Below are 273,546 nucleotides of genomic sequence, written 5' to 3'. Positions count from 1 at the left end.
TAACCAAATAGTGTTTTGCACAAGTTTCTATGAGGGGTAATAGAAGATATTATTAACCTGGCATAAACAATGAAAGATCTATGAGATGCCTTATTACAGTTTCGCTAGGACCGATTTCTTAATACTTAGGTCACTTTTTCAAAACTCTCTTTACACTCCTAACTACCTTTCGTCGTGGCACAGTAGTTTCATTTCACATTCAAAATACACCAAAACTACCAAAACTCTACATTCATGTCTCAAATCAACTTATTCTTCCAGAACACTAGCAGAGGTTTTCACCCAACACTTTGTCATTCATAAAACAATGACGTAATAACACTAACAATGAGCATTATACAATGTCTGCTTCTGTAAAGTTTCAAAACAAGTTTTAAAAAACCCAAGAATGACACTCTCTGCTGTATTTAGTCCATGTTTACATCATTACAGTACAGAAGTTTCCTCATTTTGAAGACTAACACTTCAGCTACAGTACATTTGTTTTTATTATATATAATAAAATATATATATATATATATATATATAATAAAATATATATATTATAGATTATAGGATTATAAATATATTATTAATATATATTATTCCGTATAAATATATGGTATTACTGTATAAATGTATCAAATTGCTGTCTTGCCAAATGAGTCTTTCAAATAATGCATAGGCAACTTCATTATAATGGGTGAAACATTAACCCTAAATCGTATAAAAGAAAATGTTCAGCATTTTGAAATTGTAATAAAAATAATAAATAAAAATTTTTCAATGTACCTGAATGTCCTCGAACGTCCTCTTATATCAGGTTAATAATATGTTATATTGCCTACCCCTGATATAAACTTTTGTTTGTAGGAAATTGTGTCCCAAAACTATAAGCAAAACAAAACAAACAAAAAAAAAAAAAAAAAGCACTGGAAAGTACAACGCGCGCGTGTGTGTGTGCTTAATGTGTGAGTATTTGTAAGCCTACTTAACCATATTTTGGTGACAAATTAGTACCCAGAAGGGGGCTCATTTACAAAAACTTTCTGTAACGGCTAGGATTAGATTATAGAATATATAATTAACTGTGAATAAAAACAATAGTCAACTAGCTAAGATAGACGTGTGTGTGTGCGCGTGTGTGCGCGCGCGTGTGTGTGTGTGTGTGTGTGTGTGTGTGTGTGTGTGTGTGTGTGTGTGTGTGTGTGTGTGTGTGTGTGTGTGTGTGTGTGTGTGTGTGTGTGTGTGTGTGTGTGTATGTGTGTGTGTGTGTGTGTGTGTGTGTGCGTGTGTGTGTGTGTGTGTGTGTGTGTGAACATGTTAATGGTGCAGGATAGTCACCAGAAGCAAGACTTACCCTTTCAACAAGCAACAGCTGTCTCCATTTTGAACCAGAAACACACACACACACACACACACACACACACACACACACACACACACACACACACACACACACACGAGAGAGAGAGAGAGGGGGCGGGGAGCAATATGATGTGCAATATGATGAAACAAACAAACAAAAACATTATACAAATAAAATTACGTTTTATGGTTATGGAAAGGCTGTCGTATTTTAGCTGTTTATAAAAACAATAGAAGTTTTTTGAGTAGCCCCATTCAGATTAACTATGTAAACGTATGTGTGTACTGTGTGTCCAGGAAGGTCAGAGCTTGGCCCAGGTTTGCCTGGCTGCTCAGGGAATGTGTGATTGTGTATGCACACATTATTGTACATAAAGACTAATTAATGTATGCTTGTTTTGGCTTCTATAAAACAAAAGTTGCAGGACAGAGTTAGATGGAAAGATGTTTGTTGGTGTGTGTGTGTGTGGGCATGTTTTTGTGACATATGAGGACACAAATGTGTATAATGACATGGGTATGACACAGGTATTACAAGGAGAGGGTGAAATATGAGGACATTGGCCATGTCCCCACTTTTCAAAATGCTTATAAATCATACAAAATCATAAAAATGCAGAATGTTTCCTGTGATGGGTAGGTTTAGGGGCAGGGCCAGTGTAAGGGGACAGAAAGTACGGTTTGAACAGTATAAAAACCATTACGCCTCTGGAATGTCCCCATATGTCACAAAAACAAACGTGTGTGTGTGTGTGTGTGTGTGTGTGTGTGTGTGTGTGTGTGTGTGTGTGTGTGTGTGTGTGTGTGTGTGTGTGTGTGTGTGTGTGTGTGTGTGTGTGTGTGTGTGTGTGTGTGTGTGTGTCTGTGTGTGTGTGTGTGTGTGTGTGTGTGTGTGTGTGTGTGTTGGAGAACTGGAGCATTGGTATTTCTCATTTCAATGGGAGGGAAGTGAAGGAGAGATTGGAAAAGGGCACAGTGACACTCAAGCTCTGTCTGCTTTCCAGAATTACTCTCTCTGGTTTTCTCTCATCCTTACCACAAGCACTCATATACCTCCGTTTCATTAGAAGTCTCCTTTCTTTTTTTAAAAGCAATCCTGCAATAATTCTGAATGCTGCATAATTCTTTGTCAGTGAATATACACAGCAAATACAGTTTGCTAGCTTTTTTCACAAAAAAACTAAACAAAAAAAATATCCTGAAAACAAATGATAGAAATGCTTAATCAAGGATAACAATATCATTAGCTCACTACCTTTTTTACATTTATGTGAAAACTTTTCAAACACTATACTGTAACAATGTTCGTAGAGATGGGAAAGAAGCGGGTTTAACAAACTTTAAACAAATAAACAGAAAGTAAAGAACACATAATAAACAAAACACAACGTAAATTCCTCTCTTGTCTTTCCCTGCATGTCGTCGGTCCTCCTTTTATGCATCCGAAGCTCCTCCATGACACACGAGATTATTATCATTAATAATTGATCATTTTTTGATTATTTAATCATTATCTCTCGCCCCGTTCTCACGGTCCTCGTCCTGCTCGCCACATTGCTGCCATCTCTCTGTGACCTCACAAGCCTGCATGTTTGATTAATCATCCAAATGATCATCTCATAAGAAATGATCATTCATTTACATTTTTAGAGACCGTAAATTTTTATAAAAGAGCAATTGATCTCATATTTATGCCTTTGGCGGATGCCTTTACCCAAAACAACCTTCATTCAAGGTACACATTTTATCAGTTCATGCATTTCCTGGGAATCAAACCCATAACCTTGGCATTGCTAAAATAGTACGGATAGTACGATTATGCCTTTCTAAACACTCAGTGTTTCAACTAAAGATCATAAAGACCTTTTGTTTTTATGCTTAAAGCTCACCATAATTATAACTAAATAAACAGTTTTTTTTTGTTAGAAATAACAGTAAACTATACATAATGACAAACCAATCCTGAACCGATCCTAATCCTAACCAGATAGTGGTAGTTAGCAGTTAGTTAATTAAAGATAGTTAATTAAAGATAGTTAATTAAAATAAATAAAATAAGTAAATTAATTACTTATATCAATTCATTAACATTAGTACATGTGTAATTACACCGTAATAAGGACACCTTAAAATGTACAAACTTTTTTTTTATTCCAAATTTGATTTCCCTTAATGTTTTACTTGTTATATTTGATGTCAGTTTCATGTATTTTCACTGTATGCATTATTTGTGACTGTAACTTTTACTTCTATATTTGGTTTCCCAGCAGAACATTGCCCAAAGCATCACACTGCCTCTGCTGGCATTCTTCTCATGTGTTCCCCAGGTAAGCAACGCACACGCACCTGGCCATCCACACGATGGAAAAGAAAATGTGATTCATCAGACCAGGCCACCTTCTTCCATTGCTCCGTGGTCCAGTTCTGATGCTTACGTGCCACTGTTGGTGCTTTCGGCGGTGGACAGGGGTCAGCATGGGCACCCTGACTGGTCAGCGGCTATGCAGCCCCACACACAACAAACTGTGATCCACTGTGTATTCTGACACCTTTCTATCAGAACCAGCATTAACTTCTTGAGCAATTTAAGCTATAGTAGTTGGTCTGTTTGATCGGACCACACGGGCCAGCCTTCACTCCCCACGTGCATCACTGAGCCTTGGCCGCCCATGACCCTGTGGCCGGTTCTCCACTGTTCCTTCCTTGGAGCACTTTTGACAGACGCTGACCGCTGCAGACCGGGAACAGCCCACAAGAGCTGCAGTTTTGGAGATGCTCTGACCCAGTCGTCTAGCCATCACAATTTGGCTCTTGTCAAACTCACTCAAATCCTTACGCTTGCCCATTTTTCTGCTTCTAACACATCAACTTTGAGGACAAAATGTTCCCTTGCTGCTTATTATATCCCATACAATAACAAGATAAAGGCTTTTTATTTATTTATTGATACCAAATCCTTAAAGCATCACAATACCATGTGGAAGTTCTCCATACTGATAGTGATGGTTTGTGGATTTAATACATGCACATTTCTGCAAATGTCAGATTTGACAGCATCTTTGTTCACTGTTTTTTTTTTCCAGATGCAAAAAACAATGATCATTATTTCTTCATTTGGATTGTCAAATCCTCTGCCGTTGTTTTCCTTCCACTGACGTTATAAACATGGTGGCTGTAAGAAAAAGGTCCCGTGACTGAAACTGAAGAACAGAAAGTCACAGTAATTCAGAATCAGGCATTATACTAGATACACACAAATACCATGTTACGCATACTCACACTCAGAGACAACAGTAGGAAGACTGTAATCACCAACAATACAGGAAAGTACTTACTAATACAAACACACACATCCACAGAGCAAATTTAGCTGATGAATGAGAGGGACTCTAATTATAGGCCTCATTTTAATGCTGTCTCATTCTCAAAGACCAATCAGAAACTGCGGAAAAGATGCTCATTTATCAATGTCAGCTCCAGAAATTCTGGAAATGAGTTTACACGCAAGAACACAAATAGTAAAACTGTGGTATACTGTCATTGTTTCTGAACATACTTTTGGCAAAGATACTTCTTATCACAGAAATTGCTCTCTCTTTCACACACACACAGCAGCTGGATCTCAGCGGTGCACAGTGACCTTGAAGATAAGCGCAAACTGTACTTTTACCACACATAACAGACACACAAAGAGACACACACACACACACTGATAATAAGACAGCTGTGTGGAGGAGACCTTCATCTCTTTCTCTCCCTCCTCAGATCTCTTCTTTTCTCTAATCATGCAGTCTGAAGGATTTTTCAAAAAGTGAGCCATTTTAGTGACTAAACAACATGCACATTTTAAATTAATTGTTGCACATTTTATATACTAAAAGAGTAGTATATGACAAAATTAGAACATTCAAAACATCCAAACCCCTTTTCATAGAGATGGTTCAAGTATCTTGAACCTTGAGAAGGAAAACACCCTAGATATACATAAATTAGTTTTGCAATTATTGGCGCATTAGCACAAGATTAACAAAAAAAAAGTTATGGTCCCACTTTATAAAGGTGGCCTTAACTTGCATATGTATACTTATTGTGTTCATATTGTATTGCAAAACACTTTTGCTGATACTGAGGTGGATACGGGTAATGTTAGGGACAGGTGTGGTGGTATGGGTCAGTTTAAGTGTTATGTGTAAGGGAAGTGTCAACAGTGTGTAAGTATAAATGTACCTACAGAAATTAATTACAGATGCAATTACATGCAGGTTTTTTAAGTACAACGTGCCAATTAAAGTGCCAATTAGTATGAAATGATTAATTCACCAGTTAGTACATAGTAGTTAAGGCCACCATAAATTGGGTCCAAAGTTATTATTTTGGTCTTGTCACACACACAGTGACTTGACTCTGAGAGCATTTGGACTTGGTTTTGACTCAGACTTGAAACCGAGTCCTGTCTCAGAAACGTGTAATAATAATAATAATAATAATAATAATAATAATAATAATAATAATAATAATAATAATAATAATAATTTGTTACATTTATATAGCGTGTGTTCTGTGTTGACTAGCGCATGAGATCCGCTGTGCTATCGTGTCTCTGGACCAGAGGACAGTGAGTGTGTGTTGCAGAGGTTCACCTGATGCTGATGTGAAACCAGACTTCATCAACCCCAAAGGAAAGCATTTTTACACTGTCTAAGTCACAAGTTGACTACTCAGGTCTCGTCTTGACCTTGATTTTGAATGAGCTGGTCTTGACTACAACACTGTAAAAATATATGGACACTTTTGGTCCTGAGGATCAAACTGTGGACTACTTTCAGTAGTCTATTTAATGTGTATAAATATCTGACATTGGACAAACATATGAATGAATCCAGAATATAATTCTACAATTTTTCTTAAGGGGGTAGTTGAAAATGATTCAAACTTTTAGTTAGTTAGTGTTTGAGCATAAACCTCTGATATTTTCTTTTAATTAAATTGTTTTTCAGGAATAAAATTAGCTTCTTTACGGGTTGGTGACATCACTAACTCTACAAACGCAGGGACATGCAACAAAGGCCATGTTGAGAAGAGGACAAGCTAATTTAGAAGTCTGCTCAAGCTGCACCCGTCTTTTAACATTTATTGCAATACAGTACATAACACAAATGGAATAGCATGTCATAAAAGCAAAATGACAACATAAGATGTAACCGTAATTAAACTAAACTAGACATGTTCACACATCTTCATGCAGCATATATTTTCTGGCTCTGTGCATCGTACAACAGTTCCCACACAATTATCATGACATAATATGCTAATCAATGACATGAAGCTACATAAATTCAACCTAACCAAACTAACCATTCAGAAACGTCCTGTTGCATTATACATGTTGTCACTTCTTCTTGAGACAAACATCATTGTCTAACTCCGGTTTGAACATAAAAGGTTGAATAGTTTTGGACATTTTCTGTGAGTTTCTGCATTTTTGCTCACCCTCAAAAAGCGATGATCTGTGGGGTTCACATACACACTCTGCGGACATCAGATTTATTTAAAATCTTGTAAAAAGGGGCATTATAGGACTTTATAGGACCCTTTAAATTCTTACCAATATAATTTCCACCAAATCTCATATAATAGACGTATTGTTTTTAAGGCATAAATTCACATAAATTACATTTTTTAAACATTTTTAAATATAAGAGTTCAGACTCCTTGAGATAACTTGAATGACGCACAAGAACAAAGCTCTTGATGAAGCTCAAACGTGCTGCATAACCAATGGGTTCGTTACGTGTAACTGCAGCAAGTGTGTTCTCGCGCCATTCAGTTTCGGTTGAGCGTCTGTTTATGTTCATTGATCAATGTTTATATGAGAGTAAATGCCTAAATTAAATCTGTTCATCATAAAACACAACCAAGTCTCTTCAGAACATTTGGACTAAACCACTCAATTATTATGGATATATTTTCCAATCTCTTTATAAACTTTTTGAAGCATCAAAATGGCAATTGCCTTCTGTTTGAAGATCAGGATACATCCTGCCAGCATTTGGAGTGAGATGTTTAAGCCGGCCATAGGGTTCTGTGCAGAGGATATGTGTTTGGTTTTCATGGTCTTTGCTGAGGATCTGTGCGCTGCGGAGGTCCAACTTGGCGAACACAGCTGCTCCACGAAGTTGTTCTAGAGCAGCAGGGACGAGGGGAAGTGGATCCCAGAATTTCACAGTGATGTTGTTGAGTGCTCTGTAATCAATGCAGGGCCGCAAGCCTCCATCCTTCTTCAATCAATCAATCAATCAATCAATCAACTTTATTTATATAGCGCTTTTACAATCACGATTGTGTCAAAGCAGCTTCACAGTGTCAAACAGGATAATTTTGCAACAAAATTAGATTTGGCTGTACAGTCGTTCTGGAGGAAAAACATGATGTTATCAGCTTATTTTAATTTATCATATAGCGACAATGTTGGCAGATCTGTATTATAGTTAATAGAATTAATTAAAACCTAATTCATAAATTTTATTTGTATAATTAGTTGAATAACTTATACTCATCACCATATAGTGTTTAATATAGCATATCAAGTTAAATTTGACATCACTAGCTTTTAATCTAAATCACTACTACGCGTTAGCTTTTCGCTAGCCTGGTAGCTTTCCATTCCGGCATCCAGGTCTCCTGTTTTCTGAGTTCATTAAGCCCCTTTCACACTGCACGTCGGACCCGCAATATTCCAGGAACATTGCCGGGTCGCCTTCTGTGTGAAAGCAACCACGTCCCGGAATTGATTACCGAATTGAACCTGGGTCGGGGACCTAGTAACATTGCGGTATTCGACCCGGGACGAGCGCTGTGTGAACAAAACCCAAAACTAATGCCGCAACGTGTACGTAGTTATCGTGCGACTCCTAGAGCATGTTTTTTCAATAATACAACCCTGCAGTGCCAGAAGAGCTAGTCAGTGTTTTAAACGTAGAGAGTGTTCAATACAAAAGAAACTAAAATTAAACAAGCAGAAATGTGTGCAAACTGGACACAAGTCGAGACCACGGAGCTCCTATCCGCGCTGAAGCTGAGATCGCTCGCCATTATACGTCACATCAGGATGTCACGTGTCAACTCGACCCGGGACCGTTACGGGTTGTGTGTGAAAGCACACATATTACGGTATTTCGCTGGCAGTGAGAATGGACCCAATCTAGCGGCCCGGGAACAAATGCCGGGTCGCATTATCCGTGTATTTGCCGGAATCGCAGTGTGAAAGGGGCTTTAGACAACTGTGGTGAGTTGGATTATTAAATAGACTCCATCAAACAACTGTGGTAAGTTTTGGATTCATCAACAAATACGGTAAGCCATGTCTTCTTCTCTCCATGTCTTCTTCTTCTCTTCACCACAAAGAAAAAGCTAGAAGCAGCAAGGGATGTGGAAGGGCGTATGTAATCCTGGTGAAGAACCTCTTAAAACAGTCTTCTGTTCAGGGATAGAGAGGATCAATTTTACCTCAAGGCACTGGCTCACCTGGAAAGAGATCGTGGCACAGTCCCATGGCCAATATGTAGGAAACGATAATGTCCAATTGGGCATCCTGGTCTCATTAGAAAAACGTACCTGTGGCAACATTCTTACAAACCTCAAAATACGTACCAATAGGTGCATATCGCGACCAAGCCTGCAGTCTCCCTCTCATTTACTGAAGCTTTCGCGCCTCGATCGCCCCCCGGTGACCGGTCCCAGTATAGCCGCCCCTCTGTGATTTCTAATGGACGCGCGGCAAACTAAACAATAAAATTACACTTCAAAAAATTTTCCCCAAAGTTAGTTTATGTCACTGAAGGCAGTTATCATCACGATGATTTCATTTCAGGTGTTCGTTTTAAAAATAAGTTTAGTTTGAGTTAGTTATTTGATGCTATAAAAACATAGTGACGTCATGATTGACAGCTGAGACTGACGGCTTCTCTGAGTGAAGTTGTCACTGAGGCACTAACGGACTTTTTTCGAAATTTTTGGGAGCAGATTGGAGCTTTAGCTTTAATTTCTACATTTCCAGAAGTGTTTATTTCACACCAACATAATTAATTGTTCTGCATCTGCGAGAGTGTGGGCGGGCTTTTGATATCGCGGCTGTACTTCCTGCTCTACTTCCTGCGCTCTACTGCGCAACTCCAATCCCGAAATCGCTACTGCGCAGACTTGGTCCCAAGATGTCCGCGCTGTGCAAGGCCGCCTAAAAGCTTCAAATCTGCCAAGCGGAAACGGATGATGTCGAGTCGTCCATATTTTTTTACGGTCTATGATCGCGACAGTTTCAAAATGAAATGTCCACTGGGTGGCGCTAAAAGCTTCTTTTTTTTCCAGAACAGATGTGCGTGAATCTGGTTGGTTTTTTAACGTACACACACACACTTAACCCTAAACCTACCCGATAGTGTTAACAAAAGCAAATGTGACAAAACTAAGATTGTATCCACGCCAATTTAGCTTGTGTTTTGAACTCGTCTTTGAGTTATTTTATCATGACCTGTTTTTCACGGATTCGTTCCCGAGCTTTCAGTGGCAAGTTCAAATCTGTAACAGCTGAGCTATCGAGCAAACTTAATAGGTCAGAACATTTGAACATATGGAGTTAAGTGACGCAAACTCCAAAACGTATTCGTTTACAAATCATGGACTATGGTAAAAACTCTAGTATTCATTTCACTTTGAAACTGTCATGATACCTATTTGGTACGTATGTGTTTTGCAAAAACGTTACCACAGCTACTTTTTGCCAATGAGACCAGGTTGCATTTGGGGCAGAATAAGTCACTGAAGGGGGCGTAACAGGCAAGAATGTTAATGGATTGCTTTGACTGGATGCTTGATGGAGGTGGAATTGACTGAGAGTGTCATTACAGGTTGAGGCAGATGTTCAGCTACATATGGCAATTTATCTGTTGAGTAAAAAAAAAACCCATCTCTGCATCGCTTTTAAATTTCAAATCCCTCAATTCACGAGTTTGTGTGCCCATATAATCTTAGTGAAAGTGGTAAACAGATTTGGCTTGCTGTCTGCTATAGAGGGGCTCGGAGAGGATATTCTACCCGAGCTCCGATTGCCCCACTATAACAGGCAAATTGAATGAATAAAATAATGAATGAATGAGTTATTTATATAGCGCTTTCATATGTACTACTGTACACCCAAAGCGCTTTACACTTGTGTCAGGGATCTCTCCTCAACCAACACCAATGTTGTCAGGGTTCTGCCCTGGCAGCTCTGTCTGTTTTGTCTTTGTTTAATGTTTCTATGTTTGTTTTGTGTCTTAGTACTTGGATCTGTCTCTCTCTGTGTTTGTCATGTGTTCCTCTTGTCCTACCTCCTTGTTTGCCGTTACCACGCCCCCTTGTTTAGTCTGGTCTAGTCCTCGTTTCACTAATTGTGCTCACCTGTTCCTCATGTGCTCTGGTCCCTTTATATTGTGCTACCTTCCCTCATGTCTTTGCTGGTTCGTTGTGTATGTTTGTGAGCGTTTGCTTGTGCGTACATGTCTCTAGCTCCTTGTCTAGCTTAGTCTAGTCTTTTCTAGTTTTAGTGTCTCCTGTTTTTCTAGCTTAGCATTTATTTTCAGTTTTTTCTTTGTTCCTGAGTTTTTGAGTCTAGTGTAGTTTCTGTCTTTATTTTGCTCATTTTCTCCAGGTTTTATTTTGGCATTTCTCTTTAGCCTTATTGTTTAGTTTTCTTGGTTTCGATAGCTTACATTTTTATTTTTCCTGTATTCCACTTTTATTTCTCTGTTCAGTCTCTTTATAGAGATTTTGTTTAGGTTTTGTTTTATTTTTCTTTGTTTTCTAGCTCCAGTTATTATTTTAGTTTTTGTTTAATTTAGTCATAGTTCTTAGTTTGTCTGTTGTTTCTTGTTGTCTTGTGTGTGTGTGTGTGTCCTGTGTTTTCTGTCCTAAGTTTTTCCCTGGCCGCTGTCTCCACTGCCTCTCAGCCAAGAAGGGAGCTGATTCTGGGAGACCATCAAGCCCCTGGTTCCTGCCTGGATTGGTCCACCATCGCCCTGCCTGGTGTTGCCTCACGAGCTGTCGTCAAGTTCATTGGCTGCCTGGACTGGTCTCAGTGGTCATCCTCCCCTGCCTGTCGTCGTGGTGTCTTTCCCCTGCCCTGGTGTTTGGACTGTCACTCATCCACTACCCCATTGTGTCTGTTGATCTGTCTTGTTAATAAATCGTCATTGTTGTTCACTCTGCATCTGGGTCCTCCACTTCCTGATCCTTGACAAATGTGGTATACAAAATTGTACAAAAGGGAGGAGCAGGGGAGGAGGAGGGATGCTTCAGGAACTAAAAAGGGGAAGAGGTAAGCTGCTGGTTTTATACCTTGGTATTAATTGAAAGATTAGATGGGCGTACTCCTCCCGAAATTACGTTTATTAACTTCACTTCTCACCATCTCTGAAAAGCCAAGCCGATGTTGATTCTTGTTTTTTTACAGACTCTGTAACGTTCTCTTTTCACCAGCAGACTCTCCTCTGTTTGGCATTTGTTTAAAAACTGGTGATTCCCTGGAGGTTAGAGATTTAGCTCCTTCATGTCAACCTTTCAAAACTCATTGTGACAACTAACCTCGGACACATGTCAAAGTAGCAACTTTTCTTTATTTATGTATATGATGAGGCATGCAAGGGCGACTGATGTGCAGTGAAAACCATCCCAACAGGTCTAATATATAAACGCTTATGATATGCCTTACCATAGTGAATCAGGGTAAGACAAAAACATGTTTTGGAAAAAAGATTGATGTATTGATTCATTGTTTAATTCTGTTTATTTCTGTTTCTAATTCTGTTTACAAGGGTTGGCCTATCTTTAATATATTCATGCCTATAACAAGTTACAATAGTTTTATTTCAGCATTTAGCAGATTAGAACTGGATGATAATGCTGTGTGTGTGTGTGTGTGTGTGTGTGTGTGTGTGTGTGTGAGCCTGTTTATGTGGTTTATGAGGACACAAATTTGTATAACTACATGGGTATTACACTGGTATTACAATATAAATGTGGTTTATGAGGACATATCAAATGTCCTCATAATTCAAATGGCCTTAAAAACATACTAAATGATGTTTTTTTGAGAAAGTTAAAATGCAGAATGTTTCCTGTGATGGGTAGGTTTAGGGGCAGGGGCAGTGTAAGGGGATAGAAAATACGGTTTGTACAGTATAAAAACCATTACGCCTATGGAGAGTCCCTGTAAACCACATAGACCAACATGTGTGTGTGTGCGTGTGTGTGTGCGTGTGTGTGTGTGAGAGAGAGAGAGAGAGAGAGAGAGAGAGAGAGAGAGAGAGAGAGAGAGAGAGGCACAATAGGAGGATATGCTCTTTGTGTTGGGGTAGCAGCATCAGAATGGACTACACATGACGTCAGATGACTGACACAGAGAAACACACAAAAAGACTAAAATTATGAAGCTTTTGCTGGTTGATAGTGAGGTGAGAGGTCATGCTTATGTAAATAAACTATGTGTGTGCTAGCAACACCAAGGTCATGGGTTCAATTCCCAGGGGACACACATAGTGGCAAAATTTAGCTATACCTTGAATGCACTGCATATTGCTTTGGTTAAAAGTTTCTTTCTGGCATTTTTGCCTTTATTCAGACAGGACATTTTTAAGTGAACAGAAAGCAAAGAAGGTGGAAGGATCAGAAAAGACCAAGAGCTGGGATTTGAACTCGGGTCACCCAAAGCACAACCGTGCTGCTTGTCGGAGCCCTGCCTGTGAGTTTAGCAGCTCCAACTGGGTATATGTTTCTACCAAAAACATAAATTTAAGTTTCTTTTTCAAAACTTACAAAATCCTACTGTCATTTAGTTGTGGTCAATCAGAGTTTTATTTAACATGGTAATAATACCACATACATGTCATAATTATTTTTGCTAAAAGATCGTTCAATCAATTGTCTGCCTAAGGTTATAACAGGGAGGGAAAAATACTCTTTAACCTCATATATACGCATGCTAACAAACATATTATAGCCAACCATTTAATCATAAAAATCCAACATAGGAAGTGGATGGAAATTGTATTATTTTCCATTGTAACTATGAGAGTGAAATCAGCTATTGTGGCTGTGTGTGTGAAGCTTTCTGTGAGTGTTAGATAATGTGAACTAAAACTAAGTGCATCACTTAGTGCTTTGCTAGTAGTGCTCCCTGATCACACAGTCTGATGACAGATCACACAGACTATTCCAGCAGCAAAAGATAGTCATTCTCATCACATACACAAAAGCATATTGGAGAACGAGGCAAGTTAAGAGTCAAACATTAAAGTATTAGTTCGCTTTGAAAATGAAAATTATCCCAAGATTTACTCACCCTCAAGACATATAAGGTTCTTCTGGCTGATAAACACAATCAGAGTTATATTAATAAATATCCTGATGCTTCTAAGCTTTATAATGGCAGTGAATGAGGAAAAGTGCATCTATCCATCATAAACGTACTCCTCACGGCCTCAGGTGGTTAATAAAGGCCTTCTGAAGCAAAATGATGGGTTTGTGTAAGAAAAGATCCATATTAACACGTTATAAAGTAAAATATTTTGCTTCCGCCAGACCGCCTTCCATAGTCAACTTACGGAAAAAGCGTAACTGGCGCGAGGTATCACTAGAACATAGCGTAAGTGTTTTGAACTGCGAGAGGCGTTACACTTTCTTCATAAGTTGAATACGGAAGAGATGGAAACCCGAAACATTATACTCGGAGTGGTTAGTTTTAAATGGCAACAATATCAATGTCAAAATGAATCTGTAGCAGTCAGGTGATACAGGTCAGTCCTCTAAGAATAAGTTATTTTATTATTATTATTACTATTACTATTATTATTATTATTATTATTATTATTATTATTATTATTATTATTATATCATTATTGTAATGGTCTGTTCTTTGAGACATGAGGTAGAATGGCGTCTCTTTTAATGCTTTTGTTTGCCCCCTGTGGTGTGTTTTTTGTGAAGGAGACTTGGCTTTGGAGATGCTCTAAAGGGAGAGTCATGCTTTTTAAGCTAGCTCGCTATTGCTAGACTCTCTGAAAACTGCCTATCCTACTTTTAACTACATTCTCATGTACTTTTTGGGAATGTCAGGATTTTTTAGGGCAAAATTCGTTAAATGTTCAATAGCTTTTTTGCCTTAGACTTGACGACAAAAAAGCTATTGAACATTTAACTAATTTTTAATAAAAAAAACATAAACCATTTTTTTTTACCACTGCTCTATTCGCAGTTAATATTAGTGCTTTGTCTGTGCTTTTATCTGAGTGTGTGAGCATGAGGTTGTAACAGCAGTGTGGGGTGACGAAGGTTTCAGTAGTCTAGATGTGAAAGGAAAATAAATATGTCATTGCTAGTTAAGACTACACATTCGCTCTCTCATACCATGTGTGTGTGTGTGTGTGTGTGTGTGTGTGTGTGTGTGTGTGTGTGTGTGTGTGTGTGTGTGTGTGTGTGTGTGTGTGCGTGCGTGCGTGTGTGTGTGTGCATGCTCATATCTCTCTTCACTCTGTTATTATTTTGATTTAAGTTCATTACAACTTTAAACATTTTCCTTGGACCCCAGCACGCTGAAAATTGCTAATTAGAAGTGGGAAAATGTTTAAAACTCCACACAAATAATGTCAAGCTAATCTATATAGACCATTTGAACTCTGCCTCTCTTATTTTTACTGTCATTGGAGCAACTACCCTCTTAGAAAAAAGGTACAGGGATCTGTCAGGCGCTTCAACCTTGCAAGGGTTCCCATTTTGGATATAGTTTTCATTAATTCATTTTGCTTTAATTAATTTTTAATCGTATGAATTAAACAGATCATAAAAATATTACTAGGAAAAAATTTAATAACCCATTATGAACATTTATTAAATCATTTAAGACATTTCTCCTTGTTTAGAAACTTTTTGGCATGAAGGTTTCATTAAAATTCATTAGAATTCTAATTCTAATTGTCAGAGCATTTGACTTTTATAATGTACCAGTTCTTATGCTGAATTTACAGCATACTTTACAAGGGATTTAACAATATATTGTGTCACAATATATCGCAATACAAAAATCCAACAATCTGTACATATATTATTTATATATAAAATGCAATGGGGGAATTATTGCATGTTCTGATAATGCCTAAATTCATATGTTACCAGTAAAAAAGTTGCCTAGTCAGTGACAGAGTGCAAGCGTTCATCTAAAATAATTCAGTATGTTCAGCTTCAGAATCATGGATATTTTTATTCTGGTGTCTCCATTGTCAAAGTCCAAGCCTTTTCATTTCCACCCCCAATGTAATACCACATTTAGCATTTTAGTACAGTAATTTTTTGTTAACCTTTTACCATATGTCTTGGAGTATTGTGATAATATCGTATTGTGAGTTTAGTTTCGTAATATGTGTCAAATCGTGGCATGAGCGTATCATAACACCCTGTTAAATACACGTTACCAACAGTAACAAAAAACACTGTTGTACTACCTTGTTTTTTGGACATTTGGACATTTTGGACCTTCTTGAAAGTATCTTGGAGTAAATCCAATGGTACCTGATTATGGTGATCATTCAGGTATACAGTATATCACATTACCGTTATATTAATATCTAGTACGGCCTCTGTATCACTGTGCTCTCAAAGTTCCCTTTCAAAATTGTTTACATCCTCAGCAACAGCCACTAGAACTGTCCATTTCCAAGATAATGCATGCTTATTGTGTAAAATGAAAAGCTGATGAAAAGATGGAGCTGTAATTTCCCAAATATCTGTGAAAATGGTAACCTCACTGTTCCTCTCATGATGTCATGGCGCAAGGAATCTCTAAGGGGGATCAGGCTGTAAGGATAGCTGGGCCGAGCCAAGGTAAACTGGGCTGCATGGAGCCACGATGGAGCGCTGTGAACACAGACACCAGTTACAAACGCACTCAGATATGGATCGTTAGGTCTGAGCGCGACTGCAGCTTGAATCAATTATTGGTGTCATCTTGATCCAATTTGACTGATCTGAGGGGGAACGGAGAGGACAGGGCGGGTGGGGTGCGGCAGAGGGCAAATTCTGGTCAAATATCCTGAGTGCATTGCCCCCCCCGAAAACCCTTTCCCTACCCTTTTCAATGGCGGTCACTCTGACTCACCGGTGGGGCCGGGGGTCAGCGGTAAATAGTGTAACATGCTCTGAAATGTAATAAGATGGTGACCGCAGGACGCTCTAGCACTCTGAACTTGTATTTGACTGATGCTATTTTGATGCTATTTCGCTATTTCACACTCACTGATCTCCTAATGGTAACACTTTATTTAACACTTTTTCAAAGGGCCACTTTCTGCAAAACTATAAGCAACTTTGCAACTACATGTCAACTAATTCTCATTAGATTATTAGTAGACTAGTTAAGAGGTGTTTAGAAGTTACTTCGTACACTGTAAAAAAATATTTTGAAAAAAAGTTACCTGGTTGCCTTAACATTTTGAGTTAATTGAAATTAAAAGTTTGAGTTAATACAATGAACATTTTTTGAGATTTGACAACCTTTATTAAAATATAATTTAAAAGATTTTGTAAGCATATTGGGTATTTGTGTCTGTTTTATTTGTGATGACGCAGTGAAACATGCCAAATAATGCTATTTTCATGATTTATCATTTATTTAATGTGGTTCAGATACAAAAATATTTTGAGTTTCTGTTTATTAAACAAATTTCCTTCATTGTATCAACTCAAATTTTTAATTTAAATAAACGCAAAATTTTAAGGCAACCAGGTTACTTACTTTTTTAAGTTAAACAACAAAAACCGACATAACAGTATGTCTATTACAGTGTAGTAACAGAATGTTAAAAGTGAACTATCAAAATAAAGTGTAACCAAGCTAATTTGTTACACCTTACATTTGGCTTACATTATGTTATATGTATATATAATGTATTAACAGACTGCTATGATATCAATAATTAGTCTTATTAGTTACTATATCAACTATATGACAATTTATAAACTGTAAGATTTGCCAGGAATTTACAGTATTAAAGTGTATTATTTTACAATGAATTCCTGACCTGTAGTCATAAATGTACAGTTAAATTAATGCATGCCGGGGTAACTGATACTAATGCATCACAGTAACTTGCTGCTTGTGAATTCACATGATAAAGTTGTCTTTAACCATGCCACTGTACGAAATGATATTGTTCAGTACTGTAATTGTTCATTTGTTCAACAAGTCACCACGATGAAGATCAGCGTTACATTAGTTTGGGATCTTGGACCTTGTATATTCATATTCAAATTTCTGATCTAGCCAAGAAATTAATACATTAGTTATAAAAAGCTAAACTATATGTAAAATAAGCTAACTGGCTGATTTTAACTTCATTAATAAATGTATTTATTTATTATATTAATTACTAATCACGACATTATCATTTGTATGAGTAATCAAAATCTTTTTTACTCTGAATTTAGTCATAAAATGCTTCCCTCAAGTGTTACCCAAACGACTTCAACTGAAATACTTTTGAAAAGGTGTGTTATGTCAGAAATATGTGAGCACTGGAAATTGGAAACTTGGCCTTTAACTCTATAAGAATCCATACAGAAACACGTTTGTCAAAATGTCTGTTTTGAGAGAGATAAACCAAACCAAACCAAAAAGAAAAGAAACATCCACCCTGGATTTGTCCCAGCTAACCCCGAATCCTATCAAACTATATCTGTAAGCTCCGTTGAGCCCTGAGCAAATCTGCCTCTGGTCTACGGTTAGCACTCTTACCCACACAACCTGCAGCTTAAAAAAACTTCCTAACAAAACAACATACCCATCGCTTTTATTCTGAGTCCATCCATATCACCTTCCCAATTATTTTAAATCTCTATGATGACATTTAGTCTGTTTATACTGATAATATTAATATTATTGTAGCTAATGGCTTTTGGTCTGGCCATTAAGTGACCTGCATGCATCTGTGCTGCCTGATTTCCTTGAGATAGGTAATGCCGTTTTAGTGTTTAGTTACCTGTGCGAAGCGTGCAGATGAAGCCAGGTGCTGGTCAATCTGGTTTCCATAGCATCAATCAGCACTGCATACTGCACTAACATCCTAGAAGAAGATTGAAACGCTAAGTGCTGATTATACAAAAATCTTGATTGTGTCTCAAAACCTATACAGTATTCACTTGCTTTTCTTGTTGCACACCCCTAATGTGAAGCATAAGTAATCTACAGTGCATTGATAATGTATGTATGTAGCATGATGTGATGAGGCATGATGGGAATTTGTAAATTACAAAAGCAAAATTATGCTACTTTCTAAGACACATAGTCATTAAATGAGCATTTGGATTGGAGCAAATCATTTTTGAGGACATGAACAGCTTGTCAAATCTTGACTCGACACTCATGTCTGCTCATATTCACACTAAAAACCTCTATCAAAAAGTATCATGAAGTCATTCAGAATCAAGCTAATTAGTTTATCTACCAATAAAACATTGTAGAAGAAAGACAATAAAACAATGTTCTGTAGATACAAATATTTCAATTAATTTTTAGGTGCAGACAAGGCACACAAACACACACACTGAAAATGGCTTACGGTTTTGGGTTTAGGCCTAGGGCTTCCCTTTTTTGTTTTTATTAAGTTATTAAGACAAACCTTTGTGAGTCTTTTTAAAGTCTAAAACAAATGTAATTAAGTAACCTTCATACTTCGCCCCACTGCAAGAAAACGGTTTGTGCCTAGTCTGTTCCTGATTATCCCTGATATTAACGTGCACACACACACCCAATACAATTCCAGTCACACACTCAGATACAATTGGTATAAGCTAGCTCATGCACTGAACTGAAAACTCCTCACAGAGAACAGTTTGCTTTGTACGTACACACACACAGACATGAATAGTGAAAATCTATCCATGTCTGACAGAGGGGCTAAGAGGTTGCCGGCACATTGCGGGTTTATTGAATTAATTACGATAAGGATCAGAGCTTTAAACAGGGGGTGAGACACTGGCTGGAAAGACATTGGAACCCTTCAAGCAATCTCTCTCTCTCTCTTTCTTTGTCGGATCGCATGATTGGATTGGTAGTGTCAGGGTTGAACTGTGTGTGACAGTAACTAACTCCATAAGGTAAGCTGAGGGTTGAGATCGGTCAGCCGCACAACTTGCGCACTCGCTACATGCGAAAAATTAGTCCTGCATACTGAACAAATAAGGGACTGAGCTGCCCCGGCCATGTGTGTGAGAGAGAGGCAGAGATGGCAGGGGGTGAGCTTTGGAAAGGTTGAAGGGGTCAGCTCAGATACAGTTACCACATCTGAAATAAGGGAGGTCATTAGAGGTCAATGTGTGGATATATACCATATATGTGTGTGTGTGTGTGTGTGTGTGTGTGTGTGTGTGTGTGTGTGTGTGTGTGTGTGTGTGTGTGTGTGTGTGTGTGTGTGTGTGTGTGTGTGTGTGTGTGTGTGTGCGTGCGTGCGTGCGTGCGTGCGTGCGTGCGTGCGTGCGTGCGTGCGTGCGTGCGTGCGTGCGTGCGTGCGTGTGTGTGTGTGTGCGTGCGTGCGTGCGTGCGTGCGTGCGTGTGTATGGGTCTTCTTAAACAACAACCTTAAATGTCCCCATGTCCCCAAAAAGATGGCAATATCTGAAATCATTGCCTGTTTGAGGACATTTTTTGGTCCCCATGAGGAAAACAACTTATAATCATCAAAATATATAGTAAAGGTAAAAAAATTAATATGCATTATCTCTTCATCATGGTTAGTGACCCACCTGTTAGTGGGTAGGATATAATAAGCAGCAAGTGAACATTTTGTCCTCAAAGTTGATGTGTTAGAAGCAGAAAAATGGGCAAGCGTGAGGATTTGGGTGAATTTGACAAGAGCCTAATTGTGATGGCTAGACGACTGGGTCAGAGCATCTCCAAAACTGCAGCTCTTGTGGGCTGTTCCCGGTCTGCAGTGGTCAGTGTCTTTCAAAAGTGCTCCAAGGAAGGAACAGTGGAGAACCGGCCACAGGGTCATGGGTGGCCAAGGCTCAGTGATGCACGTGGGGAGTGAAGGCTGGCCCGTGTGGTCCGATCAAACAGACCAACTACTATAGCTTAAATTGCTCAAGAAGTTAATGCTGGTTCTGAGAGAAAGGTGTCAGAATACACAGTGGATCACAGTTTGTTGTGTGTGGGGCTGCATAGCCGCAGACCAGTCAGGGTGCCCATGCTGACCCCTGTCCACCGCCGAAAGCACCAACAGTGGCGTGTAAGCATCAGAACTGGACCACGGAGCAATGGAAGAAGGTGGCCTGGTCTGATGAATCACATTTTCTTTTCCATCGTGTGGATGGCCGGGTGCGTGTGCGTTGCTTACCTGGGGAACACATGGCACCATGTACTATGAGAAGAAGGCCAGCGGAGGCAGTGTGATGCTTTGGGAAATGTTCTGCTGGGAAACCTTGAGTCCAGCCATCCATGTGGATGTTACTTTAAAGCGTAGCACCTACCTAAGCATTGTTGCAGACCATGTACACCTTCCTTTCATGGAAAAAATATTATCTGGAGGCTGTGGCTCTTCCAGCAGGATAATGCCCCTGCCACAAAGCAAAAATGGTTCAGGAATGGTTTGAGGAGCACAACAAGTTTGAGGTGTTGACTTGGCCTCCAAATTCCCCAGATCTCTCCAATCGAGCATCTCTGGGATGTGCTGAAAAATCAAGTCTATGGAGGCCCCACCTCACAACTTACAGGACTGAAAGTATCTGCTGCTGACATCTTAGAGTCAGATACCTCAGCACACCTCCAGGGGTTTAGTGGAGTCAATGCCTCGACGGGTCAGGGCTGTTTTTCAGCCAAAGGGGGACCAACACAATATTAGGAAGGTGATCATGATTGGTGTATAGCGATATAAATATTTTTTGCACCAATTTTGTTTACATTATTGTTAGGGTTAAGTAATTTAAATATGTCTGAATTCAATCGCAGTGAACGTTTAATATACAAATGAAGAAAATACATTCATCATACTGAAGGAAAAAGGAAAGAATAACTGAAGACACAGGTGTGTTAGATTTCTGCTGAATAAGCATTTATAGTTTGAGACCCCAGAGGCAGGGATGGTTAAACACAAAATACACACAAATATATATACACCGGACAATCAACAACAGGCAAAGACTAAGTTATGTTCTCTGCTGTTATTCTGTATAAGTAATATTTAAAAAAATGTCTTCATAAATACAGTGAAAAAGTAAAAAATAAGAAAAAAAAAAAACCTTTTAAGTGGTTCTCAGTATTTACAACTTTACTATTATGACAAATTGTCATGAGAGGGCCTCAGTATAGCTTCTGGTGTGTGTGTGGAGCACTGTGTACAATATAAAATTAATTAAGTTACATATTATTTATTTTATAATATAAATATTCCTCAAATATTATTTATTAGACAGAACTGACTGGTTTCGTTTGGCTAAACCAACAAAAGTAAATTTGAAGGGTCAGATAAGGCTGCCCCTTTAAGGGATGATGAATTGAGAAATCAGCTTTCCCTTGAGCTTTTGATATAAAAAAGGTCATGGTTAAATAAGAATATCCTGTAAGTTTCGGGGCTGAAAACGTCCTTGTTAGTCAAAGAAAGGCTTTTATAGACACCAGGCTCAGAAAACGAGGCTCTCAAATCAAAGATGTATTAGAAGGGTGAATCGCCGCCTCTACAGATAAATGTGTACGCCTGCTTCTGTAGCCCTTTAAATAGTGAAATAAGATTAATTTCTTGATCTGCATTGTTAATTTTCACTCTCTTGACTTATGATATTTGAAGAGCGCCCTCCCACTCATGTGTGTGCGGTTCGCGCTTATATCCACCGATCGGGCGGGCCAAGTAATAAAAAAAATACATCAGTCATGGATGGATGAGAGATAAATCATTGTGTTTGATTGATAAATACTTTTTGAGAGCCCTGTCAGATAATTATTCTGACTGCTTTCAATAAAATCCCTCCCTCATGTGAACTGAACTGAAAGGGGAGCTGAAGCTCATTAAATATGCAAATCTTCTCCAATCCTAGCTGTGGGCGTTTACTTCCAAGTCTCCAGTGTGTCACGCCCATCAGCAAGAGCCTCAAAACCAGTGTAGAAAATAGCCTATTACTTATTAGTTATGATGTTTTTGAATGTAAAAAAACACACAAACATCATTAGTTGACCTCAGACAACAGTATAAAAAAATAAAAAAGCCAATTCACGACACATTTAAGTGTGGTGCATCTTTTTAAAGTGTGGTGTTATATAGGCATTATGACTTTTAAAGAAGTTTGAATGCTCGGATGATAATTTCTCGCCTCAGCTCTCTAAAAACACCCTAAAGTATTTCAGAATCTCATCTGATCTCTAATCTCTCCCTGTGTGTGTGTGTATGTGTGTGTGTGGTAAGGCTAAGTGTGAACAGATGTACCACAATATTTTCTCAGTAAGGGAGAATCACAGTGCGACAATAGCCTACAGCTGAAACAGCGTACTGTCCTACAAACACACACACACACAAACATACACGGACATTCTCCAACCCACACCCACATGAGCTCAAAAACACTGAACATTCCCAAATGCAGAACACACACATTATTAGATGCATATTAGCACACTTTGACATAACAGTGTGTCTCATAGGTATACAGTGTGAAACTACACATGCTGTGTGAGTGTGTTAACTAAACGTTTGTTTAATGGTTTGATTGGATATTGTGGGATCTCTGACATCACACGAGCAAATATATTTGCATATGACTGCCTCTAGAGCGAGACATCAGGAACAAAGGAAGACAATTGAGTGTGACATCGCTTTGTAGGCCAAAACTCGGAAGTAAGTTAACATTTAACACTTCCGGTCCCATCGTTTTGAAGACAACGGGTTTGAATTTGACTTTGTTTAAATGACTGAAATAAGGCTTGTGGTGAACACAAGCTCAAGACACTTTCACGTTTTATTCTATGACATAAAATACATTAGTATTACCACTTTTTAAGCTGTAACATCCTGAAAAAGAAGGTGGCTAACATGTGGCTAAATGGGACTACTGAGGCTGTCAAGGAGATTAACCATCATGACACCTATCATAAGCCTGATTTTACAGCCTCGTTATGCTCATAAGTGTGCTCTTATGAACTAGTCTAACTCAAACGTTCTGGGAAAATGTTTTGAGATAAAACTGAAGGAGTTGTAGGAAGCTTATAGTGATGGTGACGCTGAAGTCGAGCGACTGTGGTGTAGTTCGCATGTAGTCTACCTTTAGCTTTTCTACGTCTCGCGACTACATTTAGGCTTCAAAATTTGAAAAAAGTTGTGTTCATCTGTGAGTAAGTATCATAAACTTCTGTTGATCACTGAGCGATTATCGATAAAAGCCTATGGGAAAATCTGTTTGGGTTTTTATCGAGGGAACCAGTGCGATGCAAACTGGCCTACAAATTGACGTTATTCCTGCATCATTCTATAGCAGGGGTGGTGAAGAGTCCTGTAGAGTTCAACTCCAACCCTGATAAAAGTCACCTGCCTGTAGCTTTCTAGTAACCTTTCTGTAGCTTTCTAGTAACCCTTCAGACCTCGATTAGCTTGTTCAGGTGTGTTTGATTGAGGTTGAAGCAAAACTATGCAGGACTGTGGTATATTTATAGTTATTGTTATAGTTATTATTCTTGGTGTGAAAGATATTTGGTAGAATATTTGTAATCAAGTTTTCACCTCCCATTGACTACCAAAATAGGAGGGGAAATATTATAGTAGTCAATGAGGGGCAAGATCTGATTGGTTACAAACATTCTTTCAAATATCTTTCTTTGTGTTCAGCAAAACAAAGAAATTGATACAGGTTTGGAACAGCTTGAGGTTGACTAAATGATGATAGAGTTTTCATTTTTAGGTGAACTATCCCTTTAAGTTTAGGGCAGGGCTGGGCAACTTCACTGCAACTCGAGAACCACTTTCCTGCAGATTTTAGCTCCAACCCTGATCAAACTCACCTGCCTGGAGCCTTTGAGGAATCCTGAAGACTTTGATTAGCTTGTTCAGGTGCGTTTGATTAGGGCTAGAGCTAAAATCCACGGCTGCGTCCGAAACTGGCAAAATGCTGCCTTTAGAGGACACATTTCAAGGCAGGAAGGCATCAAGGCACGTCTGAATCTAATATTAGCTTCACTTCCTGTCTCCTGACATACCTTCATCTGATCGATTTTTGAAGGCAGGATACATGTATCCTTCATTGCCTTTGGTATCCCACAATCCTGTGCTTTCCATTTAGTGACAGTTGAGCTGGGGGAAAAAAGATGGTGTCCGAAAGTTGCACACAGCTATAATATTAGCATAATATATATATTATGCTGCCTCATTCGGCCAATCCGTGCAGGTACTAATGAGGAATCTATATATATCTATGATCGCACCGGTTTTGACCTCACCAGACGGAAGTAATAAAGTAACAAGTAACATAAAATTTTCATTTTTGGGTGAATTAACCCTTTAACGCAGTTAGCACAACATCACAAAGTGAAGCTGTTTATATTGTGACGTGAAACACAAATCTATATCCCCTGTATTTTATTCCATTGTTACTGAGAAACAACTGATTGAAGGTTTGCAAATATATAAATCACAGCTGATTCCCATCTAGGGATTGTATGTGTTAATGTTCTTTTAATCACATGACCAAATGGTATAACAAGGGCATCTTTGGGCTGATCTTGCGAAAAAGGAACACGAAGAAAGTAAGAAAAATGCCTGGGACAAGGTAGAGGTTGAGGAGTTAGAATGCGTGGTGCCGCATGAAGAAGGGCCAGAATTAGGCTATAACTGATTAAATAAAAGCTACCATCATAGACCATGTCATAAACCACGGGCTATCATACAAAAAGGGTTGGTGAATGAATCTCAGCTGGAACACTGGCATCCATTATCCAGAATTTTCAAGAAACCAACAGATAGGATATTTAGTAACACTTTATTTTAAGGTTCAGTTATTAACTATTTACTATTAACTATTAACTATTTACTATTAAAGGGGGGTGAAATGCTGTTTCATGCATACTGAGCTTTTTACACTGTTAAAGACTTGGAATCCCATCCTAAACATAGTCAAAGTTTCAAAAACTAATATTTCTGTGTCAAAAATACTCCTTCCGGTTTCTCACAAGTTTCGGAGAGTTTTTTTCGAGTATGGGTCGGCTTGACGTTAATAGAGCGGAAGGTCCTTGTATGGGCCGTACGGGCTCTTCTCCCGGTAGGGTGCGCGCGCGTGACTAGAGCGAGAGAGGAAATGCACGCCCCATAAACATTGCTCTCAGGTGCAGATCCAGTCGTCCGTGAACACTTATGTCGGTTATAGTCCGCGCCGCGCTCCACTTTATTCCTATGGGTGACGTCGAGCGACTTCAACGCGTCCGCACAACACTCCGGGAAGGCAGCGCTGCATTTGAACCGATTTGAACGCAGAAATGACGGGAAGCTTCACAACATCGCTTCAGTCGCATCGCAAAAGTGGATTTACACGCCACTGCTGTCAGGACTTCACCAAATCATACCAAAGAAGTGTGTTTTTGACGGAGCGGTCCCAGCGATAAAGGTTCGGTCCTGCTTTGGAAGCAGCCGGTGAGTAAAACTGCTTCAAATGTCTGTGCTGTTGGCTATCGGCGCGTGAGTAAACATCAGTAAACGACACGATCGCGTGCTTCGTCATTCAAACGCGCTAACGGACTCCATTGCTGTTCTCTGTATAACGTTACACTAGTCTGACGTGCAAAACCGTTTTGCTTGCTACCTCTAAGGTCTAGTCGCATACAATAGTCCATAAACCGAATCATGTCCTCATAAAATGCGAGTAAAGACACACAAAGGCCACTAAATTCAGTACATACCACAGAGACGGACGTCCTGCTGTTGCTGTTTTTCCTGTTCAATTTATTTCTGCCTCATATTTGATTCTGGATCATATATCTATTAGCTGAGATGGATAGCCATGGGTTTGTCCACGCTTGAGGATGTCACCGCTTTGTTCGCAATCGTCATTCTTTAGCTCCGCCCACATAAATATAATAAAACGAAAGACTTTTCGGAGATATGAAGGATGCAATACTACTCTGTAGGTACTCAAGATTAACATGAGATTGACTGAAACTGTGTGTTTTACCCCCCCTTTAACTAACTTATTAGCATGCATATTACTAGGATATTTTCTGTTTATTAGTACTTATAAAGCACATATTAATGCCTTATTCTGCATGACCTTATTCTACATCCCTTAATCCTCCAATACCTAAACTTAAATGCTACAAAAACTACCGTACTAACTATTAATAAGCAGTAAATTACGAGTTTATTGAGACAAAAGTTGTGGTTAATATTGAATATGTGTTCCCCATACTAAAGTATTACCGGATATTTGATAAGGGCTTCTCTAACTGCAAAGTTTAAATACTTTTACAATGTATTACAGTGACTGTATGTCTCTGGTCTCTAATATGTAACTGTATTTTGAATATCTAAGGATTCAACGTCTTCCTCCATCAGGAAAGCATCTGAATGAAGAAAAGGAACTTGTTATTGCCAACATGGTGATTGCTGATAATGAAATAAAAGTGAAGAGCATCCCATAAAGCTACTCTGAGATTGTATTTCTGCAACAAAAGAAACTAAATGCATGCATTTACTAACAAAACAAAAATGTAGAGAGGCTTCAGAAGACACACAATCTATGATCAATAAAATATACTTTTATAAGGGCAGACCTGACACATAAAATAATCCAGTGACTGTAATTCCATCTGGTGTTGTTAGTGTTTTTATGACATTGTGCTATGATTGAATAAATGTTCCTGTTGGACGAGAACAAGTTACGAGTTTAGACAATGTGTTAAAAGTATTGAAAAAGTTGTAACAGCGATTGTAAAAAAACTGTAATTTAAACCGTGCTATAATGCTTGTAGATGTAATCCTCTAATTAAACACTGCAGTCATTAAAAGATTATCTTTTACACTAATTAGATATCATCTCACATCAGAACCTGTATCAGATGGTCGTTATGAAAGAGGGATTTCAATCAGCGGCAACGGTTGATGCTGTGGAAGCTATTTGTACTGTGACACCTCAGCACAGCCTCTCAGAACGACACAGCACAGCGGGATCGTATTCACAAATAACACACACACACACACACACACACACACACACACACACACACACACACACACACACACACACACACACACACACACACACACACACACACACACACACACACACACACACACACACACACACAGCAAATGGCAATTCTCACTCTGCACCAAGACCGCCAGACATTATGCTCCATAGGGCTCACACCTGCCGTACAGGCATATTAAGACATTGTTCCTCCTCCTTCACATGCACATACTTAAACACCGTTTTTCTGACACAGTGCTCAATACTTAATTGCATTAGTTTTAAAGTAATTGATCCGTGTATGGCTGATGATTCAGAAATAAACCTGCTCTTCCCTTCCCCGCAGCTTCACTGCATTTCCACAGGAATATGATTCTCTCACGAATACCAGCATGAACGTTTTTGTCCTCCAACTGAACCAGAACCTTTTATCCTCAAATTGCTCTTTCTTTTTCCCTTTTCTGATCCCCACCCCCCTCTTTATTCCTGTAGCAGTCAAATCACACACAAAAAAATACTTAGCTTACATACATATAGCTTACAATGACTTACGACTTAGTCCATCTACATACACAGTCTAGTTAGTGGTGTGCCTCAGGGGTCTGTGTTGGGTTATTAATGGTTTGTTGATTAATCCTGCTAAATGATATCAGTGTAAGTTTCAAACCAAGCACATCTTTCAAACACGTTCTCTCTGTCTTTCTGTACTTCTGGATTAAAGTTAACTCTGAAAGCTTTTCTCAGATCTCTACCAGCTGTGATATCCCACTGCCACACTGTCCTATATACACACATGGCCCAAGGAGAGCATGCAGTCACACACACATCTGAATAAGCACTGCAGATAAAGAGCATAGGGGGCGTCATCTGTGTCTCTGCTCTGTGGTGTTATTATTACTGTAGGGCAAGCAAATATTTAACCCTAACTATTAAACATTGGTGCTATGGTTATGTGGGATGCTTGTTGAATAGAGGTGTATGGTAATATGTTTAAAACATGCAGGAGGGTGATGCATCAGCCAATGTGTTATTGAAGGAAATAGAAACATTTGGTAATTTAGTTTTTATGGCACTAAATGTAAAATTATTCAAAGAGGGTAAGATAGTCCCTATAAGATGGACAACAAGATGGGATATTTGACATGCCATAATAGCACTAGATGTATGAATTCAGTTGAATGATTTCACTCAATTAGCCTAAAGGTTTTAATGAAAAGCAAAAATGTCTGAAATGTAGCCTACATCTAATTCATGATTTATAATAAGTTATAAAGGCACAATATGTAACATTTTTGGATTAAAATATCCAAAAAAACACTAGAATAATGTTATGAATATATATATATATATATATATATATATATATATATATATATATATATATATATATATATATATATATATATATATATATATATATATATATATATATATATATATATATATATATATATATATATATATATATATATATATAAAAATAATTGTATTATTATTATTTTTTTTTTTTTAATTACTTGTTTACTTACATTAGCCCAAATGTTTCCAAGATTGTTTAAATCCAGCAATTTTAACCAGGACACGGACTTAATCCATACGTCGCTTGTCAATGACATCCTACCCACGTTACTCTCGATTTTTAGTTTGTAGAAACCATGTAAACACCAAAGACACTTTAATATATGATGTGTTTTATTAGACAGATGAGCTACTGTTTGGAGACATTCATCCACAGAAAACGAAATCATTGTTATACAGCTCAACACAGTTATTGTCTTATTGTTTGAATCTTGAATCTTGTTTTACCATGCCTAATATCAATATACTGCAGTAAGTGTCTCATAGTAGCAGCATATACAGTGGCAGTATGCTCATTATAACATAACGCACTCAAATGTGTCTAGATAAAACAGTGCTGTGTTAGCTCACATATTCATTTAAGGACTTAGCGGTCATCTGTACATTTATCCAAAGCGACTTACATTGCATTCAACGTACACATTTTTACATTATTGTCAGTTCTTGCTTTCCCCGGGAATCGAACCTTGGCATTGCTAGCGCCATGCTCTACTGGTTGAGCTACAGGAAAGCCTATATCTACAGGAAAGAAATCTGTGGCAAAGTAAAAGCTCCGTGAAATCAAGGGGTCATCAAGCTTCGCCTTTGTTTTGAATAAGCGACCTCCAGTGGTCAAAATTACATATTGTGCTTTATGTAATAATTACTAGAGTAATCAGACAGACAATTTAACCAGGCAGACAATTAATCAATTAATCTCACTCACAAAGTCTTTATACGTGTGATTGACAGGTAAACAGATAATCCTGTTCTCTCTCTCTCTCTCTCTCTCTCTCTCTCTCTCTCTCTCTCTCTCTCACTCTCTCTCTCTCTCTCTCTCTCTCTCTCTCTCTCTCTCTCTCTCTCTCTCTCTCTCTCTCTCTCTCTCTCTCTCTCTCTCTCTCTCTCTCTCTCTCTCTCTCTCTCTCTCTCTCTCTCTCTCTAACTGTTGAGTTGTATATTCCAGCTGGGTTCTTTTCTCTAGTTTCTAATGTTTGATGTTTCTGCTGAGCCCCAAGCTTCCCTCATGAGATTTGTGTGTGTGTGTGTGTGTGTGTGTGTGTGTGTGTGTGTGTGTCAAGTCCAGGTGTTTGCTATTTGGTGGATGTCTGTCAATGTTGGTGTGAATGGGGTGTGGACAGTGAGTCTGAGTGTTTGTCTGTGTTTAGAGCATGTATGGCTGAATTGGGCAGGGTAGAAAAATTCCTCCCTTACCAATGTCCCAGACACCTTTATTACACACACACACACACACACACACACACACACACACACACACACACACACACACACACACACACACACACACACACACACACACACACACACACACACACACACACACACACACACACACACACATTTAGTAACACACACATTTTCATTTATTGAAATGCAGTAAATATAAACTGATTTAAATTTTACACTCAGCCTGAACAATTTGATAAGAGCCGAAATCTTATTCACATGCTACACACATTTGATCTAAACTTATATGCATTGGTATTCAAGAAAATAAAGTAAAAAAAAAAAAAAAAAATCATTAAATGCGATAACTTGTGAAATTACAGTATTTCACTGCCACCAAAGTCAAATGTGTCTTGACCCCCTGGTCAAATGTGGTTTTTTAACCAGAGCAATTTGGATAACAGCAAATATACTAGGGGTGGGTAAAAAACAAACAAACACATTTCTCAGTTTTTAAATGATTGTCATTTTTATGAACCAATATTGATTCTTAAATGGAATTATTATTATTTTTTTTCTAAGCTGTTTTCATGTGATACATGAACAAACTTTCACCAAACATTTCCAGCGCGCCTCTTATCCAATAAATCACATTAAGATCTGACTCTTCTGGTATGAAACAAAGTTTCATCCTTCAAATTGTGTCAATTTTTAAAAATGAAATTCAAACAACAAATACTGTTACCAGAATAATAATCATACACTGTGTGTTAATAGGCCAGAGGAGAACTGGCACCCCGACTTTAAAAAAAAAAAGTCCCCACAAAGACAAGATTTGGGATAGTGCGATCTTTGTGGGGAAATTGTGTCCCCATTAACATATGGTTTACCTGAACCACACACATTTCACACACTTTAAAGGTCTCCAGTTGAAAAATGTCAAGTGACTGATCACATCTAAATATTTAAGTTGGCCGAATTGAATTTATGTGAATTAAATTGCATCAATTCACAGAATTTCAATTTGGCCAAATGAAAAATTTAGATGTGATCAGTCACTAGAAAATTTTCAATTGGAGACATTATTAGGGCCCAAGCCCTGAAAGGGCGCAGAGCCCTATTGTTCTTCTAAGGATTATTTTTTTTTGTTATTATTATTATTATTATTTATTATTTTTTTACGCGACTATTTGGGCATTTTTGGGGCCCTTCCCATGCTCGAAAACTCTTGAAACTTTGCACACGCATCAGAATGCGCGGCCATCAGGGCCGGGCTGAGGCTGGGACCCGGGCGTGGCAGGGGGGCTCGACAGCGCCCCCTAAAGTGGGCTCTGAAAACGGGGTCTATAAATCAAACACACTTGCACGTACACATATGAAACTCGGTACACATATAGAGCTCATCGGGCCGAACAACTTTCGTGCTCTAAGTCATGCGTCAGCCCAACAGGAAGTGAGCTATTATGGGTTGTTCGGAAAACGCATGCTGTGGAATTTGCGATACTCCTCCTAGACGATTCACCCGATCAGCACCAAACTCGGTCAGCATGAAGTCAAGACACTGAGGATGCTAAATTGCGAGCAACTTTTTGATATCTCAAACGGTTTGGCCGTGGCGAAGAGACGAATTTATGGCGAGAAAAGGGAAACAGGAAGTGTGTAATAACTTCTGCATACATTAATTCATTTTGATTAAACTTCAGCTGTGTGTTCGTTGTAAGAGGCCGATCACATGGATATGACTTTTGTGAGTCAAAGTTATAGCGCCACCAACTGGCAGCACGAAGTGTCACTTTTGTCCAAAGAGGAGGGTTAGTTCTATCTGCAGTCACCAAACTCTGTATATATATAGTACTTTTCGAGCCGGACAACTTTCTAATTTACTGTCATTAGCTCTGACCAACAGGAAGTCAGATAATTTGGTTGGAAGATAACACAAAGTGGAAAGCGAGCTCTGAGTTTTTACCTTCTCCTCAAAAGCGATTCATTCAATCTCCTCCAAACTCGGACAACATGAAGTAAATATACAGAAGATGCTAAAATGCGAACGGTTATTGGATATCTCAAACTGTGTTCCCGTAGCAAAAGCCTAAAAAACACAAAATAGGGACACAAGTACCTGGTTCATAAATAAGGCTATACTCCCACCTGCTGGTTATTCTATATATCACACTGGCTGTTTTTCTGTTTTTTTTCTTCTGTTTTTTCAACACTTATGCTCTCCCTTAAATGACCAGTAGAGGGCAATATTGTATAAGTTTTCAAGCAAAAAACCTTGCCTCTCTGGGTGTGTGAATGGTTTTCTAACCTGGTGGGGACTTAAACCTGAATGCACACAGACTCATTGGGACTTCCCAATGGGTACAAAAGCTAATAAATCAGACAGAATGAGTTCTTTTGAAGAAAGTTTTGTGTGATGGGTAGGTTTAGGGGCAGGAGCAGTGTGGGATGACAGAATATATGGTTTGTAGAGCATAAAAACCATTACATCTATGAGTCCCCAGAAAGATAGTGAACCAGACATGAGTGTGTGTGTATGTGTGTGTGTTTGTGGGTGGGTGTGTGTGTGTGTTGTGGATGGGGGATGGTGGATGGGCTTAACTGATAAGAGTTGCCTGCAGCATACTTCAGCATTACTACTGTGTGTGTGTGTTCGTGTGTGCGTGCGTGCGTGCGTGTGTGTGTGTTCTTTTTTCTAGCCTGGTGGGGACTTCAACCTGAATGCACACAGACTCATGGGGACACGTGTCACTGATTTCTACAGTGTGTGTGTGTGTGTGTGTGTGTGTGTGTGTGTGTGTGTGTGTGTGTGTGTGTGTGTGTGAGCCACTCTTCTGTCTAAAAAGATTACCTCTCAATGCTGTGCTCTGGCCTGCATTCAAGGATAAAAAAAATTATTCTGGGTTTGAATAAAAAAATGAATGTATAAAACCAGTTTATTTGTAGGGCATTGATAATATTGTTTTATATAATTAGTTAAATAATTGTGTTAATACAAATAATTATTAATAAAAAATATAAATATAAAAAAACATTACTAACAAAAGAAAAAACCCATTTAATTGTCTTTAAAAAAAAAAAAAAGTAGTGTGTGTAACTTAAAAAATGAGAAGATTAATGCCTTTTGTTTAAGGACAAAAATGAGAACCAATGAGCTACCGGCATATAGATTAACCAGAAGGTGGAAGTGTAGCCTTATTTAGTAACCAGGTTGGATATGTCCAAGGGAACACTGTTTTGAAGATTAAACTATTGTTGTTATTGAAAAACAGTGTTTTCAGACAGTGAAATAAAAACAATGTTCGCTCACTGTTTAGATTTTGTGTCTGTCATTCCCCTCCCCCCTCACTCTCCCTCTCTCAGGATCACTCTGTGTGTGTGTGTGGAGGGGGTCTCTCTCCCTCTCTCAGGATCACTCTATGTGTGTGTGTGTGTGTGTGTGTGTGTGTGTGTGTGTGTGTGTGTGTGTGTGTGTGTGTGTGTGTGTGTGTGTGTGTTTGGAGGGGGATGGTGCCAGCTTCATTTTGATTGTGGAAAGATTAGCTCATTGCTGTGTGCTTTGGCAAGCATTAAAGGATAAAAAAATATATTATTCTGGGTTACAATAAAATTATAGAACCAGTTAATTTGTAACAATAGAAAAAACACATTTGAGTTTCCTTTTCAAACAATGAAGTTTGTGTAACCTAAAAATAAGCAGATTAATGCCTTTTATTTGTGGACGAAAATGAGAGCAAATGATAGAGAATAACAAGAAGGTGGGAGTATAGCCTTAGTTATGAACCAGGTTGGATATGTCCTTGAGAACACCGTTTTGAAGATAAAACTATTGTTATTGCAAAACAGTGTTTCCAGACAGTGAAGAAAAAAAAAAACTTTCTCCCACTGTTTAGATTATTATTTTTTTGTTTGTTTCAAATCTTGTTTCTTTCGGAATTAGACTCTGTCTCTCTGTCTGTCGTTCCCCTCCCCACTCACTCTCCCTCTCTGAGTTTCACTCTGTTTGGGTTGTTTGTGTGTGTGTGTGTGTGTGTGTGTGTGTGTGTGTGTGTGTGTGTGTGTGTGTGTGTGTGTGTGTGTGTGTGTGTGTGTGTGTGTGTGTGTGTGTGGAGGGGGTCTCTCTCACTCTGTCTGTGTCACCTTGTCTCTTGTTTTTTCATAATTTAACCCTTTCATATCATAATTGCTATCAGCAATATCTATCACTTTATTGTGAAAAATAAGTTTAAAAAAATGTATTATATATATAAAATACTGGTCTTCTGAACTTACAATATTTTGAGCTGCAAAAAATACATTTGCACATAATTGAAAGTGATATCCTAATACTTTTAATTGTTTTCTATAACATTGGCTTTAAAGAAGGTCATGTGCTGTGTTTGCAAAGATCATGTATGACACCTCTTTAAACTAATTATTTATTGATAAAATTCAAATGGATTAAAAAATTAAATTTCACATGATTTTATAAAAGTGGCTGTTTATTATAAACTTCCATAAATTATATGCACGCATATTACTCTTACCTGACACTGATATTAAAATCATTGTTGCGGTCTCTGTGATTTGGCTTAATTTATTTTTAAGAGAAGTGTAAGGATAAAACAACTTCAGCATTTGGACAGTATTCTGCACTCATTTTGAAATTGACATTTGATATCATCTGACATAAAATTAATGAATAAAATGTAATTGATCTCATAGATGTGAGTGTTGTGGTTCCTGGTCATAGCAGCACCAGTTGCTGCAGTTAATGAGGTGAATTCAAATGACTTTGACATAGTCCCTTTATTTATTTTTCCCATATTAAATGCCTATTGCCTGCTGTGCACAGTTAAGCTGATGCCACCGGGGTGGCGGTGCCCCCGGCTTGGGCCCGTCATCGCTGCTCGCAGCTTTAATTATTATATATTATTATTTTTTTTACCGACTATTTGGGCATTTTTGGGGCCTTTCCCATGCTCAAAAACTCTTGAAACTTTGCACACGCATCAGAATGCGCGGCCATCAGGGCCGGGCTGAGGCTGGGACCCGGGCGTGGCAGGGGGGCTCGACAGCGCCCCCTAAAGTGGGCTCTGAAAACGGGGTCTATAAATCAAACACACTTGCACGTACATATATGAAACTCGGTACACATATAGAGCTCATCGGGCCGAACAACTTTCGTGCTCTAAGTTATGCGTCAGCCCAACAGGAAGTGAGCTATTAGGGGTTGTTGAACGCATGCTGTGGAACGCATGCTGTGGAATTTGCGATACTCCTCCTAGACGATTCACCCGATCAGCACCAAACTCGGTCAGCGTGAAGTCAATACACTGAGGATGCCAAATTGCGAGCAACTTTTTGATATCTCAAACGGTTTGGCCGTGGCGAAGAGACGAATTTATGGCGAGAAAAGGGAAACAGGAAGTGTGTTATAACTTCTGCATACATTAATTCATTTTGATGAAACTTCAGCTGTGTGTTCGTTGTAGGAGGCCGATCACATGGATATGACTTTTGTGAGTCAAAGTTATAGCGCCACCAAATGGCAGCAGGAAGTGTGTCACTTTCAAAATTGCTTTAAATCCCCATCTTATTTTCACCCGATTCACTTCAAACTTCATCAGTATAATGTCAAAACATGGCAGATATAGACATATGAATGGATTCCTGATTCTTGAAATACTGTTGTCATGGCAACGTGTCAAAGTCTAATAATCTTTTTATGTGTTTTTGAGACTCTTAGCATGCTTGAAATTGCATGAAACTCAACACACACATCAGACATGCTGTCCAGAAGATGCAAGCAAAGATTCAGAAACGGGCGTGGTAGAGGGGCTCAATAGCGCCATCTTTTGTCCAAAGTGGGGGGTTAGTTTTATCTACAGTCACCAAACTCGGTATATATATTGTACTTTTCGAGCCGGACAACTTTCTAATTTACTGTCATTAGCTCTGACCAACAGGAAGTTAGATAATCTGGTTTGAAAATGAGAAAAAGTGAAAAGCGAGCTCTGAGTTTTTACCTTCTCATCAAAAGCGATTCATTCAATCTCCTCCAAACTCGGACAACATGAAGTAAATATACAGAAGATGCTAAAATGCGAACAGTTATTGGATATCTCAAACGGTGTTCCCTTAGCAAAAGCCTAAAAAACACAAAATAAGCACACCAGTGCCTGGTTCATAAATAAGGCTATACTCCCACCTGCTGGTTATTCTATATAATCACAGTTTTTTTTTTCTTTTTTTTTCTCAACACTTATGCTCTCATTTAAATGACCAGTAGAGGGCGATATTGTATAAGTTTTCAAGCAAAAAACCTTACCTCTGTGTGTGTGTGTGTGTGTGTGTGTGTGTGTGTGTGTGTGTGTGTGAATAGTTTTTTAGCCTGGTGGGGACTTAAACCTGAATGCACAAAGACTCATGGGGACTTCCCAATGGGTACAAAAGCTTATAAATCATACAGAATGAGTTATTTTGAAAATGTGAAAATGCAGAAAGTTTTGTGTGATGGGTAGGTTTAGGGTAGGAGCAGTGTAGGAGGACAGAATATATGGTTTGTACAGTATAAAAACCATTAAGTCTATGGTGAGTCCCCAGAAAGATAGCACACCAGAGACCAGACATGTGACTCTGACTGTGTGTGTGTGTGTGTGTGTGTGTGTGTGTGTGTGTGTGTGTCTGATGGGGGATGGGTGCCAGTTGCATTTTGATGAGGAAAAGATTAGCTCTTTTATTGCTGTGTGCTTTGGCCAGCATTAAAGGATATATATATATATATATATATATATATATATATATATATATATATATATATATATATATATATATATATATATATATATATATATATATATATATATATATATATATATATTTCTGGGTTTGAATAAAAAAATGGAAAAAGTATGGAACCAGTTAATTTGTAGAGCATTGACAATATCGTTTTATATAATTAGTTTCGTAATTGTGAAAATACAAATATAAAAAGACCTTTAGATAAATACTAAAGTCAACTCGGTCAACATGAAACAAAGGACACTGAAGATTTGACAGGCATTGACAATATTTTTTATATAATTAGTTTAATAATTGTGTTAATACAAAGAAGGTGGGAGTATAGCCTTATTTATGAACACGGCTGGATAAGTCTTTGAGAAAAATGTAAAAAAATAAAACACTTGGCTAGTTTTTTCTATAGTCACCAAACTCAGAAAGAATAAAAATGTAAAATGAATGTACTTTTTGTATTTTTTTTTATCAATATATTGGTTTTCTTTAACATTTTGTATTTGAAGATTAATTCTTAAAACTAAAATACTAACATAAAAAAAACACATTTGAGTTTCTTTTTCAAATAATTTTCTCTGACCATTTAGATTTTATTATTATTTTTTGTTTAAAATCTTGTTCAATGTTCATGTTTTTCTAGCCTGGTGGGGACTTCAACCTGAATGCACACAGACTCATGGGGACTCGTGTCACTGTAGGGACCTAAATTGAGGTCCCAATGGGTACAAAAGCTTATAAATCACACAGAATGAGTTCTTTTGAGAATGTAAATTTAATTTTTTGTTTCAAATCTTGTTCAATCGGAATCAGACTATGCCTCTCTCTTTCTGTCTGTCCTTACCCCCCCCCCCCCCACTCTCTCAGGCTCACTCTGTGTGTGTGTGTGTGTGCGTGTGTGTGTGCGTGAGTGTGTGTGGTGGGAGGGGGGTCTCTCTCACTCTGTGTGTGTGTGTGTGTGTGTGTGTGTGTGTGTGTGTGTGTGTGTGTGTGTGTCACCTTGTCTCTTGATTGTCATAATTTAACGCTTTTATATCATAGGCTATCACAAATAGCTATCACTTTGATGTGAAAAATAAGTTAAAAAAACCACACAAAATATAACATATCTTTAAAAAATATACAGGCCTTCTGGACTTACAAAATTGTGCATGTATATTACTCTTACCTGACACTGATATTAAAATCATTTTTGTGGTTTCTGCGATTTAGATTTATTTATTTATTTATATTTTTAAAAATATTGAATGCCACACATATTAAAATAAAAACATGCATGCTTTTTACTGCATAAGACTGGTGAACAAACAGAAGCTACGGTAGGTCAAAAACACAAAGAGAAGTGTAAGGATAATACAACTTCAGCATTTGGACAGTATTCTGCACTCATTTTGAAATTGACATTTGACATCATCTGACATAAAATTAGTGAATAAAATGTAATTGATCTCATAGATGTGACTGTTGTGGTTCCTGGTCATAGCAGCACCAGTTTCTGCAGTTAATGAGGTGAATTCAAATGACTTTGACATAGAGCTTTTATTTTTTCCCATATTAAATGCCTATTGGCCTTCTGCGCACAGTTAAGCTGATGCCACCGAGGTGGCGGTGCCCCCGGCTTGGGCCCGTCATCGCTGCTCGCAGCTTTAATTATTTATTTATTTTTTTACATTGCAAGAGACTTCTTCTTCACAGATTGAAATACATATAAATCTTGTCTTTAGTTCTGTTTGATATAACACGTCAAATAAAAGGGAAAGAGGATGTTTGGAGGAAGAGGCGTGTCACATTCGGCATGCAAGCGGGATGTCCAATCAGAGAGCTGCGTCACTCACTCACTTCCTTTCCCATCATACAAACACACACGACACAATTAATAATCAGTGCACTGGAAATAACATACTTCATAGGGTCTCTGTCTTTGAAAAAAAGCTTTCTTTCTTTTTTTCCCTTTCTATCTCTCTTCTGCTCATCTGACTCTTTCTGTGCCTAATTCATTTCCTAACTCTTCTGTTGTGTTTCCTGTCTCTCATAAAGCTCTAATCATCCTCCATTTCTTGTTTCAAGCAAACCAAAGAATCGTTAGACTGGAGCACATCCCTCTCCTTCCTCTTTGTTGTTCATTCTGCTCTAATTGGGATCTGTCATCGGCCTGATCTGAGGGTTTATTATTAGAGGGGTGCTTCCTGTTGCAGATAAAGTCTCACTGAAGCCTGTCTGATGCTTCATTGTCAGGGGTGAATTTAGGGGTCAGTATGTATGCGATACCCCGATTTCTCTTCCGCCACCTGATCGCCCTGTTCAAACACAGACCGAGTCAGTGTGCTGTCTGTCAATTAACACCTACTCGCTCCAGTCCCTCCCCTCCAAATAAGTAAGAAATAAAAAACCTGTGAACCAGACATGGCCCTCCATTCACTTAGTCTTTCATTACCGCCCACCTCCAGACTCACACTGACACATACTTAAACTATCTCTTTCACCTCAACCGCTGCAAGAAAGAGTGAAAGGGCAAAACATGTCTTCAGCCATTTTGTGCACCTGTCAGCTGTGCAGTGACTGCAAATATAGCAGCTGCTACTTAGTACTCAGTGCTAAATTGTTAATTATCAACTATTTGGAAAGCTTGTTCAGCATGATAATGAAATCATCAACATTTTTCCATTCATCCGGTGACTGATGCATGTTCAGAAATGATCATTCTCCAAAACTGCTTGTTAAACTGGATTCCAGCTAAGTTTTTTGTTTTGTTTTTTTAAAGTGGAAAGTCACAAAGTTTTTGAGGGGAAACAACGACTGAAATGTAGGGTGCTCCTCATAGATGATTAAAGGGATACTTCACTGCCTTTTTATATTAAACTATGGTATTCCCTTAACTAAAGCGAGTTGATAAATACCTCTCTCGTCTCAGTGCATTCACTTAATCTCTCTGACGGGCAGTGACAATCTGATAGCATTTAGTTTAGCCCACTAAGCCCAGTTCATTCACTATGGAACCAAACAGAGATCAAGTTAGAAGTACCAAACACCTCCACGTTTCCCCTATTTAAATACAGTTACGTTTTACGTTTTAAAATAAAACGTGGCACGTTTTTAAGATGTTTCAGCCAGGACTTTTTACTGCGCCGAGCCGAAGTACTCTCAGAAGTGCTATTCCGCCATATATTATAGTTCTCCTTTTTAATCCGATTAGAAACGCGCCACGTTTTATTTTGTCACCATACTTGATTGTTCAACTACTCGTGTAACTGTATTTAAATAGGGGAAACGTGGAGGTGTTTGGTACTTCTAACTTGATCTCTGTTTGGTTCCATAGTGAATGAACTGGGCTTAGTGGGCTAAGCTAAATGCTATCAGATCGTCACCGCGCGTCAGAGAGATTAAGTGCACGCACTGAGACGAGAGAGGTATGTATCAACTCATTTTAGTTAAGGAAATAACATAGTTTAATATGAAAAAGCGGTGAAGTAACCCTTCAACCTTTTACAATTTATGAATGGGTTTATGAAAAACAAACATACACTGTAAACCAGAATAAGCTGGCAAAACAAAACTAAAAATGAAGGCAATCAGTTACATAACATTTTAAAGAAATTTAAAGTTTAAAGGGATACGTCACCGCTTTCATATTAAACTGTTATTCCGTTAACTAAGACGAGTTAATACATAGCTCTCTTGTCTGAGTGCATTCACTTAATCTCTCTGACGCACAGTGATGATCTGATAGCATTTAGCTTAGCCCACTAAGCCCAGTTCATTCACTATGGTATCAAACAGAGATCAAGTTAGAAGTGACCAAACACCTCCACGTTTCCCCTATTTAAATACAGTTACACGAATAGTTGAACGACCTAGTATGGTGACACAAAATAAAACATCATGCTTTTCTAAGTGGATTAAAAGGAGACCTATAATGTATGGCGGAATAGCACTTCTGAGAATACTTCGACTTCGGCACAGTAAAAAGTCAGGGCTGAAAAAACCTCCCTCACATCTCCCCCTCCACCCTATTGACAGGAATGAGAGACAAGGGGGAGATGTGAGGGAGGATTTTTCAGGCGTGACTTTTTACTGTGCCGAAGAATTTGTGTAACTGTGTTTAAATAGGGAAAACGTGGAGGTGTTTGTTCGCTTTTAAGTTGATCTCTGTTTTGTACCATAGTGAATGAACTGGGCTTAGTGGGCTAAGCTAAATGCTATCAGATCGTCACCGCATGTCAGAGCGATTTAGTGAACGTGATTTAGTGGATCGTGTTCCGGTGGTCCTTATGGTCCCTGTGCCGGTGGATTGTGTTCCGGTGGTCCCTGTGGTCCCTGTGCCGGTGGATTGTGTTCCGGTGGTCCTTGTGGTCCCTGTGCCGGTGGATTGTGTTCCGGTGGTCCCTGTGGTACCTGTGCTGGTGGATTGTGTTCCGGTGGTCCCAGTGGTCCCTGTGCCGGTGGATTGTGTTCCGGTGGTCCTTGTGGTCCCTGTGCCGGTGGATTGTGTTCCGGTGGTCCCAGTGGTCCCTGTGCCGGTGGATTGTGTTCCGGTGGTCCCAGTGGTCCCTGTGCCGGTGGATTGTGTTCCGGTGGTCCCTGTGCTGGTGGATCGTGTTCCGGTGGTCCCTGTGGTCCCTGTGCTGGTGGATTGTGTTCCGGTGATCCCTGTGGTCCCTGTGCTGGTGGATCGTGTTCCGGTGGTCCGTGTGTCGGTGAATCATTTTCCGGTGGTCCCTGTGCCGGTGGATCGCGTTCCGGTGGTCCCAGTTCCGATGGATCATTTTCCTGTGGTCCCGGTGGATTGTGTTCCGGTGGTCCCTGTGCTGGTGGATCGTGTTCCGGTGGTCCCTGTGGTACCTGTGCCGGTGGATTGTGTTCCGGTGGTCCCAGTGGTCCCTGTGCCGGTGGATTGTGTTCCGGTGGTCCTTGTGGTACCTGTGCCGGTGGATTGTGTTCCGGTGGTCCCAGTGGTCCCTGTGCCGGTGGATTGTGTTCCGGTGGTCCCAGTGGTCCCTGTGCCGGTGGATTGTGTTCCGGTGGTCCCTGTGCTGGTGGATCGTGTTCCGGTGGTCCCTGTGGTCCCTGTGCTGGTGGATTGTGTTCCGGTGATCCCTGTGGTCCCTGTGCTGGTGGATCGTGTTCCGGTGGTCCGTGTGTCGGTGAATCATTTTCCGGTGGTCCCTGTGCCGGTGGATCGCGTTCCGGTGGTCCCAGTTCCGATGGATCATTTTCCTGTGGTCCCGGTGGATTGTGTTCTGGTGGTCCCGGTTCCGGTGGATTGTGTTCCGGTGGTCCCGGTTCCGGTGGTCCCAGTTCCGGTGGATTGAGTTCCGGTGGTCCCTGTGCCGGTGGACCCAGTGCCGGTGGATCGTTTTCCGGTGGACTCTATGCCGGTGTACTCTGTGCCGGTGGACTCTGTGCCGGTGGAATCTTTGTCTCCTTCCGCACCACCTAGGCATCTTGCTCTGCTCCCGCCCTGGCCTCCTGAACTCTGCAGGACATCACCCCTTTAACTTTTTATTTTCCCTATTCCTCCCATGTCTATTCCTTCCTTGTCTGTTTCCCCTGCCCCCCCCCCCCCAGCCCATCCCTCCACTGCCCCCCTTGGTCCATCTCTCCCATCCCGCCCTGGTCCGTCCCTTCCATCCCGCCCTGCGAGAGACAAGGGGGAGATGTGAGGGACGATTTTTCAGGCATGACTTTTTACTGTGCCGAAGTATTCGTGTAACTGTATTTAAATAGGGAAAACGTGGAGGTGTTTGTTCGCTTTTAAGTTGATCTCTGTTTTGTACCATAGTGAATGAACTGGGCTTAGTGGGCTAAGCTTGATGCTATCCGATTGTCACCGCACGTCAGAGCGATTTAGTGAACACGATTTAGTGGATCATTTTCCGGTGGTCCCTGTGCCGGTGGTCCCTGTGCCGGTGGATCGTGTTCCGGTGGTCCCTGTGCCGGTGGATTGTGTTCCGGTTGCCCCTGTGGTCCCTGTGGTCCCTGTGCCGGTGGTCCCTGTGCCGGTGGATCGTGTTCCGGTGGTCCCTGTGCCGGTGGATTGTGTTCCGGTGGTCCCTGTGCCGGTGGATCGTGTTCCGGTGGTCCCTGTGGTCCCTGTGCCGGTGGATTGTGTTCCGGTGATCCCTGTGGTCCCTGTGCCAGTGGATTGTGTTCCATTGGTCCCTGTGGTCCCTATGCCAGTGGATTGTGTTCGGGTGATCCCTGTGGTCCCTGTGCCAGTGGATTGTGTTCCGGTGGTCCCTGTGGTCCCTGTGCCAGTGGATTGTGTTCCGGTGATCCCTGTGGTCCCTGTGCCAGTGGATTGTGTTCCGGTGGTCCCTGTGGTCCCTGTGCCAGTGGATTGTGTTCCGGTGATCCCTGTTGTCCCTGTGCCGGTGGATTGTGTTCCGGTGGACCGTGTTCCGGTGGTCCCAGTGCCGTTGGATTCTGTGCCGGGGGACCCAGTGCCGGTGGATCGTTTTCCGGTGGACTCTGTGCCAGTGTACTCTGTGCCGGTGGACTCGGTGCCGGTGGAATCTTTGTCTCCTCCCGCACCACCTAGGCATCTTGCTCTGCTCCCACCCTGGCCGCTTGAACTCTGCAGGCCATCATGGACCTTTAATTTTTTATTTTCCCTATTCTTCCCATGTCTGTTCCTTCCTTGTCTGTTTCCCCTGTTCCTCCCATGCCCCCCTGGTCGGTCCCTCCCGTGACCCCCCCCGGTCTGTCCCTCCCAAGCCCCCCCCCCCCCCCCGGTCTGTCCCTCCCATGCCCCCCCCCCCCCCCTGGTCTGTCTCTCCCAAGCCCCCCCCCCCCCCCGGTCCGTCCCTCCCGTGCTCCCCCTGGTCCGTTCCTCCCGTGCTCCCCCTGGTCCGTCCCTCCCGTGCCCCCCTTGGTCCATCCCTCCCATCCCGCCCTGGTCCGTCCCTTCCATACCAGGTGGGCACTGGTCCATCCCTCCCTGGTCTTTCCCTCCTGTCCCTAGTGGAGCGTCTGGTAGCCGCTCCTTAAGGAGGGGGTAATGTCACATGCCTATCCTGTCTTGTATGCACATGTGGGTTTTGTAAGTATGGCCATTTGTGCTTCTGTCATTGTCTGATCCCTCCCCCCTTGTTATCTAATTAGTGTTTGATTTCTCCCACCTGTGTTCCCTCGTTCCCTGCCTCATTTGTTTCTTTTATGAGCTCCTGGAGTTTGTCAGTCTTGGTCAGATCGTTGTTATGTCTTCGTCTCTCGTTCCCTGTGATTTCCCAGTTGGTATGTTTTGAGTTATGTTTGATTATGTATTTTGCCCCCTCAAGGGTTTTGTTTTGAGTTTATGTTTTATGTTGTAAATAAATCACCTTTCCTTGCACTTGAGTCCTCGCACCATTTCCTTTGTGTTTGTAACGTGACACATATATCAAAGGTTCAAGGGAAAGTTAATTTCTTAATTCATGAGCCATTTAACAAGTGTACGTTCATCAACAAACCCATGTGTATATTTCTAATTTATTGAGGTGCACATGCGGAAACTGTATCAATAATAATAGCCGAGCTCTAGCATGAATGACTGATGTAAGGTTTGCTAAACAAATCTTGCTCCATCCTTTATCTTTTCTTAGTAAGAACAACAGACAACAGACTAAAACACTATTTCTGAAACCTTGCTCCATTTTCTGAAACCATTAAACACAAAACCTCCTCTTCAAGCACTATTCACAAAACCTCTGACTTCTCTTGCAAAATGAAACTTTCGCTTCAAAACAGTTTTACCTGTGTTCAAAATCAAAAGACAGCAAAAAATAGAAAACACATTGTTCAAAACAGTTCTCAGGCAGAAGTAAATTTTTAATCTTAAAACAAATTTCATATTTTTCTGTCGTTGTCTTGTGATGAATGAAAACATGTTTCATCATAGTAGCTCAAAATTGATCAGAAATTATTACTATTCTGCTTTGCTTTGCTTTGCAATTTTTTGTTCTTCCTCTTGCTTGTAGCCCTATTTTTACCAACTCATTCTCATGAAATGCATATACATCACAAATTGTATTTTTTGTGCGATTTATACGGCACAATTATTTTTAATGTGCATATGATTTGCATTGTCACCCCATTGGGTAGGTTGAGTTGTTTGGAGTACGTGCACATAACACAATATAAAGTACATATCATATGCACACGAAAACTGCGTAACATATGCTCATAAAAACTCATTTTGGCACATAAATCGCAAGATAAATACAATTTGTGCTATAGATATGCATTTTCATTAGATTTGGCTGATTTTTACAGTACTGTACTCTGCATCTCACTAACTCGTTCTTTGTTGATATGAAAAAATCTATTGAGCAGTCAGTACTGTAAACAAATGGAAAGCAACATGTTCAGGGCAATAAAATGTGTTAATTGTACAGTATACAGCCTACAATGCACTGTACTTATATTGGTTGTCTCATCATTTGAAACAGGTTAAAACAGTTTTGAGTGGTTGTGTTCATTAAATGACATTGTGTTCTCTATTTGTATTTGATTGTTGCCACTTGTGTTAACCCGTATGAATGGCATGTGCATTAGAGAGCGGTATGTGTCTTGACAATGAGAATGTGTTTAGAGTTTTGCTGAAAAGTCTAAGTGAGATCTGCAAATTGTGTTTTATGATGTGAAATGGTTTAAGGTATTGAGAACAGACTGCACAATTAGCTAAATGAGTTCAGGCAACTGAGAAATTTGTTCAGCCGATGGGTTTTAGTGTTTTAGCAATTGAGAAAAACTGTAATAGACACAGTTTTAGGTAATAGTGGCCCACAGCTGATGAGCAGTATTTCAGTAAGACAGTAATAGTGTGAGTTACCTGGAGACGTACAGAATATAAAACACGAAACCATGTATTTTAAACACCCGGTAGAAAATATACACATCATAATTATTCATATACTTGGGATTCTAAGGAGAACGCTGGTCCAAATAATTGGGGAACTGTCCCATCTTTTAAGAGCAAGCGTTTTGCGAATCTTGTGTTGAACTCCGAGATTGGAGAAGCAGTCTCCTGTAAAATTACGCTTGAGGGTCAAGTTGTTCGCAGGCTTAGACGACTTGTTTAACTTTATTTATCGTGCACTTTTGACTTTACAACTTTGCAGAATGTGTACATTCACAAACAGCTCCATTGCACACTGCATGAGAGGGAATATGCCAGCAGCCATATCACCCTGTAGCCCAAGACTGGTTTCCCACTGAAGCTAAGCAGGGCTGAGCCTGGTCAGTACCTGGATGGGAGACCAAATGGAAAAACCAGGTTGCTGCTGGTAGAGGTGTTAGTGAGGCCAGCAAGGGGTGCTCACCCTGTGGTCTGTGTGGGTCCTAATGCCCCATTATAATGATGGGGACACTATACTGTCAATGAGCACCGTCCTTCGGATGAGACTTTAAACCAAGGTCCCAACTCTCTGTGGTCGTTAAAAATCCCAGGATGTCCTTCGATAAAGAGTAGGGGTGTAACCCCAGCATCCTGGCCAAATTTGCCCATTGGCCCCTGTCCATCATGGCCTCCTAATAATCCCCGTATCCTGATTGGCTTAATCACTCTGTCTCCTCTCCACCAATCAGCTGGTGTGTGGTGAGCGTTCTGGCACAAAATGGCTGCCGTCGCATCATCCAGGTGGATGCTGCACATTGGTGGAGGCTGAGGAGATTCCCCCCTTCTATATGTAAAGCGCTTTGGGTGTCTAGAAAAGCGCTATATAAATGTGATGAAATATTAGTATTATTATTCAAACTTTAAGAGTGTTCAGTGTTACAATTCTGCAGATTTAAACGGATTATTCTCCCAAAAATTAAAATTCTGTCATTAATTACTGACCCTTATGTCAGCCAAACCAGTAAAACCTTCGTTCATCTTCCAGTGTTGGAGATGGACGCACACAAAGCTTGTGTGGCTTCATACAATTGAGGCTAAACCACTGGAGTCACATGGATTACTTTAATCATGTCTTTACTAACTTTCTGGGGCTTGAAAGTGGTAGTTGCATCACTGTCAATGGAGGGACAGAAAGCTCTCGGATTTCATCAAAAATATCTTTATTTGTGTTCTGAAGATGAAAGAAGGTCTTACCATTTTGGAATGACATGAGGGAGAGGAATTAATGACAGAATTTTCATTTTTTGGGTGAACTAACCCTTTAAAGTTTGCATTCTTTTAATTCAGCTATAAAGGGTCGTCACAACATGTCAATGTTCTATTGGTCACACATTTAATGCAAATTCGCTAGGCAGAGTTCACAAAATATGAAGTAAGAAACACAGCGAAATTGGCATGAACACGAGTTGTTCATCATCTCGTAAAATAGTTTCCTGTGAGATTGTGTTGAAACAGCACCCACACTAAAGTGTGTTTCGTTTATTTTAAACGAAACGGAAAGCACACATGCAAAATTTTCATTATTTGGAATATATTTCCATTACTGCAGTTTGACACTGCAGTAATAAAAAATATATTCCAAATAATGAAAATGTATTTACAGTTTTTCTCAATTGCTAAAACACTAAAACCCATCGGCTGAACAAATTTCTCAGTTGCCTGAACTCATTTAGCTAATTGTGCAGTCTGTTGTCAATACCTTAAACCATTTCACATCATGAAACACAATTTGCAGATCTCACTTAGACTTTTCAGCAAAACTCTAAACACATTCTCATTGTCAAGACACATACCGCTCTCTAATGCACATGCCATTCATACGGGTTAACACAAGTGGCAACAATCAAATTCAAATGGAGAACACAATGTCATTGATTGAACACAACCACTCAAAACTGATTTAACCTGTTTCAAATAATGACACAACCAATATAAGTACAGTGCATTGTAGGCTGTATACTGTACAATTAACAAATCATATTGCCCTGAACTAGTTGCTTTCCATTTGTTTACAGTAGGCTACTGACTGCTCAATAGATTTTGACTGGTTGCTGGTTCATATCAACAAAGAACGAGTTTGTGAGATGCAGAGTACAGTACTGTAAAAATCAGCCTAATCTAATGAAAATGCATATCTATAGCACAAATTGTATTATTGTGCGATTTATATGCCAAAATGAGTTTTTATGTGCATATGTTACGCATGCAGTTTTCGTGTGCATATGATATGTCCTTTATATTGTGTTATGTGCACGTACTCCAAACAACTCAACCTACCCAATGGGGTGACAATGCAAATCATATGCACGTAGAAAATAATTGTGCCGTATAAATCGCACAATAAATACAATTTGTGATGTATATGCATTTCATGAGAATGAGTTGGTAAAAATAGGGCTACAAGCAAGAGGAAGAACAAAAAATTGCAAAGCAAAGCAAAGCAGAATAGTAATAATTTCTGATCAATTTTGAGCTACTATGATGAAACATGTTTTCATTCATCACAAGACAATGACAGAAAAATATGAAATTTGTTTTCAGATTAAAAATGTACAAAATTAGCCTGAGAACTATGTTTTGAACAATGTGTTTTCTATTTTTTGCTGTATTGTTTACTGATTGCTTGATAGTGTTTATCATTTTGATCACTTTGTTTATGATTTGAGAGCAGTGTAACACAGGTACACAGGTAAAACTGTTTTGAGGCGAAAGTTTCATTTTGCAAGAGAAGTCAGAGGTTTTGTGAATAGTGCTTGAAGAGGAGGTTTTGTGTTTAATGGTTTCAGAAAATGGAGCAAGGTTTCAGAAATAGTGTTTTAGCAATTGATAAAAACTGTAATTTATTCAATATACACAACACATTGAACATTTTCAATATACACTGTCAGGAAAAAAAGGTACAGTTCTGTCACTGGGGCGGTACACTAACAAAAGTGAAAAGGTACATCTTTGTTTCGTACTCACCCCTAAATTGTACATATTAGTACCTTAAAAGGTACATATCAGTACTTTAAGAGTGAGTATTAGTACTTTAACTAAGTACTATTTCTGTCTTTATTTCTGGTTTTGTACCAGGGTACCGCCCCATGACAGCAATGTACTTTTTTTCAGGCAGTGAATTGTTAGTTATAATTTCTTCAAACCATATGCATAGACCAGCCTCCAAAATGGCGTTAAATATTTTTAGCAACTTTTTTCAGCTTTTCCACTCTTTCAGTAGCAGCTTGACCTGAGAACACAGTGAAGGATAAGCAAATGATAGCTGGATGTTCAGTGTCACAAACACACAAATATTGACAGACAGTGTGTGTCTGAACATGTCAACAATCTGATAGAGTGAAAGGGGGAGTCTGCTTTCACACAGACTCAAAAATCTTTATCATCATTTTTTTTTAATTCAGAAGAATTGTCAGCCAGCATGACTTAACCTGTGGGTGGTGTGGCAAAATGCTAGCCACACTTTATTCTGATAGTCAAAAGTTTGGTTCTTTAAGCAGGGTTGGGGAGTGATGAAGTAACTAGTTGTGTTTTTAGTGACTATATTTCTTTACAGTTACATTTTAAATGGGTGGTAATCAAATTGCAGTTACATCCGAAATGTTTTAGATTACCAAAGTGATTACTTTGAATTTTTATTTAATTTAAATATAAATATAGACTGTAACAGGCATTTCATGTAGACAGCAATTGATGCTTCTCTGACTCTGACAGAGACAGAGTTTGCAAAAGCGTCCTAAGACACATTTCTACTCATAAGTTTCATACCTCTAGCAGAATATGCAAAAATGTAATAATTTCACCAAATAAGAGGGATCTTGGATCATAAAAAAAATCTATTAAAATCTATAAAATCGTAAAAATGATCACACATAAATGCGTATAAATAGTACGAGTGTGCAATGTCGTGGAATGTATACGCCAAAACTCATTTTGGCGTGCATATGATAAGCTGTTTTTCGCGTGCATATAATACGCACTTTATGGCATAGACACGCTCTCTTGGGTAGGTTTAGGGTAGTGGGGTGGGGGGTTCGCATGTATAATACGCCATAAAGTGCGTATCATATGCACGCGAAAAACAGTGTATCATATGCACGCCAAAATGAGTTTTGGCGTATACATTCCACGACATTACACACTTGTACTATTTATACGCATTTTTCGTGAGATCCGGCTGGTTGCTGTAGTACTGTCCTGAATAAGCTATTTCACATAATAGATGTTTACATATATTTAACAGGACAAAATGACTGAATTTAGACAAAAATACATGAATCTTAACTGACTGTCTTTACCTGGATGATCCACAAATGTTTTCATTTTTCATGTAAAGTCATTTGTTTAGGTCATTTCCCCCCCTCACAATTCAGACTTCTTTTCAGAGAAGTGTGAGGTATAAACAAACAATTATAATGTCAAATGAACTGGGGAAAAGGATGGATGTTTTTTTTGCTCAGAATAGCAACTTTTTTCTTTGTATCTCACAAGGCGCATTTTATAACATGGAATTGAAAGTTTCCATGAAACAAAAACAATTAATTGCAGGGGGTGAAACTTTTGAACAGGATGATGTGTACATTTTTGTTAATTTTGTTTAAAGACTGTGTTTATTCATTTAGTATTCTGCCCTAGAGACGCTAATAACTGTTTCCCAAAAGAAAATACAGTACAATTGAACCTGTTCATCCAATTCAAAACGTTTACACACACTGGTAAAAATGATGTGTTGGGTTTACTTAAAAAATATTTGCACCATTTTTGCATCATACTTTTTAAGTAAACCCAACTTGGAATAATTTTATTTAAAATTAACAAGAAAAACTTTTTTATATGTACTTAAATATTTGAGTTCACTCAACATGCTTTACTTAAAATGTAACAAGCAAGTATGTGCAAGTTGTGTTAACTTAACATTACTTAGTAGATTCTATCGTGTATATATACTTTTAAGTAAAGCATGTTGAGTGAACTCAAATATTTAAGTACATATAAAAAAAGTTTTTTTGTTAATTTTAAATAAAATTATTCCAAGTTGGGTTTACTTAAAAAGTATGATGCAAAAATGGTGCATATATGTTTTAAGTAAACCCAACACATCGTTTTTACCAGTGTGTCTGTGAGCTGAGGAAGTGTAGTCCCAGAATGCATTGCAGCATGAATAAATTAATCACAGGGCAATCGTAACTCTGTTTTATTATTTTTGGCTTTATTTTACCATTTTATTTGCTGTCTTTTGTCAGTATAACCCCAATAATGAAAGCAAATGAACTTATTAAGTGTAAAAAAAAATGTTACCATTGTTGTGTTTTGCATGCTGAATGTTGAAGTCTGTGTGTGACTCAAGCATGGTCAATTGTTGGATATTGTCACAAATATAGAGGCATTAAATCAACACAATTAAAAATTTGTCAAAAGTGTTAGCAATAAAATGTTAAAACATCATTATTTGGTCTTACATTTTTTATATATATGTGTAGATGTATGTGTGTGTGTGTATATATATATATATATATATATATATATATATATATATATATATATATATATATATATATATATATATATAAACTTATTACTTCCCTTCCTTTGAAATCAGATAACTGCAACAATAGGAAGAGATTTATAGTAATACAAATTAAGTTCCAAGTGCCCAACCAAAGGGAACACCGATCACCATAATGGTGAGAAATTTTAGGAAATCAACATAAATTTATGAAGTCTGCTTTATGTGACGCTTTCCCAAAGTATTTAGTTCTATTTTTAATAACATTCAAGATGACTGGAAAATGAGTGAATGCAACTAAGAAGAACGATGACTGCAGAAGTGGAGGAAATGAGTGAAAAGGCTATTAAGAATTGCCCCGCCTCAACCTTTTCCCCGCCCACCTGTTTTTTTTTTTTTTTTGTGAGTTTTTTCCTTTGGCAAAATTATACTCAAACCAGTCATGTAATGTTTACTTGGGTTTTCTAAGTAACAAAGGCATAGCATTCAAACAGTTCAGATTACTAAATTGTTTTAAGTAAAATCTAATTATTGGACATTAAGTAAAGTTTACTAAAAAGTCTTAGTAACAATCAATCAATCAACTTTATGTATATAGCGCTTTTACAATCACGATTGTGTCAAAGCAGCTTCACAGTGTCAAACAGGATAATATTGCAACAAAATTAGATTTGGCTGTACAGTCCTTCTGGAGAAAACAGTGACGTTATCAGCTTATTTTCATTTATCATATAGCGACAATGTTGGCAGATCAGTATTATAGTTTAAAGAATTAATTAAAACCTAAATCATAAATTTTATCTGTATAACTAGTTGAATAACTTTGATCATAATTTTAGTGTCCCCAACTGAGCAAGCCAAGCCAAAGGCAACATTAACAACAGCTGTTGGATTTAACAGTGTGAACATGCATTTAGTACAACACACTCAACATTCATATTTGAAAATCACGCAGCTCACAAATAGGTCAAATGTTATGTGGGCGTTACTTAAATTTAACCTAGTTGTAGTGCTAGTTGATGGCACTTACTTTTTTTGTTTACTTTATGCATACACTTATGTTCCCCTTTTGATTTACATTTTTGTGTTGCATATGTTAGAATATGTTAAGTAGAGCTTGAAATGTTATAAATATATATATTTTGGAGTTTAATCTATTTATCTTTATAAGTAATGGATGTTGAGCCAACAAATCATTTTTTTCAGTGCAATCCAGATTTTAATGTTGCCTTTTTGAGCATCATTATTTTATTTTAAAAAAATTTAAGATTGCTTTTTTTTCTTTTCTTTAAAAAATATTGTGTAAAACAGGTGTTTAAAATGATATGCAGAGAAAAAACAAGTTTGGTGATCCCTTTATGTTACATGCCTTATTTGTAAAGTATTCTACAGTTACAAAACTTGTGTAATCCAATTTAATCCAATTAAATAAAATACATTACAAAGCATGTATTTTGTAGTGAAATACATTTTAAAAGTAACCTCCCAACCCTGTCTATAAGCTGGTTCTGACACACTTTTGCTCTAAAAAAAACTAAATGACCATGAGTTTGCAGAGATAAAAATGTGATGCATAGCGTTCTGAATAAAGAACTGGTTAAGTCAGATTACAATCGATTATTGACAGCTCGAGATAAAAATGTTAACCACACACATTTCTTTGCTTCACTAAGCAGAAAAAAAAAATGAAAACATGCAAAATTTCAACCTTCTGTTCAGTGTTGGAAACAGTTAAGGGGTGAATATCACGGGCATAGGTTATTTTAGAAGAAAAGGGTCTTCCTGCACAGAGGCATAGGAAGGTGAACAGGAAAGAACTTGGCAGAGCAGGAAGTGTAAGCACCTGTATCTGATTTAAAGCTGTCAGTTTCTGACTCCGTCTCTCCAGATCCATGTCTATTCTTTAATAAAGCGCAACTGCGTTTTTGTTTCAGCAGTGTGTGTGGGAAAACATGACGGACAGCTGATCATGCAATGTGAACCTGCAGTTACCAAAACATCTGAGGATGAAATAGCTGTTTGTGAATCAGTTTGCTATGTGACTCAGAAAAACATTGACAACCATTATAATGAGATCCTAAATCATAAGATATTGAAGCTTGTGGTAATGCAAATGTTCCTCAACCTGTGAGAATTTTAAATCTACATTCAGGTTACTATTATACCAATCTTCCTAATCATTTCCATTCTGCATATTCACTATGCAACAATAAACGTTTAAAATGGTAGCGTTTAATATTACAATAAACGTTTAAAATGCAGTCTAACATCCCTTAAAAACAATACAGTAATTTTGGCATTTTTATATAAAAATGTTAGCATGACAATCCAGAGCCACATCAAGATGTTTGGTCTGGAAACTCACCATAGACAGGGCTCAATCCGAGGGGCGGGATAAACGGTTGTCTTTCAAACTCCCTCTGCACGCGATAGGATAGCGCTACAACCAACCAGAGCAACATGAAGGTGAAGCAGAGCTTGTTGACAGATTAAATATTCGTCGTATCCGGTCGGCAAAACTCCGAACACATCTTCCATTTTTAAGAATGACTTCAGTGCCGTTCTTTGTTCTTTTCTCAGAGAAAAGCTTAACTCCAAGTCTTCAGCGCTCTAACCTGATTCAAAAGACCGCCGTTTAGTCCAGGCAAAGTAACTCATTTTGGAGCCAAAAATTGAACTAATTGTAAAATATTTTTTTTCAGCTTAGATCTTTTCTATGAGGTGTCCAGAACAACATACTAAAAGTCCTAAGAAATCCTAGTTGAGGAAATATGTTAAATTCTCATCAATCCGAGATGTGTGCCATGTAAGGCCAGACAACAATGGACTCCAATGGGGCTATTTTTTTCCTTTAATCCTATCAAAATGAAACTTTACACAATGAAAGTACACATGAAAATAATATTTTTTGTTTTACAAGTTTCTTTGAAAATTAATTTTACTATGCAAATGAGCTATACACTAATCGAATATGCCCAAAATACACCCAAATAGGCTTATTTTTTCCTTTACTTCTACCACAATAAAACTTTACACAATGAAAGTCTACATGAAAAGTAAAACATTTTGTATTAGAAGTTTCTTTGAAAATGAATTTGAAAATGCAAATGAGCAATATACTAATCGAATATGCCCAAAATACTTTCTAATGGGCTTATTTTTTCCTTTACTCCTATCACAATCAAACCTCACACAGTGAAAGTATACATGCATGAAAAGTAACATTTTTGTTTTAAATATGCAAATGAGCTCAACACTATGCCAATTGACTTATGGCCAAGAAGCCCTAAAGGTACAAGTAGAAAAAACAGGGCCCAAATATCTAACACATTCATGTGTATTTAGTAAGTTAACCTATGCATAAACACGATACATTTGAAGTCACTTGCCATAAAAGACTTCAATTGACCTTATTGATTGCCCAAACTTGCCTCCAGTTTCTTTCTAAATTCTTTTATTTATTTGCAAACAAGCCTTACCTTATTACCATCCCCCACAGATAACATCAGAAGAAGTCAGAATAGCCATCTTAGTCATTAGTAATGTGGTGGGATAACATTTTGGGCTGGTAGATTTACAAAAGATTGGGATTGTTGGTAAAATTATGAGATTACAGGCAGAAGTCATTCTTACCAACTAAATGATTCACTCTGACACAGAAGAGATGAAAAACCAGATAGACACACTTTCCAGACATTCCAGCGCTTTAAAATAATTTAGCCAGAAACCAAAACGGCTTCTCTTTTTGTAGTTAGCAAGTATTTCAGACCAGGCAGGCCACGCACCAGACTTCAAATTCTATTGGGCCTAATTTCATTGCTAGACAACACTTTGATACCTTTTTCAGGGAGAAATGGAGAAGTGTAAAATATGTAATGAGTCATTCAGAGATGAAAACACATCGGTTGTTCTACGAGCAAAAGGCCGCAATGGTGTGAACCGTGCCAGTGCTCAATGTGGAAGTAGCTTAGTGACAATTCCTGAAGACCGAGTACACATCGAATGCCGCCGCAGCTATTGTAAAGCAGAAAATATTGTACATGATAATGTAATACCATCTTTGCAACAACCACAAATCAAACAATCTCCACTCAGAACAGAACTTTAATGGACAACCAACTGAAATAGATAAGAAAAATAAGAAGAGAGAGAAAATTGATATCTACCCTGTAAGAACAGGAGACTTCCAGCAAATGGTTGTACATGTTTGCCATTTAAGGAACGATGAATGGTCTGATACAGTTTTGGGGAGAATATCATCTGTCCATGACCTTCATGAAGCCGATGCAATGTACCATGACATATGCAGCACTAATTTTCGAAATATGAAGAATATTCCGAGTCAATTTTCTGCAAACCCTGGCAACAAACCCAAAAGGTAAAGATGACAGAGTACTTGCAAGACACAGGTTGTGAACCATATTCTCCAAAGTGGATGAAAATTAAAATAAAGGAACAGTTTGGAGATAGTGTAATAATGACCGGCCTGGAATGGTCACTTTGCGAGATATAGCCAACTCTATTCATCGTGAATTTTACAAGCAACAAAAATCTAAGAATTCAGAAGATGAGAAGCTTTTTAAATGTATCGTGTTTATGCATAGGTTAACTTACTAAATACACATGAATGTGTTAGATATTTGGGCCCTGTTTTTTCTACTTGTACCTTTAGGGCTTCTTGGCCATAAGTCAATTGGCATAGTGTTGAGCTCATTTGCATATTTAAAACAAAAATGTTACTTTTCATGCATGTATACTTTCACGGTGTGAGGTTTGATTGTGATAGGAGTAAAGGAAAAAATAAGCCCATTAGAAAGTATTTTGGGCATATTCGATTAGTATATTGCTCATTTGCATTTTCAAATTCATTTTCAAAGAAACTTCTTATACAAAATGTTTTACTTTTCATGTAGACTTTCATTGTGTAAAGTTTTATTGTGGTAGAAGTAAAGGAAAAAATAAGCCTATTTGGGTGTATTTTGGGCATATTCGATTAGTGTATAGCTCATTTGCATAGTAAAATTAATTTTCAAAGAAACTTGTAAAACAAAAAAAATTATTTTCATGTGTACTTTCATTGTGTAAAGTTTCATTTTGATAGGATTAAAGGAAAAAAATAGCCCCATTGGAGTCCATTGTTGTCTGGCCTTACATGGCACACATCTCGGATTGATGAGAATTTAACATATTTCCTCAACTAGGATTTCTTAGGACTTTTAGTATGTTGTTCTGGACACCTCATAGAAAAGATCTAAGCTGAAAAAAAATATTTTACAATTAGTCTGTCGTAAAACATTACTTTGCCTGGACTAGTTCGCCAGCTTCTGTGTTTACTAGAAGCACGCAAACAAAACGCAACTCGGCCTTCGTCATTATGGCCCCGCCCACCGACTCTATACACGATGTGATTGGCCCGGCAAGAGTTAGGCGAATACAGCTCAGAAGGGTATTGAGAGTTGCTAGACGACACTCGCGGGCAGATTAAATTTGCTGCTGCTAGGGTGCGTCTAGACATCTAGGCTATACAAATGTCTTAAGTTTTGCAGTTTGAGAAAGAGATGAAGAGAGAAGTCACATTATAATGTGGCATAGTGTGCTCTATTGCATACTGCACATAAAGGTAATTTATTCTTTAAATGCAGAAAATGTGCATATTGTGTACATACCGGATTATATCAGTAACAGTAAGAGTATGCGTTTCAAACAGCAGTAGTGTGGTGACCTACAAGTTAAACGGTATGAGACATTCACCCAGACGCGGCCCCTTTAAGGGAGCGGGTTTTTCCGGGAGAGAAGTTCCGGTTTCACGTTGTGTGACAGTTGTTTACATTGCTCGCTGTACAGTTTGGAAAATTATGTTGAAGTGTTAGTAAAGCTGACTCGACGCATCTCCGTCTCTTGTCTCATCACTTACTGCACTCCACATTGGTGACCCGACGCGAGTTGAATAAGGTTGGATTATGTTACACGACGGCGGTGGTGAAAATGATGCCGTTGCGGCGCCCGCCGCTGCTATCGGCGCGGCTAATGTCAGCGCGGCTAATGTCGGCGCGATCTACGCTGCCACCATCAAATTGCCGGACTTTTGGCAGAACAATCCACGGCCATGGTTTCAACACATCGAGGCCCAGTTCCAGCTAAGAGGAATAACGCAGGACGTTACGAAGTATTTCCATGTGGTAACAGCTTTGGATGCCTCGACGACAGCCAGGGCTATGGCACTATTAGAGGCTCCTCCGGCTGACGGCAAGTACGATGCACTTAAAGCATTCCTGTTGCGCCTCTTTGAGCTGTCAGAGCTGGAGAAAGCAGACCGCCTGCTGTCCCTGAATGGCCTTGGCGATAGCAAGCCGTCAGAGTTAATGGAGAGGATGCTGACTTTGTTGGGAGCAGCGGATCCGTCATTCCTCTTCGCCCACAATTTCCTGCGGCAGCTTCCAGCACCCGTGCGCACCGCACTGGCCAGTTCTTCCCTCCTTTCCTCCAGGGACTACCGGGCGCTGGCTGTGGAAGCAGACAGGATTTTCCTTGCCAACCGACAGCAGTTTGTGCATGCGCTGTTGCCCCCTCAGCACACGTCTGCCCCATGTCCGCCCCCGGGGGACGACCATGGCACGGCAGCTGCTGTGACAGCCCGCCGACAGCGTGAGGACGGCTGGTGTTATTACCATTCCAGGTTTGGGGCCAAGGCCAAACAGTGTCGTCAGCCTTGCAGTTTTGGAGCCCAGGGAAAAGCCAGGGCCGGCGCTCATTAGCAGCTATGGGTGCTGGCCGTGACTGCAAGCTGTTATTCATCACTGACGCCTTGTCTGGCCGGCGGCTGCTGGTTGATTCTGGGGCTCAGCGCAGCATCCTGCCGGCGAAAATTGTGGATACTATGGCTGGCGGGCAGGGCCCCCCGATGGATGCCGCTAACGGCACACCCATTCGTACTTATGGCACGAGGTATGTGGAAGTATGTTTCGGCGGGCGGCGTTTCGGCTGGGATTTCGTCATGGCCGCTGTATCTACGTCTCTCCTGGGGGCAGATTTCCTCTGCGCTTACAGACTGTGGGTGGATGTTACAAACTGCCGCCTTATCGACGCATTTTCTTTTGCTTCATACCCCTGCACGCTGGGAGGGCCGGGGGCACTTTGTCTGTCGAATACGCTTGCCACCAGAGACCTGTATCAACACCTACTGGCTGAGTTCCCAGACATCACCACGCCCACATTCTCATCGGCTGTGGCTAAGCACGGCGTGGAGCACTACATCACCACGGTGGGCCCCCCAGTCTACGCACGGCCCCGACGCCTCGACTCTGCCAAGCTCACGATCGCCAGGGAGGAGTTCGCCACTATGGAGCACCTCGGCATTGTGCGACGCTCCAACAGCCCGTGGGCTTCCCCCCTGCACATGGTGACCAAAGCTGATGGCAGTTGGCGTCCCTGTGGTGATTTCCGTCGCCTGAACAACGCCACCACCCCCGATCGGTACCCTGTGCCGCACATACAGGACTTCTCCGCCCACCTGGCCGGCACCACCATCTTTTCAAAGGTGGACCTGGTTCGTGGTTACCACCAGGTGCCAGTCCACCCGCAGGATGTCCCCAAGACAGCAGTCATCACGCCCTTTGGCCTTTTCGAGTTTCTACGGATGCCTTTCGGCCTCAAGGGGGCAGCGCAGACGTTTCAGCGCCTTATGGACTCTGTGCTGCGGGACATGCCTTTCCTGTTTGTTTATTTGGATGACATTCTCGTGGCCAGCGCGTCCGCAGACGACCACCTGTTGCATCTCAGGCAGTTGTTCGGCCGACTCAGTGAGCATGGTCTCATCATCAACCCGGCCAAGTGCGAGTTTGGCCGGTCATCCATCACTTTCCTCGGCCACCATGTCACCCCACAGGGGGCCGTTCCCCTCCCGGCTAAGGTGGACGCCGTAGCCAGTTTCCCATGCCCGCGCACTGTAAAGTCCCTGCAGGAGTTTCTGGGCATGGTGAACTTCTACAACCGTTTCCTCCCCCATGCAGCCCAACTCATGCGACCCTTGTACGACGCCTTGCGGGGTGGAAAACCGGCAGACGTGTTGGATTGGTCCCCAGAGATGACAGAGTCTTTTCATGCTGCCAAAACTGCACTGGCCAACGCTGCTCTGCTGGCGCACCCATCTCCAACCGCCCCCATTGCTCTTACCACGGATGCCTCTGATTATGCCGTGGGGGCTGTGTGTGAACAGTGGGTGGGCGGAGCCTGGCAGCCGCTAGCCTTTTTCAGCAGGAAGCTCCATGACAATGAGAGGAAGTACAGCACCTTCGACAGGGAACTCCTTGGTATTTTCCTCGCTACTCTGCATTTCCGTTTCCTGTTGGATGGCCGGCAGTTCACGGCTTTCGTTGACCACAAGCCGCTGACGTTCGCCATGGCCAAGTCTTCGGAGCCATGGTCTGGTCGACAGCAGCGCCAGCTCTCTGCCATCTCCGAATACACTACTGACATACAGCATGTGGCTGGCAAAGACAATTTCGTCGCAGACTGCCTCTCCCGGGCGATCACTGGGTCTGTCCACTTGGGCCTTGACTACGCAGCCATGGCTGAGGAGCAGGCTGCGGACTCTGAGGTGCAAGCCTACAGAACAGCCCCTACGGCGCTGCTCATGGAAGATGTGGCGTTTGACACGGCCAACGCTACACTCCTCTGTGACGTCTCCACGGGCCAACCGCGCCCCATGGTACCTGCTAGCTGGAGGCGAAAGGTTTTTGACGCCATCCACAACCTTTCCCACCCCAGGGGGAAGGCCTCCACCAAGCTGGTGGGGGCCAAGTTCGTATGGCCAGGCCTACGGAGGGACGTTAGGGCCTGGGCTGCTGCCTGTGTTGCATGCCAGCGCGCAAAGGTGACTCGTCATACCAAGGCCCCTTTGGCACCCTTCAAAGTGCCGGAGAGACGTTTTGATCATGTGAATGTGGACCTGGTGGGCCCGCTTCCCCCCTCCCGTGGTTATACTTACCTCCTCACTATGGTCGACAGGACCACGAGGTGGCCAGAAGTGTGTCCCCTGTCCTCCATTACGTCAGCTGAAGTAGCCCGGGCGTTCATTATGTCTTGGGTGGCCCGTTTCGGCACACCGTCAGACCTCTCCTCGGACAGAGGTCCGCAGTTTACATCAGAGCTTTGGACGGCGCTCGCCGAAGTCCTGGGGGTGAAGGTCCACCGTACCACAGCTTACAACCCACAAAGCAATGGACTTTGTGAGCGCTTTCATCGGGACATGAAGGCTGCGCTCAGGGCCAGCCTTACGGACAACAACTGGGCTGACCGTCTTCCGTGGGTCATGCTGGGCCTTCGCTCCGCCCCTAAGGAAGATCTTCAGGCCTCTTCGGCCGAGCTGGTGTATGGCCAGCCCCTGCGCGTTCCAGGGGAGTTCCTTCCAGATGCCACGGCCCCGTGGTCGGTTGCCTCCCATCGTGCCGTGTCCCGGAAAATTGCAGAGGCCTTTGTCCCTATTCCAACGTCTCACCATGGCCTCCCCCAGCCCTACGTGCCTAAGGACTTACCATCAGCCAAGTATGTTTTTATCTGCCATGACGGCCATCGCACACCATTGCAGCCCCCCTACGATGGGCCTTTCCGTGTCCTGGCCGGAGGGTCTAAGAACTTTGTTGTGGATATGGGGGGTAGGCCTGAGCGGGTGGCTATAGACCGTCTCAAACCTGCTCATGTGGATATTGGTGAACCCATCAGCAGGAAGCTCCATGACAATGAGAGGAAGTACAGCACCTTCGACAGGGAACTCCTTGGTATTTTCCTCGCTACTCGGCATTTCCGTTTCCTGTTGGATGGCCGGCAGTTCACGGCTTTCGTTGACCACAAGCCGCTGACGTTCGCCATGGCCAAGTCTTCGGAGCCATGGTCTGGTCGACAGCAGCGCCAGCTCTCTGCCATCTCCGAATACACTACTGACATACAGCATGTGGCTGGCAAAGACAATTTCGTCGCAGACTGCCTCTCCCGGGCGATCACTGGGTCTGTCCACTTGGGCCTTGACTACGCAGCCATGGCTGAGGAGCAGGCTGCGGACTCTGAGGTGCAAGCCTACAGAACAGCCCCTACGGCGCTGCTCATGGAAGATGTGGCGTTTGACACGGCCAACGCTACACTCCTCTGTGACGTCTCCATGGGCCAACCGCGCCCCATGGTACCTGCTAGCTGGAGGCGAAAGGTTTTTGACGCCATCCACAACCTTTCCCACCCCAGGGGGAAGGCCTCCACCAAGCTGGTGGGGGCCAAGTTCGTATGGCCAGGCCTACGGAGGGACGTTAGGGCCTGGGCTGCTGCCTGTGTTGCATGCCAGCGCGCAAAGGTGACTCGTCATACCAAGGCCCCTTTGGCACCCTTCAAAGTGCCGGAGAGACGTTTTGATCATGTGAATGTGGACCTGGTGGGCCCGCTTCCCCCCTCCCGTGGTTATACTTACCTCCTCACTATGGTCGACAGGACCACGAGGTGGCCAGAAGTGTGTCCCCTGTCCTCCATTACGTCAGCTGAAGTAGCCCGGGCGTTCATTATGTCTTGGGTGGCCCGTTTCGGCACACCGTCAGACCTCTCCTCGGACAGAGGTCCGCAGTTTACATCAGAGCTTTGGACGGCGCTCGCCGAAGTCCTGGGGGTGAAGGTCCACCGTACCACAGCTTACAACCCACAAAGCAATGGACTTTGTGAGCGCTTTCATCGGGACATGAAGGCTGCGCTCAGGGCCAGCCTTACGGACAACAACTGGGCTGACCATCTTCCGTGGGTCATGCTGGGCCTTCGCTCCGCCCCTAAGGAAGATCTTCAGGCCTCTTCGGCCGAGCTGGTGTATGGCCAGCCCCTGCGCGTTCCAGGGGAGTTCCTTCCAGATGCCACGGCCCCGTGGTCGGTTGCCTCCCATCGTGCCGTGTCCCGGAAAATTGCAGAGGCCTTTGTCCCTATTCCAACGTCTCACCATGGCCTCCCCCAGCCCTACGTGCCTAAGGACTTACCATCAGCCAAGTATGTTTTTATCTGCCATGACGGCCATCGCACACCATTGCAGCCCCCCTACGATGGGCCTTTCCGTGTCCTGGCCGGAGGGTCTAAGAACTTTGTTGTGGATATGGGGGGTAGGCCTGAGCGGGTGGCTATAGACCGTCTCAAACCTGCTCATGTGGATATTGGTGAACCCATTCAGCTGGGCCAACCCCCAAGGAGAGGGCGCCCGCCGGCGGCAGCCTCGGCCACGGCTCATGCCCCTAGCACTGTCCCTGCCCCGCCCCTGGCCCTTTGCCCCCCTCCTGTTAAGCGCAGCCAGTATGGCCGCCTGGTCCGCCCCCCTATACGTTGACTCTTAGGGACTGTGAGGAGCTGGACTGTTCGGTTTGGGGTACCTGTTCGGGCTGGGCCTGTTATATGGGGTGAATTCTGGGGGGGCCTGTGTGGTGACCTACAAGTTAAACGGTATGAGACATTCACCCAGACCGGGCCCCTTTAAGGGAGCGGGTTTTTCCGGGAGAGAAGTTCCGGTTTCACGTTGTGTGACAGTTGTTTACATTGCTCGCTGTACAGTTTGGAAAATTATGTTGAAGTGTTAGTAAAGCTGACTCGACGCATCTCCGTCTCTTGTCTCATCACTTACTGCACTCCACAGTAGAACTGTTTTATTAAAATTTTTTACTTTTTTATTTAAATATTGACTACATTTACATACCAATGATGTGGTTTAATCCACACACACAAAAGCAGAGCAAGTACCTAAATCGCAGTAAGATGTTGACATGACTCAAGCAAATCTCTGCACTCCCATTTAAATGCAATTTCACTTTTAATCATTCATTTTTCACTATGAATTGTGGTTATTTTTCACCACAGACCCCAATGCAAAGCACAAACGATGAACTCACATACAGTAAGTGTGTGGCATGGCCATTTGTTTTTGTCAAATGCAAGTCAAATGCACATTTCTATGGATATATTGGATTTTTTTCAGTGACGGGCCTAAAATGTCTTTCTTTCGATGTTTTGAATATCATATTTGCACAATGCTGTTACATAAACTTTCTTCAGCATGGGGTGAAAAAGGCGTCTGTGTTTATGAAGCTGCGCATGACAACGTTATCACTGTATGTTATGTGATAAAAGTGTTTGTATGCCTGTTTATTGCACTTAAAGGTGCAGTACTTAACTTTTTTTGGTCAAAAAATCCATTTGAGGAAGTACATGACCAGCCAGTGTTCAAAACAATCTCCTTACATTAGCCTGATTCACAACGGTAAGCTTGTAATAATGTGTTATAATTTGAGTGAGACTGGTGGATTTCTGCGGGAAACTTGAGATTGTCTTTGATTAGTTTCGAGGCCATCGCATATGAGGATGCTGCAGGTGGCGGATCATTTATACTATAGCCTTCTCTCACAGCAGATGGAATAATTAAAGGGTTACTTCAGCGATTAGCATACGGCTTTGTATCAGTAGAAACCCTGGAGTATAATGAAATGATTGTGCTTTCCCCTCTCATATCCCCCTGAGACAAAAGATTTATGCATTTTATTTTTGGAAAAATTCCTCCCGTGACGCAAATTGACGATATTTGCCTCATCTTTGGAATGTTTGTCCAAAGGCTAAAGACTACAGCCAGTAGAGGGAGCCATTTCTGCATGTTTTCAACTCGCGCGGGGGAATGGAGATCACACTCAGAGCACAGCTCGCAGCAGCAGGCATTCATTTAAACGGATGCTAAGCAATGTAAGTGTTTTAACTAAAATTAATTTCTATGAAAGTTAAGCTTCCAAAGGCATGAACTAAAAACGTACCAGACTGAACACTCGTTGTGAATGTATGCCGCGAGTGTAGTCGATTACCTCAGCTCTCATCTCATCAGCTCATTTATGACATTAAATGTAATCTGACTCCTGCAGCGTTAGTGCTGTGAGACTTGATCATTATATTGAACAGACACGTTCAGTATTTAATTGTAGCGTCTGTTCTCAGTAATCCAGTAGCGGTGGCTTTGGGAATGGCCTCGCAGGGCAGCGAAGCATTCTGGGAAAGTGTAGTCTTTCATCCCCATGAGACAAAAATACATTTTCTGTCTTTTCTCAGTCTAGAAGGCACCAAATTCAAAAATAATTTCACATTTCTACTACAATAATGACCCAGTTTAAATACAGATTCATCTTTCCAGCACTGAAGTACCCCTTTAAATTCATAATTTTGATGGCGGATTGCAAAACATTTTTTGGTGAAAATTCTTGCTTTGGTCATATTCAAAGAGGTGCGGTGAATGAATGACAGCCACACAAACTCCTCAAACCATCAGATTCATCCGCGCTAATTCATAACCCACATAAAGATGATAATTCCACAAATTATTATAATTGTTTCAAGCAGAGATGGCGACAAAGAGGCAACATTTACGGACTGTAGCTTTACGCTGAACTATGAAACTATTTTCTTCTATATCTGCTGTACTGCCGGAACAAACTTTGTTGCATTATTTTTCTGTAAAGCTGCTTTGAAACAATCTGTATTGTAAAAAGCGCTACATAAATAAAGGTGAGGAGCCGATGCACAACCCACTTAAAGATGATAATTCCACAAATATCTGCAATTGCAGATTTCAAACAGAGATGGCGACAAAGAGGCAACATTTACGGACTGCAGCTTTTTGATCAAAGTATTTACATGAGAAGAAGTTGAATAGCAATATTGCCTAAATCTCATCATAATCACATAATGAAGGTGCATGCAAACGTACTGTAGTCAGTTATGGATGGTCATTAAAAATGGGACAAACGGTGATGATTTCAAGTGTGATTGTTTGATGATGACAATGAAGATGAGTTTGGAATCAGATGACAGATAAAGTACCATATATCAGAGAATATGACATTGGGTCGCACATGAAGGATGAAAATGGCAATGCTTTTTACTGTAATGCTAATGCTTTTTGTAGTGAGACTGGCTGCCTTTCGTGCCATGTTTCAGATCCTCCCCGGCTTTCTGATAGGCTTTTCCTGCTGGGCAGGAGTGCCGAATGACGGCCGTCGGCTTGACAAACCCCCGCCTGCTTTAATCAGCTTTGGTTCCGAAATCTAAAAGGTTTTAAAAAAGCCTCTGAGGATTGTCCCAAAAACAAACACAGAACAACACTTCCCTTAGGAAAGGGCTCACAGCTTGTGGCTTTGAAGTGAACACCCAAACACACACTCCTTTATAGGCACTTTCTGAGGGAGCTGAACACTAATAAAGCAAAAAGAAAACATGGGCTGTGTGCTGGGTGTATGCATGCGTGCGTGCATTTGTTTGTGTGTGTGTGTGTGTGTGTGTGTGTGTGTGTGTGTGTGTGTGAGTGTGTGTGTGTGTGTGTGTGTGTGTGTGTGTGTGTGTGTGTGTGTGTGTGTGTGTGTGTGTGTGTGTGTGTGTGTGCTTGTTTTGCTGAAATATTAGGACACAAATGTGTATAATGACACAGGTATTACAAGGAGAGGGTGAAATGTAAGGACATTCCCCAAGCCACTTTTCAAAATGCTTATAAATCATACAGGATGAGTTTTTTTAGAAAGTAAAAATGCAGAATGTTTCCGGTGATTGGGTAGATTTAGGGGCAGGGCCAGTGTGTGTGTGTGTGTGTGTGTGTGTGTGGGTGTGTGTGTGTGTGTGTGTGTGTGTGTGTGTGTGTGTGTGTGTGTGTGTGTGTGTGTGTGTGTGTGTGTGTGTGTGTGTGTGTGTGTGTGTGTGTGTGTGTGTGTGTTGGGTAGGTTTAGGGGCAGTGTGTGTGTGTGTGTTTGTGTGTGTGTGTGTGTGTGTGTGTGTGTGTGTGTGTGTGTTGGGTAGGTTTAGGGGCAGTGTGTGTGTGTGTGTGTGTGTGTGTGTCTGTGTTGGGTAGGTTTAGGGGCAGTGTGTGTGTGTGTGTGTGTGTGTGTGTGTGTGTGTGTGTGTGTGTGTGTGTGTGTGTGTGTGTGTGTGTGTGTGTGTGTGTGTGTGTGTGTGTGTGTGTGTGTGTGTGTGTGTGTGTGTGTGTGTTTCTAAAGAGAGAAAGAGAAAGAGAAAGAAGGGAATTAACAGAGAAGACACACCCTGTTACACATTTACACTGCTGACCTCTGTGTGCCTGCAGTATGAGGAAATAAACTGATAAAGTAAAAAAGACAAGCACTTCAAGAAATAGTTAAATAATGAAAGTAGCTCAAAGCTAGTGAATGTCTTCAGAAGACGTGAAATAGCCTATAGTAGTTTGGTCTATATACTCTTACAGTGCTCTCTTGTCGTTCAGCTTCACAATGGGGGAAGAACAATGTGGATTTACTTTTAAATGGAAGCATATTTAGATTAAGTTTAGCATGTGCTGGATAATGATGATGCATCAGCCAATGTCTCATCATTCACCATAGGAAATAAATAGAAACATTTGCTAATTAAGATGTTATAGCACAAAATGTAAAAATTTGCAAGATGGTTCTTACTGGGGTAAGAACTTTTACTTATATCATTCTTATTCATATTTAGATTATAGTATTCAAAAACTGTCATTACTGTAAAATACTAAATGAACTATTCTGTTTAAAATTTGAATTACTAATTTAATAACTGATGACAGACAAGCAGAATCCCAGTTAAAGAGATTTATTTGAAAGGTAAAATTATTCTTATTATGTAGACTTATGTAGAGGCATATAAATATTTACATATTTCATTGCCCATATTATACATCTAATTCATGGAAATACTTAATAATATCCCCATTAATTACTATAAGTATCACATTTTAAACACAGTACATATACTTTTCAAAAACGATGATGTGTCCACAAACCCCTCATTAACAAATACAGTGCATAAGGAAAGTATTCACAGTGCTTACATTTTTCCACATTTTGTTTTGTTACAGCATTATTCCAAAATGGATTAAATTCATTTTCCTCAAAATTCTTCAAACAATATCCCATAATGTCAACATGAAAGAAGTTTGTTTGAAATCTTTGCAAATTCGTCTCTGTGACACGATGTGGAGAATATAAACATCTTATTCTCTTTGGTTTAATCCTGGTTTCGTGTGTTAGCATTAGTTAACTCAATAAGTTAACATAACAGTGAGCAATAATCTTCATTAATTTTAATGTTAATGTTATTTTCAACATTTACTAATATGCTTTTAAGTCAAATGTAGCATCTCTTAACATTAGTTAATGCACTGTAAAGTAAGCAATAAATAATTGTATTTAACTAGCTTTAACCAATATTAATAAAAAAAGAAAGACACACCCTTTATTTAATTAAATAAAGGTTGTGTTCACATAGTTCACACAGTTCACACAATTTGCAATTCACAATCCACACCCTTTTTTTTTTTTTTTTTAAAGATGGATGTGCATTAATTAAATCAAATTGTAACGTGTTACCAGTAGGTTTTATAAACTTTTTACAGGTGCATTGATCATTGAAACAAATCATTCAAATATATTTTAAAAACACCAGCCTGGACGTGAGTAATAATGAAGAAATGTGTGTCCACAATCGCATCCTCTCTTGAGTAGGTATTTACTTTGAATAAATGCGAGCACTAAAAAGTATATTCTATATAGTATGAATGTATGTATTATGAATTTAATCTGGACAAACTATATTTGCCATGTTGTAATATCATGTGACCAGAGGCGGACAGTAGTGGACTATTTTTATTTTCTACTCAAGTAAATTTTTCAAGTATATATTATCAGTGTTTTTAAAAGTGTCATAAATAAAAGTTTTTTTTCTTACCTTTAATACTTACTAATAATGTAGTACTTTTTAACTTGTAAAACTTACTCAAGTAAAAATATGAATTATACTTTTACTTACGCAAAATTATACAGTACTACATTTTTTATGTAATTAAGTATTACATGATATTCAGTATGAAATGTAATGCAGTAAAAAGTACAATATTATGTTTTGGAATGTTGTGAAGTAAAAGTTTTCCAAAGAAAAACTACTATACTTCAAAATACTACAAAATTACTTGGAAAGTAAAAGTACTTCAACACTGTCTGCCTCTGCATGTGACCTACAGAGTCAGTTGTTCATTCATAAATCCTCTTTCATGGCCTCATGGGATAGTAAAGTGTCCCTAATATGCGCACTTCAGAATCTCACCGGAAAAGAAGTCATCCGGGCACTTTTTACTGTTTTATGAGTATACTGTGAACTTGGACATACTACTTTTGTCAAGTTACTGGAATTATCTGGTTTAGATGTGTCTAATTGGAGTTGGAGCTAAAGGTGTGATGTTCAAGTCATGTCGTATTTACAGCAATTGCGTGATTTCAACTTTCAAAAAGCATCCACGTCCTCGTAGAGCTCGTTATTACAGCATGTAAGATGAGAATCGTCTGAGAGCTAAGACTTCACTCTAAAAAATGCTGGGTTAAAAACAACCCAAATTAGGTTGAAAATAGACCAAACGCAGAAATTGGGTTGTTTGAATAGGTCCATTCCCTGGGTTCAAACAAACCAATTTCCGGGTTTGTCCATTTTCAACCCAACTTGGGTTGTTTTTAACCCAGCATTTTTAGAGTGTTGTACCATGTGACCGCTGCACATTCATCTACGTTCAGTCCACATGCTTTCAGGCAGAAAGTTGGTGTGGCCTCAAGCCTAGCAGTTTAAACCAAATAAAATATATTTAATAGTCTTCATATAGGGGAGAACTGCCCAAAAAAGGGGGTTCTGGTGTCCTCACTGTAATACTCAGTGAAGGCATGAGAGAGAGTTATTAGTGGGTTTAGTCCAGTTATGGTGTTGGGGGTCCGGCGGCCAGACATTTATTTAGTGGCTCTGTTCCCTCCCAAACCTTATAACCTTATGTGTGTACACCAACTGTCCCTTTCTGGAGAGGACATCAACGGGGTGAAAAAGGTTTTTCCATTTGCTTCACTTATTGTCTATGGCCCTTTATTTGAACACAGTCTGCAAGCTCCTCCCCTCAGCTGAGTTTGTGTAGCCTGCAACAGTGCTCGCAGATATTTACAGCAGCCTTGGTTCCGATCGCACACCCCTACCGTCAAAACCTAACCAAACTATCCCTAAAATCAGAGGGAAATGATATGTGAAGAACACTGAAGCACCTAACCCAGCCAGATCTCACGAAAATGCGTATAAATAGTACGAGTGTGCAATGTCATTTTGGCGTGCATATGCTACACTGTAAAAAAAAAAAAATTAGAAAAAAAGTTGCCTGGTTGCCTTAAAATTTTGAGCTCATTGAAATTAAAATGTTTAATTAATACAATGAAAAAATTTCGAGATTCGAGAACCTTTTTAAAAAATATATTATTAAAAGATTTTGTAAGCATATTGGGTAATTGTGTGTTTTATTTCTGATGATGCAGTAAAACATGCCAAAATGATTTATCCAATGTTTTATGTGGTTCAGACACAATAATATTTTGAGTTTCTATTTATTAAACAAATTTCCTTCATTGTATCAACTCAAATGTTTTATTTCAATAAAAAAAAAAATAATTGCCAAAATTTTAAGGCAACCAGGTTACTTACTTTTTTAAGTTTTTGTTGCTTTTTTAACCAACAAAAACCAACAAAAAAAGTGTAGCTACGCAAAAAATTTTGTACTCAAACATTTTAATTGCTCTTAATTTAAAATATTTGAGTAAATTCATTCTATTCGTATTATCATGTAGTATATTCAATTATCATAACACTTTACAATGAGGCTCAGTTAACATTAGCTAATGCTCCACTTGTCATTATGATAGTAATAAATAAATAAAAACACATAACAGAAACTCCTCTAATTTAGCCAGGCGGATCTCACGAAAATGCGTATAATAGTAAGAGTGTGCAATGTTGTGGAATGTATGTTTTAGCGTGCATATGACACGCTGTTTTTCACGTGCATATAAGACACACTTTATGACATATTATAAGTGTGAACCCCCCACCCCACCACCCTAATCCTACCCAAGAGCGTGTCATATACACGCCATAAAATGTGTATCATATGCACGCCAAAATGAGTTTTGGCGTATACATTCCACAACATTGCACTCTATTTGTACGCATTTACATGTGATCGGGTTGAATTTAGCATAGCAAATCATTACCAAATCCCCCACTTCATATTAATATTGGGGGGAAAACATAATATAACACCTAATTTTGGCATTTAGTCTCCCTTTTGAGTGTCATGGCAAAGCATACTGAGAAATAGAAATCCTAGCCCAGTTTCAGTTCAATTTAAGTTTGTCTAAATTAAACGAAACAAGTTTATAAAACTCAAAACAGTGAAACAATTCGTTAGGGTTTACAGCGCACTGTAAAAAAAAAAAGTGATATGGGGATTTACATTTTTTTTTAAAGTGAGGAAACCCATTGCCTTAAAATTATTAAGTAATAAACGTCATGCCTAATTGGAAAAAAAAGTGAAGCTGACAATTCCACATACCTTAATTTTTTTTAATTTTGCATGAAGTTTATTTACTTAATATTTTTAAGGAAACATGTTTCCTCACTTTTTTTAAGTTAAGTCAACTGATCCCTTTTTACAGTAGCTAAATTAAAAATCTTGGAAAATGTAACCTCTGTTCCAACTGCTGTGAATTATTTACTTGTACGTAGCTTTGCATTATGATATGGCACTAATGGGCTAAATCCCGGATGTCATCTATATCTAGGACCATCTTCATCTGCTGCGGAGATGCAAAGCCTGAGCCAGGCAGGATTACTCCCAACGAATGAAACTTTAGCCCCATTTCAAAGAGACTGGCAGGGATTAGACAATTACCTGTTAATGCTCTCATCTGCCAAGAGTCCACAGTAAACAGTCCTCATCTGGGCCCGATTATGCTTATAAACACACACACCTAAACACTCTTAAAGTATCACTCTACAAGAGAAACAGCCCACACTTTCATGCACATACATTACTGCATTTTTGATCATTTTCATTAACAGACACTGATAAAGATATCAGTTTCATGGAGGTTGTCCAAACTATGTGGATGATAAAGATGTCAGTGTGAAACACTATAGCCGTAAACGTTAACAAGTGTCCTTCTCATGGTGGGCTGCCATGGTTGCCTTTAAAAGCTTCTCTGAAGTTTACACTTTAACAATAGCAATAAAAAAAAATCATTATTTTTATTTTTATTTATTTTTTAAAAGTTTGTTGCCTCAAAGCAACATTGTACCACAACAGACAAATTTAAACTTTTTACGTTTTCATGTAGAAAAAATTAATATATTCATTGAAAAAATCAATTTCTTTAACCAGAGACCTGAACAAACACATTTATCCAGTTTATAATATATTACAAATTTCATATTTAATAAAAAGTGATATTTCAAATTCAGCTGTTGCTCTCAGGCAACATTGTACCATCGTGGAACACATGTTTGACCAAACCATTACATCAAGCCATCACATCAAGTTATCACATCAAGTTATCATTACATATTATCATAACCATCTTCAACCTCATCTCTATCTTCGATCTCACCCTGACTCTCTCCCTGCCGGATTGTCACTATGGCCTCATCTTCCTCATCACACGACACCTCATCCTCACCCTTATCAGTTGTGTTTTATACCTTTTTTGAGTGATATAGAAAATGTGCAGATCATAATATAAGCAGTTATAGTATGTGTATTACTATTTTTATACATGCATTACAATATTGTTCAAAAATGAAATGCAGATATATTTAGATAATTCTAACTCTTTTCCTTACTAATATGCTGTTTTTGTATCCAACCTAGTGTGTATGCTATGGCCTTACGCGATTCCATTGTGGTACAATGTAGCCTTGAGGCAACACACAGTTTTTTGTTATTTACTCTAAAACATTTGATGGTATATAATGTAAAGGTCTTGAAAATACTTCTTTACTAACCAGTGAAGGTGACTAATATTTTTGTGGGTGATTATCTGGACAGGAAATTAGTGAAAAATGCCGTTTTCAATGGAGAAAATATGGAGCCATGTGACCTGTGCACATGACTGATACAGGACACAAAATGGACCCCTGTGGGTCATGTGACCCATTTTTTTACACTTTCATTAATTAGTATTTGAGTTCTTCTTCCCGGGGATAGGTTTGAACAATACATTGGTGTTTCATTTAATTAAGAATAATCTAAAACAGACTATGTTGCCTGGAGGCAACACCATGCCATAGATGTAGTGCTACTCATTAGTCATTACTGCATTACTTCATGCATAGTTATCTAATAACAGACCATTATTCTAAAGTGTTACCAACATTTCTTCTCTTATACATTTATACAGAAATCCATGTTATGTCCCATGGTGTTTTATAAGGCCAATATTGGTCCTAGTACTGTAGCCACTAGCATTTCTGATTGTAATGTCACAATCCTAGTTATGTGTTTAGCAACTGCTTTAGCATGGATCGCCAGAAGCATCTTAACAACCATGTTTTGAACCTCCAAATCTCTCTTCTAACAGGTTATGAAATGTATTACTTAAATCCTCAAAACATTGAATCTTCCTTTAGACTGCCGAAAAACCTTCAACTGGGCCTAAATAACCTTTAGAGTTCAAGACTTTACCTCCCACAATTTTTAGACAAGGCTGTCTGTTTGTTTTGCTTCTCTAGTTATTATTATGTAAGAACAATACAAGTCTATGGTATGAACATCACTGAAACATGCTGTATGTTCAGAAGTTTTATTATAAGTGAAAGCAGGACATGAAAACAGAGAAATTAACTCTCAAGAATATCATACTGAGGGTTTGGAAAGATCGAAGGAGACAGAATGATTGAGGGATGTAGTGAATAAAAGGAGTGAGATAGTATGTGGAGGTTTTCCCTGCGGATTTGAAGACGTCCTGTTTTACTTTTCTTTTCCTGCAGGAAGCTACTCCACACTGTGTGCAAAGACCTCACACACATACACACACCATTTCAATCACATGTGCAAATAAATAAGATCGCTTATAACCATATGCACAGCACACTTCACAAATACATTTTTCTCACTACATGCTTGAACAAATCAGTGCATTTTGTCAGAAGAGCTTCAATGAACAGAACTTTCCTTCTGTGTTAAATGTTTGTCAGTATTTGCTTGTGTTGTAGTACTCAAGACCATTTTTTGAAGGTCTTGGTCTTGTCTCGGTCTCAAACACATTTGTGCTTTGTCTCATAGTAAGATAACTCAGGATTATATTACAAGACCAGTCAAGACCACAACTATTGGGTTATTACTAAATTGCTGGTGCATTGTCTGATTTATTAATTAAGGTCATTAATGTGATTGGATGTAAAATGTACTGCTTCAGATGCAATCAATAGCTTATTTCTAATTTGATTTATTTATTGCGGTTCATAAATTAATGAGGGATTGTGACAAAAATGTCAACAAAATGTATACAAATGCTCACAAAAATCTAGATATTGTTTAAAAAAAATACTTGTATGAAATCTGGGTTATTATATTATAATGTGGTATAATTAAGCAATATCACGAGACCAAAAGAGCTGTTTTCACAAATTTGAGCATGATTGCAAAAATTTTATTTAAAAAAACATTATTCTCAGCATTATTTATGCATTTGTAATTTACCAATTCAGACGCATCTTCTGTGCCACCTCTGCAGTGCAAAGATGACTTTTGTTGTTAATGTCTCTGTCTAAATCCCTCAATCTCTTGGTCTTGTTTTTGTCTCAGTCTCAACCCCTCAATGTCTTGGTCTTGTCTCTGTCTAAATCCCTCAATGTCTTGGTCTTATTTCTGTCTCAGTCTCAACCCCTCAATGTCTTGGTCTTGTCTCTGTCTATATCCCTCAATGTCTTGGTCTTGTTTCTGTCTCAGTCTCAACCCCTCAATGTCTTGGTCTTGTCTCTGTCTCAGACTCAACCCCTCAATGTCTTGGTCTTGTCTCTGTCTCTGTCTCACCCCCTCAATGTCTTGGTCTTGTCTCAGTTTCAACCCCTCAATGTCTTTGTCTTGTCTCTGTCTCAAGCCCTCAATGTCTTGGTCTTGTCTCAGTCTCAACCCCTTAGAGTCTTGGTCTTGTTTCTGTCTCTGTCTAAATCCCTCAATGTCTTGGTCTTGTCTCTGTCTAAATCCCTCAATGTCTTGGTCTTGTTTCTGTCTCAGTCTCAACCCCTCAATGTCTTGGTCTTGTTTCTGTCTCAGTCTCAACCCCTCAATGTCTTGGTCTTGTTTCTGTCTCTGTCTAAATCCCTCAATGTCTTGGTCTTGTTTCTGTCTCTGTCTAAATCCCTCAATGTCTTGGTCTTGTCTCTGTCTAAATCCCTCAATGTCTTGGTCTTGTCTCTGTCTCAACCCCTCAATGTCTTGGTCTTGTCTCAGTCTCAACCCCTTAGAGTCTTGGTCTTGTCTCAGTCTCAACCCCTTAGAGTCTTGGTCTTGTTTCTGTCTCTATCTAAATCCCTCAGAGTCTTGGTCTTGGTCTTGTTTCTGTCTCAACCTCTCAATGTCTTGGTCTTGTCTCAGTCTCGGTCTCAACCCCTCAGAGTCTTGGTCTTGTCTCTGTCTCTGTCTCAACCCCTCAGAGTCTTGGTCTTGTCTCTGTCTCAACCCCTCAATGTCTTGTCTTGTCTCTGTCTCTGTCTCAACCCCTCAATGTCTTGGTCTTGTCTCAATCTCGGTCTCAACCCCTCAATGTCTTGGTCTTGTCTCAGTATCTACCTCTCAATGTCTTGGTCTTGTCTCTGCCTCGGTCTCAACCCCTCAATGTCTTGTCTTGTCTCTGTCTCTGTCTCAACCCCTCAATGTCTTGGTCTTGTCTCAATCTCTGTCTCAACCCCTCAATGTCTTGGTCTTGTCTCAGTATCTACCTCTCAATGTCTTGGTCTTGTCTCTGCCTCGGTCTCAACCCCTCAATGTCTTGGTCTTGTCTCAGTATCTACCTCTCAATGTCTTGGTCTTGTCTCTGCCTCGGTCTCAACCCCTCAATGTCTTGGTCTTTTCTCTGTCTCAGTCTCAACCCCTCAATGTCTTGGTCTTGTCTCTGTCTCAGTCTCAACCCCTCAATGTCTTTGTCTTGTCTCTGTCTCAGTCTCAACCCCTCAATGTCTTTGTCTTATCTCTGTCTCAGTCTCAACCCCTCAATGTCTTGGTCTTGTCTATGTCTCAGACTCAACCCCTCAATGTCTTGGTCTTGTCTCTGTCTCTGTCTCACCCCCTCAATGTCTGGGTCTTGTCTCTGTCTCAGTCTCAACCCCTCAATATCTTTGTCTTGTCTCTGTCTCAAGCCCTCAATGTCTTGGTCTTGTCTCTGTCTCAGTCTCAACCCCTAAATGTCTTGGTCTTGTCTCTGTCTCAGTCTCAAGCCCTCAATGTCTTGGTCTTGTCTCTGTCTCAGTCTCAACCCCTCAATGTCTTGGTCTTGTCTCTGTCTCAACCCCTCAATGTCTTTGTCTTGTCTCTGTCTCAGACTCAACCCCTCAATGTCTTGGTCTTGTCTCTGTCTCAGTCTCAACCCCTCAATGCCTTGGTCTTGTCTCAGTTTCAACCCCTCAATGTCTTGGTCTTGTCTCTGTCTCAGTCTCAACCCCTCAATGTCTTGGTCTTGTCTCAGTACCGGTCTCAACCCCTCAAAGTCTAGATCTTCTCTTGGTCTCAAACACATTCTGGTTTTGGATTATGCGGCCTTGACTACAACGCTAGTATTTTCACACCTATACTATACTACAACAATTTTAGGCACCCAAAACTAGACACTTTTAGCAGAGAGAAAGCTACATGAATTATTAATAGGGAAATTAATGCATGATTAGAGATGTGGAGATGAGAAGAACTATAAAAAGTCAGACAGCTGTCTGACACGGTCGCAGTGTCATGGCTGCATTAACGTCTCTTGTTGTCGTGGAGACATGATGCGATAAGATCATACCCACCCACATGTATGCCTTTTGTAATGTGGCCGCACCAAGAACATTCTCTGGTCGCTTGGCAACTGCAGCTCATAGGGGTGTCAGGTGAAGACCGCCCCACCGTACAAACACCTCGCTCACCTGAATTATACCTGCATATTTTTGGTCCATTAACTTTTCAAAAGGATGTTTAAAAGGATTTAAACATGTCAACTGTGAAAGCTATTGCTTTCTCTTCATGCATGTAAATGCATTTGTGTGTTAGTAATTATATCATTGTTAGTGCAGAAATAACTTGTGATAATACTGTATAATTGATCATATATTTTGATTAAGTTATATCAGAAAATAGTTAATCTATTTATATGATAGTAATGTCCACTGCCTTTACTCTTAATTGTCAAATTGATAGTGCAGACTTTCAACTTCATCCACCATCTCAATGTCTGTACAATATATAATTCCACAATACTAAGCATAGATAAATAAGCATTTGATTTTAAATGTTTGTAGATGATCAATACAATGGGATATACTGAAAGACAGACCGAGAGAGAGAGAGAGAGAGAGAGAGAGAGAGAGAGAGAGAGAGAGAGAGAGAGAGAGAGAGAGAGAGAGAGAGAGAGAGAGAGAGAGAGAGAGAGAGACTATCTGTGTGTGTTCCTTTGATTATGTCCACCTGTCACAGTAGGAGCAGCAGAACATCCCTCCGTCTTAATCCTTCTTTCCGTTCCTCCATTTTCACTTCTCTGCATGCCCTTTTTCCTTGTAAAATTTCCATGTAAATGCATTAACCAGATTTTCATAACCAGATTAAGCAATGTATTTTGGGTTAGAGACTTAAAGGAGTAGTTTGCTTTAAAATACATTTTTGCCCATGATTTACTCACCCTTAAGCCATCCTAGGTGTAAATGACTTTCTTCTTTCTGATTAACACAATCTGAGTTATATAAATAAATATCCTGATGCTTCCCAGCTTTATAATGGCAGTGTTGAGGTCCATTGATCTTGGAGTTTTTTGTATTCAACTTATGCCGAAAGTGTAACGCCTCTGCCAGTTCAAAACGCTTGCGCTACATCATACGCCATGCCAGTTGGCTAGATATTTTACCCCATCAATTCCCTTAGAAGGCCTTTATTAACCCCCTGGAGCCGTGTGGAGCATGTTTATGATGATGAATGTGCTTTTTGATCTTCAAAATCATTGGACCCCATCACTGCCATTATAAAGCTTGGAAGAGGATATTTATTAATATAACTCAGATTGTGTTTATCAGAGAGAATAAAGTCATATACATCTAGGATGGTAAATAGGGTGAGTAAATCAGGATCATTTTCATTTTAAAGTGAACTAACATCGGGAGTCACATGAGTCACTTGTGTTATTGCACTTGTGTATTTGCAGAAACACGTTGTAATTAATGGCAAGAGTGAGTACAGTATGTCTTAGTCTTAGTCTACTCAGATTTCCCAAGATTGTTTGCTCATATACACTTTAAGCTAATGAGGTTAAGCCTATTTGGCTTGCTGTCGGCAGTGCAGGGGCTCAAGAAAGCAGCTTTAACCCGAGCTTAGATATATACCCCCCTCCCCAGTGGGACTGCTAATGCTTGGATGATGAGTATGGTAATGAGATGCCTAAATTATGTTGGTGACCAGACCAGAGTGCCAATGATGACCCCGGTCCACCATCAAGAGTCAAGTCAAATCCCCTTTCAAGTCAAGAGTTGGGGAGGTGGAAGGAGGCCCAAACAGCTGATGCCGGAGCAAGGACAATGATGATGTGACAGGATTGGCAAGTTTATCGCAGGTATAACGTACTTACTATTCAAATATTTCTCACTAATATAGTGAATATCTGAGCATAGTCAGGTGTCTAGTTTTGTTTAGTTGTAAGGGTTGAGTTAGGCCATATCCTTAACCTGATGACACAATAATGGCATGGGTATGAAAGGTATTACAAGGACAGGACATTGCCCATGCCCCCATTTTTCAAAAGGCTTATAATCATACAAAATGAGGTATATTTTTTGAGAAATAAACTGTGGAGTTTTCTGTGATGGGTAGGTTTAGCTGTAATGTAGTAATGTAGAGGGATAGAAAATACGGTTTGTACAGTATAAAACCATTATGCCTACGGAGAGTCCCCACAATTCACAAAAACAAACGTGCGTGTGCGCGTGCGTGCGCGCGCGCGCGTGTGTGTGAACATAGACCCCATGACTCATTTCAGAAAATGCAGGCATTTTCTGTATTAATATTTTTTTCAAAGTATAATACTGGGTGACAGCTTGTCTTTATAAGTACGCATTACAAACTTATACACTTCTCCTTCTCCTCCCTCTTCCTTCCTTCCCTCTCCACACACACTCGCTATTTTTCTCCTCACTGAGCCCGTGACAAACGATGGATCTTGTTCACACCTGAAAGAGCATTTTTATTGCTATCTTTGAAAGTCTTTAGCTCGTGTCGGGGGCTAGCAAAACTGGTGAGTTATTACAACTAGGAATGTCTGTATTTATTTTTAAAAGAAAATGTGTGATTTAGATATTTTATGAAACAAAATATTTTGTTTAGCTTATGTTAACGGTAAAACGATTATAGCCTTTTCTAAAATGGCAGGACAGAATATTTTAAGAGCAATTGCTTTGTTTTCCCAGCTGAATTTTCTGAACATGTCACTATTGTTCATTTAAAGAAATAAAAAAATCACGGACGAATATAGATACATTTTAAGTGCATAATTCGCATAGATCATCAAAACACACGTTTTTGTCGTTGTTGTTGTTGTTGTTGATGAGGATGTTTTTGTTGTTCAAAAGTAACTGATTGGCTATATGCTAAGAACGGCTTGTTATTTTTATTATTACAGACTATTAGTAGTTATATAGTATAGTAGCATATAATATACAAATATGTGTACAATATAGGCATACACATAACGCGGACAGTTAAGTTAATTTCCACAACCGTGTTGCAACCTCTTCGAAATGTTCTCAATAATGTCCCCAGAAGGTAAATAGGCAAGCTACTTAACACTTAACCCTATAACGAATATTTGCTTTAATAATTTTGTTATGGAGTTGCAAAATGGTTAACGGTGGTTAACAGAGAACTGGGTTTTATTTGGGTAAATGTCGGAACTTAAAAATAAAGACTCAATTATAATATACTTTACAACATTTAACCTTTACATTCCGACATTGCAGCTCTAATATTATTAAGATGCGTCTTTTTCTGCAGTGCCAACTTTTACATGATTTTTTTTTAATACCATGGGGAATTTAATCATGCAATGATATGCATGATACGTTCTCCCATGTTTATTTAAACGGTGGTGTAGGATACTATGTTATACTGTGCACTCTAAAAAAAATGGTGCTGTATAAAAGCCTACTAAAAGTGGTTATTTGGCTCGTAATAATATGGGAACCACAAATCTTGGTGCTTTAGTGGTTTTTCATCGGTTCTTCGCCGGTTCTTTGGGATGACTGAGGTGCCGCTGGTAAGATATGGTACTGTAGCACTAAAGGTGGTTCCCCTGCACCATTTTTTAATAGTGTGTGCTATGCTTTTAAGATCTTAAATTACGTTTTTGCCTTTTAACAAACAAGTGCACAGCGCATATAACAGCTTCAGAGCACAAACGGTGCTAAAGAATGCGAATGCAAAAATCAACAATAATCATAATAATAAAACATTAATAAAATAAATACATATCTGCAAAAGTGTGCTTTCATTTATTTATTTATTTTATTTTTATTTTTTGTTAACTGCGGCTAAGATGGAGATTATAAATGAATAGTAACCTAACGATGTAAGTCATGTGACATGATTTGGTTAATTGGCTTGTATAAAGATGTCTGCGGATATCACTTGGCTGCATGGACACACGCTTTAAAGCTGAAGATAAAACACTTGATGTTGTATTATAGGCAAATGGCCAAGACGCATTAAAAACCTGGCAGCCACTGACCTGTGAAAAAAACATAAACCATGTTTTAAAAGCACCATACATGTTTAGGGAGAATTACGCACACTGGCACTGTTTTTTTGTTTGTTTGTTTTTTACCTGTATAGGCCTATTATTTATATTTGTTAGCTGTATTATACTATTATTTATATTTTAACTGTATTATCAAAACGTGCGAAATGAATCACATTAGCCTAGTAATAAACATGTTGTCATTACAATTATAATTATTAATTATAGGCTAATAGTAAAGTAGACTTATGCAGCTATAAATTAAACTCTTTCAACTTTAACTAGCCTAGTACGTAGGCGTGGCATGCAAAGACTACGAATTATAAAATCCGTTTTTTCACCATCACGTTTAATTTGCGCTTATCGTGTTTTGCCATCAGTTTATGAACAAAAAGTGAGGAAATCCGTCATGTTATGTCAATTTATTTACGTGCTACTTAACATAGGTCATGCACAAATTATTGGGCGCTGGAAGCTGTAAATTCTGTCATATTCAGCTAAATATTGACATTTGTAAGAGTTTTGTTCAGATACAGATCCTTAAATGCACACGCACTCAGAATTAGTCTAGATGCATTTGTGAGGCAAAAAATAAATAAAAACATTTTAAAAACACATCCCATGCTGAGTGATTGATTTTTCCTTTATATCATTTGGGCCCATGTTCTTGACTTTCTTACTAAAAGTGGGTATACTTACTGAAAATATGCTTGACTAGAACTATTCCCAGACATATTAGGAATAACTCAGAAAAATACAAGAATGTAAAACAAGTATGAGCCAAATACAAGAGTGATACAAGTCACATCATGATATGGAAGAAAATCACTAAATATGAATATAACATGAATGTTGTAAGGTTCAAGTTACTCCAAAAGGAGGTGTACTTGAAAGATATTGGTCTAATTGGTGGTGATGAGCTGTATTAACTACAAGGCTACTAACAAATAATATTAGTAGTAGGCTAATAACCGTAATAATTCATTTTCATTAAATCGCTTTTTCTGATGGCGATTTCTGGTTGTATTTTTAAAATGGGCTGACTGCGCGAAAACGGCTCCTGCACCTGTTAGCTATATGAACTAATTATGTCTAAAACTGTGTCGGTTTCCAGTTGTTGGTTCAATTGACGTGGTGAGAGACATAGTTCAGAATTTAGAGGGTAGGTATGAGGCAAAATAGTTGAATACGAATCAGGAAGCTTTATGCCCTACCGCATCAAATGTGTGTGAATGTGAGGAAGTGTGTGAGGGAAAGAGAAGGCGGGCTTACGGAGAATCCAAACCACAATTTGCCCTCCTTCTCCAGGGGTATCTCCAGTTGAGGAGAAACTCTGACGCGCAAGAGCTTTCGAAAACCTTTAACACTGACACACATGCAAAAAGAAGAAACGAAATATATAGCCTATATTTAAAACTAAAAAACTCTTGGCAATATTGTCGTCGGACGAGTTCGACTGCCATCAACAGAAGGCTAGTTTGCATTGCTGAACTGTTTTTATTAGCAAGGTTTTGTTTTGGTGCAGGTCTGCGTGCGCAATGATGGCCACCTACCCAGGCCCTGAGAATAACGGCGTGATACTCATGGACACGACCTCGAGCTCAGCGGAGAAAGACCGAACAAAAGACGAAACTCCTCCTGAGAAGGGACCGGACAAATCCGACCCGACCCAGAAACCGCCGTACTCCTACGTGGCGTTAATCGCGATGGCGATCCGCGAGAGCTCGGAAAAGCGTCTCACGCTGTCCGGTATCTACCAGTACATCATCAGCAAGTTTCCTTTCTACGAGAAGAACAAGAAGGGATGGCAGAACAGCATCCGACACAACCTGTCTCTCAACGAGTGCTTCATCAAGGTGCCTCGGGAGGGTGGCGGCGAGCGAAAGGGCAACTACTGGACCCTGGACCCGGCATGCGAGGATATGTTCGAAAAGGGCAACTACCGGCGGAGACGGCGCATGAAGAGACCGTTTAGGCCTCCGCCGACCCATTTCCAGCCTGGCAAATCTCTTTTCGGCGGCGACGGGTACGGTTACCTCTCCCCGCCCAAATACCTGCAGTCAGGGTTTATCAATAACTCGTGGTCTCCTGGGCCCATGCCATACACCTCCTGTCAGATGAGCAGCGGGAGCGTGAGTCCCGTAAACGTAAAAGGCTTGTCCGCGCCGTCGTCGTACAACCCGTACTCGCGCGTGCAGAGTATAGGTCTTCCGGGCATGGTAAACTCTTACAACGGCATGAGCCACCATCACCACCACCACCACACGCACCCTCACGCGCTCCCTCACGCGCAGCAGCTGAGTCCCGCCACGGCTGCACCTCCTCCGGTGACCACCGGCAACGGGACTGGGCTGCAGTTCGCTTGCTCGCGCCAGCCCGCGGAACTCTCCATGATGCACTGCTCGTACTGGGATCACGAGAGCAAACACTCCGCACTGCACGCGCGAATTGATATATAGATATATACAGATTGACATACCTTACCCGCTTAAAGACAATACAAACAAGGTCCAGCGTATTTAATGTCCGCATAAAGACATTTCAGAAATTGCGCGTGGTCTTATACGAGGGAAAACCTTTTACAGGAGCCTCAAATTTTGGAAGCACGGCCACATTTTTTCTTCGCGGGAGACTCGTGGACATTTATGTTCTGAATGTGTATAAACTGTTCAGTCATAAGATGATGGAGAAGGTATCAGCTCCAGCGTCATGGAATTGCATCGTGTTTACCTGAAACCGTTCACAACATTCTGTCAGTGACTTTGGAGTGAAGTATTGGGTTCTGAACCCTATCCCAAAATAATATGTTTTGATTCTCTGTGCTGTTGAATGTTTAAGGATGCATTGGAGCTCTGGACAGGTAGAAAAACCCAAGCTCTATGGAGACACACACACAACCTGTACACCTGTGTTTTGGCCTCTTATTTCCGTGACTGAGGGTCTCGTCGAGGCAAGAGCACTGCCAGTTTGGACTGTTTTGTATTTACTTTGTAAAAAAAAAAAGAAGAAAAAAAAGAAAAAAAGAAATATTTTGAATGTCTGTGACACATTGGGGCCATGTTTAACTAGCACTTTTCGATCTTTTTTTAAATAGCTCTACTTTTTATTCTTTAATAAACTCTTTGTCAAAATGACACTGATTTTGGATTTTATAATTTATATAGGCTACATAATTGTGTTGTTGTTATTATTATTAAAATTATTATTACTATTATTATTATTATTATTATTATATAACAAGATTATCTATGTGTATTTGAGTGCTGCAACTGGTTAGCCAACTACATTTCAGGCCTTCGACTAATATTTAACCTTCTTCGCGTTCATACAAGCATTGATATATAGTTTAATGAGTTAAGTTCCTGCATAAATGAATAAATAATTTTTGTCGAAAACAATTCCTAAAAATCTAAAAAGGTTTTTCGTACAATGTAAGCTATTCGTGATTCCTAAACCTATATAAAAAAAATATTACCCTGTCAAATAAACGTATTGCCCGCATCTGGTGCTTCATATGAATAATTTCGCCTTGTCCAACAATTGCAGTACAATACAAAGCAAGTGGAAAATTTAGCTTTTACATAAAATGTGTTACATTATGTAATATTATTTCCACATAATGCTGTATGCGTTTTTTGAATATGTGAATATGCACATTTGAGAAACCAAATGCACAACGACGGTGATCGAAACTAATCGAATTTTTACCAAATGCCCCAGTTATAAAATGTATGTTTTTGCACGATTAAATTTTACATAAACGAAAGTCTAAGAGCACATAAAAATAGCCTATTTTTCTACGTAATAGCTAATTCTTAATAAATTATAGATAATGAAACTTTAGCAATGTGTGTGAATAATGAAAGTTAATATAAAGCGTTATTCTCTGTTTGCGCGCTGAAAGGCGGGCGTGCCTGACACCTTCATCTTGTCAATGGAGCTCTTCAGTGTTTATGGAAAACATATTTTGTTGTTTTGGCCTATAACGTTAAGTAAACAGTATTTTAAAGCTTCAAATACTCGTTGAGTTAATGATAGAGGCCGTTAGTTAATTTTTTTAGGACTGCGCGGATATTTGAACATTTACATGAATAAAACAATGGAGCTATATTTATTTTTTTAACAAATAATAACAACAATAACAATAATAATACGACGGGGAAAAAACATTATTATATTGATAAGTTGTTTTTCATTGTTTGTAGGCCTGTCCAGTTCTTTATTTTTTTAATCATTACAGATATAATCTTAAACATTGTGTTAGATATTTGGATGATCGACTTTTATATGTATTAATGACCGTGTATTTTCCACACCCATCCGTCAGCCACTGGTCTTCCAGGGTCCCGCAGGTGTGCGTCACATGATGCGCCCGCATGCAGGATATGCTTAGGGCCAGTGAGAGCTAAAGGTGCGGGGCCCAAAAAGCGCATCGGGGAATGTTGTCACAAAAGAACTTTTCTCCTCCTTAAATCTATTTAATGGGGTTGTTCACAGATGTATTGTTCACCCTGAAGGCAGTTCATCTACAGGACACAGGTAGCTGCCTGATATAATAGCCTACATTCACAACAATGTTTTTCGTGTTAGTTTATTTAGTTTCATTGAGTTGGCTATCTACTTTAGCATTTCCTATATATGCAATAATTTAGAAATCAATTATTATTCAGTTATATTCTAATAGTAGGCCAACAATATGCTTAAAATAATAATACTAATAATACTAATAATACTAATACTAATACTAATAATAATGATAATAATAATAATAATAATAATAATAATAACTTAGAGTGCTAAACTGTTAATCACTTGTCATTTTAACTTTGGGGGCTTAACTTTTTGCTTAACGTTATAATAATAGCCTAGGCTTAAAATGTTAAAGTTATTTGACTATTTTAAATATGCATCCATATGTTTAGCATATATTATTCGTGCAGATTGTATCCTACTTTAAATTTACACAATCGCTGCTCGATTCATCAAAAGTACAGAAATTTGTAAACACCGAAAGCATCGTAACACGTTTGATAATCGTCGCTGATCTGCAAGCGCTGTGTGGAGTATGACTGAGACCTCAGAAGAAAGAAGACGGACACCTGCAGCCTCCTGCAGGACAGCTGCAAAATTACACTTAAACTTGTATAATAATAATAATAATAATAATAATAATAATAATAATAATAATAATAATAATAATAATAATAATAATATATTTTATTTGTAAAGCCCTTTTCATAGTTAAAAACAATCCCAAAGTGCTAAATATTAGAATATGACACGATCAGAAAATAATATGTATTATTATTCTATCTGCATGTCAATTCAGAAAAATATATGAATACGTTTAAATAAATTCAGTAGCCTACACACACTTCCAAAAAATGTGTAACAATTATACGTGCAGTATACTGCAGTATACCTTTTCTAGAAGGTTCATAGTAGTACCTTAAGATACATATTGCTACTCTAAGGTACTAATATGCCCATTTCAAGGGTGAAATGGTACAAATATGTATTTTTAAGGGTACTGCCCAAGCTGTTGTACCCCAAATTTTACAATTTTTCAGCGAGTGGAGGTTAGGCTAGGCTACACTTATTTCAGTGAACTGCTGGTTGGTATGACTGCTGCAGAAATGGGGAAATGTTCAAATGGCTCTGCAATCTGATCAAATAAAATACAAATAAAAACGGGAAAAATATGTCAATGAACCTCGTCAAAGCAACAACAATAACATAATTTGAGTCTATTTATGTATTTAAAAAAATAGGTTGATTTATATTAAAAACAATTGTTTTTCAAGCAAATTGTATTTAGCCAATACAAGTATTTAGCCTATACACTGCAAACATTGTAGCTACCTTTTTATAGCTTGTCCCTGATCAGCCTAAAGGACATCGTTGTACCCTTTTTACTTTTAAAAAGGCTCATAGTACCTTAATATTGCTACTCTGAGGTACTAATATACAACAAAAATGTCATCTCAAGGGTATACTACCCTAGTTGTACCCCACAAGGGACATTTTCATTTATTCTGAGTGTAGCTGCTGTTATGGAAAAAGGTGCGTGATTGGCGTCTCAGCACTTCATGACTCTTGAAACAAAAACACTTTGGCCCAAAAAATCAGTGTAGGCCTAATGTATTTACTTATTCATAATAATAATCATTTAGCCAATTAATATTTTAAATATATCAAGTTAAACAAGGCATATAGGGCTGCAAAATATCGTAACTGTCTAATTTATGTGTAATTGTGATATTTTATGAGATTATGAGATGAATGAGCCTCTGTCGCAGAAATGTTAATCTTTATGCTGCTCTGCTGGCGATAAACGGTGGACGGTAGCCAACCGCAGTGAGGCGCAGGGCAGGCGATGGTGTCTGTCTAAGCCAGGGGTGTCAAACTTAGTTCCTGGAGGGCCTCAGCCCTGCAGAGTTTTGCTTCAACCCTAATTAAACCAACCCGATCACAGACCCAGCTAGATTTATTTGAAAACTGCTAAGTGTGTTGGAACAGAGTTGGAGCTAAACTCTGCAGGGTTGTGGTCCTCCAGGAACAGAATTTGACGTGCTGGTGGAGCCTGCATCATGTTAAATTACTACTTTCAACTAATATGGATTAGGTACACTACTATGTACCTTTATGGCACTAAAACGCACGCTTAAAGAACTGATATGTACCTTTTAAGGTATACTAATATGTAGGCTACCATTTAGGAGTGAGTAAGGAACAAAGATGAACCTTTTCACTTTTTGTACCTCAGTGACAGCACTGTACCTTTTTTTCTGAGAGTGTGTGGTTGGGTAAACAGCAGTCAGATACATCGCGTTTGTGTGGGGCAACAAAGATGGCAATATCCGACATCCTTGTCCTTGTGGGCTTCTTGCGCCCGCATTTGCGCGAATGTGTGATGATCCTGAGGTTTCCGCTGTATGACCTGGCCTCTGGTGTCACAAGACAGGTTGTCGGTTTCCCAATGCTCGGACATACAATTGAATTTCCCAAATTCTTGGGAAAGGTTTAAACTGGACATCAGTGCGCGCGCGCATCACCCCGCGCGCGCCTATTGAAAAGACGAGAGGGGTCAGCTGTGTTTGCTATACACAGGAAAATAGCCAAAGATTTGATTTGCACAAAATCCGGCAATTGTTACGAAGCACATGATTTTTGTCTGAATCCCCCAAAAATGTGGTCATTTCATTTATTGGACATTGACTTGAAGATTCACCCTACGTGATGTTTTCTGTTATTGGCTTTGATGAACAATAGATGACACTAAATACGCATTTCTAAGCCAGAATTATTATTGGGGTGTATTATGATATACCACAGTCGTTTATAAATAGGAAATGCACACACAAGTTTGTATGGGCGACCTCTTCACCCGAGAAAGGACATGAAGATGTCCATAATAAGGTTCAAAAATGGTCAGCTAAAAATAAGTCATGTGTCATTTTCCTTTTGAAGAGAGATTGTTGCTAAATCACGCAGAGACCCCAGAATGACCTCGGGTAGCCAAGGTCACTCAGATGTTATCATGCTATTGTATGCATGTTAATGCCAGACTTTTTCAGAAAAACTGAATATATGTAATATCAACAATGACATCTTTACATATACAGAGAGCTTGCAGATAATCAAAAGGTCATCTTCATGCTGATCACATCCAGGGTTGGTGTTTTTGTCTGTTCAATTACTTTTAGTAAAATAATAATAATATCTGTAATTAATTTCTTTAGTAGTAACACTGTTGACAGTTCCCTTTCCACACCTGTCCTTAACTTTGCCCCGTATCCACCTCAATTTCAGCAAAAGTGTTTTGCATTGCAATATCAACACAATAAGTACATTGCACTTATTTGTTAATGTAAGTATAGTAGTTAAGTCCACCTAATAAATGTATTAATACCCTAATCACATATTATATTAACTAATAATGTTACCACAACGGTCAAAGGTATATGCATTTCAGCTTCCAGTTCTCTGTTTTAATTTATCAGCGATTTGCAAAGGTATCATTGTGTATTATATCATGACATTACTTGTCGAGACACATGATTATTAACTAATTGTTAAGTAATATCTCATTGTGATTATGGGTTCTGAATACATTTTTAATTAGTTAGTTAATAGTCATGTGTCTCAACATGTAAAGTCATAACATAATTATACCGTAGCAAATAATTAGCTAATAATTAATTGAAATGCAAAGTATGGCGTTGATTAACACATGAATTTACACTATTATGTTATTAGGGAATTCAAACAATGACACATTCAACTAATAATTTACAAATTTACAAATTATCTGTGCATTAGTTAAGCATAAATGAATGCATATTAGTGCACCAGTATTGTAAAATGTTACCATTCAGACTTATTCTTATATATTGTTTATCTATGGATGTCAACGGCAAAATTAAAAAGCAGGAGGCCCATTAACAACTTATATGAATTTGAATCAGCAAAATGTGCCGACATCTAAGATCTACTCACATTTGACTTTTACATTGTGAGTGATTCGACTAAAAAAAATGAAAAAATAAAGTAAAACCTACAGGTGTTTTAGCGAAGGCTATTGAAGGTTGACATTGAAGATGTCAGCCTCTACATTGTGCTTCTCTTTCACTCCTAAATCAAGCCATGAAAGTTTCCTCCAGATTTACCTACAGCTACCTAGTTTAGCACCTCAGCATCGCCCTTTCTATGACTGAGATCTTAAAGTTTTGCTTCTAAATCTAATTTGGAAGCAAAAAATGTCCTTTCAAGCAATTACATACCTCTTGGCCAAGGTTCACAATTAAACAAATGATTATATTATGATATCCATAATTATACGCCTAGGCATGGGGGATCCTTTCAAGTGTCATGTGTGTCTGGTTACAGCTGATGAGATTAGGAGTCGGGCTGGTTTGGATCCCGTTAACCGAATGCTTAATGGAATAAGAATGGAATGGGTGAATAATGGAAGCATGCTGTTTGCGGCTTCACTCCTTTAATGGGAACCAGTGTGTGGCACATTTTAGCCTAAGATGATCTCATAACTCTCAGACATTAATAACATACTTCATGGATGCATATCATGATGAAAATAATACATATGATTATTCACTAAATAAATACCAAACACATTCCTTCATGCATACAAGCACAACCACACACACAGCCTCACATGTAGGGAGCCATCTGTAGGATGACCAAAAGCGAGTTTGTGCTTTGAAACCCGATCTCCTCCAGCAGGCCTATTTCTGCCTCTGCTCACCACAGGAATGACTGGAGAATGTTCCGGGAATGTTTAGAAATGCTTATCAGGAAAATTCAGATACGATCATTTCTAACTGAAACATGACAGACATGACTGTATCAGCCTGCAGGATTTACATGACTTCAGCAGAACACCATAATAATACATCTATAAAGTGCTCGGCTGAAGAGCACAATGAGGAAAGTCTGTCCAAGACATCTAATGATGGACAGCGAAACTTCAAGATGATGGCATACATGGGAAAATGCTGATGTTTGTAAATAGTGGATCATTTTTATAATACTGGAATACTGGAAACTAAAGTAATTTCCTTCTGATAATAGGGTGAATTAAGGGTGACAAGGTCAAATGGGACAGTATAACTATACAGAGTTTATTTTCTTGCCTAATGAGTGAAAATTGTAACTTTTTTTGCTGGGCCCTAGCAGTGATGTAACCAAAATGTGATGCCCTCATTGGTTTGACATCATGTAGGTGGGCGTGGCAGGCAACAAACAGGAAGCTGACCATGAAAAAATGCATGAAGTGAGGAAAATTACATAAACTGTTGCTAGTTTTCATAATGAGGTCATAAAATTGTCATACTATTTCGATAATACATGAAAATGATGCACTAACTGCAAAAAAAATCTGTAAAAATGTGTTCATTCTCAGAATTGGGTTGTTTTTATCTTGTCCCATTCACCCACACACTTTTATTTTTGCTGGGTTATGCTAAAATAAAACAACATAATTCTGAAAATAGAAACATCATAGTTAAACTTTTTATTTATTTATTTTTACTGATTTTGTTGCAGTAATACACCACATTCATATTTCCATCAAAGGTTTGTGCAGGTTAAATGAGTTTGATAAACAGATTATTGGGGATGGGGTCACCCAACCTGTTTTACTTGATCTTTTTACCAACTTACCAATTTTGGACCTGAACCATTTTTCTTACTTGTTTACACACTGTAAAAAAATTCAGGTCTCCAATTGAAATATTTATAGTGCCTGATCACATCTAAATTTTCAGTTGCATCAATTCACAGAATCTCAATTCGGCCAACTGAATTTTTTTTTTTTGTTGTTGTTGTTGTTGTTGTTGTTGTTGTTTTTTACAGTGCACTTTTTAGTGACATTTGGATGTGTTGTACTTGTGTTTAATTGTGGATGAATGTATAAATATTTAGAAATAACAGAAATAACATGGACTCTTAATGATGAACAGAAAAAGGAAATCTTGCATATGAAATTATATCAAAGTGTGAACTAACTTGTGTAATAAATATGCTTATGCTACATCTTATCATCTTACATTATATTATATTATATTTGAGATTTTGTTTAATATAAAGTGCATTATAAATAAAATGTATTATTATTATTATTATTATTATCAATGTGCTGTTGCAACCACCGATCATGTCATATTCAAATGTTTCCAAAAAGGTGTTTCGGCTCAGTTTACATTAGGGGGTTCCTGTTCAAATGGATAGGTAACATCTTCAGCATTCAGGAATGTATCATGTGTCGGGCTGATGTTTTTCATTTATGGCAGGAAACCTTACACAAGATGGAAATGCAAAAACTTTATATGAATCCAAAGACCACATTACTTTTCACAATAAACTCTCAGAACTACGACACTTCCTATTGCCTGAATGCTTTAAAAATGAATGAGGGAAAGAGCTCTTCTCTCCAGTATTGGCAACCTAGCCAGATCCTGTTCCAAGAAGATACATTATCTATCAAATATCTGCCTTATTCATTTAGTCAGAGAACTGCATTAGGGGAGAGCGGGGCATAACACTTTGTTTTGTGTGGTTTTTTTTTTTGTTTGTTTGTTTTTTACTTTCTCAGTTTGTGCAAATCCACTTGGGGTTCAAGGGTTTAATACTTAAAAATAAACATAAAACACGAAATTTGACAGCTATATACCATAGTTCAAAACATGATAATAAATAATGAATAATTTCTTAACATTGACTCTTAGTTTCATTCCCCTTTTTCTCATGCGGTTTCTCAATAGAATTCAGAATTGAATAAAGTAGCCTATAGAATAGAATAGCACAATTCTAGGAGCAAAATGTGACAATGCAGGTTTAGAACAACGTGCGGGTAAACAAATGCAATTTTATCAGCCCAAAATAACACATACAGATGTAAACTATAGCAATATCCGCCATCACCACTAGATGTCTGCAGATACCACTGAACTACAGGTTGCAGGCGTAACAGGTCCTAAATAAGGATATCATAGCATAGTTTAAAAACTTCAGTATATAAATCTATATAAAGTTATGAGTTAAATATGGCCTATTTAATAACACTGGGAAAATCAAACAGACAACCCGTTAAAAGCGTCGTGCCTTAACAAAACAGGAACAATTAGACCAAACTTGTATATGTGTAGCGTTTACGTCCATTCGCACTCTTCCCAGCGGAATGCGCTAGTTGAGAGAGAGAGAGAGAGAGAGAGAGAGAGAGAGAGAGAGAGAGAGAGAGAGAGAGAGAGAGAGAGAGAGAGAGAGAGAGAGAGAGAGAGAGAGAGAGAGAGAGATATGCATGCAGTTCGCCAGGCCTAGTGTGCGTGCGTGGAGATATTTACACGGCTTTAAAGACATTCGCGACTGCGTAAACTGTCATCGCATTACATTATGTCTATTTCCGGGTGAAATCACTGCTCAGAAGTTCGGGTGTCTGCGAACTGTTGACAAAATAGCGGATACGTGTGGAAAGGGAGGGAGTGCAGAGCAAACAGGGAAAAAGAATCGAACGGTCGCTTGTTTGACTCAGCCTGCCGAAAGAAGAAGCAGGAAGCGGACTAGAGCTGGTCACCTGTCGAGCGAAAGACTGGACGTTTGAAGGAGAAGAGGGCTCTACTTTTGCCTTCTTTACTGTGATTGAAACCCGTCCGGTGTTCTGGAGTTCCACCCGAGAGTTCACTTCGAACGTTCAGCTTCCGCGGATCCCACAGAACTGGCGTCGGACATTCCATTCCCGTGGGATAATCTGTTCTAAAGGTGAGCGCTTTGTGTTTTTGTGTGTATCGCTTTGAGTGGCGTAGATTTTGTTACCTGGCATTGATGTTGGCCGCCGCTGCTCGCCTCAATTTGTTTGTTGCATAAAATGGCACGCTTTTTTAGACTGCAAAAATAACAACATTCGTTGAGAAGTGCTTTAGTGCTCCAACCCGGTTCATTTATTATTTACGCTACCTCTTTTGGCAGAAAAACATATTAGCCTACGTTTCTGTCGTAAAGTAGCCTATTAAGACTTGTAAATTCATTCTTTAGATTTGAAGTAGGCGAGTTGCTGGATTTTTTTTTTCTTCCAATGCCATTCAGTTGTGAATACCATCTGTTTGGTTAATATTGATTGCTTTCATTTGCTATATTAAACATGCTCTTGAAATATTAAAGTTAAACATTGGATCTACGGCCACTCGTAAACATGTAGGACGGCTTGGATGACACACAATCACAGGTCTGCCTGACAGTCCATAAAACGTGGGTTTATCGGACAGGGAGGTTTGTGTCGTAGACGGACGCGATGGCATAATACTCAACTAAACGATGACTCAAAGCCCATACAGACATGAGTAATGAACCTCAGGACACGCCTGCAGGCCGATCACCAACACTGATGCATGTTGCACATAAAACTGAAAAGCACTTTCTGGATCTAGTAATGCGTTCCGGACATTTCCGAACTCGGAGTTCTCAAACCTCCCTCCTAAAGTAGCCAATGGAGAGGCTCTCAAGGTCGGAAGATCCAGGCAGATCAGTCAACACCGTCTTCAGTTTGACGTCATTCCCAAGGTGGTGACGATTAAAGGAGTAGTTCACTTTAAAATGAAAATTAGCCCATGATTTACTCACCCTCAAGCCATCTGTAGCTATATGACTTTCTTCTTTCTGATAAGCTCAGTCATATAAGTAAATATTCAGATGCTTCCAAGACTATTAGTGGCAATAGTGAGGTCCATTGAGCTTGAAGATCAAAAAAGTGCATTCACAGAGTTGGGAAGGTTACTTTGGAAATATAATAGGTTACAGATTGCAGGTTACCCTATTTAACATGTAATAAGTAGTGTGGCGATTCAATTACTTTATTCAAGTGATGTAAGTGATTACATTTAATTGCTTTTTTAATAACTTTTCTAATTTCCTGAATGCATTTTTATCACTTGCCATGGTGGCCACTCTTAGAAAGATTGTAGCCAAAAGATTCAGCTGCAATGTGGATTGATGTAGTTGGCAGATGTTGTGTGCGGCAAGTTCAAACGAGATGATCAATCAAAAGTATCAATCAACTTTATTTATATAGCGCTTTTACAATGACGATTGTTTCAAAGCAGCCTCACAGTGTTAAACAGGAAAATATTGTAACAAAATTTGATTTGGCTGTACAGTCATTCTGGAGAAAATAGTGATGTCATCCGCTTATTTTGAATAGCAGAATAGCATCGCTTCACTAAACAGCCTTTAAATGCCAGGAGATATTGTGCACAAAAACAAACAGGCAAAGCAACAAATTAGTGTTATTCAACATATCCTAGTGGAACAGAGGCCGCCTTTAGCCTCCTTGTTAGAGCTTCCGACTCGGAAGCTCTAACAAGGAGGCTAAAGGCGGCCTAGCTTTTTACAAAAAATATTCAGATGTAATCCTCTTTGTAATCATCACCATTTAAGTAACTGTAATTTAACTACACATTTTTTCTCAGTAGCTGCAACTGATTATAGTGACATTTATTTTGTAATTAAATTACGAAACTCTGTTACATGTAACTAGTTACTCCCCGACACTGCCCATCCATCACAAACATACTCCACACTCCGGGGGGTTAATAAAGGCTTAATAAAGCTTTATAAAGTAAAATATCTAACTTCCGTCAGACTGCCTTTCGTATTCAACTAATGGAAAAGGTGTAACTGGCACTACGTCGATGTCTGACATAACGTAAGACGTTTTGAACTGAGAGAGGCGTTACAATTTCTTTGTAAGTTTAATACAGAAGGCAGTCTGCCAGAAGCTAGGTGTTTTACATAATAAAGTTTTAAATGTTGATATTTTAGCCCATCGATTCCAGAGGGCCTTTATTAACCCCCCAGAGCTGTTTTACCTTACCTTGAGTGTTCACTTGGCTGAAATAGCGCAATTGGCCAGCTACAGAGAAACTGGTAGCCAGGCAACAGACAAGTGACCAATCCTGAGTGGTGATGTTGAACAACGTGAGCACAATTGAGGCAGATTTTTTTTCTAATAAGAAGAGGTGCATGAACTACAATGGAAGCACATTTATAGAATAAATTCCTCAGTGCACAACAAAAATCTCATTTGAATGCCTCAATAGAGGATGTGATTGGATAACTGGACTATCACTAATCAAATGCTCAGCATCACAGCAAATGCCTGAGCCAAAGTCTGTCATCAAAATTATTTGATTTAACTCCCTCCCAGAAGCGACTCACATGATTGAGTCCCCAAACACCAACATCCCAACGCCAGAGAACATGTTTATTGCTTTTCGTCTGCAATCTGCATGCTCTAAAGGAGGAAAAAGAGCCTCAGTGGCTTCCCTGATTACAACAACTTCCATTTTTATTACAGGTTGCGCCAATTTCCCAGGAAATGACAATTTTGTTCTCCTGAACACATGAAAGGTCATCTTTAATCACACAGTATATTAGTTTGTGTAGACACATGCGTGTTTTTGAGTCGGCTTATTGGCCCTCACCCAAATACATGTGACCAGATCTTCAGAGAGACCTCGGTGGCAGACTGTGATGTCATCAGTCAGGGGACACAAACACTTTGGGATGCCCACACACACACACACACACACACACACACACACACACACACACACACACACACACACACACACACACACACACACACACACTCGCTCATAGTCAGAAGAGAGGTCACTGTGGTGACAGGGGCCATGAATGGGCTGATTCTCTCAGTCATGTGAGAGCACAGTGTGTGTTTGCTTTAGAGGCTCAGGAAAACATTTTTCCTTAGAAATGGACACACACACACACATGCACGCACACACATATATACATACATACATACCCCCAGGGCGGATTGTATGGTTTAAAGAGCAGATTATGTATTGGAGAGCCAGTTAGCATTAATAATCTTTAATGTCTTTTTTTTTTTTTTTTCTTAATACACTTTTTAGGTCATATTGCACATGTTGTTGTAAAGAAAATGTTTTTGTCTTTGTAATCTTTCATCAAAATATAATATCTTGCTCTGCCTTTGCATCAAGTTACCTCGGCTGTGCAGGCTGTTGGATAATGGTAGGTTTTGTAATTCTGTTAGTCATTGTAGATAATGCAGCCTTTCTAAAATCTTGCCAATAGTTAGTAATTCAATTCTGATTAACTTTAATGTAATACTGGAAGTGACCCAACTACAATAGTCTAGTGTCTATGTAATGCTGTCCAGAATTAGAAATAAAAACAAGATAACAAAGATGAAGATAACTAAGTGAATCCATTCAGCTCAATAGCCATAGAAGTTTAATTGGATAATCTAAAACCCTTGGTCACTACTGCCTTGATATGCATTACATTGCATTTTCATAGTACATTAGCATTTAAATGCTACATAAAAATGCAATGGTACAAACATGTGCATTTGTTGTGAAACACATGTTTGTTCTTATTTGTACTGCCAGTTTATATTTTCAAAAGAGACAAGAAGTGGACTTATATGGTACTTTCTGTAAAGATTACGTAAAATTGTCAAAATGCAATGGGGTCATTTTCTGGTGAAAGACGCATAAATAAAGAAGATAGACAAAATATGGATTAATATTATACGAGTAATCCAATATTTTGCACTAGAGGAGGGTGAAAATGACTTTAAAAATCTGCTGACTGTAGCAGTCTTTGATGCATTATTGATGGTGATGGTTCAAAACTGGGAAAAATAATAAAAAATCTTTAATACTAAAGTTACAAGCATACAAACTTGGGGAAAATAATATATATGGCACTTAGACAGGAATGTTCTTTGCAGTTGTTTTTAAGAGATAAGATTAATAAGATACATTTCTAGTTTCAACATTATTCTGTTCTTCAGACATTCCTCTTTAAAAGGAAACAAGTGTCAGCTGTATGCACAGTTTTTTGACCATGAACGAGTACAATAACAATCTATTTACATTGAGATATGCATATAGAGCCCTACATTACCCATATAGAGCCTTACAAATGTAGATGCCAAAAAAATAACCAACATCTAGAAGAATATTAAGATATCTTTAATCTTTTAAAAAAGATCTTTACGTTTTCTTTAGTTACAGGCATGGAACATTTAAGGGGGAAACCCTTAAGGGGGGGGGGGGGTGAAACACTCAGTTTCAGTCAATCTCATGTCAATCTTGAGTACCTATAGAGTAGTATTGCATCCTTCAAAGCTCCGAAAAGTCTTTAGTTTTATTATATTTATAAAAGAAATATGGGCTGTACCGAGTCTTTCCGGAAAAAAACGAGCGCCTGGAGGCATATTGTGTGGGCGGAGCTAAAGAATGACGAGTGCGCACAAAGCGGTGACGTCCTCAAGCGTAGAGAAACCCATGGCTATCGATCTCAGCTAATACAGATATGATCCAGAATCAAATCTGAGGCTGAAATAAATTGAACAGGAGAAACGGCAACAGCAGGACGTCCTCTGTGGTATGTACTGTATTTAGTGGCCTGTCAACATTTGTGTGTCTTTACTCGCAGTTTATGAGGACATGATTCGGTTTATGGACTATTGTGTGCGACTAAACCTTAGCAGTAGCAAGAAAAACGGTTTTGCACGTCAGACTAGTGTAACGTTATACAGAACAACAATGGAGTAACCGTTAGCGCATTTGAATGACGAAGCACGCGATCGTGTCATTTACTGATGTTTACTCACGCGCCGATAGCCGACAGCACAGACATTTGAAGCAGTTTTACTCACCGGCTGCTTCCAAAGCAGGACCGAACCTTTATCGCTGGGACCGCTCCGTCAAAAACACACTTCTTTGGTATGATTTGGTGAAGTCCTGTGACAGCAGTGACCGTAGAGATCCACTTTGTGACACGACTGAAGCGATGTTGTGAAGCTTCCCGTCATTTCTGCGTTCAAATCGGTTCAAATGCAGCGCTGCCTTCCCAGAATGCTGTGCTGAAGCGTTGAAGTCGCTCGACGTCACCCATAGGAATAAAGTGGAGCGTGGCGCGGACTATAACCGACATAAGTGTTCACGGACGACTGGATCGAGTGTTTACGGCGTGCATTTCCTCTCTCGCTCTAGTCACGCGCGCGCACCCTACCGGGAGAAGAGCCCGTACGGCCCATACAAGGACCTTCCGCTCTATTAACGTCAAGTCGACCCATACTCGAAAAAAACTCTCCGAAACTTGTGAGAAACCAGAAGGAGTATTTTTAACACAGAAATACTCTATCAAACATTAGTCCAACATTAGTTTTTGAAACTTTGTCTATGTTTAGGATGGGAATCCAAGTCTTTAACAGTGTAAAAAGCTCAGTATGCATGAAACAGCATTTCACCCCCCCTTTAAGGTGCCTAGGGCTGCAACAACTAACTGATAAAATCATTAAATTCTTAATAAAGTACACATTTTGCTAAAATATTTATGAAAGGAGTAACATTAAAGACACTATTTTTGGAATAGCCAATTAATGCAATATAATTACTGTTTAGACAAGTAAAAGTGTGTTTTTCATGCAAGTGAACATTTTGCTTTTGTTTTTGTTTATAATTCTTTTATTTAGTTGTTTCTGCTTTAAAATGATGCAATCAGTTGATTTTAGGATCTTAGGTTTAGAGTTTAACTTTTATTTTTTATAATGTACAGCTAAAATACACTATATTGGCAAAAGTTTTGGGATGCCTGCCTTTACATGCACACGAACTTTAATGACATCCCATTCTTAATCTGTTTAAATTGTCCAAAATGTATTGGTATGCTGAAGCATTAGGAGTTCCTTTCACTGGAACTAAGGGACCAAGCCAAACTTCAAAAAAAAAAAGAAAGAAAAGGAAATCAACCCCACACCATAATACCCCCTCCACCAAACTTTACACTTGTTACAATGCAGTCGTGCAAGTGCCATTCTCTTAGCAACCGCCTAATCCAGACTCGTCCATCAGATTGCCAGACAGCGACGCAGTATTTGTCAGTCCAGAGAACACTTAAGTCATAAAGCATTATTGGAAGTGTGTCTCAGAAGGGGAGGTCTCCACAATCCATTGCAAACTTATTCCGGTCTGGTCTAGTGCATTGCTTTCATTTGAATTCTGCGGTGCTACCTTTTATTTGATTGCAGTTTATAGCCATTTGTGGAATGAAATATAGCCATTTTTGGATGAACTTTATTTGAACAAAGGGGCATGCTTTTTACATTTTTGGAAGTGTCTAAACCATTTTTCTAGTGATACAAGAAAGTGGTTATTGAGAAAAAAAAGAATCATGGTTCCGCTTTCTTTTTACATCGTCTCTGCACCAGTGTTTGTGCCCATAATTTGATCAGTTAGTGTCAGGACAGTCAGTACAAGGCATCTGTGCTCATTTCCTGTGAAAATGAACTGGAATGTATGATTGATAGTTAAAAGTGAGTCACAGAAGCCTTCAAACCACGCTTTCTTTAATTCGCATGTGGCATCACATTTGCACAGTTGTCTCTTCCCTTTCATGCACTTGCATAATAGCTGAATTACATTCTCATCTACGGACCTCACCTGATTTCCATGCATATGCCTACTCAAACACCTGTATGCACACCTGCGCACTTGTGAGAGCTGTTTAACAGAGCGCTAAGCGTGCCCGCACTTGGAATCCTTCAATTCCTTAAATACGAGTCAGGACACGCTAAAGAATTCAGTTTCGAGGAACAGCAAAGGAGGGGAGTGAAACATACCAGGAGAAATAGATGAAAAAGAGGATGAAACTGAAGTAGGAAAAGTGTGTTAGAGCAAATATTGATTCATAAATGTTATTCTTTACAAATATTGATTCATAAATGTTATTCTTTACAAATATTGAATTCATGAATATACATGAATGTATGTTCATATTTAGTCTGAAATGCTTTGGGAAGTGATTACAAGAATGTGTGTTAAGGTGCTTTGTAATGTGCCTATTTTGCGTGTGTTTGGAGGATCAAGAGGCTGATCTTTGTAACTTGAGAGTGAGAAATTTGAAAGTCTGCCAATATTTCACATAAGCGTGCACGCTTTTCTGGCTATTTAAAGCCCTTTTTTAAATGACTCTATGATAAGGATGTCCCAATCAAGTTTTTGCCCCTGATTCGAGTCATTGAATATTGAGTATCTGCCAGTATCAAATTCCAATGCGATACTTGCATTTTCCTAGTGCTTTAGTGCACACTTCAAGTACATTAAAGTTATTAAAATCAATCCAGTGTATACAGGGATGTACAGAGAGTTTCTCAGGGGCTTAAATGTAAAAAAAAGGGGCAGCTATCACTATAGTGGAATATCTTTATAGGCCTATATTATACATGCATACACACTCTCATAACCCACACACTCACAGTAGCAAAATATAAAACTTATATAACAATAATGCCAACAATCTAAAATCACCTTCAGAAATACCAAAAAACAATGCGATGTAAATATGTATATACGCTTAAGGTTATTACAATTAATAGCCCAAAATAAAAGAATATACATATTTTTTACATATCCTGAGTAACAGAATTGTCATTATACACAATCATGTGCAACAAAAATGGGGGGGGGGGGGATTTAAGGTTAGAAAGCATCAAGCTTGTGGTGTCAGTCTGTCAAACACTTATAAAAGTGCACACATTTAAACTGTTTATCGTCCTTATAATGGCGGTTGCTACTGCACGACACCTGCGTGGCAGCTGACGTAAACTAAAGGATCAGGCTTTGGATGGCCAATACCGAACAGTTATAAAAATGGATAATCGACCCATGATAACGATCCTTTTGATGTCCGATGTAACATTTGAGGCGTCATGCAAAACCCAGTAAAAAAGACGTGACACGTAATGGTACGAACAGATTTGTATTTCTCTCGAGCCTTCAACTAAGTGAGAAACCACAGTCATCAGAAGCAGCAGCTGCTTTCTCATTCACACTATCTTTCTGTCTCTGTCGCATGTGTGTGTGCACACGGTGAACTGATAGTTTGTAAAGTCTATGCTTTCCATCTGTCAGCTCTTGCATAACTTTCTCATGTAGACACATCACAGCTTTATTAAACATGCACATACAGAGAGTGTGTGTGCGTGCGCGCGCTCCACCCACTGCTAAAATGGGACCTTTGTTCAGTCAGTACTCAGTAGGTAACTGATTAACACTTTTTTAGTATGTGTGCGCTTATTGAAAGGGCAGCTGCACAATGGAGTCTAAATTTAGAGGTTAAAGGAATGGTACACCCAAAAATAAAATGTTATCATCATTTACTTTCATTTAAAGTAACCATGAAATCCAAAAATCTTGCACTCAAGGGTCCTATTCTTTTCATTATCGGCCAATAATAGCTTGCATAGAGTTTAATTGGTGGTCTCTATAAAGGTCGATCACATGGCACAAAACTCACCAGACAATTTTTCTTGGTGCAGCTAAAACTCCTTCACTGGTTCTACCAGGTGTCTGAAAAGGACAATACATTTGCAATGTCTTTGCGGCGAGACATTGTAATGACAGCAATGGGGATGTTATTGCATTTCTTTCCTTCATAGCTGTGTGCTTTCGTTCCTCCCTAAAAGCCTAAAGTTAATATCTAAATCAGCTTGATCAGTGATTGTCGTAAAATACAGTCTACAGGTGCAAAACTGCTGGATACTCCATACTGCTGCCCTCTGGTAAATGATTCAGGTCCATCACGTTCACATCACAGACCGATAGACTCAAGGACAGCTTCTACCCCAGCACCTTACAGGAGCTGAACACTGCTAGACAGTAGACACTGCTAGACACACACACACACACACACACACACACACACACACACACACACACACACACACACACACACACACACACACACACACACACACACACACTAGGGATGTCACAATTCTCAATATAATATTGAAGCGTTCGGTACGGCATTCACGGTTCAATACATGCTTGTGAATTGCGTTTTTTTTCTTTCGGTTTTACATTTAATTAATTATTTCTATTTCTCTTGGTTTTAAATATTTCTCTAAGTTTATTTCGGCTCTGTTTGAGTGTGCCTGTGAGTCTATGCGCTGATATGAGCAAATATCCAATCATATGCACTAAAGTTAGGGGGTGTTTAGCCACGTTTTAAAGCCTTGCGGTTAAACATTTCATTCGCGTTTTACATGCGCTGAGTGCGCGCCTGTCAAACACACGTGATTACTAAACTAAGTCTTACTGCGCTAATACTGTCAGATACACACAAGGTTATTATATATAAACACAGTCGGTTATGAGTAAAGTAGTTAAGTGAAAGTAAAATTGAGTGTGTTTGTATACGAGATGCCAGCAGGTCTTAGTAGCGCAGACTAGTGAACACTTGTCCTTAAAGGGACAGTTCACCTCTAAAATGATGTTAATTAAACAACTAAAAACAAAGAGAAAAATCACTCACTGCTCTTGAATAAAGTATATGCAGTAGCTTTCAATCAATGTATTTTGCATATTGAAAACTATGTAGTTTTCATTTTAGCCTACATTTATTCATTCAATTTCATACTGAAATGCTGCTGTACATCTCTGAGCTGCCACTGTAAATCTATGTATATATATATATATATATATATATATATATATATATATATATATATATATATATATATATATATATATATATATATATATATATATAAATAATTTTTTTATTTATTTTTTTATTTATTTTAAATTATCATACACCCGGAATGTGTACAGGTTTTTAATAAAGTAAGGTTAAATTTAAGTAAGGGTTTTCAAGTCTTTTAAGTAAAATAAAGAAAGAGTATTACAATAAAAACATTTTCTTCTTAACCTCTTTCTGTTCCTGTCGCCTAAGAATAGAATAGCAAAAAAACGAACCGAACCGAAAACCATGGTAAAAAACCGAGGTATGTCTTGAACTGTGGAATAACTGTATTGTTGCATCCCTAACACACACACACACACACACACACACACACACACTGGCATTGTGGCATTTAATACCTCAGTCTCACACGTTAACTTCTTCTGTATTCCTCAATGTATGTCTATTATATGTTTAGATGCTGTTGCATTTACCACACTCCCATTGCATGCAGTCATGAGTATGTGTATTTAATGGCCTCCACTGTCACTTCCAAACTCAAAAGACTTTTTCTTCTATGGAACACAAAGGGTAAATTGAAGATTAGGTTTGTCAAGCTCCAAATGTCACATAAAGAGGTTATTTTTATTTATTTAAATATGATTTGTACACTATACCCCAAGCCTTCTAAAGCCACACAGTAGCTTTTGTAAGAAATAGTCATGAAATTGAAGTCTGAAAGTCTTGAAATTGACCCTAATCTTCTCCAATGGGTTATTAAGCATTATAGCCAGCACACACACTTGGGTGAACACACATTGGAGGAAGATATTAAATTTATAAAAGGGTGTGGATATTTGGCTGCTGGTATTGTACTGAGCTGTTACTGACGTGGGAAATGTTAGGCAGCTACAGCACTCTCTTTGTTTATTATGAGGTTGTGGCGACACGTGGGTCTATTGTACAGATCCTTTTGGCCACACCAATGTAAGTTGTTTTGTCAAAACACATTTAAGGTTATAATCACAAATTTACTACATAATAAAACATTACTACTGTTTGTGGTTCTTTTCACACACTTTGGAGAGGCGTGACGTTTATAATTACACAAGAGGCCAACTCTGAGATCATCTTTAGTTCCTGTAAATTATAACGATGACACTGGAAAACATGTTGATCATAATTATTATGAGCAAAGTGCGTTCCCCTTTTTTACGTCACTTAAGCTGAATGATGCAACCTTTGTTACAAACCCAACCTATATATTAAGTCATCCAAATTAGGTATATCCTTCATATTTCTAGCTTGTGCCCCTTCATACTTATTAAAATGTGACTTTTTTGAAAATGTATTACTCGTCTTCAAAAAAAAAGACTGCTCTATTTGGTATTCAGTGCTTGATGTCTTATTATAAATAATTTTTTCGCTAATAGTCTGTCCCCCAGTTTCCCAGACTTAAGTCTAGTCTCGGACTAAAATATACGTTTGAGCTGTTTTAAAGCCACATTATGTAATTTTTCGCCGCTGGAAGTCGCTTATTCAAACCAAAGACGTAGCTTGATGATGCCATGATTTCACGAGGCTTTTATTATGCAGTAGAGTCTTCCGCTCATTTATATTGAGTGTAAAGCAGTGCTGTTTTATCATATTTCATACATTTGAGTGTGTTATAATGTGTTATGTTATAATGAGTTATGTTATAATGCTACTCTGTGTATTCCCTTGGCAGCTACTATGAGACACTTGTTCGCACTGCAGTAGATTAATATTAGGCATGGTTAAAACGTGGTACTCGTGGTAAATCAAGAAAACAATATTAAAACTGAATTTTCTGTCGATGAATGTCTACAAACAGGTGTTCCCTTGTGTGTGTCTGTGTGTATATTATATTAAAGCAGTTCCCACTTTATAGACAGAAGCTGTTTACGGGTTAAAAAAAACCCTGTAAGTATGATTTATTTTTCGTCGATTTGTTTTTCTGTAATAGTTTGTATTGTTAATTGTACGTTGTAGCAAGGAAGTAAACAAATAACAACGCTGTTTGGCTCTGCAAACCAGTTTGTTAAATTCTCATTCAGCGTTATCCAACTAACACCTAACGTTAAATTATTCTTTGATAAGAGCTTTTATGTATTGTTTATCTACATGGTTGTTTATCTACAGGCATGCTAAACATGGTTCTGTTTGATTTGGCTACAATAGTAAAGCTAATGTTTAGTGTTCGTTTTGGGTTAATAGTGCTTGCGATAGATATTTGGCAATAATTGTTCTAAAAACGTAAAAGGTGCCATTCAGTAGCGATCACTATAGATCTGCAGTCTTCACAGATTACCGGTGCTCTATAGGCGGTTAGCGAATCAAACACTGGGCCAGCTGACCAATCTGAGCCCATTGCGTATTATTAAGGGACCGGCTGACCAATCTGAGCCCATTGCGTATTATTGAGGGACCGGCTGACCAATCTGAGCCCATTGCGTATTATTGAGGGACCGGCTGACCAATCTGAGCCCATTGCGTATTATTGAGGGACCGGCTGACCAATCTGAGCCCATTGCGTATTATTGAGGGACCGGCTGACCAATCTGAGCCCATTGCATATTATTGAGGGACCGGCTGACCAATCTGAGCCCATTGCGTATTATTGAGGGACCGGCTGACCAATCTGAGCCCATTGCGTATTATTGAGGGACCGGCTGACCAATCTGAGCCCATTGCGTATTATTGAGGGACCATCTGACCAATCTGAGCCCATTGCGTATTATTGAGGGACCATCTGACCAATCTGAGCCCATTGCGTATTATTGAGGGACCGGCTGACCAATCTGAGCCCATTGCGTATTATTGAGGGACCGGCTGACCAATCTGAACCCATTGCGTATTATTGAGGGACCGGCTGACCAATCTGAGCCCATTGCGTATTATTGAGGGACCGGCTGACCAATCTGAGCCCATTGCGTATTATTGAGGGACCGGCTGACCAATCTGAGCCCATTGCGTATTATTGAGGGACCGGCTGACCAATCTGAGACCATTACGTATTATTGAGGGACCGGCTGACCAATCTGAGCCCATTGCGTATTATTGAGGGACCGGCTGACCAATCTGAGCCCATTGCGTATTATTGAGGGACCGGCTGACTAATCTGAGACCATTGTGTATTATTGAGGGACCGGCTGACCAATCTGAGCCCATTGCGTATTATTGAGGGACCGGCTGACCAATCTGAGCCCATTGCGTATTATTGAGGGACCGGCTGACCAATCTGAGCCCATTGCGTATTATTGAGGGACCATCTGACCAATCTGAGCCCATTGCGTATTATTGAGGGACCATCTGACCAATCTGAGCCCATCGCGTATTATTGAGGGACCGGCTGACCAATCTGAGACCATTGCGTATTATTGAGGGACCGGCTGACCAATCTGAGCCCATTGTGTATTATTGAGGGACCGGCTGACCAATCTGAGCCCATTGCGTATTATTGAGGGACCATCTGACCAATCTGAGCCCATTGCGTATTATTGAGGGACCATCTGACCAATCTGAGCCCATTGCGTATTATTGAGGGACCATCTGACCAATCTGAGACCATTGCGTATTATTGAGGGACCGGCTGACTAATCTGAGACCATTGTGTATTATTGAGGGACCGGCTGACCAATCTGAGACCATTGCGTATTATTGAGGGACCGGCTGACTAATCTGAGACCATTGTGTATTATTGAGGGACCGGCTGACCAATCTGAGCCCATTGCGTATTATTGAGGGACAGGCTGACCAATCTGAGCCCATTGCGTATTATTGAGGGACCATCTGACCAATCTGAGCCCATTGCGTATTATTGAGGGACCATCTGACCAATCTGAGCCCATTGCGTATTATTGAGGGACCGGCTGACCAATCTGAGCCCATTGCGTATTATTGAGGGACCGGCTGACCAATCTGAGCCCATTGCGTATTATTGAGGGACCGGCTGACCAATCTGAGCCCATTGCGTATTATTGAGGGACCGGCTGACCAATCTGAGACCATTGTGTATTATTGAGGGACCGGCTGACCAATCTGAGCCCATTGCGTATTATTGAGGGACCATCTGACCAATCTGAGCCCATTGTGTATTATTGAGGGACCGGCTGACCAATCTGAGCCCATTGTGTATTATTGAGGGACCGGCTGACCAATCTGAGCCCATTGCGTATTATTGAGGGACCGGCTGACCAATCTGAGCCCATTGCGTATTATTGAGGGACCGGCTGACCGATCTGAGCCCATTGCGTATTATTGAGGGACCGGCTGACCAATCTGAGCCCATTGTGTATTATTGAGGGACCATCTGACCAATCTGAGCCCATTGCGTATTATTGAGGGACCATCTGACCAATCTGAGCCCATTGCGTATTATTGAGGGACCGGCTTCATAGAACCCGGAAACCATCAGTCCGTTTTTACAAGGAGAGACAGAGCAGTGTAGAATAAAGGTAAAATAAATGAAAAATAATGACATTTTTTAAAAATGAATCATAAAGAGATGTTACAGTGCACCCCACAAACACAATCAAGCCTTCGAAAGAATGTGTTTTACCCCCCCTTTAATGCCCAAGCCAAGCGGCCTTGTGTATACACATTTTGTGAGTGACATCCCAAAAATAAAAATAAATATAAGAAATAGCTCTTTCTACTGGCTGTAGTCTTTAGCCTCTGGCCAAAAATTCCTCAGACGACGCAAAATGATGATATTTGCATCATCAGAGCATTTTTTAAGAATTTAACAAAACTCAGCGTAGGCCTCACAGACATGAAATATATCTTAAGAAAGCTTGAAATGTCTTTTAACAATTTAAAACGAAAAGAAATAGGCTACTCTCTGATTATGTAATCCATGATGTGCATTTCTCTCTATAGGCGCGTTCACTACGGAGATGGCGGTCGTCAAATGAATAAACTAAAAATAATAACCCTGACACACACTATGGTTAACCGAGTATTAACCGCTAAGGGCCTCGGTTAACGGTTAATGAAAAACTTGAAAACGTGCAGCCCTAATGTATATGACTTTCTTCGTTCAGACGAATACAATCAGAGATATATTAAAATATATGTCCTGGCTAATCCAAGCTTTATAATGGCAGTGAATGGACGCCCAAAAAAGTGCATCCATCCATTATAAACATAATTAATAAACATTAATAAAGGCCTTGTGAAGCAAATTGATGGTTTTGTATAAGCCACAGAGCCATATTGATTACTTTTATAATGGATGGATGCACTTTTTTGGGCTACAAACATTTTTTTTGGCAGCCATTCACTGCCATTATAAAGCTTGGATAGCCCAGTACATTTTTTTATATAACTTATGTTTATCAGAAAGAAGAATGTCATATACACCTAGGATAGCTTGAGGGTGAGTAATTTATTTTTGGGTGAACTAACCCTCTAAATGCCCTAACTGAACTTAGGCCTAATCCTGGCTTAATCTATACCCTGTCTGTGAAACATGGCCTATTAGTTTCAAAAGCTCAATCAGCATTTTCGATATTGTCCCTTTCTTATGCAATGGATTATGTGGCACTTTTGAGTGGCTCTTAGTTTGGTAGCCAATATCAGTGTTGATATTTACATTTTAATAATTTAGCAGACACTTCCAAAGTGATTTACAAATGAGGAGAACAATAGAAGCAGTCAAGCCAACAATAGGGCAAATATATGTAAGTGCTGTGACTAGTCCCAGTTATTCTAGCACAGTAGTACTACACATATCAAGGTGTTGTCTTTTTTCCCATTTTTCAATAATAAATAAAAAACATAGATATATAGAATAGAATAGCAAGTGTTATTGGTAATAAATGCGTCAAGTGTTAAAGAAAAAGATGCATCTGAGCCTTTTCTCGATATTTATCCATAACTTCCTTTTCTATCACGTTCCAATCAGCTTTAGTAATTTATGCTTCCTGAAGTGTGTCTTTTTTAGTGTGTGTGTGCACGTGCGTGCGTGTGAGTTCCTTGTTTGGCAATACTTGTGAGGGCACAAATGTCCTCACTTATATAGTAAAATATGAAAACAACTCACATTTGACTGGTCCTCACTAGTTAAAAAGGCTTCTAAATCGTCCAAAACATGTTTTTATGTAAATCTATTTTTTTGCACGTTTCATGTTTCTGGGATGGGTAGGGATTGGGTCAGGGGATAGAAAATATCATTAACCTGATATAAAATCAATGGAAGTCTATGTTGTGTGTGTGTGTGTTCTTGTTTATATTGCATTGTGGGGACCAGCTAGCGGTCCCCACTTTTCAGAAAGTAAAAGGTATTTTTTGAGAAAGTAAAAATGCAGAATGTTTCCTGTGAAGGGTAGGTTTAGAGGCAGGGGCAGTGTAGGGGGATAAAATGTACAGTTTACACAGTATAAAAACCATTACACCTATGGAGAGTCCCCACAAAGATAGTGAACCGTGTGTGTGTGTGTGTGTGTGTGTGTGTGTGTGTGTGTGTGTGTGTGTGTGTGTGTGTGTGTGTGTGTGTGTGTGTGTGTGTGTGTGTGTGTGTGTGTGTGTGTGTGTGTGTGTGTGTGTGTGTGTGTGTGTGTGTGTGTGTGTATTAGAAGTGTTTTGAGAAGGAGGATGTAGTTCTGTGCTGAATGTGAATTCCTGACATTCCGGTGTGAGAGCAGGAGGTAGATTAGGGCAGATGAGGAGAAGAGGATCAGCTCCGGGGTGGAGGGCTGTCAGGTTTGTTCCTCTAACTGTGCCTCTCTCTGTTTGCTCTGTGATAAGTACACAGTGCCGGATGTGTGTACAATGAAGAATGGATATGTTCTCCTAGTGCTGCACAATAATGGTTAAACTGATAATCACTTTATATATATGTATATATATAATGCTAGCTTTGCAATTCGTCTTCACATTAGGTATTTTATGAGAAGCAATCCAGTTGCAAATGAGACAAACCACAGATTCAGATCGCTTCACAAATGCAAATTCAGACAGTGTCATCTTTTTTTCTTTTAGCCAACTGGTAAAATCTTAAGAAGCTTCTCTCAAAAGCTAAAACATGAAAAAGTTAAGTTCCTAATATTAATTCCAAATTATGTCGAGTTTTTACTTTGTGTTGTAGCCCAGAGTTTACATAAACTGAATTTATTCACCAACCATGATCACAAACAATATGGTCAAGATTTGGATGTTTGAATTTATTACAGTTCGTCGCAGAGGTGGTTCGCTCGCTCACAGATTTAGTAGCACCAAAACGCACAGGCGAGACCCGGCCTTGTGAAGAAACACTGGGTGTATGACACTTTCATTTGAGCAAAATTTCACAATGAATATTGCTAAATTGCAACATACATGTTTGTCAGTGTTGTCAGATCATCAGCACTTTTTTGTGCAGTGCAGAGAGAGAACATGGTTGATTAGGTAAAATGCTGGGCAGGAAATATATCTTTTTGAGAGAAAATGTTTTCAGGACAAATCCTTTTAAAAGATAGGTTAGCCCCAAAATTAAAATTCTCTCATTATTCTTCTCCCTCATGTCGTTCCAAACCTTCGTTCATCGTCAGAACACAAATTAAGATATTTTTGATGAAATCTGAGAGCTTTCTGACCCCTCCATAGACAGCAGTTTAACACTTTCAAGGCCCAGAAAGGTAGTAAAGACATTGATAAATTAGTCCATGCGACCCCAGTGGATAAACCTTAAATGTTATGAAGCAATGAGAACACTTTTTGTGTGCAAAAACAGACACATTTAGTTCTAGTCTGTGTCTTCTACTCTGTTTAGATTGTAAATAGTGCATCTCCTTCACCATCATCACACCCGTGTGCTCACGTGAACAGCATCGGCTGCCGTTGAACTCAAGAGCGCTGCACTATTTACGAATTAAATTAAATTTCTGTCTATGGCTGGTTCAGAAAACTCTCGCATTTCATCAAAAATATCTTAATTTGTGTTCTGAAGATGAACAAAGGTCTTACGGGTTTGGAACGACATGAGGGAGAAGAATTAACGGAAGAATTTTCAGTTTTGAGTGAACTAACCCTTTAATTTTTGAAGTATTTTTCAGAGAATTGTTCTCTTATTAGCAGTGTGTAAAAATGTTTGTATATGTGCATGTTTAGGGACAGAGTTGTGCGTTCCCTAATTTGTAGAACCAGTATGAAAATAAAGTAGATAAAGTTTTGTTAAAATTGTAAAAATGCTTAAAGTTTTCTGTCAAGACAAGGGTGTGGGTTGGGGTATTTATAAGGAAATGTGTATATAAAAAATAAAAAAAAGTTTGTGGAATGTCCTCATTTACATAGCTGAGTAAACCGTGTGTGTGTGTGTGTGTGTGTGTGTGTGTGTGTGTGTGTGTGTTTGGGCTCGCATTTCACAACGAGAGAGAGAGAGCGAGTAAACCTTTCCCCGCAATAAACACAGGCCAAGCAATTCTGGGCCGCTATTATGTGATACCCACTTCCCTAACTGAACTATGCAGGTACTGTGGTGCAGTGAGGGTCAGATGGCGATACTATGGTATATTTATGCACTAAATGATAGTGAATGATTACCATATTCAAATACCATGGTATTTCAAAGAATAAAGGCCCGTTCACACAAAGAACTATAAAGATAACTATATCAGTGTCCTCACCAGCGGACAATATTGTTCGGTTCATTAAAAGCACATGCTCGTCTGCCGCTCTAAATGCTCGAGCTCGTTACAGCAGGACAAATTCTGATTCGCTTTCAATGTTTTTTATCATTCAACGGCTGCGAAAAATAATTAAGTGATTCCAACTATATCATCTCTGTGCCGTTATTATTATAGCTGTGGTCTGTGAACTCTGCTATTCAAGAATATTGAATATTAAATTTTCTTGAATATTGAGAACGATTTTTAGAACTATCTCTTTATATTTATTGTCCTTAGTTTGACCAGGCCTTAACAATGACAAAGACACAGATGGAACATTAAAGCACTAACTGAATACTATAGTTTTGCCATGGAAAAACAAAACAAAAAAACATTGCATTGCCAGGCACATGCTTGAAAACTTGTTGTATTACCATGTGTCACAAGCTTTCCCAGTCTAGGGTTGGGAGAGTGTAACAGGAATAATATATATGTATGCATGTATGTATGTATGTATGTATGTATGTATGTATATATATGTATGTATATATATATATGTATATATATATATATATATATATATATATATATATATATATATATATATATATATATATATATATATATATATATATATATATATATATATAAACATTTCAACATGGAGGATTCCCTTCAGTCCTCTGCCCCAGAAATGTGGGTCAACAACCAGATTAGGCAAATTAAAGATTATTTATTTAAGGTAACAAAGTAAAAATGGAAGTATTCAGTCTTCAGGAAAGGCTCTGGCCAAAATAATAAACAAAGGGTTGCCTAACTTTTGTAAGGAGAGCTAAATTAATTTTGTAAGGAGAACTTTACCTATACAGGTAAAAGAAAAGAAAAAAACAACAACATAAGCTTCCCTCCACTCCCTGACTAACCAAAAACAGGGATGAAAGGGATTACTACCTCATATCTGAGAGACTACTGCAGTGTTTTCAAACTAGAGCATCCACAACACACACACAAGGTGTGCTTTAAAACCAAGTCAACACAAAAGTTGCACACTCGTTTTTTTCAAGCAGACTCAATTCTGGTGTAGGGGAGAAGTGGACCTCTCTCCAGCAGTGTTCACTCATAAGCCCTATTCGGACGGTAATTGTTTCTCGTGTTGTCGTAAGGTATTTTCATAATTTACATGGGATATTCTGTGATTTTTATTATTGCCGTCCGAATCCAGAATGACAGTTCTTTATTCCCACCACCCGTGTAAAAATCCCCAGCCGAATTACCTCCTGTTTTTTTGACAAACACCAAGGTCGTGTGGTGATTTAGTTGCCGTCGGAATCCACATCTCTGAGTTTTCAAAAAGAGATTGCTTCAAAATTAACTGTTTATATAATTTTTGACCGGAGCATTGTATCGTATTGTTGCGTAATTTGTACTGTAATTTGGATGCATTTTAAAGATCTAGCCTACACTTTTATTACTGAAATGCTGGAAAGTATTTACACGAATAAGCTTTCATCACTGCTCAAAAGAGTGTAGTATTGTTTTCTCTGTAGTATTTACCACTTAATAATTTGTATCAGCACGTTCAGAAATCATAGTAATACTGTACCAGTTTAGTGAATACAACGACAAGTCCATCAGAGAATCATACGTTCATGTTTTCAGGCATGTGCAAAATGTAGAAAGTGAGTTTGACAGTTTCCTGGCATAACCGGTTTATTACATCACCCTCTACTGATACCCAGTAATGATTGTTGGCATAAATTTGTGTGTTTTAATGAGGGAGAGGTAGCCTGGTTAAAACCCGACCAGTTTTCAGTAGTAACTGAGTTATGGTCTGGCAAATCTTCATAGACAAATAATTTCCAAAGGAGCGTCACCAACGGACATCGCTCAAATGCCTCTGGGTGCAACTGGAGACCTAAAACCAATCAGAGAGATGAAGAGGATGACGATAGCAGAGCGACGGAGAAACATCTGAGACTCTGACAGCAGTTCTCTGTTTGTGATTTCGAAGATGATCTTTCAATGGATTCTGGCGACTTTTGCCATTGTTGTAAAAGAAATATGATAATAGCTGGGGTCCACCGCCACTCCATCAACATTTTTGCAAAATTTGAAAAACCTAATACTATCTCAGACCGACGAGTGATGTTCCACGTCCATCTTTGTAAAGAACAAAATCTGCTTCACCGTCGCTGTGCTGTCTCCATCTTGTAAAGCCCGCCCCAACGTTTCTGATTGGTGCAGTGATTTGGACGGATTGGAAATGGGTTTGAATGGGCTCTTTGCCAGACTACTTGCAGAGCAAATCTAAATTTATCAGAAGTTGTCTGGGTTTTCCCAGGCTAAGGGAGAGGTTATGTTCAAGTGAAGTCAGTGTTGCAGACAATTTCAAATGGATGCATTAACTTTGCCTCATTACACCCTATTGTTGGCAAATATTATTGCTGTCAGGTTAGCTAGAATAACCAGAGGTGCTGCTTGTACTGTGAAACATTAGCTCCATGCGTTGCTGTCTCAGCTGATAAAGGGACACTAAGTGTCCTTCAGTTCTGACTCTATTCATATATTCTCCTCTGAATCCTCTCTGTTTCTCTCTGTCAGATGCAGCATCCTCTTCATCCCATCATGGAGCCAGCTGAGAAATAAGAGACTGCAGAGACAGCAGGTGAGTGCTGACAGACGAGAGAACAAGGACTACTGTGTATGTCTCATGAGATAAGCCTCTCGTCACAGCTCTAATATATAACTAATATAATTAATTAAATATATCTTTGATAAAGTTTCAAAAGTAATTTTATCTTTCTTTTTGTTGATTGATCAGCATTGGTGACACAAGCAGCACAAGCACATTAGGCTGTTGTCCCTTTAAGACGAATGCACAGACATAATATAAATGAAACACTGACACCCATCCATTTTCTTTCTTAATTGTTTACAACACTTAACTGACTGTGTTTACAAGGATACACGCTGAGATTAGCATTTTGACCGTTTAAAGGTTTAGCCCTTATACTTGACATTGTACAAATCTCGATATCGATGCTAAACCACTATATCGCTCAGGACTAGTACAAACTACCGCAAATTAAGCTGAAAGTTCAGCGTCACAGTCATCTTCATTAAAAGTAGCAGAGGCAGACAGTACTTACAGTATTTTTACATTCCAAGTCATTTTGTTTTTCAAGTATATGTACTTTATCTGTGTTTATCTTTGGAAAACTTTTAAGTCACGACATTCCAAAACAAATTATTGTACTTTTTATTGCACTGCCTTTCATATTGAATATCATATTATACTTAATTACATAAAAAAAAATAGTGCTGTATTTTTCAAAGTTTTACTTGAATACATGTAAGAAATTACAAAAAAAATTGTGTAAAGTATTAAAGGTAAGAAAACAACAACTTTTATTTATGAAATGTAGTGCAGTAAAAAGTATGACTTTATATATTATGCTTTGGAATGCAGTGAAGTAAAAGTTTTCTAAAGAAAAACACTGATAAAGTATATACTTAAAAATTTACTTGAGTAGAAAATAAAAATACTCCACTACTGTCCACCTCTGAAAAGTAGTGACACTAAATTATCTTGTTTGCAGAGTGATTGACTAAGAAACTTAATGGCACTTCATGAAAAAAAGGTTGCCGACCCCAGCTCTAGCGCATTCAATTGCTGTTAAATCTGAGAGTATATTTGCATGTCTTGTTTCATTCCAGATTTCTTATGCACATTTTCAAAACAACCTCAGAATTTACAAATGATCACTGGCAGAAACCCCAAGAGGGTGAAGTTCGGGGTATCTGAGCCCAACACCTTCTTTACCTCCGCAGTCTATGAGCGTGACTTCACTGTCTGAGACTGTGGAGTCAAAGGGAAGGCAAGTTTTTTTTGCCAAACATCATCCTGCCAACTCCCAAAGGGCAAAGAGGAGGCGGGGCAAACTCAAATTCTAAAATGCCAGCACCACAGGTTATCTATTCCTCCCTCTGTGCACCCCTTTCTCTTACCTAGGGAAAAGCAGAAGAGAGCCTCAGCTGCTCAGTGGTCCCAAACTAGGCCCGTTAAATTTATATCCCATGGTTTCAATGGAGTAGATAGAAATTCCTCTGATGTCCCCCAAAGAGTTCAGTTCAAGAAGAGGGAAACATTTTGCACAATTAGACAAGAAAAAAGTTGCCTGCGCAACCAGGTCAGGGGCCAAGGGCACAGCAGAATATACCCGCATGCAGTGTTGGGGAATGTTACTTACATTTACAGTTACTTTTGAAAAGTAATTTATTACAATATTGCGTTACTCCCTTAAAAAGTAACTAATTGAGTTACTTTTTGAGAAAAGTACTTTTACAGCCAAAAAAAACGTTACTTTTTCTTACCTTTTGCTTTTTATGACAAAAGGTGTATTTTTGTGCAAATGTAACAAAAAATGAAATGATAAACCTCAGGCCGAGGTAAAAAAGCTAATTCATGCATGTGGAGGGCCCAACTCAAACAAACACTTTAGCTGTGCTGTCCATTCTGGATAATGGAAAAATAGGATGCAAGAGAAAAAAAGTTTAGCACTCTTTACTTAAAAATCTAAAGTCATTTTTGCTTTTGGTTTAACTGAATCATCAAACGTTATCAGCAAAACATTGGTCAATAAAGGTAAACTAAATGCTTAAAAATACTTGTTTTTAATATTTAATTATTGGAGGTTTGCATGCTATTCTGATTTTGCATTTGACTGATATTATTCATTTTGAGGAGTACTGAATCTTTATTGTGCAAGTGAGATGAATAAATGCTCACATTTAGTCTAGAACCACTATAACCTGTTCACACACAACCCCTCTGCACTTATTCTCTATTTCTCTCAACGTGCAGAGATGAGAGCTCAGTCAAATAAATGTGAAAAAGTAACTTGTGTTTGAAAAGTAACTCAGATATTTTGTTGTAAATTTTCAAAGCAATGCATTACTTTAATAGTTACTTTACAAGTAACTTGAGTTACGTAATCAGATTACTTTTTATGCATTACCCCCAACTCTGCCCGCATGTCTCGGTTAGCTATTATATTAAGTCCTTGGTCTTCAACCCTGCTGCTGTGAACCCGCTGTCAGTGTGCGACCTAAGGAGGAGCTAGGGGGAGCTCGGCTCCCCTTAATAAGACAAGGGCTCCCCTGAAAAAGTGATTGGTAAATTTTTGGGCGTCTCAAAAAATATTGACACTGTTCAATGTTTTCAGTCTTGTGTAATGTGATCATCTTGGTTTATTATGTGTAAAACCGCAAAAATACAATTCATTCATGTATGACGGCATTTTAAACCTAATTCTCATCAATAAAAATAACTATACGTGCTAATCTTGTCATGAGCCTCAAGGTATGGGGGCGCTGCGGTGCACATTCCACTCATGATTAGTGCATATTTAACTTAAATATTCATAGAAAAAGTAACATTGAAAAACGTAACATTGATCTGCACGCGTCCTTGAAATCCATTCAGAAATTCATATAGCATCATAGCCATGGCAAAAAGAAAACAAGGCACTTTAATTAATTTTTGTCTTAAGATAAGGCGTTATTCCAATTATATTTTTGTGGCTGTGTTGTTGTTATTATAGATCTGTGTGACGAGTAACTTATCGCTGTTCATGTGAACTCAAAGACAGCCTGTTTGTTTATAGCATAGACTGTAAAAAAATATGGACGTAGTGTCCGTGACGTCACCCATAGGATTCCGATAAGCCGTTCTGAAGCTTAAAGTAGAGGCGAGCTGGGCGTTGCCATCTTGTGAGCGAGTCAACGCGTGTCACTCCCGGATAACAGAAAATGGGCAAAAAGGCGGGATGTGCGCGGAGCTGAGGTGACGCAATGACTATAGACGGCGGATAAGTGGCTATCCACTTGTAACCACGCCCTTAATTATGCAGAAACATAAGGCTTTATATAGCGTAAACGAATGAGTTATAAAAAAATTCACCCCCCTCAGAGTTGTCATGAAGATCAAAATTAGCCTTATAAGCCAAAACCACAATTTGTACCAGGCTGTAAACATGTTTTTTTCTGCTTTAAAGTTGAGAATTTTAACATGGGGCTCAATGAGATTCTGCTCCCTTCTGGAGCCTGTCCCTAGTGGCCAGTTGAGGAATTGCAGTTTACATTACTTCCCTATTGGCTTCAAGAGAGATCGCGGGAGGTTGCCGCTTGGTTTATAGACTTTTTGTGGGTGACTGTTTGCTGTTTGACCTATCAATTCATGTCAAAAAAGTAGTATAATAGGCAAAATAGTGATTTATATTATAGTGATTGCATAAAGCAAGTAGTGCATATACTTAGCTATTGCATCTTTGTAAGTCCTCTTTTGAGGCACGCACAAGCGAACGAATATATAAGGCCACGGCACAGCATGCCCCCTAACACAAACCCGAAAAAACCTGTGTTTGCACAGAAAATTTGTAATTACAGGCGCAAAGAAAGATGTGAGGCTTTATTATGCCATAATCATTCCTCATTAGCATGTCTGCCCCAGACAACATATCTGCAATATTGCAGTTGTTCATATCGCATGACGAAATACAGAAAGGAAGTTAGAAAGACAATGTTTGGTTACTTCTGTAACTCCTGTCCTCTGATAACACAAGTGAGGCATCTCACCAAAGTGTCCTCCTTTCAGATGTCACGGACAAGAGATATGATGAGAATAAACTGATAAAAACACACAAGACACTGTCTTGTTTTGGGAAAAAATAACTAAAATTAAGAGAGTTTTTGCTTAAAATAAGCAAAATAATCTGCCAATGGGGTAAGTATAAAATAATGTTGTTTTAAGATTATTTTGCTTGCCCCATTGGCAGATTATTTTGCCAATTTTAAGCAAAAACTCTCTTAAATTTAGTTATTTTTTCCCAAAACAAGACAATAATTTTTACTTGTCAAGTAAATGTTTCTTAATGTATAGTAATAATTTTAATAATACAAATTATTATTATTTACAGCTGTTTAAAGTTATAGACTGTTTTATATGTGTGGAGTATGTATTGGCTCCCTTTTAAACACTTTTGTAAGTGTTAGACTTTACATTTTACATAGGATGTGGGTTTAATTGTGTGAGTTCAAGCTGACAGCTGGTTAACCCCTCAGCTGAGAGCTGTTTACCACTGGGGAGGGGACGGTGGTCTGTTCCAGTAAAAACCAAACTTTTAGTGCTATTTTTCAGACTTTTTGACTGTAGAACTAAAAACGGGAAGCAGTGCTTGTGTAGATTACGTTGTATAATATTGTGCCTGTACAAAAGGTCATACACAGCAAAATGGAGGTCACAGTAATTGCTGGAACACTCACAACCTAGGTGCATTAAAAATAGAAATGTTGAAATGTCTTTTCATCAATTTTGAAATATTTTTTTCTATCACATTTTTATGTACTAATACATTTATAAGTAACGTAGTAAATTGACTTTTTGAATCATGTTTTCACTGTGGCACATTGGTTTGAGAAATCTCAATATCACAAAATATTGGTTTGAGTTTTGTTGACAAATATTGATGATCATTACTTAAACATTACATTACATTATTTAAACTCAGGTGTTAGTTGTTTTAGTTGTAGTAACTTGAATGAAATTGTCCTGAAAAAAACGTTGAAAACTTATATATTATAATTACCGTTGCATAGGACTGAATAAGGAGAATAAATGTTGAATTTACTTGTCATTTTATGTCATCTTTATTGAAGGGAAAGTTCTGTTAGTTTAGTTTTTGTGGTTACCATTGGGCTAAAGAGTAGTCGACATAAATCTCTCTCTCTCTCTCTCTCTCTCTCTCTCTCTCTCTCTCTCTCTCTCTCTCTCTCTCTCTCTCTCTCTCTCTCTCTCTCTCTCTCTCTCTCTCTCTCTCTCTCTCTCTCTCTCTCTCTCTCTCTCTCTCTCTCTCTCTCTCTCTCTCTCTCTTTATCTTTATCTATCCTAGCTAGTGGCTTGATGTGGTTGATCATGTAACCAGTGCAGTGCTTTTCTAGACTTTACGGTCCATGGCGATATGTTCCTCTATCCTTGGTAGCTGCTTGCATCGCAGACGAAGGACTTTATTTCGGATACAATCGCGAAGTGATACTTACAAATTCCTGTCATAGGCATTGCATCTGAAGCACTTCAAGCTTGTTCAGGCCTGGATTAAGTAGAATCCACATTTCTTATCCATAAAGAAGAATTGGCAAAATGAGGGTCCGGAAGAGGCGAATCTTGGGTTTTGTGGAGATGTTGGTCCTTTTCAACAGGCACCCTTTGAGGCAAGCGAATGCCTGTCCAATTCTGTCTCTGCTGTGGATCCCACTTTCTTCTCCTGGACTAGCAAAGCTATGTATTTAAATTCCTGGACCTGTTATATCTGGGTGCCCTCGAGGTAGACAATAGCCTGCGAGCCATCAATTACCATCTTAATTGATTTTCAAGCCATATGAATGAGCGATGCATTGCTGATTAGTCTTTTCTGAATTTTTATTTGCTAATTTTGTAATATATAGTTCATGTAGTGATGCTATATTGTAGGAAGCAATAGATTCAGTGATGACTGATGCCACCCCACCCCTCATCCATGAGTCTGGTCTCCATATACAGTATTTATATGTGTGTGTAGTACATGTTAGTTTTGCTTGTGTTTTCAACATGTAATTAGAGGAATACGTGATTGTTAGTCTTTTTTGTAAATAATGGAATAATAGGTGGAGGAAGCATTTAGGCGTAGAGAATGTGGTATGTTATCATAGTGGCATTATTAATAGATCCTGCTTTGTAGAATCAGAGGCAAATTTGCATGTGGTTTTCCCGTTCGCCTATGAGAGCCTGTAATTCATGTTTTTTCAAAGTATTTTCTGTGACCTCGGTTGAACCCACCACTGTGTGTCTGAGGAGGGGGAGGTGGTGGGGGTGGGGGGAGCCATGCTTTTTTAGTACAGAGGTCTTTTGTTCCTCTGTGGTAAAGAAACTAACGCAAGTGTATTCTCTCTCTTTCAAAGAAGCAATTCATTTTCACAACATGACAACATGGGAGGTTTTACATTGCCTTAGCGCCACACTGCTGAAATAGAGGAAGTGTCACATAACTGATATTATGCTTGATTTCCTGCTCTTGACATGATGAAATAACAGTCATTTATGTTAAGTTAATTTCCAGATGCATTGTGTTACTAAATCAGGAATAGAGTGGTGGTGGTGTCTGAAAGCATGTTTTAAACAAGCTGGAAACTTTTTTTCCCCCTTTTTTTTCTTTTGTCAGGAATATAATAATGGGTTCCAGCTAGGGATGTCAACGATTAATCGATGATCAATGAATTGTCGATAAGACATTTAATCGATAAGTCTTATCAATCATCGATTAAGCAGGGTCATGTGCGTGCGTCTCAACCGCGAAACGGGAGGAAAAATGAAGCGAGCGTGCCCGAGTTCTATTTGGGACCATTTTACAGCTGGAGTTACACCTTCATCTGACTGCAAGTTTGCATGTGCATTCGCAGCCTTTTGTTTTGTATACAAATGTAAGTTGTAATATTGTGTTTATTTTGTGCAGGCCTATCTATTGCTGATTTATCTCATAAGGATGCATTTGGTTAAGAGTTAACGTTAGAGGTGGCGGTGATCCGCTTCAGCGTGCAGCTCCAACAACAATGCACAACTAATAATGACTATGATTGGGACTGTCATATTACACAACATTAATGAGAACACTATTGTAATAAAACATTGTGATTGTTAATTATTTTAACAATCACAATGAGAAATCGTATTGAATTAATTGGATTTAGGTGACGTTTCAGCACGTTGTTCTTGGAAGAGCGTCCACACATTCTGAATAACAGATTTGAGTTTAATTAAATTATAAATCGCATCGACTAATTTTACAATCCCATAGCCCTTTGTTAAGATAAAAAAAATCCTTCTCATTCATTTGGTGAAGAACATGGCGTTTTGAGCAGCATTGCACATCTTCATGCTGTCGGCTATAAGCTGCTGCTGTAGAGGCATATTTCAGTATTAAGGTTAACTGATTAATCGATTAATTGATCGTTAATTTAAACGACGATCGATCATGGGAATTTGTGAAAATTGACATCCCTAGTTCAAGCGCAAAGTTCTGTTATTGTGAGAACCAATTGTGCCCCCCCACCCTCACCCCCAAGATTCCTTGCTAAGCATTTTTTATTGTTGTGGTTTTTCCTAGCATATCAATATTTTTTAAAACCAGATCATTTAACTCACCAATATTACCCTACATTATTTTATGAATGTAATCCATGCTCATAAGAGCACTGAATTGATGTACTTGTGCATGAGAAGTACCCGGAATACCAGTAAAGGATGAACAGTTTAACCAGTTAATAAGCTTGCTTTATATTTAAATGATGAACTATAATGTCAGCTTGGACCCTGATCATTTGCTTGCATCTATACTGTTGGGTTTGGCTTTGTGCTGCTCTAAATTTGTACATGGCTCTCTGGTATACTTGATGCTGATTGGTCTATTGCTGCATTCTGTGGTATTTTGTTTGTTTAATTATTTATAAATGTCTAATTATAGACCATTTATTCAGGAAACTGGTCTTCTGTAACTGTGTGATAGTTTCATGTTTATCTCATTAATTTGTGCCCTCTTTTTTAATTCTTACATAATAAAATAATTTCTTAAATCAGTCATGAATTATAATGACCAATATATCATTCTTTTTCTTCTGTGTCCTCTTCCTTTTTTGCCCATCTTACACACAAATTCTGCAGATCCACGTGATGATCATGTGCTGACTAGGCCCGCATTAAGAGCACACAGGGCCCTGGGGCCATAGCAAACCCAAGGGCCCCTTCATAGTACCCTATCTTGGTGCCAAAACCTTTCTACCGCAGGAATAATTTTTATTAAAATGATACATTGCTCATACGACTCCTATAGGGAGTTTACTTTAAATAATTGTATCATTAGAACATCTTCTTCTTTTGGCTCAACACTGTAAAAAATAATTTAGAAAAAAAGTTACCTGGTTGCCTTAATTTTGAGTTCATTGAAATTAAAAAAAATTAATTTAATTTAATTTGTGTTTTATTTCTGATGACGCAGTGAAATATGCCAAATTGTGCTATTTTCATGATTTATAAAAAAAAATTATGTGATTCACATACAAAAATATTTTGAGTTTCTATTTATTAAACAAATTTATTAATCAAAATCCAGTGTTCGGCATTTTACGTACGTGAGTTTTTGTTGTAGATGTCTTAAAAAAAATAAAATAAAAAAAAATTGTTGTTTATTGTGCTAATTAATTGAGATTTCTTACAGCTCTTACAGGTTGTTGGCCTTGTCTGTTTCGTTGCTTCTATTACTCTCCCCTTTTTTGTAAGTCACTTTGGATAAAAGCGTCTGCTAAATGATTAAATGTAAATGTAAATGTAAATTTCCTTCATTGTATCAACTCTAATTTTTAATTTCAATAAACTCAAAATTTTAAGCTAACCAGGTTACTTTTTTTAAGTTAAACCAACAAAAACCAACAAACATTTTTTACAGAATAGAAAAGGAGAACCACCAACCAGGCTCCTGATGGCCAGTCATTCACTTCCACAGCCAATCACGTGTGTTAGTTAATGTCCACCTCCTTGTTAATGCAGCCCTGGTGCTCACATGCATTAATATAAAATAATAAAGAACACTTTGACATAACAGTTTGTTGACCAACTGATGGGAATCTGATTAGTGCTGATAAGAGATACAGAGCTCTAAAACCAATATCCTGCTGAGAACTTTACAGCTTAATGGGCCCCACTCCCCATCTCTGTGTTTCTCTTTCAAGCTTTTTCTTCTTTTTCATACACATTATATCTGACAAACGATTGCAGCATTGTGTATTTGGTGCCCTCACCATTCTTCACTCTCACTAAAAAAGAGACACAGTGACATTACATTCACTTATACAGTAGCCCAAAAAAGTATTTGTATGCTTAAGTCAGGGGTGTAGAAGTGATTTCAGAAGTGAGGGAGGCAGACTGTTCAGTAAAAACTCATCTTAAGGGTTTGTTTCTCCAATTTGTCCAGGGCTGAACAGGACACAAGGTCAGTGACCTTTCAATAAAACTTGGCTGCCTATGCAGTAGAAGAACAAAAATATTATGTTGAAATCAGTGCTACCTGACTAGAGAAAACAGATAAAAGGGGCTGGTGTCTGTCTTTGTGCCAAAAAGATAGAATACTTCAACACCCATAATGCACTGGGCTTGGTCACTCGTTTCTATTGGATAAGCTTGACCAGAGAACTTGAGTAGAAAAACATATCTTGGCAAACTTTTGAAAATCTGCAAGCTTTAAAGGTGTCATGAACTGGCTTTAAAAAAAAAAAAAAATGTTTAATGCTGTTGTCTGAGGTCAACTAATGATGTCCGTGTGGTTTTTACATTCAAAAACATAATAACTAATAAGTAATAGGCTATTTTCTACACTGGGTTTGAGGCTCTTTCTGATGACACACTGGAGACTTGGAAGTAAACGCCCACGGCTAGAATTGGAGAGGATTCTCATATGTAATGAGCTTCAGCTCCTGTCATATCTAGCCCCTGTCAGTTCACATAAGGGAGGGATTGTTTTTAAAGCGGCAACCAGAATGATTCTCACTACAGGGCTCGTAAACGTCTTTATCGAACACAATGATTTATTTCTCATCCCCCATGATTGATTGGAATATTATTTCTGTATTACTTGGCCCTCACGATAGGTGGATATAAGTGCGATCCACACACACGTGTGCGCCCAGATCAAGAAAGGAATATTATTTCACTATTTGAGATTCGCCGGCCTGCTGACGGGCTTACGTTTTGGTTGCCCGTCTGGAAAACGCATAGTCCCGGGATTATAACTACATAAAAAATATTTTTTTTTATTCACATAAGTGTGTTGCACCATTCCAGTCGGATCCAATATAGAAACAAAGCATTGTGTCTGAAAATCCAGCTCGACCTGAAACGATTCTGCGGTGAAATGAAGCGAATACGTGTACAATGTCTTCCCCTCGTGAGCTGGAACTTCATTAAAAATAAATGAAGTATCACACATCCCTAATATTAGGATCCGAAGGAAGCTTATTCAGCGACTGTTCTTCTACAATATCTTGCTATCTTCTTCAGCGTGTTTATTGCTGCTGGCTAGCGTGATCTGATGAGTCGGTGGGGGGAACTACTGAATTACACGAGCTTATTTTTCTGTAGTCGTGTTTTTTTCAATCGATTACGTCAAGATGCGAAAACGATCATTTTCTGGGCTTGGTGTCTATAAAAGCTTTTCTTAGACTAACACAGAAGTTTTCAGCTCTGAAACGAACAGGATATTCTTATATTATCATGACCTTTTATATATCAAAAGCTCAAGGGAAAGTTGATTCCTCAATTCATCACCCATTTGAGCTGTCACAGATATTTTCAGTTTGTCCTGGTTATCATGGACTTTTATTTATTTATTTATTTATTTATTTATTATTCATTCTCCTGTTCCTTTGTTTGACTTTCTCAACACTCCTTTGTTACCATGGTCACGTCATTATGAGTTTGTTTGGTTCAGCTGTGTTCTGTTAGTCATCTTGTTTGAGGGGCTGCTCACACGACACCGTTTTCAATTAAAAATGTAAATCTTTTAATGCGTTTTGGCTATTAATTTACATGACAACAGCATTTTGGGTGCCTAAAAACATTTTGAAAACGGGTTTCAAAGTGTCCGTGTAAACAACAAAAACGCAAATCTGTGTAAACGATGATGTTATGCACATGTGCATTACATGTTCAGTCTATAGTGTTTCATTTCCACCTTTCATTTCCATGTAGATCTGCGTGATTGGGGATTGGGGATCAAAGGATTTTTTAAAATATCAAATACCATTTTAAGCATATCATTGTCATGTGAATGTACCTTAAAGGCCCACTGAAAAGTTTTTTTTTAGTTTTTAGTATGACTATGTTAGCCTTAAAGTTATGAATAAGCTGGTGTGTTCCAAAACAATGACAAAATTTGCATTTAGGAGATAAAGACATTCAAAATGTACAGTCTCTCCCTTCCATATAAACGAATCACAGATTTTAATGACATCATCGCAGACTTCACCTTCCCATCAAATCTTCTGTCCAATCAAATGCTCTCTAGAATCTAAAGCCCGCCCCCTACACTGCTGAAGCTGAAATCGGTCAGTTGTTCACACATTTACTCATTTCTACATGGTGAAAGGCACATAGCACACTATATATGCGATAGGAAATGATTGAGTGTGAATATGCTTTCATTTGAGGCAAATTAAGTCTGTTTTCACATTAGTTTCACGCACCGCAGCAGCGCAGGCACGCACACGCACACGCACACACACACACACACACACACACACACATTCACACACCAACGGCTCTGGTCTAAATTTAGACTACAAACACGAGCGCAGCGCGGATCATATGTGCGAGTCGGTGCAGATCATATCGGACCCATTTGAATTCTGCACAGAATGCTGCATTTCAAGGCGATGATAAACAGTGTTAGAGGAAGCTGGCTTTACCAAACAGAAAGGTCCGCTCTAGTCAAACGGTGTATTAACGAAACGCTATTGGCTGTTTCAAAAAGGGGGAGGAGCTGCTAACAGATGGAGCCGTTTCAGGGGAAATTACGTCAACACATTTAATAAAGCGGCGCGTTTCTAGGCACTTCAGTGGGTCTTTAAAGGTCCCGTTTTTTATGTGTTTTCGAAGCTTTGATTTTTTTACAGTGTGCAATATAACAAGTTCAAGTTTTGTGTGTAAAAAAACACAATTTATAATTATCTGTACAGCGCTGTTTCCTCTGTCCTAAAAACGGCCTGATGATTTCCTTGTTCTATGAAGTCCCTCCTTCAGAAACACGTAACGAGTTCTGATTGGGCCAGCGCTTCCCCTGTTGTGATTGGACAGCAGCTTAGCGCACTTTGCCCGGAAAGGTCCCGCCTCTTACCAAAACGGGGAGATGCAAGCGCTGAATGCGCCCTCTTCTCCATGTGGGAGAGCAACAAGACCACGCCCCCTATTTTGCGTGTTCTTGTGGGCGGAGGGTTAGTCAACAAACGGTTCTAGTGACGTCATTACATCCCTGCACTTCCTGCTTTAGTCCAAACCGGCCGTTCACTGTGGGCTTTGAAAGGGAACTTCTGTTAAATAAAATATCTCGCTTGGCATTGAACTTTGAGCTTTATAATTTTACAGGTATTATTTATGCTCTAACAGCAACATTACACACTAACTAAAGTTTGAAAGATGGAATCGTGAAGAACGGGACCTTTAAGTTGTCTCTTCACTGTCATTAGGCATCCGGTCACGTCTAAGTTACTTTGGTTAATGGATTTTTAAAAAAAAATAGAACAGTCACTGAAAAGATTAATAAAACACTCTTTAGCAAGTTCTATTAAAATGACAAGACCACACTTCAGATCTACTAATGTTGAATCCTTAAATAAACAAATCATGAGGCATTTCTTTAGTAAAAAAGTAAGGATACAGGATCATGGACTTTTCAATACATCCAAATAAGATTAATCAGCAGAACAGTGACCATAGTTATGGCATCAGTATCCGGAAATCTCCTGGACTCAGTGTTGCCCTTGTCTCTACACAGGAATGAAGAGTCAGGGCTTTTTGAACGTGTTTGCAGCACATTTGGTCCCTCAGTCTTTTGTTGTGTTTATACTCTTTGATCTGCTTCATGTGCTCATTCATCAGTGTTTTGATAAATGCGTTCTGTGTGAAGGATGGGTGCTAACTCAGTCACTTCTACAGTGTTTTTTTAAGCATTTGCGTGTGGTTGGGTCATAAGGTCTTCCATTAGTCATGGTGCATTTGAGACACACTTGTCTCGTGTGTGTGTGTGTGCGTGCGTGCGTGCGCGCGCGCGCGTGCGCGGGTGTGTGCGAGTATAATAGGGAAAGGGAGCTTCCTGTTTTGTTTGTGTTTAAAAGATTAATCAGTTGTAAAACCTTAAGTTTTTTATGGTTCCTTTTGTTTAATGTCCTTAATTTCTATACAAAACAGATAGACAAAAAGTCCCATAGCTACGTTCTTTAAAACACAGGCAACTAAAAATAAAATAATACACTACATTGTTTTTCCATAGTTCCCCTAATTATAATGTTTTTTTAGTGCTGGGGAATCAATTAATCGCAATTACATCACATCCAAAGTAAAAGTTTGTGTTTGCACATAATATTTGTGTGTACTGTGTATAATTATTAAATACACACATATGCATGTAATTTTTATATTTGTAAACACAAGATACTCTGCTTTGTCTCATTTTTTTCAGTTGAGTAAAGTAGATGAAAAGCAGACTATCTTGTGTTTAATTGTTTAATTATTTACAAAATAATTTTTACTAATATTTGATAGATAGATAGATAGATAGATAGATAGATAGATAGATAGATAGATAGATAGATAGATAGATAGATAGATAGATAGATAGATAGATAGATAGATAGATAGATAGATAGATAGATAGATAGATAGATAGATAGATAGATAGATAGATAGATACACAATTAAAATTGCAAAAAATGTAACAGTGCATTTTAAAATAACAAAAATGGCTGTCCTTTTTTCTTAAAGGTACAGTGTGTAGATTTTACAGTGTGTACATCTAGTGGTGAGGTTGTGAATTGCACCACTCACCCCTCCCTTTTAAAACACTTAGAGAAGCTACGGTGGCCGACACAGGACAAAGAAAGTGACTAGTGCTCTGTAGAGAAGTTTGTCCATTCAGGGCTACTGTAGAAACATGGCGGCGCAAAATTGTGACTTCACTGTAAGGGTGGTTTATGTAGGAAGAAATGGCTCATTTTAAGGTAATAAAAACATAACAGTTCATTAGGTCTTTATACACCACCGAAAACATAGTTATATGTATTATATTGCATTTCTGTCAATAGATCCTCATAAATATTACACACTGCACCTTCAAATGGTGTAAAGGTTCGACCAACCCACTGCTAACGGTAAATAAAATTGAGCAGAGATCATTTAACTATGGCTGCTAAAATTCAAAACCATTTAAACCATGACTGATCAAACTTAAATATATAATCTAAATATTTTATTCAAAAAGAGTCGGTCTACATGCTCGGGTAAGAGTTGAGTGCAGTTTTTACTAGGGAATAAGTGCAAGAAGTGCAGCACCAAGCAGTCTATCACAAGTTCAGTGCGCCATCAACTCAAACATAAAGTCAAGTCAGATGAATATATCATATTTTACCATCAGACAGAAATGCCAGGCAAGCAGAGCTGAGAAGACGACACAGCTGAAAATAATTTTAATTTAAGATGAGGATACAAAAAGAGATGACAGAGTGGAATAAAACTGTTCATACAAGCATCCTACATTTCTGCTATTTCCTCATCATAACGCAGTAGGCCAGCGTGGCGGCTGCACAATGTCATGTTGTAAATAAGACAACATCTGTATTGTAAACCCCTCCATGCTGTTGTTTTTGTTGTTGTTTTTGGCGTATGCCAACAAACTCAATGTCATTTCCACAGAAACCAATGCAGATATACTGTAAAATCAAAATAGCGTCATGGACACACAAACTGGATCTGAACAGTTGTGATACACAATGTGGACAGTCAATGATTTTATTCGATTTCAGTCAAATGTGGACTGACAGTGTGAGCCTAGTCTTAGAGATTGGCAGAGATTGCTTATAAAGAGAGGCTCTTCTCTTGCTTTGTTTATTACTTTTTCGCAATCTGAATACAAGTTTAGTTTTTCCTGCTGCTCCATACACTGCACAGTTTCTGGATTGACAAATGTGCAATTGAATTGGAAACTGTGATGATGATTAACAGTGGTAACCAATGGATAAGTCAAAATGGGACTTTTTTTAAAGTACTTATTTCAAAATGTTTTGCTCTGGTACTGAAATTAGTACTGAAATCCACAACAATTTTACTGGTGTTGGTACCCTGATAACTATACTGTTTGTTTTCTGCATCTGATACACTCTTAGAAGAAAATGTTCTATAAAGAACCCATTTTTAGTGCCAAAAGGGCTCTTTCTTGTCATTATAGAACCTTTTTGGGCATAAAAGGTTCTTTGGAGTTGAACTCCAAAGAACCTGAAAAGGTTCTATAATGACAAGAAAGAGCCCTTTTGGCACTAAAAATGGGTTTTTATAGAACCTTTTAGGGTTTCTAAATATGTAGCCTTGATAGAACCTTTTCTTCTAAGAGGTGATAATAGCATCCTGTCTTATGGGCCGTTTGCTCAGATCGGACTTAAGTGGTTTTTGTTTCATTCACCACAAAGTACATCAAGCTGCATTCAAGTGACTTTGCGCAAAGCGCATTTTCACATACAAGGTTTTTATTTTAAGGATTGGTTTTAAACAGTTTTTTGTCATCTGAATCTGCAAATAGAGATTTAACTCTTTTTAAGGAGCTTTGTTATGTAAGCTCTTGAATTAAATATGAAGTAAGAAAGCTGCTTGAATAAAGTACCATAACACTAGTTAGAAGTTGTATTGATAATCAAAGGCCTAAATAAAGGCCTGTATGAGGAAATGGACTTAAAATATGACATATTGTCACATTGATGCTTAGGCTTAAGGGCAAAATATTTAAGAATTTTGGAATAAAATATCCAAAAAACCACTAGAACAGTGTTATGTATTTTGTTGAGCTGTGTACTTACATTTTCCAAATGTTTCCAAGAATGTTTAAATCCAGAGAAATAAGCTATTTTAGCCAGGACACGGACCGTGTCCATGCATCGCCTCTTAATGACATCATACACATGGTACCCTCAATTTCCAGTTTTATTTTGTGGAAACCATGGAAACACCAAAGACCCTTTAATATTTTAGGGGTTTTATTAGACAAGGGAACAACTGTTTGGAGACATTTATAGACAGAAAACGAATTATTTTGCAGTAATACTGCATTTATACAAAAATTAATTGCATGCCGTTTAGCAAGACAAGCCATCCAGCATGTATTAATATGGTATTCTTCATACTACAGTAATATTAATTATCTTATCCATGAACATGATTTCTGCCCGCGTCCCATCCTGATTATTTTGCACCGGCTGTGAGGTGAAGACGACAGACATCTCTCATGAATCTCAATCTCGGCGTCATCAAGCTACACCGTTTGTTTTGAATAGGCAACCTATTAAAATAAAAACTATAAAAACTACATAGTGTGCCTTTAATGCAAATCCATCTTATTATATTGTTTATATAATATTATTACAAAAAAATCAGTTGTAAATGTATTCTTTTAACTATGCATTGCCATATGACCAACCAATCAGTGATACTGAGATGCTGATTCCTGCTGTATTCAAGCATTTTCACTGACTGCTAACACTACAAAACACAAATGTTTAGTCCTTCTGTAGTTGACATTCTTTTGCTTGACCACTGGCTCTTTAAGAGTGGTGGAAATCTTATCTATGATAACTTGATCACAGTCTACCAGAGCACTAGTTCATAAAGTACTCTCTGAAAGAAAGAACTAACGTTAAGGGTAAAAACCTCAGAGCACAGTAGCCCTTAACAAACGGTGCCGTCAGCAGAGAGACGTCAGAGGTCTGAAATGCCAGTGATATTGAGCTGTGGTGGACGTGAGGTTGGGCTTCCTGAAGCACTTCACGGAGAGATTTATCCGAACCTCTTGAAATGAGCTGTAATGGATGTGGTGCACTGTGGCCTCTCTAGAAGCAGACAAAGTGCACTTACAGCTGCATTGTTGACACAGAAATTAACTCTTGTTGGTTAGGGTTTGTGTATATCTAAATAAACAATAGTGTGCTTGTATGTGAAAATCTGTTCACAGTTTGAAAACCCACATCCTATGTCCCCTAATGTGGGTATGTCTTTGTATAGCTTGCCATTTAAGTGTGCATGGAAGCGAGCCGTGAACCACATCCCCCTCCTCCGTCTCATCGATTGACATTGTGTGACTGAGTCGCCGCACCTGTCTGGTCTCTGTTCGTTGATGGCCTGCTTATGAGGTTTTAAGTTTGTTTGTAAGGTGAGAGCAGAGATGAGCAGCATCATGTGGTTCAATGACTCATTGTTGTGCTCTTCAGGGAAAATACTGGCTTAAAATAGCAAGTGTTTGTTGGACATATTTTTTGAATTGAGGCTATAGCAGTTTCGTTATTTTATTTATTTATATATATATATATATATATATATATATATATATATATATATATATATATATATATATATATATATATATATATATATATATATATATATAATACAAAAATGTTGTCATAATTTACTCATCCTTGTCTTTCTAAACCCATGAGACTTATATTTATCTTCAATATGTAAAGTTTTTCTAAAGTAATTCAAATGATTAGAGTGGTTTATGGTTGACCTTCTGTTTACCATATTTGATGTGCTCTGTGTACACACATTGATCAAATGTCTAATTTCTGGATCACTAAAGACACAAAATACTACTAAAGATACAATACTATGATGCAGTCTAATTCCAGCTGGGAAATTCTCAAATATATAAATTATTTCTAAAAAGGAGCATGGTTGTGAGGATACTACCTTTTCTAGTATTTTTAACAGAAAATTTAGTTTTGAGATTGGCCTATAATTGACTAAATCTGTAGGATCAAGTTGTTGTTGTGGGGTTTTTTAATAGGAGGTTTAATAATAGTTAACTTGAAAGTTTTCAGTACATATCCTAATGACAAAGAGGAATTACTGTTATTAAGAAGTGGATCTATGACCTCTCATCTCTTTCAGTGGCTCAGTTGGTATAGGGTTGAGTATAAATGTTGTTGATTTAGATCATTTAACAAGTTTAGCCAATTCTTCCTCTCCTATAGCAGTAAAGGAATGCACGTTTTCCTCAGTGATACTACAATGCCCTAATCGGATGCAATGCTGTAGTCGATGGTTGCATAGTTATAATTTTCTCCGTAATATTATCAATCTTGCATGTAAAGAATTTCAGAAAGTCAGTACTGCTGTGCTCTTTACAAATGTCAGAAGTTGAAGTTGTTAATTTAGTGACTGTATCAAATAAATACCTAGGGTTGTGTTTGTTTTCTTCTAAGAGTGTTGAGAAATATAAGCAGATCTAGCAGTTTTTAATGACCTTTCTGTATGGAATCATGCTCTCTTTGCAATTCCATCTTTCAAACTTTAGTTAGTGTGTAATGTTGCTGTTAAAGCATAAATAATGCCTGTAAAATTATAAAGCTCAAAGTTCAATGCCAAGCGAGATATGTTATTTAACAGAAGTTCCCTTTCAAAGCTTACAGCGAACGACCGGTTTGGACTACACCCCTGCACTTCCTTCAGGAATCACGTCACTAAAACCGTTTGTTGACGAACCCTCCGCCCACAAGAACACGCAAATTCGGGGGCGTTGTCCTTTTGCTCTCGCAGGTCGAGAATAGGAAGCGTTGTTTTTGTAGAGTGTGTTTGTCGCCATGCCATTGAAACGCTGTTATTTTCATCCCGGAGTCAAATCACATTTGTTTGGCCTTCCCCCGGACGCTGTACGAGATCAATGGCTACAGTTTATGGTTAACTCGGTTCCGGAAAATTATAATCGCAATTTAAATATGTGCAGCACATTTTGCTGAGGACTGCTTCCTCAATCTCAATCAGTTTAATGCCGGATTTGCTGAAAGATTATTCTTAAAAGATGACGCAGTTCCCTCTTTGTCTGGAGAAGGCGTTGTTTATGGACCACAACCGGTAAGTGTATTTTATTATTTAAGTCGGTCCGTTTAACAGTTTGTGTAACTCATGACACAAAGTGCAACGCTGTTTAGCTTTGTTAACTAACGTTAGATGGTAATTGAAACTAATCCGAAAAACTTAGCATATAAAAGTGTAGTAATTCATTCAGACACCATCGATTGTTGGTGTTTGTAATGATCAGTTTAAACTACTGAATAGACAGCTTACCATTCTGAAACATCCAGCTAATGTCTTTCCTGAGCAGGTTGTAATCGATCCTCTTCGATATTCTCCGGGTCTGATTCCGGCTCAAATTGATAAGGCAATATAGACATTTTTGCAATAACATTGAGCGTGCGTATATCCCCGTTATGATAAGAGGCGGGACCTTTCCGGGCAAAGTGCACTAAGCTGCTGTCCAATCACAGCGCGGGAAGCGCTGGCCCAATCAGAACTCGTAACGTATTTCTGAAGGAAGGACTTCATAGAACAAGGAAATCATCAGGCCGTTTTTAGGACAGAGGAAACAGTTGTATACAGATTAGTAAATTGTGTGAAAAATACTGTTTTTTTACAAGCGAAACATGAACTCATGTTATATTGCACACTGTAAACATAATCAAAGCTTCGAAAACACGCGAAGAATGGGACCTTTAAGTGCTGGAAAACAGTCAATAGTTTCGGTTGCAACATTGAGTTCCTCTAGGCTCTTTGGGATGCTGAGGAGATGGAACTGATGAAGAAGATTATTTACACAGCAATCTTTAGTGGTGGTGATAGGCCAGCCATATTTGTAACGAGGGGATGACTTTGCAGCCTTGGCTAAATTAAGTATACACAATACTAGAGAATGATCTGAGATGTCATCACTCTGCTGCAGAATTTCAACGGTATCAACATCTATACAATGTGACAATATTAAGTGTAAAGTATGATTACGACAGTGGGTCCTTGACACGTGTTGCCTAACTTACCAACAATTGCAACAGCAATCTGCAAGCCAGTACTAACTCTGATAGAAAATCTGCAAATTCTTGGGTAAAGTCTGTATTGTGCCCTGGTGGCTTGTATACAGTAGCCAGCACAAATGTCAAACGGGATTTATCATTTACGCTACACAGCGTTACATAAAGCACATTCCAAATTAAGTTTCCTTTAACAGTCAAATACACAAAATTATGTAAAAATGTCCATCTTTAGTAAGTATTCACATTGACACAGTCGGTTATGTCTAACGCTAATGTAAAACGTGCAATAGGACGCGTGCAAATATTATGAAATCTAAATGTCATTGGCTGAAACGAACGCTAGAGATTTTGTGATATTCGATCTTATGTTATATATGTGATTCTGATTCATAATTCAACATTAAAAATATATTTGTGGACAAACGTGTCATGTGTAGGCAAAGGAGATTTGGAGATTTGTGTTTAGACGTAGGTCCGATGGCCAGATATCAGATATGCATCTGATTTAAAACCACATTTGAAAGTGGCTCAGATCGAATATGAAAAAATGTTTCTCGTGCTAATTTCTGTGTTCACACGTGAGCCACAAATTCTTATGTCAGATGTGAGTAAAAAACCCAAGCCATTTCTAGCAATCAAAATATCATACAAAATCTATTCAGAACACTTTTGTTACTGCTTAGTAATGCTTTGGCCATCTCTCGTAAAACTGGAGGGCCAAGATTAGCTCAGACACACTTGCCTAGAAGTTTCTAGTGCTGTGGCGGAAAATCGCCCTTATTTGATGCACTATTTGAGGGGGCAGTTGTTTGTAGTGGTGTTCGAAACGATATTGGACATTATCGAGTGCACTCCTTTCATTCTATTTCACTGAGCCTGTCTAGGATATGTTGGAGTGCTTAATGGGACAATGCGGTGTCAAAATCTGACTCCCGCCAGATTATGGTTCCCCTGCTTCTCCCTACCACACAGTGGGCACAACAAGCCCATCTTTGGTGTGATTAATCAGATCTTCAACCAGATGAAACTGGACACATATTCTGAATGTTCTGATCCAATCAGACCTGTAATTTTGCCTGAATCATAATCATACGAGCATAAAGGTTGGTTCGTTGGCCTGAGGAGAACTGGCAGCCAGACTAAGCCTGGTTTCTCCAAATAGTTTTTCTCCATTCTGTCACCAGATGGAGTTTGGGTTCCTTGCCACTGTCGCCTCTGTGGCCTTTGGCTTTTGGCTTGCTTAGTCGGGGACACTAAATGTTCAACTATATTACTGATCTGCCCGCATTGATACCATTGTATGAGAAATTAACTGAGCTGGACAATAGCGTTAGCATTGTCTCCAGAAGCGAAACTAATTGTGTTACATTATTTTCCTGTTACCACTGTAAAGTTGCTTTGAAACAATCTGTATTGTAAAAAGCGCTATATAAATAAAGGTGACTTGACACTGGAAAACGAGATGAGACCTTACACATTTGATGCCATTTCTTATCACACTTAAGTTTCCCTTATTTCCATGGCAAAAACCTTTTACTTTGTACTTGACCTTTGTGATTTTTTGCTAAACTTAGTTTTTTTATGTGTTGAGGTTCCCATGGTTTGGCTCCAGCGTGCTCTCTGCCATGCCTCCCGCCAAGACAGATCAGCTGGACTTGTGGGCGGAGTCAGAGCTGGATGGAGACGACCAGGTGATGGTGGACTTCCTGTTGCCCACTGGAATCTATATCCAGATGGAGGTTCCTCGCGAGAGCACCATCCAACACATCAAACTGGTGCGTATGTTTGATTACAAGCAGAGTCTTTGAACTTCTCTCACTGTATAGGACCATCGGACCATGTAGGACCATCATTTCGGAACCATAGGGACAGAGCTTATTTAGGCCACGCCTACACTGGGGGGGTGGGGGGTGGGGGGTTGGCTTTGTATTGTGTGAGGTTGCCTCCTTGTCATTTCGGACTTATTACAAAAAACAGAACAATGTCTAAAAGCTGATATGTGACAAGGTGTGCAGCATACAAGCTAAAAAAAACACATAACTAAGTTTTTATAAGCTGTTGACCCAAAAAACGAGCATTTAAGGAGACTGAAGTGGACACAGGCAGAAAGACGTGAAGCTTCAGCAGGAAGATTGGGTCAATTTTGGGATCCTGACACTCAGTATGTCTCAGTATGCTTACATGTGCAGTAAACATTTTTTCAAATATGCAAATTTCAGTTTTATATATTATTTTTCCTGTTAATATTACTTTCCCCTCCAGTGGGCTTATTTTTGGGGGTAAGCAGCTTCTAAACACTTCTGTGTTTTTTAGCTTGTTTTCTGTACACATATCAGACATTGTTAGTTTTTTTTGTTATAAGTCAGAAATAGCAAGGAGGCTGATTCCTGCAATAGAAAGTCAATGGAGTCAGTTGGTTTGTTTCCTCCCCCCACCCTCCGGTGGGTGTGGCTTTCAGATTATGACACGTGTTGCTCTGTATACCACAAAAATCGGGGACAGCCAAAAATTATCATACAGTGTGTACCGGGTATAATACAAATCATTCTCGGCAGCCATCTTTGAAATGCCCCTCTGGCAGCTATTTCAGCCATGAGAGTACAGCTTGTGTCTCTAAATGGGGAAAAATCGAATTCTCCAAAGCTATACACTAAACCCACAATTAAAATTTATATTTGAAATCACCAATGATATCTAACGACAACGGTCTCAAATTGTCTAAACATTGACAAAAAACAGCATTGTTCAGGCTAGACCAGTAAATGCATTCTTAAGTTTGCATTTTAGGACACTTTCAGTTTCAGTTAATTTATAAAGCACTATTAAAACAACAGGGCACTGACCAAAGTGCTTTACAATAATACAATTACTCCAATAAAAAGAAAACAACCTCATAGCATAGACAAGATGCCTAAAAACTGCACAAACCAAACCAATACTTTAGAACACTACAGTCTCGAAAGCTAGGAGCAAGCTAGGAGTTGGGTGATTTGTTTGAATTGCACTAGTACTGTAATCAGTATTTAAAAGGAGAAATCAATTTGGCCTTGATCTTTTGACATATAAGTCGTCTTTGTACTATTAAAACCTCCTTAAAGTTTCATATCTTAAAGGGGGGGTGAAGCACTCAGTTTCAGTCAATCTCATGTCAATCTTGAGTACCTATAGAGTAGTATTGCATCCTTCATATCTCCGAAAAGTCTAAAAGAAATATGGGCTGTACCGAGTCTTTCCGGAAAAAAACGAGCGCCTGGAGGCGTATCGAGTGGGCGGAGCTAAAGAATGACGAGCTCACAAAGCGGTGACGTCCTTAAGCGTGGAGAAACCCATAGCTGTCGATCTCAGCTAATAGATATATGATCCAGAATCATTCGGAGGCTGAAATAAATTGAACAGGAGAAACGGCAACAGCAGGACGTCCGTCTCTGTGGTATGTACTGTATTTAGTGGCCTTTGTCTTTACTCGCATTTTATGAGGACATGATTCGGTTTATGGACTATTGTATGCGACTAGACCTTAGAGGTAGCAAGCAAAACGGTTTTGCACGTCAGACTAGTACAACGTTATACAAACAATGGAGTCCGTTAGCGCATTTGAATGACGAAGCACGCGATCGTGTCGTTTACTGATGTTTACTCACGCGACGATAGCCAACAGCACAGACATTTGAAGCAGTTTAACTCACCGGCTGCTTCCAAAGCAGGACCGAACCTTTATCGCTGGGACCGCTCCGTCAAAAACACACTTCTTTGGTATGATTTGGTGAAGTCCTGTGACAGCAGTGAACGGTGGAGATCCACTTTGCGATGCGACTGAAGCGATGCTGTGAAGCTTTCCGTCATTTCTGTGTTCAAATCGGTTCAAAAGCAGCGCTGCCTTCCCGGAATGCTGTGCTGAAGCGTTGGAGTCGCTCGACGTCACCCATAGGAATAAAGTGGAGCGAGGCGCGGACTATAACCGACATAAGTGTTCACGGACGACTGGATCTGCAGCTGAGAGTGTTTATGGGTGTGCATTTCCTCTCTCGCTCTAGTCACGCGCGCGCCCCCTACCGGGAGAAGAGCCCATACGGCCCATACAAGGACCTTCCGCTCTTATTAACGTCAAGTCGAGCCATAATCGAAAAAAACTCTCCGAAACTTGTGAGAAACCGGAAGGAGTATTTTTGACACAGAAATACTCTATCAAACGTCCAACATTAGTTTTTGAAACTTTGTCTATGTTTAGGATGGGAATCCAAGTCTTTAACAGTGTAAAAAGCTCAGTATGCATGAAACAGCATTCCCCCCCCCCCCCCCCCTTAAATCATCCTTGTCATTATAATCAAAGCATTTATCAAGCTCAAAAAAAAAAACCCTGGATGACCTACTACTTCCTGTGAGATACTTCCTGTTCCTGTGAAGTGTGCATTCGATGGACACTTTACTATCCCATGGGGCCATGGGAGAAGATTTATGAATGACAGTGAAGCGACACCGTAGATCATGTGACAGTAATAACATGATGGCTGTAGTACATCCAAATATCATTCATACTACCCCTATTCATAATATATAGAACATTATTTTAATGGCTGTGAAGTAAATTCAAATGTAAAACCTACTTAGACAATTTGCCCCGATTTTCACTTGCTGACAGGTTTTGCAAAATCTTGCAAATCATGCCAAAAAATCATTTGGCAGTGTGAATTGTCAAAGGCGCAATCTGAGGAGTCGTCGATGTCCGTGAGATATTTGGCATGCTAAATATCTGGATCTTTCTTGCGATTTTAAAATCCTGCTTTGTGCAATGTGTTCTGACTGAAAATTGCAAGAACACATTGCAAAATTATTTATTTACCTCCAACCCTCTTTGCAGAACACAATCCTTGCTCCCCGCATCTCCGCAACCATTTGCTCCTTCATATTCTTTTTTTCTTTTTCGCTGCAAATCAGCACACATACAATTTGGATCGCAAGCTTTTTGTGGCTATCATTTTTAATAACAATTCCAGTCTCGCGATTCTTCTACTGTAAAGTCATGCAGTGTGACCCCTGTTTCCGATCCATCGTGCAGTAAGCACAGCAGCGACTGAATGCTAGCCCACACTGCAAAAAAATGCTTTTCTTATTTAGTAGTTTTTTCTTGTTTCCAGTCCAAACATCTAAAAATCCTTAAATCAAGTTGCATTTACTAGATAGATAAGGTAAATTACATATTTTTCTGGTTTTCTGGGGGAACAAAATCTAAATTAAGTGAGCTTTTGAGAAAAATAATCTTATTTCTGTTTGGGACGGAAACAAGAAACAAGATTTCAATCGGAAACAAGATTATTTTTCTCACCCCATTGGCAGATAATTTAGTTTTTCATTTAGATATTTTTTTTAAAACAAAACAAGAAAAATTATCTTATGTCATTTGACTTATTAGACTAGAAACAAGACAAAATTACTAAGTGAGAAGAGCATTTTTTGCAGTGCAGATAGTCATGCAGTGAGAAAAATGAACTGTGATCTGATGACTTTGAAAATTGTGCAGTCTGAACTTGGCATAAGAGCTGTGTGTATAAACCTCACTCCCCTGGACGCAAAAGGCACGCAGCAGCTGACGCTAGAGGCTGCATGGGATGCTAAAGACCCGCTTGGAGCGGGTTGAGTATGCTCTGTTATAATAATAAAAATAATAATAATAATAGATTTGCTTTATAACGCACTTTAGTGTACAGGACTAGGAGTTGAGCCCTGGTAATATTATACTAGTATTGATATTTAGCATGCAGTATTGATTATATTATTTGCTCTCATCATCTTGGTTTTGTGTTGATGTAGCTGTTATGGAAGGAGGCACAGACATACCCTCTCTTCTCATTGCTGGGGGAGATGGAGGGTCACATGTTCGAGTGTGTGAACCAGGCAGCAGTGCACGAGGAGCTGGAGGATGAGACCAGGAGACTATGCGATGTGCGACCGTTCCTGCCTGTCCTCAAACTGATCACACGCAACTGTGGACGTGCAGAGCGATTACTCGACTCTAAGATAGGAGTCCTCATTGGGAAAGGTGACACACATGCACTTAATCACATGCATAATGAGAGCTATACTTTTGGCTAATGTCCATTAGACTTTTCAGTGGTAATTTCTGCAGGTTACATTTCTTACCCCTGTCGGTGACGACAAGCAAATGTATTTGTTTTTTTGTATTAGGAGAGGATCACTGAATTAATTTAACCAATTTGTTCAAAAACTGTGATTAATTCAGGAATGAACCATCACTAAATCTTGCTCAGAGGCATCCAACTGTTGATTTTGCTTTGAGATTTTTAGGAATATTTTTTTAATTTGCTGCGCAAAAATAGACCAAGCAGCTAGCAATATTGTACACATTGCTCCATTATAACTTGTTTTTTGAATGGATATTTAAAACAATATCACACTCACTCAGTTGAGCTGTTGTTCCAAATATCCGAAGGACTATGTGATGACCTCTTAAAACAACCCTGCTTTTGTCTTACAACTTTTTTTAAAATGTGGTAATACCTCAAATGTTTAATTTATATTTAGGGTTTTTTAATGTACAATATATAGTATATATATATTTATATCGTTGTGCTTTGTTTGGAAAATATTCAAAATACAATAAAAATCAAAATACTTGAGTTGGCCGATTTGTTTGAATTGCACAGTATAATCTGTATTTATTAAAGGGAGAAATCAAATTTGACATATAAGAGGTCTTTGTTAAAACATGCTAAACATTTCAGAGCTTAATATGTCCTCCTCATTATATACAAAGCTTTTATTTAATCAAGCTCCAAAAACGGCTTCTTTTGATATTGAAATCTGTGACGACACCAGAACACGACATTGACAAATAGTTATACGTCATCGCACCATAGGTAAATGTACCTAATGACATTTACATATACTGGATGTGAGCCTTGTCATGTCTAAAGCAAACAGAAGCCATTATAATCAGTGACGCTGTTTACACTGAATACAGTATACAGTTCAATTTCTCCACGCACAAATCTGTTGACAACAGGACAAATGGAGCAGTGAAAGAACATTCGCTTCGACCCCAGAGTGATGCTGATGGTCTGTTTATATGTATGCAAGTATTAATCATCATAAGGCTATGATGAGTTTTCAGGCTCAACCCACGAGGCTTACGCACTCACACACTCCACTTCCTTTACTCATTCACTGGCTCTGAAACGCGCGCACACACACAATATGGGCAGTCTCTCTTAGTGGAGAGGATCAAATGAATTTTTAATGCTCTTTAAATGTCATCATGTGTGTTATCAGGAAGCCATTTGAAACCTTTCCCTCAGAGCTCTGTCTCGCAACAAAAAACACTGTTGTCATTCATCAGAAACAGACGCTCCTTAAAGGGTCATGAAACCCCCCTGCTGCAGCGGTGTTTTTTCACACCTTCGATTTGAAAAAGCTTGTTAAAAGGGGAGTGGTCGACTGTGAAAAGGTGGGATGGTATTGTGTGGAAAGAGGGAATGTTTGCATAAATAGGGGAGTGTCTGTCAGTAGGTGCTGAGCGGTTCTGAGACATGTTCTTGGTTCACGTTGGCATTGTTTACCACAGAGAGATTAAATGAGGGATGAGTACAGCGAATGAGAGAGCTATGAGTGGCGTGCAGCAGAGATCGCAAATCATTCAGCTCTTCAAAGTTCAAACCAGCATAATTCAGTGAGAAATGAAAATAAATGTTATTCTGCATGACGAAATATTTTGCAAACGTGATAAAACTATATTTGTCCAAATATGCACGCTGTTTGGCAAGATGAACAACGCGCCGACTTGATAAGAGAACGTGAACCACCCAACATGCGATGTGATAAGAGATGTGTAATTCTAGATCGGGGTAAAAGCGAAGAGGTTTGAGGCTAGTCTCGACCGCGCATTGCCGTGACGATCCGCGCTGTCTATCACTCGGCAGCTAAATCTATATTATTCCAAATATGCAGCACACTGTTTCACTAAGAGCCCGAACACATGCGGTTTAGTGCATGGCTGTGACCACAAATAAAACGGAGAGGACGTGGCTTTTGTTCATTAGCCTACATATTACAGATTGGTTATTTTGCACTCCTGACATAGATAGTCAACGCTTGCAGGTTCGGCGTGCGATTCCTCAGGTGAATTTTACTTTACCGAGCCTTTGTAGCAAAGGCTTCCACAGACGGCGCCGGTTACAGCTCGCTCGGCGCCCTTTACGTTACTTCGTATCAGCACAACGCCTAGCTTTCCTCCGTGACTTTTCCGCACGCTGCTTCCAAAACTTCCCCACCATATCTCTACAATAATGATGTAAGACGAGCCTGACAGAAGTGACTGTCTCATGCATATTAACTAAATTATCTTGTATGCATACTACAGCGCATGGATTGGACTGAATGAGCTTTATGTCATGAATATATATCGAGAATTGCTCAGAGCGGTCGACGTCAGCATGTGCCCAGCAGCCCATACTTGGGCCGAAAAGGCCGTGCCGACGTCAGCATTTGTGACGTTGCTCCGACTAAACTTTTCAAACCGGAAGACAGAAATCGCTCTGAAAAATGCAAAAATAACTATTTTCACATATGCATACCATTAATGAGTACCCTTAGTGTTTTCAATGATGTGCAGCCTATACATATCTGTTTACATCTCAAAAAAAGTGTTTTGGGGTTTCATGACCCTTTAAAAGGAATAGTTCAGTCAAAAATGAAAATTGGCATCATTTGCACACCTTTAATTTTTTCAGAGAAACAAAAGGATAAATCTTGATGTATTTTTGATGTAATCCCTATGCCTAGTGTTCTATATTGCAAGCCTAATTCACACAACTAGTCGCCTTAAAGTTCTTCACACAAACCAGGTCATTGCATTAGCTTCACAACTTTCATAGATGGCACATATCTATTAACTATTTATTTGACTTATCACACATTATATTTACTCTTTTATAAAACTTTTAAAAAATTGGCTTATTTTCCAATCCCTTAGAGTTAAACAGTTGAGTTTTACCATTTTTGAAATTCAGCCGATCTCTGTATCTGCCGGTAGCTCTTTTAGCATAGCTTAGCATACATCCTTGAATCGGATTAGACCATTAGTATCGTACTCAAAAATTACCAAAGACTTTATTTTTTCAAAGATAATATTTTTCCTATTTAAATCTTGACTATTCTGTAGTTACATTGGCCCTCATTTATCCATCTTGCGTAGAAACGGGCGTGTATGTTGCCGTTAGATTATGCTTACACTCCTCTCACCGCCTGATTTATGAAGCTGTGCGCACCAATCCAGGTGTACGCAATACCTGCCTTTGATAAATGCCGCGGCTGAAAACGATCGTCATTAGAATAACAGGCCCCTATATATTCAAGTCTCCGTCTCCCCCACGCCCTCATTTTACGCCATGGACACACGGAAGATGGCAAAGAAACGAAACTTCTCCGACGTGGAGATCGGGCGCTTCTCAATCATCTCACTAGTCCACTAGTCAGGGCACTGATTAGGACATAAGTCAATGGGCTGACTCCCTGATCAGTGCCCTGACTAAACTAGTGAGATGACGCGCCCATCAAGACCATCAGGGAAGTGGAAAAAAGCAAAATTGTTTTATTTGAGAGTTTAAAGAGTGGGAATAAAGGCACCCACAAAAACAAAATGTGGACCTAAATTATGAGTGCTGTTAATAGTGTGGGGGTTGAGAAGCCACTCCAGCAGTTTAAATAGCTGTTTGGATGAGAAATTATCACAATGCATTATTTTACAGAACATGTTTTGAAACAATTAGCATTTAATTTCGTTTCACGGCACATGTAGGCTATTGGGGGTACGATAGTGATGATGATGTGATGTGGAGTACCATTCATTCACATTAATAATAGCATGACAATTTGTAAGATTCGTATTATTATTATGATTTTTATTATTAATTACGCTTATTGTTTTTTAGAAGAAGAATGTCGTTATTATTTGTTTTATTATTATTAATATTTAAAAGAAGAAGAATGTCATTTTTATTATTTTGTCAGTCTGAATTATTTTCAGTCCCAGTCCGTGCGCAGCTGCCGGGCCTAACCCTGAACCGTCAGGTAAAGCGCACAGGCTCGCAACTGGAGGAATACATGTGCCTACAAATCAAATCACACAAATTAAACATTAAAGTCCATTGCACAAAAATAAACACTGAAGTTTATAATTACTATGTTGTTGTTGTTTTTTACAGTTGGTGATAATATAGCATATCTTTGTCAGTGCGTTTTGTGGTGTTAGAAATTGTTTTTCTGCGCATTTTCGCACTCAAAACGTGCGTTCACCACCTCCTGAGCTGGCGTAGGATTTGAGTGTGCCGTACGCCAACGTCCATATTGATCAATCTCAAAGTCACCTTGGGTTTGGGCATACGCAAGGTGTACGCTGGAAATTTGGTGTACTCACTTTTGATAAATGAGGGCCATTGTGTACTAAGACCAACGGAACATGAAGAGTTTCAATTTTTAGACCGATATAGATCGAAACTATTCACTTTGCTGCCGTACCATGGGAGAAGCGGCGCAGTGATATTACGCAGAAAATAGCTCCTAGCTATATCGGTCTAAAAATAAAATAAATCGCAAGTATTCATTTTCCGTTGGTCTTAGTACACAGTGTAACTACAGAAGAGTCAAGTTTTAAAGTCTTTGGTCATTTTTTTTTTTTTTTAGCGTGATTCAAATGGTCTAATCCGATTCAATGGTGTATGCTAAGATATGCTAAAAGTGCTACCGCCAGATACAGAGATCGGCTGAATGGATTCAAAAACGGTAAAACTCAACTGTTTAACTCTAAGGGATTGGAAAATGAGCCTATTTTCCAAAAAAGTGGAGTGTTCCTTTATTTCAGATTTAAGTTATTCTTTGCATAAACACCATGTTTGCCATGAATGTTGTTGATATTGTGAGAGTGTGAAATCCACTGAACATGTTGCCACATGGCACAGGTCTTCACGAGCTGGATGCCCTGCAAGACCAGGAAGTGAAGGACTTTCGTTCCAAAATGAAACGAATCAGCGAAGAGAAAATGCACCAAATGCAGATGATGTCGTGGGGGGAGTGGCTTCGGAGCTGTTACTCCCCTCAGCTGGAGACAGGGTTATTGGAGAATTTGATTGACAAGCATGAGGGCGTAATCAAAATTACAATGCACTACGACCAATCACAGGTGTGTAGTGTTATTTTAGGATATGGTATGTTGCATATATATATATCTCTACCACGCAATATCAGTCTTATCCATGTATTTCTTTCTCTCTCTGTAGGACACAGCTAGCCTGAAAGTGTCTTTGCATTGTACAGTATCTGAAATAATGGACCAAGCTCTCAAGAAATGGCAGACCACTCATGGCCCAGAGGAAGACATTGGTGCCCGGAGCGATTATGTGCTGCGTGTCAGTGGCAAACTGGAGTTCCTGTTTGAAGATCACCCTCTTAATCAGTACAAAGTAAGATGCAATGGCAGTAATGGCTTTTGATGGTCAAACTGTATTTACAAGGTTCACTGTTGTTAAAAGGGATGGTTCACCCAAAAATAAAAATTAGCCCATGATTTACTCAAGCCATCCTGGGTGTATGGCATTCTTCTTTCAGACGAATACAATCAGAGTTATATTAAAAAATGTCCTGGCTGCATCCATTCATCATAAAAGTAATCCACACTGCTCTAGGGGGTTAATAAAGGTCTTCTGAAGTGAATCGATGGGTTATTGTAAGAAAAATATCCATATTTAACATGGTAAAATTTTGGGCTGTCATTATGAGGCTTGGAAGAGCCAGGACATTTTTGTAATAAAACTCCTAATTGTTCATCAGAAAGAAGAAAGTCATATACACCTAGGATGGCTTGAGGGTGAGTAAATGATGGGTTAATCTTAATTTTTAGGTAAACCATCCCTTTAATATGGCAAAGTACAGTGCATAACATTTTTGTGCTGTTTAAAGTGTCATGCATTTGGCACCTGTAAAAGCATTTCTTCATTGATAATGGATCATTTAAGTCTTTTCCACACACACACACACACACACACACACACATACATACATACATATATGTGTATATATAACTCAAATCGATAAATAAACATACTAAAAAAAAGTTTGTGTAAAAACAAGGCTTATGTTTAGGGTTGGGGTACACACACACACACACACATACACACACACATACATACATACAAACACACGTGTTTGACTCACTGATCTAAATAAATGACATTTAGTGGTTTGAGCTCATAATCTTTAATCAAAAGACCGGTAACATGCCTTAAAAAATTAATGGGGTCAATACTTAAATAATCACTGAAAGTCTTGTTACCAAAATATTTGTGAACTGTATTACTATAAAGTGGTCTTTTAAAATATTGGAAACTTCAAATGTTTTATAAGCACCAGATGTAATGAGTATTATTATTATTAAAATATTTCTTAGGTTCTTGTATTGGGTTCTCCATTAGGGCCTGAATTATTATATCTGTTTAATTTATTTGTGCATTTGTGCACACATTTAAAATTCACCATGCAACAAATTACCACAGTGAGCTTCAGTGTAGTAACATTTTATCCTAATTTTCTTAGAATGAGGTGTACAGTAAAGTCCCAGTTGTTTTCCCCAAAAACAATGGAAAGAATTTTGCTAGTGAAATGTGTCTAACTGGTAGGTCATGTTCAGACATCAAACAAAATTTGTTGTGTGCATAATAGTTCAGTTCCATCATGAGCCGAAAACCAGTCAGGTGAGTGATCAGTCACAGCACGACATGTGTTTTATCATTAGTGCAGTGTTGTTTCAGGAAGTGCATTTAAAATAAAAAATAAAATAAAGTGGTAAAATAAAATGGTAAATGGACTGCATTTTATATAGTGCTTTCAACTATATGGCCACCAAAGCGCTTTACATATTGCCTCATATTCACCCATTCATTCACTCAATCATTCATACACCAACGTGATGTAAACACACACTCAGTTGGTCACACAGAAATCATTTTAAAACTTTACATCCAAAAATCTTGCAGCAAAAGTATTATTTTGGGCACAGACCACAGTAGTATCATGATATTCTTTGAGGTAGGGGTAGAATTATAATCTATATTTTCTGTATGGAAACACTAATATAACTCTTTGTTTGTGTGTGTGTGTGTGTGTGTGTGTGTAGTACATTAGGGCTTGTTTGTTGGCAAATGAGAACCCTCATCTAACAATGGTTCACTGTAACGTTGTGAAGGCCATGTTTGAGAAGGAAATCAGCACCATCGGATCAGTGCTTGCGCGGAAGTCTTCGAACCCTCCTCTACCACTGCCCCCGAAGAAGAGACAGCCAACGGTAAGGACACTGCGAGTGTCTGTGTGTCCTGCACTTCAGATAATCAAAGGTTGTCTTAGTTTTGCGGCCCTAGCTGCACCAAACTGCACTGCAAACATTGTCTCGTCTGCCATTGTTCAACAAACAGAAAGTCCCACCCGAATCTCACGCTATTGGTTGAGGCAAAAGTTGACAAGTTAGACTGCTCAAACAAACAGAGCATTGTTTTGAAAGCACCATAGGGCCACAATGTTTGCACTCTTCTGTAAATCTAACTATGAATGATATGCTTGTACTTTATTTTGCAAATTTAAACTGGAATAAGAGAAAGAAGAGGCAATTAGCTGAATGATTTAAATGCATTTATCTTAGCAGGTGGTGTTGCATAAATGCATGTGCATACAAACACAAGTACTAACTAGACAGATCAGGAAACATCAAACTTGATTTATTTATTGTTTCTCTTCTTGCTGTGCTTTTTCTTTATAGTCTTGTGGTACTTTTTTTGGCTGGTATGCTTTAGCTAATGTTTGTTTACGGTGTGGATGAGTGCTGTGTGTATGTATCAAGTCTGACAGATATATCATGTAAATAATGGCCGTGTGTAGTGTCCAGTGCACAGTACACTTTTTTTTTCTTCGCACACAGTTGTGGTCCAGTAAGTTTCAAAAATGTGTTCCAGGAAGTGAGTCAGTCAGTGTGTGTGTGTGTGTGTTATAGCACTGATCATGTGAGTTATTTTGTAGATGTCAGAGTGTTGACCGCATTAAAACTGCTGATGTTAAACCAAACCTCTAATGGGATGTATATGTGCATTTGTGTGAGTGTGTTTGTGCGTTTGGATTTGCCTATGAGGTCACATTGTGAAAGGTATAGCAAATTGGGTCCCATATGACGGTTTTTCTCAATCGCTTTGGCACATTTTTCAAAACAGTCTTGACATTTTCTTAACTGTAAGTTCAATTGTCACAGCTGTTTGCTGGAACATCATAACTCTATTGAATCTCTGCAAAATGTAGTTGCTCACCCAAAAACATTTAATTCATGCTTCAAAACCTAGTTATTGTGTCAGTATAGCCGTGTCAGCTAATGCCACCAAAATAAAGAAGTGTTATAGTCATCGTGTGAGCCATACTGGCCAAAATGTTTAGATGTGTTTGTCAATAATGAACATTTCTATTTATATAGTACATTTTATTTTTTGAAGAAGTGTTATGTGTAGGCTTAAAATTCATAGTTGTTTATTAATTACACACTTTATTATATATATTTTATTATACAGACCAAATGCAATGATTGGACAAACATTTTTTGTTCCTAAGACTTCCACAGAAAATGTTTTAACATGTTTTAACATTTAGACCACTTCCATTATTGATTGCTATCAGGATATGAAGCGAGTTTCAAACAATATAAAAAAGCGTTTTTTTTTTTTAATTGTCTACCCTACCTTAAATATTAACTACCGAATGTGTATAAAATCAATATCACGTTTTCAGTCGTGCTCAAATTCATGAAAACTGCTCTCTTTCTCTAAATATACTAAGATATTGCCTAATTAGATATAGCATATTATAATATAAAAAACAAGATATAAATAGCTACTATTTTGCAATAATATCTTGCATTTTTGGGGCATTTGTACAATCTGATTACATTTCAAGGTATCACAGCTTGCGGTAGATTGGCTTATTACTATGAGAACCAAAGCGTATTAACTGTCTGTAACATAAAGGGTGCTACATTTTTTTTAAATTTGTTTCTCCATCTTGCATTTCAGAAATTCAAAGCTTAGGTCCATATTGACTGCATTCTCTAGTACGTTCATAATGGTCGTATTTTTGACACCATTCCCCAATAATTTCTGACCTGGCACAACAGTATTTGACACGCAGCATTAGCAGTACAGTACAGACACAAAATTAGAAATGTTATTAATTGCATTTAAGTTTACATCAAGTCACAGTAATTATGTTAACAAATAAATCAGACAATGCAATGTCATCTTACTGATACTCCTAACATTGTGATTTTGACCTGTTTTTTTTTCAAAATGGCCTCTTAGTAGACACAAGTATTATTATAATATCACTTAGTGATATAAGTATTTGAAATTAACATGATTCCTCAATGTGTTAGGCCATTTTGTTAGGGCCATCATGTTAGGGCCATTTTGGGATTATTGGAAATACATTTCTTACATATCGTTACAGTATATAGTGTGTGTGTGTGTGTGTATATATATATATATATATATATATATATATATATATATATATATATACACACACACACACACACAAAAGTACACAGTAGTCAAAAAAACTAACAGAAATTGTGACTGAAATGTGATGAAATTGTAAAGTAATTTTAAACTTAAGCCTCACTTACTGTCTAAATGTCATCGCATTAGATAGTAAAATAAATATAAAATCAAGAACCATATGCAAAGAAATGGAATGCAAGAAGTGCAAGAATGAACTCTGAAAAAAGTGAGCCATTTTAGAGGATCAAGATCATGTCCCAGTAGAGAAAGCACATATATAATTCATCACATTAACCGTAGGTACGATCCACTGACGTTTGACAACCAAAACATATCCGACATTTTGATGTTAAAACCTAATTGTTTTCTTTCTGTTAAATGTTTCGCTCTCATTTTAAATGAATCAAACTTGGTTTCATATTTGTTACACAATACACTGACAATTCAGTATGTATGATTTCATAATTTATTGTCATAATTGACTTACATTTTCCTTTTATCTTTCTCTCTCCTCAGCTATTACATACATGCGTTTGGAAGGTTCATTCTTTGTTCAGAATTAATCTTGTGAAAGGTAACAAGGTGAACGCTGACGATGCTGCAAAGGTAAATATTGTCAATACCTCTGAATTCAGCATGGTCTCACTAACACTAACCTTTATCTGCCTCCTGGTGGCACAGTATCAGTATTACAGTACAATTAAAACATGTTTACTTAAAAGCCGCAGTGTGTCTTATTCATTCCGAAGTAATGACAAAAGCAGACCTTTAGGGACAGTAAATGTGAGCGTTCAAGCATTCAACCTTTTACCACTGTCACCTTTGGCTTGGCTTGCTCAGTTGGGGACACTAAAATTATGATCTAAGTTATTCAACTAAATATACAAATAAATTTAATTCTGTCTTATTTCATTCTATAAACTATAATACTGATCTGCCAACATTGTCGCTATATGATAAATTAAAATGAACTGATAACATCACTGTTTTCTCCAGAACGACTGTACAGCCAAATAAAAAAAATCTAAATCAAATTTTGTTGCAATATTGTCCTGTTTGACACTGTGAAGCTGCTTTGAAACAATCGTCATTTTTAAAGCGCTATATAAATAAAGTTGATTGATTGATTGATTGAATCAGTAACACACATACATTCAGATGTCAGCAAGAAAAGTAGTCCTGCCTATAAATTATACAAATAACTGAAAGCACATTATTGTTCTGAAGTATTCATGTAAGTGTTTTACCAAAAATACAAACTTACTGCTTTTAAACCCTATACTGCAAGGTTGCCTGTTCAGCATTTCATTATATCTGAAATTTTCCTTTAAGCTAATCTTTCCTTCTTATGTTGATCTAAAATGACCCTTTTTTAACAAACTTTTATACCAAATCAGATACCATTTCAGTCTGACAATCACAGAAAGCAATCAAATCCGAACAATGTCAGTCAAGTCACCTTTAATTACAAAAGTGCTTTATACGATCAAGATTTTTTCTATGTAGCTTTGCTGTGATAACAACAAAATAATGATTCAGTGATGCAAAACAGAATTCATTTCTGCTGTTAAGCAGCTCTAAAAAACAATAGTGAACAGTCATTATTCAGCTGAAGTCCGTTCAGGGGTGATAAAGTTCAGTTGTCAATTGTGAAATTAGCTCAATTAATCTGTAAAGCAGCTCTGAAGAAAACAGTGATCATCAGCTCAGTTCAGTTTTCATCCAGTTGTGTCAAATGTTGACGAGTGTTATTCAGACAGACAAATCTGTGTTTGTCAATAACCTGGATAAGAGTATCATATGCACATACGTTTTTGAATTGAATCCAAGAACGGTTGCATGTCGTGATGATTTATTTTTGTAATTTGTATATATGTAGATCCAGGTTCGAGCAGGGCTGTTTCACGGTACGGAGATGTTGTGCAAGACAGCGGTCAGCAGTGAGAGTAGCAGTCGGTCTGAACATGTGTGGAACAAAACACTGGAGTTTGACATCGCTGTGTGCGACCTGCCGCGGATGGCCCGCCTCTGTTTTGCCATTTACGCCGTTATGGACAAAGTGAAGAAACAGAGATCCACCAAGAACCCCCAGTGCAAATACCAGACTATCCGCAAGGCAGGGAAAGTGGTGAGATCAACACACGCAAACTTTATTCATAGCACACATTTTGGTAACACTTTATTTTAAGGTTAATTTATTATCTAGTTGCTTATTACTATTAGCATGCATTTACTAGGATATTGTCTGTTTATTAGTAGTTATAAAGCACATATTAATGCCTTATTCTGCATGACCTTATTCTACATCCCTTAATCCTCCAATACCTAAACTTAAATGCTACAAACACTACCTTACTAACTATTAATAAGCAGTAAATTAGGAGTTTATTGAGGCAAAACTCATAGTTAATTGTGAATATGTGTTCCCTATACTAAAGTGTTACCGACATTTTTACCATTCCTTGAATTTACTTTCCTATTAAGTGCTTGCCAAAACAATAATTGGGACCCCCTCCCCGCAGTTTTTTTTTAATCCCCCACCCTACAAAGCACTAACACATACACACTAACTAATCATCTGGGGTTTTTTTGTGTTGTATTTTCTGTCTAGCACTACCCAATAGCATGGGTGAACACAATGGTGTTTGACTACAGAGGGCAGCTGAAGACTGGAGACATTATCCTTCACTGCTGGTCCTCTTTCCCAGGTAAGAACACACACATTCATACCCACAGAAAAACACCAGATATCCAGCATTTATTTTAACCAAAAATTGAGATTCGGGAACACTCTAACTGGTTGATCTCACAGAGGTGTCTATACACACAATTCTACTCGTGTTCAACCTGACGCAAAAGCTTGAGCTTTCAGTTTTTTGCATAATGATAAATTGTATTTTAAGTAATTAACTCCAAAATCATCAGGTATTACAGCAAGAGAGCGAGTCTATATATATATATATATGTAGGGCCGCCCAAATCGTCCCAATGGAGGCTAACGATCGGTGGGTGAAGGTCGCTGCGCCTTCGTCTTTTCAGCGGGGCAAAGGGGATTTTATTCCAATTCCTCTTTATCTGACTCCATTTAATCATAATTTAGAATTTAGGTTAGAATGCCAATTGGTTATTTGGTCATTTATATTTAATAGTTTAAGTACACATTTAATTATTCCGTTTAACCCTTTGTTGAAATTATATCCAACCTGAATAATTCCAGAGCAAGTCAGAATCAATCAAAGTGTAACAATTTATTAACAGTCAGGTAAATGTATAAAGCCAATTACATAGTCAATTCAAAGGTAATCCATATAACATCAAATACTCTGAAGTAAAGAATGAAATGTATACCTGACTTCTGAAAATTACATAATGCTGGCTATCTTGAGACATCCAGCATTGCGGGCTGACCGGCTTAAAGTGTCAAGCCCTGAGCTCTTTGTAACATTCCCTTAAATACCCAGAAACAAATGCACAAACTCTTTGAAGTGTAAACACGAGTTCACAATGGGAATTTGCATTGATCAAGACTTGTATTGATGCAAAGGCCAAATGGCTGAAAGCCACACCCACCAAACTAAGACAAGATATCTTTAAACTCTTAAAACATTATCTAATATAAAAAGATTATCTTTTGGTTAACTTCTGTGGGGATGGGATTTTTGTACAAGTCGCACTGAGACATTTCAAACGATATCAAACTCATATAATACTGTATCGTGTGGATTGACATTGTAATATAGAGATTCTGTGTGTATTTTCAGTGATCTCAGCATGAGAGAGGGAAGGAATTGGGGGAGAGGGGGTCAAAAGGGAAAGATGTAGATTAGCTGATAGTGAGGTGAGACTTGCGTCTCCAGTGGTGTGTGAGGGACACTTCAGATGTTAATTTCCTTTATTTGCTCAGAGAGTCCTTGTTCCTCATTCAGACATTTCGGCATATACTAGTTTTTTTTTAGTCTTATATATATATATATATATATATATATATATATATATATATATATATATATATATATATATATATATATATATATATATATATAAGAGCCTTCTTTAAAAACATTTAAAAAATTGTCCCGTTCTAAAACTTTTGACAAGTAGTATGTATGTATGTGTGTATGTATATATATATATATATATATATATATATATATATATATATATATATATATATATATATATACATATAAGTATATATACATATATACGTTTTAGAACGGTGTGATTTTTTAAATGTTTTTAAAGAAATCTTTTCTGCTCACCAAGGCTGCATTTATGTTATTTGAAATACAAAAAAGCTTTAATATTGTGAAATATTATTAAAATATAAAATAACTGTTTTCTATGTGAATATATTTTAAAAATGCAATTTATTCCTGTAATGCAAAGCTGAATTCCCAGCAGCATTACTCCAGTCTTCAGTGTCAAATGGTCCTTTAGAAATCATTCTAATGATGATTTACTGTTCAAGAAACATATATGATTATTATCAATGTTGAAACAGTTGTCTAAAACATTGTTTTAGCATTCTTTGATTAATAGAAAGCTCAAAAGAAAAGCATTTATCTGAAATAAAAAGCTTTTGTAACATTGTATTACCATTTAAATGTTTTGGGTCGGTAAGAATTTAATTTAATTTATTTATTTTTTGGGAAAGAAAGGCAAGGCAAGTTTATTTGTATAGCACATTTCATACGCAATGGCAATTCAAAGTGCTTTACATAGAAATAGTAAAGGGATAGTTCACCCAAAAATAAAAATGGGATGTTTATCTGCTTACCTCCAGGGCATCCAACATGTAGGTGTGTTCGCTTCTTCAGTAGAAAAATACTATAATTATATTGAATGTATAATGTCTAAAATTAGACCCCATTTTACAAGCAACGGTTGGAGTTAAAAATCTTAATTTGTGTTCTACCGAAGAAACAGACACACCTACATCTTGGATACCCCTGGGGGTAAGCAGATAAACATCCCATGTTCATTTTTGGGTGATCTATCCCTTTTAAAGAAACAAATATTTATTTAGCAGGGATGCATTACATTAAACAAGTGACAGTATAGACATTTATAATGTTGCAAAAGCATTATATTTCATTTAAATTAATCAAAAATATTTTTTTTACAGAACTGTTTCAACACTGATAATAATCATAAATATTTCTTGAGCAGTAAATCATCATATTAGAATGATTTCTAATAACATAAATGTAGCCTTGGTGAGCAGAAGAGACTCAAAATCTTACCGTTCTAAAACTTTGGACTGGTAGTGTGTGTATATATATAATATATACACACAATGTTTGCAGTGGTGTTTTATTGGTAATGTATGTGTGTTTCTCTTTACGAGACTTGGTAATAACTTGTGTATTGAATTCATCAAGCACACCATCATAGGCGAAAAAACACTGAGCTCACTGGGGTGTGCTTGTGACTATGTGGTTGTGTAAACTGCTGTGTACATGTGTCATAGGGTGTGTGTCTGTACAGTTAGAAAAACCCTGTGTAAGGTATCAACTCATCTGTGAGCAGTACTTCATTTTGTGTAAGTTTGTGCACTAATGTCTTGTAAAGGAAGGAAATGGGTTCAGGAAATGCCTTTTTTTCTGTGTGTTGCAGATGAGCTGGAAGAGATGTTGAACCCTATTGGGACGATTCAGACCAATCCATACACAGAGAACGCCACAGAACTACATATAAGCTTTCCAGAATACTCAACACAACCAGTTGTATTTCCCGCTTTTGACAAGGTATCCATATCACACTCACACATGAGCAGGATTAATTACACACATACCATATAAATACACATGTACACACGACTCTTTGCACACATTATTCTTGTGTACTACATAACTTGTACTACAGAACTTAAAACCCAATATACTGTTTTTAGTGTGGATATCTAATAACTAGTTTAGAGATATTATTTGTTTAAGTTTATTGCTCCTCAGACTGTCCACATTCATCCACAAAAAATAGCAGATCTATCAGATATCAAAGTGACTGACTTCTGCACAATTTCTGAGACTTTAAATGGACTTAGTCTTGCATCAGGAAAGAAACTTGACACCATTGACTAAATGTCCATAATGCAGTATATTAAAATTATTATTCATATATTTGTTTATAAATGTTGGTCAGGAGCAGGTTTTTTTTTCCTTCAATACTGTTATCATCACAAGTTCAACATCAATAAATGAATTTAAATAATAAATCCACACTAATACATTTTCGTTTTAAAAAAACTCACCTTTTTCTCTTCATTTTGGCCTTCCGTTTACATTGAGATGGTGTTTTTGTCAATGAAGACACAGCTTTTTGAAAACACTTTCAAGTGGATACATTTGAAAACAGCATTTTGGCTTTTTAGTGTGGCCTGTGAAAACATTTGAAAACGATGACACATTTATACATGTGCCGCATATTCTATAGATATCTATGGTTATTCCAGCATTGTTGTCTGCTATATACTTTTATAGTGTTGCTACAGATAAATGTTTCTTTGTACAGTGTTTATATTGCATTCCTGCAAAGAAAATGTACTCACAATTGCTGTCCTGCAACAAAACATGATGACAATTGTGTCTTAGACCATGTGATTTTGAGTGGTCTGATATTTTGCAAATGAAATGATTGTGCCAGAAGAATAGCAAGAACTTTCTTGTCTTCTTTCTCTGTATCATCTCATTAACATTAAGGTGATTTCGTTTCAGATGTTTTAGTGTGGATGAGCAACTTCTGGAAGATGCTTGAAAAAGCTAGTGCGGGCGGGGAGCATTTTGAAATCGAAAATGCCATTTTCAAATGTATCCAGATTAATGTAGGCGTAGCCTGAATATGTTTTAAAGTCGTTTTTGTTTGTACTTTTATTTTGTTGTCAAGTGATAGTTTCTGGAATATGTTCAGCATTTTATTCACTTTTGGTTGAAAACTGAAAAGCCCTTTTATAAGTGAGAGTTACCAAAAAAAGACCAAATGTCTCAAACAAAACTCTGCTTTTTTTGTGCAACATGCATTAGTCAGTGAAAGGTAATCAAACATTAGGCAACATTTGTCATGTTCTGATATTTTTCTTCCAAAGATCCTGGAAAAAGCGGCAGAAATAGCAGGCTCCAGTGAGACTATGACAATGGTAAAATGGTGACATCCATAAACATTCAACATCTAAGGTTATATAATGTTCAAATAATATCCCAACTTCTTGCTTTGATGTAATTGTGAATTCTAGTTTTATCAAATCCATTGATAGTTTGATTTAACATCATAACTTCCACATAAATACCATTGTTTGTTTCTATGAGATGATCTTACTAATGAATTGAAAACAATGCCTGCAGGGTCGTGGGGGTAAGAAGTTTTACATAGAGCTGAAGGAGATCATGGAGAGGGATCCTCTCTCTCAGCTGTGTGAGAACGAGAAGGATCTAATCTGGACGCTTCGCTATGACTGCAGAGAAAACTTCCCTCAGTCTCTTCCCAAACTGCTGCTGTCTGTTAAATGGAGCAAACATGAAGACATGGCTCAGGTATATGCACTAGCACACACGCTTGCACATTCCCATGTAGATGCAACTCAGACAGCGGTGTTCAAGATTTTCGCTTTTGTACTGCAGCTACAGGCTTTGCTGCAGATTTGGCCCAAACTAAGCCCTCGAGATGCTCTAGAGCTCCTGGACTTCAATTACCCCGACCAGTATGTCCGAGAATTTGCAGTCATCTGCCTTAGAGATATGAGGTGAGTAGCCCACGCTGTCTCGGAGCACCCTGCCATATCTAGTAAAACTCATGAGAAATCCTGAAATCCTGACTTTTGCTCTTGTGTGTGTTAGTGATGACGAGCTGTTGCAGTATTTGCTGCAGCTTGTGCAGGTGTTGCGCTACGAGCCATACTATGACTGCGCCCTCAGCCGCTTCCTCCTGGAGCGCGCTCAGACCAGCCGCAAAATCGGCCACTTCCTATTCTGGCATCTCAGGCAAGTGTGTACATGTGAAGAAGCCTGAATATGTTAATACTTTGGTTCACCTGGTATATCAGTATGCTTACGCTTATGATTAAACTAAAGCTTATGATTGTGTGTGATGTACGTTGCAGGTCTGAAATGTACATGCCAGCGGTATCGGTTCATTTCGCTCTGATTTTGGAAGCATACTGCCGAGGATGCATCCCACACATAGAAGTTCTCAAAAAACAGGTGCAGCGTTTTCATTCCAGCCTTTTCAAGCGTTATCTGTTTCAGTCAAAAAAAACTATATTGCCAAAAGCACTGCGACACCCCTCTATATCCTTGAATTGTTACCATCACTTCCATGGCCACAGGTGTGTAAAATCAAGCACTAGGCATGCAGACACGTCTACAAACATTTGTGAAATATTGGGTCGCTCTCAGGAGTTCAGTGAGTGGTACCGTGATAGGTTGTTACCTGAAATTTCCATTCCATTCGTGAAATTTACTCACTACTAAATATTCTTTACTCACTACTAAATATTCTACTGTCAACTGTTAGTGGTATTATAAAGTGGAAGCAATTGGGAGCAAGAGCCACGAAGTGGTAAAATCTCAGAGCAGGGTCAGCCAACTTTCTACAGAGTCAATAGCTACAGTCCTCCAAACTTTGTTTGTGTGGCCTTCAGATTAGCACCAGTGCACAAAGCAAGGTCCATAAAGACATGGATGAGTGAGTTTGGTGAGGAGGAACTTGACTGGCCTGCACAGAGTCCTGACCTCAACCCGATAGATCACCTTTGGATGAATTAGAGAGGAGACTGAGAGCCAGGCCTTCTTATCCAACATCAGTGCCTGACCTCACAAATGCGCTTCTAGAAGAATGGTCAAAAATTCCCATAAACACACTCCTAAACCTTGTGGAAAGCCTTCCCAGAAGATTTGAAGCTGTTATAGCTGCAAAGGGTGGGCTAACTCTATATTAAACCCTACGGATTAAGAATGAGATGTTATTAAAGTTCATGTAAAGGCAAGTGTCCCAAAACTTCTGGCAATACAGTGTAGCATCAGATGGCAAAAATGTTAGCCTGACAAGCCAGACCCACATCAAGATGTTTGGTCTGGAAACTCATAGACAGGGCTCAATCCGAGGGGCGGGATAAACGGTTGTCTTTCAAACTCCCTCTGCACGCGATAGGATAGCGCTACAGCCAACCAGAGCAACGAAGGTGAAGCAGAGCTTGTTGACTGATTAAACATTCGCCGTATCCGGTCGGCAAAACTCCGAACACATCTTCCCTTTTTAAGAATGACTTCAGTGCCGTTCTTTGTTCTTTTCTCAGAGAAAAGCTTAACTCCAAGTCTTCCAGAATCGCGGTCACCCGGCGCCATTCGCCAGTTTCTGTGTTTACTAGAAGCACGCAAACGCAACTCGGCCGTCGTCATTATGGCCCTGCCCGCCGACTCTATACACGATGTGATTGGCCCGGCAAGAGTTAGGCGAATACAGCTCAGAAGGGTATTGAGAGTTGCTAGACTACACTTGCGGGCAGATTAGATTTGCTGCCGCTAGGGTGCGTCTAGATTTCTAGGATACAAAAATGTAAGAAAAAAATACAATTGATGTCTTGAGGTGGAGATTTTCTGCGTCATTGATCAAAACATTGCAGTTCAGATTTATTTCCTTAGTTATACATTTTATTAGTTATTAGTACCCCTAGGAGTGGAATTTGATTCATTTGGATTTCAAGTGTACCAGTTTTTGTTACATTTAAACAATGTTTAAACAGCAGTAGTGTTGTGAAAACGTATACAAAGTTGTATAATTCAAAATTGTATGGTTAAAAATATATTGTATTAAATCACATTAAGATTAAGAATTACAAATGAGTGGTTCTAAAGGACATTTAAAGTGCTCCTTTTATGATTTTTCGGATGTCACCTTGCATGCAGTGAGTATAATATAGCTTTTTGTGAATGTATAATGTCTGCAAAGTTTCAAAGATCAAAGTGCATGACAAATAAAGTTATTGTCTTTTAAAAAGAGGAATCGATTTTGAACTACCGAAACGAGTCGTCAGTAATACCAGTCTTCCTGCATATAATTCATAACATTTGCATAATGCCAGCCTATGGTCTTCATTAGCTGCCTGCGAACGACATCTACTTAGACGCTTAAACACTGTAGTTGCAGCTAAAGCCTGGAAGAGTTCGGTTCATGTTGTCGACATGTTGAGAAGACTATTTTCTGTGGTGTAAAAACAAATCTACTATGATGTACTTCCAGAGGATGCGGAATCGGGCTCAAATTTATATGGTTAAAACGATGCCATTGTTAGTATCGCTGTGTATCAAACTCTGAACAAGATCTGGAGCTGAGATTCAGATATCGTAATGGCCATTTTGTTTCCGATATTAGCATCGAAATCTGTAGACAAATCTACAGACTGGGCCATCTGACCAATCAGAGCAGAGGAGGGTCTCCGAAAGGCGGAGTATAGAGGGGCTGAATATTTCAACAAACCGTTTTAGGATTTTTTTGAGAAATTAGGTCATGTCCAATTTATGTTATGAGAAAATTATTATTTAAAATAATGTTTTATTTAATTGTTAAAATAATTGTTTCGTTTTAGGAGACCTCCAAAACAAAATGTTGAACCTTTAAAATAGCATAATTTAGCCACTTTAATAATTTGCATTATGAGGAGTGAGTAAAAGCAACATGACTAACAAGTGGTCAACTATTGTTTTTTTTAAATGTGTTAAAGGAAACTCTGTCAAAAATAACAAGTGCAAATGCCAGACATGGACAAACTGTATCAGTGAAGAGGAACAAGGCTTGCCAACAATGACAGCTGGACATTTCGAAATCAAGTCAAAAGTATAGTCCTAAAGGTCCCCTCTTCTCTGACATAGTGTCAATAAAAGCTGCTACAAAATATTTGATTTAATGTAGAGTTAAACCAATAAGATTTCGGTACAAAAGTCGTGTACTGTCATCCTCAGAGTACGTGCTACATTTGATATGTTCTGTATAGTATGGATGTGTGTAATGGTAAGGATATGATCCAGACGTATCTCTGCCACGTTGTCTTGTGACCTACATCATCAGTTGCATCACCGTCTTGTCTCACAACTGCTCTCCTGTGTACTGCTAATTTCACATGCTGCTTTTCGCCTAGAATAACAGGCACATTCAGACACGAGACCTGATAAGCTTGCTCTGGTGCGTTCAATTAGGGTTTGTCTAATTGAAAATCTAAACTCTGAAGAAGATGGCCCTCCAGGAGCAGGATCGGACACTTCTGATTTTACATCGAAGAGATAAAATGGTCATTATAAAAAAAAAACCTGAAAACTTTTTATGTGTTTTAGTCATTAATTTACACGGAAATGGCATTTTGGGGGCCTGAAAATACAAACTATGGAAAACGGGTCCCAAAGGTTTTGAAAAAGATACCTTTACCATCCTCCATGTAAAAAAAAAAAAATGTGAAAATGGTGGTGTTTCTCTTTTCAAATTGACATTGAGAGTCACATGATGAATCATAGATCATCACAAGCAGCTTTTCCATAAGCGGAGAAAGACCCCACTAATATATAGAAGGTGCACAGTGTCATTCACACAAACACTAAACACCATCATGGTCTTAAAAATGCAATAAACATTAACAACATTAGATGTAACATGAAACCCACATCTACATAACCCATACATAACCTTTTCCTTTATAGTTTTTCATTGTTTTTTTTCTAATCCGTTTTTTCAACGAAAATACATAAAGTGTGAAGTGTCATGCAGGGAATTTTGGGAATGCCAATTTCCATTTTTTTCCACAGTAAAAATTACACAAGGACTTGTTCTTTTTTACTTTTGTAAATTTAACAGTATTTTACTGTTAAATTACATTAAATGTACAGTTAGATCTATTACAAATTTGTTTATCGGCCAGAGGAGAACTGGCACCCCGACTGGTTTCTCCCAAGGTTTTTTCTCCATTCTGGCCCGGAAGGAGTTTTGGTTCCTTGTCTCTGTCGCCTTTGGCTTTTGACTTGCTCAGCTGGGGACACTTAAATTTCAACTATATTACTGATCTGCCCGCATTGACACTATATCATAACTAAAATTTGTGTTATGACATCACTGTTTTATCCAGAGCGGCTGTACAGCCGAATCACATTCTGTTGCATTATTTTCCTGTTAACACTGTGAATCTGCTTTGAAACAATTGGACTTGTAAAAAGCGCTATATAAATAAGGGTGACTTGACTTGCACAATATTCAGCGTATATAGTATGGAACCTTTCACCATAGCATTTTAACTTTTACCATTAAAATCTCAGCGCTTTAGTTGTATTTGCAGGTCGCTCTGATAAAGTTGTCATCGGTTTTTAGAACATTGTTGTAAACGTACCCTATGTTTTAGCGCTTATCACTTTATGGGAATTTGTTGGATGAATCAGTTTTGTGGTTGTATTTTTCCTTTGTCTATTGAGCGATTAAATGTAAATGTGTTTAAAAATAAAATTAAAAATATGGAATTAAGTTCTAGAGTGCGAAGTGTACAAATGTGTCCAAGAGAACAAAAGGGCAAACAAATGACCAAAGCAATATTTTTGAATCTATGCAAAGATATTGCTGTGCTGCTGACATTTAGATTAGATTAATTTATTTGTAAGAGTACAATGCAATTTTATAAAAACACATGAACAAACCAAATTAGCCAAGAGGCTATTTTTCATCTGTAGTCTCCTGAACTTGAATTTTCTCTGCTGGGCGCAACACACAATTGTTCACATGGAAAAAATATCATGCCTAAACCAGCTTTGTAATTACATAGCTGGTTTAGGCATGATCGTTTTTTGATGCGAATCAATTTATTTATTTATTCAGGTCAAGTCACCTTTATTTGTATGTGTTTCCATAATTGTTTTCTGTGCATTTCTTCTCTTTTTTAAAATAAAATGATCCACTCTACATGAGCATATATGTAATTTATGCTCATTAGATTTTACTGGCATCTTGTTGTTTTCATTGCATTTGTGTATGAGAGATGCATAATGTGCATAAAAATATACTGATGGAAATCCAGCTACTGTCTCTCTTCACACAGTTCAGGAAGTTTTAAAGAAGTTTTGAAGGCATGGATCCATGAACATACAATCTGGAATTTAACATAATGTGTTGTAATTATTTTGTAGGTTGAAGCACTCAGTAAGCTGAAAGCAGTAAATGAGCTGATTAAATTGGCCACCATAAAAACGAAGACAAAACAAGCTCATCTTAAAGAGGCCATGATGACATGCCTTCGACAGACGGGATTCATCGAGACTCTTTCCGACCTGCATTCACCTCTCAACCCCAACTTATTGCTTGCTGGAGTCAAGTAAGGTTTTTTTATGCAAAGAGTGTTTTCAAAGTTCACTGCACATCAGATTAATTTTATGGGGCTAATGAACTATATTAGTTAAAGGAATTGTTTATTTTCATTATTATTATTATTATTATTAAAGTAAGCATGCAACAGCCTTTTTACTTCCACAGTGATCAGGTTATGAAAAGTTGTCTCTTTATGACGGGTGGTTGGGGGAAGGAGTTGAGAAATAATTAGGGTTGATGTCAGCTAAATATTAAAGTATGCTAAGAAGAATTTTCTAACTTTTTTTCTTCACTGCCAGTGTTGAGAGGTGCAAGTACATGGACTCTAAGATGAAACCTCTGTGGATTGTTTACAATAACAAGCTATTGGGAGGAGACACAGTGGACATCATCTTCAAAAATGGAGATGGTGAGCTACAGATGGCTCGGATGATGGACAAAAGACTGTTGCAGAATGGCATTACAATAGTTTTAAAAAATATGTATTTTTCAGACCTGAGACAGGACATGTTGACTCTACAGATCTTGAGGTTGATGGATCTGCTATGGAAGGAGGCCAACCTGGACCTCAGGTAGTGTGTGTGTGTGTGTGTGTGTGTGTGTGTGTGTGTGTGTGTGTGTGTGTGTGTGTGTGTGTGTGTGTGTGTGTGCCTGCGTGCGTGCGTGCGTGCGTGCATGCGTGCGTGCAAGTGTGTGTGTGTTCCTTGTTTGGCAATACTTGTGAGGGCACAAATGTCCTCACTTATATAGTAAAATATGAAAACAACTGATGGTTGAACTCACTAGTGAGGACATTTGACTGGTCCTCACTAGTTACAAAGGCTTATAAATCAGCCGTAACAAGTTTTTATTTTAATCTATTGTCCTGCACATGTTTCTGGGATGGGTAGGTTTAGGGATAGGGGTTGTGTGTGAGTGTGTCCACAGCGATCCTCCCTGAGGGCCTCTATGATTTCTACATGTGGTTAAGAGGTTGAATGTTACAGAATGTCAGGAGACGCACTAATGGTCACCACTTCCTTTTTCACCGAACACGCTGTTTTAGGTACTTGTAAATGCTTCTGGACTAAAGCCAATCAAAGCCATCCATTTTTTGAGTCAATATTTGATTTTTAGTTTTCTTCAATCTTTGATAAGAGCACTACAGACCTCTTAACCTAGCAGTGAATTGTTGAACTTAAATGCCAGTCTACATTGGAAACAGCTCCCTCTAGAGTTTCAGAGTGCCTTGTATACACAATTTTAGGAATGACAGCTGTAACTGTAGTGAATGTCCTAAAAATCATTACATATTTGTAATAATATTTTGTAATAAGAGTTATTCCCTAAACTGTTTTGACATGTTTCAGCCAAAAACGATAAACATGAATTCAATCTGTTTGGTTGAGCTATTAGTAAGGGGTCTTTATGAGACTTTATGAGAGGTTTTTATGTATGCTTAGTAACATCTCTTGGAGTACCTCCATTTTATAGGGCAAACCACAAAAATTCAAATTTATGATATTGTATGATATGGCTCTAAAGCCGCGTTTCCACTTAAATTACCCGAAAACAATTTGTCTCTGGACTTTTTTCCCCCCAGACCATAAAGGGTTATTTCACCCAAAAATGAAAATGTCATGTTTATCTGCTTACCCCCAGGGCATCCAACATGTAGGTGTGTTTGTTTCTTCAGTAGAACACAAATGAAGATTTTTAACTCCAACCGTTGCAGTCTGCCAGTCATATAATGCATGTGAATGGGTAACAATTCTATGAGAGCAAAAAAAAAACATGCTTAGACAACATGCACAAAGAGCCCTGTGGCTCATGACAACACATTGATATCTTAAGACACAAACGATCAGTGTGTGTGAGAAATCGAGTCGTATTTATATAATCTTTTACCTCAAATAGAACGCTATATCCAACAGCCTGGAATGCACTTCACTTCCGGTAAAGAAGGTCAATATACACGCTCTGGCGAGATTTATTTCTGCCGTTTGGCGTAAACTCCTGCAGATCATGTATACCCGAAGTGATGTCTTTACACGACGCCAAAGGGAACACGGCTATAGAGCCATATCATACAATACCATAACTGCTGAAGGCTGGGTGATATGACAATATAAAACAATGATACACTGTAAAAAATTATTTAGAAAAAAAGTTACCTGGTTGCCTTAATTTTGAGTTAATTGAAATTAAAATTTTAAATTAATACAATGACTTTTTTTTGAGATTCGATTTTTTTTTTTTGTGGTTCAGATACAATAATATTTTGAGTTTCTATTTATTAAACTAATTTCCTTCATTGTATCAACTCAAAGTTTTAATTTCAATAAACTCACAATTTTAAGGCAACCAGGTTACTTACTTTTTAAAGTTAAACCAACAAAAACCAACCAAATTTTTTACAATGTACAAGTGCTCCTCTATATTTTATATATAGCTATGTCTTTATAATGTTATCTAGCATATATATCAGTGCTGCAGAAACACACATCTGGGCATTCAAAGGCAATTAAGAGATTAATTGTTACCCATTCAGATGCATTATATGACTGGCAGACTGCAATGGTTGGAGTTAAAACATTTCATTTGTGTTTTACTGAAGAAACGAAGGCACCTAAATGTTGGATGCCCTGGGGGTAAGCCTGAATATCCCTTAAATATAACGCCTGAACCTCGTTGTCAGTCGTATTTTTTTAAAGTCCATTGTTGATTGAAATAAAAAACAACTCTGACTGCATACACCGCAATAGACTTTTAAAAATAGTGATCGCAATTAAATGCTGCGTGAAGTCAACCAATCAGCGTGTTCAGCGCACAAGTCCCACACCAAAAGTTCCTGAACTTTGGAAAAGTACTACCTCACCAGCAGGGACTTTGTGAGAGGGAAATTTTTGCCCAGAGTTTCATGTAGACCCTGGTTTGCAAATTTGTTCCAAAACACTGATTCATCAAGTAATGAAACAAGTGAAGTATTTGAGTGAGTCATTGAATCATTCAGTCCAATAATAATTCTAAATATTAATGAAATAAATTAATAGACTGCAATGATCATCCCGAAATGTTTTCATCTAGTAAATGACATTAAATGTTATATTTACAGTAAAAATACAGTCACTTATATACAGTAAATTACGTGTTATTTTGTTTAATTGTCTGTTCAGAATCGTGGGAGAATCGGGATGTAATAAACAGTTGTGATTCAAAGTTGTGATTCTCTATTTATCCAGAATCGTGCAACTCTAATACACAGTAACCGATTGTAAAAAGATTCAAGCTGTTCCATAGGTGTTAAGGTGCTTCAGCCACTGGTTTTAAACAATTGCTCACTCTGGACTGTTATATATGGGTTTCCCTATGAGAGCAGTTCTGGTGAAGAGAGACAATAGCAACATTTTTGAATGAGTCAAGACTTAAGACTTTTTGTTTTTTTGTTTTGTTTTGTTTTGTTTTTTTAGCATCTATAATGACAATAACTACCAGCGTCCAAAAGAGTGTCATTTTACGTTTTAATTGAGTTTGGTTCTATACTCATTACACACATTTGTTTAAATGTGTTTCTCAGTACCTGGAGTACATTCAGTTGGCACTCCCAAAAGTACTGTATGTGTATATAACAGGATTAAGCACAGGGAGTGACAGCTGTATTCAGTTGCAGTTAATGGCTTTAAAGATCATTATTTTCAAATTGTTTTTTTTCCATGTCTCGTAGAATTGTGCCTTATGGTTGCTTGGCAACAGGAGATCACGCTGGTCTGATTGAGGTTGTGTCTTCAGCTGATACCATTGCGAACATCCAAAAAACAAGCAGCAACATGGCCGCTGCTGCTGCCTTCAATAAAGATGCATTACTGAACTGGCTTAAAGACAAGAACTCTGGGTGAGTTATATCTGCCTACTACAGGGCTACTTCTGACATCTCTTATGTACACTATTTGATTATTTCAATACATTTCAATACATTTTTTTTTATTCTAAAGCCTTTAGAAATTGAAATTAACATTGTATAGGGCCCAATGATTTCTGCAAAAATAATAAAATCCAATCATCGTGAAAACCATCATCATAAGGGAATTTACAGAATAGCGCAGAATGTCAAAAATTTGGCAAAATTCGGATTAATAAATCAAAAAGAGTGTTGTACACAAGTGCACAGGCTTTAAACTGAAACCGAACTAGGCCCGCATCCGAGATAGTTTAAGCCACTGGGGCGGCAGTGGCTCAGTGGTTCATGTAGATTGTCTACAAACCGGAAGGTTGGTGGTTCGATCCCCGGTTCCACCTGACCAAGTGTCGATGTGTCCTTGAGCAAGACACCGAACCCCAGCTGCTCCCGACGAGCTGGATGGCGCCTTGCATGGCAGACACCACCGTCGGTGTGTGAATGAGAGAGTGAATGGGTGAATGTGAGGCAAGATGTAAAGCGCTTTGGATGGTCATGGGTCTGTTAAAAGCGCTATATAAATGCAGTCCATTTACCATTTACCATTTAACCCAACTCGACCGGTAGAGTTTCCACTGCACGGCAAACGACAGCTGATGGTCCGAAAGTCATTCATTTGTTATGGAGAGTCGCACAGCGGCTGCGTGAGGTACAAACCATTTGTAGATGCAAAATCTTTATTGAGATTTGGATACATTAAAATAAATTACTTGAGTGACTATACCATATACAACACACTGGCCAGATCCGATCTGTGTGAAAATTATTAATACTTTTTGTTTAATTTAATCCCCCCAAAAATTGAAATTTTGTGTGAATCTCTTACATCTGCTATCATTAAATTGTAAATATGCTTGGACAATGTATAATGCTGACCTCCAAACCCTTTAATTAACAAACCCACACTTTGTTGTCATCTCTTATTATTTTTATTTTTTTATGATAAAAATTAATTAACAAAATAAACTGCTAGATCTAGCCTCCTAGCAGTTCTGAAATGGTTAGTTCACCCAAAAATGAAATTGATGTCATTAATGACTCACCCTAATGTCGTTCCACACCCGTAAGACCTCCGTTCATCTTCAGAACACAGTTTAAGATATTTTATATTTTAGTCCAAAAGCGTATCTAAGTGTATGCACACTTTACTGTCCATGTCCTGATAGCTAATAAAAACATCATCAAAATAGTCCATATGTGGCATCAGTTGGTTGATTAGAATCTCTTGAAGCATCGAAAATACATTTTGGTCCAAAAATATCAAAAACTACGACTTTATTTAGCATTGTCTTCTCTTCCACGTTCCTCCAAAAAGATTCAAACGGTTCATGAATCAATGATTCAGATCACCAATGTCACGTGATTTCAGCAGTTCGGATTGCGTCAAACTGCTGAAATCATTGATTGATTCACTGATTCATGAACTGTTTGAATCTTTTTTGGTCTATTTTCGATGCTTCAAGAGATTCTAATCAACCAACTGATGTCTCATATGGACTACTTTGATGATGTGTTTATTCCCTTTCTGGGGACATGGACAATAAAGTGGGCATAGACTGCATATGCTCTGCGCATAAAATATAAAATATCTTAAACTGTGTCTGAAGATGAACGGAGGTCTTACGGGTGAGGAACGACATTAGGGTGAGTCATTAATGACATCAATTTCATTTTTGGGTGAACTAACCCTTTAACAATATAGAAATGATGGGTGGCATTACTCCTGCTCTTATTGAATTAAGTTGCTGTTTGTGTCAAAACTAATTGATAATGTGATGTGTTGACATAGAGATGCTTTGGACAAAGCCATTGAGGAGTTCACTCTATCGTGTGCCGGTTATTGTGTTGCCACCTACGTCTTGGGCATTGGTGATCGTCATAGCGACAACATCATGGTTCGCAGTACAGGGCAGGTAGGTTTGGAAACAGCTCTACACATGAAGCCGCGTGAATAATGTTAGCCCACAGAATGTAGGCTGTTTTAAAATGCCATTCTCTTCTGTTCATTAAAATGGTAATGAAGTAGATTGACCGGATATTTACAAACCGTGTGTGTGTGTGTGTGTGTGTGTGTGTGTGTGTGTGTGTGTGTGTGTGTGTGTGTGTGTGTGTGTGTGTGTGTGTGTGTGTGTGTGTGTGTGTGTGTGTGTGTGTGTGTGTGTGTTTGTGTGTGTGTGTGTGTTTGTGTGTGTGTGTGTGTGTGTGTGTGTGTGTGTGTGTGTGTGTGTGTGTGTGTGTGTGTGTGTGTGTGTGTGTGTGTGTGTGTGTGTGTGTGTGTGTGTGTGTGTGTGTGTGTGTGTGTGTGCGTGTGTGCGTGTGTGCGTGTGTGTGTGTGTGTAATTCAGCTCTTCCATATAGACTTTGGTCATATCCTTGGAAACTTTAAGTCGAAGTTTGGGATCAAGCGTGAGCGTGTTCCTTTCATCCTCACACATGACTTCATCCACGTGATTCAACAGGGAAAAACAGGCAACACGGAGAAATTTGGAAAGTTAGTGACTGACATCTTTGTCTAATTCACTTTATCTCCTTCCCTCATAATTCACAATTCCATTTCTCTTTTTCAACATTTCTGTAGGACACTAATCTAACAGTGCTTTGTATATATGTATAGTTTTAGGCAATACTGTGAGGACGCGTATCTGATTCTGAGGAAAAATGGAAATCTGTTCATCACACTCTTTGCTCTGATGCTCACAGCAGGCCTGCCAGAGCTTACGTCTGTCAAAGATATCCAGTATTTAAAGGTAACAGACACGTACAGCACAGAGTTCCCTTCGAGGATCTCCTTCAAGGGATCGTACATCCATTATTAATTTTCAAACTGCTCAAACCCCACATGAAGTGGTAAGCGAATAGTAATGTGGCTGTCAAGCTCTAACAAGACTGGCAAGCACCATAAAATGAATTAAGGGTTAAAGGGTTAGTTCACCTAAAAATTTTAATGATGCCTTTAATTACTCACTATTATGTTGTTCTAAACCAAGACCTTCGTTCATCTTCCGAACACAATTTTTTATGAAATCCGAGAGTTTTCTGAGCCATCCATAGGCAGCAATGTCATTGCAACTTTCAAGCCCCAGAAAGGTAGTAAAGACATCGATAAAATAGTCACATTGACTATTTTAACAATGCCTAAGGATGGTTCAAAAACATCTCGGATTTCATCAGAAATATCTTAAAGGTGCCCTAGAATGGAAAACTGTACCTTAGCATAGTTGAATAATAAGTGTTGTGTACATGAAACTATAACAGACCATGAGCCTCAAACACCCCTCTTTCCTCCTCCATACAGTTGTGGGCAGAATTATTGGCACCCTTAGTAAATATTATCAAAGATGGCTGTAAAAAATAAATCTACATTGCTTATCATTCTGCTTATCTTGCATTAAAAAATTGCATTAAATCTAACCTTTCATTGAAGTAAAAGAATGGAAAGTAAAGGGAAAAATAAAGGTTTTTCTCCAAAACACTAGGAACATTAAAACATTTTAAAATGGTCTAGCTATGACATCTTGTACCACAGAAGTATAAATATGAGGAAACACAAAGGCAAAATTAACTTTTATCACTCTCCCAATGAGAAAAACCAAAGAATATAGTTCTGATGTGCAGCAAAAGATAGTTGAGCTTCACAAAATAGAAAGTGGCTGTAAGAAAATGGCTAAAGCATTGAAAATCGCCATTTCCAACATCAGGGCAATAATTAAGAATTTCAATCAACTAAAGATGTTACGAATCTGCCTGGAAGAGGACATGTGTAGCCGATAATCATCCTAATGCACAGCGAGGAGGAACATTTGAGTGGCAAAGACTCTCCAAAGATCACAGATGGAGAATTACAGAGATTACTTGAGTCTTGAGGTCAGAAAGTCTAAAAAAAAAACTGTACATAACCACATGTTGTTTGGGAGGGTTTCAAGAAAAATCCTTCTCGCTCATCCAGAAACAAACTCCAGCATATTCAGTGTTCAGACACGACTATGTTTTCTATGGTCAGATAAAACTATAAAAAGAGATTTTTGGCAGAAAACCCACCAGATGTCCATGGTTAAAAATACAGCTGAATCTTTAATGTTGTGTGCCTATTTTTTTTTGCTTGAGGTCCTGGACATCTTGTTCAGACACATGGTATCATGGATTCTAGCAAATACCATCAAAACCTGATGGCCTCTGCTAGAAAATCTTATAATGGGCCGTGGTTCGATCTTACATCAGGACAACGATCCAAAACAAACATCAAAATCAACTCACACGTGTCACTATAAAAGGAAGCTCCTGCCATGACCATTCCAGTTCTCTGGCCTGAACCCTATGGAGTAAACTGAAGAAAAGCCCCAAAAACATGATGCTGTGAATCTGAAGGATCTGGAGAGATTCTGTGTGGAGGAATGCTCTCTAATGACAGGTGTTTTCCAAACATAATGGGGAGGCATTATAAGGAGAAAACTCAGAGCTTTTATCTTGGAAAAGGGGGTTGCAATAAGTATTTAATAAAAGGATGCCAATAATTATGGCCAACTTGTTGTGGAGAAAAAAAGCATTTATTTCATGTGATTTACCCCCACTTTTAATTATTTTCCTTAATTGAAAGGGTAGGTTTGTGCCATTTCTTAATGTTAGATCAAAAGGATAAACAATGCAGATTTGTTTTTGTCTTTGATATTTTTTTACCAAGGATGCCAATAATTCTGACCACCACTTTATGTAAATCTTGTGCTTGAAAAAGACCACTGAAAATCAGGCAAATCCCACAAAAATAACCTTGATGGCTTTTCAGTGTTCATTTTTCACTTTAGTCAATTTTGGCAGTAGTTTTTATGCCAAAAGAGGGTTTGCGTTGGCAATCTGGCCCTAAGTGTCTGGCCCAACTAAATGAGAATTTTCAGCATCACTACTCCAGTCTTCAGCGTCACATAATCCTTCACAAAAATCATTCTATTTTGTTTTTCTTCTCAAGGAACATTTATTATTGTTATCATCAATGTCAATACCGTTAATCAATTTTAGGACAATGCTACCAATATATTAATAAATGAATCTCTCTTCAGAACACACACTTCCCCTCCTTATGACTCGCCAAGAAAACAATATTACAATATGACTATAAGTCATACAATGCCTTTGCATTATGAGAGATGCAGCTGCATTTGGATATCAGTTTACAAAGACATACTCAAACATTCACTTCAAACTTGGATCCTTTAACCAAAGCTTGAATCGAATTCATCCCTCACATATGCATTTATATGTGAAAAACCTTGCACACCCCAGTATAGAGTCAGTTCCGTTTATCATATACAGTTACTCATTAGTATTATTTATGTGATTAGTTTTCTCTTTGTTCGCTCTCCTTAGTATTATTATTGTTGTTTTTGTTGTAAATATGTATTATCTTCTCTCTTCCTTCACTTCCTCTGTCTCTGGGAGGTTGGGAAGGAGAAGAGTTTGAGAGTAGAGTAGAAGAGTAGAGGAGTAGAAAGAAAAGGGGGGAAGGGGTGGAGGAAGAGAAGTAGCTAAAACATGTAAGCCCAATGTCCATAAATCTTTGTAAATGCCCTGTCAGTTATTTAACATGCTACCAGTTGATCTTTATCTTTGTTTACACACCTGTCGTGTGTTTGTTTTTTAAAATTGGTGTATTGCAAAAAGGTCAGTGTCAAAAAATAAAGAAAAGAAAAGAACATCAAACAAAACAGAATAACACCATTATAACACTGAATTAGGTCAATGCATTAGAGGAGTAGTTACTTTAAAATGAAAATTAGCCCATGATTTACTCACCCTCAAGCCATCCTAGGTGTAAATGACTTTCTTCTTTCAGACGAACACAATCAGAGTTATATAAATAAATGTCCTGATGCATCCAGGCTTTATAATGGCAGTGACTATTGAGTTTGAAAATCAAAAAAACACATTGATCCATTATGAACATAATCCACATGGCTCTGGGGCTAAAGCATTCAGGCCTTGTGAGAAAATCGATGGGGTTTTGTAAGAAAAATATCCATATTTAAAACTTTATAAAGTAAAATATCTAGCTTCTGGCTTGATTCGCTTCAGAATGTCTTTATTAACGGGTATGTTTATGATGGATGGATGTGCTTCTTTGATCTTCAAGCTCAATGGACCCCGTCATTGCCATTATAAAGCTTGGAAGCATCAGGATATTTATTAATATAACTCTGATTGTGTTCATCAAAAAAAAAAAAAAAGTCATATACACCTAGAATGGCTTGAGGGTGAGTAAATCATGGGCTAATTTTCATTTTAAAGTGAACTACTCCATTAAAAGAGATGAAATTCAAAATAAGCAAACAAATATATGATAGCAATGAATGGGCTGACACCAGCTGTATGTTTGTTTTCCAGGACTCTCTGGCGTTAGGTAAAACTGATGAGGAGGCCCTCAAACAGTTCCGGCAGAAGTTTGACGAAGCTCTGCGAGAGAGTTGGACCACCAAAGTCAACTGGATGGCCCACATTGTGGCTCACCCTTCATAAACACTAACATCTGGCCACACAAACATCTCTCCAAACTGAAGTCAGGGTTCACCATAAAGCACCATTATGTGCAGCAAAACTGTTTACTACAGTAAAACCAGCTTTGAATTTTAGAAAATTGATGGCCAAATTGCATGGATCTAAGCTTTTACCCGTTTGTTGTGTTGGACATCAACTGCCTCTGACCATATTAGAGCCATGCAAAACCCTGACTTGACATTGGATTTAATAGCCTTATAGAAGGTAATAAAAGAAAGAACTTCTGCATTTTCCTCCACTGAAAAATCAGTAAACTGTTAATAACTCCAGCCTGTCCTTCTGGGGGGAAAGAAGAGTTTCTTAACCTTGAAACAACAAGGGCAGGTTTTGGCCATCCAGGAATGAGTTTTAATGTGTTAATGTATCGGGACTTTTGAAAATGGACCAATCAGAGCACAAGCTCAGAGGAAGTGCATCTTATCAGACCAAAAGGTAAACATGTGCCTCACTGCACAAGAAACGTGTTGTTTGTAATTTCTTTTGAATTTGTTTGTCTTTTAAACTGTATGTGCCAGACTACTTTATTATGAGAAATAGTCTTAAAAACACTGGAATCATGTTATAGGTATAAATATTTTATGAGTTTTAAACGTTGTAAAGGTAAAGCACTGTACCTATTGTATCTACAGTGCTACTTTATGTACAGTCTAGCAGAAATTGCTGTAAAATTGAAGAGGCTTTACTCAAATATTGGATTGAGGATCACTTTGAACAAACACTGTGAAGATTGAGGGCCTTCCCCAACATCGCTATCATGTAGTTTGTTCTATGGTGCTAGCCATAAAATATATTCCTCAGCATTGTAGCCAAACCTGTTGTTGAATGGTACAGTCCATGAAAATTGCTTATTTTGGTGCCTGTTATTTTGAGAGTAATTCACAGGTTTAAATGGGCTTAAAACTGTATATGCCTGCATATCAAAACTCAAAATTATATTTCAATGGACTATTTAGTCAGAATATCTGCACAAAAGACTCAGCGGACCAAAAAGGGGAGGTCTAGCTGTCGTGACTGACAGCTCAGGCAATAGTAATCACTGGTCAATGCCTATATTTTAAAGCACAGACAGTAATTATCAATGACTCTAGTGCTGCTTTTCTTGTTGGCTGTGTGACTAGAGATGTGTAGATGCACTGAGCATGTTATTTTTACACTGAATGTGTGAATGGGAGGAAAGACTGTGTACTGTGATATAGAGAGTTATTAAGAGTAATGCAAAGAGTATAGGACCAACATTCCAGAGAATTATACGTTCATTTCCTGTGCTGTTATGGTGTATAAGAGATTAAGAATTACGATTTGTGTCTAGCAAAGAAATTACAATTTATACTAGAATAGGTTTTACTCTAATGTCCAATGGCCCTACTCCATATGCTATTAGGGGATGTGTTGATGCCTTGGTGCAATATGCAAACGTAAATGTGCAACTGTAAACCTATTACGAGAGAGTATGCGTGTGCGCTCGTGCTGCTGTATGTTACACTGATGACCTTTGATTTCACTGAAACGTTTAATACAGGCTTTGCTCTGTCTCGCCCATTTCGTAGAAATAAAAGTTGTTTTCATTGAACTCTTCTTTATAATTTCAGTTTGATGGGGGGAGGGGTATTAATATGTAATTACACCATTTATATACAGTACTGTGTAAAAGTATTTGGCACATTCATATTTTCACCAAATAAAAATGGTTTTAAGCCAGTTATTTGTATCTTTTACTGTAGTTCATCAGTGGGAAATATCAGATTATATTTCCAAACATTCGTTTGCCATTATTAATAAAGTGAGATTTATGAAGGCCCTAATAAGGGCTGTTGTCAGACTCCTTGTGCATACACAAATCTCAGTTAATTGCAAGAGGAAATTTCGGAAACGTAAACTGATATTTCCTACTGATACACTACAGCAAAATATATGAATAACTGACTTAACACAGTACTTTAGATTAATAGAAATTCAAGACTTGAAATCTGTTTCAAAAAAGGAGAGTCTGATGACATTTGCCTTAAACAGTTGCACTGGTATGCAGATGTAAATTATCATGGAATTATTTTTGCTTTCTAATGCAGATCTTGGATATCCTGCTCTTCACTATGCCAGCTATTTAGTGAATGGGAAGCAACGTCACGCTGCGTTGCATGATTGGATCGCCATGGCATTAATACAGAGACTTGCACCTTTTGTTTTGTTTTTGCCATATTCACAGTCATTCTCCATTGCATCGTTTCCAGGGAAGAGAAGCGTATTATCTCTCAGGGTAGAGATTTTATTGCATCACATTTGTTTTCTCTAGTTTTGCAGAATTCTGTTCACTGGTTACCATGAAAGCAGTCGCTGCTGCTTCAGCCGACACACAGTGGAAATGTCCAAATAAAAATGTGTTCAACCAGCTGAAAGAAAGCAATCCATTTATTTGTTGGAAACGTTTAAATGTGACTGAGGTTTTATTGTTGTCATTGTAAATATTCTTTGTCCACGGAAGGGATTCAGAGATTGTGGGTCACATTCAGTGGTCTGTTCTATTTTATTTTTTTTGTCTTTTTTTATTTTTTCCAACACACAACAACCAAAATTAAATCCCAAAAGCTTGTGAACAGTTGTTCTGCTAATTCAAATCCTAAAAACTGAGTCATTCTCATGAAGCGAACCAAACAAAATACAACCCCAAACCAAAAGTTGGGACATTTTGTAAAATTTAACAACATGAAGAATCTGTGATTTTGTTCATTCTCTTCCAGCTTTCAGAAGAACAAAAAGTCCAATGTTTTCACTGAATGACTTGACAAATTTAGATTTTTATGGCTGCCACACACTCCAAAAAAGTTGGAACAGAGGCATCACCTTTCCTTTTCATTACACTTTTTAAATTTTGGTAAAATGAGGATAATAATTGTTTAAGTTTTACATGTGGAATATTTGTCCAATCTCCCCTGATATAAGACATCTGCTCAGCAGTCCGCGGTTGTCATTTTCTGATTATCCTTTTCATGATGGGACATACATTTTCAATAGGAGACGGATCTGGAGTTCAGGCAGACCAGTCCTAGTCCTGTATGGTGAAACAACTCTGTTGTAGGACGTGCAGAATGAGGCCTGGCATTGTCTTGCTTCCCAGGAAAGATAACATCTTGACGTCATTAAATGTATCTGTAAAATCCCAACATATGTCTCACGTCACACATGCAAGTCACCCCTGCCATTTGCAGAGCTTTAAATATTCTGGGAAGGCTTTCCACAAGGTTTTTTTTTTTTTCTTCCATTTTTGCAGATTTATTAAAAAATAAACAATTCTGTGCTTTTCTGTCAATATGGGGTGCTGTGTGTACATTAATGAGAAAAAATAATAATATAAATATATACAGGTCATTCTCAAAAAATTAGCATGTGATAAAAGTTCATTATTTTCCAATGTAATGATAAAAATTTAACTGTCATATATTTTAGATTCACTGAAATATTTCAGGTCTTTTATTGTTTTAATACTGATGATTTTGGCTTAACTCTAAACACCTGCAAAAGATTCCTGAGGCTTTTAAAAACTCACAGCCGGGTTCATTGCTCAAAACCGCAATCATAACTGCCCACTCGATACGCCTCCAGGCGCTCGTTTTTTTCCGGAAAGACTCTGTACAGCCCATATTTCTTTTATAAATATAATAAAACTAAATACTTTTCGGAGATATGAAGGATGCAATACTACTCTATAGGTACTCAAGATTGACATGAGATTGACTGAAACTGAGTGTTTCACCCCCCTTTTAAGAAGAATTTTGGGTTTTCATGAGCTGTATGCCAAATTCATCAGTATTAAAACAATAAAAGACCTGAAATATTTCAGTTGGTGTGCAATGAATCTAAAATATATGAAAGTTTAATTTTTATCATTACATTATGGAAAAGAATGAACTTTTATCACATATGCTAATTTTTTGAGAAGGACTTGTATATATCATAAGAATATCCTTTTTGAGACTAAATGGGGTAAATCATTTTTGTGAGTTTAATTAAATATATTTATATCAAAATAACATTTTTATAACAATGTGCTTTTCTGTCCACAAGGGCACAACACCATTTAATCTATCGATGATTAGCCTATTTTTACTGTAGTAAAAAATCAAAACGTGAAAAAGGGGTGAATGCTATTAATATGCACTCATGGCGTACAGGATAGCTAGTGTAGATAGTGTGACATTCACATTCAACGCCTGTACATTGAGCACAAAGAGTTGGCTTGCACAACAACCTGGAGCTGAACATGCTTAAAAACAGTGAAGATAATTGTGGACTTTAGGAGAAACACCCCAGCATACTCATCCCTACAACTGTCAAATGTGCATTTCCAAATAAACATGTAATATTATTAGTGACTGCACTTATTAATGCAAAACAATAGTACTTTTTATGATTAAGATGTTAGCACCAGTGCTGCTGCTCTAAAGTGTTAGTCTGGAGCCCTGTAAAAGCAAAGTCAGTAATTGTGTCCAAACTGTTCATACTAATTAAAGGGATGTTTTCATGCTCAGTCAGTCTGTATTATTCTCTGCCCCAGTTGAGGTGCTCTGAAATACTATTGGGTGTCTGAGCCAGTATTATGTATGTGTGGGTGTGTCTCCTGTGCCATTATACAACAGTCAATGTGTCGGTCCAGACTACGTCTTCAAAAGTCTTTTGAATTTAGTCATATTTTATGTCAATATATTGTTTAGAGCATAAGAAACAAATGGAAACTTTTTAAATTATATTTTATAAGTTATGCTATATAGTGGACCATGAAAATATAATGTAATGACATGTATCTATAGGCAAAACAAAAGGTTGTTATATTTTTTTCAGGATTCAGGATTTTTTTTTAACCAAAAGATGATTGTTTAAAGATGATTCTCAACTATTTTATGAAAGATATAATGGAATTAATTGATATACTATTTTAATTTATGCAATATGTAGGTAAATGGCCATACATGGGTTTTCCCATTCAATGCAATATCTCTACACTGTCTCCAAATTGCATATAATGTGTTATTTGAGCTACATAATGACAAAATAATGGGAGTAATAATTGGTAACATTTTCATAATATATAATGTTGTATAGGAACATTGATAGCAATGTTTTCCTATTCACGTATGTCTCCCAAAATGTCTGATAAACATGCTATAAGTCCTCTACGGTGGACATGTTTGAAATGATTGCCCTGTTTTGTAACGTATTTTGACATTTTCCTGAGCTGTTGTCCAATGAAAAAAATTGTCAGATTCAAATGATAATTAAAAATATATATTTTATGTATATATTATTATAATATTTCCATAAAAAAGTGCTAAATTTGATCATTCATTCTTTTTAAAGACCAAGGATAAGTTGTTGTCCAGGTGAAACCTCAAAACAAATGGTATCTCTGAAAAGCCCTGAATGTGCTTTTTACAAGACATCCGGAATTTAAACAGTGTCAGAGAAATTCACTAAAATAAAATGGCAGTCAGGAGGTTAAATATAATTGAGTACATCAGTACTCGGAATAACGAATCATATTTTCTCTTCATATATGTTAGAAACGGCACCGTAGTTTTGAACTTTATGTGCTTACTCCACTTTCCGCGACATAACATCAGCGTGGGATTCCACGTGCAGTTTACATAAAGAGACTGGCGCAGCTATACACCAATGAGCACGGGTTGACGTCACTCAGCGGTGATTTCCATGGGAACCCCTGTTGTGGTAGCCAATAGGAAGTAGAAGGGGAGGGGCCAGGATTGAGGTCAGCGCGTGAGCCACTGCGTTCAGAGGTAATCGTGACCGGCAGTAGGCTACAGTATGCCGGGACTCTTGCGTGTGTCTCACTCTGACAAAAATATCCAAGGAAAACATTGACACGACCAAACACCTGGGATAAAACCTGAATACGGCGTGCTCTTACAGGTTTGTGACTTTAGACTACTTATGTTTATAGCATAGGCGTTCAAACAAAAACTGTTGCATAACCTCTCGCGTACTGCGCATGCGCAGATATTTTTTAAATCGTTCCGTTTTGTGTAGTATTCCTAAATATTTGAGGTGTGATTATAAAACACTATGTATACATATTATACGCGTTCTTTTTTCGTATTACTGCGTATATGTCACCTAAGAGCATCTGTAAAACGAATCGGTGTCGGTGGTATCACGAATTTTACATAACTGTGTCAGTGTACCGTGCAGTGCATTGCAGGTCAACGTGTGTAAAACCATATTCACAACTAACGGTGCTGATGTTTTCATGCATAGTCTTTATCTCCATTATATTTGCATTGGTATATTAACCATATTATTTATGTATTTTTTGTGTAAATTGTACATCTGTAAGAACTATCTTATATACTATAGTTTTACATTCCCACAGCAAAAATATGAGTCTCAAAACAAAATCATAAATAGAAAGTAATCCTGCCCATTTGTTGTGCTGTCTGATTAATAACTCCAGCAGCACACCTAGGAATATGAAATAAAATAAAATTAAGTGTGTAAATGGTGAAATATAACTGTTGAAATTAACATAGTGTTTGCAAATGAGTAATTTAGCTGAGGCTGGACGATTTTTTGTATCTTATCAGAAAAAAATGTATGCCATTTTTATACATCAATTAATATTTTTCCTGATTACCTACATGAGGAACCTGTACATGTGAGCAATAGCCTCTATAATAATAGATGCTTGACCAGCACCAATTGAACAATGAACATGGACAATGATGTTCAAGTAGGGGAGTTTTAAACAGACATTTTTAGATTTTGACTATATGATCATGACTATCATCAACACAACTATAATAAATTAATGAAATACCTACTATAATATTGTAATACTACATTTACAAGTATCAACCAAACAAGCACTTTGATATTTCAGAGGTATAAATTAGTAATTCTACAAAATGTTTAAAAGATGTTCTCAAACCCATCGTGTCTACCACAATATCTTTATTAGTATTACTTTTATTAACACTACATACTCTGAACAAATGACACATTAAGCATGAAGAACAAATCCAGTGAGAATTTTCTGTCCTTTCTGACTGAAGAACTAAGTTTTTTTGGAACAGCTCTTCATTCATTTATACACTCATGAGGGCCTGTCATGAATTCATGTTAATTGAAAATGTAAAAACATGTTTCATTGTTTACCTGAATTGCATTTTAATGTATTTTTTTAATTAAATGAATTTATTCAGACAGAAAAATTAACATCATGTTTTGACTCGAATGCAGATCGACATTTATTTATTTCATTATTACATTTGTTTTATTAGCCAAAGATATCATTATGAGATTAATTAAACGGTTAGTTCACCCAAAAATGAAAATTATGTTATTAATGACTCACCTTAATGCCGTTCCACACCCGTAAGACCTTTGTTTAGTCCAAGAGATTTCTGTCCCTCTATTGAAAATGTGTATGGTATACTGTCTCTTTCCAGAAAGGTAATAAAAACATCATCAAAGTATTTTATCCGCGTTCGCAAGTGCGCGGTGACGCTGCTGACGAGTTATCTGGTGCGCCCGTGATGTTCATGATGTTTTTATTACCTTTCTGGAAAGGGACAGTATATCATACACACATTTTCAATGGAGGGACAGAGAGCTCTCGGGCTATATATAAAATATCTTAAACTGCGTTCCGAAGATGAACGGAGGTCTTACGGGTGAGGAATGACATTAGGATGAGTCATTAATGAAATAATTTTCATTTTTGGGTGAACTAACCCTTTAATGACTTCCACAATCTATAAACATAATTCTTAATTGTTTACTTTACCATATGTCTTTTTCACAGCTACAAGAATGTAATGGGTTCTGGGGACCTTTGACCTGAAATTCAAAGCTCGACCGTGCCCATGTCAAGTGATACAGACCCGAAGCCCTACATGTACAGGGGCCCATCTGAGGAGGCGGAGGCCCTGTGTGGCTCCATGTCTCACCTGCACAGCATGGGCGGGGCCTCTGAGGGCAGTGACAGCAGTCAGGACCCACCCACATCTCCAAGACCTCAAACACAGATGCACGAGGACATGGAGATGGGTGGAAATGGCTCCAGTGGAAGTGGCACTGAATCTCACAGTAATGAGTCGCAAAGTAACGAATCCCACGGAAATGAGTCTGTGGGGAGTTCCAGCGGAAACGGAAAAGATTATGCAACCATGGCATCATCTGGGAGTAACAAAAGGTGAGATTCATTTAGTGTTAAAGTTGTAAGTGCTGGTGCTGTAAGCGTTTCTCTGAAACACTGTTGATGTTGAAAGGGAAATTGACACCCAAACAAACACACCCCTATCTTCATTGCTCCGCCCCCAAAGTAGCGAACACTATGCAACACAGGGGACAACTAAAGCTGCGGTCACACTAAACTTTAAGCATGCAAAATTACTTTGGACACCGCAACGGTTGTGATATATGACTGCAGTGTCTTTTTCATAAACATGAATTCAGCATAACAAATAGTGATACATTCAAAATAAAACTTTAATGCAAAAAATATAATTATTTTAACTCAGCCAAAAAGGTCACTCGATCTTCTACTGGTCACACATCTTCACGGGATGCGAATTTGTCGCGTTTGCGGTATGAATGGTATCAGACATATGAATGGAAGTCAAGTGTAGTGTGACCCCCTTTAACAGCTGCCGCATCAGACAGCGCACGCCAGTATGGACTAATCAGATGTGATGCAACAATAAAAACAGCATGTCTTGGTTCTGTGAAACAGAAAAAAAGCAACCTCCTTTATTCCAGTCCTTCCCGCCGCACTCTAACATGTCTTTCAATACAAGCACTGGAAAGCTTTTTCAATATTAAAGGGGTGTTTCTGTGTTTTTTTTCTAGGCTTGGTTGTGTTAATGGGGAGCAGATGTCTTAATATTTCTTTTTTATTAAAATATATTATTCGTATATATTATATTTTTCTTATATTTGACCTTTATTCCACACCACTGTCTCCACTGTCCTTTGAACAGCTCGGTTGCTTCCTGCTTCTATGAGCCCATCCCTCTGAAAAACGCAATGGTCTTAGATTTGTTAGATGGCCAATTGTAGAGTTTCCTGTATTTTTATTGGCTGAAGTGTCAAGCACAGGTTATCCGGAAATGCCACACCCCTTACCACTGTGGGCAGAAGTCACATCTGGGGAAGTGTTTATGTTAATAGCAAGTGTTTATGATGTCATCAACCCAGGAAGAAGCTTGTTGTAGTCCAAACCGGCCGTTTTTGTAGGCAATAAACTGCCATAACTTTAAAAGACAGTATCACCGTTTGCATTGAACTTTCAGCGCTGTAACTTTGCAGATACAGATGCAGTTTATGCTCAAGCAGCAACATTACACACTAACTGAAGTTAAAAAAGTGAAAACGCATGCAACCACCCCTGTAATGGTGGTCAGTGGATCGATGCAATCCACTTTGTTGGCCTCCTAATCATCCCGGTTTCCGGGACCAACTGGGAAATGGAACCAACTGGGAAAACTAGGTTGCTGCTGGAAGAGGTGTTAGTAAGGTCAGCAGGGGGTGCTCACCCTGTGGTCTGTGTGGGTCTTAACGCCCCAGTGTAGTGATGTGGACACTGCACTGTAAGTCCTTCAGATGAGATGTAAATTTACTCTCTGTGGTCATGAAAAATCCCAGGACGTCATTCAGAAAAAGAGTATGGGTGTACCCCGGCATCCTGGCCAAATTTGCCCATCGGCCTCTGTCCATCATGGCCTCCTAATCATCCCCATAAACACTGATTGGCTTCATAACTCGGTCTCCTCTCCACTAATCATCTGGTGTGTGGTGAGCTTTCTGGCGCAATATGGCTGCCGTCACATCATCCAGGTGGTGCTGCACATTGGTGGTGGTTGAGGAGAGATCCCTTCTATATGTAAAGGGATCTGAGTGCCTAGAAAAGCGCTTTATAAATGTAACATATTATTATTATCATTATTGTTATTTTATCCTTTTTACACAGTCAGGAATATATACAACACAATGTTTTTCTATATAAGAACACACATCTAGCAAATATTCACAAAATGGTTTGTTTAGGTGTTGAATAAAATTTTCCACAGCGTTTCACACCGCTTACTGCACCTTTAACTGCAACCTTTTCTCAATGGACATGTATAGGACCAAGTTGTAGTAAAATGTCTAGGATTGCAAAGCTTAAACCTAATGATTACGTTTTAGGAAATTATTCAAAATAGATTGAAAACTTAATGCAACAGTACACAACAAGGATATTCTGCTATCAGCAAGAACTGGTTGTTGTCAAAAAATACATTCTGACAGGCTGGTCAGGGATAATGTTCAGTGATCTCTTCTATTTCACAGCTCCAAATAAATTATGTGGACATGTGATAATGATTTAATTTGAAATTGTTTTAAAATCTGAGCTGTTTATTACCTTAACATATTCTACCAACAAGACTAGAATGACTACGGTAATATATAGGACTGCCTGATGTTTCAGGTGCACAAGCCCCCTCTCAGTGTGTGCCTGATTGCACTTAGACAGCAGCATGCTTGCTTGAGTCATATTGAATAATATATATTTTTTATTAAACTCCCCATAAAAATCTAGATGCATAGATGTGATTCAAACTGTGATGCAAGATTAGTGTTCCTAGACCTTTCTGGTTGTCTAGTATACAAATTCACTCTAATATTTGTTTTTGCTGATTTAAACCTATTTAATACCTTTTGGCATCAAGAACACACACACACACACACACACACACACACATAAACACACACACACGCATACCTTTTGGCTTCAAGAACACACACACACACACACACACACACATAAACACACACACACACGCATACCTTTTGGCTTCAAGAACACACACACACCACACACAAACACATAGTGCATGTGAGTGTGAGAGAGTGATACAAATTTTAATCACAGAAATGAACTCTATTTGTAAAAAAACACTTTTTGTTAACTGAATGCTATTTATGCTAGTGTACTTTTTATTAATAGGGACAGTGATTTTTTTTGTGTATTTCAAACAAGATAACAAAAAAGATGTAAAGAAGTGAAGGACTTCTTTTTAGGAGGTTTGTCTGTTCTCCGTCTTTTCCTCTCCCCTTTAGTTTGAAAGCCTGATAAAACAAACAGTCTAACATAGAATAAAGCATTATATAAGCTCTTGATAATAATAGCCTGACCTGGCCAGAGGAGAACTGGCCTGGTTTCTCCCAAGGCTTTTTTCTCTATTCTTTCACCTGATGAAGTATTGGTTCTTTGCCACCATCGCCTCTGTCGCCTTTGGCTTTTGGCCTGCATAGTTGAGGACAGTAAATATTCAAACTATATTATTGATCCACTCGCATGATAATTGAACTGAGCTGGAAGACATCACTGTTTTCTCCAAAGCGGCTGTACAGCCGAATAAAATTTTGTTGCATTATTTTTCTGTTAACACTGCTGCTTTGAAAAAATCTCCATTGTAAAAAGTGCTATATAAATAAAGGTGTCTTGACCTGACCTCTCCAGTTGTTTGGTGTGTGTCTCATTTATATTTGTTCTCTTCACTTTTTATATTTCTTCTATAGCTCAAACTCTCAAAGTCTTTCCCCTCCCAGTAGCAACAATGCTTTCAGCCTGATCAGTTCAGAGCAAGACAACCCATCAACCAGCGGCTGCAGGTAACACAACCAGTCATTAAATAGCTAAAATACGACATATACAACCATTTAAAGGGTTAGTTCCCCCAAAAATGAAATGTATGTCATTAATGACTCATCCTAATGTCGTTCCTCACCCGTTAGACCTCCGTTCATCTTCAGAAACAGTTTAAGATATTTTAGTCTGAGAGTGTATCCAAGTGTATGAACACTATACTGTCCATGTCCAGAAAGGGAATAAAAACATCATCAAAGTAGTCCATATGTGGCATAAGTTGGTTAGTTAGACTCTCTTGAAGCATCGAAAATACATTTTGGTCAAAAAATCAATTCAGCTTTATTCAGCATTGTCTTCTCTTCCGTGTTTGTTTTCAATCCTTAAATAAAGATTCAAACGGTTATGAATCGATCAATGATTGGATCACCAATGTGTCGTGATTTCAGCAGTTTGGTAGTTTGACATGCGATTTGAATCATGATTCAATCCGCTGATTCATAACCGTTCAAATCTTTATTTGAGGACTGAAAACAAACACAGAAGATAATGCTGAATAAAGTCGTAGTTTTTGTGATATTTTGAATGTATTTTCGATGCTTCAAGAGAGTCTAACTAACCAACTTATGCCACATATGGACTACTTTGATGATGTTTTTATTCCCTTTCTGGACTTTGACAGTATAGTGTGCAAACATTTGGATACGCTCTCAGACTAAATCTAAAATATCTTTAACTGTTTCTGAAGACGAGCGGATGTCTTACGGGTGTGGATCAGCTGCTCCTCTTTTTGGACTGATGAGGGAGTCTTAATTCCTATTTTACATGGTAAAACATGCGGTGACCCCTTTAAGTACAGTGGGATTAATAGTTGTCATTTTGCATGTGTGTTATCTCTTCAGTAGTGAACAGTCAGCAAAGGCTAAGACTCAGAAGGAGCTTTTTAAGTCCCTAAAAGAGCTGAAATATCACCTTCCTCCCGACAAGCGCAGCAAGGGCCGGGCAAGCACACTTCACACTCTCCGATACGCCCTGCGCTGCATCAAACAAGTCAAAGGTCAGACAACCACAAACAGATTCATTTCTGCTGTATTTATTTCTCTGTGAATGTGTATCTGTAAGCTTGGCATGTTTTTCTTTGTTTTTGCAGCCAATGAGGAGTACTATCAGATGCTTATGATCAATGACAGTCAGCCCTCGGGTCTGGATGTGTCGTCATACACCACTGAGGAAATAAACAGTATTACCTCAGAATATACCGTCAAAAATGCTGTGAGTTGCACACACACACACACACACACACACACACACACACACACACACACACACACACACGCGCGCGCACACACACACACACACACACACACACACACACACACTTTTAAACAGTTCTTAATAATGTCTGTCTGTAAACTGTGTCCCACTGTCAAAATCATTTAAAACACAATGGCCTGGTTTCACAGACAGGGTTTAGATTAAACTAAGGGACTAATAACATAAAAGGCCAAGACATTTAAGTAGCTTTTATAAACGTGCATATTTTAAGATCTTTCAGTGCAAATTGCTTTCACTTAAAATAGCTCAAACATGCATTTTAGTCTGAGACTAGGCTTAATCTGGGAAACTGGGGTAATAAACATCTTTGCATAGTCCTAGACTACATGTGATGGACTGCATATGCAGATTTTAGATCCCAGATTAATCTATAATATATTGTATAATTTCAATACAATAATATTGATTAAATAAAATTGGCTTGAGTTCCATGTTTTTGCGTCCACCATAAAACAGAGTTTTTTGCATTTTGGTGGTTTAGTTGAACTTGGCAGCTGGACATAGACACAGTTCAGTTGCTGACCTCATTATGTGACGGAAGAACATAAATGCAATGTCTGAAACTGTTTCTCTGTTTTTGTGTGTGAAGGATATTTTTGCAGTTGCGGTGTCCCTGATCACGGGGAAGATTGTGTACATTTCGGAACAGGCAGCAGGAATCTTGAACTGCAGAAAGGATGAGTTCAAAGACAGAAAGTTTGTGGAGTTTCTGGCACCTCGTGATGTCAGTGTCTTCTACAGCTTTACAACTCCATACAGACTTCCATCTTGGAGCATGTGCACCGGAACAGGTCAGTCTACCGATGTGCAGTGCACTGAACTGATTTATACTAACTACTGTAGTGCTGTCAATGGATAAAATAATTAAGTACGCATTTTCTGTAATTAATTGTACCTAACGTTAAAAATGTTCATAGGTAATGAAACATGATTTCACATTGAATCTCTCAATCAATGTCAGTGAATAAATACATGGATTTGCATTTAATGTTCATGTGTCTTATTGGTCTGGTGTTAAATAAATTACAGAAATAGACTGTCTGATTAAAAGAGTAACTCAAAAAACAAACCTGTTTTAAACACTGGCAAATTCTGGCTTCAGTATATATGGGTGTGTCTGTGAGGAGATTTCCTCATTCTCCTTATCTCTGTCCATTTCTTTCACATTCATCTCTTTTTTTTCTTGCTTTGTTTTTCAGAGTCGTCATCCACTGAGTTCATGCAGGAGAAATCCTTTTTCTGTCGCATCAGGTCAGAGAAATTCATGTCATAATTATATCATATTATAATTGTAAGTGTAAAAGTGTCATTATTTAATAGATTTATTACAGAGGTTTAATACCAGTGATCTATGTTAAAGCCTGTAATGAAGTTTGTTTGTATGGGAAGAAGGAGGTGGGAACTGGCGAACATTTAATGACTTTAATAAATAAAACGAACAAAATGAAAGTAATGCGGGCAGCCCCTCACGGAAGACTACCACGCACATGCATAATTAAACCTTTATGAACAAAAAACAACATAACGTCCAGGCCTGGTCCTCTCTCGTCTTTCACTGGTATCGCTCGTCCTTATATAGCCTCCGAGCTCCCTCATGAGAGGACTTGAGACGTCTCTCACTCATCCACCTCGCCACAGTGCCAAAAGAGGTTTTTTTTTTTTGTTGCAAACTGTTAGTAAATATCTGGCCCGAAGTGGGCTGTTAAGCTGTGAAGTAGATTAGCAATGTCAAATTTCTGGTGATGCAAGACTAGAAATGATCTTTAAAATGTGCTTATGTGTTTGTTTGTTTGTGTGGGATGTGTGTGTAGTGGTGGTAAGGAGAAGGAAGGAGATCTCCAATACTATCCCTTCAGGATGACTCCATATTTGATGAAGGTTCAAGACTCTGAGCTCTCTGAGGAACATTTCTGCTGCCTCATACTGGCTGAGAGAGTTCACTCTGGATATGAAGGTAATCACACGCAATGTTGCCCTCATGTGCTTACTTTTTAAGCTCTTTTTGGTGGGTTTGTGAAGATCAATCTTTTTTTGATGATTAAATATTATGAAAATATAATGAGTTGTCTTTTAATGTGTTTTTCTCATTTGCAGCACCAAGAATTCCACCTGATAAGAGAATCTTCACCACAACACACACACCAAACTGTGTGTTTCAGGATGTTGATGAAAGGTTTGTCTGTTCTTTTTATCACCTACAAGTACTCTATCATGCATCACGTAAGACTGATTTCATTGCAGCAATAATGCAGCGATTTATCATTATATTTAACATTTTCCTCTGGTTAAAACAAAAACTCTTTAGGACACACTTCATGGCCTTGTGTTTGGCAACTTTGTCAGGTGGTGTAATGGTGCTTTTTTAAATCCCAGAACTGAAGAGGTTTGATAGGAGGCAGTTGTCTCAGTTCCAGCAAACCACTGTAGAGAGAGTTGATCTTAGAGCTGTTTTCTCCGAATAACAAAGTTTTGTCTAACAGGGGACAGCAAAGACTAAGGTAGCTTATGCCATTTGATGTGGATAAAGCACTTGAAGGGAATGTTTTAAAAATATGCAATGGATTTGATCTTCTTGCTCTGTTGGTATCGGTATCCTGCCATAAATGTTAAGGATAAGGATTGTAAATCAGGGTAGAAGAAAAGCAAAAAGCATATCTAATACTTGCTTGCATTGCAGGGCAGTGCCTCTGTTAGGATATCTGCCTCAGGACCTGATTGGGACACCTTTTCTGTTACACCTGCATCCCAGTGACAGACCTAGAATGCTGGCAGTGCACCGGAAAAGTAAGGATACAAAGTAATACACGAACACAATTTTGAAAAAATGTGTTTATTTTGGTAAAATGTCCACCTGAAACCTAGACAGGCGAATTCTCCTTTTATTCATATAATTTTTTTGCTTTGAGAGATAACCTTATATTTGACTATCTTTATGTACTACCTATAACTGGAATTATGCTGCCCATATTCATATATATGCCATTCATATTCATAGTGACTAAAGTGTGATTTCCATGTCACTTCATTTAGATGCTGTTACAGTGAATTGCTGGTATGATATGATGGTCTAGTTTATTCACAAACAAGAAGGGGGAAAAAATCAGTACAATGACAGTTACCCAACAAAACAATCTTATTGTAAACAGCAACTAAAAACCTTTAGAAATGAAAAACTTAAAAAATGATTACATCATTTACTAGGGACGCAATATTTAATCAACTATTCTTATGCATAACATTCTTTAGCCAGCAGGTGTCACAATATTCACATTAGCAAATTCAATTGAATGGCTCATACACCAACTATTGTCCTTGCTTTCCTAATTGTCTCTCTTTCTCCTGCAGTTCTACAGTATGTTGGGCAGCCATTTGATCACTCCTCTATCCGATTCTGTGTGAGAAATGGAGAATATGTTACTCTAGATACGAGCTGGTGTAGCTTTGTGAATCCATGGAGTCGCAAGGTGTCCTATGTTATCGGACGCCACAAAGTTCGCATGTGAGTTTTCACCAGTGCTTATGCATTAAAGACAGGTCTTTTATTTAGTCTAGAAAAGGGTAGCTATAACATAAATTCATTATTTTTGATATATACTTTTACGTGCAGGGGTCCGATGAATGAGGATGTGTTTTCAGCTCCTGCTTTAACAGAAGACAAGATCATTGATTCAGATATACAGGAAATCACAGAACAGATTCACAGACTGCTTCTACAGGTGAAAACTCTTTATTTCACACACATAACAGGATATAAGAGCATAGATCAGTTTTTTGTATCTTTCAATTGGTTGCCTAGTGCACATGCACATTGACTGTTGCCAGAATTAGTTGGTAGTTTCAGTTTAAAGTCTAAAATGAAATGCACTGTGTAATTCTGTCTTGTAGCCGGTCTACAGTATGGGGTCCAGTGGTTATGGCAGTCATCATGGCAGCAATGGCTCCCATGAGCACCTGCTAAGCATAGCATCCTCTAGTGACAGTAATGGAAATGGAAAAGCAGCAAACAGTGGGAACGGGAGCCATGAAAATAGCAGAAAGGAACAGGGGCTCAAAAGCAAACCGGTAATTATCTTTCTCAACAAACATCCAGAATTCATCCAGAAGTCCCTCTAATTTATTGATTAAGGTTTTTAAATAGCTGATATTCTGAAAGAAGAAATAAATGTTGTATGGTCATTTATGGTGCTAAAACCCTCTTAAACAAAAAGACTAATTTATAAACTTTTTATATATAATAGTATTTTTTCTTCCCTGAATACTGTTCTCCTATGCACTAACTTCGTGTTCACTCCTCACTTGTTTTTCAGAGGTCATTTCAGGAGATTTGTAAAGGGGTTCACATGTTGAAGGCTCAGGAGCAGCAAGGCTCCTCCACTAAACCAGAACAGAAAAAGACCTTGGACAGTGAGTGTGTGCATGCGTGTGTGTGTGTGTGTGTGTGTGTGTGTGTGTGTGTGTGTGTGTGTGTGTGTGTGTGTGTGTGTGTGTGTGTGTGTGTGTGTGTGTGTGTGTGTGTGTGTGTGTGTGTGTGTGTGTGTGTGTGTGTGTGTGTGTGTGTGTGTGTGTGTGTGTGAGTGTGTGTGTTAAAGTTTGCCTGTAACAGTACAGTAATAAAGTCAAATTAACATCTCATCTAACTGACAGAGTCTTAGAGCAGTTACCAGTGAGCAACAGTCATACCTGAAATTACTAAAGAATACATAGATTCTCTCTATAAATATGACTTCTTAAAGTTTATTTGCTCAATATGTTTTTCTTTTTCATTGTGAGATTTTAATGTTATACTCTGAGAATGAATGCAAATTTTTGCATCAATAATATAGAAGGATATTTATTTTGTTGAAATGCAGATTTTTTTTTGTTCAGTTACATTTTAAATAGGACCACCATTAAAGATCTAGCAAAACCTAGCTATGTAATAAACTGCATTTGTAGACTTACAATTTAAATTGTAATTTGTGTCCCTATGTGGATTAAATCTGTCCCTCTTGGCCTCTGAACTTGAGGTCCCTTGCCCTAGAGTAACACTTATTTTACAATATTACAATATTTTAATGTTCATGTGGTTATGTGTTTGAGTATGTACTGTGTGTCTTTAGCAGGGCTCAGGTCTCCTGTTGTAAAACAGAAAGACTCTGCACTTCTGGTCAGAGATGGACCGGCCACAATGGAGGAACTCAGGGACCACACAATGTACTCATACCAGCAAATCAGCTGTCTGGACAGTGTCATCAGGTGTGTGTGTGTTTTATACAACCTAATAAATCCATGCTCATTGATTTATTTCGTCTGGAAGAACTGTTTGAATATGTAGGCAATCATGAATTGTGTATCTCACAGATATTTGGATGGCTGTCACATCCCAAATACAGTAAAGCGAAAGTACCAGTTCTCCTCAAACACCACCTCCTCAAACTCAGACGAGGACAAGAAAGCATCTGAAGGTACAGTCTCATATTTTGCCTTTGTTTGTCAGGGTTCTGCCCTGGCAGCTCTGTCTGTTTTGTCTTTGTTTAATGTTTCTATGTTTGTTTTGTGTCTTAGTACTTGGATCTGTCTCTCTCTGTGTTTGTCATGTGTTCCTCTTGTCCTACCTCCTTGTTTGCCGTTACCACGCCCCCTTGTTTAGTCTGGTCTAGTCCTCGTTTCACTAATTGTGCTCACCTGTTCCTCATGTGCTCTGGTCCCTTTATATTGTGCTACCTTCCCTCATGTCTTTGCTGGTTCGTTGTGTATGTTTGTGAGCGTTTGCTTGTGCGTACATGTCTCTAGCTCCTTGTCTAGCCTAGTCTAGCCTTTTCTAGTTTTAGTGTCTCCTGTTTTTCTAGCTTTGAATTTATTTTCAGTTTTTTCTTTGTTCCTGAGTTTTTGAGTCTAGTGAAGTTTCTGTCTTTATTTTTGCTTGTTTTCTCCAGGTCTTATTTTGGTATTTTTTTTCTTCTAGCCTTATTGTTTAGTTTTCTTGGTTCTGATAGCTTACCTTTTTATTTTCCCTGTTTTCCACTTTTATTTTCTCAGTTCAGTCTTTTTATAGAGATTGGTTTTGTTTTATTTTTCTTCGTTTTCTAGCTCCAGTTTTTATTTTAAGTTTTTGTTTAATTTAGTCATAGTTCTTAGTTTGTCTGTTTCTTGTTGTCTTGTCTAGAGTCTTGTCGTGTGTGTGTGTCCTGTGTTGTTTTCTGTCCAGTGTTTTTTCCCTGGCCGCTGTCTCCACTGCCTGTCAGCCAAGACTCCTGCTTCGGTGAGAACATCAAGCCTCAGGTTCCTGCCTGGATTGGTCCAACACCGCCCTGCCTGGTGTTGCCTCCCAAGCTGTTGTGAAGTTCTTTGGCTGCCTGAACTGGTCTCAGTGGTCATCCTCCCCTGCCCGTCATCGTCGTGTCTTTCCCCTGCCCTGGTGTTTGGACTGTCACTCATCCACTACCCCATTGTGTCTGTTGATCTGTCTTGTTAATAAACTGTCCTTGTTCACTCTGCATCTGGGTCCTCCACTCCCTGATCCCTGACAGAACGAACCAGCCAAGATCGGACCCAGCAGAATGAGCTTCAAGATCCGTCCCCCTACCAAGGCTCAAGAGCGACTGTCCAGTCAGCAAGGTCTAGCAGCACTTCGCCAGGGGGGTCTAGATGAGAGGGCCTTTGCCCAGAAGTTCTGGACTATGGCTAGGGGTCTAGAATATCAGGATGCAGCCCTCAAAGACATCTTTAACCTCTGCTTGGACGACCCCTTGCCACAGTCAGAGATGGAGGGGCTGAGATACTTGGGGTATTGGGAATTCACCAACTATATACATCTTCGCAGACAGTGGGCAGCACTGACACGTCCTGAATTCTTTTGTAATGACAAATTAACACTCAACCTCATCAAGTCCAGTTCTAGGCTCTTTACCATCTTCAAAGAAGAGGCGGAGGAGAGCGAGTCGGTCTGCTGTATCTGTCTCCGAGTCAATCTCAGTTGTTCCTAAGCCAGCTCCTACTATTTCATGGTCCACTCCCGTCAGTCCAGAGCCAGTCGAGCCCGCACCTGTCAGTCCAGAGCCAGTCGAGCCCGCACCTGTCAGGCCAGAGCCAGTCGACTACAAATTGTCATGCCCTCGAAAGCGGAAGAAGAGGAGAGCCCATGCCTGCAAGTCAGCTGCCATTCTAGATGCCCCTCATCTGTTGGTCCAGGAGGGCCGGAATCAAGCGGCTCCAGCCCCCGAGCGCAGTCCAGTGTCGGCTCCAGCCCCCGAGCGCAGTCCAGTGTCGGCTCCAGCCCCCGAGCGCAGTCCAGTGTCGGCTCCAGCCCCCGAGCGCAGTCCAGTGTCGGCTCCAGCCCCCGAGCGCAGTCCAGTGTCGGCTCCAGCCCCCGAGCGCAGTCCAGTGTCGGCTCCAGCCCCCGAGCGCAGTCCAGTGTCGGCTCCAGCCCCCGAGCGCAGTCCAGTGTCGGCTCCAGCCCCCGAGCGCAGTCCAGTGTCGGCTCCAGCCCCCGAGCGCAGTCCAGTGTCGGCTCCAGCCCCCGAGCGCAGTCCAGTGTCGGCTCCAGCCCCCGAGCGCAGTCCAGTGTCGGCTCCAGCCCCCGAGCGCAGTCCAGTGTCGGCTCCAGCCCCCGAGCGCAGTCCAGTGTCGGCTCCAGCCCCCGAGCGCAGTCCAGTGTCGGCTCCAGCCCCCGAGCGCAGTCCAGTGTCGGCTCCAGCCCCCGAGCGCAGTCCAGTGTCGGCTCCAGCCCCCGAGCGCAGTCCAGTGTCGGCTCCAGCCCCCGAGCGCAGTCCAGTGTCGGCTCCAGCCCCCGAGCGCAGTCCAGTGTCGGCTCCAGCCCCCGAGCGCAGTCCAGTGTCGGCTCCAGCCCCCGAGCGCAGTCCAGTGTCGGCTCCAGCCCCCGAGCGCAGTCCAGTGTCGGCTCCAGCCCCCGAGCGCAGTCCAGTGTCGGCTCCAGCCCCCGAGCGCAGTCCAGTGTCGGCTCCAGCCCCCGAGCGCAGTCCAGTGTCGGCTCCAGCCCCTGAGCGCAGTCCAGTGTCGGCTCCAGCCCCTGAGCGCAGTCCAGTGTCGGCTCCAGCCCCTGAGCGCAGTCCAGTGTCGGCTCCAGCCCCTGAGCGCAGTCCAGTGTCGGCTCCAGCCCCTGAGCGCAGTCCAGTGTCGGCTCCAGCCCCTGAGCGCAGTCCAGTGTCGGCTCCAGCCCCTGAGCGCAGTCCAGTGTCGGCTCCAGCCCCAGAGCGCAGTCCCGTGTCGGCTCCAGCCCCAGAGCGGAGTCCAGTGGCTCTATCGTCTGTTCCTAACCCAGTGAGGGCTTCACCTTCTGTCCCAGGGCACACTTCAAGGCTGGCCGTCCCAAGAGCCCGCTTCAGAGGAGGCCGTCCCAGAGCCCGCTTCAGAGGAGGCCGTCCCAGAGCCCGCTTCAGAGGAGGCCGTCCCAGAGCCCGCTTCAGAGGAGGCCGTCCCAGAGCCCGCTTCAGAGGAGGCCGTCCAGAGCCCACCAGTCAAGCCCAGGAAGGTGTCCCCGAGTCAGTCCCTGAGCCCGCCAGTCAAGCCCAGGAGGGCGCTCCCGAGTCAGTCCCTGAGCCCGCCAGTCAAGCCCAGGAGGGCGCTCCCGAGTCAGTCCCTGAGCCCGCCAGTCAAGCCCAGGAGGGCGCTCCCGAGTCAGTCCCTGAGCACGCCAGTCAAGCCCAGGAGGGCGCTCCCGAGTCAGTCCCTGAGCACGCCAGTCAAGCCCAGGAGGGCGCTCCCGAGTCAGTCCCTGAGCACGCCCGTCAAGCCCAGGAGGGCGCTCCCGAGTCAGTCCCTGAGCACGCCCGTCAAGCCCAGGAGGGCGCTCCCGAGTCAGTCCCTGAGCACGCCAGTCAAGCCCAGGAGGGCGCTCCCGAGTCAAGTCCAGTATCTGTCCCTGAACTTCTGGAGGATATCTCTGCAGTTCCAGAAGGTGTCTCTAAGTCTGTCCCAGTAATCATGTCCAGTCAGAGGTCCCCACCATTGAAAAGGCCCCATGCCTTTGTTGGTCGTGTGCCTAATACCCCTCCCATCCCACCCTCCCTGTTTCCTGGTCCTTGTGGGTTCCCTAGGTCGGCACCCCCCTGGGCAGCCCCTAACCACTCCCCTAGATTATTTTCCTCCCCAGTTCTGCCTCCCATGTTTCCTGTCTGCCCTGGTACTCCTAGTTTTGTTCCCCGCCCACCCTCCCAAGTGTTACCGCCTTTGTTTCCCTTGCCTAGTTTGGACGCCAGGGGGCGTCCATTGGGGGGAGGGTACTGTCAGGGTTCTGCCCTGGCAGCTCTGTCTGTTTTGTCTTTGTTTAATGTTTCTATGTTTGTTTTGTGTCTTAGTACTTGGATCTGTCTCTCTCTGTGTTTGTCATGTGTTCCTCTTGTCCTACCTCCTTGTTTGCCGTTACCACGCCCCCTTGTTTAGTCTGGTCTAGTCCTCGTTTCACTAATTGTGCTCACCTGTTCCTCATGTGCTCTGGTCCCTTTATATTGTGCTACCTTCCCTCATGTCTTTGCTGGTTCGTTGTGTATGTTTGTGAGCGTTTGCTTGTGCGTACATGTCTCTAGCTCCTTGTCTAGCCTAGTCTAGCCTTTTCTAGTTTTAGTGTCTCCTGTTTTTCTAGCTTTGAATTTATTTTCAGTTTTTTCTTTGTTCCTGAGTTTTTGAGTCTAGTGAAGTTTCTGTCTTTATTTTTGCTTGTTTTCTCCAGGTCTTATTTTGGTATTTTTTTTCTTCTAGCCTTATTGTTTAGTTTTCTTGGTTCTGATAGCTTACCTTTTTATTTTCCCTGTTTTCCACTTTTATTTTCTCAGTTCAGTCTTTTTATAGAGATTGGTTTTGTTTTATTTTTCTTCGTTTTCTAGCTCCAGTTTTTATTTTAAGTTTTTGTTTAATTTAGTCATAGTTCTTAGTTTGTCTGTTTCTTGTTGTCTTGTCTAGAGTCTTGTCGTGTGTGTGTGTCCTGTGTTGTTTTCTGTCCAGTGTTTTTTCCCTGGCCGCTGTCTCCACTGCCTGTCAGCCAAGACTCCTGCTTCGGTGAGAACATCAAGCCTCAGGTTCCTGCCTGGATTGGTCCAACACCGCCCTGCCTGGTGTTGCCTCCCAAGCTGTTGTGAAGTTCTTTGGCTGCCTGAACTGGTCTCAGTGGTCATCCTCCCCTGCCCGTCATCGTCGTGTCTTTCCCCTGCCCTGGTGTTTGGACTGTCACTCATCCACTACCCCATTGTGTCTGTTGATCTGTCTTGTTAATAAACTGTCCTTGTTCACTCTGCATCTGGGTCCTCCACTCCCTGATCCCTGACATTGTTTTTTAAACAACATTGCAACTGTTTTTATTTATTAATAAATAAAGATACTTCTTTCAATCACTATTTTGTTTTTTGTTTTTAGATTCTCTAGGTATAATGGCGCCATCATCTCTGTCTATAAAGACCAATGAAAAGCCTCCATCATGTCCTGCCCCAGGTCGTGTTGTCGGAGGGCCTTTATCTCCTTTGGATCTGCTCAGCAAAGCAGACAGTGTGGTGTCTCAGTGTTCCTACAGCAGCACAATTGTACATGTGGGGGACAAGAAAACACAGCCAGAATCAGGTACCAATGCATCACACACATGATCACAAAATAAGAAATATTTTTAATTAAATAGACTTAGAGAAATAAGACTAATGATCAGTCTTAAACAACTGGTTTATTTTATTTAAATGTGCCGTGTGTAATATTTATGAGGATCTATTGACAGAAATGCATAATAATATACATGGTATACTATAATATACATGGAATTTACATATTCAGTGGTTTATAAAGACCTTACATACTACATACTACTCTACATCCCCTTAAAGGGAAGTCGCCATTTTGCACCGCCGTGTTTCTACAGTAGCCCTAACTTCTAACAAAACTAACAAACTTCTCTACAGAGCGCTAGTCACTCTCTGCTGTCTCAGTCGACAACATTTTTGTCCTGTGTCAGCCCCCGTAGCTTCTTTGTGTTTCGAAAGCATGATTTTTTTCCCCCAAACCAGTTCAGCCATTAGAGCCAATTCTAAACATTTCATTAGCCATGTCTAATGGAATAGTCTCTTTACTCACCCCTAAAATGTATATGACTTTCTTTCCTCAGCCGAAGAGAAATTAAGTCTTTTGAGGAAAACAGTTCAAGATTTTTCTCTATCTAATGCACGTGAACCATCGTAGTCCATTTTTGGATGTCCAAAATCCATATTAAGGCAGCTGCCAAGTAATCCACATGACCCCAACTAATAAATAAGGGGTAACACCATCCAAAATAACTATGTCTGATGATTTTTAAGTTGGAGGAAAAGAATAAATAGAGAATGACTGACCCTTATTTTTCGGCTGGGTCCTGTGGATTAATTTGAAGCTGCCTACATATGGATTTTGGACCATCAAAAATAGACTACAGTGAGCATTATTCACTTGCATTAGATGGAGAAAAATCCAGGAATGTTTTCCTTAAAAACATTAATTTATCATCGGCTCACCAAAAATAAAAATGACCTTATTCTTTAAAGTGGGATATTGTATATTGATATAGCAACATATTTCTTCCACAAGCTCAGATTGCAATTTTATTGAAATAAAATCAAGCAAAATCTCAGTGCTCATGAACGAAAATGTTAGATATCTGCAAGTAACGACAATATGGGGAACCTGTTCTTTACATCACAACAATGCAGGGGTTTAGAGGAAGCTCAAATAGTAAATAGTAATTTGTGTTAAAGTTGTCCGGAGCAGTGTCATCAGGTGTTTGTTTTTTGCAGAGATCATTGAAGATGCTGCAGAAAGCCCAGCCCCTTCTGTACCTGTTTGTGTGGTTTCCCCACCCACAGTGGAGCAGGAAGCCTATAAGAAGCGGGGACTCACAAAACAGGTATTGGCGGCACACACACAGAAGGAAGAGCAAGCATTTCTCAGTCGCTGCAGGGAACTCCGAAATGGTCAAGCCCTCCAGAAGGATTGCCCACCTAGCACACAAAGAAACCGAGGTCAGGCTGCTGAGGGTATGTAAACATTAAAACACATGCATGTTATCACTGGCAGGGATAAAACACATCTGGATCTGCAGTGGATCTTTACTTCTGACAGCAAACTGCTCCAATTAATCATGACTGTATAATACCATATATCTATTAAACAAAGAATCCTGAAAGAATGGATCACGTGTCCACTGTTTTAAACATTGATAATAATCATTCTTCATATATCTATTAATTCCTAAGATCATGTGACACTAAAGACCAAAGTAATGGGTGGGAAATGCATATTTTTCCTAGAAATAGCCCATAGAATACTATCTACATGATACTTATTTTCCACTCTTTCTTGGTCTCTTTCTCTGCCTCTTCGGTGGCTTTAGGGGTTCATGGATCCAAAGCTGGACAGGGGGCCCCTGTTAGAGAGGCAACCACCAAGAAAAGTTGGCGCACCAAAAAGTCAAAGAAACCACGCACAAAACATCCTGATTCCTCGGATAATGCTGCGTCTCAGCACAGACCTCTCCCTCCCTTGCAGGGTTTAAACCAGACATCTTGGTCCCCCTCTGAGACATCTCAATCTGGGCTTTCAGTTCCATTTCCCCCAGTGGTTCCAGGGTACCCTCTTTACCCCGCAGTTCCCTCTGTTGCCGCGCCCCAAGCCCCTACAGGAGCAGCAGAGTCTACTCAGGCCACGCCTCCTGTGGCTGCATATCCTGCCCCATTGGTCACGCCTGTTGTAGCGTTTGTTTTGCCCAGTTTAATGTTGCCACAGATGGGCACTCAGCAATCCTACAGTCCTCTCTTTCAAGCCCAGCAAGCCTACAATGCCCAGCAGCCCTTGCAGTCTCAAGTCTACACCGGCCAACAAGCATTTCAGCCACAAAAAGCCTATACCAACCTTCAAAACACTCCAGGCTACAACAATCAACAGTGTTTTCAGTCCCATGCCTCCTTTACTTCCCAGCAGCCAGCGTTTACACCCGAGACACATTTCCAGTACGGAGTGACATCTGACCCCAAACCCTCCGTCATTGAGTCTACAGAGTGTCCTTCACCTTTGCCAACCCCTCACTCCCCTCCACTGTTTGAGTCTCGCTGTAGTTCTCCATTGCAGCTGGATCTGCTTCAGTTGGAGGAAAAGCAGGACTCTTATACCCAGGGTAACTGCAGTTCAATACAGGACAAAAACAACACACCCATCAATAGCACTTCTGCAGTGGATGACCTACAGCAGGTAAAGGGCTACAAACATATGAGACCTTTAGAACACACACACCTTGCAAATCCTGAACTGGATGAATTCCATCCTTTGCCTAATTTTCTTCGGCTCTTCCAGGCATGTTGTTCAGGGAACATTGGCCCCTGTGGGGACCACTCCTCATCCAGCAGCGTGTTGGAAATGTTGTTGCAGGAAGACTCTCATTCCGGCACAGGTTCTGCCATGTCAGCATCTACTGGCTCCACATCCAATGACTGCAACAGTGGAACAGGTCTTCACATTTAACTTATGATTATTTAAACAATACTAACCACACTGCAAAAAATGTTGTTTTCCTATTAAATGTCTTTATTTTAAATTTTTAAAAAAATGTATTAAGTTTCCAGTAAAAATATCTAAATATTCTTAAATCAAGATTCATTTACTAGATAAGTAAAATTACATAAGAAATTTTTGCTTGTTTCCTGGAAGAAAAAAAAAAAAAAAAAAAAAAAAATATATATATATATATATATATATATATATATATATATATATATATATATATATATATATATATATATATATATATATATATATATATATATATATATATATAATTTTTTTTTTTTGAAGTTTTTGCTTCTTTTTTTTATTTGCTTGTTTTTGCTTAAAACAAGCTAAATTATCTGGCAATAGGGTGAGAGAAATAATCTTATTTCAATCAGAAACAAGATTATTTTTCTCATCCCATTGGCAGAGAATTTTGCCTGTTTTAAGCAAAAACTCACATATTATTTTTTGAACAAAACAAGAAAAAAATATTGAATGCCATTTTACTTATCTAGTAAATGCATCTAGATTTAAGAATTGTTAGATATTTTGCCTAGAAGCAAGACAAAGTTACTAAGTAAGAAGAGCATTTTTTGCAGTGCTGCATCATTCATTATGTAAGGAATAATTAACAGTGGACCACTGATTTGACACAAAGGGCCCTATCATGCACCCAGTGCAATGCTTTTTTTGCAAAGTGCTTTTTGCTAGTTTCAGCCCGATGCAGTTATCATTTTCATGTCCAGCGCCAAGTTATGGCAAATGCACTGCCGTTCGCCCATGAAAACGAGATGTGTTCAGGGTCATTATAATGCAACAGATTTTGATTCCGCTGTACAGCCGCTCTGGAGAAAACAATGTCATCAGCTCATTTCAATTATCATATAGCAAGAATGTGGGCAGATCAGTAATTTAGTTGATGTAGTTAATTTAATTTAGTAATTAAATTAATCTGGATATTTAGTTATAAATAATTTTAGTGTCCCCAACTGAGCAAGCCAAGCCAAAGGCGATAGAATGGATAGGGCACAATATATAAGATTTTTTGATTAAAATATCCAAAAACAACTAGAACAGTATTATATATTTTGTTGACCTGTGTACTTACATTATCCCAAAAGTTTTTCAAGAATGCTTAAATCCAGAATTATTGTACAGCATTTAACTGTCATGCAATATATTTTAAAATGAATTTCATGCCATTTAGCAACACAAGCCATCCAGCATTTATTAATATGATATTCTAATATTGGTCTAGCTTAATGCAGTGCGCAACAAGTGTCTCATAGCAGTCACGGGACAAACTAAATGTAGGCGACCAATTAGGAAATTTACTTTCAACACACTCAAATGTATTGAATGTGATGAACAGCGCTGCGTTACCCCACATATGCTTGAGTGGAAGAAGCATAATAAAATAAATAAATAAAAAGCTAAACTGCTGTCGAGCTCCAGCCATGTGTCACACTCGTCTCATTAGCATTTGCTTCATCTGCCTCGTTCAGATCCCACACCACACAGTCCTGCTCTGCTTTATACTACAGTAACGTTAATAATCATGTGCTCACATCCCTAAAATATGTCCTAAAGTGGTCAGTCTGGAGCATTATTCTTTTGTTGTTACTTCTCAAGACATTTTCTAACCTAAAGCACTTGTGTGTAGAACTATTGTCTTACAGCAGTGATGTAAAGACACAAGCAATTATATTGCTTAGAAACAGTCCAAGCCACCTATAGTTGCTGCAAGCTCTTGGCTATTTAGTACAGCTACTTCCAGGTTTTTTATTTTTTTTATTACAGTTGCATATCACTTTTTAATAGAATAATTGGTTAACGGCATTTGTCAGTTACCGATCTCTGTATGTGACTAGATTGCAGTGTCAGGCTTTAAGTAAAGTGTTACCAAACACTAACCCAAGCCTGTAATACTGTACAAATATACGATCATCATAAATTAGATCAATATTTTTAAATCATAAAAATGTCTTTCTTGTTTTACAGGAAGCAACTCGAGCAAGTATTTTGGCAGTGTGGACTCCTCAGAGAACAATCACAAGAGCAAAGAGATGATGAAGGAGCAGAATTTTGCCACGTATGTTCTTCAAGACTCAGAATGTAGACTTATGGCCGATGATGATGACTGTGTCATGATGAACTATCAAGTGCCGTCAAGGTGAGCGTCTGCTATTGGGAGAAGAAGGTATTTAAAGGTATAGATGACTAAAAAATGAAAATTCTGTCAATTATTTACCCTCAGGTCATTTCAAATCCATAACAACATTAAGATGCTTTTAATGAAACCTACGAGATTTCTCTCTCTCTCCTTTGAAAGTCCATTCCACCAAAATGGTCAAACTTCCAAAAGTTCAGAAAGACATTGTAAAAGTAATACATATGAATCAAGTGGTTTAATCCAAGTCTTCTGAAAAGACACAAGATACATCCTTTTTCTTTAGTGTGTAAGGCATCTGTTTGTGCATGTATAAAATCTGCAGTTACAAAGCTCGTAGTCTCCCACAAAAGGACTTATTCTAACACCGTGTCCTAACTACACGTGACGCAATAAGATTTCAGTGAAAAGCAACTTGTCTGTCCACACCAGACGCCACGTGACTACGAGATGCAACAAATCAATCAAAAACCCCAGCCAGTCAGAACAGCGTGTGGGCGGAGCTCTAGCGGCAGCAGAGAATAATCTTGACAGGACTCGCAAGGAAATGATAAATACATAAACAAATGTACAAATATTAAACCATTTAAACTACTAAAAAAATACATTCTGAGTTACTAAAACAACCATTGCCATAGAATATACTGGATTGTTCACAGTTTGAACGCTCTTCTTTCAATGTGTTTCATTTCAAAATCTGAGGTGAATTATCCTTTGCTGCTTTTAGTATGACAAAGCTAGGAGTGCTAAATGATTTTCAGAGTAACATTACACAATTTTAACATTACATAAAGCACATAAACACTACCTGAGATTAACATTGCCTTGTTTGTGTTGCTGTTCCAGCCGCGACGTCGCACAAAAATAGAAAAATCACTAAAAATTTCTAAAATAGATTCATCACATGTTTCCGTTGCGGCTGGTTAGGACAAAAACTTTAATTAACATGGAAAAGACGCCTTTCATCACGTGTCGCAGTGTGGTGTCACGTGTAGTTAGGACACTGTGTAACAGAGAGCACTGATCCAGAAGTGTTAGCAGAAATTCCTGCCCATAGGCATACACAATGAAATTACAGTGTTGTCACCATGTTTGTTTCAACATTATTAACTGTGGTTTTACAGTTGCTTAGAAGCTTTGGATCCTGAAGCTCACAATTATGGTATGGGTCATTATATATCCGACACATGCTTGAGGTGTTTGGCCAATCACAGCACACTGGGTCAGCTGGCCTATCAGAGCACTCTGAACTTTTCAAAAGGAGGTTTTTTTTCACATTTTAAAGCATGTTAACCTATTTTAGTTCGCCTAATAAATTAAATAATAACCTTCTAAAATAACATCATACGACCCCTATAATTTAGGCTTTTACTCACATTGATTAATGTACATATGTAGAACACATCAAATATGGCAGCTCAATCATACTTGCTTAATATGCAAGAACAAATGTCATTGTTTGTTGAAAAAGTTCAAACATGCTAAACACATTTGTTCTTCCTCTTATCATACAGTGTATAAAGTGCTCTATGTATGTGCATTTACAATGTTTTAACTTTTTAACTCTTGAATGTTTTGGTGGAATGGACTTTCTCAATTCAGCTCATCATAACACAGCAGATCAATCAGTAATAAATGATGAAAGAATTTTCATTTTGAGGTGAACTATTCCTTAAAGTGTATTTACTCATCAGAAAAGCTCTGTCATAAGAGTGTTGGTGTTATGGGACAGGGACATGGAAAAGGTTCTGGAGGAAGATCGGGAGCGTTTAAGGCGTATGCAGAAGAACCAGCCCTGTTTCACCTCACAACAGCGTAGAGAACTGATTGATCAGCACCCCTGGATACGGAGAGGAGGCTTACCCAATGCCATCAACGTCATGGTATGTATGTGACTCTAGGCCTGAGCAATATGGAAAAATATCTTATAATGAATCTTTTTCATTTTGGTTTAAGACAATTTTACAGCTTACTGAGCAGTACAGCCTAACATATTTTCCCTAAATTTACCCTTACAAGGTAACAAAACATAAAAGAAAAAAGAATGGTAGACTGTTTAGTCTAAAGTAGAGGTGGACGATATGACCAAAGTCTTATTTCACTTACTTGGTTGTTAAAAATAAGAACAGATAAAATGACAGATGAAATATAATAAAGATAGAAAGATGAAACAAACTTCTTCTTTTTTTTTACAAGTTAACAAGTAGACAGGTCTTTTTAATGGCTTGAGGCTCTTTAATGGCTTGACTGAGAGGTACAGTTCAGTAAAGTACACAATTATTTTGTTTCGATTATCAGAAGTTGTGAATGGTCATAAAATCCCAAACTGTACCATACCACATTTTTTGGGATCCTTCCGTTGAGGACAGACTCAGTAGTCCGGTACTAAAGGGTGGAGCTAGACTGACTGCAGAAAGTTGATTGGTTGACAGAGAATTGTCATTTCTTTAATCGTCAATCGTGCTTTTTCGGCTGTGTTTTTCCTTGCAGCCTTTGCTCAAACAAAGCCTGTATTCCTCTTGTGACAAAAAGCCACATGCATGCTGACGAGCAAGAACAAGATCTGCTTTATGTCCTCCATTGTTGTTTACTGTGTCGCTTTCTTTGCGCGAGACTGATGTTGAACACTACATGACGCCTACACAACACCTACCTAGTAAGGCGATGGAAACGCAAGCCGGATCAGAGTTTACCGTCCCGAATCTTACTGAACTGTACCGTTTGGTGAAAAAAAGGAGCCATAACAGCCGCATTCAAGTAAGATTTTATCAAATGTAAAAATAAAATACTGCATTTTTCATACTCTTCACTGAATAAACAAAACATACATTGTATTGAAGCCACAAGTTATTTCAGTGAAGACTCGAGCAGTAAAAGTTTTTCTTTTGTTGTTTGATTCATGTAAAGGGGTTTGTTGATATGGGAAGAAGGAGGCAGGAACTGGTGAACATTCAACACGGCCATGCACGCTCATAATAAAACGTAAACACAACACAGCATAAAATCCAGGCCTGGTCCTCTCTTCTGTACTGTTGTTGTTCCTCCTTTTATGCTTCCAAGTTCCTCCGTGAGAGGAATCGAGACCGGAGTGACGAGCAGCTGGCGCTCATCTTCAATCACGCACTGGCCTCGCACCGCTCTCTCGCGGCTCTTGCTCACCCTGCTTGTCACAATTCACATTAACATAAACGGTCACTTTAAGACTGAATGCATAGATCCAATATACTGCCATGCATTTGAACTACTATTTACAGTTTTTCTCAATTGCTAAAACACTAAACCCCATTCTCTGAACCAAATTTTCAAAGACCTAAATCCATTTGTAAAATAAGCCACTCTTTCTACAAAACCTTCAACAAGTTCTAACTGGACTCTAAACGCATTCCCACTCACTAAAACGCATTTCGCACTGTGTTGCACTTGTGTTGCAAAGCGATAAACACAGACAGGCAAACGTTTAACACTACTAAAACACAGTTATCATTGTTTACACACAACGACTCAAAATTGTTCACACTTGTTTCTAATGATGCTATCAAACCAACTGTAAAAAATAAGCCAGTCCACAGGTGCACCGAATGTTGATACCAACATCGGGTGGAAACAAAGGAGAGGAAGAAGAGTCTGTGTAAGAGGTGGTGGATGAGGAGGATGAGAGAGAGCAACGTGTGGACAGTGTTGTCAAGGTTGAATCCGGCACACTATTACATTTTTCCTATTGCCTGGCAAGGAAAAAGTGACATTGCCTATAATGTGGACAAAGTCCTCAGGCCAGACCAACATGAAGACGTGATGCTGAGGCAGAACGAATATCTGTTGACTTTGATTTTTGCTCAACTCTTGAGTTTACTGACACATGCTTTTTTATTTCATTTTCTTTGATCTTTTGGACTTTTCCATTTGGACTGCATTATGAAAAAACTACATTATGCTTTGGAATGTTGTGAAGTAAAAGTTTTCCAAAGAAGAACACTGATTAGAAAGTACATTTTTCAAGATATTAAAAAAACTATTTTGGATCACATAAATGCAGGCTTGATGAGCAGAAGAGTCTTCTTTACAGAAACATTGAAATTAGTAATATTTCCAACCTTTTGACAATTAGTGTACTTTGAGTAGAAAGTAAAAATACTTCACTACTGTAAGCCAAATACTTCACTTTTTGTTCAAAATGTACAGCAGCATTGCATTTTGTGGAAAAGAACAAACGTGAAGAGTGTCTTGATTATAAATATTGTTTAGAAATCTTAATTAATACTGAAAAGTATTAACGTGCATACAATATTTTACCCGGTATGTGCATAGGGCCACATTGTTAGTTTAGTGACATGACACACAGATTCTGGTGTAGTAAAAGTACAATTAACAATGTTTCTTGCATGTGTTTTTATAGGATTGTATGTACTGTGAGAATGACGTCTCTGCTCTGCTAGAAGAAGACCTACCTGATATGGAGTTGGGAATTTTGAGAGGAGAGGTACAAGATGGAGGAGGATCTCAGTCACAGGAAGAGAAGGAGCAACCTAGTGGATAATCTGCGTCTTGATATTGCACTAATCTCAGCCAGCAGAGGGCAACAGGACAGAACAGGCTCATACCTGTACACACTGAGTAAACAGTCTGGGACATCCTTTGTCATTTGTTAAAGATTGTATGTGTGTGTGTGTGTGTGTGTGTGAAAACAAAAATATGCCAGATAGCTGACTGATTAACCCAAAGATGCTGTTCAAATGGGCCCTGTGTTTCTATAGTTGTTCTGCTCTTGTTCTGTTTTAAAATGTAGCTACAGTAATGTTTTCCTCGATGGAAAGGTGCTCTGTGCACATATCAGGACATATGCATATATCAATCAACTTTATTTATATAGCGCTTTTACAATCACGATTGTGTCAAAGCAGCTTCACAGTGGATATATTACACTAGACTATGTTTGTACAAGCTGACATTGGAATGAGAGTAGAGCATCTATATTGTGTTTATAAATGAAAAAGAGAAACAGACCAGAGATGAACAGTATAAGGGCCAATTGTAATGCATCAAACCAGGAAATGAAACACCATACTGTTGGGTTTGGGGACCATTCCAACCAAATAAGCTGCTGCCAACAACACGTGACCACGGCTCATGTCTTCTTGTCAGATCATGCACAGGAATTATTTGTTATGGGTGTTCAGGGACGTATAGTGATGGGAACTTATATTTTTGTAGACATGTTTTATAGGTCATTAAAAAATAAAATTTCTACCTTTCTTCTCTTCTCATTTGGCTATACAATGTTCTGTTCACATTCCAGTTGTCCAACAGGGCACCAGTGACAGAAATCCTGTAAACTGAGAATTCCTGTACCTGAAATACTATGAAGGTATGAATAGACTGGCAGTGGCTCTCTACATTTCATTTCCTGATATGTGAAGTATTGAAGCAAATGACTGTACAACAAGCTTAAAAAGAGCCATAGGGTTGTGGCGACTGCTTAAACGGTTCCAGTCAATAAATATTATTTTATTCAAACTTGATTGATAGTTTTGATGAGCATGTCTTTGGTTTGTGGCTGTTTTGTCATCTTTCTGTTTTCATAAATGTTGTGAAACAAACATGTCACATTATTCCTACCTTGTAATAAAAAGATACTTCTAGTTCTCTGTCATCAGTTTTAATTTTCTGATTATGAATAACCACATAACGTGACAATCAAATGATCTAAAATAAAATTGGTAATATGTTTAAGGGGAAATGTTGGCATACATGGTTCCAAACAAATCTACATTTTTTAATTGTAGGATTTGAATATACAATTACTATTTAATAGCGTTTACTATTTGACATATTAATTATGAATGACTGGCAATAACTATTTGCTTTTTTTATTGATGAATTTACATATACAATTACTATGTAACAGCATTTACTATTTGATGGATTGTTTATCATAAAGCAGCACTATTTTATAATTGTCCATAGTAAACTATATATCAATTGTTGTTTATTTGTTAAGTATATGCATCCCATTTTTCATAATTAGAATAATGGCCATTTGTAGCACTTTAGGGTCTATAAGGGAACTTTTTTTCCCTAAAGGTATTACTTTAATATTAATTTATTTCTTTGTTTTCAAAAATAAACCAGCTGGTCAAGACGTAAAAAAACCACTTGGTCTCAAGGGATTGGTTTTCTTCACCATCTGTTCTCTCAACAGTTATCTGACCCCTCACCCGACTCATATATTCTTTTTATCTGTTATGAATCAGATTGCTTTTTTTTCAAATGGTAAATGAGCTTTAAATAAATTGGTTTAAATTAATTAAATTAAAATAAAGTCTCTTTTCAATATTATGCATTAAAAAAAAAACTTTATGCATATAATCTCACTTTATTTACCAATTTTTTTGATGCTACCTGGCGATGATCCACTTTAGCCATACTAATAAGCATGACTTTAGATAAACATCATATTTGTGCTTGTTTTTACTGCTGAAGTAAGAGTGTTCGACTTTCTTCTCCTGCCTTCTTCTGTGATCCAGAATGAACGTAACCTTCCCCAACACTGTTTATACATAACACCCCCCCAAAAAATTATAAACTACAGTAGCTATTTGCGTTAGATACATGGGCTCAAGTTTATTTATACACATAACAGTATATGTAATAGAGCTGTAATCATTTAATATGTAACTGTATGGTTAAATCCATATATGTGCTCTCCTCGCTTCTGTATCCTTAGCTTTGAACAGTCATGTTGCTAATCGAGGAGGGGTGAGAATAATGATCCTGTTTCTTCAGACAGTCCCTAATCTTGAACACACACTTCCGGCTTCAAACTCATGTCCCCTGGGAACCGGGAACCTTCTGCCCCAACCTTCTGTCCACATTTAGCCCATTGACAAATGAACATAAAAGTTTTTAATATACAAATCAAATAAATTCACAGAAGCCAAAAAATAGATATTTTGATAAGAGCATAAACAGGTGAAATTTAGTTAAATTAAAGGTCAAGATAAAAATGAATGGTGTTTACCCTATACTTGAACAGACAGGCGAATAGAAAGAACTACATTATACATGTTGACCCTGAACCCAATTGAAGCAATTAAATTATATATATATTTTTTTAATATGTATAATCCCTAAGTACATAATCAATAGTAAAACATACTTAATGGCCACTACACTTAATCTACTCAACAGCCTCTCAAATGTGACTTTTAGTGTGTGTGTTTTTTAAACTAGGTCTACAAAGACACAAAACAGATCTGTTTCCCTAATAAAACAAAGAATTTCTCAGTGTCTATGTAAGTCATTACGGTTCACTCTTTAAGGCAATTCAATCTAAAAATTCACTTCTAAATAAGCTTTTATAGTCATCTGAAGAAAAACATCCGGAAAAATGTCAAAGTCGCTCTGTAATCCAAAATGTCCTGATAAAATCCTAACGCTCTAGCCATTTCCTCATGAAAATCTGAATCATGACAAAAAAATTCCAGCATGCTCCAATACAGGATTAAGCGGATTTATGAAGGAAGATTTATGGTCTGTCAAGAAGTTCTTCTACCATGGCCTCCACATAAACTTAGAGTGTGTGATGATGGAGGAGTTCAGGCTGTCCTCAGCTGATGCTGAGCTCGCTTCGGTCTCGGTCTCCTCCAGGTCAGAGCACAGATCCTCACTGGACGGGGACGGGGACGATGCTGAGGATAGGTCGGACACTCCTCCTGGACTTAGTGCCTCTCCAGCTGGCCATGATCCACTGGAGGGGGAAGGCTCTGATATGAGATCCATGATCATCTCCTGAAGGTGATCCTCGTTTAATGGCATGCACTCCAGCAGGTGGTTGAGCAGCTCTGCAGCCACCATGGCGTCGATCCCGGGGCATGTGGACACAAAAGTGTGCACCTCGTGCATGCACTGGATGTAACCTGCTGCAAATCTCTCACTGGCCTCTTGGTTCACAGCTTCAGCCTCTGGAAGTCCAGACACACAAGCTTTAAATAACTCAACCAATTGTATGTCTTTTTTGTTTCCTTTTTTTAATGATCTCAACTGTAGCACTTTGAGATGTTTACATTTGGAGGTGTTCCAAATGTAAAGTGCAATACAAATACATTATTATTATTATTATTATTATTATTATTATTATATTGCAGATATTGCATACCATGAGAACGGTTCTGTAGGATGTTCTCAACTCGTTTCACTGTTAGTTCAAGCACCTCTGCGTTCTCCATTTTTGCCTGTAACTGAAGGAAAAGTTAGATATATATCTTTAATACTGCCTGTCGGTGATAGAGACAGTAAAGAGGAAATAAACTCACATCATTATCTGTGAGCAAAGTCCTAAGATCCTGCAGACTTTCATTAATGCGCGCTCGCCTCTTTTTCTCCACTATAGGTTTTCGAGTCTAAAGAGAAAACATTGCAACACGCGCTGTGTTTAAGCATACCACAGACTTCCGTTTCCTTTTTTTTGGCATTTAATGACAACGCAAAATTGTCTTACCTTTCTATCACCTTTAGCGGCGTAAAACGCGTCATCCTCCACACCGAACTCGTTTCTGAGTCTAGCCGCAGGGGCCATTCCGAACCGTCCTGAACCGCGCGCTCCGTGAAATAAAGCAGCGCAAAGACGCAATATTTGATCTTTCTTTATTGTGCGTGGTGTGCAAAGCAAACTGGGTTATTTATCGACGTGAAGCTAGAGTGAGGGTTTTATATGAGCTAATTTGCATGTGAATGAAACATTCGCGTGCTCGCTCCAGCCAATCGGCGCGCGCGCCTTTGTCTCTGTCTCCGAGAGCGCACATAAGCGAAGCTGCGAGTTCAGTCCTTTTTGTTTATAAAACAGGTTAGGCTATACTTTCTCTTATGACGCCCTTATGAGTCTTGTTATCATGACTGTGAAATACAATTACTCTATATGTATCCAATAGTATTGCACACACCACTTTTTAGTTTGTTTTTACAGTATTTTTCTTTTATGTATGTAATTATTATGCATTTTTTAAACACACACCTAATTTTCCTTTTTACATACACATACTCTTATTTTTATTTTTTTACCTGAAATGTTTTTTTTCCCCCCAGTATTTTATGGTTATTTATTTTTTGTTCTCAGAGTTTCCTTCAAATACACTGTACATAATAATAGACTAAAACAAAAAAAAATACTTCAGATAAAAAGGTTTTTAAGATCATGGGAAATCTGTTCAAAATTGAGATGTGCTCGCAGAGGTCGAGGGGTCGCGCGGATGTAACGTAATGCCGTCAGTTGGCAGCTGCACGCGGCAGTCAGGGTTGAATAGACCGAGGAGAGGGAGCGGGAGGGGGGAGCGACAGGTGTCCAACTGTTCCTCTGGCGCCCGATGGGGCTCGACTGACAGAATACACAACGTTCAACATTAATCGTGACTATTACGAAAACATGTGCAGGTAAAATAAAAATAACCAACATTATAAAGAAGACAAAAAGCCAGTATAGGACCGAGAAGATTATTTGGGATTATTCTTCTGACAATTAAGCACAACTGTCCTGCCAAGTTCTCATTAATGCGTAATAATACCGTAGCAATGAATTTACATGCAATAATTAATTTATCCTCGTTCAACATTCAATTTAGATATTTTACAAAAACTAAATAATTAAACCAATAACAAATCTATAGCCTAAGGTTTGTTTGTTTTGTTGTTGTTTTTTTTTACTGAGATTAATGCTGAAAGGTTGGAAAGGTAAATAAAAATAGAAACATATAGGCCTATAAAAGGTCACGTCAAGTCAAGTCACCATTATTTACATATTGATTTGCACAATGCTGATTGTTTCAAAGGAGCTTCACAGTGTTAACAGGAAATAATGCAACAGAATTTGATTTTGCTGTACAGCCGCTCTGGAGAAAACACTGATGTTATGCAGATCAGTTCAATTGTCATAAAGCGATAATATGGGCAGATCAGTAATATAGTTGAATTTTAAGTTTCCCCAACTGAGCAAGCCAAAAGCCAAAGGTGACAGGTGGCAAGGAACCAGTCAGAGGTGCCAATCCTCTAGCTGATAAACAAATAGTGCATGATTATGATTCTGGCAACATTACAGGTCAGAAGTCATATTCGATCAAAATATATTTGTAAGATTATGCGAAAGATATGAGTTGTCACGCCAGAGACGGGTTTAATGAGGATGTCATGTCGATGCAGCATTTACAGGGGAAAGAGTTTAGGTGCTAAATAGGAAAAGGATTGACCGACTGCAGTTCATTTTGATATTCTCAGTACACTGTAAAAAATTAATAAATAAAAAATACAATTACAAGATCGTACCTTTTAAGGTACAAGTGGCCATCACTGGGGTGAGACTCTAAAGGGTACATTTTTGTACCCTAAGTCAGAGGTAGGTAAGTTCAGTCCTAGAGAGCTGATGTCCTCTAGAGTTTAGCTCCAACCCTACTAAGACACCACAGTATAAAACTCATGACTCCCAGTGGCTTCATATGCTGATTCTTGATATCTGTTTGCGTCTACATATATTCTCTGTGTGTCTTTTTTTCTGAGGGTGTGTTATCAACTGGCCAGAGTTTTGAGACTGCAATAGATGTGATGGAGTATAATGTGTTAAGAGCTCACTTAAGTACTGGGGAGCTAAACCCTTTAGTGCTTTACAAGATTTTCAAATGTAAGCAATGTTTAATAGGGAGCCAGTGCAGTGTTGACAGAGCTGGACTAATATGATCGTACTTCCTGGTTCTAGTAAGAACTCGAGTTGCTGCGTTTTGGACCAGCTGGAGTTTGTTTATTAAGCGAGCAGGGCAACCACCCAGTAGAGCATTACAATAATCTAGCCTTGAGGTTATGAACGTGATGTCACATCGTGATCATGGGGGAAAGAAAGTGTTTATATTTACTCAATAAAATTGTGGCAACAGGTTACAAGCAATATTATTAATTACATTATTACCATAGAGACCAAACATTTTAAATAAAACATCAACACCTAAACCTCTTTTAATTCTCAAAAAGAACTGTAGACAGAAATAAATAAAAGTCAGACTGTAATAAGATAGATGTAATGTCTTTTTAGTTTATTACATGCTGTGTGCTGTGGCTGAAGTCAGTTTTCATTCTTGTGTTTCTCTTTCCTTTAGCTGCAATTTGTGTGCTATTTGCAGTTACTCATTATAAATTTAATTTTAAGGAATTCATTTGACAAATTTCACCTCAATTCTTATTTGTTTGACCTGACCTAATATTTGCATATTAAAATTGTAATTGGAGAGACATATAGACTTCTTGTTATTGGTTTGTCTTCTGTGAAGTACAGTTAACCAGTCAATCCAAAAAAGTTAAAAGAAACTTTCGCCTTTAGACAGTATAGATGAAATCCAAATTAAGTATTTTCTTAATATTTCATAATACATTGGAGGATGACATCGCTCTACACATTTGTAAGTAGATGTTATAGAATGTAGCTCTCTAAATGTTAATAAATGGTCTGAATAAACAGCCTGTTTATGATGCTGTTGTTTAGTTAAAGGGATAGTTCACCCAATTTTCAAATAAAAATTAACCCATGATTTACTCACCCTCAAGCCATCCTAGGTGTATATGACTTTCTTCTTTCAGACAAACACAATCAGAGTTATATATATATATTTATAACAAAAATTTCATGGATTTCCAATCTTTATATTGGCAGTAAAAGGCAGTTTCTGTTTTGAAGTCCATAAAAGTGCATCCACCATTCATAAAAGTGCTCTTCACGGCTCAGGGGGGTTAATAAAGTCTTCTGAAGTGAAGGGATGCGTTTGTGTGAGGAAAACATCCATATTTAAAACTTGCAAATTGTGATTTCTAACTTCTGCTAACTGTTGTACGTGTGTTCGCAAGAGACTGGCGTTCCAGCGTATGGCGCTCCGGTGAGAATACACAGTAAATTTCCCGGTGTTAAATTAACACCGGTCGGTGTTCATATGGGAACCACCAGCTTAAAGTACCAGTTAAAGTAACACTGAAGCAGTGTTAGAGTTAATAAGATACTTAGGTGATTAATTGTTTGATTATTAACGACACCTGATGATAATGAGCAGAATATCTGAAGGAAAGATGTTGCTGTATTCTTGAAATGTTTGGTCACCATTATGGTGATCAATGTTTCCTTAAGTTGGGCAGTTTGACTCTTAGGCTCTGAGATCAGTTTGTGTAACAGTGTTGATCAAAACACAATTAGTTACAAAATAAGTTGAAATAAAGACTATCAGATTGTAAACCTTGGCTCATTCTAAAAAACTATTGATTAAACTCATCCCTGGATCAAATTAGTTAACTCTTAATAGATTATATTCTAGTGCTTCCTCGTCATCAAACTGTCTGAAAAAGAATCTTTAGTCAAACACAGAAACATCTAGAATCAGCGAATAAATCTCAACAATGGTGACACGCTTTCATGCTGCAATGCTTTCTGGGAGCCACTACAGTATAAAAATTATGGCTCCCAGCATGCATTGCAGCATTTAAGTATGTCACCATTGTTGAGATTCATATGCTGATTCTTGATTTGTGCAGATCTAAAATAAGTAACACCATTTATTTAAAATAAAAATAATTCAGACTGTTTTATTAGTTACAAAAAAGTATTGTTGATGAATATTATAATTTATCATCAAAAAACCTGTTTTGATCAAAGAGACATTAAGAAAACATTTTGCTTTATGGTGATGAAAGCAATATTGATCCTTTCACAACAAATTAAGTGTTTTAAAAACCACAATTGCTTAAATCACAAACTGACCTCAAAAGCCAAGAGTCAAACTGCCCAACCAAAGGAAATAATGATCTCCATAATGGTGACCAAACATTTCAAGAAAACGGCACCATCTTTCCTTCAGTGATTCTGCTCATTATCATCAGGTGTCATTAATAAACAATCATCACTCAATTAATCAAGATCGAGATATTAAGTATATCATTAACTCTAACACTGCTTCAGTGTTACTTTAACACCTTGCTGGTGGTTCCCATATAAACACCGACCGGTGTTGATTAAACATCGGGGAATTTACTGTGAGTTCTCGCAAGAACCAAGATTTGTTTTGCTCAATCCTCTGCACTTCTGCATTCGTCACCAGAACTTAGCATACACCTGCCTCCTACGTCATACGCTGGAACGCCAGTCTCTCATGAACGAGCATATGACAGTTAATTTAAATTATTGGGTGAACTAACCCCTTAATTTGCCAATTTATCAAACCTATTTTCATATATCTGAGGGATAACAGGGGTGGGATTTTGGACTCTCCAATTCCAACATGTCAATGTACAAAAATCAAACGTCCAGCAATCTTTTATTGTTTTGATAGATTTACATACTCTCCCCAAATAATTTCCTTTGATGAAGACGAACAGTATGACTATTGATGTATAGGTGAATGTTAACAAAAGAAATGAAAAGAAAGTGCATTTGTTGCAAACCACTGCTTTATTTAATAATTGTTAAAACTGTACATAGAAGCAATAGGGAATCAAATGCCACACAGTATTAGTAGCTACAGAATGTGTTTAACTTAAAAAGGATTCTAACTCTGAAAATTCTTTCATTAAATATATAGTGTTAATTAAATAAATACAATTATTATTAATAGGGGCCTTCTACAATGCAGGCTACAGTTGCTTTACTTCATAGAGGAAGTAGACGGGGTCTGAAATGGGAGCTATTCTGGACTAGATCCACCTCACACACACGCGTGCAGTGAAACATATCTATAAGATACATATTAGAGGAGGGTCTACCACAGTCAGCAAAAACTGGGTGTGTACACCGAGACTGGCGGCATACTTCACACATACATTCTTGGTCGACACATGTACAAAGCGATACATACAATTGTCCAAATAAGTCGTATGGATAAACATACATATGCAGACACCATAGTAAATGACAGATATTTCACCAGGGCCTCCACATGTCTAGGAGATGAGGGCTCATTCTCATGGGAGTAGAGCACTGATCCTGAGACAGGACGGGAGAAGGAGGGCAGGTTTTTGGACTCTGCAACTCCTCACTAGTCAGGGAGCTCTTGGGGAGCTGAGGGCGGTCCTTAGCTGATCGAGGCAGAGATTTGAGCAAGTGGTTGAGCAGGCGGGACCCCAGGGTTTTGTCCATCCAGTCACAGGAAAGTAGTAGGTTGTGAACTTCCTGCATGCACTGGATATACCCAGTACTGTACCTCTGTTGAGCCTCTGCATCCAGAATGGGGTCTTGAATGGAGACGGAAAAATTATGTGAAAAAATATTTTTTTAATCATTAATCTAGATATCACCAATGAAATGAATGAATCAGTTTTGGTGTTCTATATGGTTATACATCAATAACAGCAATCCAGAAAAGGCAAAAGGTTGGCCTTCGATTGGTAAACTTCACTTTTCAATTTCAATGCAATAAAAATATTATAAAATAAATACAGTAAACACTAAATTTTGCTAAATGACATTAACTTACCAGAATCTCTATTGCTCTGGATGTTCTGCAAATGTTTCACCGTCATCTCAAGAATATCAGCCTTCTCTAACTTCGACTGCTGTTTATATATTTCAAAACAAAACAAGAAGTTTAGGATGAGTCTAGTGGTTACTGTCACAATATTACCTGGTTTAAACCAAAACATTTTAGTAAAAATAATAATGTAAGGAACTTTAAAACGTGTTTTAACTTACATCAAGCCTAAAAGCACCAACTACCGTCTCTCTCAGCTGATCTAGACAGTGATTTATTCTTTCCCTTCTCTTTCTCTCAATGAGGGGTTTCCGTAGCTGAACAAAAGATCAACAAAAATCAAAAGGAAAGTAAGTCTATGCATTTTATATGTTTAACAACGTGTTGTAGTGTTTTCTGCAGTAATACCTTTCTCTCCTCTTTGGCGCTGATGTGCCTTTGGCCTGCATTCTGTTGGAGGTTGGTAGCAGTCATCTCCAGTGAAGATCTCGTGCAGTATAGACCGAGTTTCACTCACTCCTGTCTCAGTGTTGGGTGTTTCTAAGGCCCTCCGCGCTGCGCATGCCCTTTATTTATAGGAGGGACATTAGCATCTCAATGCACAAGCTCTTTGCCTGAGATATTTTCCCACACGCTCGCTCCCATCACTCACAAATGACAGGTCACCGCCTCTATTCAATGCATGAGCCCCCAAACACACACACACATAGGCCCACTCAAAGCAAACAACAGATGTCCTGCCTAGAGGCGTTCCACACACAGAAACTACACGTTTTGTGTGTCACATGAAAACCCAAGATGGTTTTCCAAGGTGGCTCAGGATTCCCAGGATTTGTGTTCTGTTACAGTCAACCACCTGAGACCCAGAGCGTATTCATGCCCTGTCCTTAATAGACCCAAACGAAACCAAATCCAATCCCAGAGGTATACAGAGCCAGCACTCTGAACCTTTGCAGTAATATGGCTGAAATAAATAATAGATAGATTGGCTTTGTTTGACAGACAAAGTCTAATTATTAAACTGTATAAAATTAATAAATATAAAACATAAGACAACTTTAGTACATGAATATATATGTCAGAAATGAGCAGTCTAAAAAATGAAAGTCCAAATAGATTGAAGTTGTACTGCTTCATCCTCCAAAAGTGAATGTGAGCAGATGTCAGAGGGCTTTCGACCATGGGCAGATGTTAGTGAATTAGTCTCTGATCTGTTTGACTAGAGCCACGCGACTGCCAGCAGAGCACACAGACGTGGGAAACTCCACCGGACAAAACCGCTCATTGATCCACGGCTAATGAGAGTGACCTGGTGCGAGGAGGAGAGGAAGGAGGAGGAGAGGGAGGAGGAGGAGGAGGAGGAGAAGGGGGAGCGGGAATTGGGAAGTGCCCAGCGCAGAGCTGTAGGCAGGTGCACAGGCTTCTGTCTGTGAAAATTTGCCCTATACAGCGGCTATACATTATAGACAGCACGTTTATCAAAAATGATCCAAAAACAGCAATGTATTTTACAATGCCAAATACATTTCCGGTTACACATCATTTGGTGTGACTGCCCTAAATTAGACCTCGTTCCCACATTGTTAATGAATTTGTTTACCTGTGCTGTGGGAAAGTAGCCTATAAAAATATATTTACTCCTTTTAGTAAATAACTTTTATTATTATTATTATTATTATTATTATTATTATTGCAGATACATAAATACAAAATCAGGTAAAAGAAGCATGGTTTTATCTCTAACCATGAACAATCATAATGATACAACAATAATAATAATAATAATAATAATAATAATAATATATAAAAATAATAACTTAAATATCCTGGATTTGCATCAAAATATGTGACCACCTTAATACATGTCATTTAGCACAAAGCTAAAAATGATACACCTGGGTAGACTAATTAAGGCAGAACTACAAAATGGCACTCAAGACAGGACGTAACACAAAAGTCCCAAAAACTACACAGAGCACACAACGGATGTGTCCGAAAACCTAGGCTGCTGCCTCGTTGTCTCGCTGCCTCATCAGACAATGACTCTGCAGGCAGCGTTTGTGCATGAAGGCACCTCACGAAACTAATTTTGGACAGACTTCTATGGCAGTGTAACAGTTTAATGATCTACAGCTAAATAGAGAGAGCTTTGGTGAGAACTAAACACATATATTTAATTGCTACAGTAGTGATTTCTCGCTAGAGATGATATCAGAAATGTAATATGTTGGTAAAAAAAATTACATTTACACACAAACTGACCCGCAAACGAAACTTTTGAATGCCATCTTTTTCCCCCAGCTTTTTCCCCCAATTTTTCTCTATGGGGCTCAACTGTCACTGAATAAAAAGCACAGCATTGTGGGATACCAAAGGCAGCGAAGGATACATGAATGATGCCTTCAAAAATCGATCAGATCGTAAATTTAACGGTCAAAGGTTGTAAAAATGCTACAGTTAAAACATTTTATTTGGTTAACACAAAGTTTTTGTACTATATACGGTGAATAACTGCAATAGATTTAACCTTATGCCTGTGAAATTTACAATGTAAAATCTCAACAGAAAATCATAGAAAACCCCAAAGCATATATTTTGTTTGAATCACAGTGAACTTTTGTAAACTATTAAACAGAATATTTTGTTATATTTACAATATGTGATTATAAGAAATTTTATTTGATAAAACTACAAATATTGGTATTAAAAACCTGTAAGTTTTTTGAGAAAATACAGTAAAAACTAGTTTGTTAATTTGACATGCAAATATTGTGACAATTACATTTTTTGTCAGTTGTTCTTAAAAATGTAATTCACTTTACACGTTTATGCACTTAAAAAATGTCTTAACATGTATTTTAATTGCATATAAATGTTCCATGCATTTGGATTATGTAATTTTAACAAACAAATTAATCAACTGACCGGTAATAAAAATCTTATTTGTAAATCATTCATAAATGAAACAGGTAAGATTTATTTAATTATATTAATCAACTAAATGTGACTGATAAATCCCAGATATACGTAAATTAAACAGTTAATGAGATAGTTTAAAGTTGATTGAGCATTAATGATGAACACCTGATGATAATGAGCAGAATCACTGAAGGAAAGAGAAACACAAGAACTACAACGGACTTCAGCCACAGCTTTAGATAAAATCAACTGAAGATAAAAGAAGACATTAAATCTCTGAAGATCTCATCAGAGGATTAAACAACTCCACAAACAACATGACCAGTTTCACAGGTCTTGTTCAGAGTCATGTGTTATTCATTTTGTTTTATTCATAATGAAGTGGTCCTGCATGGGCATGGGCATGGCCAGTTGATTCTATAGCATGAGTGCTGTTGTGGCAATCTAATTCTAAATATCTGGTATTCAGGGCCCGGTTTTTCAAAAGGTTTAATCCAGATAAAATGTATCCAGATTGAGAAATCCTTTTTTTTGCGATCCGTGATCACGTAATCCAGTTTACTTTTGGAGCCAGTTTTTTAAAGCAACATTGGATTGGATCAATCTGATCCAGATAGGAACTTTTCAGGATCACTAAATCTGGATAACCAGTGCTGGATAACAAGATAGGAAATCACAATGTAGAACTATATATACAGGTCCTTTAAAAAAAAATTAGCATATTGTGATAAAGTTCATTATTTTCCATAATGTAATGATAAAAATTAAACTTTCATATATTTTAGATTCATTGCACACCAACTGAAATATTTCAGGTCTTTTATTGTTTTAATACTGATGATTTTGGCATACAGCTCATGAAAACCCAAAATTCCTATCTAAAAAAAATAGCATATGTCATCCGACCAATAAAAAAAAAAGTGTTTTTAATTTTTAAAAAAAAAGTCAACCTTCAAAAAATTATGTTCAGTTATGCACTCAATACTTGGTCGGGAATCCTTTTGTAGAAATGACTGCTTCAATGCGGCGTGGCATGGAGGCGATCAGCCTGTGGCACTGCTGAGGTGTTATGGAGGCCCAGGATGCTTCGATAGCGGCCTTAAGCTCATCCAGAGTGTTGGGTCTTGCGTCTCTCAAATTTCTCTTCACAATATCCCACAGATTCTCTATGGGGTTCAGGTCAGGAGAGTTGGCAGGCCAATTGAGCACAGTAATACCATGGTCAGTAAACCATTTACCAGTGGTTTTGGCACTGTGAGCAGGTGCCAGGTCGTGCTGAAAAACCAAATCTTCATCTCTATAAAGCTTTTCAGCAGATGGAAGCATGAAGTGCTCCAAAATCTCCTGATAGCAAGCTGCATTGACCCTGCCCTTGATAAAACACAGTGGACCAACACCAGCAGCTGACATGGCACCCCAGACCATCACTGACTGTGGGTACTTGACACTGGACTTCAGGCATTTTGGCATTTCCTTCTCCACAGTCTTCCTCCAGACTCTGGCACCTTGATTTCCGAATGACATGCAAAATTTGCTTTCATCCGAAAAAAGTATTTTGGACCACTGAGCAACAGTCCAGTGCTGCCTCTCTCTAGCCCAAAAGTGGCTTGACCTGGGGAATGCGGCCCCTGTAGCCCATTTCCTGCACACGCCTGTGCACGGTGGCTCTGGATGTTTCTACTCCAGACTCAGTCCACTGCTTCCGCAGGTCCCCCAAGGTCTGGAATCGGTCCTTCTCCACAATCTTCCTCAGGGTCCGGTCACCTCTTCTCGTTGTGCAGCGTTTTTTGCCACACTTTTTCCTTCTCACAGACTTCCCACTGAGGTGCCTTGATACAGCACACTGGGAACAGCATATTCGTTCAGAAATGTCTTTCTGTGTCTTAGCCTCTCACTTGAGGGTGTCAATGATGGCCTTCTGGACAGGGTTGGTTCGGCAATCTTACCCATGATTGTGGTTTTGAGTAATGAATGGAGTTTTTTAAAAGCCCCAGGAATCTTTTGCAGGTGTTTAGAGTTAATTAGTTGATTCAGATGATTAGGTTAATAGCTCGTTTAGAGAACCTTTTCATGATATGCTAATTATTTGAGATTATTTTATCAGTAATAAACTGTAAATTAAGTTTATAGTAAGCAAACTGTAGTAAACAGTACTTTCCCAGCCAGCAATGAAATGTAGGGCCCAGATGGGTTAAGTATGGGTTCCATGGTTACTCTGTGGGCATGGGCTTTGACTGGGTGAAATCAGCAGGTCCCATGTGGGTTTTGTAGTATGAGTCCCACATAGGAAGCCCATATGAGCTGATTACATGGGACCCATAAGGGACAGGCATGGGCCAATTAGGCATGGGTTTGAACTGAGAACACATATATGGGTCCTGCATAGCATATTTATGGGCCAAGTGGGCATGGGTTTGATCTGGGAAGACATATATGGGTCCTGCATAGCATATTTATGGGCCAAGTGGGCATGGGTTTGATCTGGGAACACATATATGGGTCCTGCATAGCATATTTATGGGCCAAGTGGGCATGGGTTTGATCTGGGAAGACATATATGGGTCCTGCATAGCATATTTATGGTCCAAGTGGGAAGGGTTTTGATCTGGGAACACATATATGGGTCTTGCATGATATATTTATGGGCCAAGTGGGCATGGGTTTGATCTGGGAACATCTACATGGGTCTTGCATGACATATTTATGGGCCAAGTAGGCATGGGTTTGATCTGGGAACATCTATATGGGTCTTGCATGACATATTTATTGGCCGAGTGGACATGGGTTTGATCTGGGAACACATATATGGGTCCTGCATGACATATTTATGTGCTAAGTTGGGTTTGAACTAGGAACACACTGTAAAAAAATGTGCCGTAAAATAACGGTAATCTACTGGCAGCTGTGGTTGCCAGCAATGTACTGTTAATTTACAGCCCTCTAATGTTTATATACAGCTCTCCTTTTTTTACAGTATGTTATTGTAATAATACCATGAAAGGACATTTAATTTGGAAAACTGATCACTTCAAACAGTTCTCATTTTAAAACAAGTATTTATACGGTGTTTGTACTGTAAACGTGTTTCATTTGAGTTATTTCACACGTGTAAGGTGTAGTAGTGCGATATTTTAGAAACATGACTAACTTCAATCTTTGCAGTTCATTGTGAGCACACACGTATGTGATAAATTACTCAACAAACGGCTTATAAAATTTCATCGGCAAACACAGTCACTGCCATTATATTAAAGCATCAGGCAGCATATCATCAATGTTTCTCTGCTCATCCTGGACTGAAGCACAGGCTCTACTCTTCAGCACAATGGTAACCCACAAAACTAATGAATTCAACTAAAAGATCTCTTCATATCATCTTGTGCAACAACACATAAACACAGGTCATTTTAATATTTACTCTCCTTATCAGTTACTGACTTTGCACAACTTTTTTTTTATATAAACTTGCACTAAAATTCAGTGAAAATATCTTGATTCATCTGGTAAATCTGACTGTTACGTTTTACAGTATATTACTGTTTTCCTTGATTTAACGGTAATCTACTGGCAAATTGCTTTTTTACAGAACCTTTCTGTAAATTAATTTACAGTTGCTTACCGTTAATATACGCTTCCCTCTGTGGGATTTTTCATCTAACCCCTTTAACCCTTTTAACCCCCCAGCAAAATCTCAGTTTTAAATAAACACTGAAGAGTGTACACACTACAATCAATCAATCAATCAATCAACTTTATTTATATAGCGCTTTTACAATCACGATTGTGTCAAAGCAGCTTCACAGTGTCAAACAGGATAATATTGCAACAAAATTAGATTTGGCTGTACAGTCGTTCTGGAGAAAACAGTGACGTTATCAGCTTATTTTCATTTATCATATAGCTACAATGTTGGCATATCAGTATTATAGTTTATAGAATTAAATAAGACCTAATTCATACATTTTATTTGTATAATTAGTTGAATAACTTTAATCATAATTTTAGTGTCCCCAACTGAGTAAGCCAAGCCAAAGGCGACAGTGGCAAGGAACCAAAACTCCATCAGGGCATGATGGAGAAAAATAAACCTTGGGAGAAACCAGACTCAGTCGGGGTGCCAGTTCTCCTCTGGCCTATTAACACACCGTGTAAGATTATTATTCTGGCAACCTTACAGGTCAGAAATCATATTATATTGGAATATTCAAAATATCAGGGTATCACGGAAGAGACGGATTTATTTAGGAGGGGGCGTCGATTACACAAGAGTATGAATACATGAAAGATCGGAATTATTGCGCCGGAGACGGGTTTTGAGCATGTCGTGTCAGTGAGGCAAATTCGGCTCAGCAGACACTCCAGGATGCGTTGGTCATGTCCAGGCAGGTCCACCATCCGATCCGGACAGGGCCGGATAAACAGAGAGACTAACATTAGCGTAGATGCCACTCTTCTTCTGATGTAACGAGTACATCAGGTGTTATGGGAAGTGTTCCCGGTTCCGGCTGACCTAGTTAATGCAGCCTAACAGTCAGTCAATTGATTTGAATAATGAAAGTTAAACATTTTCTAAGTGTATGCCATAGTAAAGAGATGTGTTTTTAGTCTAAATTTAAACTGACAGAGTGTGTCTGCTTCCCGAACAATGCTAGGAAGACTATTCCAGAGTTTAGGAGCTAAATAGGAAAAGGATCGACCGCCTGCAGTTGATTTAGATATTCTAGGTATTATCAACTGGCCAGAGTTGATACAGAGTGTTAGAGTGTTAGACTACAGAGTGTTAGAGTGTTAGACTACAGAGTGTTAGAGTAATTGAAGCATTGTTGAAGTTCATGAGATAATTAAATGATAACTGAGAACACCTGATAACAAGAATCACTGAAGGACAGAGAAAACACAAGAACTACAACTGACTTGTAGTTGCCACAGCTTTAGATGAAATCAACTGAAGATAAAAGAAGACATCAAATCTCTGAAGATCTCATCAGAGGATTAAACAACTCCACAAACAGCATTACCAGCTTCACACATTACTAACCAGACTGGCTTTATTTCTGTCAGACGTCTACAGAAGCTCTTATTGAGAATTAACAGATGATGTTTTATTGTTTCTTCTGACGTTACCATTATGGTGATCAGTGTTTGCTTTAGTTGGGCTCTTGAGCCTTGACACAATAACATTAGTTTTTCTCTTGTTGCTGTAACAGCGTGTTTCTTAGACACATTTGTCTTCTTTTAACTTCAGTTGATGAAATCAACTTTTTTCTGTTCATGTTTCTCTTTTCCTTCAGTGATAACAGCAGGTGTTCATCAGTGTCTAATTTCACTCACTTCTTTCCTCTCTCTCTGTCGAGTGGTCTATATCAGTGAACTAGTGTAGGGAATAGTGAATAAGGGGATAGGGAGTGATTTTGAACACAGCTCGAGTGTCGACTTTAAGCACTGCTAATTCACAGTATTTTACTGTTGGCTATTTTCTCAAAAATGACAATTATTACCCAGAATGCATTGTTTTCTACGTATAGTACTGTTTTAATGGAAAACAGCATGTTACTGTCAAAATGTGGCTGTTTTTTTACAGCCTTTGTTTACAGTGTGCGGTAGAGGCGCAAAGTAACTGTAGGCCTATTGAGTTATGTAATTACTTACTGTACAATCTTTAGTAACTTGTAGGCTAATCAAGCATGTTGAGATTGAGTAATTGTAACTTAATACATGCTAGTCACCAAAGAACAAATATTGCATAGATCTTTTGTCAAAACAATCCATCAGTCATTTTTGTTAGTCGTGCAGAAAATGAAAAATGTAACTTCCAAAAAATGTAAAAAACATCAAAATAGGTCAACGTTTATGCTGTGTTAAATTATGCTGATTAGTGGACTCTCAGAAAAGTTGCAGGCCTACCATAACACTTCAGATAATAGTCCAGTCCCAGACCCCTGTCTGGGCAGAAACACATATTTAGACAAATAACTAGGGATGCTCGATATGATCGGCCGATATTTGCTTTACAAATCAATATCGGTAAATATCGGTATCGGTTTTTGAAATGGTTTAAAATGACTAAAGTATCATCATCAATCTGTCTTCCACTCCTGTGTTGTTAGATGTCCTTGGACCAAGGAGTAGCATGTGTTTCTATTAAGGTGTAGCTCACACCAACTACTTTTTCCTGCAATTAAGCAGACTCATGTGGATTCCTTCACTCTGGGAGCGGAGATTGAAGTCTTTCCTTTTATTTTATTATCCATAATTTTCATTTTCATTGTTAATTCCCCAGACCAACCCCTAGACAAAAAGGGGGTCATAACATTTGGTCACGCAGCTCTTAGGACATATATAAAGGGCCTTTATACAAAGGCCTTGTTTCGCGCTCAAAACGTTAACAGTCCATTTGGAAATAACTGCTGCTGTGACTTCGAGGAGGACTTCATATCAGACATTCACAAATTGAGGTAAGTTGAAATATGTTGCCAGAAAAATAACACTGCAGATTGCAATGCAAACATTTTAGCTTACAACATGTGGAAATGTTTTACTTGACTGAATGATTTGAAGAGTTGCAAGTTGGAGCAAAAAAGAGCATTGCTAAATTGATTTCTGCTCCTTTGTTTTTAGGTGCACTGAAGAGTAATGCAATGACTTGAAATGTGAACCACAAAGAAATAGAAATGGCGCTGGGGAAGTTGTTTACCGGCGCACGTGACCGGGGAGAGGAGAGGGCTGCAAGAGCCCAAAGAGAAAAAGAGCGTCCACCACACAGCCACAATGAGTGTATTTTGTATTAATGTATTTTTTGTTGAGATGTTTTTAAATATATATATTTTTGATTTCTTTTGTTTCTTTTAAGATTGTTTGTTGTTCGATGTAACAATTTTGTATTAATGTATTTTTTGGAGAGATATTTTTTTATTTATTTTTTGTTTACCGGTATGTTGTGACATTTTAATTAGTTTTTTTAAAGATCATATTTTTGTTGTTCAATTTAACAATACATTTCTTGTAGTTCAAACCGTCAAGTGTCTTATATTTATCTTGGACTTTTTTAATTCTTCGTTTTTAGTTTTTCTTAGATTGTTTCCTTAAACCATTTGGCATGGTTGGGCTTAGATAGGCCTTGCATGCATGCCCAGTTAGGACCCACATAAGTGCCTTACAGAGCCCACTTTAAGCCCATATGGGCATTCACGGTCGAATCCTGGTGCAAGCCCACTTTAAACCCCTTTAGGCAGGTGGGGCCCAAATGGGTCTGACATGAATTGCCCAGTTAAGATCCCACATAACACCCTTATAGATCATTTTTAAAGCCCATCTGGGTCTGACATGAATTACCCAGATAAGACCTTTACAGGACCCCCTTAAAACCCATCTGGGCATGTGGATGTGGATCCCGGGTGCAAGCCCATAATGGGGCCCACATTTGTCGCAAATGAAGGCCTCATCTGGGCCCCACATGTCATTGCTGGCTAGGTTGTAGGCACTTTTGCCAACTCAATTTATGCACATGACATCATTACATAATCTGCCACAACCTCTGTGCCTGGCTATCTATATCTCTATATCTATATCAGCCTCTATATCTATATATCTGCCTGGCTATATAGACCTTATGAAGCCCCGCCCCAGCGGTCGTTGTCTTTAGTCTTCCGGGTTTCACAGCGATTTCTACATTTACATAACGATCTTAAGGAATTATGAAAGAACTGCTCAGTCTATTGAGCTAGCTTGTATGTATGTTGTTTGGATTAGAGTCACTTTTTTCTAAAAATTGACAAATAGATTTGAAAAAATGCAAAAATTTGTTGCTGTGCTTTTTGAAAAATAACATAATAATTGCTAGGGTAGACTAAATCTAGCAACACATTTTTGCTAAGTTGGCAACACTGTTTGTTAGTGAAGCTGCTTCATTAGTTTACTGTACAATTACAACTCACTGACTGATGTTGAACTGACGTGTTATTAGTATATGATGATATAGGGGTTATCAGTTTGTGTTTAATGTTCTGTTATTCCAGAATTTAAAGTGTTTAATTTAATGTTGCTTTATTTAAAAGCAGTAACTGCTGATGCAGAGATAAGCTGTTTGCTTGTTAGTTGAAGTTGATGTTATTTTTTAAACAACTTCAGAAAAGAATTGGTTCACTTTAAGAAGTTTTCTTAGACAATTGAAATGAAATAAATTCACAGTTTTAAAATCCTCACAATATTAGCACACTGTATTAGTGTATAAACTTAAATGGCAATTGGGGCAGTCAGTTTCTGCAAATAAAGCGAATTAATAAATAATATTTGAATATTGAATTTATAGCAAAAACTGTAAGTTGCAGATGAAGCTGCTGCCAGTTAATTACTGCAAATTTACACTGCAACGTTTTAGAATGTGTAGAGTAACCCAACACTGTATAGGACAATCTTAGCTTCTAGCATTTACAGTAGTGCAAATAATAAATGATTCGCTTTTTACCCTGCATGATATTACTGCCACTATACACTGATCAGCCACACATTAAACCACTGACAGGTGATTATAATGTTATATATTAATTATATTGTTACAATGGCACCTGTCAATGGCTGGGATATATTAGCAAGCAAGAACAGTCAGAAGATCAAAAGATCCAAGTGACTTTTACAAGGGCCAAATAGTAGATTTGGTCAGAAAATCTCCAACGTCTTAAAAAGTGTTCCTGGTATGCAGAAGTTAGCACATACCAAAAGTGATGCAAGGAAGGATGTACTGGCATGACTGGAGTTATGTGCAAGGCCCAGTGATGCATTAGAGCAAAGTCTGGCCCGTCAGCACAGAAAAACAAATTACTGAAAAACGTGCTACTGCCCATGATAGAAAGGTTTCAGAACACACAGTTTGCTCTGTAATGGGCTAAATAGCCAGACTGGTCAGAGTGCCAATGATGACCCCAGTCCACCATCAAATCACCTTTATTTATATAGCACTTTTTACAATACAGATTGTTTCAAAGCATCTTCATAGGGACAACAGGAAAATAATGCAACAAAAGTTTGTTTTTGTTGTATAGCAGAAATAGTGTCAGTCTATCTTACAGTTTTTTTTACAATCGCTATGACAATTTTTTTAGCACTTTCAACAATTTTAACGCATTTAGCACAAAATCTGCCTGTGTAGGCTATACAATAAACACATTTTTTGTTGCTTTTACACAAAATGCAGACAGTTTACACAAATTTAAAATTCTTCTTTTACACACAAGCTCAACCAAGACCAAAACAATGTATTTTTTCGGCCAAATTTACCAGTGCTTTAACACTGTATGTCAGAACACAAATAACATCATGCTCTAAACCTAACCTTACTGGCTAAAGTCAAAGTGAACAGCTGTTTATATTGTGACGTGAAACACAAATCTATATCCCCTGTATTTTATTCCATTGTTACTGAGAAACAACTGATTGAAGGTTTGCAAATATATAAATCACAGCTGATTCCCATCTAGGGATTGTATGTGTTAATGTTCTTTCAATCACATGACCAAATGGTATAACAAGGGCATCTTTGGGCTGATCTTGCGAAAAAGGAACACAAAGAAAGTAAGAAAAATGCCTGGGACAAGGTAGAGGTTGAGGAGTTAGAATGCATGGTGCCGCATGAAGAAGGGCCAGAATTAGGCTATAACTGATTAAATAACAGCTACCATCATAGACCATGTCATAAACCACGGGCTATCATACAAAAAGGGTTGGTGAATGAATCTCAGCCGGAACACAGTGGCATCCATTATCCAGAATTTTTGAGAAACCATAAGGGCTTCTCCTACTGTCAAATTTAAATATTTTTACCATGTATTACATTGACTGTATGCCTCTGGTCTCTAATGTGTAATTGTATTTTGTCTAAGGATTCAACGTCTACCTACCTCAGGGTGCAGAGGAAAGATCCTAATTGATGAACAGGAACTTGCTATTGTCAACAGGGATAATGAGCTGATAATGAAATAAAACTGAAGGGCATTCCATGAAGCTATTCTGAGATGGATCAGTCTTTTTTTTGAATTTCTGCAGCAAAAGAAACTTCAAAAGAGAGAGGCTTCAAAAGACCCACAATCTATGATCAATAAAATATACTTTTGTAAGGGCAGACCTGACACATAAAATAATCCAGTTTGTAATTCCATCTGGTGTTAGTGTTTTTATGACATTGTGCTATGATTGTAGAGTTTTGTTTACCTATGTATTGTTGGAGTTTAGTTTACAATGTCTGATTTTGAGCTTTAAATGAACTGTTTTGTATGTTGTAGGTGTGTTTTAGTCAATTTAAGTATAAATGTATTAAAAAAAATTGTCATAGCGATAGTAAAAACACAAAATAAAAAACTGTAATTTCAGTTATGGTTCATTTCTGTTGTAAAAAAATATTAATTTAGTTTATCTATGTATACGGCTACTCTAGAAAACATTGATGTCATCATCCATTTCTTTTACAACGGTGCCAAAAGCAGGCACAATAATACTGTTAAACAATAAAAACAATAATATTGTTGAATAAGAGAGCACCTACAATGGGCACCCAAGCATCAGAACTCAACCATGGATAAACAGGTGGCCTGATCTGACGAATCACGTTATCTTTCAGGATGGCCAGGTGTGTGCATTGTTAACCTGGGGAACACGTGGCACCAGAATGCACTATAGGAAGAAGGCCAGCCGGCGAAGCCAGTGTGATGCTATGGGCAATGTTCTGCTTGGAAACCTTGGGTCCTGCCATCCATGTGGATGTTACTTTGACATGTACCACCTACCTAAGCATTGTTGCAGACCATGTACACCCTTTCATGCAATGGTGTTCCCTGATGGCTGTGGCCTCTTTCAGCAGGAAAAAATGTTCAGGAATGGTTTAAGGAACATGACAAAAAGGTGTTTGCCTTGGCCTCCAAAGTCCCCAGATCTCAATCTGAGCATCTGTGGGATGTGCCAGATCAACAAATCAGATCCATGGAGGCTCCACCCAGTAACTTACAGGACTTAAAAGTATCTGCTGATAACATCTTGGTGCCAGATACCACAGCACACCTTCAGGGGTCTGATGGTCAATGCATCAGAGCTGTTTTTGCAATACAAGAGTACTCGTGTACAGTGTTAGGCAGTGTACTGATCAGTGTATTAACCATGCTTGAATCAGATTTTTTTTTCTTCTACCTGGCAACAGAAAAAGTGCAATTCGACATGTTTCACACACTGCATAATGTCACTGCACATGATGCTTGTTTATATTATAATAATTTTTTGTCTAAATTTTGATAATACATTAAAGGAAGTGTATTTAAGATTGTGGCCAAAACTGGTACTGCAATCACTATCCCCTCTCCCCCAGACTCGAGGTTGCCAGATTGGCTGCAGGATCAGCAGGAGCATTTGTAGATCTGCAGCTGTGGTAACTAGAACAGATCTGGCAACCCAGATGCTGAAACACTACTGACTTTGTGATTGGTCGATAGGTGGTGGGTGGAGCTTCAGGCCAAAACACAACATGTCAACATCAGTTGAGGGCTGCAACAACTTTTAAATGACAATAGCCTGGCCACTACTGTTGTCAGTGATATAAGTATTTGAAATGAACATGATTTCTTACTGTCTAGTGCCATATCAGGGCCATTTTATGATTAATTGAAATACATTTCTTACATACAGTTCCTTTAACAGTGTAAAAACCTACATTAACAGTGTATGTCTACATTGCTGCCTAATTTTAGTAAAATAAATTACCCTTTGTGTGCAATATCCAATTAAAGGTTTTCATTAAATAGTCAGGTTTTCCTAAGAGAATGTGGTATTTGATAATGAGGTGTGTGTGTGTATACAGCGTGTATATACTATAGGGTTATACTTTATTTTACTGTGTCATTGTTACAGTGTAACTATATTTTTAAGTACTGAGTAATATTAATTAACTACATGTACTTACTATAGGGTTAGGGTAGGAATTAGGGATTGGTTGCATGTAATTATGCATAATTTACTGTTATTAATATGGTAAGTACATGTAACGTAATAGTTTTGTGAAATAACTAATTTAAAAATAAAATATTTAATACAGACCACTGTGCTTTTATTGTATTGATTTGATAACCAAAGAACGATCAAAACAATAAAATGAAAATAGATTTGGAGAATGGAAACCATAACAAATGACTTAAGAAATGGGTAAGACAGTTTTGGTTTAAAACCAAGGTGCCATAGATGGCTAGAGAAAACAATCAGTCAATTATGCAATTAAATATTTACTCAAAGCATTATAGTTATTGACCCCCTTGACAACGTCATCAGCAGTGCAGAGTCTAAACTATTTCCATGCCAAAGAACACTGTTTACTCAATAAAAAGGCAGTTTTTTCAGGCAATTAAAACACATGAAGCGAAACCAGCAGTTATTGCTTTTAAATTATTATACAAGCTTATTGCAGCAGGTTTGCCACAAAACATGAAAAGCTCAACAGCATTCAGTAATTTAGTTTTACATAACAATTCCATATAAAAAGAAATCTGCAGTCTCACACAAAATATTTCTCTGAATTATATAAACAGCTCTGTGGAACTTATAAGGCAGCAGATAAACTAAGATGGAAGGGAACTTAAGACATTGAGTATGTAATAAGTAAACAGGCTGAGGCAAATGCCATTAAAAATGGACAGAAATAGAATTCAGGAATCAACCACCAAAATCAGTGTTTTAAAGGCACAATATTGAATTCCAGCTTTTACTTTGCACTTCCTTTTTTTCTTAATATTTCCTTTCTGTCTGTCTGTCTGTCTGTTTGTGATTTATTACATTATTATACATCTCTTTCTTTATGCTACCTCTAACTTTCTTTTTCTGTCTCACTCACATTTTGTTTTTCACTCCCTCACTCTCTCTGAAGTGCTGTCCTGTCTGTAGGAATGTAATTTTCGGGGTTGTTTTTTTCATATAAGGATCTCCACCAGATCTAGGTCAGGTAGGGGCATCTTCTGTCCTCTGCTCCGCTGTGCTCGACCTTCTAGACTTTTAGTCTGTCTGGAAGGAGATTCTGCACATAAACACAGGGTTTAAAATCATTACTTTTTTCAGTAATACTATTATACTAGCATTATTGTATTAGATAGCATTACTATCTATACTAGCATTAGATACTAGCAATTTTTGACTTCAATATTTTCAGAGCATCTCCAAAACTGCAGCTCTTTAGGTGTTCCCTGTCTGCAGTGGTCAGTATCTGCCAAAAGTGGTCCAAGGAAGGAACAGTGGTGAACCGGCGACAGGGTTACTCACTGATGCACGTGGGAGCAAAGTATGGCCGGTCCAAAAAACAGAAGAGCTACTATAGCTAAATGCGCTCAAGAAGTTAATGGTGGCTCTGATAGAAAGGTGTCAGAATACACAGTGTATCTCAGTTTGTTGCATATGGGGCTGCATAGCCTCAGACCAGTCAGGGTGCTCACACTCTCAGAAAAAAGGTACAGTGGAGGTACAAATTTGTTCCTTGGGGAACAAAACATATAACTGTACCTTTAAAGGTACACAATTGGTCTTAGGGTACAATTGTACCATTGTTTTCCTCAGTTTGGTCCTAGTGAGCCGCTGTCCTGCAGAGTTTGGTTCCAGCATTGAAAGACGTCTATAGACGCTCTTATTGGAATTAACAGATGTTTAGATTTTCATGTTTTATTGAAAAAGTATTGTCATCATTATGGGGATCAGTGTTTCCTGTAGTTGGGCAGTTTGACTTGGAATTTTAAGTAAGTTTGTGTTACAGCATAACCAAAACACATTTACAATTACAAAACAAACTGTATCAGGAAGAATAATACTTGACTAAATTCATCACTGAATAAAAATAATAAATAATATTCACCAACAATACTTGCTTGTCACAGATCGCACGTTTTAAATATTGATTTTTAAAAACATTTTAAAGGGGGAACGTTAACACATAGATATTAAGAATCAGCATATGAATCTCAACAATGGTGACATACTTATGCTGCAAATGGTGACATACTTAATGCTGACATACTTAATGCTGTATTAAGTATGTCAACAAATGGTGACATACTTAATGCTGCAATGCATGCTGGGAGTCACAAGTTTTATGCTGTGGTGGCTTAGAAGGGTTGGAGATAAACTCTGGAGGACATCAAATCTCTAAGACTGAACTTGCCTATCCCTGACTTAGAGGTACAAAAATGTACCCTTAAGGGTACCACCCCAGTGACGGCCACTTGTACCTTAAAATGTAAAATTGTGTACTTTTGTAATTTTGTACTTTGTACTTTTTTGACAGTGCATACTGACCCCTGACCACTGCCGAAAGCGGCAACAATGGCATGTGAGCATCAGAAATGGACCGCGGAGCAATGGAAGAAGGTGGCCTGAATGATGAATCACTTTTTCTTTTACATCACATGGATGGCCGGGTACGCGCGTGTGTCGCTTACCTGGGGAACACGTGGCACCAGGATGCACTATGAGAAGGCAAGCCGGCGGAGGCAGTGTGATGCTTTGGGCAATGTTCTACTGGGAAACCTTCCTTGAGTCCTGCCATCCATGTGGATGTTACTTTGACACGTACCACGATTATCCTGTTGCAGACTATGTACACCCTGAGGCTCTTTAAGCAGGATAATGCTCCTGCCACCAAGCAAAAATGGTTCAGGGATGGTTTGAGGAGCACAACGGGTTTGAGGTGTTGACTAGGCCTCCAAATTCCCCAGATCTCTCCAATCGAGCATCTCTGGGATGTGCTGAACAAACAAGTCTGATCCATGGAGGCCCCCACCTTGCTACTTACAGGACTTAAAGGATATGCTGCTAACATCTTGGTGCCAAATATCTCAGCACACCTCGTGGGTTCTGGTGGAGTCCATGCCTTGATGGGTCAGGGCTGTTTTGACAGCAAAAGGGGGACCAGGACGATATTATTATTAATGTTATGCCTGATCGGTACACTCACTGGCCACTTTATTTGATACACCTTGCTAGTACTCGGTTGGACCCCCATTTTGTCTTCAGGTCTGCCTTAATTCTTCATGGCATAGATTCAACAAGGTGCTGGAAACATTCCTCAAGAGATTGTTGCCTATATTGACATTATAGCATCACATTTGCTGCAGATTTGTCAGATGCACATCCATGATGTGAGTCTCCTGTCAGCAACAATGGTGCGGCCATGTGAATCGTAGCCTCAGTTTCCAGTTCTGAGCTGACAGGAGTGTCTCTGGTGTGTCTTCTGCTGCTGTAGCTCTTCTGTTTCAAGGTTTGACGTGTTGTGTGTTCAGAGATGCTCTTCTGCAGACCTCGGCAGTAGCAGGTGTTTCTTTGAGTTGCTGTCATCACCTCTGACCTCTGGCATCAAAAAGGCATTTTCTCCCACAGAACTGTCAATCACTGGCTATTTTCTTATTTTCACACCCTAAAGATGGATGCATGAGAAAACCCAAGTATATATGTGGGATTTTCAGTAGTATTTTCTGTGAAATATTCAGACCAGCCCGTCTGGCATCAACAGCCAAGTTCACAGTCACTTAAATCACATTTCTGATGCTCAGTTTGAACTTCACCAGATCATCTTCATTATGTATACATGCCTGAATGCAATGTGTTGCCATTTGATTGGCTGATTCGATATTTGCATTAATGAGCAGTTAAACATGTGTGCCTATTATAAAGTAGCTGGTGAGTGTATGTATAGATAGATACAGAAGCTACATTGTCACATCCTTCACTTACTATAATACTTTCTGGCTTTTTCACCTGTTTTTTCTTGCATTGTGGAGGTTCCGGCGCACAATGTCTTTGGACTCAGTCCTGTTTGACTGCTGGTGCCTCTGATGACTGATTTAGAATGAAGGGACAGGAGAGGAGTGGAGGGGAGAGATAATGATAAAGGGGGCAAAAGAGATGAGGATGAGGGTAACATGGAAGAGGAGGAGGGAGGGAGTGAGGAAGGGCTGGAGCGGGCAACACATGAGGATGAGGTTATTAGTGATGTGTTTGAACCTCCAGAGGCCAAGAAAGGAAGAAAAGAGGAAGGTAGAGATGAGAATGATGGAGGAGAGGAAAGAGAGGAGGCAGGGAGAGATGAAGAGACAGCGACTGAAAGAGAGGGCAGCGAGGGAAGCATGCACTCTACTTGGTCATTTCCTGGGAACACATCTGTAAACAAAACACAAACCATTTAGTAAAACCTCTAGCAACACAGGTCACATTGCAGTGATGAGTGCTGTAGACATGTAAATGTCTTCATTTAACAGAAGCTTTTAAGGTGATGCCTGCAGACCTCAGATGCTTTCATAATGTTATCAACAATGATAACTTCTAAAATACAAAGTTACAATATTGTTCATGGGACAAGCTAGAATTGAGAGACATTTAGAAATATCTATTTTTATTTAATCATTATTCTTTTTTTAAATGAAGAGTGGCATCAACAGGATTCAGGCAAGTCCTCATTTAAAATTTTGCAAATTAAATGTACATATTTTATATAATGAGTGCTGGGGAGTAACTTACAAACTGAACTTACATTAAAATAACCTTTTACATTTTTCAGTAGCATGACAGTATACTTTTTCTTTTCAATTTGCAGCCTAATAGACCTGTCACTTAAGATGTCATTAATAATCAATAAACAATAAGCAGTAATGAGGAAAACGTTCAATTAAAAGTTCACTAGGCTTTGTCAAGAATTTAATACATTATATAATGTTTAAATTATTGGTCCCTGCATTGTAATTGTGCTGTTAATGTATATTTATTCTCTTTTTACACCTCTGTGCATGGTGTCTGCTGGAATTTGTAATTAAGTAACAGATTTAAGGTGTTTTAGAAGAAAGTATGTTTAAGCATTGTAAATATTATTTTATAAGTTTACACTACACACAGGCATACCTACATTTTTATTTCATCAACAGTCAAGAAGTAAATAATTTTTAAGTCCATCTGTTGACAATGAAAAAAATAAAACTGACCAACTGGAAACTGAAACTGTTGTTGTATTACAGCATATGGTTAAATTGAATCCTCTATCTGCATCTACAGTGGTATTTGTTGTCAGCTCAACTGTCAAGTCCCTCAACTGTCCTTAAAATCATACAGGCACTGTATTAAATGGGCCAAGAAGCAGAACATGCTGAAAGATGCTAGAAAGTTGTTATATAACAGAAATATAAAGTTACACTCTGTCTAATACTGTTTGTTTTGTGAAAACTGAGGCATGGTACTGTAATCAGATTGAGTGTAACTGTATTTGTGTGTTGCTGTATACTTGTGTACTCACCTGTACTCTCTTTCCAGCTGTGTTGGTCTCTGCGATCGGCCTGTGATGTCTGCCGTGTGTGTAGTCCAGTTGCTATTGAAATAGAGGGCACAGAGCGGGCAGGGCGCAGAGGGGCGAGATCTCTACGGGACCGCTGTTGTAGAACCTGAATCATGGCATCTTTCTCCAGCAACTGAGCATGCAAGTCCTTCATCCTGTGACATGGAGAGCAATTCTTAATCTCAGCAGTTATCAGTACCTTTTAAGTACTTCTGTGTAGGGTGTTCATTGGCATTTTTGATTTGACTATTAATAAAGAAATAACTAATAGATACCAAGTGTGGGGACTACCTCTAGTGTGGGGATACTCCAATATATGTGTACACACAGACACACACACACACACACACACACACACACACACACACACACACACACACACAGACACAAACACACACACACACACACACACACACACACACACACACACACACACACACACACACACACACACACACACACACACACACACACACACACTGTGTTGGTCCCCCTTTGGCTGCAAATCAGCACTGATCTGTTGAAGCAAGGACTCCATCAGACCCCTGAAGGTGTGCTGTGGTATCTAACTCCAAGATGTTAGCAGCGGATCCTTTAAGTCCTGTAAGTTGCGAGGTGGAGCATCCATGGATTGGACTTGTTTGTTCAGCACATCCTTGTTGCTGTGCTCCTCAAACTATTCCTGAACCATTTTTGCTTTGTGGCAGGAGCATTATCCTGCTGAAAGAGCCACAGCCACCAGGGAATACCGTTCCATGAAAGCGTGTACATGGTCTGCAAATATGCTTAGGTAGGTGGTGTCAAAGTAACATCCACATGGATGGCAGGACTCAAGGTTTCCCAGCAGAACATGAAAGCATCACACTGCCTTCGCCGGCTTGCCTTCTTCTCATAGTGCATCCTGGGGCAAATCAGACAAGACCACCTTCTTCCTTTGCTTCGTGGTCCAGTTATGATGCTTACATGGCTCGGTCTCCTCTCCACCAATCAGCTGGTGTGTGGTGAGCGTTCTGGCGCAATATGGCTGCCGTCGCATCATCCAGGTGGATGCTGCACATTGGTGGTGGTTGAGGAGATTCCCCCCTTCTATGTAAAGCGCTTTGAGTGCCTTGAAAAGCGCTTTATAAATCGAACGCATTATTATTATTATTATTATTATTATTATTATTATTATTACATGCTGCTATTGGTGCTTTAGGCGGTGGAGAGGGGTCAGCATGGGCACCCTGACTGGTCAGCGGCTATGCAGCCCCATATGCAACAAACTGCGATCCACTGTGTATTCTGACAGCTTTCTATCAGAACCAGCATTAACTTCTTGATCACATTGAGCTACAGTAGTTGGTCTGTTTTATCGGACCGGCCAGCCTTCGCTCCCCACGTGCATCAATGAGCCTTGGCCAAGACCCTGTCGCCGGTTCACCGCTGTTCCTTCCTCAGACCACTTTTGACAGACACTGACCACTGCAGACCAAGAACACTCCACAAGAGCTGCAGTTTTGGAGATGCTCTGACCCAGTCGTCTAGCCATCACAATTTGGCTCTTGTCAAACTCACCCAAACCCTTATGCGTGCCCATTTTTCCTGCTTCCAACACATCAACTTTGAGGACAAAATGTTTACTTGCTGCCTAATATAGCCCACCCACTAACCCGTGCTGTGATGAAGAGATAATCCGTGTTATTCACATCACCTGGTCATAATGTTATGCCTGATAACAGGCTTACTTTTACATTAACATTTTTAAATGTTATTTACATTAACATTTACGCCTTTGGCAGACGCTTTTATCCAAAGCGACTTACATTGCATTCAAGGTACACATTTTACATTTTTGCCAATTCTTGCTTTCCCTGGGAATCGAACCCATGACCTTGGCGTTGCTAGCGCCATGCTCTACTCATTGAGATACAGGAAAGCTCACTTGGGGAACACATATAGTATATAGTACTAGTTATAGATCTAGTCATGAAACTCTAGATGCAGGCTGACTGGTCCTTCCTATGCAATCTGTATGTTTATCTCACCATTACCTCATGCCACAAATGACTGGCCTTTGCTGAATCTGCAGCCAATGAGATTATTTGCTCAACATTTGAATAGTCTGGTTCAGTGTTTTTTTGTTTTAATAAAGACTTGGATTTGTACATTTTAGGCAAAAATATTAATAGCAAACATTCACATGCAGGGGCAATATGTTTTATACTGTGTATTTATATAAGCGTTATGTTTATTAGCATTCACCTTTGTTCCATGTCCAGACAGGAATAACTGCTCTGAGTTCTGCTCTCATCCTCATGCAGCCACACTGAGCTGTCACTGTAACTGCCACTGCGAGAGTGCTGGATTATAGTTGTATCTCTGAAAACACACAATCATTCTGTCACTTTGTGGGTAGACAAAAATGATAAGCTCTCTTTAAAAAAAATAAAAAGTAAAAAAAAATAAAAATAAATGAATACTTCAAAAATGATATTGTTTAATCTCTTCATTATTAAAAATAAATTTAAACAAGAGTTTACACAACAATATAGTAAATGGAGGTCTGTGAGGAACGAAATAAAAAAGAAAATGTGTGTATTGTACCCATATAAACATGCATAGGCCTACACTTAAACCCACTATTAAAATGCTTAAGGTACCGCTAGGCACTGTTATTTTGAAAAACTTGTATCTCCATTGCTTTCAATGAGGAACCGTCGTCGATACACAGACGCTAAGGGTGTGGGGAAATGTATCAACATTATATATTAGGCGTATATAAATTATATACTGGGCATTTCATTTTTGCATTATGACACATGGTCACATTTCCCCTGTAGGCCAAACTATCTGACCTTCAACAATCACCTTGCACCTAATCCTGATCACTGAACTCTTCAGCACCTCTTACACACACACACACACGCAAACACGCACGCACACACACACAGTCTGGTTCGCTATCTTTCTGGGGACTCATCATAGACATAATGTTTTTTATGCTGTACAAACCATATTTTATCCCCCTACACTGCCCCTGCCCCTAAACCTACCCATCACAGGAAACTTTCTGCATTTTTACATTTTCAAAATAACTAATTCTGTATGATTTATAAGCTTTTGTACCCATGGGGACCTCAATTTAGGTCCCCACAGTGACACGAGTCCCCATGAGTCTGTGCGCATTCAGGTTGAAGTCCCCACCAGGCTAGAAAACCATGTACACACACACACACACACACACACACACACACACACACACACACACACACACACACACACACACACACACACGCGCGCGCGCGCGCGCACACGCACACGCACAGGGAGTATCAACTTAAAGGTCCCTTATATCCAAGTATGTTGGATACTGATATTTATTAATACTGTTAAATGGGTTTAAAATGAAATGTAAGGATCAGTAACTAATTAAAAAATAATAATTTAAAAAAAGTTATTCGAAAGAAATATTCTTTCAAAACAAGCTGTAATAACACAATATAAAGTAAAGTTCTATTTAAGGGTTTTAATTTTTTACTAAAAACAATATTTGAATCACATATATTTGAGCTATATTTTAAGCATGTAGTTCCTGCTTATTAAGTTTCTAGTCAGGGATCCCTCAGTTATGTCATATTTGTGTTTTTTTAATCAATAACAGTACAAGGGCGACCTCTATCTACTATTAAGAATATAACACCAACAATATAACAAAATAATTATCATAATAATGATATAATGACATATAATGATATTATCAATATTATCATGATTAGAGTTTCGTGGCTGTTTGAATGAATAACAAAAAAAATTAGTGGAACATGAATATAAATAAAATAAAAGATAACCGTAAAACATAAAAAAATTATATCCAATTTTTATGATCCCACTTATTTAAAATGATTAACTTCTTGACTTTTCTTTAAACAGAAAAGGTAAAAAAAAATGTACAGTCTGTATATAAAACAATACATGGTGACATGATTTGTGACATTGATGACTGATTTGTAGTTGATGGACACAAGATCTTATGTAATTTAATTCTAATTGATAATTAGGGAAAAAATAACTTGACAACAAGAAAAGAGAAAACATTGGTACAAAAGTCTTGTTGGTTGAATCACTTGATGTAGATTCTGTGGCATAATTTCAAACACTGGTGCAAAAATTATTTTGGTAATTTTTGGGTTTGTGGACAGGCAAATAAAATAAAAACCCTGTGACACTTTAATTTAGGGTCAAATTAAGTAGTTGTTTATTCGCATGCATATTGCTAGGATATTGGCTGTTTATCTATAAAGCACATATTAATGCCTTACTCTGCGTGACTATATTCTACAGTAATAAGGAGTTTATTGATGTAAAAGTCATAGTTAAAAGGTAGTTAAGGATTAGACCCTAAACTTAAAGTGTGACCTAAAATTCAAATACTCTGGCAGGTTTTTTTCCTCTTTTGCTTATTTCAGGGTTTTTGTTGCTGGTTGTAGTGCTTGTCTATGTGTATATTCTTTGTAAGTGTTTCCCTGTTGCTCTTCCACTCCACAGGTTTCGGAGAGCCACTGATTCATGTTCCAGCTCATTAAGGTGTGAGTGGATCAGTATATTTGAACACAGAGTGATCCAGACAAATGTGTGAGTGATGAGGCTTTCCTCTGTGTCAGACAGTCATCTTCCAGTCCCAGCACTTATTGCTTTCATTGTGTATGCTGTGTTATGAGTAGTCGTTAAATGAACACTAAGGTGTGTGCTAACTACTGTGAGTAATGGTTAGTAGGTAGACCTGAGTTTGTAGTTCTTTGTTTAAATAGAGAGAGGGTAAGGCAAAAATGTTGTCGTTTATTCAGAATTTTAACTTAGAAAGTGTAAAAAAGTAAAAAGTCAGCCCTTCAAAGTCAGAAGTTTTATGTTTGCTATTTTGGCAGTATATCCCACTGATTTACAATACAATTTTTGATATCTTTTTACTTTGAAATCTGGTGTCGCTGTGCTTTTTGCCTGCCGTGGGCCTTGGAGATGAAGTTCTTTCACTCAATTCATAAAATTTCTTATCATGATTACCATTATGGATGCCACAATTATATAATCGTTACAAACAAGTCCATATACATTATACATTAATCATTACAAACAAGTCCATATACATTACTCTGTGTGATTAAAGATGTGTTTTATTTCAACAAGTTAATGTTTTTTTTGCATTGTTTTAATTCTAGTTTTAGTATAACATTATAAAAACATGATTTTTTTTTATTTAAAAAAGAAAAGAAAACCTATGCATAGTTTCCATTTAAGGACTAATGCAATAGAAAAGCAGTAAAAGGTTTTCAGGAATAATGTTTTCAGATTATTTTAATATAAAAAATATAGCATGCAGTTGCTTCAAACATTGCATTCAATGTAAATTGTGATAATCAAAATTAAGAGTTGCATAATAATAAATAAATTACACTTTCTAGGGAATAATCCACAATTATGATTTTGTCAAAATCATGCAGCCCTACTTGAGATGTCACATATATCTCATAGATAACACTTTAGACTAACACTCGGTAGTCTTTTGACCTACCGAACACTAAAATCATACCTTGCCTATGTCACATGCCTGTCCTGTCGTGTGTGCACTTGTGGGTTTTGTTATGTTGAGCATGTGCTCGTGTCCCTGTCAGTTCCCTCCCCCTTGTTATCTGATTATTGGTTAATTTGCCCCACCTGTTCTCCCTCATTATCTGCCTTGTTTGTTCCCTTTATAATCTCCTTGTGTTTGTCAGTCTGGGTTGGATCCTTGTGTAATGTCTGCGTCTTCCGTCCTCCCCGTGATTCTGTTGGTTTGTTTAAGTTTGTATTTATATTATTCTATTATGTGTTTTTCCCCCTCGTGGGTTTTGTTTTGAGTTTATGTTTTGTTTTTGTAAATAAATCATCTTTTTTCTGCACTTGAGTCCTCGCTCCATTTTCCCTTGTCTGTGACGTGACAGACAAGGGAAAATGGAGCGAGGACTCAAGTGCAGAAAAAAGATGATTTATTTACAAAAACAAAACATAAACTCAAAACAAAACCCACGAGGGGGAAAAACACATAATAGAATAATATAAATACAAACTTAAACAAACCAACAGAATCACGGGGAGGACGGAAGACGCAGACATTACACAAGGATCCAACCCAGACTGACAAACACAAGGAGATTATAAAGGGAACAAACAAGGCAGATAATGAGGGAGAACAGGTGGGGCAAATTAACCAATAATCAGATAACAAGGGGGAGGGAACTGACAGGGACACGAGCACATGCTCAACATAACAAAACCCACAAGTGCACACACGACAGGACAGGCATGTGACAGCCTAGAAAAACACTGAAATTTGATTGTTGTCAAGTTAGATAATGAAAAGAAGGAAGTTAAATGTTTACTGAAGTTTGGAATTCCAAACATTAGCTCACTTTCATCAAACTCACTAACTGAAAATGAAATAATTACTGCTCAGGAATTGGATGCCATATGTTTGACAGAAACAAGAGAAAGTCGGAGCTGATGTTGGCAACAGCAGCTTTGACACAGAGTGATGACATCTCAGTAGAAAGTAGGTCATTTGCTCCACAATTCATACTTTTTTTTAAAATCATTAAATCATTTATTCAGGATTTTTTTTCATATTTACATCAGTATAGCTGCTCATAAGTTTTAGTGGCACTATCTACTGGCACATGCTAATTGAAAGTCGAATGTTGTCAGATCAGGGTTGAACATAATTAACTATATGAAACACATTAACCTTTGGTCAACTTTGGTTTTTCTCATGAGCCCCTTTCACACTGCACGTCGGACCCGCAATATTCCCGGAACATTGCCGGGTCGCCTTCTGTGTGAAAGCAACCACGTCCCGGCATTGATTACCGAATTCGACCCGGGTCGGGGACCTAGTAATATTGCGGTATTCGACCCGGGACGAGCGCTGTGTGAACAAAAGCCGAAACTAATGCCGCAACGTGTACGTAGTTATCGTGCGACTCCTAGAGCATGTTTTTTCAATAATACAACCCTGCAGTGCCAGAAGAGCTCGTCGGTGTTTTAAACGCAGAGAGTGTTCGTATACAAAAGAAACTAAAATTAAACAAGCAGAAATGTGTGCAAACTGGACACAAGTCGAGACCACGGAGCTCCTTACTATCCGTGCTGAAGCTGAGATCGCTCGCCATTATACGTCACATCAGGATGTCACGTGTCAACTCGACCCAGGACCGTTAAGCATTGTGTGTGAAAGCGCACATATTACGGTATTTCGCTGGCAGTGTGAATGGACCAAATCTAGCGGCCCAGGAACAAATGCCGGGTCGCATTATCCGTGTATTTACCGGAATCGCAGTGTGAAAGGGGCTATGAAAAACTTTAAGACATGATGGCATGGTTTTCTATAAATGTGCAAAATAAAAATGTATTTTGTTATGCCTTTATATAAAAAAGCTGGGTAAACGTGTGTGAGTGTGTGTACTGACCGCTGTGCAGCGGCTGTAGCTGCGGCCTCCATGGCGAAGTGTCTCATTGCACTCTCTTCGAAGTACTTCTGCTCCCAGCATGTCATATCAGCCTCCAATCCCAGAATCCTTTCCTCTCTTTCCCTTAGCAGATCCAGTAGCGCAGGAGCACTGGACTCACGCACAGTGAGGGGAACGCCTATACCAGCACGCTACACACACACAGAGAGACAGACACTGGTTATGAGTAATGTTTGGCTGGATAATTGCTCTCTAACATTTAGGTTTGTTGCAGTTGTCAACTCCCTTCCGCAGCAAACAGATAATGTGATTGGGCATGTTAGGAGAATCATGTTGCTGTTAAGAAGCACATTGACTTGATAGTGTTCAACAGATTCGACCAAACAAGACACATGAACATCCAAAACCAGCACACCCCTCAAGTCAAGTCAAGACAATCCTCAAAATGTATAAGTGAAAATAATATTGGTTGACCTATGTGAATACAACTGGGTGTGGGAAAGTGATGTGAAATGATTGTTTTGGTAGTGTTTTTTTATTGAATTGAATTAGCAGTATTTAAAGGATTATGTTTAAACATAGGGATTTATAGATTTAATTTCAATTAGTAATATCTTGGTATAGAGAAAACCTTTAGACAGCTATCTATTCTTACTGTTGTTGCCACCTCTAAATTTTATAAACAGGGACCAGATAAACTTCACTTCATAATACTTTAACCATATAAAGACTACTTGTGATATATTACACACGGGCAAAATAAAATGATCAATGTGATAAAAACCTTGCTGAAAAACCTGTTGTACATAATACACTACATTGCTTCTGCCCTCTGATTGAAATGTTATGCTTTTTTTTTTAGCAAGACATGTCTCTTTTTGTTGAATTCTTTACAGATTTTTTATAAAAACTAACTTAAGAATAACTGTTATATCTTTAGTGATATTTCAAAATGAAGATTTAATGTATTAAAGCAACTTGATTGTCCATACTTCATTGTGTTAAAATGTGAAGATTTATTTGTATAATCAGCATTTTATTGCATTCCATTCCATTGCTTTTCATCCCTTTTATATAACTTGACCCCACTGAATTAATAAACTACACAACAATATAGAATAGTAAGTCTGAAATATCTTTTTTTAAAAGTTGTCAAAAGACCTTGGTGTTAACCCAGTAATTATTGTTTAATTAGCTCATGTAAAGGTTTTTTTTATGCTTTGCTAACTGCTTCTCCCTGTCTTTATTCCTTATATGGCCTTCTAAATCATGGGGCTGGATCCTATCCCAGTTTCTTAGGCCAAAGGCAGGGTAAAGCACCCTGGACAGATGGCCAGTCCATCTCTCTCTCTCACACACACACACACACACACACACACACACACACACACGCACACACACGCACACACACACACACACACACACACACACACACACACACACACACACACACACACACACACACACACACACACACACACACACACACACACACACACACACACACACACACACACACACACACACACACACACACACACACACACACACACACACACACACACACACACACACACACACACACACAATTTTGACTGTCCAATTCTTAGCCTGCATGTCTTTGGACTGTGGGGGAAACTCACACTCAAACAGGGAGAAAAAAAGTCCTGGCAAAGCCGGGGCTCGAACCGGAGACCTTCTTGCAGTGAGTGCTAACCACGGTGTAAATAGTTCTCACTTTAGATTAGGTCACGGAAAATGGTAATGTGTCATTTATTAAGTGCTTTAAACCAACCTTTACTTGGCATTATTTGCATTAGTATTAAGTGTTCCTTAAAAAAGTACTTTATTACTGTATACTTATTAGTAAGTGTTACCCAGCATTCTTCCACCTTAGACATATTGCTGAATTACAAAACGAAATGTTATGTTTAGGCTCTGAAGGAAAGGCTAGTTTATGCGTTCAGGTAGTTCATGAGCTCTTTTATATTTAACAGAACTTCAATCATGCTATAATCTTTCACAATTCTTAAGGTTTTAAATATTAGCTACATTAATCAAATGCCCAAGATCATATCTAAGGGGGAAATTAAACATGCACAGAAACTACACTCTTTCTCCTTTTGCTTTCTCGTTTCTATTAAAAGTAAAAACTATATGATGGATGATTTTAAATGTCATCCGGTTTCTCGCTTCTTATTACAAATCTGGTGAAAAGGGTGGTGCACATTCCTTTCCAAATATATGCCATAAGTGACCCAATCTCAGAGCAGAAATACAGATGGAGTTTGTGTGGAGCAGCTGACCACATTATACCAAACATTCTCTGTAATTAAATCCTTCAAAATCTTAATTCTCTGTACTTTGACTTACTAACACTGAAAAAAGAATAATTTAATGACATTTAATGAATCATTAAACATAACTTCTTGGACATATGTAGTTAGCATGTGTAAATTCATTGCATTGCTGGAGGAAGATGGATTTTTTTTTTAAATTGTTGTCATTTCCAGAGTCAAATCAAGTCACATTTATTTAAAAAAAAAAAAAAAAAAAAACATTTAACGGTACTAATGTAATTGTTCAACAAATAAAAAACAGATTTAATACAGATGAACAAATGATAAGGCTCTGGCTGCTGAATATCCCTTTCCCCAAAAGCGCTTCAAATGAATTCCCCAAATGATTATAGATTATAATCTAGATGTGCTGTGTTTGTCAGAAACCTGGCTAAAACCTGAAGATTACATTACTTTCAAATTCAACCCTAAAGATTATTGTTATAAATACGAGCCACATCTGAAAGGAAAAGAGGGAGGTGTTGCTGTAATTTATAATATCTTCAGTATTACTCAGAAGTCTAGTGTCAATTATAATTCCTTTGAAGTTTTGGTGCTATTTGTAACGTCATGTATTGTAATTGATAAATCTCATTTGACATTTGTGTTGGCTAACGTATACAGGCCACCAGGGCACAATACAGACTTTATCAAAGAATTTACTGGTTTTCTATCAGAGTTAGTACTGGCTGCAGATAAAGTCGTAATTGTTGGTGATTTTAATATCCATGGCACCCCGACTGAGTCTGGTTTCTCCCAAGGATTTTTTCCCCATTCTGGCCCTGAAGGAGTTTTGGTTCCTTGCCACCGTTGCCTTTGGCTTTTGGCTGCTCATTTGGGGACACTTACATTTCAACTATATTACTGATCTGCCTGCATTGACACTATATGATTATGGAACTGATCTCGATAACATCACAGTTTTTTCCAGAGCGGCTGTACAGCTGAATCAAATTCTGTTACACTATTTTCCTGTTAACATTGTCAAGCTGCCATGAAACAATTGGCATTGTAAAAAGCGCTATATAAATAAAGGTGACTTGACTTTATTAATATAGCACTTTATACAATAATTGTTTCAATCACTGTACTATAATGAAGACGTTTCAGTTTAATTCACGGACCTGTTGTGTGCGCAGTGACTCCAGTTCTCTCTCCAGACGAGTGCGCAGACGTCGCTCCAGCTGCTCACGTTTCTCGCACGCGACCTGGAGTTGAGCTAGTGCCTGCTGCAACCTCTCCACCCGCTCCACATACTTCTGCTTTTTACTCAACTACAGCACACAGACAGACAGAAGAGAAATAATGATTTACTTGGAAGTTACTTTAGTGGATATTTCTGGTCTCTCTTTAATCTAAATTATTATAATATCCTTATTTCAGTATGTGGTCAGATTGTAAAAGATAGTAAATAAAAGTTTATGTGATCTGTTGCTATACAGGCATGTCTAATAAAACAAACTCTCTGTCTAGGGATAACAGTTCCTCCTAATTTTAAAGAAAGTGTTGATCCAATTGGGTGAGCTGTATACTTTTTAATTAGTCATGCCTTTTTATGTCAGTTCAAACAGAGCACCCAAGAACGATGGTGGTTCAAACACAAGTTTATTAAAGAAAGGAACAAAGGCGGTCAGCCGTGGGGAGGACGCTGAACTGGAGAGAACGTAAAGTCTTTAACTAGTCGATACGAGAGCTGGGCTCTGTAGCGGGCAGGCAATTAAAGGGAGGGTATGTAAGATTGTGGCCAAAACTGGTACTGCAATCACTATCCCCTCTCCCCCTGACTTGAGGTTGCCAGATTGGTGGCAGGATCTGCAGGAGCGTTTGTAGATCTGCAGCTGTGGTAACTAGAGCAGATCTGGCAACCCGGATGCCCAAACACTACTGACTACGTGATTGGTCGATAGGTGGAGGGCTGCAACAACAACTTTTAAATGACAATACTGTCAGACTACTGTTGTCAGTGATATAAGTATTTGAAATGAACAAGATTTCTTAATGTCTAGTGACAAATCGGGGTCATTTTATGATTAATTGAAACACATTTCTTTCATACAGTTCCTTTAACACTTCTATCTCCCCACTCCACAGAGACCGCTGGCAGCAGAGAGGAAGGCAGCCATGAACAGCGGGATGGCTGGGCAGAGAACAGGTAAGACGAGTAGCAACAGACAGGACACGACAGGACATGACTACAATAGGGTACAATATCTGAACAATAGTGAAAAGAAATTGTAGATAACAATGAAGACCACAGGCATATGTTCACAAATAATCCGACAAAGAAGCAGAGCCAACAGCGAGGTGAAATAGCAGAGAATGAGGGTGGAGAGGGAACATGTGCGAGCCAATCAGCACGGACGCTGATTGAGATAGCAAACAGTTGAGTGGAGAGAGAGATAGATAGAGAGAGAGAGAGAGAGAGAGAGAGAGAGAGAGAGAGAGAGAGAGAGAGAGAGAGAGAGAGAGAGAGAGAGAGAGAGAGATCAAACCCAACTCATGACAATTCAATTCTATAGCACTTTTCACAGGACAAAACAAGCTGTCATTTCGAGGCAGCTTCGTAGTTTCATGATGTTAATACCTATTTTTCCACACTGAATAATTAATTAGTCCATTTACACAAGTCTGGATTCATTCATACTGATCATTCATCATTCATTCAAACTGCTCGGGGGTCCTGGTCCACCTTCCCACCCACTGTTAATCATCTCCAACCATCAAGGTATAGTTTTTCTTTACGGCACCAGGAGGCACCTACTGGGTTAATTTCTGTGGTTATGTTGACTTATATTCAAAGACTCTTGATTTGACACAGTTTTGGCTCTTCTGCTTATTTCTTTCTCCATCCCTGTGTTTTGGACATTTTATTCCTGTGTTCTTCATCTATTGGATCCTGTTTATTTTAATCTACTGCAAAGATCCTTGCTGCTGCTCTTCCCACACCTGTTGTTTAAAATGTTGATTCAGGGTGTACAGACTCACCTCTTCCTCTAGTTTGATGACTTTCCTCTGAGCGTTATTTAAAGCCTGCTCTAAGATGTCAATGTGTCGTTGCTGATCCTCTTTGGCTGATCGGAGATTAGCTGCCTCCATCTCTAATTTTTCTAGATCTTTCAGGCTCTCTCTTCCTGAGGAAAACATAAAATAAAAAGTTGTTACAGAGAACTTTATTTTTGTTTCAGTGTCATATAGTACTATATGGTACTGTGTTTAGCATATTTAGTGTGTACAGATTGCTGTTCTTTGACTGACTAGAAGTGACCTGTGAACTATGTAAACTGTAAAAAAAAAAAAAAAGGAAAAAAAAGAGGGAAAAAAAGAAAAAGAAAAAAGCTACCCACGTAGGTTTGAGTTTGAGCAAAAAATACTTTTTGGGAGAGGGGAATTCAAGAAAAAGGATTGGTTTTAGGGGTGTTCTTCACCATGGTAACTTAACCAAAATAAAACCTGTTCCAGCCACAAACCAAAAAAGAAGAAGAGAAACAACAGACCACACCCCCTGCTTCTTTACTACAGGGGTATCTCTTTCTCAAAATTACAGCAGTTCACATTGAAAGAATTTTAGAGACAAACATTCAAAGTTTTTGCTGCTACCTATTTCTAATATTTAAGATTTATTAGATATACTGTTTTATACACTGCATTATATCAATATACACTTTTAAATATAGACTTTGAATTTAGAGTACTTTTTTATCGTCATAGTCACAATGTTGCCCATCTCAGTACAGGCATCAGAACCGCATCTCCTCGCAGCAGATCTTAGTTTGTGTGAGATGGAGGGTTTCTTGTTGCCGTTTTGACTCCTTTGCACATTTTACAAGCTCTTCACAGGTCAAAATATCATCATGTAGGTTAAGCACATACAACAATCACTTTTAGCCCAGCATACAACATAGTTTTGGATGTTCAGAAGTTTTGACTTGACATATACATAAAAAACCCTATGCCCCCCTATATCCCTATACCTTTAGGTTAGGTGTCTTCAGGTTTGGTGTATAAAATGTCAATGAGAACGCTAAGTGGACAAGGACTAAATTATTTTTTTTGTTCCAGACCAAACAAACCAAGCGAGCTGAACTACAAGAATGATCACACCCTTAAAGGCTTAGTACACCCAAAAATGTAAACTCTGTCATTAATTACTCATATCCCTCATATCATTCCAAACCCGTAAGAACTTCATTCATCAAATGAAGTTATTTTTTATGAAATCTGAGAGGTTTCTGAACCATCCATAGGCAGCAATGTCATTACAACTTTCAAGGCTCAGAAAGGCAGTAAAGACATCATTAAAATAGTCCATGTGACTCCAGTGGGTCAACCTTAAAGGGTTAGTTCACCCAAAAATGAATATTATGTCATTAATTGCTCATGTCATAGACCTCTGTTCATCTTCAGAACTTAAATGAAGATATTTTTGCTGAAATCCGATGGCTCAGAAAGAAACCCTTCATTGACACCAATGTCATTTCCTCTCTCAAGACTCATAAAGGCACTAAAGACGTCGATACAAAGCCCATCTCACTACAGTGGCTCTACAATCATTTTATGAAGCGACGAGAATAATTTTTGTGCACAAAAAAAACGCATAAAAAGTATTTGGGTGAAGAAACCCTTAAAGCTCTTTGTGAAACTAGAGTTAATAATAAACTCTGAATAAAACACTGAGATGACAAAAAATGTTTATTAAAAACCAGGCTGGTCTCTCCTGAAAACTGTAACAGGCCACGGTTGTGCTTTAGCATTGCTCTACTGTGTGGAAATCGGATGGATTAAGGTATACGGTTGCCAGTGATCAAACCTGAAATTTGCTGCCAAATCCAGTTCTGACCCTCTTAAAATATAAATATTATTGTAGACTTGCATTAGCGAATCGAGGCAAAAATACAGCTTTTATTCTACATGGAATTTTAGTTGTTGTTTTTTTTTTTCCAGAGAGACAGAGCAGGCGAGAAAGAGAGATTTGAGTGCAAGCAAGGAAGTGGTACAGGAAGTTTAGGGAGGAAGGCAGGCAAAAATGTATTTGAGTTGAACAGCTAGACAAGATATTTTGAACAACAAACAAACAAAGCAAAAGAAATTATGTTAAAAGCATTTTTGTGTAATGATGCAAAAAAAAATCTGAAAACTCTTACTCTGTGCAAGATAGAAGTGACTGTCATCTTGTCCCTCCAGCTCCTTACTGGCTAGTTGTCGATTGGCTGTTTCCAAACGCTCTTAAAACACATATGAAGAAAACATTATTTGCCACATGACCCAAAAAAAGCTAAGATAAACACACAAAAAACAAGCAAATAAATAAAATTCTTACAAAGTTCAGCAATTTTGAATTAAACTCAGGCTCTAATCAAAGCATGAGCACTATCTCACCTCTCAAGTCTCTATTAAAATCATGGAGACGCCTGATCTCTGCTTCTAGTTTATTCCTCATGTTTTTTTCCAAAGAATCCCGTTTGGATGTGCTCTTCATTAAACTCTCATGTGCCTCTGACAGGCGCACAACCTCCTCCTCCAACTGCAATTACAGCACAAAATCCCATTAATGCTGCACCTTAATGTAATAATGTCAGTGTCCTCCTGTCACACAATTAAGTTGTAAGATAGATAAACAAACAGAAAGACAGACAGACAAGTACCCGCTCTATTTTGCTGGCCTTCTCATTTTGCTTGTGAAGTTCTTGTCTAAGGCTTTGGTTTTCTTCTTTTAGGATCTCCAGCATCTGCTTGGCATGGCTTACCATGGCATACGTTTCCCCTGGGAAAGGCTGTCCAAAAAGGGCCACACAAGAAGACAGTCCCTGGGTCTCAGATCCGGTCTGAGCTAGAGGAAATCCCAGGGACTGAGACAGAGATATAGCCTGATACTGTTGCTGAGAAGCCTGTGATGGCAGGATACAAGTCTCAGAAGCCATGGGACTGGTCTGTGTTTGCTGCGGTGATGAAGACAAAGGGCACTGTCTAAAATACAGAAAGATAGTGAGTAAAAAGTGAGAAAGAGAATGTGTTAGCACCTGTTCATAATTAATGCTTAAGGTGAAGTGTGTACACTTTCCAGTGTTAAAACAAAAGTTTATCAAGTGAAATAGATGGGAGTTAGTTTAATGCAGAGACAACTGTAAGTACATCACTGATATTCTGGCTTAAATTATAAAGACTAAGCCACCTTAAAACCATTGCTTGTTTGAGTGGTCAGTAACATGTCAGTATCTGGCTCAGCCAGTGGTTACCTGAAATAATCTGTTTGGGAGAATTTGGAAACTATACTTTTTGCAGTTCCAATTGGTGCTGCTAGTGGTGCAGAAATGACACAATTCACCTTAAATGTCTGTTACAATTACCTTGCTATATTTCTAAGTGGCACTGTCTCCAACATGGCAGCTGTCAAGGTATCACTGTAGAAGTGTCCCTGCTCCAGAGATTCTGAGTTGGAGTGTAATGTGGGGGAAAGCATAGTCTGTACCTTAAATTTAAAAGGATATTCTGGGGGAGGACCTCTTTGATCCAAAGTCCATTGTGGTACGGGTAAGGGTGGTGGGGAAAGTTGCAGGTTACTCATGGAGGTCCTACTAGTTGGTGAGAGGGACTCTGCTTTATTATCAGCTCCACAAGGAATAGTGTCTCTTGAGAAAGGTGAATTGCAAGGTCCCACACTTTGCTTAGCCCCAGTGCATTCTAGACTGAGTTGCATGATCCTTTCACTGAGTGAGCGAACATGACCCTGTTTCAACTCTGACAGACCTTCATCAAGAGATGTACCACCAGTGCCCCTTTGCTGGGCCCATGGTTGACCCTCCACAAGGGCCTTCACAGGAACAGCTGAGAGAGAAGTGGAAGAGGATGAAAGAGAAGGAGGGGAAGAGAGTGAGTGTGTGTTAGAAAGTGACTGCAGATGGGAATGTGAGCTTGCAGGACTGTCAGACATTGTTGAAGACTGTATCTGCTGAACCTGATTGTGTTGCCGCTGACTTTGGTGTGCATGGTTTTTATGGCCCTCCTTGTGAAAGACATGGTTCTGATTTTGTTGAAGATTGTTTGAAAGATTGTCAGGATTTTGAACAATCTGCTGGTTGTGGCCAGGGATTTGGGCCTGAGGGTCCATCAGTTTTTGCTGTCCTCTGTAGAACTGAGACTGGATTTTAGCCTCCTCATAAGAGGGAAGTTCTAATGTGTCAAATCCAGACAAAGTCTGGGCTGCTTGAACTGCTTTACCTGTACCCTGGCTCACTCCACCAGTCTTTTCCATGGAGCTGCTGTCCACTTGATGCTCCTGACCTTGAGGTTCCTGTCGTGATTGAAACTGCAAGGGCATAAATTGATATGAATGGGCTACCTGACCCTCCTTTTCGAGGAGTAGGTTCTCTGTAGATGTGAGGATGCTTAGCATCTGAGAGCTGTCATTTTCTACCCCTCCTCCAATTCCACTTGTACCATATCGAAGATGCTCTTGCATAAGCCTGTGAAGCACCGTTCCAGACGCACTCTCCTCAGAACTGTGCATGTCTGCTGTTGCACAGGTGGGCAATATGTAACACGGACAAGTACCGATGAACTGGATGATTTTATCTGCAAAAGGAAAAGGAGCAAATAATGAATCCCACACTGCTACAAAAAAATCAAGAATGATGACAAATATATTTTTATATATAGGCTTAAATCTCTGAAAAAAGAAAAGAGTCTCTGAAATCCAGATAAGGGGGTTTAAGTGATTCATTATCAGTATCTAACCTGACGAAAATATATTTTTAGTCAATGCTATCCACAGTATATTTCATCTGCAGCAGCACTGTGAACTTTTGTTATGATACCTTTGGCCATTACCTTTTAAATGAATTATTATATTAAAATAGCAAAGATGACTGGCAGATCTACAATATTTCTCTCCGAAACGGTAGGAAATGAAATTAGATTGAATGTAGAGGATTTTAGCTGCATTGACAGGGCTGGTTTGTGTCACAGGATGCAACTAGGCGACAGAGCTGTCCGATAAAGAGGACAAAGTAGTATTTCTCAAAGCTTGTCTATCCTTCTGCTACACACTCAAAGGTATGTACTTTTTCTTCACAAAAAGATTACATACTTTTGGGGTATTATATTAGTTAGGCAAATTGGGAAGCAGCAATATCTATCATGTGTTTATCTTTCATGTAAGGTATTCAAACTAGAATCAAACTAAAAAAATTCAAATAAGAGCCTAATCTATAATAAAAGTTATGCCTTTTCAAAAATGTTAATTTAATATTAATACCTTTAATTTAGAATAAAAGCCTGGACTATTTATAATGTCCCGAGCATAGGGACAATAACAATAAGGACAAAGGAACTAAATGTTTTGAAATAACTTTCAGAACCTTTTTTTTTTCAGATGATAGAGGATAAAAGCATTAACACCCAATAAGATTCGACTTTAAAGAGCTTAAATATTTAGAATTTCGGTATGGTCATGAGGGAGTGAGGTGTGAGGAAGAAGGGCTCCCACATTGATATACTATACCTGTTGCACGCTACATAACTTCAGTCATTGCTTATATGTGTGTTTAGAACATCATAGGACAAAATAGGAGCAATTCTAAGCAAAGAGCTTAAATATTCAAAGCGACATAACTGCATCGCGGGATTGTAATAAATAGATCGTTATCGTTTTTGTTGTGAACAGGTCTTAAAAACTATTTTTAAAAAACAAAAACTATCCGTTAACTGGATGCTATCTTCTTCTTCTTCTTCTTCTTCTTCTTCTTCTTCTTCTTTTTCGGCTGTTCCCTTCAGGGGACGCCACAGCGAATCATCTGCCTCCATCTATTCCTATCCTCTGTATCCTCTTCTCTCAGAACAGCTACCTTCATGTCCTCCTTCACTAAATCCATAAACCTCCTCTTTGGTCTTCCTCTTGATCTCCTGCCTGGCAGCTCTAACCTCAGCATCCTTTCACCTATATATTCACTCTCCCTCCTCTGAACATGTCCAAACCATCTCAACCTGGCCTCTCTTTGTCGCCAAAACATCTCACATGTGCTGTCCCTCTGATGTACTCATTCCTGATCCTATCCATCCTCGTGATTCCCAAAGAGAACCTAAACATCTTCAGCTCTGCTACCTCCAGCTCTTCCTCCTGTCTTTTCCTCAGTGCAACTGTCTCCAACCCATAAGACATCGCTGGTCTCACTACATTCCTGTACACCTTTGCTTTCATTCTTGCTGGTACTCTTTTATCACACAACAGACCTGACACTTTTCTCCACCCATTCCAACCTGCCTGCACACACTTCTTCACCTCTTTTCCACATTCCCTATTGCTCTGGACTGTTGACCCTAAGTACTTAAAATCCTGCACCTTCTTTTCTCTTCTCCCTGTAACCTCACTGTTCCACTTCGTTCTCTCTCATTCACACACATGTATTCTGTCTTGCTTCATTCCTCTTCTCTCCAGAGCAAACCTCCACCTCTCTAGACTTTCCTCCACCTGCTCCCTGCTCTCACTACAGATCACAATGTCATCCGCAAACATCATAGTCCATGGAGTTCCTGTCTGACCTCATCTGTCAGCCTGTCCATCACCATTGCAAACAAGAAGGGGCTCAGAGCCAATCCTTGATGCAGTCCCACCTTCACCTTGAAGTCCTCTGTCTCACCTACGGCACACCTTACCACTGTCCTACTGCTCTCATACATATCCTGCACCACTCTAAGATACTTCTCTGCCCCTCCAGACCTCCTCATACAATACCACAGCTCCTCTATTGGCACGCTGTCATATACTTTCTCTAAATCTACAAAGACACAATGGAGCTCTTTCTGACCCGTTATATGGATATTATACGGATACAAAACTATTTGTGTATATAAATATATTATAGCTCTTGAAAAAATTAAGAGACCACTGCAATATTTTCTTAAATCAGCATCTCTACCAGTATGGAAGACATTCCATTCCAATGTCTGTTGAATTCCAACACAGGCACACATCTTTCTACTGAATGAGGTGCTGATTAGGTGATCACCTCATTTGAATGTCACCCAACAACCGACAACCGACACCCAACAAGACTGAAGAAAGGCAGCTGGGGTGAAGTGCACGGCGAGGACGGTTCAAAACAGGCTCCATGGGGCAGGGCTGATGTCGTGCAAAGCTAGAAAAAAAGCCCTTCATCAATGAGAAGAAAAGAAGAGCCAGGCTGAGGTTGGCAAGAGACCATAAGGATTGGACTGTAGAGGAATGAAATAAGGTCATCTTCTCTGATGAGTCCAATTTTCAGCATTGTCTAACACCTGGTCGTCTAATGGTTAGACGCAGGCCTGGAGAGGCCTACAAGCCACAGTGTCTCGCACCCACTCTGAAATTTGGTGGAGGATCGGAGATGATCTGGGGGTGCTTCAGCAAGGCTGGAATCAGGCAAATTAGTCTTTATAAAGGACGCATGAATCAAACAACGTACAAGGTTGTCCAGGAAGAAAACTTTCTTCCTTCTGCTCTGACAATGTTCCTCAACTCTGAGGACTGTTTTTCCAGCAGGACAATGCTCCATGCCACACAGCCAGGTCAATCAAGGTGTGGATGGAGGATCACCAGATCAAGACCCTGTCATGCCCAGCCCAATCTCCAGACCTGAACCCCAATGAAAACCTCTGGAATGTGATCAAGAGGAAGATGGATGGTCACAAGCCATCAAACATATCCGAGCTGCGTGAATTTTTGCACCAGGGGCCTGTTGCACAAAACTAGGATAAGGGATTAAGCCAGGATATCTTGGTGATCTTGTCATTTTTATGCAAAATTTAGTACACAGCTGTCATGTAAACATACCCTGAAGGCAAACTCATACCAAGAACCATAACTAACTGCATATTAGTGGATAAATTGAGCCAGGATAACCAAAATATCCCAGCTTAATCCCTTATCCTAGTATTGTGCAATAGGCCCCAGGAGTGACATAAATTCACCCAACATCAATGTGAAAGACTGGTGGAGAGCATGCCAAGACGCATTGAAAGCTGTGATTCAAAATCAGGGTCATTCCACCAAATATTGATTTCTGAACTCCTTCTAAGTTAAAACATTAGTATTGTGTTGTTTAAAAATGAATATGAACTTTTTTTCTATCCATTATCCGAGGTCTGACAACACTGCATCTTTTTTGTTATTTTGACCATTTGTTGCTTTCGGCAAATACATACTCTAAATTACAATATTTTTATTTGGAATTTGAGAAAAATGTTGTCAGTTTTTTATAGAATTAAAAAAAAGTTAATTTTACCCCAACACACCTATAAATAGTAAAACCTGAGAAACTGATACTTTTGCAATGGTCTCTTAATTTTTTTCAGAGCTGTATATTGTACAGCAAATTTTAAGTAACCTAAATGTGCTTTATAGTAACATATAAATGAACTGGTTTTATTTTCATTATATTTATTTTAGATCCGATAGAAATGCATCTGCACATTTAGCAGCAGCTATATCTAAAAAATAAATAAATAATGAAAAGCTAACACATTTTATAAATAATTAACAACAAGACAACACATGTGAAATGACAGGAGTGAAGAGGGAAACTTACCCCAGAAACCAAAAATAGAACCATGAACTTCAGCATTACGTAGTCAGCTAAAGCCCTGCCGCAGTCCACATTACACACAGGCTGCATGAAACATTACAAGACATTTAGAAGCATATATATATTCAATTCATGAATATAGTCCATGCAGTCAGTCTTTAAAAAGTTAAAAAGTTAAAAATTTCACTTTACTACGTAATCCAAGCATTTGTAAAACAAAATTCAATAAGCAATATTAATAAATAAACCCTAGTGTTTGGCACATGCAGATATCTAAACTCCTTGAGAGCTGGTAAACATGAGTCACGCATCACGTTACACTGATCACATCATCCGCTACATTGAATTCACGGAGGAAACTTTGAAAAACAAGGCAGAGAAGTTAGCAGATTGATGTTGTCACATTTACCCAGCGAGATCTTGACACGGAAAAATCAATCTGTCAACGGGGGAGAGTTTTGTAAGTTGGGACTCCCTGGATCTGACTGAAGCGCTGCTGCTGAACACATTTGACTGACTTGCAACAATCATGCCCATTCACTGTGGTATGGCAGGAATGTGTGTGTGTGTGTGTGTGTGTGTGTGTGTGTGTGTGTGTGTGTGTGTGTATGTGTGTGTGTGACCCAACCGCAGGCCAGCATGTGTTCCTGGGTCCTAGCGCCAGTTAAGAATATAAGCGCATGCACATGGATATTTGTAGCCTACTTGACTTTCCAGTCATAGCAGCGTTGTAAAGTAGGCTACCTGAAAACCACACTTAAAGGAACTGTATGTAAGAAATCATGTATGTAAGTGTCACTAGACATAAAGAAATCATGTTAATTTCAAATACTTGGATATTGTCATTTAAAAGTTGTTGTTGCAGCCCTCAACTGATGTTGATGTTGACATGTTGTGTTTTGGCCTGAAGCTCCGCCCTCCACCTATCGACACAATCACAAAGTCAGTAGTGTTCAAGGGGGTAATCTAGCGCTCGGAAAGCGTTCCACCCCTAGGGGCTGCCATTGCTAACCAAGCCATCACCTGCTGTTAGCATCCCATTGACTCCCATTCATTTTTGAGTCACTTTGACAGTGAATAACTTTACATCAGAGGCGTTTAAAGACTCCATTTGTCCATTGTATATTTCTAAAGAAACACGACAATGTATAAAAGGCTCCATTACCTTGTATCTTACACTATCGCCCCGCAGAAGCTGTTTTTGTAAAAATAGGCTAACGATTGCGTCATAACCAACGCGACCCTGTCGCACAGTTGAGAAATTACCGTATAGACCTGAGGAGACGCTCGCAGGCAATCTTTTACTGTCTATGAGACAGTCGGGGGGATGTGGAGACATGTCCTGGAGACTAGTCTGATAAAGTCAAGGGGGAAGAATGGGTAGAAGCCCATAGTGAGCCAAAAGCAACGGGAGAAAATATTTAAACAACGTGATTCAGCTTTCGCTTTCCACATCTACTAGAAGACTCACAGCTGTCAGACAGGAGGCTCACGTCACATCTACGTCGTCAAGCTCAGTCTGAGCCTGCGCAGTTCGCTCAGCCATCAGGAAGTGAGTGCCCCTAGGTTGACTTCATTATTTCGCCGTAGACGTCAATGGGGTCGCTGTGTCCATTTCTTTTACTGTCTATGGTAGTGTTTCAGCATCCGGGTTGCCAGATCTGCTCTAGTTACCACAGCTGCAGATACAAATATTCCTGCTGATCCTGCAGCTAATTTGGCAACCTCGAGTCAGGGGGGGGGGGGGGGGTGATTGCAGTACCAGTTTTGGCCACAATTTTACATACACTTAGCTTACACTTCCCCCAGCAAAAATGACTCCCCCACCACAAGTTACAAATTCCAGTTTTCAACCTTGTTATATATATTTGAAGGCTATACATTATGTATGTTTGTTTTTTTTTTATACCTATTTAGAGGCATTAGCATATGATTTTTTTTATGATGATCAAAATTACATAAGGCCTACTTTTAATATAGGTGTCAGGCGCAGAATTCTGCCATCTGCTGGATAGAAAAATATCTGGAGAAATTTCAGTTTTAGAAGAATATATATATTTTTTTAATTATCATATACAGGTCCTTTATATATATATTAGCATATTGCATATTGCGTCATATTGAAATATTTCAAGTCTTTTATTGTTTTAATACTGATGCTTTTGGCATACAGCTCATGAAAACCCAATATTCCCCATATTTATCTCAAAGAATTAGCATATTTCATCCAACCAATAAAAGAAAAGTGTTTTTAATACAAAAAAAGTCAACCTTCAAATAATTATGTTCAGTTATGCACTCAATACTTGGTGGGGAATCCTTTTGTAGTAATGACTGCTTCAATGCGGCGTGGCATGGAGGCGATCAGCCTGTGGCACTGCTGAGGTGTTATGGAGGCCCAGGATGCTTCGATAGCGGCCTTAAGAAGAGTAAAGCCTTTGCTTCATTCCAGGAGAAGACCAAGAAACACTGACGATGATATACGTTATTTAAAAGGCAGTAACTGTTTTGCAGTGATTTCTGTTACCTTTGTTTAGTTGATGTTTTTTGAAGTATTTTGCACACAAATATTTACATTTTAATAAATACAACTAAATGCATATATTGTCCCAACACTCTTTTTGATGTCTTTGTATTAGCAACTTACAACTTTGAGTAAAACATCCTTTAGTTATTTAAAGCAATCATTTTCCTTGTGGTTTCAAAGTACACTCAACTAATTACATTTTAAAGTGTAAATATACTGTCACATTTTTCAATATGAAAAGTGTTAATTTCCTAGGTTTTATTCAATATATGCACACAAAATATTATTTCATATATTTTTTAGTATATTTACATTTTATTTATTTTTATATATTTATCATAAATATATGTAAATATATTTTCATTCCGTAAGGATGTGCTGCAGTCTATGAATGTTTTGCCCTCCATGTCTCTGTGCCAGTCAACTTGAATATTTACAGTATACATTTATGGACAGCAGGAGAGCAGATGTGCCGGAGCAGATGTAAAATGGAGAAAAATATGCATTTCTTCTTCTTCTTTCTTTTTCTTTCTTTCTTTCTTTGTTTTTTTTTTTTTTTTTTTAAACATGATGTAAATTCTAATGATTTTGCATTTTCTTAACCCAGTTTATTGTTTTTTGGCTACAATTCCTACAATTCCGAGTTTATCTTCCCTAAAAGTATAAACACAGACTCCAAGACACCAAGAAAGCATTGAGAGTGGTCTGCTCAGATCCGTTAATCTCTTTCCAGCTCAGCATATAACGCATTGTATTGCATGTATTTACAATATATTTATTTGCATATGTTTATTTGCACTCTGCCTATAAATTAGTATTTACAGTGGGTATAAAAAGACAACAACAAAAAATTGAGAGAGAGAGAAAAAAAATCATGTCAGGTCCTCAATGTTATATTGAAGCCAACAAACTTCATGCAACAAACAAATAGAAGCTTTTAAGTGAATAAGCCATGCAATACTGTGAATTCAATCAACAAGTGAAAAAAAAAGTTATTACTCAGCAACATACGCCCACCTACATTTTGCCAAAACCATGTGGAAAAATGGTTCATGGTCTGGTGCAACTAAATTGAATTGTCATAATTTTAAATGGTACATTTGGCACAAAAACAACAATGCTCATCATCCAAAACACGCTCACCATGTAGAATCAAGGTTCTTTCACATTTGGCTTTGGGTTTGTTTCATGTTCTTGTTCTCATGTCTCGTATGTCTCTTTCTTGGGCATTTGGCATTTCCACCACCAACTGGTATGGAGTGTGGACCAGAACGTCAATACATACATTGTTTAAAAAAAATTACATCCACTTACTTAAATTAGTTTCTCTAAAAAAAAAATAAACAATAAATTATAAGACATATCTATTTATTAAATGAAATTGTTGGATCAAATGTCTTCTTTCTCTTTCTGATTTCGGAAAATATATCATATTTTCTACTGTCTCTTTCTGCTCACAGAAATCACATTTTCGTGTTTTATATTTACTTATTTTGAACAGTGTTCTGTTTGTCAAAATCTTCCCATGCTCCCCTTGTGAATGTGTCATGTTCTGATTGGTTGTTTTGGTCATGTGGCTCTCAGTTCTGTTTTCTTCAGTTTTCATTGGTTAATTGTTTAATTATTTACAGGTGTTTTTTGTTAGTCATTACCTAGAAGGGGAGGTTCCCACGACCTTGCGCAACATTCCCTAAAAGTTCTCTAAAGATGACAAAAATCCTGAACCTTTATAGAACATTAGGGATGTTCCTAAAACATACTTTTCTGGTTATGAAAGTGCTGCAGTTCAAGGTTCATTATGTGACATGGTTATTTTATGGTCACATGGCAACATTACAAAGAAGACATTTTGGACGTTAATAGAGCGTTACCACATGGTCCTCTGTTGGTCATATAATAACATTCCTTATATGACTTTAGGGTAGTGTTCCATTTTGTTTATTCTATGGTCACATAACAATGTTACAAAGAGGATATTTGGCACATTAAAGGTGCACTATGTTAGCCTAGAAATCTAGACGCACCCTAGCGGCAGCAAATTTAATTTGCCCGCAAGTGTCGTCTAGGAACTCTCAATACACGTCTGAGCTGTATTCCTCAGAATCTGGACGGCCCAATCACATCATGTATAGAGTCAGCGGGGGGGGGGGGTTTGCATAATGACGACGGCCGAGTTGCGTTTGCGTGCTTCTAGTAAACACAGAAACTGGCGAAACGGCGGCGGTCTTTCGAATCAGCTTTGACCGCGATCCTGGAAGACTTGGAGTTGAGCTTTTCTCTGAGAAAAGAACAAAGAACGGCACTGAAGTCAATCTTAAAAAGGGAAGATGTGTTCGGAGTTTAGCCGACCGGATACGGCGAATGTTTAATCTATCAGCAAGCTCTGTTTCACCTTCGTTGCTCTGGTTGGTGTAGCGCTATCTTATCGCGTGCAGAGGGAGTTTAAAAGACAACCGTTTATCTCGCCCCTCCGATTGAGCTGTCTATGGTGAGTTTCCAGACCAAACATCTTGATGTGGGTCTGGCTTGTCAGGCTAGCACTATGTAGTATTTTTGCAGTAAAATATCCAAAAACCAGTAGGTCAGTGTTATATATTTTGATCAGTTGAGTACCTACAATATCCCAAATGTTTCCAACTATTTGTAAATTGTGAGAAAATTGTTATTTTAACTATGGAGCGGGACGTTTCAGCATAGCGTTTGAGGGAGTCGCCTGTTAATTGCGTCATATCTGCGCTACCCTCCGTTTCGGGTTTAATTTGGCAGAAGCGCTTTACTCTTAGCAGTGTGAACAAGTGAACGCACAGAGTAACGTCATAACATCATTTTCAACACAATTAAATGTATCTAATATGATAAACAGAGCTGCATTACCTCATAATCATTTACTGACCCTTGTTTGCAAAGCAGTCCAGTGTACAATGATTCACACAAACATGTTCTGAAAACATTGGGTAAATGTGATGGAAAGACCTAAATAGGACCACATTCTAAGTCAGTCTCCTAAAGGTCCTGCAAATGTTATGGGAATGTAGAAACCTACAGGCAATGTCATAGTAATGGTCCCCTAAACATTCAGAGATCATCCTGAATGTTCAAGGTCTGCCAAATAACGTTCCACAACCCTTTAAAAACGTCTCAACATGATCATCTCAAAATGCTCTGGGAATGCACAGGTTAAGTCCTTGACACCATTGGGGATGTTCTGGGAATGTTCTGGGAACATCAAATTTCCAAATAAAATATGGTCCCCTAAACGTTCAAAGATTGTCCTGAATGTTCCATGAGGATCTGCCAAATAACATCCCCAACCCCATAAAGAACTCCACAACGTGACCATCTCGAAATGCTCTGGGAACATTACTAGGTGACGTCCTTGGCACCATTGGGGACGTTCTGAGAATGTTCTGGGAGTGTACAATTTCTAGCGTTGTAGTCTCTGTTTATATATAGCCCTCATGTTCCCATTGTTCCAGCTTTTGTTAGTTACTGTTGTTTGGTGAGTTTTATCTTTCTGTTCAGATTTAGTCAAGTTCAAGTCATTGTTTATTTTGTATTTTATTAAAGTTTCCTTAATAAAAGCTGCACATGGGTTCTCAATTCAACTCGCCTTCAGTGGATATGTGACTGGCTTAAGCATGATGCCAATTAGCTGCTTCTGTTCAGCTGTGACAGGCAGTAGCCAAGATAGGAGTAATGGATTGTGAAAATACTAGACCATTTTGGCACGAAACCTGCAGAAACCTGCAGGCCTCCATTAAAAAGAAGAAAATGAATTTCAGCATTATAATAAAATCAAAAACAAATCTAAGTCAATAAAGGAGTGACTTCAGAAAAAGTACATTTTAAAATGGCCTAGTCAGAGCCTTTGGATTGGCTTGCTCAGTTGGGGACACTAAAACTATAACACTACATGTATGATCTAAGTTTACAAGTTTACTACGTTTACAAATTACATTTATTAATTAGGTCTTATTTAATTCTATAAACTATAATATTGATCTGCCAACATTTCGCTATAACAGCTGATAACATTGTTTTTCTCCAGAACAACTATACAGCCAAATCAAAATTTTGTTGCAATATTGTCCTGTTTAACACTGTGAAGCTGCTTTGAAACTTTAGTCAATGTAAAAGCGCTACATAAATAAAGTTTATTGATTGATTGATTGATTGATTGATTGATTGATTGATTGATTGATTGATTGATTGATTGATTGATTGATTGATTGATTGATTGATTGATTGATTGATATTGATTGACCTCAATCCAATTAAACATTTTTTTAAAAAAAAAACTACTGAAATGACTTGAAGAGGGCAGCACACAGGGGAATGTAATCAATCTAAAGCTCTTTTGCTATGAAGAGTGGGGGAAAACATTTACAAATCAATATGCGCTCTATTAAAAGCAAAGTGTGTTATTTTTATTTGTTTTTTCTTAGAGGTTTCTATTTGTTTGCTACTTGAAAATAGATGTGACATGATCCCCCAGTTTCACAGACAAAATGTAAGCCTAGTCCTAGACTAAAATGGATGTTGGAGCTGTTTTAACGGAAAGAAACTTGCACTGATATATCTTAAATTAAGTCAGTGCTAGTAATGTTTACTAAGTCTAATCATGGCTTAAACTAAGCCCTGTAAAACCGGGCCGATATAGCTTAAATTCAAACATGATACCTTCAGACTAAATAAAACTTTAACTTATTCTTTAAGATTAACATAACTTATAGGCTTTAAGTAATGGGATAATGTGGGTGTACAGCCATTAAAGAAGCATAGCATAGACATATGCAAAGATAAAACAAGAAATATTTAGTTCCAAGTCATTGTATTAAGTTGAGATCCAAACAGTCAAAGAGACTAAACACTGAGCATTATGTGCGCATGTGATGTGCTAAGATTATACACCCTCGAGCAGCTGAATTGGCTGTTGGCTGGTGTCCTGAAAATATACTAAACTGCATTCCACAAATGTGTAGGTGTTTATTTTTTCCCTTTATTTCATTAAGCAAAATCAAATATTATTTTACACAAGGTAAGTCACTCTCAAGACAATGTTTTTTTTTTTTTTTTTTACATTGTTCTATATATAAAAGACTGTAGATTTATCTCTATTTGAGATTGAGAGATATCTCTCGTCTTGTGGAGACTTTTTAAGTCTTTTGGAGAGTTGGAAAGAGAAGGCAGAAAAGGGGGAAAAAAAGTTCATAAAAGGTGGTTAAAAAGTTTTCCTACTCCATTACTACTCCATCACATTTCCTGTATCTTTCCACACTTTTTACAACTTCTCATACTATTAAAGGTGTCCTACCTCTTTAAATGATCCATCCTCTGTCGCTTCTAATGTTGCTGCTGTCTTTGGGTGTTTAGTAATTGTCCTTAAAATGTGAAGTTTTTCAGTTGAAACTGCTCAGTAATTCATGTTTTGTGTGCGAGCATTTACTATGTTAAAATGACGCGCAATATGTTGCCTCTGTGCATGTGTCTTGACATGCAAGTCCAAGCCTTTTCACACATCCTCTGCCCAGACATGCTAGTTCAGCAAACTCTAAAGGCCTTGGAATGGGAACAAGGGAGTGTGAGAAACAGATGTGGGTTGAGGTAGGTAAAATCGGAGACACAAATACACACAGTCACAGAGTCACAGAGTCACAGACAAAGACAAAGGAACAGAGACAAAAATGTCAGATATACAATCATCCTTTATAAAAAAAAAAAAAGCTTTGACACATTCACTGAAGTAATTTAAAAGTCAGGAACTAATTTACCTTCTCCACTTTTAGTGGTCATACATAAACAAATACACACACATTGTTTTCACATTGGTTGTCACTTGTCACTATTATTTAGATTATTCAAATCAGTTAAATGATTATTAGGCTGCATTAACTAGTCGGAACTGGAAACACTTCTCGTAACACCTGATGTACTCGTTACATAATAAGAAGAGTGCAATCTACGCTAGTGTTACGCTGCATTCTAGGCAGTATTTTTAGCTTGCAAGTTACGACTCCAACTTTGTAGCGTTCCAGGCAAAGTCATATTTTGCTCAATTACAATCATTTCTATCGCCACAGGTGCTTACTCCTTTCTTATTTGAGGGAAACAGAGGAGAAAAAACGACGCATAAGGTAAGAGAAGTTGTTATATTATACAATTGGAAATGTATTTGGTATTAATTTATTCTCGCACTCAATGGACTGAAAACTTGCTAATGGTAGAAAAGATGCTGATAATGCATAACATTTGTGGATAAACAACGTTATCTATCTAGTACGAGTTCATAGGTGGGAAGTCGTTCCAGTTAAATTTCACGGGTTGAAGGTTGGAAAAACATGGGTTAGGGGTTGCCTGGAACAAGGCATTAGTCTCTCTGATTATCCCGAGGTTTACTGCAGTCATCCGGATCTGGGCCGGATGCAGATCAGATGGTGGACTTGCGCCAAAATAGGACCAATGTATCTCCTGAAGTGCCATGCCATTTAGTCTCCCCTCTGAAATTTCATCCTCAATAAACCCATCTATGGCATGATGACTCCGATCCTTCAACTATTCCTATTTAATAATTGTTCAATCGACACGTCATCCTCAATAAACCCATCTCCAGCGTGATGCCGCTGATCTTTTGAATATTCAGATCTAATATGATTTCTGACCTGTAAGGTTGCCAGAATAATAATCATACACTGTGTGTTAATTGGCCAGATGAGAACTGGCACCTCGACTGAGCCTGGTTTCTCCAATATTCAACCTGATGGAGTTTTGGTCCCTTGCACCGTCGCCTTCGGCTTGGCCTGCTCAGTTGGTGACGCTACATTTTCAACTAAATATCCAAATAAATGTAATTACTAAACTAAATTAACTATATTAACTATACTAAATTCCCCCCCCCCCCCCCCCCCACACACACACACACACACACACACACATACAAACACATGTAAGGTTTTCCTGTTTTATCAGGACTTTCCATACACGTAATAATTTGTATATTGTACAAACGGTATATTCAATACCCTAAACCCTACTTCTAAACCTACCATTCACAGAAAACTTTCTGCAGTTTTATGTTTTCAAAAAACATCACTCGATTGATTCATGGGCTGTTTTCCTCATGGGAACCAAAATATGTCCACATAAGGACAAGGATTGCAGATATTGCCATCCTTATGGGGACTTTTTGAGTTTTGACCAGGACACCACACACACACACACACACGCTTTGGTGCTTTGTGTGTGCTTTTACTACCCAAAAGGGGGCCTTTCCATAGACTTATAAATACTATAACATAAACCTGTCCCTGACTTCACTTACAACAAATTATTAATTACATTAAAGTAAGAAAAACTATATTAGTCTTTGATATATGCTCAGTAAAAAGGAATAGCTACTATTAAAAAAATGTCAATAATAACATAGTAACATAAAGACTGACACGTTTTATTGTCAAATAACACAAGACAATCCCAGAAAAACATGTATCACTCTTTTTCTCTCAGTGGCCATTTTTAGCTGTCACAGAATTCAATGGGCTCCCACCCTTGACCATAATTACACATTACTGGCTTTATGCATAGTCTCCACATTATTTGGTCATGTGGGAGTTTTTGCCTCTTTATTTAACTGCAAACAAAAGAAGAAAAATCAGTCTTCAGAATTTGCTGCATTATAGCATGTCAGTTAAATCGTATAATATAATTTAAATTAAGCATTGATTGTATTCTCAAATGTATAGCTTATAAGTATATGTGCTTATTAATAACACAACTATTTTTTCTTTTGTGAGGTGAATATTATTCAGAATATCCTGAATGTATTTTTGAAAAACTGAACTTTTCAAGGACAGTGATATTCAACAATAAAACATTTCCTGGCCTTGAATCCTAGATAAAAAGACTTGTCCTTGCACACTGTCTACTATAATAAAGTGCTGTAAAAGAGTAAACTCATGAATGTGTAGTTACGATGACATTATGTTAAGTTTGAAGCTCCAAAACAGCCTCAAATGATTTATGGGATACCACCCCCACCACCTTTCTTCTTTTTCTCAAATCCAGTGTTTTTTGTGAAATTGTGGCCATTTTACTCTGTCAAATGTTTCAGCCCTGTTACTCATGCAGGTGTTGGATGGCAAACATCAATCTTGTCTTGGCAGAGTACAGTAACTTTTTATGATTTTATGTAGATAATTATCATTACTAAAACATATAATTAATTTGTCTGGACAACTTAAAATGTTTAAAGTCATTTTTCTCAGTTCCACACTCTAGCCTCGGCAGACATTTTTTAGCATGTCGGACATGTCTGTACTGTTCTTAGTTTGGTGTACTGTTGGACTAACTGGAGCGCTGAATGAGTAGGCAAAAACCAGCATCATAGGATTATATACAGGTACTCCTCGATAATGGCTCATTTTTGTTTAGGCATGTCCGAAAGTGAATCTGTGCTGACTCAAGCTGCAAATTGTTTCAGATGGTTCAGTCTGATTTGGTAAACTGGTTCAACAATGTGGTGTGGAGCAGGTCGGGACAAATTTCTGGACCTTTACATGTAAACAAGTGACCCAAAAAAAAACTGGCCCTACTGCTTTTCAGACACAGGTCTCTTCCACCCGAACATAATGGAGCTCCCCATCAAATGCATCAGGCTAGGGTACAAGTAAGAGAAGGCATGCCTTGTACTGGAGCTAAAGGAAGCAGCAAAACCACTTATAAGGTGTGTGACAGTCCCCATCTGCACAGGCCGCAAATGAAAGGCACAATCTGAGGTAGAGCATGCTATCTCCAGTCTGCAACATAGAGAGGTGATGGGGATAGTCCAGGCTAGTCTGGCTGGCATAGGCTGGGGAGCACCACAGCAGCTTTGGTCTAAAACCACCAGGATGCAAGCCTAGAAATCTAGATGCACCCTATAGCGGCAGCAAATCTAATCTTCCACGAGTGTCGTCTAGCAACTCTCAATACACTTCTGAGCTGTAAACGCCAAACTCTGGTCGGGCCAATCACATCATGTATAGAGTTGGTGGGCGGGGTTTAACATAATGACGGCCGAGTTGCGCTTGCGTGCTTCTAATAAACACAGAAACTGGCGAACGACGGTCTTTCGAATCAGCTTTGACCGCGACTCTGGAAGACTTGGAGTTAAGCTTTTCTTTGAGAAAAGAGCAAAGAACGACACTGAAGTCATTCTTAAGAAGGGAAGATGTGTTCAGAGTTTTGCCGACCGGATACGGCGAAAGTTTAATCTTTCACTAGTTCTGCTTCATCTTCGTTGCTCTGGTTGTAGCGCTATCCTATTGCGTGCACGCCGTGCAGAGGGAGTTTGAAAGACAACCGTTTATCCCGCCCCTCTGATTGAGCTGTCAATGGTGAGTTTCCAGACCAAACATCTTGATGTGGGTCTGGCTTGTCAGGCTACAAGGATGCAGCAGAAGATCATGGTGGTGGATGAAGTGGATGAAGCCAGACTGGAGCGGGAGCAGGAGCACTTCCACATAAACGCAATATCCCAGTGGGGTCAAGGAGCCTGGGCACGATGGGACGTGACTGTGAATGCCACAATCCAGGTTCAGCTTCATATTATGGGTGACCTATGGCACCCTCCCATGTCCCCAAAACCTCACCTAGTGGTGTAGGCTGTCCCTGGTGTGGCAACTTCAAAACAAGCCTCCAGCACACATTATAAGGATGCAAATTGGATCTGAATCATGGCCAAGCTGGAGAGCTGTGGGGTAGCATCAAATTGCACACCACCAGCAGCAAAGCCTTTCCTGGCAGAGTTTGTCAAGTCTGGTAGCATGATCTAACCTCCTGCTTTGAAGAGGAACATCATGCTCACACCTGACAGAGAATGGCAGATGTTGGCAGACCTCAGGAAGCAGTTGGTCTTCCCAAGAGAAACTGCAACCACTACCCTCCAGCCAGACATTGTCATTTGGTCCATGGTGGAGAAAAGGGTCCTTCTCATTGCATTTACTATCCCCTGGGAAGAGGGCATGACAGCATCCCACGAAAAGGAAGGATCTCAAGTTCTCAAAGCTGGCAGTGGAGTGCCAACAGTTGGGATGGAGAGCACAATATCATCCAACTACAACCACAAATGGGCATTATCGTTATTGGTGGTGGTTACCGTTTTCGCAGACTGGAACTTCTTCTTCACATCTTTTGCTGAATTGCTAACTGTCAACATCCGGATTAATATGTTCAACATTCACTAGTAATTTTTTTTCAGACGGAAGCTTCAAAATAAGATCTAGCAACTTGCAACATGACATTGTGACTTTGCGTACACGGCACTTTCTAAAGCCAAGTGGCGTGTTATCTGTATGCATTTTAAGCTATCCGCGTGTATCTCTACGCCTAAACGAACCATTATGTGTGTGTGTGTCCACAACACTCTAAAAAATGCTGGGTTAAAAACAACCCAAGTTGGGTTGAAAATGGACAGACCCAGAAATTGGGTTGTTTGAATGGGTCTTTTTACTAGGGTTCAAACAACCCAATTTATGGGTTTGTCCATTTCCAACCCAACTCGGGTTGTTTTTAACCCAGCTTTTTTTTCTGAGTGAATGTAAATGGATTTATATACATACTAAATGATGTTTTTTTTTTTTGAAAATGTAAAAAAGCAGAACGTTTCTTGTGATGGGTTGGTTTAGGAATCAGGGTTGGGTGTAGGCAATCATTATTGTGATTGACATGGCCAATGTAATGTTTAGAATCGGTTGGAGGGCATTTCTGCTGAACTGGTTTAGGGAAAAAAATCATGCATATGGAAAGGGAAATTACATCATACCCAGTGTGCCTTGAGAAACTCATCGCGATTGGTGTATGAGACGCTACCAGGAACGCCCAATAGGCGTGCTTGTTTCATGATGGGAATGCCCAAGCTGAGCTGGAGAGCTCTAAACCTACCCACTCTCAACAATATAAAACATGTAACAGGCAAATACATGTACATTTACAGGTATTTACCCAGTGGAGGCCGGGTGCCGGGGCTTTGTGAGCAGAACAGCAGTCCAACTGCACCATGGTGCAGGATTGTGGGGTTAACCGTACAAAAAGCCATAAAGGAGCTAGGAGAGGAGGCAGACAAAGCAAACTACTGGCTGTAGCTCCAGAGGAAACATTCCAAGTCTTTTTTTTTTATTATTATTATTTATAATACACAAATGGGTAGGTTTAGGGAAGGGTTTGAGTTAGGTGTTAAAAATGTGTCTGAATGATAATAAAATAAATGTAAATAAATAATGCTGACTGAATCAAACTGACGAATATAAGGTGTTGGAACAGGGAATCCGTGTGTGGATCACGGATGCTGCCTGTCATTGACTTACATAGGCATCACTTCCGTGGACCTATCACAAATTGTTGGTGATTCCGTGAAAGTACCACGGATTTCAGTTAAGGGTCCGTGTTCATTTCACAGAATTCTGTGAGATCAGTTTGGTAAAGTCTCTCAGCCATCCCCTGCAGCCACCTTTACTGTGGTGCTGTCCCCAGCTATTGTGTCCAGCCGATCGTGAACAGCTGTATCATCATCAGGTCTTGTGCAGCTGCTCTGGGGTCTCATTTATAAAACTTAATACTAAACAGACATCAAGAATCAGCATGTGAATCTCAACAATGGTGACATGCTTCATGCCACAATGGATGCTGGGAGACAACGTAGTATTAAACTGAGTGCTCCCATCATGCATTGCAGAATGAAACATGTCACCATTGTTGAGATTCATATGCTTATTCTAGATGTCTGTGTTTGTGTAAAAAAAAAGCTCCCCCAATGTACTTAAAAATCAAAATTCAGAATGACCAATCTGCTGCAAAAAAAACTTTTTGTTGGTAAATATAATATACCCTTTATATATAAAAAATCACTTTAATCATGAACAAAGTAGTTAAATACTTCCCTTTATAGTACCATTCTCTAGATCACCTGATCATTGGTTACAGCATTTTTTTTTAGCAAAAAATTATGTCTTTTGTTAAACACTGTTACAAAGTCATACAATCTGCTAAGACTCAAACTGCCCAACTGAAGGAAACACTCCTCACCGAAATGGTAACCAACAATTTTCAATAAAAAATCTACGTCTAAATAATATTCATTCTTAATATTCATTCATTAACTTCTGTTTCCAAAAGACACAACATGTTGAATTGGCTCAACTACAAAAGAATTGTTACAGATTAGTTGCATCTCTCCAGAAAACAAATAATGTCAAGTTGACCCACCTAAAAAATTTTTGTGTGTGTCACAGACCACTTATTTTCAGTTCGTACACTGTAAAAAAATATTTAGAAAAAAAGTTACCTGGTTGTCATAAAATTTTGAGTTCATTGAAATTAAAATTTTGAGTTAATACAATGAACATTTTTTGAGATTCGACAACCTTAAAGGGTTAGTTCACCCAAAAATGAAATTTCTTTCATTAATGACTCACCCCAATGTCGTTCCACACCCGTAAGACCTCCGTTCATCCTCTGAACACATTTTAAGATATTTTAGATTTAGTCTGAGGCCTTTTCTGTCCTTTGAATTAATGCCCACTTGCTGTCCACGTCCAGAAGGTAATGAAAACATCATCAAAGTAGTCCATATGTGACATCAGTTGGTTAGTTAGACTCTTTTAAAGCGTCGACAATACATTTCGGTCCAAAAATAACAAAAAAATAAGAATTTATTCAGCATTGTCTTCTCTAAAGTGTTCCACAAATAAAGAATCAAACGATCATGATTCAAGATTCAGATCCGCGTGTCAAACTGGCAAACTGCTGAAATCACGTGACTTTGGCAATAAGAATCACAAATCATTCTGCTGATTCACGACCATTTGATTCTTTATTTGAGAGAAGACAATGCTGATTAAAGTCATATTTTTTGTTATTTTTGGACCAAAATGTATTGTCGACGCTTCAAAAGAGTAACCAACTGATGTCACATATCGACTACTTTGATGATGAGGCCTACGTTGATTTGGATGATTTTAAGTTTAGACAATTCTTCCCCTCCTATAGCAAAGAATGAATGAAATTGTGAAATGGAATTTCTTGGGTGACAGTCAATTACTGTTTACAGATGCCATATAAATTAATGAGTAAAATAAAGCATCTTAAACTGAATCATACCTGTCGCGCAACATGACTTTTTGGTGTAAACTTTAAAATACATCAATTTGAAATGAATGTTTAAGAGCAAACTGTTGAAGATTAGCCGATGGGCTGTCGATTCATTAA

At 38.7% G+C, this 273,546-nt stretch overlaps 7 protein-coding genes across 11 annotated transcripts; 4 read left to right on the top strand and 3 right to left on the bottom strand.

The window, feature by feature from the left end:
* Nucleotides 1-58,236: 58,236 nt before the first annotated feature.
* On the top strand, nt 58,237-76,066 carry LOC137084454 (uncharacterized). Its single transcript, XM_067450724.1, has 3 exons — nt 58,237-59,270; nt 59,358-62,796; nt 75,290-76,066. Exons 1-3 carry the CDS (start codon nt 58,237-58,239, stop codon nt 76,064-76,066), a joined length of 5,250 nt encoding a protein of 1,749 aa, XP_067306825.1.
* A 2,627-nt stretch (nt 76,067-78,693) lies between these two features.
* On the top strand, nt 78,694-83,407 carry foxl2a (forkhead box L2a). Its single transcript, XM_067451565.1, has 2 exons — nt 78,694-78,823; nt 81,846-83,407. The coding sequence occupies exon 2, from the start codon at nt 81,859-81,861 to the stop codon at nt 82,777-82,779; it is 921 nt and encodes a 306-aa protein (XP_067307666.1). The 5' UTR covers nt 78,694-78,823; nt 81,846-81,858; the 3' UTR covers nt 82,780-83,407.
* Nucleotides 83,408-92,121: 8,714 nt separating this feature from the next.
* Nucleotides 92,122-174,628, top strand: pik3cb (phosphatidylinositol-4,5-bisphosphate 3-kinase, catalytic subunit beta). The gene is made up of 24 exons (XM_067450061.1): nt 92,122-92,596; nt 113,566-113,629; nt 135,254-135,437; nt 139,471-139,699; nt 144,633-144,853; nt 144,951-145,133; nt 146,843-147,010; nt 149,772-149,861; nt 151,135-151,383; nt 151,867-151,963; nt 154,875-155,005; nt 156,340-156,390; nt 156,596-156,784; nt 156,872-156,993; nt 157,088-157,231; nt 157,351-157,450; nt 162,404-162,588; nt 162,881-162,990; nt 163,075-163,153; nt 166,285-166,452; nt 168,305-168,428; nt 168,861-169,006; nt 169,130-169,262; nt 172,888-174,628. The coding sequence occupies exons 3-24, from the start codon at nt 135,288-135,290 to the stop codon at nt 173,017-173,019; spliced, it is 3,201 nt and encodes a 1,066-aa protein (XP_067306162.1). The 5' UTR covers nt 92,122-92,596; nt 113,566-113,629; nt 135,254-135,287; the 3' UTR covers nt 173,020-174,628.
* Nucleotides 174,629-178,822: 4,194 nt separating this feature from the next.
* On the top strand, nt 178,823-206,361 carry LOC137084104 (period circadian protein homolog 2-like). Of its 3 annotated transcripts, none has more exons than XM_067450059.1 (23): nt 178,823-178,977; nt 180,869-181,258; nt 184,630-184,722; nt 185,599-185,753; nt 185,847-185,968; nt 186,621-186,822; nt 187,231-187,282; nt 187,843-187,985; nt 188,126-188,204; nt 188,709-188,815; nt 189,377-189,530; nt 189,639-189,747; nt 189,917-190,093; nt 190,339-190,435; nt 191,134-191,266; nt 191,372-191,475; nt 196,379-196,579; nt 197,773-198,012; nt 198,369-199,222; nt 199,325-199,478; nt 201,521-201,692; nt 203,422-203,572; nt 206,083-206,361. In XM_067450059.1, the coding sequence occupies exons 2-23, from the start codon at nt 180,930-180,932 to the stop codon at nt 206,221-206,223; spliced, it is 3,969 nt and encodes a 1,322-aa protein (XP_067306160.1). In that variant the 5' UTR covers nt 178,823-178,977; nt 180,869-180,929; the 3' UTR covers nt 206,224-206,361. The 3 variants fall into 3 exon arrangements, with proteins under 3 accessions (XP_067306160.1, XP_067306159.1, XP_067306161.1); XM_067450058.1 differs by having other exon boundaries at nt 191,131-191,266; XM_067450060.1 differs by lacking the exon at nt 206,083-206,361 and having other exon boundaries at nt 191,131-191,266; nt 203,384-203,522.
* A 1,797-nt stretch (nt 206,362-208,158) lies between these two features.
* On the bottom strand, nt 208,159-210,393 carry her13 (hairy-related 13). Of its 2 annotated transcripts, none has more exons than XM_067451561.1 (4): nt 210,184-210,393; nt 209,999-210,085; nt 209,842-209,923; nt 208,159-209,647 (listed from the first exon to the last, which is right to left on the bottom strand). In XM_067451561.1, exons 1-4 carry the CDS (start codon nt 210,259-210,261, stop codon nt 209,235-209,237), a joined length of 660 nt encoding a protein of 219 aa, XP_067307662.1. In that variant the 5' UTR covers nt 210,262-210,393; the 3' UTR covers nt 208,159-209,234. The 2 variants fall into 2 exon arrangements, with proteins under 2 accessions (XP_067307662.1, XP_067307665.1); XM_067451564.1 differs by having other exon boundaries at nt 209,842-209,917.
* A 4,770-nt stretch (nt 210,394-215,163) lies between these two features.
* Nucleotides 215,164-216,700, bottom strand: her8.2 (hairy-related 8.2). Its single transcript, XM_067451560.1, has 4 exons — nt 216,572-216,700; nt 216,385-216,480; nt 216,170-216,248; nt 215,164-215,927 (listed from the first exon to the last, which is right to left on the bottom strand). The coding sequence occupies exons 1-4, from the start codon at nt 216,635-216,637 to the stop codon at nt 215,617-215,619; spliced, it is 552 nt and encodes a 183-aa protein (XP_067307661.1). The 5' UTR covers nt 216,638-216,700; the 3' UTR covers nt 215,164-215,616.
* A 14,456-nt stretch (nt 216,701-231,156) lies between these two features.
* On the bottom strand, nt 231,157-265,770 carry amotl1 (angiomotin like 1). 2 transcript variants are annotated; one of them, XM_067450057.1, is made up of 13 exons: nt 265,622-265,770; nt 257,784-257,864; nt 252,570-253,794; nt 251,868-252,189; nt 251,602-251,746; nt 251,367-251,447; nt 249,211-249,356; nt 247,350-247,499; nt 243,887-244,077; nt 238,653-238,769; nt 236,370-236,563; nt 234,845-235,246; nt 231,157-232,121 (listed from the first exon to the last, which is right to left on the bottom strand). In XM_067450057.1, exons 3-13 carry the CDS (start codon nt 253,727-253,729, stop codon nt 232,018-232,020), a joined length of 3,012 nt encoding a protein of 1,003 aa, XP_067306158.1. In that variant the 5' UTR covers nt 253,730-253,794; nt 257,784-257,864; nt 265,622-265,770; the 3' UTR covers nt 231,157-232,017. The 2 variants fall into 2 exon arrangements, with proteins under 2 accessions (XP_067306158.1, XP_067306157.1); XM_067450056.1 differs by lacking the exon at nt 265,622-265,770 and adding an exon at nt 258,190-258,332.
* Nucleotides 265,771-273,546: the final 7,776 nt, after the last annotated feature.

This window comes from Pseudorasbora parva, chromosome 8 (assembly GCF_024679245.1).
Source record: "Pseudorasbora parva isolate DD20220531a chromosome 8, ASM2467924v1, whole genome shotgun sequence".
NCBI classification, from domain to species: Eukaryota; Metazoa; Chordata; class Actinopteri; order Cypriniformes; family Gobionidae; genus Pseudorasbora; species Pseudorasbora parva.
This window is presented reverse-complemented; position numbering and strand designations above follow the sequence as displayed.

Coding starts and splice junctions, on each gene's coding strand:
- LOC137084454 (XM_067450724.1), top strand. CDS start 58,237: ATGGGTGCTGGCCGTGACTGCAAGCTGTTATTCATCACTGACGCCTTG. Junction 59,271..59,357: donor CTCAGGCAGTTGTTCGGCCG/ACTCAGTGAGCA, acceptor CCATGTCACCCC/ACAGGGGGCCGTTCCCCTCC. Junction 62,797..75,289: donor GCAGCCAGTATGGCCGCCTG/GTCCGCCCCCCT, acceptor GTCTTGTCTCAG/TATCTACCTCTCAATGTCTT.
- foxl2a (XM_067451565.1), top strand. CDS start 81,859: ATGATGGCCACCTACCCAGGCCCTGAGAATAACGGCGTGATACTCATG.
- pik3cb (XM_067450061.1), top strand. CDS start 135,288: ATGCCTCCCGCCAAGACAGATCAGCTGGACTTGTGGGCGGAGTCAGAG. Junction 144,854..144,950: donor TGCACTACGACCAATCACAG/GTGTGTAGTGTT, acceptor CTCTCTCTGTAG/GACACAGCTAGCCTGAAAGT. Junction 168,429..168,860: donor TGGTTCGCAGTACAGGGCAG/GTAGGTTTGGAA, acceptor TGTGTAATTCAG/CTCTTCCATATAGACTTTGG.
- LOC137084104 (XM_067450058.1), top strand. CDS start 180,930: ATGTCAAGTGATACAGACCCGAAGCCCTACATGTACAGGGGCCCATCT. Junction 181,259..184,629: donor TCATCTGGGAGTAACAAAAG/GTGAGATTCATT, acceptor TTTCTTCTATAG/CTCAAACTCTCAAAGTCTTT. Junction 185,754..185,846: donor CTGCATCAAACAAGTCAAAG/GTCAGACAACCA, acceptor TTGTTTTTGCAG/CCAATGAGGAGTACTATCAG.
- her13 (XM_067451561.1), bottom strand. CDS start 210,261: ATGGCCCCTGCGGCTAGACTCAGAAACGAGTTCGGTGTGGAGGATGAC. Junction 210,086..210,183: donor CCGCTAAAGGTGATAGAAAG/GTAAGACAATTT, acceptor TTTTCTCTTTAG/ACTCGAAAACCTATAGTGGA. Junction 209,648..209,841: donor CCTACAGAACCGTTCTCATG/GTATGCAATATC, acceptor CTGGACTTCCAG/AGGCTGAAGCTGTGAACCAA.
- her8.2 (XM_067451560.1), bottom strand. CDS start 216,637: ATGACTGCTACCAACCTCCAACAGAATGCAGGCCAAAGGCACATCAGC. Junction 216,249..216,384: donor TTGGTGCTTTTAGGCTTGAT/GTAAGTTAAAAC, acceptor ATATATAAACAG/CAGTCGAAGTTAGAGAAGGC. Junction 215,928..216,169: donor CCAGAGCAATAGAGATTCTG/GTAAGTTAATGT, acceptor TCTCCATTCAAG/ACCCCATTCTGGATGCAGAG.
- amotl1 (XM_067450057.1), bottom strand. CDS start 253,729: ATGCACAGTTCTGAGGAGAGTGCGTCTGGAACGGTGCTTCACAGGCTT. Junction 249,357..251,366: donor TCACTTCTATCTTGCACAGA/GTAAGAGTTTTC, acceptor TGTTTTCCTCAG/GAAGAGAGAGCCTGAAAGAT. Junction 235,247..236,369: donor CAGCTGGAAAGAGAGTACAG/GTGAGTACACAA, acceptor TTTTGTTTACAG/ATGTGTTCCCAGGAAATGAC.